At 39.7% G+C, this 271,974-nt stretch overlaps 9 protein-coding genes across 46 annotated transcripts; 5 read left to right on the top strand and 4 right to left on the bottom strand.

Moving 5' to 3' along the window:
* The first annotated feature begins 45,890 nt into the window (after positions 1-45,890).
* Positions 45,891-53,574, top strand: LOC307001363 (uncharacterized protein). Its single transcript, XM_079617753.1, has 3 exons — positions 45,891-46,180; positions 52,433-52,715; positions 52,803-53,574. The coding sequence occupies exons 2-3, from the start codon at positions 52,506-52,508 to the stop codon at positions 53,460-53,462; spliced, it is 870 nt and encodes a 289-aa protein (XP_079473879.1). The 5' UTR covers positions 45,891-46,180; positions 52,433-52,505; the 3' UTR covers positions 53,463-53,574.
* Positions 53,575-59,543: 5,969 nt separating this feature from the next.
* LOC307002043 (uncharacterized protein) lies at positions 59,544-60,337 on the bottom strand (the record flags this gene model as incomplete). Its single annotated transcript, XM_079619255.1, has 3 exons — positions 59,544-59,778; positions 59,894-60,057; positions 60,317-60,337. 3 exons carry the CDS (start codon positions 60,335-60,337, stop codon positions 59,544-59,546), a joined length of 420 nt encoding a protein of 139 aa, XP_079475381.1.
* Positions 60,338-63,818: 3,481 nt separating this feature from the next.
* On the bottom strand, positions 63,819-82,723 carry slain1a (SLAIN motif family, member 1a). 5 transcript variants are annotated; one of them, XM_079617676.1, is made up of 11 exons: positions 82,610-82,723; positions 81,343-81,430; positions 80,892-81,265; positions 79,538-79,674; positions 77,239-77,367; positions 75,587-75,685; positions 71,682-71,831; positions 71,092-71,424; positions 67,285-67,464; positions 66,901-67,180; positions 63,819-64,604 (listed from the first exon to the last, which is right to left on the bottom strand). In XM_079617676.1, the coding sequence occupies exons 2-11, from the start codon at positions 81,388-81,390 to the stop codon at positions 64,529-64,531; spliced, it is 1,806 nt and encodes a 601-aa protein (XP_079473802.1). In that variant the 5' UTR covers positions 81,391-81,430; positions 82,610-82,723; the 3' UTR covers positions 63,819-64,528. The 5 variants fall into 5 exon arrangements, with proteins under 5 accessions (XP_079473802.1, XP_079473804.1, XP_079473803.1 ...); XM_079617678.1 differs by lacking the exon at positions 82,610-82,723 and having other exon boundaries at positions 66,901-67,023; positions 67,096-67,180; positions 81,343-81,504; XM_079617677.1 differs by lacking the exon at positions 81,343-81,430 and having other exon boundaries at positions 82,610-82,717.
* A 2,710-nt stretch (positions 82,724-85,433) lies between these two features.
* scel (sciellin) lies at positions 85,434-97,541 on the bottom strand. Of its 5 annotated transcripts, XM_079617670.1 has the most exons (35): positions 97,409-97,541; positions 95,754-95,801; positions 95,278-95,386; positions 95,054-95,116; positions 94,875-94,961; positions 93,336-93,371; positions 93,017-93,061; positions 92,874-92,930; positions 92,660-92,740; positions 92,365-92,418; positions 92,234-92,263; positions 92,076-92,147; positions 91,927-91,998; positions 91,695-91,748; positions 90,138-90,167; positions 89,963-90,025; positions 89,780-89,833; positions 89,539-89,568; positions 89,365-89,427; positions 89,200-89,253; positions 88,968-88,997; positions 88,794-88,856; positions 88,611-88,664; positions 87,940-87,969; positions 87,765-87,827; positions 87,600-87,653; positions 87,163-87,192; positions 87,009-87,077; positions 86,850-86,921; positions 86,568-86,624; positions 86,423-86,482; positions 86,261-86,329; positions 86,071-86,179; positions 85,720-85,822; positions 85,434-85,625 (listed from the first exon to the last, which is right to left on the bottom strand). In XM_079617670.1, exons 2-35 carry the CDS (start codon positions 95,791-95,793, stop codon positions 85,609-85,611), a joined length of 1,974 nt encoding a protein of 657 aa, XP_079473796.1. In that variant the 5' UTR covers positions 95,794-95,801; positions 97,409-97,541; the 3' UTR covers positions 85,434-85,608. The 5 variants fall into 5 exon arrangements, with proteins under 5 accessions (XP_079473796.1, XP_079473797.1, XP_079473799.1 ...); XM_079617671.1 differs by lacking the exon at positions 91,695-91,748; XM_079617673.1 differs by lacking the exons at positions 87,163-87,192; positions 87,600-87,653 and having other exon boundaries at positions 87,009-87,046; positions 87,794-87,827.
* Positions 97,542-107,704: 10,163 nt separating this feature from the next.
* mycbp2 (MYC binding protein 2) lies at positions 107,705-220,741 on the top strand. Of its 24 annotated transcripts, none has more exons than XM_079617738.1 (86): positions 107,705-108,425; positions 113,220-113,295; positions 126,020-126,235; positions 131,746-131,899; positions 131,996-132,192; positions 135,664-135,906; positions 136,397-136,468; positions 136,699-136,795; positions 137,151-137,224; positions 141,103-141,241; positions 141,367-141,443; positions 145,179-145,383; positions 145,468-145,632; positions 146,631-146,789; positions 148,496-148,700; positions 149,421-149,566; positions 150,589-150,675; positions 152,218-152,322; positions 154,976-155,095; positions 155,263-155,344; positions 155,707-155,824; positions 155,919-156,123; positions 156,219-156,372; positions 158,295-158,467; positions 159,528-159,653; positions 159,845-159,972; positions 160,080-160,171; positions 161,517-161,651; positions 161,735-161,818; positions 161,910-162,006; positions 162,737-162,929; positions 164,139-164,413; positions 165,611-165,832; positions 165,939-166,130; positions 168,229-168,435; positions 170,380-170,517; positions 170,601-170,779; positions 171,927-172,069; positions 172,930-173,030; positions 173,186-173,404; positions 175,868-176,090; positions 176,465-176,583; positions 177,226-177,313; positions 178,818-178,867; positions 178,951-179,123; positions 179,221-179,365; positions 179,438-179,644; positions 180,085-180,140; positions 180,231-180,346; positions 180,747-180,844; positions 185,183-185,299; positions 186,999-187,139; positions 189,655-189,729; positions 191,113-191,334; positions 195,142-195,274; positions 196,603-196,728; positions 199,885-200,049; positions 201,610-201,708; positions 202,203-203,819; positions 203,924-204,093; positions 204,203-204,447; positions 204,556-204,723; positions 204,855-205,012; positions 205,388-205,587; positions 205,844-205,993; positions 206,098-206,258; positions 206,396-206,552; positions 206,664-206,888; positions 207,112-207,177; positions 208,710-208,949; positions 209,646-209,735; positions 209,852-209,932; positions 210,578-210,844; positions 210,931-211,214; positions 211,529-211,625; positions 211,813-211,932; positions 212,728-212,829; positions 212,949-213,077; positions 213,377-213,509; positions 214,386-214,489; positions 214,598-214,786; positions 214,878-214,985; positions 215,958-216,167; positions 216,565-216,672; positions 217,449-217,614; positions 219,480-220,741. In XM_079617738.1, the coding sequence occupies exons 1-86, from the start codon at positions 108,148-108,150 to the stop codon at positions 219,593-219,595; spliced, it is 14,292 nt and encodes a 4,763-aa protein (XP_079473864.1). In that variant the 5' UTR covers positions 107,705-108,147; the 3' UTR covers positions 219,596-220,741. The 24 variants fall into 24 exon arrangements, with proteins under 24 accessions (XP_079473864.1, XP_079473873.1, XP_079473853.1 ...); XM_079617747.1 differs by having other exon boundaries at positions 150,565-150,675; positions 191,113-191,226; XM_079617727.1 differs by having other exon boundaries at positions 150,565-150,675.
* A 764-nt stretch (positions 220,742-221,505) lies between these two features.
* On the top strand, positions 221,506-227,820 carry fbxl3a (F-box and leucine-rich repeat protein 3a). Of its 2 annotated transcripts, none has more exons than XM_079617645.1 (5): positions 221,506-221,786; positions 222,503-222,884; positions 224,096-224,218; positions 224,300-224,471; positions 226,897-227,820. In XM_079617645.1, the coding sequence occupies exons 2-5, from the start codon at positions 222,522-222,524 to the stop codon at positions 227,535-227,537; spliced, it is 1,299 nt and encodes a 432-aa protein (XP_079473771.1). In that variant the 5' UTR covers positions 221,506-221,786; positions 222,503-222,521; the 3' UTR covers positions 227,538-227,820. The 2 variants fall into 2 exon arrangements, with proteins under 2 accessions (XP_079473771.1, XP_079473770.1); XM_079617644.1 differs by having other exon boundaries at positions 221,602-222,018.
* A 1,147-nt stretch (positions 227,821-228,967) lies between these two features.
* On the bottom strand, positions 228,968-232,848 carry cln5 (CLN5 lysosomal BMP synthase). Of its 3 annotated transcripts, none has more exons than XM_079617647.1 (4): positions 232,611-232,848; positions 231,348-231,522; positions 231,051-231,276; positions 228,968-230,888 (listed from the first exon to the last, which is right to left on the bottom strand). In XM_079617647.1, exons 1-4 carry the CDS (start codon positions 232,712-232,714, stop codon positions 230,404-230,406), a joined length of 990 nt encoding a protein of 329 aa, XP_079473773.1. In that variant the 5' UTR covers positions 232,715-232,848; the 3' UTR covers positions 228,968-230,403. The 3 variants fall into 3 exon arrangements, with proteins under 3 accessions (XP_079473773.1, XP_079473775.1, XP_079473774.1); XM_079617649.1 differs by having other exon boundaries at positions 229,542-230,888; positions 231,348-231,482; positions 232,611-232,836; XM_079617648.1 differs by having other exon boundaries at positions 229,655-230,888; positions 231,348-231,502; positions 232,611-232,827.
* A 405-nt stretch (positions 232,849-233,253) lies between these two features.
* rsph1 (radial spoke head component 1) lies at positions 233,254-237,854 on the top strand. 4 transcript variants are annotated; one of them, XR_013798286.1, is made up of 9 exons: positions 233,254-233,411; positions 233,489-233,602; positions 233,694-233,799; positions 234,568-234,658; positions 234,812-234,947; positions 235,331-235,402; positions 235,916-235,995; positions 236,402-236,513; positions 237,478-237,854. XR_013798286.1 is itself a non-coding variant. In XM_079618497.1 (8 exons), the coding sequence occupies exons 1-8, from the start codon at positions 233,361-233,363 to the stop codon at positions 237,498-237,500; spliced, it is 705 nt and encodes a 234-aa protein (XP_079474623.1). In that variant the 5' UTR covers positions 233,254-233,360; the 3' UTR covers positions 237,501-237,854. The 4 variants fall into 4 exon arrangements, 2 of the variants coding, with proteins under 2 accessions (XP_079474623.1, XP_079474622.1); XR_013798287.1 differs by having other exon boundaries at positions 236,399-236,513; XM_079618497.1 differs by lacking the exon at positions 235,916-235,995.
* A 1,116-nt stretch (positions 237,855-238,970) lies between these two features.
* Positions 238,971-244,285, top strand: stx19 (syntaxin 19). Its single transcript, XM_079619030.1, has 2 exons — positions 238,971-239,225; positions 241,870-244,285. Exon 2 carries the CDS (start codon positions 241,943-241,945, stop codon positions 242,825-242,827), a length of 885 nt encoding a protein of 294 aa, XP_079475156.1. The 5' UTR covers positions 238,971-239,225; positions 241,870-241,942; the 3' UTR covers positions 242,828-244,285.
* Positions 244,286-271,974: the final 27,689 nt, after the last annotated feature.

Here is a 271,974-nt window from a genome sequence, read left to right as displayed (position 1 = left end):
CTGAAGCGAAATGAGCTCGGGGTGCGATCACGGCAGGTTACGCAGTACTCGTTCCCTCTACTAGAGAGAACCGAGGTTACATTAGGTAAACGAGTACGTTCTCTTACGAGAGGTTCTCTCGTATTGCGTAATAGCATTACGCTACGGGAACCCCTTGTCAACGCCGTGGGCACCAAGCATCCACTGCATAAGTCCCAGGGAGGGAAACACCCGGGGGACACAGATAAGTATGAAAAAGAGGCCAACAGAATAGGGCCGCATATGTACATAAGCACACAGTAGGGAATATATAGAGCGGCACAGCCGGTCTGTACTGGATTTTATCAACCCTTATAGTGCAGCTCAACCAGGAGAGTTGAATCGAGACTTTTAGACTGACAGAAGTCTAACCTGCAAGGCGGGAACTTCCAGGTTATAGAACCTAACAAATGTAGAGGGGGAGGCCCAGCCTGCCGTTGTACAAATGTCCTGAATAGAAATCCCGCTGGACCAAGCCCACGATGAGGCCATGCCTCTATAGGAATTAGCCCTGACGCCCAGAGGGCACTGCAGGTCTTTAGACGCATAAGCTGCCACTATCCATCTGGACAGGCTGTGTTTCGAGGCGGCGAGACTAGGCTTGGGAATCGGTTCCAGGTTCCGGTTTGGAACCGGTTCCAAACGGTCCGATCCATCGGAATCGTACACGTCCACACGTTAACGATTCCACTAACGATTCCGAATGTTCCTTTCCATAGGGCTAGGCGATAAATAGATTTTATTGATTAACTCGAATGTGTAGTGTACGTCGTCGATATGTTTGAAAGGAAATCGGTTTTCTCTTTAACATCCGCCGACGCTTGCTCTGGGCTCCCGCAGTTCTGAACGCGCTCAGCGCGTTTGCCATAGAGATACATAAACAACAAAGCAACTGAACAAGACCGCGGCTGCACAAGCACACCCGCCAAAAACATTTATAAACTGAATCTGCACTGCAAGGGCTGCCAACTCACGAATTCACCGTGAGACTCACGCAGTTGTCACTTTCCACACGCTCTCACGCCACACATCCATTTCTCACGCAGAGAAAATCACGAAGCAAAGAGGAAACTGACACCGACAGAGAAGGTTACGGTACTATTGACATTAAACTAATTCTCAGCTCTCAGATTCTGTCAATTTAATTACAAAATTCAAACAATAAACACCATTTTGGTGCTTGTAAATGTGACGTGACAGATCTCAGTTCAAGCGGCAATTGAACCGATCATCTGTTACTACTAACTTAGTTAATAGTAGGCTAAATTAACTTCGAATGATCAATAGGTAATTTGAAAGATACAGTTCAACTTACCGAAATGTAATAAAATCGATCGATCAAGTGTTTTTCAACCGGAGAAAGAGGTCCATAAACACTAAACAGCTCAGTAACATAACGTTACGTTCACCTCAGGAAAGCCATTTAATAATCATAGCACGTAGGTAGACTTAAAAAAGTTGTCTGTAGAGAGGAGTGTTTTGCTAAATATGATAACTATATTTCATATTTATTATATTTTTACCTATAGTCTATCATTAAAATATTATAAGGTTGTCATAAAAAAACGCATTTTATTGTAATTTGAGATGCTATTTTTAACCTTTAATAATAATACCAGCTGACAGGGCTCTGTATGTTTACAGCATTAGGTGAGTTTTTTATGGAGGAGAAAAATTAACATAACACATTAACGCATCTACTGTAGGCCTACCTAATATTTATCCAAAGGAATCGATATTGAATCAAGATCAGAATCAAATCACAAGAATTGAATTGAAATTGTGAAATTTGTGTCAAGCAATAATAAAAACAGTAGCATAGGCCTACCAGTCATTGTACCATGTAAACATTGTGTTGTCACTAAACTTAATACAATTCTGTTTAGTCACCAACTGTTTTGACAATCACAATACACTTATAATTGTGATGCAAGTTTTTTTTTTTTATGTTTACATCCCCCCCAATCCCAATCCACCAATTTTATGTTATTGTCACAGGTCGAGGTGGGCCAAGCCAGACTGCACCCACCCCTAGACCAGGATCACCCTGAGGAGCGTGTCAAAGGAGGAGGCAGGAGACAGGAATAAAAAGAATGACAGGCTTTATTAAATATAAAAACAATTTGAAAATCCTAATCTAAAATTCCTCTTCCTTCCTCTTCCCAGGAATCCAAGGCAAGTGGGGGGTCAGGCTCACTTCCTTCTGGCGCTGGTGCCAACTCGCAGTGGTAGGTACTGAACAGGTGGGTATCGCAGGTGAGTAATTGAGTCAAGCTTACTTCCTTCTGGCGCTGGTGCCAACTCACAGTGGTAGATACTGAACAGGTGGGTATCACAGGTGAGTGGGGGGTCAGGCTTACTTCCTTCTGGCACTGGTGCCAACTCCCAGTGGTAGGTACTAAACAGGTGGGTATCGCAGGTAAGTAAATGAGTCAGGCTTACTTCATTCTGGCTCTGGTGCCAACTCACTGAACAGGTGAGTATCACAGGTGAGTATCGCAGGGGAGTAGGTGGATCAGGGCTCACAGGAGTTGTAAAGGGTGGGCACTTCGCACCATACAGGTGGGTTTCAGGGCTACAGCAGACTCAAGTCGCAAGCGGAGCGGGGCTTTGGCTGGCACAGACAGAATCAACACTTCAAATAGAGGTGAATAGCTCTCACATGGGTGGCAGGAGACAGAGTCAATAGCTGAACAGGGCTTTCACTGGGACAGACAGCATTCAAACTTCAAGCAGAGGTAAACAGTTCTCACGTGTGTTGCAGGGGACAAAGTCACAAGCTGAGCGGGCGTTCACTGGAACAGACGGAGTCAACGCTTCAAATAGAGGTGAACAGCTCTCACGTTGGTGGTAGGAGACAGAGTCATAAGCTGAGCAGGGCTTTCACTGGGGCAGACAGCACACAAACTTCAAGCAGAGGTAAACAGTTCTCACGTGTGTTGCAGGGGACAAAGTCACAAGCTGAGCGACGTTCGCTGGAACAGACGGAATCAACACTTTAAATAGAGGTGAACAGCTCTCACATTGGTGGTAGGAGACAGAGTCATAAGCTGAGCAGGGCTTTCACTGGAGCAGACAGCACACAAACTTCAAGCAGAGGTAAACAGTTCTCACGTGTGTTGCAGGGGACAAAGTCACAAGCTGAGCGACGTTCACTGGAACAGACGGAATCAACACTTCGAATAGAGGTGAACAGCTCTCACAGGGGTGGCAGGAGACAAAGTCATAAGCTGAGCAGGGCTCTCACTGGGACAGACAGCATAAACTTCAAGCAGAGGTAAACAGTTCTCACGTGTGTTGCAGGGGACAGAGTCACAAGCTGAGCGACGTTCACTGGAACAGACGGAATCAACACTTCGAATAGAGGTGAACAGCTCTCACAGGGGTGGCAGGAGACAAAGTCATAAGCTGAGCAGGGCTCTCACTGGGACAGACAGCATAAACTTCAAGCAGAGGTAAACAGTTCTCACGTGTGTTGCAGGGGACAGAGTCACAAGCTGAGCCGGGCTTTCACTGGGACAGACAGCATACAAACTTCAAGCAGAGGTAACCAGTTCTCACGTGTAGTGTGCACACGGGGGCTTTTCCTTCTGACATCCAACAGGTGACTGCAATCGATCTTGCTAGACTCTTATGATGGACGGTAGACCAGCATAACACATGGGGAGTGCACGGCGATAAAAGGTAAATCTTCCACACACACACGACAGTCCAATTCCAAACATGCAACGTGATGGGAAACGTCAATTTCAGCACTACAAATCCACTCTTCAAGTGCAAAGTAAGGCCAACACTCACCCAGAGGTCTCGATCTGAAGAGCCGATGATAGTCAGAGTTGGGACAGATGCGGTGAATAATTTCCTCACCACTACAAGCGGCTTCACTTCGCTGGTTTCAATGGCCGAGGGGGAGGCTAGAGATCGACAAGGAATCAGTATATTTCACTCAGTGCGATGTATACAACGTGATCCAAGCACTTCAAACCAGTATCCAATTTAGTGTAGAAAACATGCGGTTATGAGATTCACTTTGTCAATCGCTCATCTCACTCTTTCCCAGTCCAGACGACGAATTCCACTCTTCAAAACTGCCCTCGGATCCCACAAGCAACACTCCTCTTCTTTCACGATGGTCCTTCAGCTGCAACACTCCACAAACATTTCCCAACGGGAGAGAACCACACCAGATCGCCGGGGGAAGACAAAGAAACAACCACACAACGCGGAGGGAGAACACACAGCCTTCTCTTTCTCTTGTGTTTTATCCTCTCCAAACACTGGCGCCACCTCAATCAGGCACTCAAAGTGAAGTCCCCGCACCTGTTGCCAATCTGCCATTTAGTTGTCATGACGACAGACACACACACAAGCCCGGGGACAGTGTTACACTAAAAGTGTCCCGGCGGGAACACTTCTCTGATGGGATTAGTTCCGGGGATTATTTGTCACCCCGTGACATACCCCCCTGCCAAACCGTTCTAGTCCCGAGAACGGTCTCCAGTCACCCAGTCTCCGTACCTGGCTGGAGGCTGACCCCGATTCTCTCGCTGAGAACGTCGTGGTGGGGAGATGGGTGCTTCAGGTCGTGGTCCTAGGCCTAGGCCCCTCGGGATCACTGCCCATCCTACCAGCGGGGGCATCCAAGGCGTCTCGGCCGGTGGGTCCTCTACCACTGGCTTTGGGTAATTCGGGCAAGGGCGGATCAGGTTACGGTGTAACACCCGTTCGGGGCCCGTCTTCCCTTCGGGCCGTAGGGCATATACAGGTTGGTCCGGATGGGGTTGTCGCTGAACGACATATGGCTGGGCCTCCCATCGGTTGCTCAATTTTCCCTTCCCTTGTCGACGATTATCCCGTAGCAGCACCCTCTCCCCGGGCAGTAGCGGGGCTTCTCGGGCCGTCCTATCATACAATCTCTTGTTCTTTACCGCCGCCTGATTAATCCGGCCAGCGACCTGTTCGTATGCGGACTGGAGGCGTCGGTGATGGTTCGCTACCCAGTCGGACAGACTACTTCCCTCTTCTCCCCCAGTGGTTCCCATAAGCATATCCATTGGGAGCCTCACATGTCGGCCGAACATCAGGTAGGTAGGGGCATAACCGGTGGTACTGTGTATGCTATTGTTGTACGCCTGCATCACGGCTGGGAGCCGATCAGCCCAGTGGCCCTGCTGCTCTTCCTCCAAGGTTCCCAACAAGCCCAGCAAGGTTTGATTGAATCGTTCACACCCCCCGTTCCCTTGAGGATGATAAGGGGTCGTATGGGTCTTCTTACATCCGTACAGTTGGCATAATTCATGAATCACCTTTGACTCGAAGTTGGCCCCTTGGTCCGAATGGAGGATTTCAGGGCATCCGAATGGCTGGATCACGTACTTCCAGAGGGCGTTAGCAGTGGTCAGGGCAGTTTGGTCCATAGTGGGGATGGCCCAAGCATGTTTGGTGAACAGATCGGTGACAACGAGAATATTCTGGATCTGGTCCACCGGCCGTCCCAGGGTGAGGAAGTCCATTGCCACCATATGCAGAGGTGCCCTGGCCTGAATCGGGACCAGCGGTGCCCGTTTCTCCCTCCTGGACTTGAACAAGGTGCAACGTGGGCATCTCTGAAGGTAAGTCCTGGTGGTACCCTCCATCCCAGGCCAGTAGAAATGTCGTCTCAACAACGCCAATGTCCTCTCCTGCCCTTGATGTCCCATCCTAGCATGGTACGCCTCCAGTAACGCCTGCCAACGACCTGCAGGGACCACGATCTGACAAACCTCCTCTCCTTGGCCGGGGTCCTGGAGCGTCCTACAGAGCACCCCATCCCTCAAGTAAAGCCTTTCCCTCTGTCCCAGCAGGCCTCGCACACTTCGGGTCTGAGTTCGACGTTCCGCCCCCTCGGGCCAGGTCTTCTGTTCCAACCATGTCCGTACCCGCAACACATCTCCATCTTCGCCCTGCCACAGTCTCCATCGTTGTGGGTCCCACCCCCAACACGGAGGGGGGTCCTCAGGCGTCTGCCCTGGGGCCTCTACAACTCCCACCATTAATCCCTCGTCGGACCCCAGTCCTGAGGCCGGTGTATGGCCTGCCGATCCTTCACCCGGTAACCTGGATAGCACGTCAGCGTTGGTGTGCTCTCTCCCTGGCCGGTACTGGATCTGATAGTCAAAGTTGGCCAGTTGCGCCACCCAGCGTTGCTCCACTGCCCCTAGTTTGGCCGTTTGTAGATGCACCAGCGGGTTATTGTCCGTGACAACTCGTACCTTGGCTCCCCACAAGTAATCTTTAAATTTTTCACCCAGCGCCCACTTCATGGCCAGTAGCTCGAGTTTAAAGGAGCTGTAGTTCGAGTCATTCTTCTCTGCGGGGTGTAAGCTCCGGCTTGCATAGGCGATGACTTTCTCCTCTCCTTGTTGTTTCTGCGCCAACACGGCTCCCAACCCCAGTTGACTAGCATCGGTGTACAGGATGAATGGTTGGGTAAAGTCGGCATAGGCCAGTATCGGGGCCTGCAAGAGTTCCTGCTTGAGCTGCTGGAAAGCGGCTTCGCAGGCGGGGTCCCATTGAATGGAAGGGGACCCTCGACCCCGTGCTCGACCCGTGCCTCCCAACAGCTGGTTAATGGGTTTGGCAATTTTGGAGAAGCCCTTAATGAATCGCCTATAGTAGCCCACGAAGCCCAGGAATGACCGAACTTGGCGCACTGTCTGGGGAGCTGTCCACTCTTGCACCGCTCTCACTTTTTCTGGGTCGACGGAGATCCCCGCCGCACTGACCACGTGCCCCAGAAACTTAACCTCCTTTCGGAAGAGCTGACACTTGTCCGGCTGTAACTTCAGCCCATAGCGCTCTAGGGAGCTGAAGACTTGCCCAAGATGTTCCAGATGGGACTTGAAATCGGGAGAGTAAGTGATGATGTCATCCAGATAGACGAGGGTGGTATCCATCACTTGGCTGCCCAAACAACGCTGCATCAGCCGCTGGAATGTGGCTGGAGCGTTGCAGAGGCCGAACGGCATACGGTCCCACTCATAGAGACCGAAAGGGGTGGTAAAGGCCGTCTTCTCCCGGTCACGCTCGTCCATTTGTACCTGCCAATAACCGCTGGCCAAATCGAGGGTGGAGTACCAGGCAGCTTGAGTGAGGCTCGTAAGCGAGTCTTCAACCCGCGGCAACGGGAAAGCATCCTTCTTGGTTACCTGGTTCAACCGGCGGTAATCTACACAAAACCTCCAGGAACCCGTCTTCTTACGGACCAACACTATTGGTGCGGCCCAAGGGCTGCTGCTCTCACGGATAATCCCTCTGTCAAGCATTCCTCGCAACAGGGTACGGACCTCCGTGTACAAGGTCGGGGGTACAGGTCGGTAGCGCTCTCGGCTCGGTGCAGCGTCCCCAGTGGGAATCTGGTGTTTTACCACATCCGTGCGGCCATAGTCCTCTTCGTGAGTAGAGAACAGGTGTTGCCATCCCCTCAAGAATTCTTGCAGTTGTCCCACTTGTTCTTCCTCCAGCCCGTCACCCCGTAAAGACTCTCCCTTCAAGTGAGCAGGCAATCCTCCTTCTATGTCCTCCACTCCTGGACCGGCCCGCGCTAAAGCCACTTCGACCACTGTAGGACTCACCCGCTTAAAGTTGACTTCGCCCTGCTCACGAACCTGCTGCGGTCTTACTGAGGTCACCCGGGCCAAACATTGGTGATGATACAGGTGGACAAGGAAGGGGTTCGTGTTCCTCACCCTTACTGAGACTCGGCCTCCCTGAACAGTTGCCAGTCCTCGAGCTATCTCCACCTTGGGACCCTCTTCGTGGGGCTCCACCATCACCCACTCTTGCGGATGGTAACGTCGAGGGGGCAGCCTGGCCCAGACTACAGCCTCACTTCGAGCTGGGATAGACAGGGCGTAGCGGCAGGCCACTCTTCCCGTGCTCTCCCGGTCATGCTGTTTTTCAGCCAGACATATCCGGCGGCAATCGGCCCTGATACGGTCCCACTCCTGTCCGGCCGGGGTTACAGCTGTTCGCGCCGGTCTACCTCGGAATAGCTCCTCCCAGCAATCCGAGATGACATTCATCCCAATCAGGGCACGATGGGACCCTAGACACGGGTCTCGGACAACTACCACCCCCTTCTGAGGCACTACAACTCCATGGATCTCCAAATCAGTCACAAGGTATCCTACGTATGGTATGTCCAGTCCATTTGCCCCACGCAGCGTCAACCAGGGAGCATCCACAGGCGATCTACCGTTGGTGCCAAACAGCTCATGGGCCAAACTCTCAGAGAATAAGGTCACTTGGGAGCCTGTATCCAAGAGACAATGTATCTCCTGACCATTAACTTGGGCCACCACCACTGGGCAGCGGCCTATCAAGCGACCCTGAGGGGATGTGGAAGAAGAGGGGTCTAATACGGGGGTCCCGACCACTTGACCCACAGTGGCCGGAGACTCTAAAAACCCCCTTGTGATGCCCGTCGGGCAGAGCATTGGCGAAAGTAATGCCCCGACTCTCCACAGCCATTACAAATGGGCCGCCCATGTTCGTCCCACTGGAATCGGGAGCCCGCTGGCCGGGGAGGACGGCGTTCGGAAGGGCGATTCCCGTCGGAGTAAGCCCGTTCCCGAGAGTGAAAAGGTGGCTGCAGGCGCTCCCGACGAAGCTCTTCCATGACAGACTTGGACAACTCGGACATTTGTTCCTGAACATCTCGCCTCAGTTCTTCCCGGAGGGCCTGCTTCCAGTCGGGTGCCGCAATGGCCAAGGGGGATTCGACGACATTGGTAGCCAAACAGCTGGGGGTTTCCACATGCTCCGCCTGGTCGCGCTCAAGAGCCAGGGCTTCTTGCCTCAGCTCTTCGAAAGTCATGTCTGGCCCTCTCCGAAGCTGCACCCGCAGGCTCTGTCGTACGGGACCCTCTCGCAGCCCCAACAGGAATTGATCTCGCAACAACACCTCTCCTTCCCCCAAGCCATGGTCCGGCCTTCCCGTGAGCCTGGAAAACTGCTCCCGCAGTTGCAAGGCGAATGCCCGAACGGATTGTCGGGGACCCTGGCGAGAATTGAAAAACTTCGTCCTCAGAGCAGCTACCGGAGTGGTATCTCCATACTGCCCCGTAAGAAACTCAAAGATAGCCTGGACCGTCGCACGGTTGGCTTCTGGTGCTGCCTGAACTTCTCTTCTCGCCTCCCCCTCCAGAGAGTTCAAAACGAACTGGACCTTCTGCAGAGCACTCAGACCTTGAAGCCCCGCCAGGTATTCCACCTGGGTCTTCCACAGGGACAGACTTACTTCGGACCCCGGGCCTCCGTACCTCGAGGCCCATGGGGCACCCATGAAAATCGGCATGACAGGTTGCCGATCCCCAGGCTCTTCCTCCTCCGCCATCTCAACCTCTGATCGCTCAACTCAAGGTGAATCCTGCCGACTACGCCAAAATATGTCACAGGTCGAGGTGGGCCAAGCCAGACTGCACCCACCCCTAGACCAGGATCACCCTGAGGAGCGTGTCAAATGAGGAGGCAGGAGACAGGAATAAAAAGAATGACAGGCTTTATTAAATATAAAAACAATTTGAAAATCCTAATCTAAAATTCCTCTTCCTTCCTCTTCCCAGGAATCCAAGGCAAGTGGGGGGTCAGGCTCACTTCCTTCTGGCGCTGGTGCCAACTCGCAGTGGTAGGTACTGAACAGGTGGGTATCGCAGGTGAGTAATTGAGTCAAGCTTACTTCCTTCTGGCGCTGGTGCCAACTCACAGTGGTAGATACTGAACAGGTGGGTATCACAGGTGAGTGGGGGGTCAGGCTTACTTCCTTCTGGCACTGGTGCCAACTCCCAGTGGTAGGTACTAAACAGGTGGGTATCGCAGGTAAGTAAATGAGTCAGGCTTACTTCATTCTGGCTCTGGTGCCAACTCACTGAACAGGTGAGTATCACAGGTGAGTATCGCAGGGGAGTAGGTGGATCAGGGCTCACAGGAGTTGTAAAGGGTGGGCACTTCGCACCATACAGGTGGGTTTCAGGGCTACAGCAGACTCAAGTCGCAAGCGGAGCGGGGCTTTGGCTGGCACAGACAGAATCAACACTTCAAATAGAGGTGAATAGCTCTCACATGGGTGGCAGGAGACAGAGTCAATAGCTGAACAGGGCTTTCACTGGGACAGACAGCATTCAAACTTCAAGCAGAGGTAAACAGTTCTCACGTGTGTTGCAGGGGACAAAGTCACAAGCTGAGCGGGCGTTCACTGGAACAGACGGAGTCAACGCTTCAAATAGAGGTGAACAGCTCTCACATTGGTGGTAGGAGACAGAGTCATAAGCTGAGCAGGGCTTTCACTGGGGCAGACAGCACACAAACTTCAAGCAGAGGTAAACAGTTCTCACGTGTGTTGCAGGGGACAAAGTCACAAGCTGAGCGACGTTCGCTGGAACAGACGGAATCAACACTTCGAATAGAGGTGAACAGCTCTCACAGGGGTGGCAGGAGACAAAGTCATAAGCTGAGCAGGGCTCTCACTGGGACAGACAGCATAAACTTCAAGCAGAGGTAAACAGTTCTCACGTGTGTTGCAGGGGACAGAGTCACAAGCTGAGCGACGTTCACTGGAACAGACGGAATCAACACTTCGAATAGAGGTGAACAGCTCTCACAGGGGTGGCAGGAGACAAAGTCATAAGCTGAGCAGGGCTCTCACTGGGACAGACAGCATAAACTTCAAGCAGAGGTAAACAGTTCTCACGTGTGTTGCAGGGGACAGAGTCACAAGCTGAGCCGGGCTTTCACTGGGACAGACAGCATACAAACTTCAAGCAGAGGTAACCAGTTCTCACGTGTAGTGTGCACACGGGGGCTTTTCCTTCTGACATCCAACAGGTGACTGCAATCGATCTTGCTAGACTCTTATGATGGACGGTAGACCAGCATAACACATGGGGAGTGCACGGCGATAAAAGGTAAATCTTCCACACACACACGACAGTCCAATTCCAAACATGCAACGTGATGGGAAACGTCAATTTCAGCACTACAAATCCACTCTTCAAGTGCAAAGTAAGGCCAACACTCACCCAGAGGTCTCGATCTGAAGAGCCGATGATAGTCAGAGTTGGGACAGATGCGGTGAATAATTTCCTCACCACTACAAGCGGCTTCACTTCGCTGGTTTCAATGGCCGAGGGGGAGGCTAGAGATCGACAAGGAATCAGTATATTTCACTCAGTGCGATGTATACAACGTGATCCAAGCACTTCAAACCAGTATCCAATTTAGTGTAGAAAACATGCGGTTATGAGATTCACTTTGTCAATCGCTCATCTCACTCTTTCCCAGTCCAGACGACGAATTCCACTCTTCAAAACTGCCCTCGGATCCCACAAGCAACACTCCTCTTCTTTCACGATGGTCCTTCAGCTGCAACACTCCACAAACATTTCCCAACGGGAGAGAACCACACCAGATCGCCGGGGGAAGACAAAGAAACAACCACACAACGCGGAGGGAGAACACACAGCCTTCTCTTTCTCTTGTGTTTTATCCTCTCCAAACACTGGCGCCACCTCAATCAGGCACTCAAAGTGAAGTCCCCGCACCTGTTGCCAATCTGCCATTTAGTTGTCATGACGACAGACACACACACAAGCCCGGGGACAGTGTTACACTAAAAGTGTCCCGGCGGGAACACTTCTCTGATGGGATTAGTTCCGGGGATTATTTGTCACCCCGTGACATTATGATACATTATATGTTATGTTAGATTTTCACTGTTTACAAAGGCAGTGCCTGCCATCTTGTCTTTTTGGCTTGTTGTTCCTCTTTGCACTTTAACCCCAAGGGGGACTAACTGTGATTACAATACAAAGCTTTGTTTTAGAAATGTTTACTTTTTTTTTAAATTTCAAAGCATTCAACTTCTGTATTGATATTGCACACTTGGTTTTCATTCTCTAAAACCACTTTAAATTAGACATTCAAAGCCAACAACTCTCAAAGCCACCCTGTAAGTGTTCAGCAAATGGTACAGGAATCGATATGGGAATCGATAAGGAATCGCATCGATAAGCAGACTTGACAATGGCATCGATATCGATAATTTCTTAACGATGCCCATCCCTAGGCGAGACCCTTGGTGCGCCCACCAAATGAAACAAAGAGCTGCTCGGTGTCGTATTATTGGGCATAGATTCAAGCGATACATTGTAGAGCAACTGATCAGCATTTATTCATGCATCATTCCGAACTCACATTCAACACATGAACCCCCGAGCACCTAGTAGTTCCGGTACTTCCTGTTGGACGTTTCATAATAAACTCCCTTACATAATAAAACCCATTACTCCACATCCCCCTTTCTAGGAGATGAATGCAGACTTAAATGAACATTTACTGCATGAATGAAGTAGTTAACTACTTTTTAGTTAACTCTTTTGTATTCACAAGTCCAGTCTTTGAGGTTTTATGACACTTCTACCAGACCTGGTTCTGACAGGCCCTAGGGAAGCTGCCTTTGGAGTCTTAACTGCAGGCTCTGAACAGTTCGGTGTGAGCCTGGCGCCCTTTGTTGGACAGACTTGTGTACTTGGAATTTGAACCTTTGGTGTGATTTCAGGCAATGGCAATAGATGATGCATATTCCTCCTGATGACCCCTGACGGGCTCTCCACGATGTATGAGCGGGGTGTAGAATGAGGTGAGATGACAGTCCCTTCACTCTTAGTGTCTGTGATCCACACCGGTTGTCCTGGTGAGAGCTGAGGAAGATCTCTCACACGATGTCTTTTGTTAAACACTGAACTGTCCTTTAGCCTCCTCTCTCTCTCTCTCTTCACCACTGTAGCCTCATTTGGCAGGCTGGGAATGAGCAACGAGGGAAGCTGAGGAACTGGCGTACGAAGTCTCCGTCCCATTAACAGTTGCGCTGGGCTGTATCCATTAGCCAATGGGGTCGCTCTGTAGGCTAAAAGCGCAAGATATGGGTCTTTTGCTTTCCTTAGTAGTCTTTTCACAGTCTGGACATGATGCTCAGCCTCCCCATTGCTTTGAGCAAACTTTGGACTGCTGGTTACATGTCTGAAACCATATGCTGCAGCAAAGTCTTTGAACAGCTGGCTTGAAAACGGAGGTCCATTGTCTCTGTAGAAAAGCTCTGGAATGCCATGTCTGGAAAACATTGACTTTAGGTGTACTATAACATCTTCTGATCTTGTGATCAGTTTTGCTAACTCCACAAATCTGGAATAGTAGTCCACCACCAGAACATAGTTACTGTTGTTAAGAGTAAAAAGATCAGCTCCAACTTTTTGCCATGGTCTTTCAGGGAGTACACTGGGCATTAAAGGCTCCACTGAATTGGCACGTTCCTTAATGCATGTGGTGCAGTTTTTTACAAGCTCGTTGATTTGGCCACTCAGACCAGGCCACCACACTGTCTCTCTAGCTCTCTCTCTGCACCTAGACATTCCCTGATGTCCCTCATGTAAGGCTATGAGAACAGAGTTGCGCATAGTGGTAGGAATCACGAGTCTGGTGCCTTTCTGTAACAGTTCATCGTGTACAGTTAGAGTGTCTCTGTGTGGCCAATATGCTTTGATTGGACATGTGAGATGGCTGTAATCTGGCCAGCCTCTCTGACACAAAGACATGACTTCAAAACATGTGTTATCTGTCTTTAATTGTTCTTTCAGTTGTGTGATGTATGTTGAGCTAGCAGGTAGGCTTCTGATTATCTCATCGACGTAGATGTTTGTGTCAGCCATTAGATCTACTGCAGCTTTAGAATCTGAATCTTGCACGACAGGTGCGCGTGAAAGGGTGTCCGCTGTGAAGAGTGCTTTGCCTGGAGTGTGTGAGATGGATTAACTGTACCTCATGAGCCTGAGTCGGAACCGCTGGATCCTAGGTGGAAGCTCGGTTTGGGCTTGAAGTCCCAGCAGACTGACAAGTGGCTTGTGGTCAGTTTCCATGGAGAAGTGTCTCCCGATGAGGAAGTCTTTAAATCTTTCACATCCCCACGTTAGTCCAAGCGCCTCCTTCTCCACCTGTGCGTACCTCTGCTCTATCTCAGTTAAAGAGCGTGAGGCGTATGCTACCGGTCTCCACTGCTCACCTTCTTTCTGAAATAGGACTGCTCCGAGTCCGTAGGATGAGGCATCAGCAGACAGCTTCAGATCTTTGTTTGGATCATAGAGTGTGAGAACAGGTGGTGATGTCAGTTCACTTTTCAGCTGATCAAATGCTTTTTGTTGTCCATAGCACCAAACCCACTGGTTTTTCTTTGAAAGCAGATCTCTTAGGGGCTTATCTTTTTCAGCCAGTCCTGGAATAAATTTACCTAACTGGTTGACCATCCCAAGAAAGCTGCGCACTTCGCTGACATTTGACGGCTCTTTCATCGCTTTGACTGCTCTGATTTTATCCGGGTCAGGTTGGACTCCCTCCGCAGACAAAATGTGTCCAAGGAACTTTACCTCATGTTTGCTTAAGTCACATTTCTCCATATTTAGTGTGACACCAGCCTCTTGCAGTTTGTGAAGCACTGTGTGAAGTCTGACATCATGTTCCTGCTGGTCCTTTCCCCAAATGAGTATGTCGTCCATGTGACAAACCACGCCTGGCAGCCCATTGAGAATCACTGACATTCTCCGCTGAAAATGTTCTGGGGCTGAGACTATTCCAAAAGGAAGTCTGTTAAAATGGTAGCGTCCGAAAGGGGTAATGAATGTTGTATAGTGTGCTGACTCAGGTGACAATGGGACCTGCCAAAACCCTCTGTTTGCATCTAACTTACTGAAGACGATTGCTCCAGCCAGAGATCCAAGTGTCTGTTCCACTGAAGGTAAGATGTACTGCACACTGCATTATTGAGGTGAGTGAGGTCCACACAAATGCGCACTGAGTCATTTTTGGTTGGCACTGGGACCATACCTGAGCACCATTCAGTTGGCTCTTCAACTCTGCTGATTACTCCCATGGACATTTTTTCCAGTTCCTGTTTCACTTTTCCCATCAAAGGAATGGGGACACGTCTTGGTGTGGCAAGGGAAAAAGGAACAGCGTCAGGTTTTAGCTTAATAGTATAAGGTTGCTGCATTAACCCCAAACCCTGACACAGCTTTGGGTATTTCTCATTTAAAACTTTCATGTCTATGCTATCTGCTCTAGACATAAGGTTTAGCTTGACACTTGCTGGCCTGCTCAACAGCGCTATGTGCAAATCTTTGATAACATATACGTTTTCTTCAATTTCTTCTTCACCTTTGCACAATGTTTCTCTGCACATACCCATTACATTGAGAGGAGTGCCCCCAGGTCCAAACAATGGTCTGTCTGGTTTGTATAACTCTGTCACATTTTGATTTATACTGTAGTACATCTGGGCTGGGATATCTGAAACATCCGCTCCAGTGTCTATCTTAAATCTGACTTTGTGGTTTCTGATGGTAAGATCTGCATACCAAGGATCTGAACCTGCGTCCACAGAACCAAGGAACATGGGTGTGTCATTATATTCCTCTGTTTCTATCACATGCACGGATTTAACAGACTTACACACCTTAGGCTACGTTCACACTAAGCGTCTTTTTTGACAAAAAAAAGTTAACAACGGCGTTTTTTTTGCGCGTTCGGTTACAAATAGCAGCCGACTTTTGTTGCTATAACAACAGCTGCAACAGTAGTGTGCCCACACAGCCTCTTTGTGATGTATGTTATGATAGAGTTGTGTACTCATATCAAACAGCTCCTTGTGCTCCGAAACAAGGACGATTAGTTTTTCTACCGGCACCGTGTCCATTTTTCTTGTTGTTATGGAAACGACAGGTCTCGCTACTCGCTTGTCATTGGTCAGCTGTCAAAAAGGCGCTTGACGTAGGGCGTTCTTTTCAGAAAAGTTAAACTTTTTTCAACTTTAAAAGACGCTCTGAGCTGCAGAAAAAGACGCCGGCGGTGGCGTTTAAAAAAGCGCTCAGGACTTTTTTGAAAAAACGGTTTACTCCATAGGGTTCTAATGTAGAACAGACGCTGGCAGTTTGAAAAAAGACGCTAAGTGTGAACATAGCCTTACTGTAATGTCCTCTTTTACCACAAGTATGACAGGTCACATCTTTTGCTGGACATTGAACTTTAGCATGTGCAGGTGTTTTACCACATCTGTAGCAGGATCTCTCATTTGGTGTTTTGGACTGTGTTGAGTATTTTGGCTGAGTTGGGGACTTGTATTTTGTATACTGTTGTTTTGGATGCTGTTGTTTTCTATATTTCACAGACACAGCATCTATTTCCGTGTTGTTCTCTCCTCTAATGTCTGTTTGTTGCCTTTTTATGACTTCTGACTGCCGGACTTGATTAACTGCCTTCTCCAGTGTCAAATCCTTGTCCATTTGTAATCTCTCAGCTAAGCTAGTGTCTCTGAGTCCCACGACGAGGCGATCTCTTATTAGCTCATCGTGTAGAGCACCGTAGTTGCAGTTTTCAGTCAAAGCATAAAGCGCGGTGACAAATGAGTCAACAGTCTCATTAGTTAGCTGTACTCTTTGATTAAAACGGGCTCTTTCATAGATAATGTTTTTCCTGGGCACAAAATATATGTCCAAATTGTCTTTTACCGCTTGATACTGTTGTCTCTGCACGTCCGTTAAAGCTAGACCTTGAAGAATGTCGTCCGCTTCATCTCCCATAGATGATCGTAGATGAGCGTGTTTACCTGGTTACCCTCTGAGCTAAGATGCAGATTGCTGGCTAGACGGAATCTTTCAAATCTCCGTATCCACTTTTCCCATTGCTGAGGCTTAGAAAAATCAAACGCTTCGGGAGGCTGAATGGTGAATTTCAGGGGTGGATTTGCGTTAGCATTGTTGCCGCTGTGTACCTGTAGCTGGGGCGGTAGCCTGCGAGGCTGCGTATGCGGTATAGCTCCCGCTTCCTCTGCATCCGACATTATTTTCTTCCGATAAAATCTTCTTTTTCACTCCCAGAACAGCTTACTTTCACTCCCCGGCAATTAAGCTCTTACTGCCGCCCGACTTCTGACACCTTGTCGTATTATTGGGCATAGATTCAAGCGACACATTGTAGAGCAACTGAACAGCATTTATTCATGCATCATTCCGAACTCACATTCAACACATGAACCCCCGAGCACCTAGTAGTTCCGGTACTTCCTGTTGGACGTTTCATAATAAAAAACCCTTACATAATAAAACCCATTACTCCACACTCGGAGGGCCTGAAGACGGCGGAGCGTGTGATGTAAATTCTCAGCGCTCTAACAGGGCAGAGGAGGTTACCGTCGACCTCGCTGCCGGATCCCGGCAAAGCAGGGAGAGAAATTATCTGTGCTCTGAACTGGGTGCCGATCACCTTGGGGACATAACCATGTCTCGGTTTAAGGATGACTTTAGAGTCATTGGGCCCAAACTTGAGACACGCGGCGTTAACAGATAATGCGTGTAAGTCACCCACACGTTTAACTGATGACAGGGCTATCAGAAAAACGGTTTTGAACATGAGGTATTTCAGATCTACAGTGTGTAAGGGTTCAAAGGGGTGAGCTTTCAGGGCCTCCAAGACCAAAGAAAGATCCCAGATAGGAACCATGGGGCTGCGGGGGATTCATCCTCCTGGCTCCTTTAAGGAAGCGGATGATGAGCTCGTTCCTTCCTATTGCTTGGCCGCGCGTCGACTCTGCAAACGCCGCAATGGCCGCAGCATATACTTTGAGTGTGGAGGGGGACCTGCCCATGTCCAGCAACTCTTGAAGGAAGCAAAGAAACCCCACAAGTTTGTGAGTCCAAACCTTTGTCAGTGCACCATTTAGTAAACACAGACCATTTGGATGCGTAGAGACGTCTCGTAGAGGGAGCTCTAGACTGCGTGATCGTGTTCACGCACGCACTCTGGATGAGGATGCCAAATCGAACCGCCGGCTTGAGAGAGGAGATCTCTCCTCACCGGGATCGGCCATGGGGCTAAATCTGACAGCCGCATCAGCTCTGGGAACCACGTTTGGTTCTCCCAACGCGGGGCTATGAGAAGCACAGAGGGGCGAACCTCCCTGATTCTTCTGATAACCTGAGGCAGCAGTGAGACCGGAGGGAACGCGTACAGCGGGCAGCTGGGCCACGCTTGGGCCAGCATGTCCTCGTTCTTCGAAAAGAACCTTGGGCAATGAGAGTTGTCTTTTGACGCAAAAAGGTCAACTTTAGCTTTGCCAAAAAGACGCCACAGCGACTGGACTGTCTGCGGGTGCAAGGACTATTCCCCCAGGGGAACCTTGTCTCTGGACAGTATGTCTGGGCCATCGTTCAGGTGGCCCGGCACATGCGCGGCTCTGAGTGACCGCAGTGAGTGCTGAGCCCAAACAAGGAGGCGTTCCGCCAGAGCGCAGAGAGTTCTGGATCTGACACTGCCCTGGCGGTTCACGTACGACACCACAGACATGTTGTTCGTGCGGACCAATACGTGGTGGCCCTGCAGGGATGGGAGGAAGTGTTTCAATGCGTTCTCGACCGCTATCATTTCTAGACAGTTTATGTGAAAGCTTTTCTCCCGGTCTTACCAGAGGCCATAGACCGGTCTGCCCTCGAACCGAGCACCCCAACCTAGGTTGGATGCGTCCGTCGAGATCACTTTTCGGTGCGAGACGACTCCCATTGTCACTCCCATTAGGCCACTAACCAGGGCTGCAGAGCTGAAACGCAGCTCTGAGTCACTCTGATTTGCGCTCCGCCGGCAGCCCAGGCTTGGTGAGGCACTCTGGCATTCAGCCAACGTTGTAGAGGGCGCATACGCAGTAGACCCAGCTGGAGCACTGCTGGAGCTGAAGCCATATAGCCCAACATTCTCTGAAATGTTTTCAGAGTAACAACGCTGCCCTTCTGGAAAAACGGGGTCAGATGCAGAATACGGCGCGCGCACTGTGTCGACAGGCGGGCCGTCATCGCCACCGAGTCCAGCTCTATTCCCAGAAAAGAGGCTGACTGACGGGGCAGTAATGAGCTCTTGGTCCAATTGACCGTGAGACCCAAGCTTTCCAGATGACTGAGAAGCACTGCTCTGTGAGATATGAGTTCTATCTCCGACTGTGCTAAAATCAGCCAATCGTCCAAATAGTTCAAGATTCGCATGCCCTGACTTCTTAGGGGAGCGAGGGCCACGTCCATGCACTTCGTAAATGTACGGGGTGCTAAAGACAGGCCGAACGGCAGGACGGTGTATTGATATACCTGACCGTCGAAGGCGAATCTCAAGAATGGCCTGTGACGGGGTATGATTTGGATCTGAAAGTATGCGTCTTTCAGATCGAGAAAAATAAACCAGTCCCTCGGGCGAATTTGCGCGAGGATTTGTCTGGTTGTGAGCATTTTGAACGGTCGCCTCATGAGAGCATTGTTCAAATATCTCAGATCTAAGATAGGTCTGAGAGCTCCGTCCTTCTTGGGCACGAGAAAGTAACAGCTGTAAAAGCCTGACTCGCTCAGAAAAGGATGTACCAGCTCTATCGCCCCTTTGCACAGCAGCTTGTTACTTCTGAATTCACTCTCGTCTTGGTCTGCGCACGAAAGCGCGGGGGACGGCGAGCGAACTGTTTTGAATAGCCCTGCTTTACAGTATTCAGCACCCATTCTGACACACCCGGAATCGCTTCCCATGCTTTTGCACACATAGCTAGGGGCAGAATGGTCTCCGGGTTTCGATCGCCGCACTGCGTGGGGTCGAGAACCTGTAGCGGAGATATCAGCGAGGCGCACGCGCTCTCAATGTCTGAATAGGGCGGATCGCTTTGGACGGAGAACATTTTGTGGCGAGAACAGCGGGGCACGTGAGCGGTGCCGGGGTTACAGTTTTTATCAGTAAGTGTGAGTGTTCATGAGCGGTCACAGGGCTTACGTTCACAACACGGCCGGTATACTTTGAAGGTTCTGTCCCCTGAAATAACTGTGTAACAGCGGGCAGTGAGTAGGTGTGGGCACTGAAACGTGGGCACATATCCTACATCTAACACTCGAGCGGCGCGTGCCTGCTTTATGTGAGTGGGATCTGTGACAGTGAGAGACACCGGGGGGATCGTGCTTGTGTGTAGGGGTGAACACTGGGGCGTGGGCACATTTTCTACACTCATAACACCGTAGGCCTGGAGGATCTGTAGGACTGCCATCGAGTGCAGGGCGGAAGCAGCTTGTCCAGCGGTGGGGAAAGCACGGCTGACGAGAGCTGACGTGGTCCTGCAGGGCTTAGACGGGAGGGCAGACTTTGAGCGCCATCTCGCCCGCAGGGTCGACATCGACATCTCGTCGCAGTGGGCGCAGCCTCCTGAAGACAGAGCAAGGGCTGCGTGGTCACGTCCCAGGCGAAGAGCGCAGATGACATGGTGGTCTCCGTCGCTGAGCGGGGCTTTGCAAGAGCCACAGTAAAAACGAGGCATTTTGGAACAAACACCTCGTGCTCTTTTAAGTCAAGTCAAGTCACCTTTATTTATATAGTGCTTTTTACAATACAGATTGTATCAAAGCAGCTTCACAGTGATAACATGAAAATAATATAACAACAAAAAATTGCATCATCGTCCACCTTAAGGCAGATCTATAATATTGTTGAATATTAAATGTCCCCAACTAAGCAAGCCAGAAGGCAAGGCAACAGCGGCAAGGAACCAAAACTCCATCAGGTGACAGAATGGAGAAAAAAACCTTGGGAGAACCCAGGCTCAGTCGGTGGCCAGTTCTCCTCTGGCCAACGAGCGAACAGTGGATGATTATGATTCAGGAGCATTGCAGGTCAGAAGTCAGAATGAATCAGAGTATTTGACCGTCGTCGTGTCCTGGCGCTGGTCCTTCATCAGATCTGGATACGGCCTGGTTCTGGTGGACAACGGTAAACCTCGGGATAGACAGAGAGACTAATATTAGCGTAAACGCCATCCTTCTAATGATGTATGTAGCAACATCGACTATGACAGCTGCTTGTCAAATTAGCTAATAGTGAATCACACAAACACTTCATTCATTGTGTGACCGGACGAGAGCTTTGTCTCTTTCTCCATTACACACACACACACACACACACGAAGAGACATGTAACGTGACACCACATTCCACAAAGGCACAAAGGAAAGGGCTTCCACCATAGTCCCTCTGGAATGTATGCACACACACACACACACACACACACAAACGTTTCCTTAAACGAATCATATTTAAAACATTACCAAATGTATTATGTGTTGCTATTTATGTGTCGTGACAGATTTGGGTTTAGTTTACAATTATAGCATGTATTAATTAAACTTTAAAATGTCTATACTAATGCATAATAATCAAATGTTGTATTCCTAAATGTAACCCGAAGATGTTTGATACTATTTTAAATCCTGAGACCTAACGGAGTTGAATCTTGACTGCAAGGCACAATAATATGCATTTATTCTAGGAAATACCATACTTCTAAATATGAATGTTAAATTTGATCTCACATGACATAGTCAAAGTGGGCGTGTCTTTACAAACAAACGAACATTCTCCCGCTCTAGATCAGAGGATCCGATTCGCTCTTGTCCCAGAAGAAGGCGTATCCTTACATTCCTTAAAAGCAAAAACGCTCTTCCTGCACGCTCTCTTGCTCTGCGCTTCCTGCCTTCATCACTGCTCATCATGTGACGTCTTCGATCTAAACTCCCTCACGGAGTTCCCTGCTTTTATTTTCTTTATAAAGTTTCTTTTGTGCCATTTTCAAATTCTCCTTTGGTCGTTTCCACCTACGAGTCGAACGAACGGAGCCTGAATTCCTTCAGCAACTTCACTTTCAACCAGCATTCAAAGCTCCCGCGGAAACGTGCTCTGGCAACGAGCACGCGCCCTGCTCCGAAACGACACGGGAGAACGCGCCTCAGACACGAGAACACGCGCATGCTGGACACAGCTCATCACACACAAACGAACCTTTTTGCAAGTATCAAACTCTGACGAGTGTTAATGTTTTAAGGTTTGTTTTGATTGATGTCTCTCTCAAAGGTCTGTGATGTTTGCTGTTCTATGGTCACACGTGACCATTCTCTCTCTCTCTCTCATCCTCTCTTTATCTCTCTCTCTCTGTCCCGCAATCAAATCGAGCGCAGGCCCCAGAGCGCCCCTCCCCAACTCTCTATAACTCTCCTTCTCTCATCAGCTGTTACCCGTTTTTGTCTTGTCTGTTTAATGTAAGTAACTGTACATAGACGTATAAAACCTATAATCACTATGTGTAATCCGTTATACTCTGTAGTTTGCATTTATTAAAACAATGTATTCAAGACTGTGTCTGTGAAAAACGCTCGTAAAACCACAAACGTCAATGAGGTAGATTATAGCTACCGCGCTCCCTGTTCACTACATTAAGTAGTTTTAATTTCATAAACACCAGAAATATTAATGTTCACGGCCAGAAGGTTGGTGTTTCTTGGAGTTTATAAGGAAGGATAACTTTATTGAGAGATTAATCACTTAATCTAATCGTTGGTCGCTGGACGAACAACGATCTGATAATTACATTGATTTCCCTTAAAGATTATCTCGCAATCGAGGTTAAGTAGGATTATTGATATATGAATGAGGAATTATAATTCGTTGTGATTGATTATTCATATATTCATATAATCCACCTTCACTTTCGACAATTTAATGTAACTGAAGTATGCAAAATATTAATCATATTCATGATTAGTTATTAAAATTCCCTATGGATCATTTGAGCTAATTCATACGGACCCAGGAGTCCGAAGCATAAGGCATATAGACTACATTTGGTGGAGAAAATTACGCGCAATCTCAAACTTTGTGTTTTACGAGCAAATCAGTTTCAGTCTGTCTATATTGTGTATTAATGTAACGCGCGCGCTCCGGCGAGAGCCCACGCGATCCCAGTGAGGAAACGCGCGCGCCCTAATGCGAACCCACGCGCGCTCACTGAAGAACTGACTGGCGCCGAGCCAGCTCAGCTCAAGCATATTAACAGACGCTGGAAGTGACAATACCGGTAAATGTCCTAGAGAAAAGAATCTCTGTTCAGCCTGTAATTAATATTGCTTTAGCCCGCTTGAAATCAAACGAGTTTCTTTGTTCACGCGGTAGATTGGAACAGAGCGAGTCTCCTCCGTTTCGATAATAGGCCTAATAATAATATTAGATCGTTAAAATAACGATAACTCCTGGTCGAAAATTGGATTAGCTACCCATTTTGTAAACCTAAGACATTTTTAAATCATAAGTGCTATTGTGGTTAAATGTTTACGGGAACCCAACAACAGATGATAATTCCTGTTGTTCACATTTGAGTAATAGGTGCAGTGAAGAAGTCCTGACACGTTCTCTCTTGTGCAGTATAGCACCCGAAGATCTGTAGAGATCTCGTTTCCTTTGTGATTTTATCGCAGAAAATCAGCACGTGACTGAGCTGAACGCTCTGAGCTCTTTAGAGTCACATTTAAAATTGGTTGTAATTCCGCGGACTAAACACCAGAGGTCCTTTTAGGTGTTCAAGTCTCAAAATACGCGCCCCAACGACGTCACCCTGCGTGAGCACCGCCTCCCACTGACGTCAGCCTGCATGAGCGCAACTACGCCATCTCGTGGCCGTTTCAGATAATGCTCTCGTACTGCTAAATTCAAGTGTTCTATGATGAATAGTGAATTAGCTTATGTCTAAATTCTCAATAATTATTGGCATTTCCAGCTTTGCTCGTGCGAATATTATTTTGTGTTAGACAATTTTCCTGCTTGTGACTGGTACATTTACTTTGAGTTTGGTTCAAACAAGAGTTGAATTAAAACTTAAATTAAATCCCAGCCCAGCCATTGAGAGCCCAGTTAGAGGGAAGTCCGCCACCTAGTGGCCGCCTCCCGCTAAAGCGGTTCATTCAACTCGTTTTTCTGTTTCCAATTCTGTGTGAATTGCTTTATTTCTGTTTTCTCGTCTGATTATTTTATAATAATTACTGATACTTTAATGCATCTTAATTATTGTACAATATCATTCTGATTTCTCAATCCCCTTACACGCTTATCTAAATTCGAGTGAAACCAGATTTAAATTTTGGATTTAAATGGTGTTTGGCTGTCAGCCACTGAGATCCACTAGAAGGAAACAGCGCCACCGCGTGGCCTTGTGGATACTAAGTCGGTGCCACTCTTTTTCCCCTTTCACTCTTTTGAAGTGTGTACTTATTTCGTATTTCCCTTCTGATTATTTCATAATAATTACTGATACTTCAATGTTATCTGGATTATTATAAAATATCACCCTGATGTTTACATTTCTGCACAGGCTTATTTAGATTTGAATTCAAGCCAGTTTGAATTTAATTTGAATGAGTTTGTCTGTTCAAACAGGTTGACCGCTGAGAGGAGATACGCCCCTTTGTGGGACAGACCCACTACTGCGGCCTGTCTCTTCTTCTGGGGTCATCCTGTCTTTTCATTATTTTATTTTATTACATTATTTTTTTTTATTATTAATTTTTTTTCCCAAAAAAAAAAAAAAAATTTAATTTTACTTTTTATTCCTAATTTTCTTATCTCTCTTTTAGGTTAGGTTATTCTGATAATCACCAACATTATCATAATTCCCTTTTTGTTTTACCATTATTTCAAAGCCTTTGCCTTTATTTCTACATACATAATTACTAAACTTGGTTAAACAAGAAAGCCTTAATTGACTTTAACTTTCACCTGTTTACCCCTTTTTGTGTGTTTATGTGTAGTTCTCCCTAGGGCGCTGTGGTGATTTGACAGTCATCTCTGGTTGGTTTCCAGCGAGCGGGGTCACCTGGTCGTCACGACCGACACCGGCCGTGCGTGAGTCTCGGACTCTTCTGTCTCTTACCATTGGGGGTGGCACGCAACTGCTACATCAGCAATTTGGCACTCCAAGGGTAAGGTCAACCACGCCAGCTGACACACAAGGCAATTTCGGGACAATTACCTGAACCAGGGCCTGCTGCAGGGGCCGGGTTCCGGTGAAAACCCCATTTTTGTCGTGCTGTCTGGCAGTTGACACCTTGGCGTTGCCAGGTTGTGTTTAAGGTCGCAAGTTGTTTTGAGAAGGTCGCACCGTGGTACACAGAGTAACAGAGGGCCCGGGTCCACTGCGGTCGAGTGTTTGGAACCGTCAAGAAGGTTGACCGCGCCGCCGGCTCCCACCTGAGTGACCTCATTTCACCCCAGGCAGACTAAATAAGGTAAAACCCATACACTTAGTATAAGCCACAGAATATTGGATATTCCCCGGTCATTTAAGTGTTTGGCCCCTATCCTTTTCTCCAAGCCTCACCATCTTCCTAGGTTTTCTACCCCGATAGCCCCCACTCACCTGTAGGCCCTATCGCAACCTCTGGCAGTGGTAATAGGCTTAGACCTCCTTATTCTCTCTGACACATACCGTGTTACTATTGTTTGATCTTATTTCACTTTGATCTGTTCTATCCTTTGTTCTGTTGTGATTTGTTTCTTTCATTTCACCTAGAAACAGTAACCTGAGAGAGCCATCAAGGAAACTAAGTAGTGGAGTGACCACCAGCAGCCGGGGCCACCACGTGACCCGCCAGGCTACTGCTCGTCACAACCCCTAGTGCAGGTCCTCAGACGACCCAAGTTAATTGGCTCCGTGAACTGTCTAACTGTTGGCATCAGTTAGCCCCAAAATTCTCATAAACGGCATAACCGTATGATCATAGCTCGTTAACCTTAAAACGAACTTGCATTGGTCTCTTTGTGTGTGTGTTCTGTGTTCTCTCTCGCCTACAGTGTGCCAAGGTCACGGCCGTCCAGTATGGCTGCCCAGTGGGACGAACTCGAGTTGTGGTTGAGAGCCATGACGACCGACTTCCTGCCCGGAGACGCCGCTGACACAGAGCCCCGGAGCCGAGAACAGCTGGACACCGACCTGGTCGAACTGATGACCCACGATCCGACACAGAGCTACAGCTACAAGGACTGGGCCAAAATTGTCGGAAGCCTCGCACACAAACTCGTCGCCCAGGCACGACTCAGCGAAAGGAGCCACATCAACCTGGAGCAGGAAGCAGCAGCGCTAAAGCTTCAAGCAGAGGAGGCCCGGAGGAACCAGGCCCACACCCAAAGTCATCTAGACAAGCTTCTGCTCCAGACCGAGAAAGAGGACGCCACAGATCCAGAGCTACAGAAAGAAGTAGAAAGACTTCGAAAGGCCCTGCAAGATCTTCGCCTTGACACAGACCAAAGAGGACAGTCGGAGAAAGAAACCCGTAAAGACCTCGACGAAAGACTCCAACAAAGTGACGCTCTCCTCGAGAGAGCAAAGACTGAACTAAGAGACAAAAACGCTAAAGCCACAGCCTGTGAAAAACACTTACAGGTGGCCAGAGCTGAAATCCATGAGCTTACTCTGCAGAGACATGATCTCAGAGACGAACTTGACATTGTTCACAGAGAACTGAGACATTCTTACAGACTTAATAGTGACCGGGTAAGGGAAACACACACCACAAAGTTTCCCCTAACCAGCCGGTACGAACCTTTCAGCCAAGAACCCAGGGCTGAAAAGGGGGGCGAAAGCCCATTGTTCCAGACACCACCAGCCAGCCAACAAAAACCCCTGTCAGCAGAAAAGGGGGGGCCCTCACAGAGAACACTTACCGCTGAACGCGGCACGGCTCCCAAGGCTGACGGGGGCGGAGTTGAAACGGGTCAGAATCCCCTCCAGACGGATTGGGCCCCCAGCAACAGCTCTTCCCCCACAAACTTTGACAAGTTGGCCAGAAACATCCCCACGTTCACTCCACACCTTGCAGGAGGCCATGATGTACATGCTTACCTTCAAGACATTGACTTTCACCTGCAAACTGTCGCCAACGTGACAGCTTGGGACAAGTTTTACCTGCTCAGAATTACGTCTAGCCATGACGTGCGCAGCTTCCTAGACCGTCAACCAGAGACTGTCAAAAGGGACTACCAGCAGCTGCGACAAGCTTTGATCCGTGAATTCTCTGATCCAGAATCAGAACAAGGGGTCTTCACCGCCATGGACATCAAACAGGCCCGACCTGAACACCCACAGACCTACTACGGCCGACTCCGACACGCCTACTTTGGAGCACGAAACGAGCCCGGCATGGAAGAAGATGTCAACTTCAGGACGCTGTTCCTCCGAAATCTGCATCCCACAGTGAGTCATCACTTAGGCGTTCTGGCCTGTCCACGTAGCATGTCCACCCAACAGCTACGAGACTTGGTCCACAAAGCTTACACCAAGCAAAAGACTATTTCGAAAAAGACTGTAAAAGACCCCACAACCTACTCTGTCTCTGAGCACTGGTCAGAGCTGACTCTAGAGGGCGCCCAACAGCACCACAGTCACAAATCTTTCAACAGAGAGTCAAGACCGTTCCAAGCCAGCAGAGGGCAGCACAACCGTGACGGTGCTCATCCAAAGCATCGGAGCGAGCGCTCTAAAAGATTCTGGGACCCGCATCACCCGCCGTCCAGAACTCCAAGCCCAGAAAGCCGGCCCTGGAACCCCTCTCGACATGCTACTGGTAAGCCCAAGCCTCATCGCACACCAGAAAAACACAGTGCAGCCATGTCGGAGGCAGCAGAGATCGTGAGGATGCTGAAAGACTTTCTTCACAAGAAACATCGCGAGAGAGACAAGGACGAACCAGACATTTTATGTCTAAGCATAAGAACTGTAACCAACACCCTGTCTGACTGCCAGCTAACTGAGCCAAGCACCACGAACACTGCTCGTCCCCCACAGACTACAGAGCTAGCTGTCACACCACAAAGTGACAGCTCCACTCCAGCACCACAGCTGACAGCTGCACACACTACACGAAACAGCACAACCCATCACACCTGGGACCAACATCACAAAGTCCCAGGAAGTGCTGTTCCGGCTAGCTGCCCCCGCAGCAAGCCACACGTCCCTCCCGGGGGCAACCCACCAGACATTGTTATCAAATCGCAACCCATGAACCTTGCTGTTGCATCACCAAATAGCAGCTCCACTCACTCCCTCCAGGCGACTGCCCCCCAGAACACTGTTTTTCAGTCACCAACTAGTGAACTCATTGTTGCATCACAAACTGACAACACCTACCATTCACTCCGGCTGACAACAACAGCCCCGGTGCCACAGTTTCTGGGAATCCTTCTTGAAAGGGGGGTGACCAGGAAACCCTACCTAGCCTGCACTTTGGAGAAGGAAGTGAAACTTGAAGCCTTGATAGACACAGGAGCAGACCTCACTGTGATCTCATCTCAACTTTTCAAAAGACTCAAAGTCAAAGCTAAGAGACAGAATCGAACTCTTGAATCCCACACTTGTGAGCTAAATGTGCATTCATACAGCCAAAATAGCATCCGGCTCGAACAGCTAACTCTAATCCACCTGTCAATAGGTTTTATGTAGCTGACTCACCCTGTGTACGTTTCACCAATGAACACTCATCCACTCATCATTGGCAAAGACCTGCTGGATCGTTTCGAGCCCTTACTGGACTTCAAAAAGCGAATTCTTTGGGCCCAAGTGCCAGAACCTCTCCCCATCCAGTCACACAGGCCACCCGAGCCAGACTGTCAGATCACAGAGGTCACGAGACTTTCCACAGAGCCAGACTGTCAGGTCACACAGTTCATGGGAACTCCCACAGCCAGTCACAACGACACAGACTTAGCAACAGGTCAAGTTTCAAGTTCGCTACCCTGCACCTTCCAGCCCACAAAAGACTTTAACAAATGCTGCGCCAAGGTCAAGACTGACCTGCAGCCACATGTCCAAACTCATGCCCGCGCCAAGCCTGGCGCACTAAACGGAAAGCGGTGGTCACACCCGACCCACCCACCCGCCCTCACAGTTGCAGCGACTACACACTGCATAAGACTTTTACAGGCTACACGGCCTAACACTGTCCCGCTTACGCGGGCTCCGCTGTCTGCAACACCCAACATAGCGGACATGCGGGCTTCTGACACCACAACAAAGACTTTGCGTTGCCACCACTTATACCCCTCCTGCCACCCTTGCACGCCGTCTAAACTCACTGACAGCCAGTGCCTCAAACCGCTGCATGACATGCACACGCTGCATGCAGACAACATTACGGGTTCTGCACCTGTTGACATCACAGCGCAAAAGCTTGTGGTGAACAGTTGCAAAAGGGGGATCATGCCAATGTTTATCTATGATGCATCATGTGCGGCACAACACAGCACCAGAGTCACTGACGAGACATTGAAGCAAGCGACAGGCTGGCAGAAAGATGTGACAAAACATGGGCCAAGGCGAGCTAAACCTAGCTGCCACCCACAAAGCAAAAGAACTGCCCTGTCCAACCAAAGACAACCCTCGTTTGCCTCTTCCTTCCCTTTCTCTCTCTCTCTCCCTGTCATCTGTACCAGGTTGCTGCTGTGGGTCGTCATGCTGTGCTGTCAGCCATCCAGAGGACAGCTGCCACCGAGAGAACAACTGAGACTCCTGATCACCGACTGCGGAACCTACACTCAGCCAGTGTATGGTCGACTCATCCAGTCCCGCCCGGTCTACAGAGCACACTACCCCAGCACCGCAGCCCCATACATCTGGGCAAGTGCCCAACGGACAGAGGACTCCCTCTCGCATGCCAAGGCCAAGGTCGAACACATGCTCAACCAACTTGAGGAAGTGACTGTTACACAATCAGGACTCCTAAGCACCAACCACCGCTCCAAACGGTTCCTGGGAGCGTTGCTCGGAGCCGTAGCTGCCGCCAGAACTCTTTTTAACATTGGTATGTCCAGTGTCAACGCAGCGAACCAGACTGTGAACTCAATGAAACCGCTGTTTAATATCTTCCAGAAAGACTTTGCCCAGACTCCGCTGTTTACAGCACTAACGACAGACATGCTGTGGGAGGTTAGCTCCTCCACTGACAGCCTAGCCACAGGTGCAATCCCACCGTACCTGAAACTCTTAAGCCTTGTGCGAACTGTGCTGGCTTCCAGCATCACCACGCCAGCTGACCCTCTACAAACACACCTTGCTTACTCTCTGGGTTGCGCCACCCCACTTCACGTCAACCCCGAGCAGAGAGAAGTGGGTTTTCTCCTAAACCTACCCATCATCGAGTCAAACCGAGCCTACAGGCTCAAAGACATTGTCAACATCGGGTCCTGGAAAAGCAGGACCCAGTTCAAGATATGCACTCCAGGCGTAGTGGCCTACAACGACAGCGACACCCTGCTGTACCCGGCCTCAAACCTGCACGGGTGCACCTTGACCAAAGACAGTCACTATCTCTGCCCTAGCAAGCCCGTCCTCAGAGACAACACTGGAGGACTCTACAAGTTGCAACCCCTGGTCAGCCACACACGCTGCCCTGCTGAAGCTAAGCCTCGCACACAAGTCACAGAAACACAAGCAAAGATTGTAGGTGAACGATGGCTGGCTAACACACCTGCGCACACAGCCACTGTCACTCACGAACAGCAGGATACAACCAGCCGTGTCAACCTGCTCAGCCAGAGTATGCCGACTCAAGTACCGACAGGTGCCATCTCACACCTTGGTAACCTGTCATGGTACCATCTTCCGAGCAAAGAGTACCAGACAGCACTGGAACTCCCATCCTTTAAGAACTACAACGTCACCTTAGATCCAGAAGGAGATCTCTGGTTTGAGAAAAGGGGGTCCCAACTCATGAACATTGCTCCTGGCAACACAACCCTCACCTGTGTCCAAACCTGGACCGCAGCTGATACTGTTGTATCTTCCCAAGGTCACCGACCACGCCCCGACACTCGTCTTGGCCTTCACCCTGTGCCAGACTCAACGAGATGTGAACATCCACAGCCAAGCTCACAAAGCCGTGTCGGCGGTTTCTCACAGAACCCCACACCATCGACCACCTCAACCTCATGTGGGCTGAGCCATCAGTCTAGCACACCACCTGTCATCCATTGTGCTAAGTTGTTGTTCGATGAAGTCCATCCTCTGACTTAATCGAACAAAAAGGGGGAAATGTAGCAACATCGACTATGACAGCTGCTTGTCAAATTAGCTAATAGTGAATCACACAAACACTTCATTCATTGTGTTACCGGACGAGAGCTTTGTCTCTTTCTCCATTACACACACACACACACACACACACGAAGAGACATGTAACGTGACACCACATTCCACAAAGGCACAAAGGAAAGGGCTTCCACCATAGTCCCTCTGGAATGTATGCACACACACACACACACAAACGTTTCCTTAAACGAATCATATTTAAAACATTACCAAATGTATTATGTGTTGCTATTTATGTGTCGTGACAGATTTGGGTTTAGTTTACAATTATAGCATGTATTAATTAAACTTTAAAATGTCTATACTAATGCATAATAATCAAATGTTGTATTCCTGAATGTAACCCGAAGATGTTTGATACTATTTTAAATCCTGAGACCTAACGGAGTTGAATCTTGACTGCAAGGCACAATAATATGCATTTATTCTAGGAAATACCATACTTCTAAATATGAATGTTAAATTTGATCTCACATGACATAGTCAAAGTGGGCGTGTCTTTACAAACAAAGGAACATTCTCCCGCTCTAGATCAGAGGATCCGATTCGCTCTTGTCCCAGAAGAAGGCGTATCCTTACATTCCTTAAAAGCAAAAACGCTCTTCCTGCACGCTCTCTTGCTCTGCGCTTCCTGCCTTCATCACTGCTCATCATGTGACGTCTTCGATCTAAACTCCCTCACGGAGTTCCCTGCTTTTATTTTCTTTATAAAGTTTCTTTTGTGCCATTTTCAAATTCTCCTTTGGTCGTTTCCACCTACGAGTCGAACGAACGGAGCCTGAATTCCTTCAGCAACTTCACTTTCAACCAGCATTCAAAGCTCCCGCGGAAACGTGCTCTGGCAACGAGCACGCGCCCTGCTCCGAAACGACACGGGAGAACGCGCCTCAGACACGAGAACACGCGCATGCTGGACACAGCTCATCACACACAAACGAACCTTTTTGCAAGTATCAAACTCTGACGAGTGTTAATGTTTTAAGGTTTGTTTTGATTGATGTCTCTCTCAAAGGTCTGTGATGTTTGCTGTTCTATGGTCACACGTGACCATTCTCTCTCTCTCTCTCATCCTCTCTTTATCTCTCTCTCTCTGTCCCGCAATCAAATCGAGCGCGGGCCCCAGAGCGCCCCTCCCCAACTCTCTATAACTCTCCTTCTCTCATCAGCTGTTACCCGTTTTTGTCTTGTCTGTTTAATGTAAGTAACTGTACATAGACGTATAAAACCTATAATCACTATGTGTAATCCGTTATACTCTGTAGTTTGCATTTATTAAAACAATGTATTCAAGACTGTGTCTGTGAAAAACGCTCGTAAAACCACAAACGTCAATGAGGTAGATTATAGCTACCGCGCTCCCTGTTCACTACATTAAGTAGTTTTAATTTCATAAACACCAGAAATATTAATGTTCACGGCCAGAAGGTTGGTGTTTCTTGGAGTTTATAAGGAAGGATAACTTTATTGAGAGATTAATCACTTAATCTAATCGTTGGTCGCTGGACGAACAACGATCTGATAATTACATTGATTTCCCTTAAAGATTATCTCGCAATCGAGGTTAAGTAGGATTATTGATATATGAATGAGGAATTATAATTCGTTGTGATTGATTATTCATATATTCATATAATCCACCTTCACTTTCGACAATTTAATGTAACTGAAGTATGCAAAATATTAATCATATTCATGATTAGTTATTAAAATTCCCTATGGATCATTTGAGCTAATTCATACGGACCCAGGAGTCCGAAGCATAAGGCATATAGACTACATGTACCAAGTACATCAAGATTTACGGGAAGTGTTCCCGGTCCCGGCTGTTCTAAACTATGCAGCCTAACATTGAATTATAGAAGCCTATAATGTTATGTGTACAGGTATGCTAGGCCGAAGAGATGTGTTTTTAGTCTAGATTTGAACTGACAGAGTGTGTCTGCTTCCCGGACAATGTTAGGAAGACTGTTCCAAAGTTTTGGTGCTAAATAGGAAAAGGATCTACCGCCAGCAGTCGATTTTGATATTCTAGGTATTATTAACTGGCCGGAATTTTTAGATCGCAGTAGACGTGAAGGACTATAGTGTGTTAAGAGCTCACTCAAGTACTGCGGAGCTAAACCATTTATTGCTCTGTAAGTGATCAGCAATATTTTAAAATGTATACGATGTTTAATAGGCAGCCAATGCAGTGTTGACAGAACTGGGCTAATATGGTCATACTTTCTGGTTCTGGTAAGAACTCGAGCTGCTGCTGGACCAGCTGTAGTTTGTTTATTAAGCGTGCAGGGAACCACCCAGTAGAGCATTACAATAATCTAGCCTTGAGGTCATAAACGCATGAACTAATTGTTCTGCATTATTCATTGAGAGCATATGACGTAATTTAGATATATTTTTAAGATGGAAGAAAGCGGTTTTACAGATACTAGACACATGACTTTCAAATGAAAGATTGGTATCAAAGAGCACACCCAGGTTCCTAACCGACGACGAAGACTTAACAGAGCAGCCATCAAGTGTTAGACAGTACTCTAGGTTATTACGTGTGGAAGTTTTTTGTCCAATAATTAGAATCTCTGTTTTTTCTGAATTTAGTAGTAGGAAATTACTAGTCATCCAATTTTTTTTATATCAGCTATGCATTCCGTTAATTTTGTGAATTGGTAGGTTTCGCTAGGTTTTGAAGAAATATACAGCTGAGTATCGTCGGCATAACAGTGAAAGCTAATTCCATGTTTCCTAATGATATCTCCTAATGGTAGCATATACAGAGTGAACAGCAGCGGTCCTAATACTGAGCCTTGTGGTATGCGCCATACTCAATTTGTGATTGATAAGACATCTCTTCATTTACTGCTACAAACTGATAACGGTCAGATAAGTATGATTTAAACCATGCTAGTGCAATTCCACAAATGCCAACATAATGTTCGAGTGTATTTAAAAGGATGTTGTGGTCAATGGTGTCAAATGCAGCACTTAAATCAAGTAATACTAATAGAGAGATACAACCACGATCGGATGATAAGAGCAAATCATTTGTGACTCTAACGAGAGCTGTCTCGGTACTATGGTGCGGTCTAAATCCGGACTGAAAATCCTTGCAGATATCATTTCTTTCAAGAAAGGAACACAGTTGTGAGGATACTGCTTTTTCTAATATCTTTGATAGAAAAGGCAAATTCGAGATCGGCCTGTAATTGACTAATTTTGTAGAATCAAGTTGTGTTTTTTTAACAAGCGGTTTAATCATAGCTAGCTTAAAGGTTTTTGGTACGTATCCTAGAGACAAAGATGAATTAATGATATTAAGAAGAGGATCTATGACATCTGGAAGCATCTCTTTCAGCAGCTTAGTCGGTATAGGGTATAACATACACGTTGTTGATTTAGATGATTTGACGAGTTTGCAAAATTCTTCCTCTCCTATAGCAATGAATGAATCAAATTTTCCCTCAGGGAGACTACAATGCACTTCCTGATGCGATACTGTAGTAGACGGTTGCATAGTTATAATTTTGTCTTATAAGTCTTATAAGTTTGTCTTATAAGTGAAGAAGTTCATAAAGTCATTACTGCTGTGTTGCTTGGAAACTTCTGGGCTTGAAGCTTTCTTTTTCGTTAGTTTAGCCACTGTTATCAAATAAATACCTAGGATTATGTTTATTTTCTTCTAATAGGGTTGAAAAATAAGCAGATCTAGCAGCTTTTAAAGCCTCTCTGTAAGCAATCGAGCTCTCCTTCCATGAAATCCGAAATACCTCTAGTTTTGTTTTCTTCCAGTTGCGCTCCATTTTTCTGGCTACTCTCTTAAGGGCCTGAGTGTGCTCGTTGTGCCACGGCGTTGGACTATGTTCTTTAATCTTCTTTAAGCGCAGCGGAGCAACTCTGTCTAAAGTGCTGGAAAAAAGAGAGTTAAAAGTTGCAATATCAAGTTCTTCTAAGCTATCCGGGATGCTGAGATGATGAAACTGATTAGGAAGATTATTGATAAAGCAATCTTTAGTGGCAGAAGTGATTGGTCTAACATATTTATAACACGGAGTCGGCTTTGCAGCCTTGGCTAAATGTAATTTACATGAGACTAGATAATGATCTGAGATGTCATCGCTCTCCTGCAGTATTTCAACGGCATCAACATCTATTCCATGTGATAGTATTAGATCTAGAGTATGATTACGGCAATGAGTCGGTCCTGACACGTGTTGTCTAACTCCAATTGAGTTTACAATGTCTTTAAATGCCAATCCCAATGCATTTTTTTCATTATCTATGTGTATATTAAAATCACCAACAATTAGTACTTTATCTGCAGCCAATACTAACTCTGCTAGAAAGTCCGCAAATTCTTTGATAAATTCTGTATGGTGCCCTGGTGGCCTGTATACAGTAGCCAGCAGAATTTTCAAACGTGATTTATTGTTTACACTATATATTTTTACATTAAGCACCAACACTTCAAAATAATTATATTTAAAGCTAGATTTCTTAGTGGTTTTGAAAATATTACTATAAATTACAGCAACACCTCCTTCTTTGCGCTTCAGACGAGGTTCATGTTTATAACCGTAATCTTGTGGGGTTGACTCATTTAAAGCAATGTAATCGTTTGGTTTTAGCCAGGTTTCTGTCAAACACAGCACATCTAAGTTATAATCTGAAATCATATCATTACCTATTAGCGCTTTTGAAGTAAGAGATCGAATATTCAGCAACCCAAGCATTATCATTTGCTCATCCGTATATCTGTTTTTTATTTGTTGAACATCAATTAAATTTTTAACCTTTAGATGGGTTTGAACGTTTTTTGGATTTCCAAGTTCGGGGAACAGACACAGTCTCTATATGATGATATCTAGGTGAAAGAGTCTCTATGTGATCTATCTGACCTTGGTGACGTGAGGCCGCTAGCAGACGGTCGGTTAAGCCAGTCTGTCTGCTTACTGACCTTTTAGACACGTGCGTTGCAGCGGCGAGAATAAGGATAGTAATAAAAGGATATGTCGCCGGATAGCGTAGCAGGCACGGATGGCTGAAGGTGGCGAAGACACCTGGCCACCTCAAACGCTGTCCTAAGCTTGCTGGTCGCTTGTTTCGACGGCGGCTTCTCTCGGAGTCCAGCGATGTGTAGAGCTTCACTGAAGAGATGAAATTCAGGGTTGCAGCCCCTGAGCCCTTCCTTTTATACGCTAAGCCACCCCCATTCTGGCGGGCTATGACGCGTGAGGGCGCGAAGCGCCCTCATTGGGCGTGACTACACGCAAGGCTCAGTGGTTGGCTGCAGCAGTTGCCGCACGGCAGCCAATGAGCGCGCTAGACAGCCTGCTCTAGGTCTGCCTGCTGCTGCACTGCGTTGACAAATAAAAAAATTAAGGATAATTTTTTGGCTTCATATCACGAAAAAAGATGACTTTACCCGTAGCGTAATGCTATTACGCAGTATGAGAGAACCTCTCGTAAGAGAACCAATGGACTCTGTATTATGCCTAGTCAGTAGTTAGGAAATCTCAAAGTAATAAAGAAAGTGTAATTGCTGTATTTTTTAATATTGAAAAGGCATATGATATGCTAAGGAAGGACGGACTTCTTATTAAACTTAATAAATGAGGGATTAGTGGTAAGATGTATAATTGGGTTTTAGATTTCCTGAATAGGAGAACAATAGAAATAAAGTAGGTACAGAATATTCAAATAGATTTACAGTGGAAAATGGTATCCCACAAGGCAGTGTATGTAGTCCAATATTATTATGATTAATGACATATTTGATCAGGTTGAAGGAAACATAGGCAAGTCACTTTATGCGGATGAAGGGGCACTCTGGGATAGAGGTCGGAATATAGAATTTTTAAGAAGGAAAATGCTAAATGTAATACGGAAAGTAGAACAGTGGACAAATAAATGGGGATTTAAACTTTCAATCTCAAAATCACAAGTTATATGTTTTTCTAAATGTCCTAAAACAGTATCACTTAAACTGTATGGGAAAGATCTTGAACAGGTTAAGGTTGTAAGATTCTTGGGAGTGTTCTTTGATAAGAAGTTGACATGGTGTCAACATATTGATTAAGTTAGGAATAAATGTAAAAAGATTAATAATGTTTTTAGGTGTCTGTCAGGGCAAGACTGGGGAGCAAGCAGAACATCGCTCATAAAGAACAGCGTTAGATTATGGTTGCCTGGCATATGTCAGCATCTGATTCAAACCTTAAAAAACTTGATGTGGAGCAGGCAGGTAGAAATGGCAGAAATGCCTCTGGATGTTAGGAGGTTACAATTAAAAATGTCCTATTGGAGTACACTAAAGGGACACGATGAGAATAATTACTTCGCGACGCGGAAAGACGGTAACATCGTATGTATTCAATTACTGTATAATTCTTGCTATTGTTGATTTGTGCTTTTCGTTGTATCCAAGCACTATCATAGATCAAAAATCTGCTTTAAAAAAATTATATATATATATATATATGGCTTTAAGATGTTACGTGCAAGATGATATATTTCATATAAAAGGTCCATATATGTTTTATAATTGTATTGTCTGACACCTAGAAGTAATAAAGAGACGAAAAACCAGGCTCACGGAGACTGAGGGGTAGATTCAGCGCAAAATAGTAAGTGAATTAAGGAAGATGGCAGGATATATCGGAAAGATTGATGCATTTGAAAATGCTACGGATGATTGGACTTTGTACTGTGAACGAATCGAGCAGTATTTCAAAGCTAACGACATTGATGGTGAAAAGCGGGTGTCAGTGTTGTTGAGTGCGATAGGAGGAAAAGCTTATGCTCTGCTGAGAAGCCTCACTGCTCCCACAAAGCCTGCCGATCTTAGTTTCGACAACATTGTGAAGATAATGCAAGAGCATCTAGCGCCAAAACCGCTGCTCATTGCAGAACGATTCAGATTTCATAAACGGAATCAGAACGACGGAGAGTCAATCGCAGTTTATGTAGCTGAATTAAAGAAGTTGTCAGAACACTGTCAGTTTGGGGACGGACTTAATGACGCGCTGAGAGATCGTCTAGTCTGTGGCATTTCACAAGAGGGTATACAGAAGCGATTGCTCACGGAGGCAGATCTAACATTCAAACGTGCTGTTGAAATTGCAGTCGCCATGGAAACGGCTGCCAGAGACGCAACAGAGCTGAGATCAGGAGTGAAAATGTCTGTAAACAAGGTGACCACTGCAAGTACACCTAAAAGAATAATGCAAAAAGTTGAAATGTGCTACCGTTGTGACAGGGGTGGACACAAAGCAAATCAGTGCAGATTCAAAACCGAAATGTGCAGAAAATGCAACAAAGTTGGACATATACAAAGAGCATGTCGGTCTGATGTACCATACATTGAAAAAGAGAGACAGTACAAGGTGCAGAAAAAGAAAAGTAGGTATGTGCATGTCGTCACCCAAGACTCAGATGAAGGAAGTGACACAGGGTTGGCAAATTTAGAAATCTACAGTCTGAAAAGTGACTTAAAACAAGCAATCTGGCTTACACCTCAAGTGAACGGACAGACAATCAGAATGGAATTGGATACAGGATCCGCTGTATCAGTGATGTAACAGCACGAGTTTGAAAAACATTTCAAATCGACTAAATTAAAGCCATCGCCAGTCAAATTGAAAACATATACTGGTGAGCCCATAATCCCTCTAGGGGTGATGCCTGTGACTGTAAAGTACAATGATCAACAGAGTGAACTAGATCTGTACATAGTACGAACAGAGTGACCAGCACTTTGGGGACGTGACTGGTTGAGAAAGTTGCAGCTGGACTGGAAATCCATAAAAAGTCTGCAAGTCACAGTTCCTGCATCGGCGTGCACTCAAATGAAACTGGAAACAGTGCTGGATGGGGCTGTAGCTGTGTTTCAGTCGGGAATAGGAACACTGAAGCATATAAAAGGAAAGATAACCCTGAATGAGAATGCAGTGCCCAAGTTTCACAAGGCGCGGCCTGTTCCCTATGCTATTCGTCAGAAAGTGGAAAATGAGCTGGATCGGTTGGAAGCTGAAGGAATACTTTCAAAGGTTGACTGGAGTCTCTGGGCAACTCCAGTGGTTCCTGTTGCAAAGAAAGATGGAACTGTTAGACTTTGCGGGGATTTTAAAGTCTCAGTCAACCCTGAATTGCAGGCAGAACAATACCCACTACCAAGGATAGAGGATATTTTTGCTGCACTGTCAGGAGGACAGCTTTTTAGTAAAATAGACTTGGCGGAAGCATATTTACAGATGGAAATGGAGGAGGACTCAAAAGTGTTCTTGACTATCAATACTCTCAAGGGCTTGTACCGCTATAACAGGCTTGTTTTTGGCGTTGCCTCAGCACCGGCCTTATGGCAAAGAGCTATGGATCAGGTACTTCAGGGTTGCCCTGGTACCCAATGCTACCTCGATGACATCATCGTCACAGGTGACAGTAACAGTAGTCACTTGGAGAACTCAGCCCGGGTCTTAAATAGATTGGAAGAGTATGGACTGCGTGCAAGACGTGACAAGTGTGAGTTTTTCAAGGACACCATCACGTATTGTGGACACAAAATTGATGTAAATGGACTACACAAGTGTCATGACAAGCTGAGAGCTGTTGCAGAGGCTCCACAACCGGAAAATGTCTCACAATAGAGGTTCTTCCTTGGATTTGTCAATTACTACAACAAGTTTTTGCCAAATCTAGCTACTGTTCTCTATCCTCTACATGCCCTGTTACAAGCAGGAAAGAAATGGACGTGGACAAAGCAATGCAGACAAGCTTTTCAGGAAGCAAAGAAACTGGTGATGTCAGATACAGTTCTAACTCACTATGACCCACACAAGCCGCTAAAGTTGGCATGCGACGCCTCACCATACGGCATCGGGGCGGTGTTGTCACATGTGATGGGTGATGGAACGGAGCGTCCCATAGCTTTCGCATCACGCTCCCTTAGTGCTGCAGAGAAGAACTATGCACAGATTGACAGGGAAGCTTTGAGCCTGGTATGGGGCGTAAAACGATTCAATCAGTATCTGTATGGAAACAACTTTACCTTGGTTACGGACCACCAGCCGTTGGTTTCCATTTTCAATCCTCAGAAAGGAGTTCCACTGACAGCAGCAGCACGGATGCAGAGGTGGGCATTGTTTCTTGGAGGACATAGATACCAGATTGGATTCAAAAGAACACACAGACATGCTAATGCTGATGGGCTATCACGTCTACCATTGGATGGGTGTGATACAAAGACAGAGAATGTAAACACACCTTTGGATGTTTTTACAATTGCTCAGCTTGAGAGTTCTCCTGTTACTGACGACATGATTCGGAGAGAAACCAGGAGAGATCCGGCATTGTCGCAGGTATATTTAGCTAAACAGTCTGGCTGGAATGCAGAGCAGAAGATTAGTTACAAACAGTTCTATCAGCGCTGTGATGAACTAACTCTAGATGGTGGTTGCATCATGTGGGGATTAAGAGTTGTTGTACCTCCTAAGTTGCGAACTCGAGTCTTGGAGGAGCTTCATGTTGGGCATCTAGGAGTGGTAAAGATGAAGTCACTGGCTAGAAGTTTCGTATGGTGGCCTGGAATAGATCAGCAAATCGAGCAGCTCGCCATGCATTGTTCAGGATGTCAACATGTGCAAAAGATGCCAAAGACTGCACCCGCTACATCCTTGGGAGTGGCCTGCATTACCGTGGCAAAGGATCCATGTTGACTTTGCAGGTCCTTTTATGGGCACCACGTTTTTGGTTGTTGTAGATGCATGTTCAAAGTGGCCAGAAGTGTTGAGAAATGTTTGCAAGGACTGGTTTACCAGAACAGCTGGTGAGCGACAATGGTCCTCAGTTTATATCTGATGAGTTCCAGATCTTCTTAAAGAACAATGGAATCAAACACGTGACTTCAGCGCCCTACCACCCAGCTACAAATGGCTTAGCTGAGAGATTTGTGCAAAGCTTGAAGAATGCACTACGGGCCATGACATGTGAAAAGATCACACTGAACCAGAAGCTACAGAATTTCTTGTTTGCATATCGAAATGCAACTCATGTCACCACAAATCGAACACCTGCCATGTTGTTCCTTGGTAGACCCTTACGTTCAAGGTTGGATTTGTTGAAACCCAATTTGAGGAGAACCGTACACGACAAACAGATAAAACAGTCACAAGGAGGAGGGCAACTGAGAGAGTTGGAAATGATGTTTTATAAACAAAGTTCGGGAGGAGCACGTTCAAATAATTGATCCAATTATCACATCATTCCAACCAGCTGTCAACAATCAGTAATCAACATTTCTATCCAATCAGCATGAGTGGAGACCTATATACATACTCATTTGACTCACCAACGTTCCTCGACAGTTTTTCAGCATCCTTCCACCTCCCCGTCTCCTCACACTCGCCTGGTTACTTCCTAAACCAGCAATACGGGGGGAGTACTCTGGGTTTGGGCCAAATACCGAGCCCGGAGCCCTCTCCTCGGACAGCACGCCAAATATGCATACCATTTATTCCATCTGACTTATTTGTAAGTGTGAACTCGTGAAATAGGAGAGAGTGTGCTTGCTAGGAACTACAGAGGAGATCACAAATGGACACCTGCACAGGTCAAAGAAAGAACAGGACCACTCTCCTATACAGTGGAGATTGCACCAGATACTATCTGGAGGCGACACATTGATCAGTTGAGAAGATCAAATGTTCCTCTGGAAAGTTTTCCCACGAGTGTTCCATTCACCACTACTGACGCTGCTTCCAGTGGAAGTGATACAACAACACTTCAAGATGGGCCTGTATCTTCCAGAGAAGTACCACAAGCACCAATTCCAACCTGTGAAGAGAAACGTTACCCTACCCGTGTACGGAAACCACCAAATCATCTTGATTTATAAAAAGAACCTGGAATGGGACATTAAAGTCATAAAGTAGCATAAGTTTGTTCCTTTTGAAAAATAATGTTTGTTAAAACAGAAATATTGTTTGTTTAAGATTTTCTTATCTAGGGGGGAGGAAGTGTAGTGTATTGAGTAGAATGCACTCAGAGATAAGTACTGTTTGGCCACTCTAGATAAACTCTGGGTTAGTTTTGGTTGGCCAGTGAATTGTCTAAAGCGACACTGTATTCAAAGTTGTTCATTGGAATTTACACAGTAAAGAAAAGAAGAATTGCCCATTGTTGTCTCGACTCTGATTTGTATTGTTTAAACAATAGACAAACACAACACAGCTACATCTACTTAGCATTTGTGACCCGCCACAGAAACCAGGGACACAAGTCGGCAGCACAACTTTTGAGCAAAATGAGAAAGAAGCGTTTTTTTTCAAAACTGGTGATTTTCGCTTTTTTGCAGAATCTGTTAGTTGAGATCACGAAGAAGCCTCTCCATGTTTTAGATATCAATATTGGTATATTTAAAATCGTACATTTTTAGGTTGAAATCGGCTTGTTTTTTGAGATTCTAGCTCGCAGTAGGGGCGTGTCATTGTCTGTGTGTATTTCCATACTGGATAAGCCGGCTTTTGTTTCTTTTGTTATTGCCCCCGCCCTCCAAGGGAACAGCGTGTTAGGACTGGGCGATATATTGATATATTTTTTAAATGGGATATGGAATTAGACCATATCGCATCGATATAGTTCAAAGTTGCGCTGTGATTCTTGCTGCAAGCAGTCTGCTGCGTGCTTTTGTAGCAGTTTGCGTCTCAACAGCCCAGTGTACAACGCGACAAATACTCACATTAAATGTTTACGCAGAGGAACAGGACACTGCAGTTCTCAAAAGTTCATTATTTGCATGTGCTTTGAAGCCTTGCCGGTTAAACATGTCATTCGCTGCTGAAGCGCTGTTCTAATGCGCTTTTCTGCGCGCAAACACCCGACGCGCGCATGCACTAAAAGCCTGTCTAACAGCGCCTGGATACTGGACTAAGTTATCTTTCGAGTCTTTTTGAGCTAATACTGTCAAATACACTCAAGGTTTACATAAAGAAAGTTGGTTATGTCTAAACTGAAAGCAAACCGAGAAAATTGAGAGAAATCTGCGTGTCATATTATGCATACATATTAGACGCGTTGCTTTCAGGTCTTAAAGAGACAGTAGCCCTAATAGTAACACGCTGCCGCTTGTCCTTAAAGGGATTGTTCACCCAAAAATAAACATTTTGTCATTCTTTACTCACTCTAATGTTGTTCCAAACCTGTATTTATTTATTTATTGTGCTGAACACAAAAGAAGATATTTGGAAGAATGTGGGTAACCCATAGACTGTAAAAAAATATGGACGTATTGTCCGTGACGTCACCCGTAGGTTTCTGAAGAGCATTTTTGAAGCCTAAAGTGGGCGGAGCCGGCCGTCGCCATCTTGGCCTCGCGTCACCGCTCGTCACTCCCGGATAACAGAATATGGGCAAAGAGGCGGAGCTGAGGAGCCTGGCTATCTGAAACCACGCCCACCTAGCGCGACGTTATGGAGTTAGCAGGCTTGGGAGCTAATGCTATATACTACTCACAGTACCAAGTCTGCGACTGCACAGGGGCTCGCGCTAAAGTGACACTGACAGTTGATGATTAAAATCAGAATGGCAATTAAAAGGTCCTGTTTTCGCATCTCAATTCTCAAATGGGTCAAAACATAGATATAATAACCTATGAAGTTCAAGTAAATGCGCTAGAAATACGTGCTCATTCAAGGATGTGCATTTATTGCATGGACGGAGAAACACAGACACCTGCAGGATTTCATCTGACGGCACATAAGCATGTTATAATCTGTCCCAGAGCAACGGCACCGCAGAACGAGTGTAGCCTTTATATCTATAGACGTTTTTAAATCTGAAAACTCCAAAAAGCAACGAAATTGTCAGACATCACATCCATTAGTGCATGTTCACAGAGGAGAACAACTGGAATACAGCGCTGGCTGTTCTCTCGAACGACACTCGACGAAAAACGGCGGAATCCAAAGCCGTGGGCGAAGTAATGGGTGTATTAAATGATATGAAATAATCCCGAATAAAAGCACAAACACGGCAGAGATGGCAAATTCAGCAGCTGGAATTTGCTGAAGTGAAGTGACTGCTAACCGGCTAGCATTTACATCATCGGGAATCCACCTGTCACTCAAAAGTGGACACACCCTTAATTTTGCAGAACTTTAAATATTAATCAACTACACGGGCGAGTTATAAACAAATGCACCCCCCTCACAGTTGTTATGAAGGGCAAAGTTAGCTGTATAGACCAAAGCCACAGAGAGAACCAAGCTGTAAACATGTTTCTTTCTGTTGTAAAGTTGGGCATTTTAACATGGGGGAGATACAGATTTGACTCCCTTCTGCAGCCAGCCTCAAGCGGCCAGTCGATGAATTGCCGTTTAATTCACTTCCGTGTTGGTTTCAAGAGAGAGACAGGGAGGTTGCCGCTTGGGGTAACCAGACAGTTGCTGGTCCCCATTGACTACCATAGGAAATACATATAGAAGTCACTGGGGAACATCAACTGTTTGGTTGCCCACATTCTTCCAAATAACTTCAACAGAACAGAAGAAAGAAACTTATTCAGGTTTAAAACAACTTGAGAGAGTAAATGATGACAATAAAACATTTGGGGAGAACTATCCATTTAATGTTAATAAAACAACATCACACACTGCTCTTGACTGAGAACTTTAATAGTAACTTTAATAAGAATCAATGTATAATTTATACAGTGAAGTCCATATTTGGCTTTGACTTTCACTGAACATTTGCTCTCACTTTGAGTAAAAAATATCGGTATATATATCATATATCGATTATTCAGCCTAAATATATCGGGATAAGACTTTTGGTCCATATCGCCCAGCCCTACAGCGTGGTTACTTATTATGCAGCGCTCTAGCGGCTCTATCTGATATCAAAAGAGTTGCCTATACAGTTTTATCAGTAGATGCTAAGAGACATTTATTTATATATTACCTGTTTGCAAACTTTTTTTTTTCTTTGATGGCACATTTTCCTGACCTTTTTGCTCCCCCATGTGCTTTACAGGGGGTATGGCTTATCTAAATGAGATGTAAATGAGCCCTATTGTCACTCCCAGCAGCAGAGAGAGGTGAGAACTGCTCAATCTTTAGAGGCAGATTTCTCCACTTTTAATTTTTTTGAGTGCCTACCTTCAAATGGCCACAACTTCTCCAAATATTATCAGATTACCATGTGTTACACATCGTTGGAAAGCTTGGAGACTACACTTTCAGAATCTGTGAATAACTCAAAATGCCCCAGAACCGACTTTCCATGACCGGTCACATTTTCTCATATAATTTATTACGTAATAAAATATTTACTTATACATAAGTTTATATAGAATATTAGTTTTTAAAATAACCGGATAAATTAATGATTCAATGACTCATTCATAAATACACTTGTCATTGTTTTACAGTTTTTCTCATTTGCTAAGACACACTAAATGAAACTGGGATCCGCTTGATCTTCATCATCACATTATTAGCACAGCAGAAGTCTTCTCTTGCAAATGTTTTAACACTTTTTCATTTGTTTCACACATTTTTCACACGCTTTGTCAAAACAGTTACCACAGATCTCATTGAAAGACCCCAAACTCTTTTGGATTCATTGTGTTGAACAAAAGGAAAACATCTATTCACAGCTGATAGAAAGTACTTGCATAATTATAAATCTCTATGCACCTGTGTGAAACTCGTTTGCACAACTCTTCAATCAGCAATCAGTCCTCATCCATCTATAAAAGATACCACCTCTGTGTTGCTATTTGCAAGCATGTATCAAAGAGGCCATAGGCACGGAAGGGGAGCAAGAGGCCATGGAAGAGGAAGAGGAAGAGGAAGAGGAAGAGGAAGAGGAAGAGGAAGAGGAAGAGGAAGAGGAAGAGGAAGAGGAAGAGGAAGAGGAAGAGGAAGAGGAAGAGGAGTTTGCGTGGTGGAGGAGCTGCAGCAGCAAGAGGGCGAAATCGAGCTCAAGTTTCAAATGAAATTCGGGCAACAATTATTGACCATGTCATCAATCATGGCTTGTCCTTTAGAGAGGGTGGACAAAGGGTCCAGCCCATTCTGAGTCGGAGCACTGTGGCATCTATTGTCGGGCTTTTTCGGAATGAGAACAGGTAATTCACAGTGTTACTGTAATGTATACCACTGTGTATTTCAGCTTTACTGTATTGCCCTGTTAGCAGAACAAACTGTGTCTACAGTAATGCAGATGTTTTATCAATCCCATTTATGTGACTGTCATACAGTAATGTCAATTTTGACATGCTTTTTGCTTTTACTTTTGTGACGGCCCCAGGGCCTCTGCCGGGGGGTGTTTTGTGTGTGTCTCTGTCTGTGTGTTACAGGGTGAACTTGGTGGAGTGGAGCTGAGCCCATCAGGCGGATTAGAGGCAGCTGGCCACTGGCTCCAGATTGCATAAAACCCGCCCCTTCCTGATTGTTCTTCTCTTGATTGCTTGGTTTCCCCTGACCCAGCACCATGGTGTTTTACCGTGTCTTGTTTGTTTAGCGAACCTGGCGTTATGATCTGCCAGCTCCATGTTGTTAAGTTTTTAAACCATTATTTGTTATATTTGTTTAGTTAACTTACTTTCTGTGAATAAATATCTTTTGCCGGTAATCCCCTGAGCGTGGTTTCCTCTATTTGTTGCGGCCTTTGAGCCGGGCCGTAACAAATTGGGGGCTCGTCAAACTCGGAAGTTATGCTGTAGATTGGGGGGTTTTCCAGTTGGTGACGTCTAGTCTGGGATCCCCTTGGTTCGTCTTGTTTTGTGGAAACCGACGCAAGGGAATTAACCGGGTTGTATTTGGTGCTGTGGGGTGATGGAATCATTGGTATCTGTCTAGTCACGGGACAAGGAAGGTAAGTGTTGACCTTTTTTTTGCGCAAATGTATGGATTGAGTAAATTCCCCTGTAGGTATAGCGCGTTTTCTCTTTAGAATTCGTGTGCACATAAATGTAGTGCGGGGTGAAAGTGGTTGGAGCGGTTGTCTCGGGAGCACGTCCATGGTTGTGGCGAAGTTGCCAGCTTGCTGGTCGCTTAACCAAACTATTGGGTTTTGGTGCATAAATACCCACCGCAAGTAACTCCTGAAGACTAGGGTTGAGTTATATAGATTGGGTTAGGCAGTTTAGAGGGGATGCTCAATTTATGAGGTAATTTGTGATCCGTGTTGCGCACTATTTAGGTCAATACTATACATTCTTTTGTTTACCGTAGACTGATTACTGTTGTGCATTGTTCAGGTGGTGTTAATCATGGCAGGAATAGATGATTTTATTGATATTCCTTCGGAGGAATTTTTGGATCAGTGTACTAGGGATCAGTTGTTAAAGATAGCTGATCATTATAAAATCAGCGTGGGCGACAGGAGGTTAAAGGAAAATGTTCGATCTATTGTAAGGGCACATTTGTATGATATGGGTGTTTTAACAGCTGTACAAAAATCGCATAGTCCTACTGATTTGGCTTTGGATGGTTTTTCTCAGGGTATGTCTCCTAGTGTAACTTTAAATTTTGAACAGCAAAAAGAAATGTTGATATTGCGGATGAAGTTAGAGAAGGAGAAGGAGGTAGAGTTGGAACAGATTCGGCAGAAATCAGAAGTTGATAAAGTGTTGGCACTAGAAAAAATGAAACAGCTAACAGAAATGGCAAAGTTAGATTTGGAGAGTGAAAGACTGAGATTAGTTGAAGGAGGTAAATTATATGACTTCTCAAGGAATGAAGAGTTGGCTCGGGGTAGCGATAATTCACGTGATATTTTGAATAGTTTGCGCTTGGTGCCTAAATTTAGCGAGAAGGACGTTGATGTATTCTTCACGTTGTTTGAGCATATTGCAGACGCGAGGGGCTGGGTTGATTCAGACCGAATAGTGTTGCTGCAATGTGTGTTAACTGGGCGTGCGCAGGAGGTTTTTTCCCTGTTGTCTCTGGAAGACAGCAGTGATTATGCCGCGGTTAAAAAGGCTGTACTGAAGACATATGAGTTAGTTCCTGAAGCATATCGTCAGCGTTTTAGGAGTTGGAAAAAGGGAGATAAATCATATCTTGAATTTGCCCGTGATTTGGGGATGCACTTTAATCGATGGTGCTCGGCTGTAGAAGTGAAAGATTTTGATGACTTGTGTAACCTGATGGTGCTTGAACAGTTTAAAAATTCAGTCCCAGAGCGAATTGCCATGTACATAAGTGAACAGAAGGTAAGGACAGCAGGGGAGGCTGCTGCCCTTGCGGATGATTATTTCTTGACCCACAAAGGTGGCGGTATGGATGACCGCACGCGTGCTTTGGCTGGGGGAAATATTGCGCCTGCGGGAGGGATGTTTTTCTCTAGGCGGTCAGGTGGAGGTTTTCCTCGGGAGCAAAGAGTTGATTATGGAGTCCGTGACTCTGAGTGTCATTTTTGTCATAAATATGGTCACTGGAAGAGAGAATGCATGGCGTTTAAGTCGCGAAATGGGCAAGATGTTACTCATGTAAAGCCAGTGGCTTTAGCGGCGCCGGTTTCCAATGTACTTTTAGGCCGCCCGAGTGTCGAGTTATCAGTTGGGGTGTCAAAGCCTGACTTAAGCTCATACTTGCCGTTTATTTCAAAAGGACATGTGTCTTTGGTTGGAAGTAACGAGAGGGTGCCAGTAACTATCTTACGGGACACGGGGGCATTTGATTCATTTGTTCTAGGGTGTGCTTTACCGTTTTCTGAGGAAACAAATACTGGATCTTTTGTACCTGTTTTGGGCATGGGTATGTCTATTTTTCATGTTCCTGTACATAAACTTGTTCTCTATTCAGAGTTGTTTGAGGGAGAAGTTAAAATGGGAGTGCGTCCTGCTTTGCCTATAGACGGTGTTACCGTGATTTTGGGAAATGATGTGGCAGGAGCACGTGTTTGGGGAAATAGTCCGGTACATCCAGTGGTGGTCCCAGTACCGATGGGTAGTAATGGCCCGGATGAGAATGAAAAGCAGTTTCCTGAAGTGTTCACGGCTTGCGCTGTGACGCGCGCCATGAAGCGGGCCACTAACGATGCAGATGCTGTAGAGGTGGAAAACGCAGGAAGTGAGGCATCTGAGTTGTTTGTAATGACTTTGTCTGACACTCCCTTGTCTGTCTCCCATAGTGAGTTGGCGCGTGAGCAAAGAGCCGATGTAACGCTGAAGGAGCTGTTTCAGTCTGTTCTGGGGGTGGATGAGGTGAAAGATCGAGCACAGGGCTACTTCGTACAAAATGAGGTATTGGTTCGGAAGTGGGTGCCACATTGTGAGGATTTTTTTGGGGATCCTGTGTATCAGATTGTCGTGCCCTCCAAATTTCGTGATTTGGTTTTGCGTGTTGCTCATGATGAGTCGGGGCACATGGGGGTTAGTAAAACGTATGATCGTGTCCTCAGGCATTTTTTTTGGCCACGGGTGGAGAAGAGTGTTGCAAGCTACATCAAGACGTGCCACACTTGTCAGTTAACTGGTAAGCCAAATCAAAAAATTAAAGTTGCTCCCCTGTATCCGATTCCTGTTGTAAGCCAGCCATTTGAGCACCTGATTATTGACTGTGTGGGCCCTCTCCCTCGTTCGAGGTCAGGTGCGATGTATTTGTTAACAGTTATGTGCAGTAGCACCAGATACCCAGCAGCATATCCATTACGCACGCTAACAGCAAAATCAGTGGTGCGTGCTCTGGGTCAGTTTATATCCATCTTCGGCATACCTAGAAATGTTCAGAGTGACCAAGGGTCTAATTTTTCTTCTCACTTGTTTGCGCAGGTATTGAAACTGTTGCATGTGCAGCACAACCAGTCTTCTGCGTACCATGCGCAAAGCCAAGGAGCCCTGGAACGTTTCCATCAGACCTTAAAATCAATGATGAGGGCATACTGTGTGCAGATGGATGCTGATTGGGAGGACGGGTTACCATGGTTGTTGCTAGCAGCAAGGGAAGTAGTGCAGGAGAGTACAGGTTTCAGTCCGAACGAGTTGGTGTTTGGTCATACTGTGCGGGGGCCCTTGGCTGCTTTGCAAAGTGAGTGGAAGGAGGCTCAGCCACCTCAAAATTTGATTGATTATGTCAATGGTTTTAGACAGCGACTTTACTCTGCCACAGAGTTAGCCAGGAAGAAGCTGAATTCGGGGCAGGAGAAGATGAAACGTCTTTATGACCGAAGAACGGAGCGGCGTAGTTTTTGTGAGGGCGATCAGGTTTTGGCTTTATTACCCATGGTTGGTTCACCGTTACAAGCAAAGTTTTTGGGCCCTTACACGGTAGTAAAGAAGTTGTCAGAGCTAAACTACCTGATTGCCACTCCAGAACGTCGAAAGAACCACCAACTTTGTCATATCAATCTGTTGAAAGCATATCATGCCCGGGTGTCTCAGGAATTGAGTGTACCGGCAGATAATGCTCATCCAGTGTGTGTTGGTAACACGGTTCTGTCTGGTAGTGAAGCTGTTTGTGAGGATGATTTACCGGATCATGACTCTGCATTGTTAACTGGTCGGCTTAAAAACTCTAAGGTACTTTTAGAGTTAAACAGTGTCTTGTCTCACTTGTCTGAGCTTCAGCGCACAGAATTAGTGGAGATTATACATGAGTATTCCAGTCTGTTTGGAGATGTGCCATCTCGTACAAATGTTTTGGAGCATGACATTGAAATAGTAGGAGATGTAAAGCCGATCAAGCAGCGTTTTTATCGAGTAAGTCCGGAGAAGCGGAAATTTTTGGATGCTGAAGTTGATTATATGCTGAAAAATGGTATTGCTGAACCGTCATCATCAAGTTGGGCGTCGCCTTGTTTATTGGTTCCGAAATCAGATAATACCCCTCGGTTTTGTTCTGATTTTAGCAACTTTTCAACGTTTGATGAATAAAGTGGTTGGAAATTTGCAGGGCTGTGCAGTATACTTGGATGATATGGTTATTTACTCGGATACTTGGTCTTCTCATGTGCAACGCGTGAAAGCACTGTTTAAACGTCTGGCTGAGGCACGCCTCACAGTAAATTTGGCAAAGTGTGAGTTTGCTCGGGCGACAGTGACATACCTTGGGCGGCAGGTTGGGCAGGGTACAGTGCGTCTCCTGCATGCAAAGGTACAGGCTGTTGAGTGTTATCCACCTCCAGCTACAAAAAAAGATCTTATGAGATTTCTGGGTTTGGTGGGTTACTACAGGGGTTTCTGTAGAAATTTTTCAACTGTGGTAGCACCATTGACAGATCTTTTGAAGGGTAAGGTCAAATATGTCTGGTCTCCTGTCTGCCAAGCGGCTTTTGAAAATGTGAAGGCAATTCTGTGCAATGCTCCTGTTTTGGCAGCTCCTTCTATGGACAAAGCATTTAAACTTCAGGTTGATGCCAGTCATGTAGGGGCAGGTGGGGTGCTGTTACAGCAAGATGAGTTTGGTATTGACCGACCGGTGGGTTTCTATTCGAAAAAATTTAATAAACATCAATTGAATTATTCTGTAATTGAAAAAGAAGCATTGGCTTTGATTTGGTCCCTGCAACACTTTGAGGTGTATGTAGGTTCAGGTCCGGTGGTTATTTTTACAGATCACAATCCATTGACATTTTTGAACTCGCTGCACTGTCCAAATCAAAGACTTGTTAGGTGGTCTTTGTTTCTCCAGTCATACAACTTGGATATACATCATGTGAAGGGAAGAGATAACGTTGTTGCAGATGCTTTGTCCAGAGCCCCATGTCAGTGATTGTGCTATAGGTTTTCATGGTGGTGTCTCTATCTCACTCTTAAATTGCTTCCAGGTCCCAGTTGCAGAGATGAGTTGTGAGGCTACAGGATGAATGAGCAAATACTGTTCAGATGACTTGGTATTGAGCGTAGTGACAGTCATGTGTAAGTATAACTTTGAGAAGGAATTTGGGATCTGTACAGTTAAAAAAAAAAAAAAAAAAGTTTATAGTGGTTGTTGGTCAGGGTTCCAGTGGGGACCCTGTCTTTATGGGGGGGGGTGTGACGGCCCCAGGGCCTCTGCCGGGGGGTGTTTTGTGTGTGTCTCTGTCTGTGTGTTACAGGGTGAACTTGGTGGAGTGGAGCTGAGCCCATCAGGCGGATTAGAGGCAGCTGGCCACTGGCTCCAGATTGCATAAAACCCGCCCCTTCCTGATTGTTCTTCTCTTGATTGCTTGGTTTCCCCTGACCCAGCACCATGGTGTTTTACCGTGTCTTGTTTGTTTAGCGAACCTGGCGTTATGATCTGCCAGCTCCATGTTGTTAAGTTTTTAAACCATTATTTGTTATATTTGTTTAGTTAACTTACTTTCTGTGAATAAATATCTTTTGCCGGTAATCCCCTGAGCGTGGTTTCCTCTATTTGTTGCGGCCTTTGAGCCGGGCCGTAACACTTTATAGAATCCACACATTACCACACACTGGTGGCAGAGGAAAGATATTTACTATTGAACAGGAGTCTGACATTGTAGATATGGTAGTGGCAAACAATGCAATCAGACTGCGTGAAATCCAGGCAGCAGTAATTGCAGATCAGGGAGCATTTAGAAATATAAACAGTGTGAGTTTGAAAACTATAGATCAAGTCCTTAAACGAAACCATGTCAGAATGAAGCAGCTGTACAGAGTTCAATTTCAAAGAAACTCTGACATCGTAAAGGAGGCACGATTCCAGTATGTGCAGGTACATATTTTTTTATTGTAATGCATTGTTTACCCTAGTTACATGCAACTGGAATAATTTGCTTTATGAATTTTCTCTTTTTCTTAGAGAATGATGGAGCTTGAAGCTGAAGGGGCACATCACAAATTCATTTTTGTGGATGAAGCCGGCTTCAACCTCTGTAAAGTGAGGAGACGTGGGAGGAACATCATTGGGCAGAGGGCCACTGTCACAGTGCCAGGTCAGAGAGGTGACAATATCACCATGTGTGCTGCCATCTCCAATGATGGGGTCCTGTGCCACATACCAACTATTGGCCCATACAATACAGAACGCCTCATCACATTTCTTGATGCATTGAAAGAAATACTGATTCCACCTGAAGAGAGAGGGCTGTTGAGGCCTGGCATGACTCTGTATGTCATAATTTGGGACAATGTGGCTTTCCACCACTCTCGCCTTGTGAATGAATGGTTTGCAGCACAGCCTCGTATTATGATGCAATTCCTCCCTGCATACTCGCCTTTTCTGAACCCAATCGAGGAGTTCTTCTCTGCTTGGAGGTGGAAGGTGTATGATCACCGGCCATATGAGCAGATGCCCCTCCTGGAGGCAATGAATGCTGGTTGCCTGGCAATAGGTGCAGAGGACTGCCAGGGATGGATACGCCATGCAAGGAGGTATTTTCCTCGGTGCATTGCAAGAGAAAACATTCAATGCGATGTTGATGAGAACCTGTGGCATAATCGTCAAGAACGAATGGACTAAATGTGAAAGATAAAATGTATATCTTTTTCTAAAAAAAAAGGTATTTCCACCCATAAGTTTCCTTTGGTAGCTTTTTGTTTTTCCAGTATCCATTTGAGTTTGTAAAGTATCATGTTTCATATTGATGGCTGTATTTTGTTGTCCATTGTGTAATGATTAATTGAAAGAATAAATTAATTTGACCACAAGTTGTGGTGTTTGATATTTGCTTATGTTGCATGTTTTTAATGTTTTGTGAGTGTTAGAGCATTTTGCTAACAGAATTAGTCATTTTGGCCATTGAGCTTCAGTTTTATCCTGTGTGTTAACTGTTTTGAAAATGTGATGTCAGAGTGGGCAAATGTGTTTAAGCAATCGAGAAAAACTGTAGTATATAACGATGTAACCTGCAGAAAGAATCACTGAAATATCCCAACCACTATGCACATACTGACCTACTGTCATTACCAAATACAGTTTTACCAACTTTTACATTATTACTTTATGATATATAGTTGTACTGTATGTTCTTTGCTCATCACAGTCACTTGAAGGAGATGCAAAGAAAGTTACAGCAGAGAATCCAGCAGAGAGAAAAATATCTTCAGAAGCTGAGAGATGCTGTGAAGTCTCATACGATGAGAAGAAGACTCCTCCAGTGACACACAGACGGTGTGAGGGAGCTGTAAGAGCTGATTGTGATGTGTGTTTTAACAGCACTCTGCACAGGCGGCAGTGAACAACAGTGAGAAGATCTTTACTGAGCTGATCCGCTCCATTGAGAGAAGTCGCTCTGAGGTCACAGCTGATCAGAGATCAGACAAAGGCTACAGTGAGTCCAGCTGAAGGACTCTTGGAGCGACTGCAGCAGGAGGTTGCTGATCTGCGGAGGAGAGACACTGAGCTGGAGCAGCTTTCACACACACAAGATCACATCCATTTCCTCCAGGTAATAGAGATCTAGAAAAACAGGATAGTTTACTTATGAACAAGATCCTGCTATGATGTGAGAGCAGAATGAGTAGCTGACTCAAATGAGAAACATTGACTCAAACATGAGAAACAAACCAAGGTGCTGTTTACACAACACTGTTTTCAACTAAAAACGTAAACCGGTGTATGTGGTTTGGCCGTTCGTTTACACGACAACAACGTTTTGGGTGTCTGAAAACGCAAACTTTTAAAAACGTGTTTCAAAGTGCACGTTTTTAAAAGCGGTCTCCGTGTAAACAACAAAAACGCGAATCTTTGAAGAAGATGACGTCATGCACATGTGTTTTACGTGTTCAGGCGTCACCAAACTCGGTCCTGGAGAGCCGCTGTCCTGCAGAGTTTAGCTCCAACCCCAATTAAACGCACCTGAACCAGATAATCAGGGTCTCACTAGGCATACTATAAACTTTCAGGCAGGTGTGTTGGATATGGTTGGAGCTAAACTCTGCAGGACAACGGCCCTCCAGGACCGAGTTTGGTGACCCCTGCTATACAGTGTTTCATTTTCGCAAATCCGTGTGAATGTAGCCTGGTCATAGCCCTCCTACGTACTTCCGCTCAATATTAATTTTCATTCAGTACTACGTCTGGGATTGTGGTGTATTCTTGGGTTTTCTCAGGGGGGTAATCCATCCGCCGGAAACCGAAGCTTCCCTGGGGGCCGCCATTGGCTAACAAGCCATCACCTGCTGTTAGCATACCATTGACTCCCATTCATTTTGACATCACTTTTACAGCGAATAACTTTACATCTGAGGCGTTTAAAGACTCCATTTGTCCATTATTTATTTCTAAACACGACAATGTATAAAAGGCTCCATTACCTTGTATCTTACGTTATGGCCCCGTAGAAGCCGTTTTTGTAAAAATAGGCTAACGATTGCGTCATAACCACTCGACTCTCTGTCGCACAGTCAAGAAATTACCGTATAGACAGGCAGAGAAGCTTGCAGGCAATTGGGGGGACGTGGAGGCATAAAGTCTGATAAAGTCAAGGGAGAAGCCCATAGAGAGTAATAAAGTTGCTCCTGCTGCTAGCTCATGGACAGCTAATACTCACGTTCTCCGTCTCTGCGAGATTCGGAAGGGAATGATTCAGATTTCTCTCGGCACAGCTACTAGAAGACTGACAACTGTCAGACAGGTTGCTCACGTCACATCTTTGTCGTCAAGCTCAGTTTGAGCCTGCGCAGTACGCCTGGCCATCAGGAAGTGAGTGCTTCTAATTGACTCAAGCCATCCTAGGTGTATATGACTTTCTTCTTTCAGCCGAACACAACAGTTATATTAAAAACATCCTGGCTCCTCTAAGCTTTATAATGGGAGTGAATGGTATTCTAGATTTGAAGCCCAAAAAAGCACATCCATCCATCCATCATAAAAGTAATCCAGGCTCCAGGGGGTTAATAAAGGCCTTCTGAAGCGAAGTGATGCATTTTTGTAAGAAAAATACCCATATTTATAACTTTATAAACTATAATCACTGGCTTCCGGTAATGGCTGTACACAAGTCGACTATATATGACAGGATGTTGGAGTGGCCTAAGCTTAGCTGAGAGTAGACGCCTCTCGCGGTTCAGCAAATAGGGCTGGGCAACAAACTCAAACTCCTCTTCTCTTATATTGAAATCCTAAATTATTAGGATTTTTTTAGAATTTTATTAGAATAAAAAAATCTTGTTTTAGACTTCTAATTTGTGACCGGTGTTTTGTTTTGCTCTACTGGACTCGCATACGCCCGTTACCGGAAGCAAGTGATTATAGTTTATAAAGTTATAAATATGGATATTTTTCATACAAAAACGCATCGCTTCGCTTCAGAAGGCCTTTTTTGGCGCTTCAAAAACTCGGATTTCACTCCCCATTATAAAGCTTGGAAGAGCAATGCTATTTTTTAATATCATATACTGAAAGTCATATACTGTACACCTAGGATGGCTTGAGTGTGATTTTTGAGTGAAATAACCCTTTAATGCAAATGATGATTTGCACAGGATATCTGGTAAGCTGTGCTGAGCTCACTGCTGATACATTGAATAAAGGCCCTGAAGAATTCTGATTCTGATGCGTTTTATCTCCACCAGATTCCCATCAACTCTCTCTAGATCTAAACACAATGAACACATTCCTCCGTCTGTCTGAGGAACACAGACAAAGTTAATCCGTTCCGTTAATCGAAACTACATATCGCGCAATCACACGTGAATTAGCGAGATCTTGTGGGTCCTCGGCCGCAGCCGTTCCGCAACAAATCCGGACCTGGTGGGTATTAAAGGACATCGGAGTACGGAGCCGACACGCAGCGGAGCCGATCCGCAGCCGGTGGAAATCCGGGGTAATTTACCGACGTGCGTCTGTGGAGGGAAAAGTCCGCTGTGCGCAGGTGCAAAATAGGAATGATACATGCGTCGGTGTACAAAGTAAATTGCGCTGGGTGCAAGATAGGGCCCAAAGAGTGATTACTTACACTGACACAGAGCAGCCATATCCTGATCATCCAGACAGATTTGATGAAGATAATTATCAGGTGATGTGTAGAGATAGTGTGTGTGGACGCTGTTACAGGGAGGTTGAGTGGAGTGGTTGTTATGGTGTGTATGTATCAGTGTCACATAAGAGCATCAGCAGGAAAGGAGGGGATAAAAAGTGTTTGTTTGGACATAATGATCATTCCTGGAGTTTGTACTGCATTGACTGCAGTTGCTCATTCATACACAATAACAAACAGACTCATCTCCCTGTGGTGTGCCGCTCCTCCAGAATAGGTGTGTATGTGGATCACAGTGCAGGAACTCTGTCCTTCTACAATGTCTCTGACAAAATGAGAAACATCCACACAGTTCAGACCACTTTCACTCAGCCTCTCTATCCTGGTTTTTATGTTTGTTATGGCTCATCATTGAATCTGTGAAAAGGTACTGCCAGGACATTTTCTGTTAAGTTAACCCTAAAGGCCAACTCACACTGCACAGACAAAGGTTAACAAACACGTTTGTTGGGTTTTGTTGGATCAGTGTTTTACGGTTGGCGTTGGTCGGGTTTTATTTTCACCAAACTGAACATGTTCAATCAGCGTTTGTTGGTGTCTGTTGGGACAGTGTGAACATGACAGTTATTTTTCATAAAACTCAAAATCCAATGGCCAACTTGTCGGCCCAGATCCGGGCCACATCTGGTACATGTGGATTCCACGCTTACCAGATGTGGGCCGGATCACTGTTGCTGTCTGGGTGGTGTTTGTTGGTGTTTGTCTTTGCGGTGGGAATTGGCCTATAACATAACACAATCCAATATGTAATTCAATATGAAAGTAAAACACCTGTGAAAATAACTAAGGATAATTCCTTCATATTAATATTGCACAGTGGGCCATGTTTTTAAGAGAGTAGGATAGATTCTAGAGTAGGGGTCTCAAGCCCTGTTCCTGGAGAGCTACCGACCTCCAGAGTTCAGCTTCAACCCCAATCAAACACACCTGAATCCGTTAATAATTGGCTGCATCTGAAATCGCATACTTTCCTACTATATAGTAGGCAGAAAAAAGAAAGTGACAAAAGAGGTATGTCTGAATTCACAGCACTCATAAATTAGTAGGGGCGTCTCAATCAGCTCCCTGGTTTAGTAGTCTGAGCACTGATCAGAGACTCGACCAATTTAAGGGCTGTCTCTGTGGCAGAATCCTTGAACTGAAAGGTTCGCTCCCTAAAAAGTCCAACAGTGCACCGTGAAAACCAGGGAGCATTGATGTTCACTATGTTCCCTTAATAGAAGTTCTGAAGCATAAATCACATGAGCCAACTCACTATAATGACACGTGATAGACGTTTTTAAAAATACAAACCAGTTTATTATATTTCAGCATAAACATACATTGCTCGACAGGTAATGAACATAATCTAGCTAACATTTATCATTTATTTATGGCTGAAATGTTGCACTTATATGTAAAAAGCAAAGTATTTATCGTAATGTAGCTGATTGGGATGCACCCTAGGCAAAAAGTACCCGAATGGCCTACTACTTCCGGCGAATTATACTTCCCACTACTTCATTGAATTAATACAACTTCTGTCACTGAAACAACTTGTCAGAATAAAGGCCTGTTCATATCACCATGAATAATAGCCATGAATCAGTCCAAATTGTGCTTGCGACACGTCCATTGTTCAGACCGATATGAAAATATAGAGTAGCCTATACGACTGAATGAGAATGCACATTTGCATTCAACCTTTTCCTGTGTTTTCTTCCTGAAAATAAATTCCCTTGGTTACTTATGATTATCTTCACCTGTGTCTTGTTTAGTTTCTCATTTTCCTTTTGTGCGCATATATAATCTTCCTCAGTGCAGTGTCTGATTTTGCGTTTTGCTTTCGCTTTGGGTTGTATTTTTCATTTTCCTCCTGGAATATCTTCTTATAAACACTGCAATTAGATCCATTTATCTTCTCCTTGTCTGCAAACCGACACAGATCAGCTGTGATGTACAGTCTATATACTGTATAATATATGTCTATGTAATTGTGTGTGTAAAAACTGTATAAATATATATAAAATCAACCTTGCTGTGATGGTTTGTTCAAATCATTATGTAGCGTAGATTACAATTGTATTATATTTGTTAAATGATTCAAATAAAATAGCCTACTCATAAAATTGTCTTCTGTTCTCAGGCAGGATGTATTATCATTTTAAAAAGCTAGTACTTACAACTCTGACTGAGAAAGACATAGTTATGACCTGCAATGTGCATTTACTATAAATGTTCATTTATTGTATGAGTGTTTGATTGAATGACAGAAGAGTCAATTGAATCAGTTTGATTGCTAACAGGAAGAATAGTTTCATGAAGTGTGTATTTGAAAAAGAACTGAATCATTAAAACTATAGTATAGGCTACTCTATATTTTCAAAAAAAGCATCTTTAAAAAGTATTTGTTAAAGATCCCTACAGGAAAAATACTTCTGGAACCAGCGCCGCTGAAAAAAGCCACTCTATAGCATTTATGATACCAAATATTTCATTAATTTTAAAGAATACAAATTTAAGTGAAGAGCATTTTCACTAGTAGTTTCAGACTTTTAGCTCACATTAATTTCTTAGCCATTTTAGTTATAACTGCGATTAAGCACATTTATCCTTCTCAAGGCATCTTTGTTGTCTATGGTCTTGTGGACGGTAATGATGAAGGGGAAGGCAGAGGGCAGCTCGACTCTGCGGCTGAGCTTTTGGTGACCCCAGTGCAGGCAGCGCAGTCTCTCAGCCAGGTCACGGCGGCCCGCACGCTCAAGACCGTCCTGCAGAAGCTTGGTTTTGTTCGGTTTGTCCCAGGAACGCTCATACCTGTCAATCATTAGAGGAATAACACAATGACTCTCAACTTTAACAATAAGGGCTCATTTACAAACATTAATTAACAGTTACATTTAACAGTGTGTTACTGTAGATTAATACACACCATGATTCCAGCATTCTCTGAGCCTGGACCCTCTTTTCTTTGGATGTTGCATGAAACTGTCTGACTTCATTTCTGGTGAATCCAAGTTCAAATGCTAGAACGTTCCATTCAAACCCCAACTGCTTAGCAATCTCCTGCACGGATTTCATATTGATCACAGCATCCTAAAGGACAAAGAACAATGCATGGACATGGTGACATAAGGGGGGTACTAATTTATAACAATATTGTGTTACACGTAGTTTCATTATACATTTAAGTGCTGAGTAATATTAATTAACTTCATGTACTTACTGTAGGGTTATAATTCGGATTAGGGTTTGGTTTAGTTGCATGCAATTTATGGTAATTACAATAACTACATGTAACGTGTAACAAGGACACTGTAAAATAGTGTCACCCAATATTGTAGAGATGACTCACCTCTTGTGCTTTGTTTGGCATTTTATCCACTTATGCAAGGATTCTAGTTGGTTCCAGGCAAGAAACAAGTGATACAATGCAAAGTGTGTCAGAACAGTACCATCTAATTTAAAATGCAAATACTAATTCAATTCACAACACAAATACTTCATTTAAAACACTTACAAATGTGTGCTGTTGTTGCATATAGATGTCAATGCGTTTGCAGTGGTCAGTGGTTGTCATAGGGAGTGTCCAACACAAATCTGCCTGGTTAAAAATTAAAACATCACATAGTCCACTCAAGGTTTTACATTAAGAATTAATTTAGTAGAGTGAATGTAAAGTGAGTACACTTTACAATTATTTAAGAATTTCTTCTCAGTTTAGCATTTAAGCTCATGTAGACGATTAGGTGATACAAGTGAAAATTATATTTTCAGATATACAGTAGCCTAATAGAGATTTACAGAAAAGTTCATCATGAATTTTTTGGTTTGATGAAACACGTTACAGAAATACACGCTGGTGTCAAAAAGGACAACTGACTTCCAAAGGAAATCACTCCTTCTTACTGTTCTGAAAGAGAAAAAAACTAAGTGATCATAAGATGTACAGTATGTGCAAACTCATGTATAACAAATTAATTTCATGTCAAATGATGTCATAATCAGTCCACTCGTATGCTCGTATGGTTCGAGCCAAATTCCAGGGTCTGAGCTCTGTCAGGACAAATACACATATTTTATAATATTTCACATAACAAATTCTCGTAGCCTATTATTGAAGACAACATAAAGTAAGTGATTAAATTCATGTTTGCAGTTTAGCACATAAGGATTTGTTTTATTCATACCACAAATAAGCATGTTTTTTTTTAATAGAAATGTTATACTGTATGTTATCTTAAATGAGATATTGTAAAATAAAATTGTCTTTTGATTTCAAATAGATAATAAGTACTGTGCAAAAGTTTTAGGCACGTTAGTATTTTCCCACCCAAAAAAATGGTTTTAAGCCAGTTATTTATTTTTTCAGTTATATTTTGCTGTAATGTGTCAGTAGGAAATATCAGTTTGAGTGAGATTTTTGTATGCACAAGGATTCTGACAAAAGCCGGTCTCCACACGGAGATCTCGAGTCTGTGATTACATGAAGAAACAGAAAGAACTGAGACAGACTTCAGTAAGTGATGCTCTGCTGCTCTCTTGTGTTCGGATCCAAACATTAAACCTGAATTATGCCTTTAGTTTGAAAAGCTAACTGAAAAAATATCACATGATCTGACCTCCATTTTTAAATACGATTTATAACAATAACAGTTCAACGAATACAATAACAATTTTATAAAATAAAATAGTTGCTCTTATCCCCTTCAAGAAATTTCTCAGATTGTCCTGTATTTCATGTGCAGCATGTAAATATGTGAGGTTTGAACATTGTGTTCACAAGAAATACTGTAGGTTAATTTGTCATTATGGGCCGAACCCCAAAACACACCAGCCCATATCTCCTAAATTATTAAATTAATTTATCCTCTTTTGCTAACTTTTTTGTCAGATGTATAACATTTTTAATAAAAAAAAACTCTTTCATACACTCTTTCAATAAAAAAAAAAGATTCTCTTGAATATCATATTTCAGTTTCCTATTAGGCAAGGCAAGGCAAGTTTATATAGCATATTTCATACACAATGGTAAAAAGTGCTTTACATAGAAGAAATTAAAATAATCAAAAGAAATAAGAATAATTAAAACAGTTTAGAATAAAAAAATAAAGTAAAATACAGTACAAACAGTCGGACGAACAGTGGCACAGTGCTCATTCAGTAAATGCAAAGCTAAACAGATGTGTTTTGAGTCTGGATTTGAATGTGGCTACTGTAGGAGCACACCTGATCTCTTCTGGAAGCTGGTTCCAGCTGCGGCTGGCATAATAGCTAAAAGCGGACTCTTTGACATGACTACTGAAGCTAAGGTCTGACTCTGGAGACACACCGAGATTCCTGACTTGATTTTTAGTTGTTTGACCTTTAGAGTGAAGGTATGCGTTCACCTTGAGAACTTCATCTTTGTTTCCAAACGCAATAACTTCAGTTTTGTCTTTGTTTAATTGAAGAAAGTTTTGGCACATCCAACTGTTTACTTCATCAATGCATTGGAACAGGGAGTCAATGGGGCTGTAGGCGTTAGGCGATAGGGCTAAGTAGATATGTGTGTCGTCTGCATAGCTGTGGTAAGAGATTTGGTTCTTTCTCATTATTTGGCTCATTGGGAGCATGTACAGGTTGAATAGGAGTGGCGCAAGAATTGAGCCTTGAGGGACTCCGCATGTCATGGATGTCCACTCAGACTTATAGTCTCCTATACTCACATAATAACCTCTCGCTTCTAAGTATGACCTGAACCATTTTAGGACTATCCCAGAAAGCCCCACCCAGTTTTCCAGCCAGTCAAGAAGTATGTTGTGATCGACAGTGTCAAAAGCAACACTGAGGTCGAGTAGAACCAGTACTGATAATTTGCCAGTATCAGTATTTAAGTGAAAAATGTTTATTATCTTTATGAGCGCTGTCTCTTTGCTGTGATGCGATCGGAAACCAGATTGAAAATTGTCAAAGTATCCATTTGAGCTTAAGAATGTGTTCAGCTGATTGTAAACAACTTTTTCAATGATCTTGCCAATAATAATAATAATAATAATGTGTTACATTTATATAGCGCTTTATCTGAGACCTCAAAGCGCTTTACATAGAAGGGGGGAATCTCCTCAACCACCACCAATGTGCAGCATCCACCTGGATGATGCGACGGCAGCCATATTGCGCCAGAACGCCCACCACACACCAGCTTACTGGTGGAGAGGAGACAGTGATGAAGCCAATCATTATATGGGGATGATTAAGAGGCCATGATGGACAGAGGCCAAGGGGCAAATTTGGCCAGGATGCCGGGGTTACACCCCTCCAATGAAAGGAACATTTGAGATCGGTCTATAGCATATGGTCTTATCCAGATTGCTCTTTTTCAGGAGGGGTTTGACAACTGCAGTTTTTCAGGGAGTTTGGAAAACTTCCAGAGAGAAGTGAGGCATTTACCACTTCTAGGAGATCTGCTTCTAAACAGTAAAACATATTTTTGAAAAAAGATCTGGGAAGAGTGTCAAGGGCGCAGGTTGATGTTTTAAGGTGCTGTACGGTTTCTTCCAAAATTTTGCCATCAATTTCTTCGAAATCAGACATAGTAATTACTTTCTCAGGTTGTGGTCTGATCTGTCTGACCCCAGTGCAACTCAAGGATGTGCTGATCACATTTCTGATGATATTATTGATTTTCTCAGAGAAGAAAGAAGCCAACTCACTGCACTTGCTGTCTGAGAGCGTTTCACTGGGAATCTGGCTCGGGGGGGTTGTCAGTCTCTCTACAGTAGCAAAATGAGTGCGTGTGTTGTTTAAGTTGCTTACTGTTTGTTTAAGTATTACTGACATCCTCTGTTCAATGTACAGTACGAAACATTACATTTCAGTTCAAAAGCCTTTTATTCAATTCAACATTGGAAAACATAACATCCATTCCCTTCTATCATAAACCTGTTCTTAAAAAAGAGAAACAAATGTTACTATTTGATGTGCAAATGTCTTCTCCACAGTGCTCTGTATCATGAGCATCATGTAAACATACAATCTGGAATGGCTGCCCTTTACGCTAGGCTGCATTTGTACTTCTAAATACAGTGTTTTACTGTCAATTTAGTCTGCTTTTACAAATGCATCAGATCACTTGAATATTTCTCTAGCCATATGTTGGAAAATAATTGACAACATTATAAAAAGTAATGCAACTTGCACAACAGAAAGCAATCTGGTACGACTCTGGCACTACTGGTTATCTAATGTCACAATGCAAGTTAACAGTAAAAGTGCTATTTGAGAGACAGCAAATGACTTATGCTTATTAAATCAATATTGTTCATATCTAATTAATAATATCATTTGAAAATTGGTTTCAGTGGCTAAAAAATTGTGCTGCAGTTAGGCAAATTATTTGCACGTAAACACTTGTATGCATAATGCTCTGGGTTTCAGCCATCAGGCATATTGCAGTGGTGCTGTATTGCATTTATTAACCGTATTTTTCAACTTGACATTATTTTACATCCACTTAAGATCTAAAAGCAACAGGTGTGCCCAGCCAGCTGGGCCTGAAACATTTAAGGTCAGTGTGCAGAGCAGTTTAATAGCAGCCGTCCCTCCAACTCCCGTCACGCAGGGCGCTCAGAGCAGATACACTCTTCGGCGGGGTCAGGAAACTGCAACGACAGTGGCTCGGGTTAATGACAGCGATACTTCCGAGTATACATTATAGTGCATTTAAAATAACAAGTCTAATATTTTCCAATAAAGATCAGTTTGTTACCATCACAAACTAACAATGAAAAACGATTTTTACAGCATGTACTATTTTTTTTTTTTTAATGACCCGAATATAAAAGTTTGAAAGTTTGGGATCGGTACAAATGTATTTTTTTATTGTTTTTAAAAGTCTCTTATGCTCAGCAAGTCTGAATCAATATTGATCAAACATACAGTAAAAACGGTAATATTATTATAATTTAAAATAACTTTTTTTCTATTTAAATACATTATCAAATGTAATTTATTCCTGTCAAGTCACCTTTATTTATATAGCGCGTTTTACTACACAGATTGTATCAAAGCAGCTTCACAGTGATAACATGAAAATAATACAATAAAGTTTGTTTCTAGAAAAAAATTGCATCATCATCCACCTTAAGTTTGGCAGATCAATAATATTGTTGAATAATTAATGTCCCCAACTAAGCAAGCCAAAATCCTGTGATGCAAAGCTGAATTTTTAGCATCATGACTCCAGTCTTCAGTGTCTCATGATCCTTCAGAAATCATTCTGAAATGCTGATTTGATGCTCAAGAAACATTTCTTATCATCATGTTGAAAACAGTTGTGCTTCTTAATATTTTTGTGGAAACTGGGATGCACAGGATTCTTTGATGAATAGAAAGTTCAAAAGAACAGTATTTTTTTGCAATAAAATCTTTTGTAACTTTAAAAATGTCTTTACTATCACTTTTGATCGATTTAATACATCCTTGCTAAGAAAAAAAAAAACTTAATGACCCACTTTAGGGTAATGCAGATATAATTGAAGATTGAACTTTATTGAAATGTATTGTTAAGTGTTATTCATATATTGAGGAGATTCCCCCCTTCCATATGTGAAGCGCTTTGAGGTCCCAGAAAAAGCGCTATATGAATGTAACAAATTATTATTTATTTATTGAATACTTTACATTTACAACTGCATCTTAGTAAATTGAATATTTCCACATAGAGTTATAAGAATTAATCATTCCTGTACTGACAGGATCTGTCAAGTGATACATATTTAATGCCGATATGCTGATTAAAATTGGAATTTAATGCAATATCAATATTTGCTCAATATAAAAGACTTCAAATTAAGATCATTCAAAGCCTTTATGTTATTGTGGCAGACAAATAAATAATTTAATTACAAAAAGTTTCTTCAAAAGTCAATATGTTGTTTGTTTTATGTTCTATGTTCAGATTATTAAACATAAGCCAATCACTAATCTGCAGTAAACAGAAATTCATTTTGCAATAGCCTACAGTTTGTCAAACTGTCTGAAGTTTAACGATTGCTACATTTGCTTAAAAGATTAGTTCACTTCAGAATAAAAATGTCCTGATGATTTACTCACCCCCACGTCATCCAAGATGTTAACGTCTTTCTTTCTTCATCCGAAAAGAAATTAAGGTTTTTGAAGAAAACATTTCAGGAGTTTTTTCCATATAGCGGACTTCAATGGGAACCAATGGGTTGAAGGTCCAAATTGCAGTTTCAATGCAGCTTCAAAGGCTCTACACGACCCCAGCCGAGGATTAAGGGTCTTATCTAGCCAAGCCATCAGTTATTTTCTAAAAAAAGTTAAAATATATACTTTTTAACCACAAATGCTTGTCTTCCACTAGCTCTGCGATGCGCCACACATTAACACGTTGAAAAGTCACGCTGACTCATGGGTATTCTGGTTCAAAAAGGTAGGGTAGGGCGAAAAACTCTCATTTTCCCCTCCAACTTCAAAATCGTCCAACATCGTTGTTCTACCTTTTCTTTCTTTCTTTTTTTGTAAATAGCGCTTGACTTGGCTAGTCTTTGCACGTTCGCTTTGTAAACACTAGGTCGGTACTTCCGCCTATGCGTGGCGCATCGCAGAGCTAGTGCAAGATGATCATTTGTGGTTATAAAGTACTGTATATATGTTATCCCTCGGCTGGGATCGTGTAGTAGAGCCCTTTAAAGCTGCATTGAAACTGCAATTTGGACCTTCAAACCATTGTACCCATTGAAGTCCACTATATGGAGAAAAATCCTAGAATGTTTTCCTCAAAAGCCTTAATTTCTTTTTGACTGAAGAAAGAAAGACATGAACATCTTGGATGACGTGGGGGTGAGTAAACTATCAGTAAATTTTGATTATGAAGTGAACTAATCCTTTAAGTAAACATGAAAAGTGACCCACAAGAAAATTGTGAATGATTACCTGCGTACGGGCTGGCCAATTTTACTGCGTGTGGCCCCACTTGTTCCAACAAAGGAAGCAGGTCGAGGTAGAGCGCTGCGACTGGAGGATGGGGTGCTGGGTTTGCTGGGGTGGGGGATATTACTGCTGGAGAGACAGTTGAGACTAACAGAGGAAGGCATCGTGGTAGAACTCTGTATCGTAGGGCTCACGTACGCTGTGGCTTTCAGAGGTGGCCGTGATGTCAATGAGAAGTTGCCCACGCTCTGAACTCTCTGCTGTAACTGGCCTGGAGGGGGAACTGAAATTCAACAGAGAGCAAAATGTGATGATCAGTGTGATTTAATCCACTACGAGATTATTATCATCATATTTAATAGGATGTTTTGACAGTGCTGGTCTTACTTGCAGACTGTATCTTGGTCAGAACACTGTGGGAATCAAAACTCTGACTGTTTCGGAGTAACGAAAAAGATGAGGATGATGTGGCGATGTGACCAGTCGGAGCAGAAACATTAGGCACGCCGATGACACTGGGAGTGCTGGGGGCTCGAATGAGGTTTGGCATGCTTCTCCGTAGCTTGTCTGAAAAAAGAAATACATCACATGATGAAACATGCAATCTAGTACGAACAGTCTACATAAGTATAATCTATAGCTGTTGTTCTCAACCAGTGGGCAGTTCTCAACCAAAGGAGTATTTGAAATAAACAGTCTTTAATAAATCCAACAAAAAAACACGCAGGAGATTCAGGAGTAAGAGTAACAAAACCACATAAAGATAATACCGGACAATGAAACTGATTGAACAGAGGGTTTAAATACACAGGGATAATTAACATGACCAAAAACATGTGCATAACTCAATCAAAAAACATGGAGACAAACTAGCAAAGGAGACACAGGCAAACAAAACAGAACACAGTAAAAACAAAGCCACAACTGAACATACACGTTACAGTTGGACAGTGGGGGATCTTTGAGTTAAAAAACTTGAGAACCACTAGCTTAAAAGGATTTAAAATGCATCCAATTCTACTGCTTTCTTTTCCAGTGATATATTATTGCACATCTACTTACTAAACAAATAAATTAACAGACATTAAATATTGATCAATATTGATATTTATTTAATTTATTTTATTATCTCAGTTGTTGATTATTAAAGCTTCTGCTAAGAAAAACAATCAGTGTTCCAACAAGATGAACACTGATATATGAAAATATTAATATATTATTATCAGTCTGCAATTTCAAATGACTTTCTCTGTGCATTTTTATGAAAATGAATGCTGAAGCACTCCATGGCAATTTTTTTTCAGTCTGGTTTCCAGAGACAAGATGACTAATCAATGATCTATACTAACTCGCATTCATTGCAAAAGAGAAAAACTGTGGGTCGATGAAAGTAGCATTGGTATGTTAAAGAAACAGTTTAGCATGTTCTTGCCAAGGCTGACAATTCTAAGAGTTACTTTAGTACAGTATATTGTGTATTTGGTTTGCTTGATCCTGGACTGTTTATGATTGTTTTGCTACCTGCCCTGACTATTATGCCTTGGGATTACAGATTCCTGAATTATCCCTGTGTTAATGTTTTGCCACATCACCACAGACCACTGCCTGTTTGACTACACTGTAAAAAAAATTGCTGCGATTATTTAGCACAACTTAAAATCCAACATTGTTTCAACTTTAAAAAGTATGTGTTCAAGCTTGACTTAAAATATTAAGTTTAGTTAACCAAAGTTTAGTTTGGTTAAGTTGGATATTTAAGTTATCTCAACAAATTTTAACTAATCGCAGCCACATTTTTTACAGTGTACTCTGTTTACTCTAAACAAGCTGCAAACGGGTCCTCTCTCGGACGGTTCTGAGCCAACAACAGGCTTTCCCGCAGCTTTCCACCGATTTGTTTACTCAAGTCATCATTTTGTCCACCTATCAACAAAAACTCAACCATTTGACAACACTTACGGAAGAGCTGGTGAGAACGCCTCAGCCCACCACCTCCCTGATCTGCCTCAGATCCCACTACCCCGATACCCACGGGACCATTCAACCAGGAGAAGTATGATGGTAATCCAACTAAATTCAGGGTTTTTTTAATGCAGTGCTCAATGTTCCTGGGACAACATCCTTTATTGTATCCCAACAACGACAGTCAGGTCTCATTCGTTTGTTCCTCGGGAGGGCACTGGATTGGGCCACGGCAGTTTGGACCAGAGAGCAATCGGATTTCCCTACCTTCAAAAACTTTCTTTCACATAGACCTAGTGTAGGAATGACTAAATCCCAGACAAGCTAGATGGGCACTATTCTTTACTTGATTTCAATTCAAAATTATGTAATAATTAATCATTCATTACATTTATATAGCTCTTTTCTCGGCACTCAAAGCACTTTACATAGAAGGTGGAATCTCCTCAACCACCACCAATGTGCAGCATCTACCTGGATAATGCACAGCAGCCATATTGCGCCAGAACGCCCACCACACACCAGCTTACTGGTGGAGAGGAGACAGAGTGATGAAGCCAATTAGTATATATATATATATATGGGGATGATTAGGAGGCCATGATGGACAGAGGCCACTGGGCAAATTTGGCCAAGATGCCGGAGTTACACCCCTACTCTTTCGAAAGACATCGTGGGATTTTTTGTGACCACAGAGAGTCAGGATCTTGTTTTAACGTCTCATGCGAAGGACGGTGCTCTTTGACAGTATAGTGTCCCTGTCACTACACTGGGGCGTTAGGACACACAGACCACAGGGTGAGCGCCCCCTGCTGGCCTCACTAACACTTCTTCCAGCAGCAACCTGGTTTTCTCAGAAGGTCTCCAATCCAAGTACTAACCAGGCTCAACCCTACTTAGCTTCCGTGGGCAACCAGTCTTGGGCAACAGGGTGATATGGCTGCTGGCTATGTTATGATATGGCTATGCTCCAGGCACCAAGAATACAAAGGCAGACGCTCTCTCCCGCCAAAACGATCACAGCACTCAAGAACACTCAACTGATCCCATTCTACCTCCTGCGATCATTCTCGCCCCAGATCAATGAGATACTATGGACATTCAAATGTTAGAACCTGCTCCTCCAGAGTGTCCTCCGGGAAAGACTTATGTATCATCTGTGTTCTGGCAGAGGGTCTTACACTGGGTTCATTCTTCACTCATCTCCAGACATCCAAGTATCACTGCCATGCTATGACTACTACAGAATCGATTCTGGTGGGATACAAGAAATGCTGACACAACCATGGTCATGAACAACTGTGTCAGTTTTGCCACCTCCAAACCTGCCAGACAACCACCTGTGGGGCTGCTATACCCTCTCTCTACACCATGGTCTCTACACCATCTAACGACCATGGTCACACATTTTCATCAATTTGGTCACAGACCTGCCCAGTTCTCAAGGTAACACAACCATATTGACTGTAAGCAATAGATTATATAAGGCCTGACGACTAATCCCTCTACTGAAGCTCCCCACAGCACTGGAAACAACTCTTCCACTCTTATTATCCAATTCTACGGACTACCAGACGACATTGTCTTGGATTGAGGGATGCAATTCATCAGCCATGTGGACAGCCTTCATAGTTTCTATGGTCAGGAGAATGCTATGGCCCAGAGGAACTGTCTTGGGTCAACACTGAGGATATCCTTGACCCAGCACTAAGCATGGATTTTCATCAGAACCATCCTGACTGACCTGTTTCGAGACCACAAGGTAGACCCAAACCTCCTGCACCTCCTAGCACCAGGATCCGCTTGCGGGGAAGGTGGCTCTGTTACAAATATGGTCTCTGAAGCTCTTCCTGATGACCAACAGAGGGCTCCCTCTACCGAATATTGACTTCCCTTTCTCACTACATTTCCCACAATTCTCCTCCCAACCTGGCCTGAATACTGTAGCCTACCTAGTAGAGTATTTATACCCTGAACAAACAATGCTCCATGTGAAGTCTTGTTCTTGCCATGGCTGACAATTCTGAGCATTTCTTTACTGTATTGCGTATCTGGTTTGCTTGATCTTGGACTGTTTGTCCTGTTTATGATTGTTTTGCTGCCTGCCCATTTACCTTACTTCGTCTGCCTGGATTATTGTTGTTTGCTGCCTGTCCCGTTCTTACATATTGAATTCCTAGTGTTACCTGTATATTTTCACTCCACACTACATAAGACCTTGTGTTGTCTGACCTGTGTTTGCTCTATAACTCTGGGGCTCTGCGGTACTGGAGCTGTGGTTGGGCATGTGGAGCTGCTGGTAGGACAGGCTGTTGAGGTACTGAGGAGTGGTGGGGCTGCGCCGGCAGTCTTTCATGCTGGAGAGGTTCTGTGAGTGGGACACGCTGCGCTGCATGGAGGCCGTACGGAAGAGTCTAGGCTGTGGAGCAGACAGCTGATCGTACTCTTCCTCTTCCTCCAGCTCAGCCTCACTCCTCATGCTTCTACGTGCACCTGCGTGCACAGAAAAACTGGCACTACGCCGTGTGGCCGTGGCAGCAGTGGTCGCATACTCCTGACGTAGACCTAAACACAAACATGTGTCAATGTGTTTCCATGAAGCACCTTCACTATGAAATACCTTTTCCCTGTTCCAAACCACACTTTTAGACTACCGATGTACCAAAATTTAATCTAAATCGATGCATGCTAATTCCATGGAAAAATATGGGTTTGGAATAACATGAGGAAATATTGACAATGGTATTTTTTTAATGTTGTGAAATAAGAGTCTACTTTTAAATAACATCCTCCCACAACATGATGTATTAAAGTAGACATACTCTCCTCCTGCAGTCGTGCCATGACCTCCACATCAGTCATGTCCTGAATCTTATAGCTCATAGAGATGGAGTCCTCCTCCAGCTCAGAGGCACTGAGCTCACTGTCTATGGAAGACTGAGGACTGAGAGGCCGTTGCTGATGACTATTACCTTAAAAGGAGAAATGGAGAATTCAATCTCGCGTACATATACACTACTGTTCAAAAGTTTGCGGTCGGTAAGATTTTATTTTGATAGAAAGTAATACTTTTATTCAGAAAGAATGCATTAAATTGATCAAAAGTGACAGTAAAGACTTAAATAATTATACAAAAATAAACAGTTTCAAATAAATCCTTTTCTTTTGAACTTTCTATTCATCAAAGAATTTTGAAAAAAGTATAATAATATTAAGCAGCACAACTGTTCTCTACATTGATAATAATGAGAAATGTTTCTTGAGCACCAAATCAGCATATTAGTATGCTTTATAAAGGATCATATGACACTGAAGACACAGGAATAAAAAAATACATTTTAAAATATATTAAAATAGAAAACGTCTCGGATTACTTGACGAATTACCCTGTTCTCTGAAAAAGCAGAAAATAGATGCTGTGCTTGATTTTAAGCGCTATGGGAAAACGTTTTCGTTTGACCGGTTGTGAACACGTGTGGCAAACATGCCAAATAATTTGGCTTAAATAACTGCTGATTATGACATCATTGGAATGCTCACATCAGAGGCTATAAATAGACGTGTGACAGGTGCGCTAATCAGGTAATTTTGTCTGAAGAATGTCCTGAACACTCCCTCAGTGCGGCAATGAAGTGTAGCATCTCGTTCCCGCTTTTTCATGGAACAGGGATACAGTCAAGATACCCGAGACGTTCCCTTTCAAAAGCTACTCTCAATGCTGTGATGCAGCGTTATGGGAATGAGAATACCAACACTGCCGCACTGGAAGTGTCTGGACCCCTCAAGGTTGTGTAGTGTGTGTGCACAAACATGGGAAAGGCCTCAGACAGGAGCTTGGGATGTCAACTCAAGGACATGAGTCCTTAAGTAACATGAACATCCAAACTATAGAATCTAATAAATGTGTGCGGAGGACCAGCCTACTGCATCACATACTTGCTGCAAGGGGGCGCCTCTTGCCCCTAGTAGAGTGAGCCCTAACACCTAGAGGCGAAGCTTGACTGCGCGCCTCGGCTAGGGCGATGGCATCCCTCACCCAATGCGACATAGTCTGCTTTGTGGCGGCCGTCCCCGGTTACTTCCCCCATAACAAATGAACAGCTGCACTGACTTACCCCACTGGCTATTGCGGTGGACGTATATCTGAAGAACAGGAACTGGGCAAAGTATAAGCAGGACGGTGAAACCGAGCATGCAAATCTCCCAAATCTCGTCAGTGACAAGATAGCCATAAGAAAAACCTTAAAACCTTAATCTTTAGAGTCAGAAGCTTAACTCTAATGGTTCAAAAGTGTTGTCGACTAGCCCCTCAAGGACCATGGCTAAGTTCTATGAGGGAACTTAAAATCTGACGGGAGGCCTCAGTCGCCTAGCTCCACAAATACAGTGGGTGATCAGAGAGTGTTTCCCCACTGAAACCCCGTCAATCAGAGCGTGGCAAGCTGAAATGGTGGCCACAAATACTCTGAGAGTAGAAGGACATGTGCCTGCTGACAGCTTTTCCTGCAGAAACTCCATCAGTGAAACAATCTGGCAGTGGACTGTGTCTGCATGATGTATAGCACACCACCTTTCAAAGACACGCCACTTCAGGGAATACATTCTTCTGGTGGAGGGAGCCCTAGCACTCTGAATGGTCTCTATTATATCCGCTGGAAGTCCAGCATCTCCTAGCAGGGGCCAAACATTACGGTTCCATAGCTCCATATTACCCTGTGCCTGAGACAGGAGATCTCTCCTGTTCGGTATCGCCCAAAGCGAGCCTTCGAGGAGAGATATTATTTCTGAGAACCAGACTCTGGTTGGCCAATGAGGCACTCTCAGCAAGAGGCAAGAAGTAAAGGGGACATTGCGCTGTTTCTTGTGAAGAGAAGAGGTCCACCTCTGCTTTGTAATATCTTTCCCAGATCTGACTGAGTACATCGGGATGAGCTTCCAATCCCTGTGTGAGACCTCCCGTCTGGACAACAGATCTGCTCCCACATTTGTGATTCTGGGAATGTAAATCGCCTTGAGAGACAGGAACTTATCCTGAACCAAAAGCAGAACCTGTTGCGCTATTTGTTCAAACAGCTTGAACGCAGTCTGTCCTGGCGATTTATATAAGTGACTACTGCAGAGTTGTCCACCCTCACCAGGACATTGAAGCCTCTTAACTGCTGGAGGAAGTATTTCAGGGCTGGAAATACAGGCATCAATTTGAGGCAATTGATGTGCCAATCAAGACCCCTTGGGCAGGAAGGACATCTAAGACCGCTCCCAAGCACTTCAGGGAGGCGTCTGTCATTAGCATCTTGCAACGACAGCACGGACCTAGAGTGGGACCCAAGGTGAGGAACCGGGGTCCGAGCCACATAGAAAGGGTACGAAGCGCGCAGCGTGTAACCCTTATTCGCCTTTGTGGATTGGCCCTTGGATGAAATCCCCAGGCTTTGAGCCACAACTAGTCGCATGTGCAGAAGGCCCAAAGGGCACTAGCCTGACCCGCCACCTGAAATTCTTTCCCTACCAGCGTGGATGTGATTCTGCGCGGTCTGGAGGGAACCGCAGGCTTTTTAAGTGATGATGAGCTGCCATGGGAGAGATAGCCCACGAGCATCATCGTATAACCCTGTGCCTTTGCACCAACGATAGTCGAATAAACCAACATCGCAGGCACAAAGACACAGGACGAATAGGGCTTATTCCAAGATTTAGTTAATTCGTCATGTTAATATGGAAAGACGGGGAGGGATTGCCTCTCTGATGCCTCCCCCTGGCCACCCGATAGAAATCTGTTGTCTAGCTTAGATCATCTGGGGTTCTCTTGTTCCTGTGGCCAATCTAACTGAAGACTGTCCACAGCACGAGTGACTATCATCATATGATCTGTCATCACGAGAGGAGTGCTCGGAAGCAGTGCACTCAATATCCATCTACACAAGAGAACTAGCGTCCTCAGCCCGGTCTGAAGAAACACCGTAGTGCGCTCCAGAAGCGGACTGAAGGACCTCCCAATCTGGTGAAAGGGCAAGAGAAAGGGACGGCCCGTCTCCTACTCTTCAGCCAAATCAACACGCAAGCCCCATGATTTTGTCATCGAGGAAGCGCAGGCTCGCTCTGTCAGGCTCAAAGGCTGACACAGCATGATGTTCCCCCAGACACAATATGCAGTAGTCATGCGGGTCATCCTATGAGATTGGCTGCGAGCAGGGCGGCAACCATCTCTTATTGGATTCACTCGACATGATTTCTTTTCTCTTTTTTTTCAACTCTTTTCTTTTCGTGTAGAGAAAAAGAGAGTTTGAAAAGGCTTTATTCCTGCCTAGCAAAACTAACTCCTAACAAAAGAGGATAGTTTGAGAGGAAAAGTTTGTTTCCACGGTACACAATGCTGTTCTGAAGACAAAAGAACCTGATGAGCGCACCTGTCACACGTCTGTTTATAGCCTCTGACGTGTGCCTTCCGATGACGTCATCATCAGAGGTTATTTAAGCCAAATTATTTTGTGTGTTTGCCACTTGTTCACAACTGGTCAAATGAACACGTTTTCCCAGAGCGCTTAAAATCAAGCGCATTCAGCATTGGTCAGTATAAGAGACAAAACCTTAAAACCTTAAAAAAATCTTACCAACCCCAAACTTATGGTAGTGTAAATACTGTACAAACACAAGAGTCCAAATACAGCATTGGAGAAGTGGTGTGTATAATTAGTGGAGCATGATAGGTGATCTTGGTCATGCTTACTGTGTGTAGCCGTGTGATAGAGGAATGTGGGAGATCTTTCAGTTAGGCTTAAGCAGTTCCTCCCCATGAGAGACTTCTGATGGTTTGGTGAAGGTGGATCTGCGTCAGAAGAGAGATGATAGATCACTCAGAATATGGATAGTAAAAACTGCCTATGAAACCGATTAAATTTATGATCCAGACTAAATTTAATTTTCCATGCTTAAAAATGTCGGTACTATGTTGGGTCGCCACTTGCTGTCAAAGTCAAATCTGTGTAAAATTTGAGAACTGCTGATCTAAATCTATACATCTAGTCCAACCAGGATCATATGTAGACATTCTGCAACAAAGCATTGCAACCAGATCTTTGTTTCGTGGAACATATGCTGCAATCGTCGTTTCCAGACACCATGAGGTCATCACTACTGATCACTGATGTCTCACATTTCACATGGCTTGAAAAAATGCTGAGCTGGCTGAAGTAAGTTAAACCTGATGCCTGAAAAAATCATTATGTTCTTTCTCAGCTATTCTTCTACTTTTCTTAACTACCTAGTTTACAACAAAAATTTCAACAAAAATGAATAACAGTTATATTTTATATACTTTAGTTAGTGTGTAATGTTGCAGTTTGAGCATAAACAACATCTGCAAAGTTACAACGCTCAAAGTTCAAAGCAAAGGGAGATATTTGCTTTTAAAAAATTTGCTTTTTAAGGACTACAACAAACGGCTGGTAGAGACTACACGACATTCCTCCTGGGTTAGTGACATCACCAACCCTAGAATTAACATAAGCCCCGCCCCCTGAACATGATTTAGAGATTATCAAGACAGAATATGCTAATCAATGACTAGAAGATAACTACACATAAGCTACATAAATTCACCAACTAACCATTCAGAAATGTTGTCTACATGTTGTCACTTCTTGAGTCTCTCCATCTTTCTGACTTCAGTTTGAACATAAAAGGCTAAAAAGTTTTTGAAATTTTCAGTGCATTTGTGTGTGAGGTAAAAGAACACTAGCTGTTGAAGCTCCGCCCTCTGTGCCTCGAGCAGCAGCTCATTTGCATTTAAAAGGACAGACACAAAAACGGTGCGTTTTTGCTCACCCTCAAAAAGTGACAATTTTAATATCTGTGGGGTATTTTGAGCTAAACCTTCACATACACACTCTGGGGACATCAAAGACTTATTTTACACCTTGTGAAAATGGCATTATACCACCCCTTTAATAATCTTCTGTCATGCTTTAAAAAAGTACAAAAGTAATTTTAATGTTTTGACTAACACTAATTACAGTTATAAATTTAACTGTAGTGTGTTTTTTGATATTACATTTAAAGGTAATATATTGTAAATGTTCTAAATAGCAACTTTTTATCATTACATTGTGTAATTACAAATATATTTAAATCCATGACCTATGTATATGTACATTATAAGTATATTTTATTTTACATTCAGCAGTAGCATGCAATTAAGTATGCTAAAGTGTAATTCTTTTTCACAAGGACTGTATAATACTGTACACAGTACAATCTTTGTGGTTTATGGGGCATAGAGTACCTCTGTTAGCAGTTAGAGAGAATGAGAGAAAGCATCAACAAACATGAATGAAAAGCTGTTTCCCTCTGGAGTTAGAATGAGTAAGTCACACGAGTTACCTGTTTGCTCAGTTAGTGCAGGTTTAGTAAAGTGTTTAGAACAGCTGCTTAAAGAAGAGACTCCATCTATAGGACTGTACAGAACGCTTGAGGACCCACAGCCCGAGAGGACCCCTCTCCATCTTTTGGCTAATTGAAAAAGGGAAAAAAGCATCACACACAACATTTATATATATATATACGTACCAGTAAACCAGTAAGACTTTCGTTCATCTTCGGAAAACAAATGAAGATCTTTTTGATGAATCTGAGAGATTTCTGTCCTTCCATTGACAGCTACACAACTACCACTTTGACCCTTCAAAAAGCCCCATCGGAAAACTAATTCATATGAATTGAACGGTTTAGTTCAAGAGACACGATCGCTTTATATGATGACCAGATTGAATTTAGGCATTTATTCACATAAAAACATTCATCAACTCACACATCAGTTGTGGTAAACAGAAGCTCAAGCATGTTCGATTGACGTGCGAGAACCAATGAGCTCCAGTCTCGTGTTACGTTCTTTAAAGCGTCAAAGTTGTAGTTGCGTAGCTGACAATGGAGAGACAGAAAGATTTTATTAAAAATATCTTCATTTGTGTTCTGAAGATGAAAAAAAGTCTTATAGGTTTGGAACGACATGAGGGTGAGTAATTAATGACAGAATTTTCATTTTTGGGTGAACTATCCCTTTAATGCTTTCCATTGAGGCCATATTAAATATTAAGTTTTTCTTAAAAAAAAAAAAAGAACTATAAACCAAATGGGGTCCACATTGAGCATAGGCCTATATATAGATTTGGAGAGATTTGGAAGGATGTCTTAGTTTTCTTTTTTTAATAGTCAGAAATTACTTTAATTTTTATAACTGTTTATTTTTGGCTTTAATGAAAAAAAAAAAAATATATATATATATATATATATATATATATATATATATATATATATATATATATATATATATATATATATATATATATATATATATATATATAATTTTTTTTTATTTTTTTTATTTTCATTTAAGCCAAAAATAAACAGTTATAAAAATTAAAGAAATTTCTGACTATTAAAAAATGAAAACTAAGACATCCTTCCAAATCTCTCCTTTTGTGTTCCATGGAAGAAAGAAAGGTTTAGAACTTTAATTTTGGGACAAACTCTTCAGTAACACTTTACAATAAGGTTTCAATAGTTGAAATTAGTTAATTACATCATAAATTATTAACATTAACTAACAATAAACACTATTAAGAATTGAATAATATAGCGTTAATTTTAACCTTTAATAATATTTTTTTTTCAAATAAAAGGTTGCATCTGTTAACATTACTTAAAGCACTGTAAACTAACATGAACAAACAACAATTGTATTTGACTAATTAACATGTTAGCTAATCCATTAACTAATGTTAACAAATGAGACCTGTTAACAATGTTAATGCTAACAATGTTAAGTAATGAGATTGTAAAGTGTTATCAACTCTTCCCTTAAAAGATTGAAAATGAGTAGAATGAATTATTGTTAGTCAAGCGAACCACAGTACTTTTGCATACCTTAACAATTAGACTTTCCCAGATCGCATAAAAACAAGCATTCATGGCTACCCACAAAAAACAAAGGTTTTCAGAGGCCGCCGGAACAAAGATGTATTCATGACCCCGTTTGCAGAGAGCCAAGCTTACTGAATCTGGCCTTTCAAAAGCCTTTCAGAGCGCCGCAACTCCACAACACACATCTCTGTATATGCACCTCATACATCATTTATGTATGGCCTGATCCAAAGGAATAATTGATACAAAAACATTTCACAACATCTCCAGGACAGTCTCAAATCTGTGTTAGCTAGTGCTGCTGATTCTACAGGCAGGTTTTGTTTTGTTTCTATGGATACCCTCTCCTCAAGCTTAACTGAACTACAGATGTACTGAAAACATAAGGTTATCTATTCACACTTTAGCCAAACACGGCATGGCTAATTTTATGTCAAGTCTTATTCATTTTTTTTAGGGTACTATTAATGTTCTTCACTAAAAATGTTCTTCACTAAAGCTTTTTCAAGTAGGCTGATTAACAGTTAACACGCCCCCATCTTCCACTGTTCTTTGTGTACATCATACAATTTTCTACCATTAAATTGCATAAGTATCTATAATACTATAATCTTCAATCACTGTAAGTAACTAAAAACTTCAAGCTCATAAGCAATTTATCACTGACATTTCAGAAATGACTTCATATTCATGCAAGGTGGAAGACCAAAACTGGGAATGTAACTACTATGTCATTCCCTATGTCGCTTGTTGTTGGTACCTTGGTCCAGTTTGTAGCACAAGGAGCGTTTGGCTAACTCCACCTCTGGTCTGGGGTTGTCCAGCACATGTCTGCACCACTGAAGAGGACTGAGGAGAACATGAGGAAACAGCTTTGCTTTTGAAGACACGTACAACCTGGTGACATAAAAACTGGGTCAAAACATTCCAATCTGGACTTTTGCAAGCTTTCATTATTGTATTGTTTTCTAGATTGTCCATTTGATCATTAACCTAATAATATTTGTATTCGTTCAGCCGATTAAAAGGTGGGATACATAGGGATATATGACCACTATCTTAGTCACTTGAGAGGGACAAAAAGGATCACCTGAAAACTCTCTATCTAAAAAAAGTGTTCTACTAACTATTTTGCAAGAATAAATTAATACAGGAATGGATTTTGATTGAGGATGTGAATTATGTTTAATTGACTTGATAATTATTAAACAATTCTGTGAATGTCCTATTGGTTTTCATGAAAATGTAACACTGAATAAGAGTTCCAGCACATAAAATGTGAAAGGATGCTTTTAGTAAATATTTCAATCTTTATCAACCCTGCGCCATGAACACATGAAGTGTACTTTGAGTCTTTTTTTACATTTAATATTTTTGTCAGTAGCTACAAATGATAAAATCAGCATAACTTGTATGACCATACGAACACAGAAGTGTGCTTCAAGTCTGAGAAGTTTTCTTTCTTTCTTCTTTTTTGCATATTTTAAAGTAATACTGTATTTGTCATTACAAAATATATTATCAGCATAACTTGACATTTATCAAATTAATACAACATTATTAATAATTGTGTGTCTTACTATTTGGTTTGTCTAGAAATTGTGTTGGCTTCATTATTTCAAGGTTTAAGTTACAGTTTATGTTGATGTGATCTCAGACATCTGAGTCCCAAGGTAATAGTGTTGCAATTATGATTAATGTCCTATCCTATCACAAACAGATATCAGATTTCGTCTGTTTTTATTTCTCTGTAATCCACTTATTTAAATTAGACTACTCGTCTTCTTTTTTTTACCATTTTCAATTAAATAATTTAAAAAAAACAGTCAAATATTCATGCACCTGTGCACATCACATTTAGAAGACAAATTGTCTCAAGTAAAACATGGAAAATGTTCATATCACCAGATGCAAGTAAAAGCAAGCCAATCTGCTACTGAAGATATCCCCACGACACTCACCAATTTAACAATGGACCTGGGCACATATTCTATGGTGACTTTTCATGTGAACTGAATTTAAGGGATAACAAAGAGCATGCGACGCAGAAAATCAAATCGAACCCTTCAAGAATTACACTATTGTTTACTTAGCAAATAATACAGCATCAGTACCAGCTATAGTCAGACTCTCCATCGATGGGAAGAACAACATGAAGGTCTAATATTTCCACCTCATCCAGTACAGTAGCATCATCCTCATCAGCACCAGTCACTGACTGCGGATGAAAATACGGGTAGTGCTCAAAAGACGGACAATATGAGGGTGAAGCGCAGTGATTCCCGGTGTCTGGGCCAGCCGGAGCTGCGGGACAGGCCGATGCCGGAGCTGGTAACCCACGGGCGCTGGAGGTGCAGTTGTTCGCAGCGTTTGCTCTCGTCCTGAGCTGCTCGTTCTGCCTCTCCAGTTTTCTCACGAGCTCTTGAAGCTTTTTCACTTCCAGTTCAGCGTTCATCATCTTACTGTTGCCATTGACGTCCGCCATCATCTGCGGGTTGAAAAATAGTCCGTCCATTGAAGAGAAAAACATATGAACAGTAGTAAGATGGTGGCGGTGTTGTTTACCCTGTGTGCCCAGTCTCGCACTGCTTTCAGACGGGTTACATGCTTCATTCAGATGCTGATGTGCTGCTCATGCTTCTGTCTCCTCCCCCTCAGTTCAAAACACAACACACACGACCACCACATTACCAGGCAAAACACCAGTCACACTGCCCAGGCTCTTTGCCATCCTTTCTTTCATTCAGATGACGACACACAGTAAAATGGTTGCATTTGGAGTGCCATGTTCTATTCTATTCTATTCTATTCTGTTCTGTTCTGTTCTGTTGTATTCTATTCCTTACCTGAACTGAGGTATTAATCCCATAATATGTCTATAGTGTTCAAAGTCATTACTTTTGTTAAGTAGCCTAATTTAAACTTTAATTGAGTAAGGATGCATTAAAATTGATTCTTCAAATTTATTTTGAACTTTCTATTTATCAAAGAATCCTGAAAAAAGTATAAAAGTTTCCACTAAAACATTAAGCAGCACAACTGTTTTCAACATTGATAATAAAAATTAATGTTTCTTGAGCAGCAAATCATCATATTAGAATGATTTCTGAAGGATCATGTGACCCTGAAGACTGGAGTAATGATGCTGAAAATACAGCTTTGCATCGCAGGACTAAATTACATTTTAAAATATATTTAAATAGAAAACACATGCGTTACATTTCAATAACATTTCACCATATTACTGTGTTTTTACTGTATTTTAGATCATATAAATGCAGCCTTGTTGAGCATAAGATACTTCTTTCAAAAACATTATAAAACATCTTTAAAACACTCAATATCAATTTCAATCCTGTTAATCTTTGTAAAATCCCTAAACTTACAAAAGTCACGTTAATGGCGACATGCACTTTTTAATTGACACCATTTTTGGTGGGAAACCAACACCACAAGTAATTGATTTAATTATGTGGTGTTTTGATGTTTAGTTGGTTCGTCTTCCTCTAAAACATTCCACCCTGTTTGGCAAAATTACAGGTATCTGGATATTAACATTTTAAAATATTAAATAACATCAAATGAACTTCAAGTTGACCCTCTCATGTAAGCAGACTCTCTCAGTATTTCACTGAGCAATGGCTAAGTTTAGCTCTTTATTTGTATCCTCTTAGGAATCATGTCATGAATTATAAGTTGAAGTGTCTGATCTTGATCAGAACATATTTCTAAATGTCTGCAAGTCTCTTTAATATAAATTGTCACGGAACACACACAGGAGAGAGAGGATCCAAGTGCAGTATTTTATTATTAAGGGGTAATCCGTACTCACAATCCAGTCCAGGCAGAGGTCAAAACCATGTAAGCAATCCACAGACACAAGACAGGGACAAGAAACGGGTAGTAACAGGAACGGAAGTGTGGGGACATTAAACAAGGACTCCGTGACAAACACTGAAACTGACAGGGTATATATACACAAGGGCTAATTAAGGTGACAAGAAACAGCTGAACATAATGAACACTAAGTGACAGACAGGATCATGGGAAATGTAGTGAGAATGTGGATGACACCGTGGGGAAGAGGACATCTAGTGGACACCAGGAATACACAAACCAGACACTGTGACATAATCCCCCCTCTACGGAGCGGCTACCAGACGCTCCAAGACCCACAAAAAAACAAAAACAAAACAAGAGTCCAGGCGGGAGGTAGAATGGTGGAGGATCAGGGGGAGGGATGGAGGGCCAGGACCATGAAGGGGAACAGGAACAGGGGATGACAATCTAACCGGCGGCCGTGGCGAAGCAGACAGTCCATCGGGCGGCCAGGGCGGAGACGACAGTCCATCTGGCGGCCAGGGCGGAGACGACAGTCCATCTGGCGGCCAGGGCGGAGAAGACCCCTCGGGCGGCCAGGGCGGTGAAGACCCCTCGGGCGGCCACAGCGGTGAAGACCCCTCGGGCGGCCAGGGCGGTGAAGACCCCTCGGGCGGCCAGGGCGGTGAAGACCCCTCGGGCGGCCACGGCGGAGACGACCACTCGGGCGGCCATGGCGGTGAAGACCAAGGCGGAACAGAGACAGACCCTGGCTCAGGAACTGGAACAGACACCACCGGCTCAGGAACTGCAACAGACACCACCGGCTCAGGAACTGCAACAGACACCACCGGCTCAGGAACTGCAACAGACACCACCGGCTCAGGAACTGCAACAGACACCACCGGCTCAGGAACTGCAACAGACACCACCGGCTCAGGAACTGCAACAGACACCACCGGCTCAGGAACTGCAACAGACACCACCGGCTCAGGAACTGCAACAGACACCACCGGCTCAGGAACTGCAACAGACACCACCGGCTCAGGAACTGCAACAGACACCACCGGCTCAGTAACAACAACAGCAACCGGCTCAGGAACAGCAAAAGACACCAGCTCCACCGGCTCAGGAACCAGGGCGAGCAGCTCGGGCGGGGCCGGCAGGGCGAGCAGCTCGGGCGGGGCCGGCAGGGCGAGCAGCTCGGGCGGGGCCGGCAGGGCGAGCAGCTCGGGCGGGGCCGGCAGGGCGAGCAGCTCGGGCGGGGCGGCAGGGATGGCAGTTACCTCCGGGCTGGTCTCTGGGTTAGCACCCACCAGACGACCCGATGAAGAGGCTCCTCTCCTTCTCCTCCTCCGTCTCCGGACCACCGAAATCGGAACAGCAGACACTGGCTCCGACTCAGGAACAGCAGACACTGGCTCCGACTCAGGAACAGCAGACACTGGCTCCGACTCAGGAACAGCAGACACTGGCTCCGACTCAGGAACAGCAGACACTGGCTCCGACTCAGGAACAGCAGACACTGGCTCCGGCTCTGGAACAGCAGACACTGGCTCCGGCTCTGGAACAGCAGACACTGGCTCCGACTCAGGAACAGCAGACACTGGCTCCGACTCAGGAACAGCAGACACTGGCATGTCCAGGATCCGAGCCAGACGCTCCAAATAGTCCAACATACCCTTGGCGGCCCCACAAATGGGCATCTCTAGACCAGTCTCAAACTGGGCAGACGGGACGTGAACAGTCTCCGACTGGGCAGACGTGACGTGAACAAACTCTGGCTGGGCAGACGGGACGTGAACAAACTCTGGCTGGGCAGACGGGACGTGAACAAACTCTGGCTGGGCAGACGGGACGTGAACAAACTCTGGCTGGGCAGACGGGCGTTTTCCCCTTCTCCGCCCGCGATGGCGAGATGGTGGCTCTAATCCGTCCCTCACCAGTCCAGGGACGAAGGGGGGCCAAGGTGGAGGGTGGTGTTGGCCTTGATCTCGACCACCTCCTCCTCTGTGACCTCCCCGGGTCCCACGAAAAATGGCTAGGCGGGTCCCCTCAAAACAATCCCTCCTCTCCCGCTCGATGGCTGGGGAAGAGAAGTTGGAACACATACCGCTGGATCCTTGCATTGTGACGGAGTCCTTCTGTCACGGAACACACACAGGAGAGAGAGGATCCAAGTGCAGTATTTTATTATTAAGGGGTAATCCGTACTCACAATCCAGTCCAGGCAGAGGTCAAAACCATGTAAGCAATCCACAGACACAAGACAGGGACAAGAAACGGGTAGTAACAGGAACGGAAGTGTGGGGACATTAAACAAGGACTCCGTGACAAACACTGAAACTGACAGGGTATATATACACAAGGGCTAATTAAGGTGACAAGAAACAGCTGAACATAATGAACACTAAGTGACAGACAGGATCATGGGAAATGTAGTGAGAATGTGGATGACACCGTGGGGAAGAGGACATCTAGTGGACACCAGGAATACACAAACCAGACACTGTGACATAAATACCTTAGATACTTCCAACAGAATTCATTATAGCAGTGAAAGGTACAGCATGACTATTCTCTGGAATGACGCTCAACCAGATCTGAACAATAAAAACAATCAGATGAAAACTCAAATAGAAATAACAATGGCTTCTTATCATCATAGCATATAATTCTTTAATATAACAATAGTGACAAAAAAGTACAATAAAGCAACTCAAAACACAAAATAAAACATTTATTATCACATACAAGCATATGATTATTCTTATTTTAAAATATTCTTCTTATTTTAGTAATTAGATTAGATGCATGTCACATCATCAGGGAAGTATAGCAATCAATGCAATTAATAATTGCCCCAAAGTCTATAATCAGACAGAAGTCCACCACCAAAAATGCACTTCAAATACCCGAGTCCAAATCAGAGCTATGGGAAAGTTTTGGTAAAGGCTATAGTTCATTTGCCGATTCTTGTTTAACATCACTTAATGAATGGTAAATGTAGTCTCAGCTGATCCATTTGCCTGTAAAACAAATGTTTTATTTATTTAGCAAGTATATTGATAGTATGTTTCAGAATACTGATAAAATATACAGTAGAGAGTATAGTCTTCTTACCCCTAGTGACACCAAAGCAACTCTCACAGTAAACTGCCCGACGGTAGACCCATAAGCTGTCCCCGGCCTTCAGGTGTCCCAGAGACCCATTACACACCCCACACTAATCACAGAAACAATAATAATACTCTTTTAAAATGATTTTTCTTGAATAAAGAATCTTTATAAATTCTTGAATTAATATAATTATAAAAAAATAATTAAGAAAACCATTTTAGTTGATAAACAATATAAAAAGATTTTTTGTTTTCATTAATAACATTAAAACTTTCATATTCCATATTACATTCATATCATTTTCATAAATATTTATATTTTTAATATGCTTAATGTGAGTTAAAAAAAACGAACCTTGAAACAACGTGCATGACAGTTTATATTCATGTCATCCAGAATCATCTTTTCATCTGTGAACATGTTTTTTTGGCAGTATGTGCAAATGTCCCTTGCACTCACCGTCCTGCAATAAAGTGAAAAGCGTTTCACATGTGCACGACACGTGGCATCAAACTCCGGCATAGTTCAATTCAGTTTCCCATACCTTTCCGGTGATGTGTACACAGTTGTAGAGGTTTTTGATGTGAGGGAGTCAGATATGTAATCAACGGGCCTGTGGATAAAATGACATGACTTAAGTAAGTCTACAAACCCCATCAAATCTAATCAGTAATTCTTGTAACGTTTAACAAGACATCTGTCGAACCTGCTCTCGGTGAATGATGATCTGTTGTAAGAAGGACTTGTGACAGTACTCCACTCATTTCTATGCATTTAAAAAAATAGAGAAGTGTAATAAACAACAAATAACGTATCCGGCAAAGATGCTTGAATAAGAAATACCATCCTACCTGTCATTTGTTGAATACACAGTTCTGATGGTTTTGGAGACTGATACATCCTCGTGACTGTAGGAACGATAAAAGTCCATGATAGAATAAACACGACTGCACTGCGAGTGAAGCTCGAATGTAAAGTTGTGAGCTCTGACTAAGAGTCACGAAACACGAATGAGCACCTGCTTTTGTGTTTTTATCCTGGGAGTCATTAGACTGGTTAATCTACTTAAAGGCCAAAGTAAATGTCAAACTCGCCAAAAATGGGTTCACACCTTGTATGCAAGTGCCACATACCTGCTATCAGATTTTGTGTAGGATGACTTGATTGATGTTGGTATGAGAGTGTCAAACAGTTGATCCTCAGAGCTGTAGAAAAGCAGTCAGTGATGTTCTTTGTCTTACAGTGAAAAGCATTTACAGGCGTTTACTTGGAATTATCTTTCAGGATCTCACCTCTTTGTGGATCGGAGAGAATATGATGATGTTTTAGCTGGTGAAACATCCTCAGTGTAGGTTTTGATGCTAGAATTGAAATGAATAAGAGGTTAAGAGAGCAGCCTCAATATTTCAGGTTAGACAGCAATAAGCATGGCAGTGGTTACTGTACCTCGTGGTGGTCTTGAGAGGTGAGGTGGATCTAGACAAAAAGAATGATAGGATATAGTTTAATACACACAAATAACAGCAAAAAACAACAACAGCAACTTAATTAAGAGATTTCATTGTAATAGATAGATCTTAAATTATTAAAAATATCCTTAAAATCATATAATGAAAACAAAGTATATAAAAAAAAACTCTTTATAACCTTTTTCCACAAGAGATACATAGATATTTGTAGGAAAACTGAGAATTCCGACAAAAGATATAGGAAACCTATATATTTTGCTATTTTATCTATGCATGATTATATGGTTAGCTGCATTTTATTATTTGCATTTAGTATTGTTTTGTCTCTGCTGTCAGTGACCCATCAGGATAGACATGCAAGAGATTTGTGGGTCGTGACCCTTCGGTGTAGAAACCCTGATCTATGACACTCACACATCAATGATGTCCTTTGATGACTTCACAGTAACCACCTCAGTCTTGTAGTCACTTTACAGACACACAACATTGACAGTGAGCAACATTGCAGTCTCTAAATGAAAGTTCAGTTCGTTGCACTGCATTATTTTTGGCAATAAGTAAAACAATTCAAGTCCTCACCTCTTTGTGGAGTAGGGTGTAGTTTTAGCCGGTGAAACATCCTCCTTGGTGTAGGTTTTAATGCTGTGAATGAAATTGTTAAAAGGTTTAAGAGAGAAGACACATTTGTCAGGTTAGTCAGCAATCTAGATCCATGTTTTCTTCAGGTTAGTCAGCAATGCTGTAGTTACTGTACCTTGAGGTGGTCTTGAGAGGTGAAGTTGGTCTAGAAAAAAATTATTACAGGTTTGATTTTAATACATTCACAAAACAACAACAAAATGTGTACAAAATACCCTTAAAATCAAACGTCCAAGTTTATTACTTTTACCATAAACTGTATACTTTTAGCACAAACAATATGCAAAAATAGTAACATTACGCTTGTCACAAAAGTGTGTTTTATTGCATTGAATGTGCACTTGTAGTGTATTTCAAATCTTCAAGAATATTTTTTTAAAAACTGTATTTCAGATAATATAAAATCAATTAAATAAATAAACACCACTTAGATGTACTTTCATAACCGTTTCTTAACACACTCATGAGCACTTTAAAAAAATTGCACTTTGTAATAATGTCCAATTAAAAAGTTAAATCATTATGCTTTAATAATCTTGTTATAGTTTAAAGAACTACACTTATTTTGATGTTTATTATCATTTTAACTATAGTGTTATTTGACATTACTTAATTGTAACTTCATCATTACAAATGTGTAATTACAAATATATTTAAATACTGGTACATGACATACAAGTACATTCGGCAATACACTTTAACTATATTTGAAATGACATACAATGTACTCAAGAGATTTGTGGGTCGTGACCCTTCAGTGTAGAAACCCTGATCTATGACACTCACACATCAATGATGTCCTTTGATGACTTCACAGTAACCACCTCAGTCTTGTAGTCACTTTACAGACACACAACATTTACAGTGAGCAACATTTCAGTCTCTAAATGAAAGTTCAGTATCTTGCACTGCTTTATTTTTTGCAATAAATATAACAATTGTGTTGTGAACAATATTTCAAGTCCTCACCTCTTTGTGGAGTAGGGTGTAGTTTTAGCCGGTGAAACATCCTCCTTGGTGTAGGTTTTAATGCTGTGAATGAAATTGTTAAAAGGTTAAGAGAGAAGACACATTTGTCAGGTTAGTCAGCAATCTGCATCCATGTTTTCTTCAGGTTAGTCAGCAATGCTGTAGTTACTGTACCTTGAGGTGGTCTTGAGAGGTGAAGTTGGTCTAGACAAAATGAATTACAGGTTTGATTTTAATACACAAAACACAACAAAAATGTTTAGGACAAAATACCCTTAGAATCAAACATCCAAGTTTATTACTTTTACCATAAACTGTATAGGCCAAACAATATGCAGAAATAGACATGCAAGAGATTTGTGGGTCGTGACCCTTCAGTGTAGAAACCCTGATCTATGACACTCACACATCAATGATGTCCTTTGATGACTTCACAGTAACCACCTCAGTCTTGTAGTCACTTTACAGACACACAACATTGACAGTGAGCAACATTGCAGTCTCTAAATGAAAGTTCAGTTTGTTGCACTGCATTATTTTTGGCAATAAGTAAAACAATTCAAGTCCTCACCTCTTTGTGGAGTAGGGTGTAGTTTTAGCCGGTGAAACATCCTCCTTGGTGTAGGTTTTAATGCTGTGAATTAAATTATTAAAAGGTTAAGAGAGAAGACACATTTGTCAGGTTAGTCAACAATCTAGATCCATGTTTTCTTCAGGTTAGTCAGCAATGCTGCAGTTACTGTACCTTGAGGTGGTCTTGAGAGGTGAAGTTGGTCTAGACAAAATGAATTACAGGTTTGATTTTAATACATACACAAAACACAACAAAAAGTGTTTAGGACAAAATACCCTTAGAATCAAACAAGATCCAAGTTTATTACTTTTACCATAAACTGTATAGGCCAATCAATATGCAAAAAATAGACATGCAAGAGATTTGTGGGTCGTGACCCTTCAGTGTAGAAACCCTGATCTATGACACTCACACATCAATGATGTCCTTTGATGACTTCACAGTAACCACCTCAGTCTTGTAGTCACTTTACAGACACACAACATTGACAGTGAGCAACATTGCAGTCTCTAAATGAAAGTTCAGTTTCTTGCACTGCATTATTTTTTGCAATAAATATAACAATTGTGTTGTGAACAATATTTCAGGTTCTCACCTCTTTGTGGAGTAGGGTGTAGTTTTAGCCGGTGAAACATCCTCCTTGGTGTAGGTTTTAATGCTGTGAATGAAATTGTTAAAAGGTTTAAGAGAGAAGACACATTTGTCAGGTTAGTCAGCAATCTGCATCCATGTTTTCTTCAGGTTAGTCAGCAATGCTGTAGTTACTGTACCTTGAGGTGGTCTTGAGAGGTGAAGTTGGTCTAGACAAAATAAATTATAGTTTCAGTGTTGATATACACATACAAATAAAAACAATCACACACACAAAAAAGATAATAATGTAATTATGAGATTATATCAGATTACACAGATTTTACACACACGTAGTGACACGACACAGTATACCGGAATAGATTATTGTTTAACACAAAAATGTCCTTAAAATTAAACACTGAAATTCATCATTATTAATATGAACTGTATAGGCCCAACAATATGAAAAGTTATTAACATTACATAAGCTAAAACATTTGACCATTTTGGTTTCTAAATGTAGACAACAATATGGAATAAGTTTTTGCTATTTTATTTATTGTTGCCCTTGTGAACAAGAAGATTACTGATTACTGTCATGAACCAGGTTTTCTCTCTCTCGGTTTTCCTCTATCACACACACTCATGCACACACACACTCGCTTCATCTCTCAGCTGTTCCTCTTCGCAATCAGCGCTCTCGCTGACCTCTTTCTCACCTGATCTCTCTTTACTCTTATTTTCTCTGTTACTTCTAGCTACTGTGTCCCCTGCTTCATTGCCAGATTATGTAGAGCACACGCTCTGTTTCGTTGCTATCCATCTGCCCGTGGCCCACAACCTTATCTGCATCTGTGAGTCTGTACCACCTGGCCATGGGACCGAGTCTTGACTGCTGCTCTACTACCCTGCGCTGGAGTCTCTACTGCTGCTCCCCTTCAGCCAAGTTGTGTTCACCTCAGTCCCGCGTCCGTTTGACGGCAGACTCCTTTGTTACCATTTTCTAATAATAAACATTATTGCAGCACTCATCTCTGCTTTTGGGTCCTCAGTATACTCTGACAATTACAGAAATAATACTTTAAAGAATATAGTTGAGAGCGAACCGAACGTAATGTTTTCAGACGCTGAACATTTTTTTTTTTCTAATTTCAAAGTATATTCGATGCTATTAGCTGAACTTTAGAGTCGTTTTTTTTACCCATTTACGTAGGACTTCAGTACATCTTTATATGTAATTTACTTCTACAGTCTTTGAAATATGGTTAAAGTCTACCGCCAAATATACTGAAAAGTATTTGGTAAACTAAAACATACTTTAATGTAATTTCTATTGAAATTTGAATGCCATGTCTTTAAATTTGAAATTGCATCTTTGAAACAATGAAGTTGAAGTTTTAAAGAATGACAAAAGATGATTAAATCATGATTTAAAATGTACTTTAAAGTAAAACGTTTCATTTAATTTAAAGGTTTAATTAATAATAGTAATAAAAAAAGTATACTCTCTTCGAATAAGTGGCTTATTTCATTAATATTATATTATCTTCAAGTAAAACATTTTTAAATATACTTTTAAGATTCTAAGTACTTACTATACTTTAAAGTGTTTAAAGTGCACATTGAATACAATTGAGCACACTTATTCTTCACAAATCTGAAAGTTGAAGGTTGCATTTAGCACGTTTTCCCCACTGTCCATCATTTGTGGGTCGTGACCCTTCAGTGTAGAAACCCTGATCTATGACACTCACACATCAATGATGTCCTTTGATGACTTCACAGTAACCACCTCAGTCTTGTAGTCACTTTACAGACACATAACAAGTGCATTATTTTCTGCAATAAACACTAGATCCTTTAATATCAGTTGTTGGACTACAGAATCTTGTGGCGTGATGAGGTTGATATTCTGATTACGGTAAAATTAAATGAAGAGGATGTTGCTTAAGTTGTTTAGTTCATAAATATGCAAGTGCCACATACCTGCTATCAGATTTTGTGTAGGATGACTTGATTGCCGTTGGTATGAGAGTGTCAAACAGTTGATCCTCAGAGCTGTAGAAAAGCAGTCAGTGATGTTCTTTGTCTTACAGTGAAAAGCATTTACAGGCGTTTATCTTTCAGGATCTCACCTCTTTGTGGATCGGACAGAATATGATGATGTTTTAGCCGGTGAAACATCCTCCCTGGTGTAGGTTTTGATGCTAGAGTTGAAATGAATAAGAGGTTAAGAAATAGGCACATTTGTTCAGTTTAGTCAGCAATCTGTAAGCAAGGTTAGTTACTGTACCTTGAGGTGGTCTTGAGAGGTGAACTGGGTCTAGATAAAAAAAGTATTATAGATTTAATTTTAATACAAACAAAAAATAAAGATTAATTAATTAGATTATATTATTGTGTTTCCTATAATCTGTCACTTACCCATCAACAGCGTCCTTTGATGACTTCACAGTAATGACCTCAGTCTTGTAGTCACTTTAGAAACATATAACATGTGCAGTGAGACATACAGGGACCATGAAATGTATTAGGACACTTTTCCACACTTATGAATTTCATTAAATTATATAACATAGACCAAATCATCTTAATTTTAAACACTGTATCTATTATTTTGTAATTTACAACCAAAATAAATGTTTTTTTTGTGTGTGTTTTTTTATCTCAAAGTTGCTTTAATGTTTTGTTATATAATACAAAAAAAAATCTGATTTACCCAGAAGTCTTGGTCTTTAAAGCTGCCAGGTCTTTATCAGTGATTGTTTCAGACTTGGTAAAGGATTTCACCACATCCTGCCTGAGGACAATAAGACAACACAGTTTAGAATAGTTAAAGATGACCTTGTCATTCATAACATGCAAGTAAAGATGAATGTAGCGTGAAATAGTTATGATAGATCTGCCATTTTGATATCCTCTCAGTATCTTACTTGGTAGTGGTCACCGTTGTCTCTGTAATCTTTGAACCATTGATTGTTGTGGAAACGCTGAAAGAGCAATCATCGGTTTTGTAAGAAGCTAGTCTTCATTCATTCAATCATTCATTTAACCAGGCGTGTCTCAGAGGCTTTACCTTGTCCTGGGCTGCGTTCTCACGGTTGTTTTAGCTCCTGTGGTTCTGTAGGGTTGGGTTGGAAAGATGATTGAGCTCTTAAAATGTTTTACATTCCCACCATTCTTGGCCTTTCATCACTCTTACAGACAGGTTTTAAATACAGCAAACATTGCTAACTAATCATATTGTAAATGTAAGTCCATGTTCTTCAACAGATTAAGCATTATTGTACTGTATTATTGTGTTGTATTTTACACTTCATTATTTTTCTAAATTAAGTACAGAGACAGATTTAAACATTAACAGTTGAAAGTTGTGATTTATGTGTATACTTTACCTGGTTTCATTCAGCTTGTCCTGGCTGCCACCAAATCTGCACAATGACAACAATCACGTAAGACTCTTTAATCTGATTTTATCGCATACACTTTTTACAAAGCACCATATCATGGATTTACCATGGATTGGTAAATCATAATTATGACATAAAAGTTTAGTGAAAATTAAGACATTATCTACATTATGAGATATTAATTCATAAAGGTAGAAATCATGAGAGCCTAAGTCATAAACATTTATATTATTAGAGCCTAAAGGCATGTTCACACCAAGAGTGATAACTATAAAGATAACTATATTAGAGTCCACATCAACGGACAATATCACTGTTTATTCTAAGCGTGTGCTGCAGTTCCCTATCGAGATGTCTCTCGTATTGCGTATCATACGCTATGGCAAAAATCCTTTTCTCGAGAATATTGAAGCAACTTTTTAAAATGCATTGCAGCTGCACAGCCAGCACATTGAACGCGAGAGCGGTCATTGGTTGTGCTGCGGCAACTGCACAAACCTATGGCGAGGAGGCGTGAACCAATCAGGGCGCTTAACGCCCAGTCGCGTCATAGCCCGCCAGAATGGGCGTGGTCAGCGGCTATAAATGCCCCTGTCTCAGATAAAAATTTCTGAAGCGATCCACTGACCGTAACACAAGCACGGCATGATGCGCAATACTCGTTCCCTCATCTCAGGGAACTGAGGTTACAAGAGTAACCGAGTAGTTCCCTATCGAGATGTCTCTCGTGTTGCGTAGCATACGCTATGGGAACCCCTTGCAAAACACCGTTAACTTATCATTCTAGTTATCTTCCTTGGTGTGAATGGGCCTTAAGTCTTAATAATGAGTTAAAAAGATATAGATATTTTGTCATTATTATGACTTTTTGTTATAACTATGTCTTTTTTATCTCATAGTTTTGACTTTTTGTCATAAGTGGCGAGCAGGACGAGGTCGAGGGCCGTGGGAGGACGGCGCGAGGCCGGTGGCGTGATTGATAATGAGCGACACCTGCGTGACGCACCGCTCTCGTATCTCTCACGGAGGAGCGGAAGCATAAAAGGAGGAGCGACAGTGGTGATCGAGAGAGGAACAGGCCTGGACTTATGTTATGTTTTGTTTCTGTTTTGTGTGGCCAGAAGTCTTCAGCGAGGGGCTGCTGGCTTAAACTTTCATTTTTTTATTTGTTTATTTATTTATTCAAATCTGTGAATGTTTGCCGGTTCCCGCCTCCTTCTTCCCATAACAACATACCTCGTTACAGTGACGTTTTGTATTATAATGTCAACTTTTTATGTCATGATTTCAACTTAAGTCATATTAATTTTTTCATAATTTTTACTTAGTATCTCATCATTTACTTTTTAGCTCAAAATGATGATTTACCAAAGCATGATTGTTTTTTTCTTATGTGTCGCTAATGAGCTTCCATAAGAGTGAGTAATGCTATGTACTGTGTAATTCTAATGCACATTTGTAAACTTGGTAATGTGTTTAATGTACTGTATGAAAGTGATAAGTGCGTCTTCAGCAGTGCGTTACCTTTTAGAGAGAGCTTGGACAGAGGAACCTGGTGAAGTGGTGACGGTGGTGGTTTTGCTCTCGGTTTTGCTAGTTTTATCTTGAGGGCTTTGTGGAAAAAAAAAGAAGGATCTCATATTCATTTTTTTATGTCAACATGTGGGATATACACACAAAAGTGTTAAGACGAGATTAACTACCCGACAAGGTTTTCGTTGGACTTGTAACGGCTCAGAACAGTTTTGCCGAAGTTCGGGTCGCTTCTGTTGGGAAATGGGAAACACAAATTCATCTCGTCAGCTGTTCAGTCTGTCAGACACGCATAAATCCCATTGACAAAAAGCATCTGAAAGATTTACAACCATATTACAGAGGAGAGGTGTTAAACAAGTTGTATCGATCTAGTTTGCTGTCCAAAACTCACTCGACTTGCTTGTCCTCGTTCACATTTGCCCTGATCCAGCTATTGTCCTTCAGCAGGGATGCTTTCTTTTTGCTGTCCTCTACTGCTTTAGAAGTACTTGAAGTCGTACCTGTTTTCAACAAAAAGTATTAGGCAAATAAAATGACTTGATTATGGCTGTACATATGATATATAAAGAACAATGGGTTACACTTTACGTCGATGGTCCACTTTTGACATTCTACTAACTATAACTTTGCAACTACATGTCAACTAACTCTCATTTGAGTATTAGTAGTGTAGTATACTGGTGGTTTTAGGGTTCGATTAGTAGAATAAGCTGATGTGTAGTTGCAAAGGTACATATAGTCAGTTGAATGTCTGTTAGGGAGCATCAAAATAAAGTGTTATCAGATATTAAGCAGACAGTCTACTCATACACTAATGACTGCTAGTTGACAAGTAGTTGAAGATATAATTTTAATGCATCTTCTCACCTATTTGCACTTTACTGTATGGTTTTCCAGTGAAAGACATGGTTTACGCTGTAAGATTGAATTGAAACACATTATTATGTTTGCAGTGGATACAGTGTAATCACTTCTTCTGCATATATCATACATACTAATAAGGCTACTATCCACAAGATGGTGCGACCAGAAAAGACATAATGAGTGTGTCAATGCAGCATCATGTTCATAAAATGCATAATTTCACAGTTTACGGTTAGTACATTCCATTCCTAGTGTTGATGTAGCATTGTCCTTTCACTTCATACCTGCCTGGATACACCCAAAACTAGTCTGTCCTGATCCCTGTAGAGACACACCCTTCAAACACCTGCCACTGAATCCATGGCAACTCTCTCATGTTTTGAAAAGAAACGTCAGATGTATTGCACTTAACAACATCAGCTGAGAGGTTTCGGTGGATTTTATGTAGCAAAGGTTATAATTATAAAATGTGTGTGTGTGTGGGGTGGGGGGGTGGGGTATCATTTACTTCATATTTGGGTATCTGACATTAAAACTTTTTACTCATGGACATGCTACACAATTAAAACTATTTTATATATATATAATTGATAGTCTAAAATGTAGTCATACATAAGATGCATGCATTATATATATATATATATATATATATATATATATATATATATATATATATATATATATATATATATAGCCTAGTGTAGTCTCTAAATGTTAGTCATACATGCATGCATAATATTTTTCAAAAAATAATATTCTGTATATATATACACACACAGACCTGTCAACCAAAGTTGACCAAAACAAAACAATCAAAACATTAAACGCATCAGACAAAAATACAGTAAAACCAGTAATATTGTGAAATATTATTACAAATTTTAAAAAAACTATTTTCTATTTAAATAAATCTTTACATGTAATTTCTTCCTGTGATGCAAAGCTGTATTTTCAGCATCATTACTCCAGTCTTCAGTGTCACATGCTGACTAACTGAATAAATCATTCTGCATTTGCTGCTCAGCGAACTTTTCTTACTATTATTATTATCAATGTTGAAAACAGTTTTTGCTGCTTAACATTTTAACCATTCAAACATTTGTGGTAAGATTAAAACATATACAAATGAATACTTTGGAAATGATGCTGAAAATGTGAGCTTTACCATCACAGAAATAAATTACATTTTAAGATATCTTTTAATTTGTAATAATTTTAGGCAATATTGCTGTTTTTACTGCATTTTTGTTTAAACAAAATATTTGTCCAGGTACAACTAACATTCTGTGTAGATTTGACTTCTAATTTGAGCAGAAAACCACTGTCCCTCTTTTTCAAAAACCTCTATTCTGATTTTACTTTGAAAAAGCAATATTCAAAGACAAAGTTATGGTCTTCAAATCCACCTTGACATTGAACACTGTTTTAGTAAAGTGCCCTGCGAAATACTCAACACAACATTTAATAACTGTTCACATTGTGTACTCCATATGACAAGAGAATCCAATTGAATTAAGATGTTTAAGTAAGATCACACTGTTAACATAAAACCCCTTTGATTTTAGAAACTAAAAGGATAAAAACATGAACCATGAAATGATTGACATATATAACTAGAGTAGAATCAAGAGAAATACCTATAGTGTGTAAAATCATACCTTGGTATTTCAGGTGCGCAGGATGTGATAAGAGTTCTGATGAGAATAATATCTCGTTTACTGCTCTCCCTCTTACATATTTGACATGGGTAGGGAAGGACCAGTGAAAGGTGTGGCTTCATACGAGAGCGACTGAACCTGAACTGTCAGCACAATGTCAACGTAGTTTACAGTAGGGGTGTGTTTTATGAGATCAGCTGGGAATGATGAAAAGGCACTAAGTAATGAATGTCATTGGGACATTGTCCAATGTCTGTCTTAGGAAACTATGTGAAAGCCGCCATTACAACCTTCAATGTCAAGATAAGACTGTTTGGGGTGTTGTTCTTAAGGTTTAAGTTCAAAAGTCTGTCATTTGAAATGTTTATATCATAGTTACACATTTTGCCAGCAGTTATCGTAGTTCACTGTAACTTTATAAAAGTATTCAGAGCATTAATTGTAAGCAGGTGTGCAGAATCATTATTATTGATTATTTCCTCTTAAAAGGTTGTGTCAAAACCTTTTAGCAAATGTGGAAGTCGGAGTTATGTTGTAAAGGTTTCCTGTAGTGTTTGGCTAGTCTTAAAAAAAATGCTTTTCTTACTTAATATTTTTGTCTTGTTTCCAGTCCAAATATCTAAACAATTCTTAAATCAAGAAGCATTTACTAGAGAGGTTAAATGACATAAGAAATGATATCATAAATTAAGTGAGTTTTTGTTTAAAGGGGTCATGACATGGTTTTTTTTATTTCATTATTATGTTCCCTTAGGTGCAAATATAGTATTACTATAGTTTCTTTTACCAAAAACTTTAAAAATGTAGTGATTTATGACCTTTTCCCACCCTGTTTCTCATCCTCTGATTCAAACAGTCTGTTTTGGGGGTGTTTCCCCTTTAAGAGTTCAGTGTTAACGCCCACTGTTATGATTGGCTAACGTCAGTGCCTATGCATCAATTATTAACGCCCCCAGCCAGAACGTTTGCGGATTCGGCGTAACTGTTTAATAGCGGGTGATGCATGCGAAGCGATGGCTCTTGCAATGATAAAACCTTATTATGTTTGAGCCGGAATCAGAGGAATATGAACGATCACCACAACAACGAAGACTGGATCAGCCCGTGTCCACATGGAAAGTGAAACTATTTTGAATTAATAAAAAAAAAATTAACCCGAGACACTTGAAAACAGATTATTGTTGCATAATTATCATATAGCCTAATTTGCTAAAAGTTTAACATTATTTAACTAATTCCAATGAAATGATAGGGTGTACCACGGACAAAAATGCATGCACAGGCCATATTTGAAGATGCAGCATTGATAAAGGCAACATTTTTAATTTTCTATCACATGTAACGTTAGGCCTACTAGAAAGGCGACATATTTTCAAGATTCTCTTATACAAATGTGTTTATATTAGCCATGGTAAAAAGTAAGTTTGCGTCGTCGTTGTTGAGCCCAGAATATTCGGCACGGACTTATCTTTGAGCAACAGTTTTCTGGCAAAGCCAAGCATCATATTGGGATTTTTTCCTCAAAACAGTCATCCTTAAATGTATAGAACACTGCCGTGACTGGGACGTCCGCAAAAAATAAAGTGCATCCATTTTTTCCCTGACGACTGGATCTTTCAGCGTATTTAAAAAGTAGTTTAAAGTTTTAAATACATTACTTACAGTTTGCGTCGTCGATGTTGAGCCCAGAACAGTCGGCACGGACTTATCTTTGAGCAACAGTTTTCTGGCAAAGCTCAAAACAGTCATCCTTCACATAGAACACACGCTTAAACTAACACTGCCGTGACTGAGACGTCTGCAAAAAATAAAGTGCTTCCATTTTCCCTGACGTCTGGATCTTTCGCAGCGTATTCAAAGATGTTGTTTGTCCACAGCCAGGAACAGCACATCTGCGGCATCGTAATCTCCCTGTACACAGACCCACTCGCTGTCCGTCGACTGAACACTTGTGAGGCGCGCGGCGCGTGGGCGCGACGATGATACGAAATGAGCGTAGTTGTCTTGCGCTTAAAGCGTAGTTGTCTTCTGCTGGAGGCGGTCATTATGCAAACGCCGGTACGTCACTTCGTACCGTGACGTCACTTCTTACCATGGATCCAGAACGAGCTGTATTTAGAGCTTGATTAAATAAATGATTCGTTTATAATGGGGAGGACGTCTTAAGCTATGAAACTTGCAGGACGTTTTAATGGTACAAAGACCTCTTATATACCAAAAGATCAAGGCAAATTTGGTTTCTCATGTCATGACCCCTTTAAAACAATTAAGCATAATTATCAGCCAATGGGTAAGAAAAATAACCTTGTTTAATTGATTTATTTATTTCCCCCAGAAAACAAGATTTAATTTGTTATGTCATTTTACTTCTCTAGCCTATAGGCCTAAATGCTTCTTGATATAAGACTTCTTAGATATTTGGACTGGAAACAAGACAAAAATATTAAGTAAGAAGCCTTTTTTTTCAGTGTTGGCATTGAGGGATCCAACATGAAGAACCTTTGGGGACTCTAAATGTACGAATTTTCACGTAATTACTCTTTTGCCATGAAAATCAAAAGAATGTGAAGTTCACTCTCAAGAGTCTCTCTTCTGTTCAATCACACAGGAAATTAATGCTTGTACAATTTTAAGGATAATGCCAAGAGAGACATTCTGTACTGTGATACTAATGTGGCTTATAATAATAATAATAATAATAACTTAGACTTATATAGCACCTTTCATGGTACCCAAGGTCGCTTAACAAATGTGTGTGTGTGTTGGCGGGGAGGAGTTAGGGGTCTTCTTTGCCTTGCAAAGAAAATAGAATAATTAGTCTCAAATATAGCCTAATTTATAATCAAACTATCATAAGTGTCATTTTAATGACCTCATCTGTAAACATGATGCCGGTGAATTGCAGAGCTTGACCAAACATATTCTCTTAGTTATGAGCAGATGCTTTCTTAACTGTTTTCTCAAGCTGGGCAAATATCTCAGCAGCCGGCGTCAGGAATCAGGATGTTCATAAACAACAGTAACATTAGCTAGCTAACATTACATCACTGCAAAGGAATTTCCATCTTCTTTTTACTTCTAATCGAAGAACGAACAAGACCTTCATTGTGATATCGGGGCTTTGAATCACGTGTAGTTTCTTACAATATGTGATAATGTGAATGATTTGGCGCTGACCAAGGCTATCGCGTCACTCACCAATGGAGTGTGTGTACACGAGTGCGAGCCGAGCACGAGCAATACTGGCTGCATTTCACTTAACGGCCACCGGTGTCGCTAATAACAATGGTTTCTGAATTCTACATCCCTTTTACAGTAACATAAATGGAACCTTTTTCCACTGCACAAAATATAGTGTAAAAAGGTTTTTCAGATTATTAACATTTACTTCACAATCACACTAAGAAAAATCTTCACTGAAAAGTTATTTTGGGAAATCAAAAATTATTTTATTGCATTTTTGCAAGCCCCCCATTTTGGAGCCTTTATTTTTTACTAGTGAACAGCATAGACAGTATATAAACGGTGAACAGAGATATATAGGCTAAAGTATCTGGGCCTCAGATTTGATTGGCTGGTTCTAAATGAATAGTTGTGTTGTTGCTGAAGCATGTGGCTTGTTAGGTTTATGCTTTGTTGTGGGTGGGTGAAGCTCTCTTTGCGTGAAGTAAGCAGTATGTCTGACAGCAAATATGAAGAGTATGTCTGTTGGGTGTGACACCGGTTAATATTCATCATGATCACACCCTTACTCAATAGTTTTAACGTGTGTAATATGCAAAAGACAATACAAAAACTTGATGACACAAAAAGCTGCTTCTTATGTTACACCAAAACATTTTTAGGCTATGGAAACACTGATATTTGCACATATGAGGTTTGGAGGAGTGCTCATACGATGATTGTATTTATTTAAGGAAATATTGTGTTTGATTTCAAACAAAATAGATACACTGGAAAAAAAGCTGCTTGCTTTATTTACTTAAAGGGCACCTATTATGGAATTTTGAAATTTACCTTTCATGTAGTGTGTAACATAGATCTAAGTGAACAAAAACATCCTGCAATGTTTGAAATATGAAAGTGCACCGTATATAAAGTTATTTACTTTCAAAAGTAAGAGTCGACTCTGAGTCATTTTTATGAATCGTTAGAAGACCGAAGCTTTTTCTCTGACTAGATGACGTCAACTTGTCAAGTTATTTGAATACGATACGCCCACTTATTGCGCTCCAAGGCCAGGGAAAATATCATGGCGACGAGACGCTGTGTTCTGAAGTGCGACTCAAAAGCCAACTTTTTTCATCTGCCCAAGGAGGAGCATTTGAAGACTAAGTGGCTACAATTCATATACAACTATACCACAGAAGTATAGTCCGAGCCTTGTGCTTTGTTCGCGCCATTTTGAAGACGATTGCTTTAAATGCAATCAAACTTGGATTCGCGAGCTGGGTGATATTGAGGGAAGGTTCAGTTCCAAGTGTATTTGCATCAACTTCCTCCTCCGTATCACAACCTGTAAGTGTTATTAATAATTGTTGCTTTTATGTTTTATGTAGGATGCTTAATTATTATTTTGTTTGTTGTGTAAGCACCGTTTAGCTTCTAGGTCTTCAATGACAATTGTATTGAGATATGTGAAGTGTTTGTCGTTGTTTTCGGAGTTGTCTTAAAGAATAGAGTAATACCACGTAGTAACGTAACTGCATTTTTTTTTTTTTTTTTTTTACGTTATGTTTATGCATCGGGCTAACGCAAACAAAGACTGATTGTGCTTTTAAAATATGAACTCTGGGCTATGCTCGCTAAAATAACATTAAATTCTTTAACTTATTTTTAGTTTTTTTACTACAAACTACAAAGCAGTGGACTATAATCATTATTATAACACGATTTAATTGATAAAAGCATCATTGTACTCTGTGTTAAACAATAAGTATTATCTCTGTAAACACTGCTGGGTCGTCTGACCAATCACCGCAGATTAGCGTCGCGCAAAGGAGGGGTTTGGAAATATGAGTCGTTGAACGAATCATTTGGGAGTCGGTGAGCAAATCAGGTAAAAATAAATGCATATTATACGACAACAAAAGTGTTTTTTGTCATTGCATGTATGTAAAACTGTTGTTGGGGACTCCCAAAACAACATTAGGAACATGTTAAATGTCATAATAGGTGCCCTTTAATTAAAATGAGCTAAAGCAACACAATTGCTGAACATTGTATCACAACTTAATTTCATTGTGTTCAATCCACTCAAATATGTAATAAAAAAAAAACTAAATTAACTAGTTTTATTCACGTCAAAAATATTATTTAACATCACTGAATCACCCCAAATACATAAATTTAATTTAATTAAGTTGCTTTCTTACAGTGTACATGAATCCTTTTTGTTGCATGAACTAAAACTGGATGGGTGGATTTCCATATGATTTCCATAGGACTGAATTGAGATTAAAGGTTGAAATTAAGTGTTATTTTATGCATTTTTTATTAAAGACAAAGACCATTTAATGTTTATTGTTCACTTATGTTGGCAAATTAAACGAGTTTCTATTGTTGAAGTTGTTGTGGTTACCACTGTGCGGAAGAGAGCTTGTTGGTTTGGTTATGGTTTACTGTAATGGTGTATGTTTCATTCAGCAATGCTAATGTCAGTACAGTCACAAACGAAACATGTAGTCAAATTAAGTTTGTGTTAACACTTGCCTCAAAAAACTGAGTGGATTGAAAAGCATGTACATGTTCAGTTAGTTTTTCTTAACCTAAAATGATGCACTGCTACTGAAAATGTTGCTATTTTAAGTGGTTTTCACAAAATAGACAGACAGACCACCAGACCAGACAGACAGACAGACAGACAGACAGACAGACAGACAGACAGACAGACAGACAGATAGACAGATGATAGATAGATAGATAGATAGATAGATAGATAGATAGATAGATAGATAGATAGATAGATAGATAGATAGATAGATAGATAGATAGATAGATAGATAGATAGATAGATAGATAGATAGATAGATAGATAGATAGATAGATAGACACATTCTATCACATTAACACTGACGTTTCTCACCACTAGATGGGGCAATACATTAAAGAAAATGGTTTTGATTAAAATTCTCCAGTTTGTGTCATATTTGTATTCAAGAATTTGCGGTAGTGACATTTTAAGAATTGCGAACTAAGAATGTATACATTCTTTTTCTGCTCTCTGCATTAAGAAACATATTTAATTTTAAGCTTTTAATGCATATTGTGTTGTTAGAAGTAAATTTTCATCTAAAAAATGTCCAACCATTGTCCAAAAAATAAAGTTATTTCATTTTGACTGGGCAGAAGTGAAGTCCCTGCACAGGTGAAGATGTTCTGTCAGTCTCACCTCCACCATTACTGGATCTAAGGTTGAACATTGTGGGGTAAATGACTTCAGTGCTGCTGACTGACAACTCTAACCAGTGTCTGTCTGTGACAGTGAAATGTCATCTCTCAGTATTCAGGTTATGTCCCCAGTCAGAGGACATTCATTGACCTTATTACATCATGTGCAGTTCCTCTCACATTATCTTTTTCTCGATCTTCCTGTTTAATGGACATCCACATCCTGTCTCTATTTTGTTTCATATAACGTTACCTTCAGATGTACAGAATTTATATCAAGGAGAACTGTCTGGGTTACAACGAGAATATGTGGAAAATCTTACTTTCTCTAATGAAGTGGGTCAGGGATGGACAGTATTTATTTGAATAAATACATATAAATACAAAATGCTATTTGTCAGTCAGAGGGTCAGTCAGCCTCTTTATAGGCAGCTGATTTCCCGTATCAACGTTTAGGGGTGGTTGAGTATGATTTCACTTTTCTAACTTTAGTTAGTGTGTAATGTTGCTGTTTGAGCATAAACAACATCTGCAAAGTTACAACGCTCAAAGTTCAAAGCAAAGGGAGATATTTGCTTTCAAAAGAAAAGGACTACAACAAACGGCTGGTAGGGACTACACGACATTCCTCCCGGGTTAGTGACATCAGCAACCCTAAAATGTACATAAGCATAATTTCCTCTTCTCAACATGGACTGTGTTGACCTCTTAATGACCTCTTCTCACATGTACATTTGTGAGTCAGCTCAAACTTTAGCATCTTTTCACATGCAATAGAAAGTCACTCTGTGTGCATCTCACAACAGAGAGCGATTTATAGATTAGCATGACAGAATATGCTAATTGAAGGTAGTTAACTCCACATCAGCAACATAAATTCATCAACTAACCTTTCAGAGACGTCCTGTTGCATTCTACATGTTGACACTTCTTCTTGAGTCTCTCCATCTTTGTCTGACTCTTTCTGTCTCTCAACTTTCTGTCATTTTAGTGTGTCTGCGAGGCGCAGCTGCTAACCATAGAAGCTGCTAACACACACAAGCTCTTGAAACCCCGCCCTCTGCAGCAGCTCATTTGCATTTAAAGGGCCAGGCACAAAACGGTGCGTTTTTGCAAACCCTCAAAAAGTGACAACTTTAACATGCTATATAAAAATATATTGTGTATTTTGTGCTAAAACTTCACACACACACTCTGTGGGTATCAGAGATTTATTTTACATCTTGTGAAAAGGGCATTTTACCACCCCTTTAAGCAACCCTAAAGCACACAATCTGGAGATCCCAGAGAGAACAGCTCCATCTAGCATTGGGTTAGTGGATTTTCTGCATTCAAATATTAAGTGGCTGATCTAGGCATCACTTGTTCACACAGTATTAACTTGACTCTTATTTGATTTGTTAGGTTTATATACAGTTTATTTGCATTATCTTGCATCTATGTTGATGCAAATTGCCAACACTGCTGATAATAGTCTCTATAGCAGGATACTTTTCACCAGTCAATCAACAACAGTAATGAAGTTACTATCCGCAGACCGCATCCAGCTATAGTCTAACTATCATTATTTCACTAGCTATTATTGAGAAAACTGTGTTTGCAGTTTCTTATTTCAATTTGTATTGAACAGGGGAAGGGAAGATGTGGGTAAAATAAAAACAAATATTTGTAAGAAATTGTAAAAATGTTCTTTAAATTCAGAAAATAAATATTTAGTGGTACTTCAGCGAATGGCAATTTTAAATGTTTTTGTTATATCCCCCCCCCCCTCCCACACACTATCTTGTATTATTTGTTATATTTGTGTATTGTTATATTTAAGCTGAGGTATTTTGTATTTTTATTTCAAATACATTTGTAGTCTTGCAGCTTTTTGCTCAATATTTTTTGTCAATATGTAAACATACCCACATTTAATTGTTGATGAGGAATGCAAGAAGCTAGAATAAAAGTTTTTTGTTTGTTTGTTTGTTTGTTTAAAGCAGAGGCTCTGTTCTTTCTTTTGACACATTGCATGTTCTGATATTCATACAACAAAATATTCTTGGGGCCATTCAATTTTTTCATAAAATTATCAAAAATTGCTGGAGGTGGCTGGCAACTTTATAAAAAAAAAAAAAAAAAAAAAGAAAAGCTGTCGGGGAAAGAGTTAATTGCAATTAAACTTTACATTTATATTAAGTGCAATTAGCTGCAATTTAGAGTGTTTTTTTGACTCACTTAAGTACATATTTATTTAATTTCATAATTATTTATACTGTCTTTGAAATGGTTACTGACAAGACACGCCTATTTATGTAAACTAAAATATGTTATGTGATGTATACAATTGCAGTTTACATTAACATATATTAAAGTCCCCCTGTGGTGAAAATCAAGCTTTTAATGTTGTTATGTCTATGTAGGGTTTTTAATATGTTTTAAGACAAACCATTTGCAAATTCATAAGTCAAGACCATTGCTGAGTATTTTCTCCTTAAATCCCCAGTGAGCCAAAGACAGTCTCAAAAGTGCGGTTTGAAATCGCTGTTGTTCTCTATACGTCACAAATGTAATGTTTAAACGTATTATCAGTTAAAATGTTAGAATCAAGTATTGTATTCACTACTATGTTAGTCAGCACAACAAAGTACATCTAGCACATTATTACAAAGTGCTTTTAAGTGTGTTAAGAAGCATTCATGAAAGTGTACTCTCTTTAAGTACAATTAAGATGGCCTTTTATTTCATTATTATCTGCTAGTATGGTTTAAAAAAAAACATTTGAGGATTTGAAGTACAAGTGCATACTCAATAAAAACCAAGTGCACTTCATTTCCACAAGGGAACACATAGTCCGAGTCCCAATATTCAGATTTGTGAGTTATCTTTTTTTGTGTGGTTGTTATGATTTTCATTTCCTACTCTCCAAGGTTACATCCTTAGTTATAATAACAAGTCACTGGTAAGGGTGCTTCAGTGGTAATCCTATAGCCTACCAGAAACAGTATGCCAGGTAACATGCCGTAACATAATCCACGGAAACACATTCTGACAACAAAACTAATGTTTTGGTGTGAGCAAATTATTTAACATGATGGGGCTTATTTTTGTGTTACTAGCTGACATTGTGCATTGTGCACTAGTCTGATAGTTCACTCAAAAATTAAAATTATGTCATAATTGACTCGCCCTCATGTCATTCCAAATCTGTATGACTTTCTTTCTAATGTTGATATCCAAACAACTTTGGAAACCAAACAGTTTTGATGACCAATGACTCAAATAGGAAAAACCTGACATGAGGGTGACAAAATGATGACAGAATTTAAAGTTTTGGGTAAACCTGTAAGGATGACTGACCAAATAAGCCCAATGAACATGACAGGCCTAGTGAGATTATTTTATTAAGTTATTTGAGAAAAGAATGTTGAGTCCTTTGGACAAACAATTAAATATACAATGCAGCATACATTAATTAATTGCACAATACACTTATTACAAAATGATGCAATTGACCAATCAGAAGTAAACTTCCAGAACAATTTGTAAATAAAATAACTAGTAATAAAACATCTTATAAAATAGCCACAATATTACCAGCCAGCCAGAAATGCATGGTATTGTCAGGAAATAATAACCATACAAAATAATTTAATGTACGATTCACCATGCCCCCTAAGGAAATAATCGCTCTGGATGTGTTTTTATAATCGTGCAGTAAAATCATATTCTTCTACGAGAGGAAACGTTAAACCATTAAAGCATCTAAAAGCTGCGTTATTAAACTCGCCCGCTCCATTACTACAGCGGTCGCGTTTCCAAACCGACCGAGTCCCCTAGCAAGAAAGCACTCTGTGCGCGTGGTTCATCATCTTCGCCCGACCGCCCAAACAGTGTCTAGGTAGTGCGCGCACTGCGCTTTGAGCCACAGCCGGTGTGTGTGCTATGGATGGGAATGTATCCCAGCATGCTTGACAGTCAGTCAGCAGCGACATGAACAGGGAAGGATGATGAAGCTAAGATGGCAGCGCTACTAGGGCTGCTGTCTTTACGGGGTCAAGAAAAACGGCAGGAATAAACGCAAAGCACGGACGTCAGCTCGCGCGTTTGACTCGTTTCTCCTCGGGCAGTTGAGCGCGGTCGGACCGCCTGCAATCGAGGAAATAACGGTTGGCTTTTGAAGCGTATTTTGCAGTCGCAGCAGAGCGGCTAACCGTCAACGTCGTTTTAATTGGAGATACTCGGATGTAACGTTAATTCGCCGGGCGTTTTTGCGGGTTTGCGGAGCGGATATATGGGGTGTGCTCGGGAATTTGAGCTCTGTTGATTGACTTTGTAATCTAATATATGCGTTGTTCCCCTAAACGATGATGTGTGCTGCTGCGGCGGCAGCGGGTGCCGGTGGCAGCGGGATTGGGTCCTCCTCATCCCACTCCATGGGGCTGGGTGTCAGGGTCATTCCGGGAGCTGGACACGATTTCGCATCGATCGGATCAGGGATGGGCTCCTGTCCTGTTGTGGGGGCCCGTTCGGATTGTCGGAGCCGCTACCAGCTTCTTCTCTCAGGGCGAGCACTAGCGGAGCGCTACCGGAGGATATACACCACCGCGATCAACGACAAAGAGCAGGGGCTAAACCTCGGCAGGTGGGTCTGATTTACATGCTCGGTTCAGGTTGAGGAATGGGCCGTGGTGCCGTGCGGGTGGATGTGTTTGTAAACAAAACCCAGTGGGTTAAACATGAGCTCATTTGATCCCAAACAGTAGTGCAGAGCAGCAGTATTAGCATTTAGCATGCGGCTAACTTCCTTAGCGATAACACATTAGCGAGCGCAGCTAAAACACTCGATTAATCTCGTTCGTGTCAACGGAAAAGCTCAGTTTGTGATGGTTTTAATTTGTGCACTTTTTAAAAAACGTCACCTCTGTGCTGTCACGGCTAACAATGCCGGTTTGGTATCTCTTGCTCAACCGGACTAATATAACGTTAACGGTTAGTTGTGCTAATAGGACATAGCTGAATGAGTTTGATATGTATGCTATAATTTTACTGGCTTCAAATACAATACAAAGACTATGGTATGTTATGCAAAGAAGGAAGAATTAAACCTTTCAACATTTGTGTGCAAATTGTGGATTTTGACTAGTGAAGTGTTGTCAGGCTTATGAAATGTCTTATAACGCTAGTCCCAGTTCAGGTTTTTATTTATTATCCTTCTTCACTGAATTGCAAGTTTAAGGTTATTATTGTTAATAACCAGCCACTTAATTTTCATAATTTGACTTATTGAACGACATTAAATATATCGCATGTATTCAGAGCTCGAGCCGTGTCTCATTTATGCGAAGGGCTGGGTTCTGTTTTGCCTGACGTCACCCTGCTGTAGAGAGAGACACACACACACACACACTCACACACTCTCTCTCTCTCTCTCTCTCTCTCTCTCTCTCTCTCTCTCTCTCTCTCTCTCTCTCTCTCTCTCTCTCTCTCTCTCTCTCTCTCTCTCTCTCTCTCTCTCTCTCTCTCTCTCTCTCTCTCTCTGACGTGCTTTACCTCAGAACATTCTCTTATTATTGATCTTCCTGTACAAATCATTTTTGTTTCTGCTCATATTTATACTTTTACTTTGTTCAAACGCAGTTTCACAGTTAGAAAACAAATCTAAATAGATGACAAAGTAAAAATGACATTCCGTTTTGCAGTTACCAAAAAAAGCCGTCACATTCCTACTTTACTATTATATTGAATTCTTTAGCAAAGAAAACAGTAGAATTTGATTTATTTTAGTTGCATATTAAAGAAGATATTCAATAAATCAAACTACATTTTTTTATAGAGTTACTAAATTGCTTTTATGTATTTAAAGTTTACAAAAAAGGTTCAAAATGAACATTAATTAAGGTTTACACATACAATTCAAGAGTCAAAAGTAATAAGCGCTGAATGACCAGAGGTCAATATTATGAATATTGTTACTGCCTTCTTTATGCAAATTTTTTCTTTGAGGTTTAATAGTCCTTTTACAAGTGGTTTAGTGGTGTACACTTGCACCATCCACTTATGACGTCACCAGCGTTAATGCAAATTGCGCTGAACCCTTGAACGCCCCTGCCAATCTTCAGGCTCTTCATCACAAGCAGCCTCTGTGCTTTCACTTTTCACTGCATATAATCAGCTTCTGTTTTGTTTTCCATTGTTTACCGCCATACACGAGCTCTAGCTTCAACACAATTCCCACATAAGGTTGTACATAAGAGCAGATTCAGATGCCTCTCTTGTGGAAAATTAATCTAGGATCGGCCACTGCGAGAGAAGTTTGGGTTCCTCGTGAGGATTTGCCACTAGACCAGTGTTTCTCAACTGTTGGTGTGCGGTCCATGAAATAACAACAAAAATCATAATCCTATGTGATCTGAAATTCATTTTCTGATGCAAGACTTTTATTTTGACGTGTGGGAAAGCTGTTGACTCTTCTGTCAGATGCAGTTTAAGTAAAGAATAATTCAGTATCTAATTTCAGTTCCTAATTCAGTATCCACTGTCAGATGAGAGGTTTTTAGACTACATGTCATTCTATTATTCTAATATTATTTTTGTTACTTGAAAGAATTCGCTACAGATTTTTTTTTTGTACATGCTTATAATTTAATTTGCTCTTAATAGTGAAGTTAACTATAAAGAGAACATTCAATTATGAGCATGTAACATCATAGTTACCGTACGTTGTCAGTTAGTAAGTCATGAAATTATCAAAAAGTACCAATAAATCACGTTACTGGTATGTCGTGTGTCAGCTGGGAAGGATTTGTATGCAAGTATGATGTTCATTCTATCAGGATTGCTGTCCATATGTTTTATTAACAGTTCATGTTATTGTGTGTTCACTATTTTCACTTTTTGTTATTTTTTTATACTTTTAATAAATGTGGGGGCTCTTAACAAGTTAATTGTATTAACGAAAACTAGTTTGGGACTTTAACTGCCTTACCTTATACTGTTTATTCATCAGTATTAGGGATATTCTTATAATTTACGTGTATGTTAAATAAAGTGGGACAGTGTGTGTGTGTGTGTCAGTCAACTGTCAATCATTGTTTGGAAATAAATTTGCTTTATTCAAATGCCTAAAAATGTGGGTCTTAGCTTGAACATGGCCATACATTATGGCCATACCAGTTGAGAACCACTGATTTAGTTAGACTATTTGCAAGTTCTCTTGTTAGACAAACATTGTAATTTTACAGAGTTTAAGCACATTCAGACATAGGCAAAAAATACCAACTTTTGTTTTATCGCAAAGGTGTTTGTTAACATGGCAGCAACCCATTTTGTTGAACTGGGTCCTTGAAATTGTATATTTTTGCTCTTACAATCCATGCTTATTAAAAATGCATGTTAAAACAGCACATTACAGGGATGACACCACACCACTACATATGCTGACCTGTTAAGATATCTGTGTGATATATGACCTCTGGACCTTTTTACTAGTATATTGAATTGATATTGAAAACTGAAAACCTGACAAATAGGTTAGTAGTGTCAGCCGGCTCAGAGTCAGACAGTCCGGACTGTCTGGTTCAGACTCCGAGATATGATTTCTCTATTTTCCAACCTTGAAAGTATGACCCATGTGATCTGTGTAAATATGAGACAAAAATGGTTGGTTGGTTGGTTGGTTGGTTGGTTGGTTGGTTGTTGGGGGGGGGGGGGGTTTACTGTGTCCTGACTGATATACACATATATGATATATGACGAAATAGCCTTAAACAATTACTAAATAAACTGCAAAATGTAACGTTTTCTAATAGCCTACATGTATTTTAGTGCTTCTGACAGCGTTGCACAAGCTCGCGGTGCCATCCGCGGGACACCCAGGGTTCAAAGCGGCAAATGAGAGTAAAAATCACCATTGAAACTGTGTTACTGGCCAGTTGCCCATTAACTTGATGAATTTTGACAATGTTGTGAGAAGAATGTCAATGTGATATGGCTTAGTGCGTTCAAATTGTAATGCTAGGTATGTAATTATAAATATATGTAGACTCAGATGCAAAAACCTCTGTCCATTTGACATTTTTCTTTTAAATGAGCATTTTTATCAGGCTCAAATGTTTAGGTTCAGTAATTTCACAAGGTTATTAGTCAGATATTGAAATGCCTTATTTAAAAAAATGTCACTGATAAAAGTAAAATTAAAAACATGAAAATCCTCTTTTAAAAGAAAAAAGACAGACTTAGGCCTAGAGGTTTATGCATTAAGTCTTCATATACTCTGACACGCTGCATGATTTAGAGTAAAGTTTCATTTTCAGTTTTGATTCTCAATGCTGCTCTGCACGCGCTGTGTGAGTCGCTTGTAATTTGCTGATCACATGCCTGACACTGCACACTACCAAACATTTTTCAAAAACCAAAGTGATTGACTTCCACACATTGGAAGTCGATTGATACACACAGAGATTGATAGTTTCCTTCTATCAAGTTGCAAAGTCCAGCAGAGAATAAAATAGTTTACAATGTACTGGATTGGCGCACTACACTTTTTTTGGACCAACGCTGCTGTACAGTTATTTAAAATAAAACGTTTTTCCATGCACAGGTTTTAGTTTTATTGTTACTGTAACAGAAAAATCCATATTTCAACAGCATTAAGCATTTAGGCCCATTCACATGCCAACAACGATAACTAAAGATAGCGATAACTATATTAGCTTTCACATCAACGCACAATAACTTTCTGTTTATTATAAGTGTGCACTGCAGTTTTGTCATCTGCTGATTTATATTCTCGTGCTCTCATGCAGGACAGATTCTGATTGGCTGTTAATGTTTTTATCTTTCATCAGCTGGAATAAAATATATACCGTTATAGTTGTGGTGTGGACTGATATTCTTTTACAGAATGATTTTTAAAACATCTTTATCGTTATTATTGTTCTTGGTGTGTCAACTCTCAATCAACATGCACCAAATGCTAAATTTTCCATATAGCCTATTGTAATCATTATGTTCACAACTTGTAATAATTACTTTGAGCTCATTGTTTCTTCCTTAAATTAATAAATTGTTAGCTAACTGCATGCTTTGTATATTAGTAAATTTCTGAAATACATTACTTAAGACACCTCCGAATAACAGATCAGTCTAAATTGTAATATAGACACATGTATTTTCTGTAAAGCTGTTTTTAAATTATATGTATTGTGAAAAGCGCTAATACATTTGAATTGAATGTGAATTGGTGTGTGAGTGGACCTTTAAACTAACTAACTCCTTTTTAAGCGGGCAGTTCTTGGCCAGAATAAGTTACACTACATGTGGAAAAGACTGTTATGGTTTTTCTGTTATTATCTATTCTAGATAGACCTTTGTAATAATTTGATTATTGAAAGTTGACACTGCAAACCCAGATCTAACATGTGCCAATGTTTTCCAGGGGAAAGAAAGCTTTGAGCAAGAAGAAACTAAAAAGGCGGCAAAAAGTCAAATCAAAAGTGAAAACAAGAACAAAGGTAAGCTTGATAATCCGTCTTTTGAGTACTGTAAGATTCATTGCTATACATTTGCTGCTTCAATCAGAAACTAAAGTTATATGGTTTAAAAGGCATTTTTTGGTAGCATAATTTCCATATTCACATTTGAATTTTTGAAGACATGCTTCCATAGACTTCTGCTGGATCTGTCTGTATTTTATTTTTTAGTGTCTCAAAATGCATAATGATTTGTCATCTGAAAAACTGTAAACTTCTTTCTCATCAATATATCATCTTTAACATCAGATAACAATGATTCTGTTACCAAATGTGGCCATTTTGCTGGAATTCTTAATACCATTAAGATATGTTTTTATTTATAATAGTAGTTTTGACAGATCACAATACAGCACATATGAATACATATTTATACATATTTTCATGCTTTTAGTCATCACAATTGAGAAGATACCAGTAAACACTCACACATGGTGGAGAATGCGGGAGTGGCGAGGTCACGATTGGCTGTTGCATGGCGACCCATGTGTTGCACGTTTCCATGGCAACAGCTTCCTCCATCTCCTGCAATGAGCACCTATGATGTGTCTGGCAGCCGGGTTTGTCTCGCTATGTCTACAGCGTTAACCAGCGCTTAGAAAATAGGCAGAGACCCAAAATGTCCCGTATTGCATATTGTGTATTGTCTTCCCATTCCCATAAGCATGTGTGGGGGCTAATGCCTGATTGTGTTTGGATATCCTTTCCCAGGCACTCTGTTTTCCCTAGTGGATGTGAGTGCTTCACAAGCAGCGGTAAGAGAGAATAATGCGATTGTAGATAGTGGAGAGGGGAATATGCTGTAATAATCCTCCACCCTAAAACCCTGCTGGCTAAGGAGTCAAATCTCATTTATATTTCTCCTTCTCTGCCTCAGCCACCTTAAAAGGAGCTCCGTGCCTTTGTTTGCTTATAAACAGATGGGTGGAGTTCCTCCAGCAGGGAAAGCTCGGCTTCAAGACATACTGCCGAAGTGCCTGTCAGTGTTCAAGCACTTCAGTTTGCTTTGTTTGATGGATCAGAATATGAATTCATGAGTTTACTGCCCTTATGCTTTGACTCCATTCCTTATCTGTGATATTACACAATCCCTGACAGCTTTGTGCTACAGATGACTGAGACTGGGCGATCCAGACAAAAAATTTAAATCTCAATACAGGGCTCCAGAAAATTGGCTCCTATTTAGGAAAAATAAATTGGCGGCAAATAATTTTTTAGGTGCCACTAGGGTTGTAACGGTATAAGATTTTCACAGTATGATAACGGTCTAAGAAGATTTCACTTTTTCACTGTAAAATCTAACATTGTTCTTACTAAGACTTTTTTAGTTAACTTTACTTACCGTAATGTCCAATAATTTGTTAGTAATCTGTACTGTTTGCATGCTATGCCTTTTTTACTCAGAAAACACAAGTAAACATTACTTGACTGGTTTGAGTACCATTTTGCCAAAGCTAAAAAACAGGCGGGGCAAATGGTTTTTGAGGCGGGGCAATTCTTTTCACTTATTTCTTCCACTTCTGCAGTCATCATTCATTTTCATTCATTTTCCAGTCACCTGGAATGTTATTGTCAATAAAACAAAAAATGTTGGGAGAACGTCACATAAGTTGACTTCATAAATTCATGTTGATATCCTAAAATGTCTCACTGTTATTGTGATTAGTGTTCTCTTTGGTTGGACATTTGGAAAGTCATTTATATTATTGTAATTCTCTTCCAATTGATGCAGTGATGTAACATGAAATCGCAGTTATTTGATTTCAAAGGAAGTGAAGTAAAAAACATTATATATATTTATACTTAAATTATTTCCATGTTTTGAATGAATGTATTATTGATATATAACATAACTTTAATGTATAATAATGATCTTTTAACATTTTATTGCTAACACTTATGGCATAATTTGGTTGATATAATCCCTCTATATTTGTGACAATATCTTGCAATTTTTCTTGAGTCACACACAGACTTCAACACTCAGCATGCAAACCACAACAATGGTAACAAGTTATTTTTATTTTTTATTAATTAGACCATTACAATTTTATTTGCTGTCTCTTGTCAGTATAACCCCAATAACGATAGCAAATAAAATTGTAATGGTAAAATAGTCAAAAATAGTAAAACAAAGCAATTAATTTATTATTACAATGCACTATGGGAGTACACTTCCTCAGATCACAGATATAATTAAGTTGACAAAACTTAAATGGATTAAGTTTACTTAATTACATCGTACATCGAAGTCAGTGAAGTTTAACAAGACTCTCTTGTTGTCAGCATGTGCAAAATTGGAATGCTCACGGGACTTTCTAACATATTCAGATAAGGATATAACTTGATGTAAAATGTAAGTTGTAAGCTGAGGAAAACACGTGTCAGAGGCATTAACACGACAGGGCGAAACGTGGTAAATACTTGTGCTTTTGTTTGAAGCGCTTATAAATATAAAGCATTCTCATGTTGTAGGACTCGGATAATGTACCTGTCCCGGAGCAGTTCACTCTGCATCCTCAGTGATTTTCCATGTGTTTTGTCCATAGAAATGGGTTTTTTACTACTATAAAGCGACGTGAATGTCTGGCTTACGCTGAACACAGCGTTCAGATGCCACACATGTCAGATCAAACAGCGCTGACGTGGAAACAGGACAACCTTAAAAGCTTTCACCCAACTCGGAAAAGGCATTACAGACTCTATCACAACATTCATTGTCAAATCACTTTCATTTGTTTAATTAATAAATATATTGGAAGTAAATTCATTATCGATCATTACAAATAGTTTTTTTTTTAAAGTACCAAGTAGTCACACAGCGAGGAAAAAAGAAAATCTGTATAGATAAAAAAAAAAGCATCGATAATCGTTTTGTCATTGCATCGCAGACCTCTGAATCGTAATCGAATCGTGAGGTGCCTAGAGATTCCCAGCACTAATGAAGACCGTATTCATATTGGACCTGTGCATTCGGTCTTAAAGGGACAGTAGTCCCTTTACTTTTTTGACTCTAGTCGATGGTTTTTCGACAGCCGGAGGCGGTGTGAAATTTGACGAGTTAGGCCGAGTCGCAATTCTATGCAGGAATAACCTTGTACAGTGATGAATATGCAGTGATATTTCACATTTGATTACTTTGTTCTGTATTGTATTTATTTGTGCTATTTGTGATTTTATTATTTGTTCTTTTTATTACTGACTGCTTACTTGTCTTTAAAGTCTGCGTGAAGTTGCAAACGACTTTTCTCCAGTGTTGTGGCGTTTTTCCAAGTGAAAGGGAATATTGAACAGAGGGTTTTACTTTAGCGCTCCTCCTCTCCATCTCTGCTCAGACTAACGGTTTGAGGGGGAGTGGTTAAGCGTTTTCAACCCAAGCCGTCAAACTTTTCAGACTTTGATTAAAGATTACCATGGCAAACTTTTTTTCGGTGTAAGAACTTGCACAGATAAATTGTTCACCACAAGACTAGTAATATGCGCTAACAAAGTAAATGGGGTCAATTTTGATTTCATGTCGACTTTAATAGTGTTTTAAATTCACATTAATTAGGTCAGTAGTTTTTGTTGTATCAAAATTGGAATAGAGAATTGTGATATTTCACTGGTATCTAAAGATTTGAGCCACTGGCCCGGTCCTCAGCGATGAGCCCTGCTGAAGCAGCTCTAAATATACGCTGTGATATTAAATGAAAGATAAAACATGATAGAGCAATAGAACGAGCAGTCAAAGTAACAGAAACGCATACAATACATTTTAACAGGCTTAATTAAGCATGACAATAACTGAATTAAATATATATTTGCTGAACAAATTAAGCCAAGAATTCATATTCTATAGGTTTCTCTTCCTAATACAAATGCTGTGAAAATACAGGTAACCTTTGGCTCAGTCTCCTAACAACACTTTGCAATATGGAAAAACTTGCAGCATCTGTAAAATCTAAACTCGATATCTTCAACCAGGGCTGGTCTCTATTCCTTCACTACATAGATGCCTGATTCCTCATTGCATTACAATACTATACAACTATCACACAAACTATGAAATAGAAACATGTTGGTTTTCTTTAAACGCATTTTGTAACAGTGTAACCATGCATGTAACATATCCTAATGATGTCCTTTTTATGTCTATATGTGTATATATACATATGTACTGTAGCCTATATTTGTATGTGTCCCCTTTTACCTTTCTTTTTTCTTACCTAGTATACTTGTAACCTTTTGTTTTGTTAAATCGGAAATAAAATAAAGTATTAATATCAGATTCGTTATGGAAAAAGTGGTATCGGTTCATCTTATTACGTATTATAACAAATGCCTCCATAGGGCGCCCCCGGCCTGGTGTTATTGTTGTCCCACTTTACAGCAGGTCAAATCCTTATTTAATATTGGCCAAATGACATTCATTTCAAATGTTAACCTAATCTTTAATATTTGGCCACTTTTTTACGATAGAAATGCTACATCCACAGTTTTTTCTTTAATAAGAATATGTGGACATTAAAACATGAGCGAGGGTTTAAACTTTTATTTTGAAATCGTGATGAACAGTTTGCATATTTAGAAACGCATAGATGTATTCTCCTGTGTTGGCGTAGGTTTGTAAATAATTTACGTTACAAATCTGATGAAATGGCACACATTGCTTTCCCAGATGAACATTATAAGCAACCCGAACTCTCAGCATATGCAGAGATGGAGTTTGAGCTCCACGCGTGTACATGATAACAGTTCACGTGGAGCAGCATTTACTGTGAACAGAGCCGCCCTGAGTAACCTACATGCATGTAAATAATTAAAGTGCATATTAAACACGCAGGGCATATATTTATAGCACTATGATATAGTATGGTTTTTAAATGTAATGCATTGTGCAGCCTTAGAAAACAATCTAATAATGCAGTTCATGGATTCTCCCACTTCTGGGTAAATTGCAATTTAGGATTTTTTTAAATCGAGTACTCAAATTTAATCGAGGAATCGTTATAGCCTTAATCCCTAACTTATAATGAAACTTAGTGTGTAACATTTATACTTGCAAGGGTGATCTTAAAACTAGCTCTTCTCACTTCGTCACCGTTTCCTTGAAGCCGATATTATTTAGCTCTTGACCTTTCAGGGCAACAGTGGTGGGACTTGTGGGTAATTTTGTATCCAGACTCATTTACCTTTGAACAGACAACTGGCTTTTCACATTCTGAATACAACATTCAGGACCCTTTGTGTTTTACTTAGCTAAGTTCCTGTGCCATGGTTTGTTACTGCTGAAAGGCACCAAATGTTGCTTGCAGACCAGAATAGGTGACAGTGCAGCACATGTTTAATTTACACATCATTATGTGTTCACATTGTGTTACATGCTATGATTGATATCACCACAGCGAGATTCATAACCGTCACCCCCTTTACTGACATAGAGGCATTGTAGTATCAATCAAATTTGCCGCAGAAAAAAAAAAGGATAAAATCTTCTTCATACCAGCTAATAAGGAAATGGTCAAGTCATTTTCATTTATATAGCGCTTCCGCTTTTAACAATGTAGATTGTTTCGAAGCAGCTTTACAGAGATAAACGTATAATTTAAGGTGAGATTGTTTTGGCTTTATAGCGGTTCTTGAATAAAGATATTTTCCAGCTAAAGTTAGTTTTGATTGATTCACTTCTGTTGAAATTATAATTTGTTATTAAATTAGGGGCCGCTAAGACGACACCGTTCTCTCTACACAGACTTTAAATGGTGTTTAAATGCTAAAGATGTTGAGTTTTCAAGCTGCACCTTATGATTACTTCTAGTAATCTCTGGTCATTAAGTGTAGAATCAATGTATAAATCTGTTTTGGTATTGAGTTGAAGAAATTGTAGTGTTTGTCCACCAAAACGATGTGGTGGAAACTCCTCCTAATGCTGTTCTAAGTACATACATTTTCTTTCTTGAGGTAGCAGTTAACCACAACTGATGTGGTCATTTGAAACATCCCGTCCTGTTTCATGCTCATAAACTAGACTTTATTGTCTGTTCTTTGACCATTAGGTCTATATTCTGTATTGTCTCATTATACAGCTACAAAGGATCATCTCCTTTCCTTACATTGCTCAATTATGGTTTTGTTAAAGGTTGATCTTCCAGGTAACTTGCTCAGTATGTGGCTGATTGCATTGTTATTGAATGAACAAATGGCATTGGAGTCTTGAAAACAGCAGAAGTCCTCTTTGGTGAGCACAGTACTTCTGTCGCCAGATCTCAGGTCTGCTTTCTGAGGCTAGTGCTTTTATTGCAATTTTCAGTCATAAGCGTAAAAGGTGACTGCATGTCTTTACATACACACACACACACACACACACACACACACACACACACACACACACACACACACACACACACACACACACACACACACACACACACACACACACAGACACAGACACACACACACACACACACACACACACACACACACACACACATCAAACGCTCCACGTTTGCACCGCACCACACGGGCCATTTATCAGCTCGGCTCCAAGCACACCTCAGTGCGAGTTTACAGCGAATTTATTTACTTGATGATCGTCTTAATCACATGACTACTAACAACTGTGAGACTAACAGGATCACTGTGAGATCCAGAGAAAAGCGTTCGAGTTCGGTGCAGAGTTACACAAACCATACAAATCAAGATTTAAAATAGTCAGATAAAATGGCGCTTATGTTCTCAACAACACTGACTCAGAAAACAGGAGAAACATTAAGCCACAACGGTCCAGTTAGAAGGCTTTTCAATCCACAAACCACCAACATTTACATGGATTTACTTTAATAACAAACTTTGGTATTGTGGCAGAAATGTGGGATATTCATATTGAATATTATTAATGTAGACATTAAAGGTATAGCAGTTTTTGTGTTTGTATTATACTAAATGTCTTTAGGTTACGGTGTTTCATTACAAATACCACAGACAGTACAGTTTCTTTTTACCATGGCAGTGAGGTGCAATACGTGGTTTTACCTGTGGTTAACATTAGTGGTGTTCAAACCAAACCGAAAAACCGCAATACACTACTAGGCATGTGACGTATCAAATTTCATGTTGCGATAATTGCGGAAGCTTTTCTCACGGTATACGATATTGATACGATATATATATGTTATCACGATATTGAAATAAAAAAACTTTCCGCCAAAAAGTGTTTTCGTTATATAACAGTTTTAATAAGTTTTTCTTAACTTTCTTTTCTTAACTTAAATGTTCAGTTCTTTAACTAAAATAACTGAACATTTAAATACAATAAAGCAAAAAACTAAAATGTATAAAGTAAACAAATAATATTTCAAACAGAATAAATTGCAAAAGAATTATAAAGAACAATAGGTAACAGTTTACAATTAGGTCGTATTAGTTAACGTTAGTTAATGCATTAACAGATTAACAATGAGTAATAGCTACATTTGTTACAGAAGTTATAATTCTATTTTAAAAAATACAACTGTTAGTTAAAGCTGCAGTCCGGCACTTTTTTGTGTTTAAAAATATCAAAAAAGACATTTTTGAAAAAAAACGTAACCAGCCAGTGTTCAAAACGATCTGCTTGCCTTACCTCGATTCAAAACGGTAAGCTTGTAATAATGATTTTAATTCCAGTGGTACTGGTGGATTTCCGCGGGAATTTCGAGCATGTCTTTGCGTCATTACGTCACTTCTGTACACATAGAGAAGGAGTCCCCGGCTAGCGTGTGTGGATGATCAATGTGTGTCGACAATGACCAGTGACAACTGGAGATTCACCAGTTGTAAAACACAAAGACTTCGGACTTCAGATTGGCTACAGAAAAAATATATTTTTCACGTTTTGACGTGATATAAGCAATCGTTAGATTTAATCAGCATGATATAGCTCCTGCAATGCTTCCCCCCACCCCCCGAATTTGGTCAGAACAAAAGTGAATGTTACTTACTTGTTCAGATGACATTTTCCGATGAAAATTCTAATGTTGACACTTTCAAAAAGTATACTCTGAGATTGCTGATGACAGTACAGTATCCACAGCGACGCAGCAGCGACAGGTTCTCCTCAATACATTGTGTTCATCCGCGCTGTTTCATGGCGATTTACTACCCACGCACAGTTAATAATTCCGCGAATAACTGCAATTGCAGATTTCGAACAGAGATGGCGACAAAGAGGAAAAACGACGGACTGCAGCTTTAATGTCAGCTCAGATCCATTAAATAATAGTTTATTAAGTAAGGAATAATTGACGACAGGCCGTTGAATTATTAGAAAAATAATGCACACCCGAGGTGGTAATGCGGTCACGACGCGAAGCGGAGTGGCCGTTACACCTCGGGTGTGCATTATTTTTCTAATAATTCAACGGCCTGAAGTCAATTATTCCGCTTATACTACAGTTACCACACCTCAAACTATTGTTCAGATGATGTATTTCAAGACGTTTGTAAAGTTTTTGTCATTAAAACGCTCTTGTATGTAGGACTAATTCCTTGCGCATCTAAACCCATGCTCCGTTGCTAATTCCAAAACGTAATTTTAGAGTTAGTAACGGAGGTCTGAGCCGCTGATAGCAGAGTAAAGGCCACTTAATGCTGGACACACGTAACGACTAGAAACATTCTCTGACTGTGAATGCAGCAGATTTTAAACACCGCTGTGAACACAGACTGAATGCGCTGAACACGCGTGCATGCAGATAAGTATCAACTTACATTCATAACCGGCCTTACAGTAAGTGTGTCCCCGGCTTTATGCAGTTATTAATGCCGTTATGAGAGAGAAAGAAGCATTCGCGTCAATATTATTATTTATTTATTTATTCAATTCGTTTTAATTAATTCGTTCATTCTTTTTTTTCTATTAGTGACAGACTAGCCTAATAAATGAAACACAAAGCCCTTTTAACAAGTATAGGCCAATCAATAATTTTTTATTTTTTATATTATCTGCAGCAGGACTATCAATTTATTGAAATATTCTTTTTAATTTTCTATTGATTATATATAGGACTATATATACTTTATTTATTAAAATTAAACTGCATATTTCCATTGATTGTGAAGTTGGACATTGAGAACTGCAGATAAAGCGCATGCGGCTGCAGTTTTCTTGTTATGAATTGTATCCTATTTTCCGTTATTACAGTTAAGTACGCGCAGTGATATAGAACTGTAATACGGTTAAGACCTGCCGGAACTACTTTAGCCGTGCGGTTCCCTGAATATAATTGCACACCTCAGAACGTTCGTCAACCAATCAGATTCAAGCATTCAACGGCCCTGTAGTATAACCAAGATTAATAAATGCTTTAGAAGTATTTTCACCGTTAAATAATGGAGCCTTATTGTATGACTGAACAATAAAGAATCAAAACATATTCAATCAATATATTAATGTTTTCAATTAATATATTGATTGATTGGATATTTGTATTAATATTAATAAAAATTATTAATATTAATTTATTAATTAATATTAATATTAATCATTAATATGTTGGTGCTGTGATGAACACCATAGCGAATGCAAAAATAATGTTTTTCTTCCTTGACATTTGATTAAAATAGTACCGTAATTAATTAGAAGTGTAGCGGTACACGTATTCGTCCTGCTAATTTTCGTGTCTTATGCGTTCAAAACGAATACAACGTTGTAGCCTAACCACCATTAACCACCACCAATAATCACAATAAGCTCTGCAACGTGTCATTTTTCAAATTTTGTAAATTTTTATCACAAAATTCAAACAATAAATGGCATTTTGACGCACTTGTGGCATGACAGATCATAGTTTAAGTAGCAGCGCGAGTGAAAGCGGTCATCTCTTCCTAATAAACATGCTGAGAAATACTGTACAACTTACTGAAACATATTAAATCTTGTGTAATCGCTCAATCAAGGTTTCAACTGCAGAAAGACATCAGTTAGAACAGCTTATAAACAAATGTCACGTAGCATTACAATTACCTCAGGAAAGTCATTCAGTGTTCACAGCTAAGTAAGCTAGATAAATGAACTCTCGCTAAATATATGCACTATATTCGCCTATATATTCATTGAATTTTACATAAGAATTTTACTTGTGGTCTTAAACACATAGCCTAATTCGATTTAGAAGTTAATGCAAAAACTGCCTGATGTGCAGTTTACACATTTGCGTACAATTTGTTATTTGAGTGTTTGATTAAAAATAAATGGCGACAAATTTTAGGCTAATGGTTTTGGCTCTGTTAACCTTTAATACTATAGTAATGTGAAAGTAAAGGCTCCCTATATAGTTTACAGCATATTAGCAGAGATAATTTTTTTCCTTAAGAAACTTTTTATTTTAACTGAATTAATTTAAAGACAGAAACACAATTTGTTCAGTAAACCACTGTTTAATTAAAAAAAGCAATTTAGTTTTCTCCCCCCTGCTGTACCGAACCGTACCATAACGTCAAAAAACCGAGGTACGTACCGAACTTTGTGTACTTGATCCAAATTCTATGAAAGACCAAATTTTACCCAATAAAATGTTACCCTTAAAAATTGGTTTTCAACTTTTACATATTACAACCTTCAATTTTATAAAATGCGAGTGAAACGCTCACACTGTCGAGCCCTGATTGTTATATATTAAATGAACGAACTCATTTTCTGTTTGCTGTCAAGGACAACTCAATAGAAAGACCATGTAATCTTGTCTTTATTTTGCTCCATTTTGTTGCTCTAGATTTGCTTCATCACTGTTCTGTGGTGCAGAAAACTGGCTTCCTTTACATAGTTTGAATTGTTGTTTTTTCTGGGGCTTCTCTATACCTAAATGACTAATACAATAAGAAAGAGGAGGCAGAGCAGTTTGCGTTTACTGAATGAATGTAAATCTTTTTCTCATTTAAACTATGGGCAAACATGATTTACTTCAGTGAGCTTCACATTCATTTACTGCCAAAGTAGGGCATTGCAAATTCAGGATGTTGTATTGGAGAACGAAGTCAGAGGCAGTCCGGTATTCTGTCAGTCCTCCTCCATTCTCTGTCAGAGAGTGTGACACACCTGTGACTTATGAGGACAAGCTTTCGGTGTGGGGTAACACCTTAACCATGCGGTTCTTGCTTTGCAACACTGAGAGCAGATCACAGGAAGTGTTAGGGCTGCTCAATTATGGGACAAATCCTAATCACGATTATTTTGCTCAATATTGAAATCACGATTATTTAACACTATTATTGGTGGGTGATATGATCGGTCTCATTTCATGATATGAGTCATTTTAAATGTCTCTGAAATGTAGTATTTTTGAGCCAATAGTATTTTTTTTTCCTACTATGGAAGTCAATGGGACCAGTTAACTGTTTGGTTACTGACATTCTTCAAAATATCTTCCTGTGTGTTCAGTAAAAGAAAGAAATTCATACATGTTTGAAACAACTTGAGGGTGAGTATATGATGACAGAATTTTTATTTTAAAGTGAACTATCCCTTTAAGATCTAACGCATGGATCCAATATACTGTTACACACTCGCTCTTTCTCAGTGTTTACATTCACTTAAGACATAACCGACTGTGTTTATGAGGATACTTGCCAAAAAGGCATTTCAACATATTTGTGTCTAGGCTATTTTCAGACCGTTTAGGCACATATCTGAAGCCCACAGTGTACTTTGCTTATTCACGTTTTATCCCCGTATCGGAGCGCGCTCAGGAGGCCTCCTAGGAACGGTATCTCTTTTCGCAGCTTAATACGCTTTTAATAACACGGTTTAATAACAAGCACGTCACGCAGTTTAGCAACAGTAGACTGAATGTTACAACACTTTACATTAGGGTGTCAAGTTTGGGTTTTTAGGGAGGAACAAAAGTGCACCGCTGTGAAGGAAAGGAAGATGCCATGGTATGGTAGTGGCACAATAATAGTATTGCATTGATTGTCTTGTTTTTATAATAGTTGGAAGCCAAAATCGAAATTGGAAAATGAATTACGATTAATCACACAGCCCTTGGAACTGTATTGGGGTACTAGGCATGGCTCATAGATAGATGTGTGGCTTCTAACTGACTTCAGATGTCTGGTGTCATTGGCCAAACACAGGGGGGTAGATTTCTTTGTGGTGTCTGCCTAAAAATGAATGACCTTCTCTGCATTACATCATCCCTTGTTATCGGCAGATAGACAAAAATGAAGACAAATTCATGAGTTAAGCCTATCAGGGGATGTATTGATTAATGGGACAAAAACGTTAGCTGTATTATGGGATGGATAGTGTGATGCTGTACAGGTTTGCTGTATTGTTTATACTACGGTTGATGGATCCATGCGATTACCAGTGATCAGAACTGCTTTGCGTTATTTACAAGTGATAGCAATGAATGACGAAACATCTCAACGTGTGTTGTTATTCACTATTTGAAGAGAAAATTACATTGTCTGCAACAAATTGACACACTAAAACAATATTTAAGTGAGGTTAGAGAATGTGTGTGTGTTGGCTTTTTTACTGCATTTTCAATAGGGGTCTTGGGTGTAACGGTTCTCGGTACAAACAGTAGAATTTAATCGTTGCCTTATAAAAATCAATGAAGTGCTGTGTTTCCCAAGGCCTGTAGTACTACATGCATCATAACCTACTGCCTCACAATAGTTCTCCCTTCCTCCCTCCTCTTATGTATCGCTCCTAATTCTTTGTGTTTTTATCGTCTGGCAGACAGAAACTCTGGATGGGGCCTTTCCAGTGCCTGACATCAAACTCCACAGCAACCCCTCTGCGTTCAACGTCTACTGTAATGTACGGCACAGCGTGCTGGACTGGCAGCAGAAGGAAGCCGTTTTGGCCCTGGCCTCCCGGAGCTCTGTGCAGAGCGGCGACTCGGACAGCGAGGAAGAGGAGGAGTATCGCGAACCCGCCGTCAAACTGCCGAAGGTCAGTGAGTGTCATCAATGCATATACGAAGCCCAATCATGTGGTTTAGTCTGTGGACGAGTCATTGAGTTCTATCGTTCATGATTAAGCATATTTTTTTGTTGCGCTGTTTATGCCTTTTTGTTTCTTTTTATGATAACTGCAGTGATATATCATAAGAATAAACTGCTGTGTTCTAAATATTTGAGATTCTTTGATGGTCGTGATCAAAACTTTAGCATCAGATTAGCATCAGATCAGATCAGATTAGTCTAGGCTTTTTCTCCCTTTACACTAGAAATGATTTTCGTAATTTTACAAGGTATCTTACACTGTGGCTACACTGGGTGTCACATTGTCGCATCGACATATTGCCACGCTGCAACGGCTCAAAACATTTCCAGTCCATTGGTTCTGTTGTCGAAAGTAGCGCTAGGGCTGGGACGGTTACCGCAATACCACGGTCACGTGACGCCTACCCCACTGAGCTCGTCACCGTCATCACCGCAAAAAAAACACAAAAAACATTGGCCTGCACATGTGTGCACGTTGTGTCTTATGACATGGATTCATTGATTCTAATGACATGGATTGTCTAATGATGACATTGTGTCTTTCATGGATTCAAGGTTTTCTAGACAAAACTTATCAAAAGGTGGAGCAAATCCGACCTTTCACGAGTTGTCCCATGACATATAATAAGATTCCATTCTAGAGATGCGCGGATGGGCTATTATTTCATCCGCAAGCGCATCACAAAACTCGCCATCCATCTGCACCAACATTTTTTGACCAATTTTCAAAACCGCACCTGCCCGCCATCCGCTGATTGTTTTAAGGTCTATGTGCGATGCAAGGTGCTGCTGACGCGAGCTGTGAGGCTAGAAAGCTCTTGGCTGTTCTAGAAAGGATGTAAAGCAGGATTTAAAGCGGTTTACCGCTATGCCGCGGGAATTTCTTGGTTTTCAACCGCGGTATGAAAAAATCCATAACGACGCTGGGTAAGTAGAGCTGCTAGCGCAGTCACATGGAGTACATTAAGATATAGCATCAATTTACGGTTGTTGTCTGCTGTCTCACTGTTATCCAGTGTAGACAGAATCACTGAATATTATTGGCTCTATTTGCTTTTGTTGCCTCGCGCCACTTTCATCCAGTTTACGCAGTGTTAGCAGACAGCATCATTTTGCTGCTTACCTTTGACCCGCCTTCAAACAATGTAGTTAGTTCGTGTTGTACATGTTTAGAAGATGCCACATATTTCTGTGCTGCAAAAGCAAATGACTGTAACAAAGAGAATATGTACATCATTTAACTTGGCCAGTAAAATGAGTAATTTCTACTTACTCATTTTGAAGTGAACTATGCAATACTCTTTCAAGTATATTTTAATGCATTATGGGAACACTAATTTCAGCGAGTTGAGTAGGCTTTACATAATTTTATATCTTAAAGAATCATTGTAAAACTAAACAGTTCCAAATAAAATAAACGTATAAGTTCAAGCTTTAATTAAAAAAACAAACAAATGTAAAAACACAAATGTCAGTTCTATATTGATTACTTAATTCAAGCTTGTAGAAATTAAACTAGTTTTTTTTCTGTAGTATTTACTTAACCACAGAATAATTTGTATCACTGTAGCTGTCATTTGTTTCTTTAAAAACAACAGATTATTTTTCTCTCTCTTCCTGTTTTTTGTTCCCCGTTTCACATCACAGCCATGTGGATGGGTGGCTGATTAATTCCAATCTCCACTTCAAAGATCTCATGCTTAGGGATGGGAATATCAAGGAATTCAATAACATTTTTAAGGAATGTTTCTATTTTTTTTTAGTGATGCCATTGACAATTCTAGCACTTTTTACTAAAAACATGGTCCTTCATATTATATAATAAACTAATTGCTGCACTACAAAAAAATATGACACACTCCGATGAAAATCATGTTTTTCTAGATGTTAACATGTTCTTGTACCATTTTTCTGATGTTAGAGGACATATCTTGAGAAAAATAAGTTCAAAGTTGTATTTCTGAGTATTTCTACATTCAAATGGCTGTGAATCAGTAGCCGACGCTAAAATGCCGGCTAAAATAGACTGGAGTTGTGACGTAGTAACTCCACTGGGCGGGGCCACAAGCTCATACTCAAATTGGAACACATACTGTAACAAATAAGTCACTTTTCACCGTCTATCAATCGTCAAAACTCAAGTTTGGAGAACACGGACTGATCCCGTCAGTAATTACATCATTACATAATGAGAGAGGGCAGCCAGCCTCCTCCAGCCAAGCAACAGGCGACATTCGTGCATGTGAAATTCCGCACTCGTTCAAGTAGACTTGCACACGCCGGGTGGCGACGAGTTTCGCCTGTCGCAGTCGTTTGTCCCCTCGTGTGTCACTCGTGAGAGAGTCAGTCAGTTTTTCAGATAGAGCGGTGACATTAGCATCATAATAATCCCGAAATTCCGAGCAATCCACTGATACTAAATATGTCCTGATTGATCACTGTGGGAGGGATGAAATATTGAGGCGAAGTCGAGCTGTTTTTTACCGCGACGTCTCGGAGTGAAATAATGATCGGTGATAACTTTGATTAACTTCGGATAATAATAATTAACGTGTATATATAATACTGTAATGCTTCTCCGTGCCAATGGCTCCGCCCACAACGCAGAGGCGAATTGCTAATGAGCTACTGCCGCTCTGCTGAAGCGAAGTCCCAGAAAACGGCACAGGTTTTGAGATTTTGGCTAAAAATGGCATAATCATAATTTAAAGACCACTGGGAATGTTTAAAAATAGCTCAAAATATGATCGGAGTGGGACTTTAAATCATCATACCACAAAAATCTGTGAACGTCTGTCTTTATCTACAGATTATCAAATTAACAACTGGTTAGTTAATAACACTGATTAAAGTCTCACAAGCCCTGCAGTCAGATTTGACAAAAAAAAATTAGCTAAAAAAAAATAAACAATAAAGTCAGATTGGACCCAAGACTATGTTAAAGGAACACTCCGACTTTTTGGGACTTTAGCCTATTCAACTTATCCCCCAGAGTTAGATAAGTCCATACATACCTTTTTCATCTCTGTGCGTGCTATAAGTCTGTTTGACGCACCCACCGCTAGCCTAGCTTAGCACAAAGACTGGATGTAAATGGTTGCAGCTAGCATACTAATCCAAATAAGTGACAAAATAACGCAAACATTTTCCTATTTACATGTTGTGATTTGTATAGTCACAGAGTGTACAAAAAACAAAGTCACATGAGACAGACATATTTTAACCGTATAAATACTGGGAACTATATTCTCTGAAGGCGAAGCACTGCTGCTTGGGCGGAGTGATAACCACAGCACCTGAGACGCGCCGTGGTGAGGAGCAGAGAGTTTGTTCAGAGCGCGTCTCAGGTGCTGTGGTTATCACTCCGCCCAAGTAGCAGTGCTTTGCCTTCAGAGAATATAGTTCCCAGTATTTATACGGTTAAAATATGTCTGTCTCATGTGACTTTGTTTTTTGTACACTCTGTGACTATACAAATCACAACATGTAAATAGGAAAATGTTTGCGTTATTTTGTCATTTATTTGGATTAGTATGCTAGCTGCAACCATTTACATCCAGTCTTTGTGCTAAGCTAGGCTAGCGGTGGGTGCGTCAAACAGACTTATAGCACGCACAGAGATGAAAAAGGTATGTATGGACTTATCTAACTCAGGGGGATAAGGTGAATAGGCTAAAGTCCCAAAAAGTCGGAGTGTTCCTTTAAACATTCTATTTTGTGACATCCTGATGCCTGTTATTTTAAGATGTGTAAATTGTCATGGTGTTGTGATTCACTAACACATTTCTGTATTTATTAAAGGACAGGTAATTTATTCATAGAGTTTAGATGGAGGGCTTATTTAATATCCAAACCTTGAGAGACGCTACACGGGATAATTTTTCTATTTATTTCTCTCAGATGTCCTAGGACAAAGCACAAATTCCTTTTTTAGATGATGACCTTGAAAGATGAACCAGTGCAGGGCAGGCCTTTAGCTATGATAGCCCAACTAGCACTTTTAGAAACAAACTGTTTCCACAAAGAAACTTCCCAAAGATTCCTTCGTTAAAATATACTGGTAGATGTTCACAGCTACAATACTGTCACTGAAGATATGCTAAACGGCAAGATCCATATCTTAACCACATTTTTAGATAAGAGGCATAGTCAAACTTACTTACATTCTCATGTGATCCTAATGTTCTACATGCTGGTTCTCCCATAACCCATTAGGTGAGACGGCAACACTGTATTAAAAGTCAGTTTAACAAAAAACACATGGACAACCAGTTGTTTATTCTTTTTCAGTCAAAGTAAACCACATATGCTCCTCACTGCACAACATTGTTGCTTTAGTAATAGATTTTTCCAGTCATTGAATATCTGGCCATAACATCAAATATGGCCTTTTCTGTTACGTGATGATGGTTTTATACTGAATAATCCACATAATTGTATTTATTTTTGCTGGAATCAGTATTACTTGACCTAATGTTCCTACAGAGAGAGAATGAAGGACTTAAAGAAGTAAAAATACTAGTGGTCAGGGCCTGACATTAACACCTGTCAAATGCGGGTGTATTTCAGAAGTGGCGTGTAACACAGTTACTCCTAATGGCCACTGTGGCGGGTTGAATTTTATACATAATATATATAGTTTTCAAAATAGCTAAGTGCAATGTAGTGTTGTCAAAAATTATATAGATTTTTTTTTTTTTAAAGTACATATTGATACTGAAATATCTGAATGCTTCCAATACTCATTTTCCGCAGAACAGATACACTGTATCTCTCTGACACACAAACCCGCCTCCCCTCACTCACTCGCTTCATTTGCTTCGGATGAATATTGTTGCTGTGACCGGGCTTGAATTTAGTTGTGGGATTCTGCGTATTGTGCATTATTTTACACATTCCCACAGATTTTGAATCTGAAATTTGAATTTTGAAAATGCGCGCACATAAATCCGTCTCTCAGTGCTTAAACATTCAAATCCGCACAAAATAATGTCAAAATGCCAGTCTTGGTGAGTGTTCATGCAAACAGTTAGTTTCCCTCCATGGTATCGATGTCAAAATTGTGGCCAGAGAAAATGCTGAGTGGCTTGTAACTTTGAAAAACCACTAGTTACAGTGGCTGGTGAGCAAAAAAGTTAATGTCAAGCCTTGCTAGTGGTTGATCGATATTGATTTTCTTTTAAGGCTGATGATTATATGTTAGAGAGCAGGGTGGCCGATAAATACATCATATTTAATATATTAGAAATAAATATTTTGAAAATTTATATGAAAAAAAATTACACTTTAGATTGCAACTTCTTTGTTTCTGTAACCTTAATATATAAATTTTCCACAAATTAAGACATTGCTAAAATTATGAATGAAAAATAAGTTATACTGTAACCAGCAGTACACTGGGAATAATATTTGGAATCGATGAATGTTATATCACAGCTATGTTCTTCTGCTCCTCAGATCATTGGTATTGGGCTATGTGGAGTGTTTGAGCTCATCAAGGAGACTCGTTTCTCGCACCCGTCGCTGTGCTTACGGAGCCTTCAGGCCCTTCTAGATATGCTCCAGGGACAACAGCCGGAGAGCTTTCAGACCGAACCGCCAGATGTGCTGGGTAAGATGTTTTCTCCTCGTCATATATAAAATGGTAAGTGAATTTGTATAAGTGAATCTGTATATTTCAATCATTGAACCACTGTTGGACCTGCAGAGTCTCTCTTCCATCTTCTGCTGGAGACTACGGTGCGGAGCACAGGGATGAACGATCCCACCGGTCAGACCCTCACTGCGTTATCCTGTGCCTGCCTCTTCAGCCTTGTGGTGGCCTGGGGAGACACTGGCAAAACCCTCCAGGCTGTGTCTGCCATCCTCACCAACAATGGCAGTCATGCATGCCAGACCATCCAGGTGAGGGAAAGTTTTGAGATTGCATTGAGAACCAAATCAGTGTATTAGAATGATTTCTGAAAGATCATGTGACACTGAAGACTGGAGTAAATGCTTCAAAAAATGTGGTGAGGTCTGTCTTTTTTTTTTTTCTGGCTGTCTGTAGCACCTATTGCTCTGCATTCTTTCTTAAAGGGATAGTTCACCCACAAATGGAGATTCTGTACAGGAATGAAAATGCAGGTTTGGAACAACTTGAGGGTGAGTAAATGATGACAGAATCTGACATTTTTGGGTGAACTATCCCTTTAAGGATCCACACTTAAGAAGAGTACTTTGTTTATTTTGAACAATGTTACTGATTATTTAACAGTTTAGTGGATTTCTTGCTTGGTGAGGTTGAGATTTTAGAGCACATAAAAAGCTGCTGTCCATCTGAAGTCAGGATGACAGCACATTACCGCTCATCTCTCAGTATGCGATAGGCGTCACTGCAACTGCATTTGGAGGTCAACAATCGGATTGCCTGAAAATGTCAAATCCCTCTGATTTCCCATCTTTATTATATTACTCTGCCAGCGCAGAGTCCCTCAGCCAATTACTCCTCTTCAGTCTTCTGCCGTCTGCATGATATGCCATTTTTTTTTTGCTTATTTAAATGTCTTAATGCTCTCTGACAATATCACACACTGATTTAGACATCAGAGAAACTCAGTTCATTTGTTGTTGCCAAGGTAACTACACCCTAATTGGAGCATGAGTAACTTGCATAGCTTGTGTAAAGTGTGATATCTGATCCGTCTCTGTCAGTTCACTGTGCACAAGTCCAACTTGAAGTGATTCAGAATGAAAGTGAAAAACAAGCAAAGGGTGTTGTGTATATTCTGATCAAGTGCTTTGTAGAGTTGGATTATATTTTTCATATGCATTTGCTTTGAAATGGCTTAAACATGTTATTTTATTTATTTATTTATTACTTTAAAAAATATATATTTACTTATTTATATATTAAGCCCCATCCTTTCAACCAAACAGCCATTGTTGCACAGTAGATTCAATATACAATGAAAATATATTCACAATTTTTCATAAAATTTTCCATAAATGGAAAAAACAATTCTTGCTAATTTTCATTTAAATGCACCAATATAACATTACATTGTAGCAAACATCAGTATTTAGCCTACTTATTTTTTTCTACATGAAAAAAGAAACCGGGATTTCCATGAATAGATTAAATCTGGGATTCGAATCGATTTACTGACATGGATAGTTTGAAAAGAATTATGGAAATAATGCATGCATTATGAGGTATCTGGCAATACCCTGTCATAATGTAAGACTTGAGTCTTTGGTAAAGAACAGAGAAGTGTAGTGCAATACAACTAAATGTCATTATTGAATTGACTGTAGAGCATCTAAAGCAATAACATTAATGTTTTAGTATATCAATAAACCTCTCTGTCCTGTGTAACATCATTCATCAAAGTACCTCCTTACTACCTCCGGCTGAACTCTGTGGTGGGGTGAAGACCGACACAGTGGTTTATGTTAAAGAAAGATACACATAAATATTAAACGGGGAAAATATTGTGTCCTGGGGATATGATGTGAGATAGATGAAGGGGGGCCTGTGTCCTTGTGAGTGGACTGGTAAAGGTCAAGTGGTGCTGAGAGGTTTGGTAGGGGTGTAACTCCACATAATCACATGAACAACCAGTCACTAACTACACTCTTTTAAGTCTCACAAGCCTTAAAGTACAACAATAACAGTGGCAGTTCTCTTTCATTTCGAAACAAAACTTCAGTGAGTGAGTCATGTCAGTCTGATTCAGCGAGTGAGTGAGTCATTAGACCGATTCAAACAAAGGACACATTCTTTTGACCAAATTGTTAAATACTAGGTGTTTAAAAGAGTTTGAGAAAATTAAGTTAAATTTAAGTTGTTACAGGTTTTGCTTTTATGGATTATGTTTTAAGTTTTGTTTAGTCATTGAGCATTATTGACACGCTTCAGTGTCACTATAATTGTCATTTCAGTTATTGAGGCAGAGACTTTAAATGCAAAAGGAAGAGCCATTCTAAGCTTTTTTGTGCCAATTGTTTTATTTCATTTAAGTAAATGGGAATAGGAGCGGGCTTCACTCAATGATTAAACGTAAACTTTAAGAGTGCTGGCCTGAATAATTAGAATATTTAGAACAGGAGAGAGGCCGCACTATGCATAAATAGTTTTTATTTGCACAAACACGCTTCACACTGAAGAAGGCACGCGCCGAAACGCGCTTGTGCAAATAAAAACTATTTATGCATAGTGCGGCCTCTCTCCTGTTCTAAATTTATTTAATTTAACTCATTGTTTTTTGACAAATGACAAAAACTAAATAGTTTTTCAGTTATCACAACTGTTATAACACTGGTTATTCAATAAACAGATATTACTGTTATTAATCTCTGCTCAAAAGAAATTTTAATTCCGAATTTATCCATATCGTGATGCGTATTGTATCGTGACATTGTTGGTGATACACAGTTACGTAGTCAGATTACTTTTCTCTCAAGTAACTGGTAAAGTAATTGATTACTTTTAAATTGACAAAATATCTGAGTTACTTTTTCAAATAAGTAACAAGTTACTTTGTTTTCCCATTTACATCTCTTGTGTAGAGGCGTTGTGTGCGCTGTGAAAACATGATGCCTATTGTAGTTCTAGACTAAATGTGAGCAGGCATTTACTCCTCTTACTTGCTCAAAAAGAAATTCAGTATCCCTCAAAATGAATCAAAACAGTGTAAAGCAAACTCAGAATATTAGGCAAACCTGCAAAAATTAAATGTTAAATTACACAAATATACTTTATGTATTTAATCACACTTTATTGGCTGCTGACCTTTGATTATCTAATTCAACCATAAGCAAGATTACTTTAGATAAATAGCACATTTGTGTTTAATTTGTTTGTTATTATTTCAGAAGTAAGAGTGTAGAAGTTTCTTCATGTATGTCCTATTCGTTTGCATTCTAGAATGTCAGTACAGCATTTAGCCTGAGGCCTTTTCAGTTCACTTTTGGTGTGTCAGGGCCTTTACATTTACCAAAAATATAAACAAACAAGCAAGCAAGCTCCGCTCAAGTGAGAAAAAGTAACGCTAAAGTAACACATACGTACCATACTTTCCATAAAAAGCAATGAAGTAACGCAAGTAGTTTTTTTTTGTTGGATGCAATGTTGTTTCCTCAACACTGCTGGTCACGCTGTGTTTGTTTTTGCATGTACTAGTGGGGAAATCATAAAAGAAAAATGATGTTGTTTATTTATTGTCTTTGTATTGAGTGCTACCTAGTTTCTCCATGATCAATTCAGACCCAAGCTCAAAAGTGGTGTGGAAAACCCTGTCAGAGTATTTTAGTACAGCATTCTGTCCGAATTAAGTGAAGAATACTCAACTGTATGTTCAACATCTGACCCGATTGTATTTGTGCACCAAAAAGGTCCCCACAATCCTGAACGCACTACAAAGGAGTGTGCAGGCGGTGCTGGTGGGAAAGATCCAGATCCAGGAATGGTTCGGGAACGGCATTAAGCGGGCCGCGCTGATGAACAAATGGGTTCTGAAGGAGGTGAACATGGATGAAGATGAACGCTGTCTGCTTCAAACGGACGGTTCCTTCCTCTACCTGCTCTGCAAGGATGGTCTCTACAAAGTAGGCTCAGGGTACAGCGGCACCGTGCGGGTGAGGACATCTTATGTTTACCTGACCACCCAATGGAAATGAAAGAAGTTATGTTGCCAAGCTAATTTTCAGACTAATTTACTATCAAGTAGTTCTGTAATTAATTTAGTAATTAATAGTGATGCACCAAAATTTTGGCAACTGAAAATATATATCTTTTCAGTTCTTTCTGAAAAGAATTCAGTTTTTTTTATTTGAGTGTTAAGTAAATTCAGTTAATTAATTGAATATTAAATTATCTTTATTTTCAGTTACAATTATTCTGTTAATTGAAAAATTCATTTTGGTGCATCACTAGTAAAAAGTTATTATGTTTTGTTAGTATTCATTTACTTTCTATTGATATAGATTAGAGAAATTTGACACTTTTTTTCCTCCAGAATCGGACAGTTCTGAGATTTGTCAAGTCGTGGATCTGGTTTTGTGCTGAGGCAGCAAGTTGTTTATCATTGTGTTTGTGCGGGTGCTAATAAGAGGCTATCGATTGCAGGGCCATGTGTACAACTCCACATCTCGTATCAGGAACCGTGAAGAGAAAAGGTCATGGCTGGGATTCGCCCAGGTATTGACCTCCTTGTTTTATGAGCGTTTCTCCTGATTGTCTGTCTGCTTATATAACGCCAACAACGTAATCAGTGTGTAGTACTTGATACGGGTTTGAAAGCTTGATCGTATCTCCTAAATAAAGCATTATGTGCTTATGACGTTTTCAACCTTGAACCTCAGTGAACAACAGAAATGTCATTCATTGAACTTACAAAAGCATGTTTCTTGTGGTGGTTTGCTTTGCAGGGTTGTTTGCTCTATCGAGACATGAACAGTCACAGCATGGCAGCCATTAAGATCAACCCAGAGACTCTGGAGCAGGAGGGCACCATCACAATGCCGGGTACAAACACCCCTCTTATGTGCTATTGATCGCTAAGAGCAGGGCAAATAAATGGCTTGACAAGCACACTTTTCTTCCCTTTGTTGACAGGTTTCCTATTAAAACAGGAGGTATCCTAGGGCTTTTCGTTTTTTTCCTTAAATAGCCAATAGCTTTCTATATAACTATATGTCTCAAGATATATTATGTGGTTATTCAAAGTCGTTTGTTTAAATACATATATATATATATATATATATCTTTTAAAGATTGTTTATGACTAGCCTCTCTAAAACAGAATGTTCCTGTAATTTGGACTATAATTTTAAACTGTAAAACTTTGGTTTTTCTTTTTAAATTTCACTCTCTTTCTCAGGTCTACAAGCAGATGGACAGAACATCATATTCACTGATGGAGAATATATCAACCAGATTGCAGCCTGCAAAGATGTAAGTTGTTTTATTCATTGGCGTTGGTGCTGTATCAAAACCTAGTGAGCTGTCTTCTTAGGTAGCATTTTAGGCATCACAGTTGCGCAGGCTGTTCCAAAAGGTAGGCAGCAATGTGCCAAATTATAAGGCAGCGTTGTATGCATGATTCAGGATAAAGGCAGTCCCACAATGCATTGTGCCAAGTGAAAAAAAAATCCAAGATGGCAGCAAGATATATTTATTATTAATATACATCAATAAATGATATATAAAAAATACTTATATTAGTATCAGGCTTTCTTTTGTAATAATTATACTGAGCAGTAAATGTATTGATTTAAAAAAGGTTAAAAATAATAGTGTAGTATAATGCACTACCGTTAAAAGTTTTTGGGTCAGTAAGATATGTATTTGAGTCAGCAAGGATGACATTTAAGTTTTTTTAATGTTACATACGTTTTCTACTTTTTATTTATCAAAGAAATTGTTCTTTTGTGGTTTCCACAAAACTATTAATCAGAAAAACTTTTTTCAACATCGATAATAATAAAAATGTTTCTTGGGCATCAAATCATATTAGAATGATTTCTGATGGATCATGTGACACTGAAGAATGATGCTGAAAATTCAGCTTTGCCATTACAGGAATAACTTGCTTTTTGAAATAATTACAAATATTATAATAGAACACAGTTACTTTGTATTTTAATAATATTTTACAATATGCTATATTTACTCTTTTAATTATTTTTGATCAAATAAATGCTGCTTTGATGAGCACAAGACTTTAAAAAAATCCTACCGATCCCAAACGTTTGAAAGGAAGTGTGTACATAACACTATTCACATGTGCTTCTTTTTTTTTTTTTCTGTACCTATTAGAGTATCCTGCCATTAGCTTAGCTAATTAGCTTAACATGCTGATGTTGAACTCTGGAATGAGTTTCAGAGGTTTATGTGAGTTCCAATTGGTTGATTGCCAACCTGCTAGGTGACAAACTGATATAGACAACCAAGACGTGTTCAAATCGGTTGTTAGACTGTAATGAGAGTGGAATGGATGGATAATAATGCAAGAACCCCACAATTTATTTATTTATTTACCGGTACCTATAACCGATTTTCCTGTCCCTCCCTCTGCACGTCATAAAAACATGATCACTGCCTCAAGTGGTGTGATTGTGGCTGTCAGCAGCACCTGATCTCCTTTGTTTCAGCCGAATTCAGCTCTGCTGTGCGTGTGTATTGAGTGTGTTTGCATAATAGCTGTGTAGGCAGGGGAGGGGCTGCAGCACTGGACGTGTGCATATCACTGGCTGATCATGAGTGGGCAGCAGTTACGGGGAGGGGGATGTGATATTCATATCTGCCTTTGAAGATCCCTTTTTGCATACATGAATGAAGAGTGCTGGGGTTAAGGAGGGAAGTCGTGAGGGATAATGTTTTGAACCGCTGTGGCACTTATCTTTGAGGGAGGAAAAGACGTGCATTTCTTAGCGGTGTGATTTTTTGCCTGGAGCGTCGCTTTTTTTTGAAAGCTTACTTGTATGCTCATTAACAGCTGCAAATCAAAGACTCCAGTGTGTCGTCTTCTGTTTTTTATTTATTTATTATCACATGCTCACTCACACTCTACAAGCCCTAGTCTCACCATAGTGTACACACCCTGAACTTATGCATGTGTGTTTCTGGATGAAACTGGCCCAGTATATGTAAGGGTGCTACTTTGCATATCCCATGCGCATGCTAACATAGTTAAAATCTTAGACTGAAGCCTCTAATGTTGTCAAAGGCTCTGAGATGATGACTATTTTATTGAGCTTTGGAACAAGCCCAGTCATCAATAATTTTTTTTTTAACTGTTCAGTATTAAGACGCAGTCACATTAGACTTCAAGCATGCATAATTTCTTTGGGCATTGAAACAAATCAGATTATCAAATATTTAAATAAAAACAATAATTTAAAAATGTGAAAATACGCCATCTAGTCCACATTACTGCAACACTGAAAACCAGCTACTTTAAAAATATACAGTAGTTAAATTCTGACATTTGCTGACACTCATGTTGTTTCAAACCCATAAGTCTTTCTTTCATCTTGTCAACACAAATAAAGATATTTTTGATGAAACTTCATACATTTTCTTTACCTCCATTGAAAGTCCTTTACATCAAAATTGAGGCTTCAAAAAGTTCATAAAGACATTATAAAAGTAATCCATATTCATCAAGTCTTCTGAAGAGACACGATCACTTCATGTGATGAACATATTAAAGCGCTGTTCGAACGGGACTAGTTATCCAGGGGGACGTTAGAGAAATTCATGTTTCACAGACCTACTTTGCGATTTTAATCCCGTCCGAATCTTGCCATGTCAGTCAATGTTTTTCTCACTTAACCTCTGTAAATATTCCAGGGTAAATTACCTACTGTTTTTTTGGCAAACTCAACGGCCCTCTGAGAAATCTAATCCCGTCCGAATGCGAATGTCTGTGACTTCTGATGTTCTATTATTCGAACGCTTCTTCTCGTGTGTTTTTGACACAAAAATCTGGTTTGCACACAAATCTTTGGCATGCTTTCATTTCGTTTCAATATGGATTAGGGCTGCAACTAACGATTATTTTTCAATCAATTAATCTATCGATATTTTTTTCTATTGTTAATCTATTGTTTTTTCTTCTTCTGAATAGTCTGTTAATCATTTGGTTAATTTACCAATAAATAATAACAAATAATTTTCCAATAAATTATTTCCGTAACTCTATGTATGAACTTTTACCAAATGATATTATTTATCACAAAATGCAGGTTTATGCAGTTTAGGCCTAATTAGCCAAATCAACTGATTTACATTGATTACGTCGACGTGTTTTTCCAGCCCTTATATGGATGGTATCTGATGGAAAAAAAAAAACAATCAAGTAATAAATGAAGCCAAATTGCGGAAACTGCGAAGACTGTCCATTTTAATATCAGTGTCCGTTAAGAGTAAGATACTTCTGATTGGGTGATTTCACTTGACGGTGAAATAATTCCCCATGCAGATTTCACAACAGGTTTAAGTTGGTCATGTGAATTTCACAGCATTGACCAATAGAAAGCTACTTGGTTTAAAAGTGACTTCTGTGTGAGCTGTGCTTCAATACATCACTACACTATTGACAATACATGTAGATCTTTTTTTGCAGTGAAATTTCACCATAATGTCACTGCACCTTCAGACTGAAAGATGACTCTCGAGTCTTCCGGCAACTAATACATGCACAGATCTTTCACAGCCAGTGCATGAATCTAAATAACTCGCCTCGTGGAAGCGACTGCCAGCAGAAAGACATAATTAAAGCTGTAATGAAGTCAAGTAAAAGAGTGACACTGCAGAGTCCCAGGAAGTCCATATGTGGCGACATGGCAAAATCATTCACTACTGAAGACTGCCTTAAAAATTAAGCACTGGGGGGTTTGGTTTGGCAACTTATATAGTCCCACCTCAAACTCATACCATTGGTTGCTTTGACAAACCAAAGTCACTGTATCAAACTAATTGGAATGATCAAACCACATATTAAAAATGTCTTAAAGACATTTTAGTGCAGGGTTTCCAAACCTGCTCCTGGAGGGCCACAACTGGCCTCAATGTGCTTGCTTGTATTGGAATTTGCATATTTAGATGGGATAAGAATTGCTTTAGCATTGAAAAGATGCCACACATCAACCCTGAAGAACATCCTATTGCGCTCAGCTCAGCTTAAGCGTTTAATAACTGTAAAATTGTGCTTAAACGTTTATGCTTGCTGTACCAAACATTTATGTTCCATGAAGATGTAGGCGCACTAGAAAGAGGCAGTGTTTATGATGATTAATGTTTTTGTGTGTGTGTTTTGGTTTATTTAGGACGGCTTTGTGGTGCGAATCTACGCCACCAGCTCAGACCCGGCCCTACAGCAGGAACTGCAGCTCAAACTGGCCAGGAAGTGTCTTCATGCCTGTGGCATCTCGCTCTTTGACCTGGAGAAAGACCTTCATATCATCAGTAAGACCAGTGCTTCAGTGCACACACATCTATGCATGCAATCAGTGTTTAGGAGGAAGCAAGTGTTGAAATGAGCTGACTTGGTGTTGTCTCGACTCTTGTGGCGTGTGTGTTTCTGTCCTCAGGCACAGGGTTTGATGAGGAAGCAGCGTTGATTGGAGCTGGCAGAGAGTTTGCTTTGATGAAAACGGCATCTGGGAAGGTAGGCATACCTCTCTATATTCCTCAGTGTCTCTTCATTCATATTTAACTGAATCTGTGTTCAAGAAATGTTTGATTCTTCTTCATGTGGTGGTGAAACTATTTCTGTCATGCATAATTACAGCATTGGATTAGATGCAGAGATAAAGCAGATCAGGATTGGGAAACTGCCAGTAAACCTGTGAAGAACGTGTTTGGTTTTAAGAAATTATATTTAGGAATTTAAACCTTAAGGACCATTAAAGTCGGCATTAAATCAAAATGTATTTTCTTAATGCATGCTACTTATCTTATTGTGAACGTTTCAGCCATGCATATATATAACTTTTTTTACTTTGATGTCATATCTTCCTGTAATATGTCTCCGCTGATGTTATCTCAGCTGATGTATGAAAATTAGTGCTGTCAATCGAATTAATTGACAATGACAAGCTGCACATAAAATAATCGCATCCTTTGCCAAATCGCGTGCGGTTTCATTCCGATTAATTTTGCATCCCTATTTTTTATGAGAATCTAATGAGAATCACCATTGAAAATAATAAAATATATATATAAAAAATGTAATTACATGAATTAACACATTACGGTAATGATAATTTTTAGAAAAAGTTTCTTTATGCACAATATAATTTCTTATTTTTCTTTAAATTTTTTATCTTCACATATTTCACTCTGCCTTTGCTTGTGTTACTATAAATCCATACTAGAACTAATACAAAAGATTTTGTACGATTAGAGATAACTGGGTCTGTTGACAAGTAATAAAAGGGCACTGATGCATTGTCCTTATTAAATTCAGCTAGTGGACAATCATCTGACTATTAAACGTACATTTATTTTGTAATCCTCATAAATCTACAAGTGTAGGTTGTGCGAGGGTGAATGTGTGTGCCTGCTTGTGCCGCCAGTGTGTGAGAGTTCACACCAGGTCTGGCTGGCAGGGCTGATGGCAGTAATGGTGTCTCTTGTGTGAAAGGCACGGCAGCAGCAGAGAAGGCAGCCTGTAGAGCCGCACACATGCTTAAATAACTGGAAGTAATTTGATTATTCTACGCTTCCAGTTGAGCGCCGAGGCTCTTTGACACTCTGTGAGGCTGGAGTGTTTGAGAGGCCAAAGAGAGCACAGCTTGTGTGTATTTACACATGCTTCTGGAGCAGTACAAATAAAGGGGAGTGGACAGGCTCCAACTGACACACAATAGGCACTAAATGCAAGTACAAATTGGCTTTGGCGAGTACATAAAACAATTGAATAGTAACTTGATTAGGATTTGAAAAAAAAAAGTGTTTTGTTAAGTAATGACCGTAATAATGAATTGCCGGTTTATTATCTCAGTTAGGCTGCCGTTGACAGGTGTGGCAAAAAGCTCAATTTGGACACTGGGTGTGTCTCATTGATCTGAAGTGTTGGAGTGTGTTTTAGGGAGGTGCAGTGAGTGAGTGTGTACCAGGCCTCATGAGATATGGGAGCTGCTGTAGGTTTATCATCCTTTAAAACTTATCTGGAGATTATCCAGTCCAGTGAGCATAGCAGTAAAAACAGGCCTGAATGAGTCATGACTGGGCAACTTTCCTTATAAATGCTGTGGCCGGTAATAGAAGAGAAGGTTATGTAGTTCTTCGGACACATACATTAATGGACTGCAAAATGCTGATGTGTGTTTTCTGTCATGATTGATTGTAGTCCTTGTGTTTTCCATTCCAGAAGTACAGTATTTATTTAATATATTTTAATTAGTTTTTCATTTTAAATTGAGTATATGTGTATGTGTGTATATATATATATATATATATATATATATATATATATATATATATATATATATATATAATAAAATGAATATAATGAAAATATTTAAAATAAAATCTTCATTTAAAATTGTATGTGTGTGTATATATATATATATATATATATATATATATATGGATCACATTTTAATTATATTGATTTTAGTATTTAATTCATATAATTAATATTTAAATACTAATAGTATATGTATGTGTGTCTGACCTACCAAATCTTTTTCTTGTTTGTCTTCAAACACAAGACATGTAACGTCAGGTTTGTTGAATGATCCCAAGCGCTGTTTGCCTTTGCGAGGCACGTATTCAAATAGCACAAATGATATTTCAGAGCTAAAGGGCAATTTCAGAAACTTCTGAAGGCTTGGAATGAGTCATTTTAAGAAGACTTTTATGGTGCTGCTTAGTTTTTTTATTTTTAAGTTTTTTTTTAAGTTTTAGAGCCACTGGTAACCATTCACGTTTGCAGTGCGAACATCCTGTCTGGGGCTCCAAACTGAAATGTACTTTTTCTGTGGGATTTGTGATATGAAGAATTACAGGAATAAAGGGGTAATTTTGTTGGGGAGTGCAAAATAAAAATTATTAAGCAAGAATATTATTATTTTTTGTGTATAAACCATCCATTAAGGGCTTAATGTTTTATTTTTGATTTTTTTGGGTGTTCACACATTGGTTTACAGGAACTAACACAGACCTCTTGAAAGTGAACAGTTAAAAATATATATCTCTTCACTTGAGTTTGCATAGGGCACATTCTCATTTTTTTTCCGACAAGTTCAGTATAAAATTATTATAATCGTGATTTTTTTTTTCATTATGATTATTATTAAATAATATATCAAAACTAAATAAGAAGGATATTACAACTGTTGTACTGTCAAAAAGGATTAAATCAATCAAAAAAAAAATTTGTACAACTGTTAAATTACAACACTTACAATACTATTAATAATAGTATAGTATAATAGTATAATAATAGTAATAAAAGTAATTGAATAATACTATTCAAATTTAATCTCTTAATTTTTAGCAATCAATAATAGAAGTGGTCTAACTATAAAAAAAGTATATATCTTATGTGGAAGTGTCAGGACCCAAAAATGTCCGTCCAATCATTGCATTCTCAGTCCGTTGTAGACACACAGTCAGTGAGCGTCGCAAACAAACTGCAGCCACCTTTTACAGTTCCTTCTGAACCAAAACAACAAGCGTATGCTGCGTTCACGCCATGTCATAATTACTGTAATTAAGAGATGACAACCCGTGACGCTCTTCTCTGAGCTGCTCTCAGACTCATGCATTTCTATGGCAACACTATCATCGCGGAATTGAATCTGCAGCAGTCAGATGGTAAAAGTCAGAGCTCTCTTAATTGTTTCATTATTATTGTAATGTTATGTTCTTTGAGACATGAGGTTATTTAACACCGTCTCTCACGGCGCTTTGCAGACTCTTCTCTGGCTGTGCCATGACATGTCATGTGTTGGCGTGGTTTTGGTTTGCTGTTTGGAGCTAGCTTGCTATTGCTAGCCTCTCTGAAATTGCCTACACTACCTTTAATTCACAGTCTGCACATTTTCACAATAGCACTAAGCCATATGAAATATTGTGCTGCTTTAATCCTGCCTAACATTTACATTTACAGGTTTAGAACAACATGAAGGTGAGTAAACAATGACAGATATTGCATATTTGTGTGAACTATCCCCTTTAATAGGCCAATCAGGCACAGTTATTGTCTGGTGCAAAATAGTTGTCCTGTCACTACTTGAATGCCTTATCTAGTGTCTGTATAAGAGTTCTTGAGTGCCATTTCAGCGGTTCATTTCTATTATCTGAAAGAGGTATTGGTTTGTGCCATTGCACACAGGCTTGATAACACACAAGGGAGTTTTAAACTTGATTGTTTTCCTCTCCACTAATGCAGATCTACTATACTGGAAAGTATCAGAGCCTTGGCATCAAGCAGGGCGGCCCATCGGCTGGGAAGTGGGTGGAGCTGCCGGTCACCAAGTCTCCCAAGTTTGTGCAGTTTTCAGTGGGCCATGACGGCTCTCACGCCCTCCTGGTGGCAGAGGATGGGAGCGTCTTCTTCACAGGCTCCGCCAGCAAAGGGGAGGACGGAGAGTCAAGTATGAACCAAATTATTATCATGTACATACTTGATCTGATCTAATGATTAACGGTCATCCTCTTATAATGGTGTCTGTCTTTAGCAAAGAGCAGGAGACAACCAAAGCCCTACAAACCCAAGAAGATGATCAAACTCGAGACCAAGACGGCCATCTACACGGCCTGCAACAATGGCAGTAGCAGCATTGTCACTAAAGATGGAGAGCTCTACATGTTTGGCAAGGATGCCATTTACAGCGACAGTACCTGTAAGTACCCGTTAAAGATGGCAGGAAAGAAATGATGGCCTATCATATTGCTGTCTGTAAAACCATATATCTGTCCTCTGTGGGAGAGATTATTTAGAGCTAGTACACGATCCACATTCACAAAAGGGGGATACATTTAGAAAACTCCATATTTGGATGTTCAGACTATGTATATAAACGGTTCTTTTTATGATTGGATTTCTGCCAGCTTATTTTTTCTGATATAGTAAATATTCTTGCAGTTGATGCCCTACATACGGGATACTCAGTTTTGCAATTTATGTAGTCACATATCTTCTTTTTTTTAAAATCCTGAAGCAGTTTCAGGATATGCAAATACTGTCATCCATGATTGCTGCATAGTGATGTGCCTCTTGCTGGATATTAAAACACCAAACTATGTGTAGCCCGTTTAAATGGCTCTATGAATATCAGTATTATTTATTCCATGAATTCCGTTTTTTCTGTTTTAATCTTTCTGGGTTCAGTTTTCTGGGATTTCCTTTAAAATTTTTAGTCATAAAAACGCATAACTAATTAATTGAGATCACGAAACTTGTACAATTTGACAATTTATTAAAAGTTTCTTGTTTTCAGTTTTACTTATTCTGGATTCCATTTTAATGTTTTAATTAAACTTTAAACATCAAAAAGCACATCCAATCAGTTTAACTCAGAAAACTTGTTTTCTTGTTCCCTCCCCCCCTCCTCAAATTTAATATTTTTTTTTACAATAGGGACCTATAAAATGTTTTATTTTTTCAGAAATTCTGTTTTGTCTGCTGTGCACAGCACAGCAACGTCACGTGAGTGTAACCGCAATAGAGGCAATAGTCCATCTCCTACGTTTATAGTGGTTAATCTTTTCTCCTTGTATATCGCCCACCCCTAATTTGTGTATCATTCTCTTCACAGCTGCTTTATGTTAAAATGTTATAAGAGATTTATTAGCATGCATGATAATTTTTTTTTTTCCATGATTCATTTTTGACTTGCAGGTCAGGTGTCAGATCTGAAGGGACAGTTTGTAACTCAGGTAGCCATGGGAAAAGCGCACACTTGTGTCCTGACCAAGAGCGGGGAGGTTTGGACGTTTGGAGTGAACAACAAGGGCCAGTGTGGTCGAGACACTGGAGCCATGAGCCAGGCAGGGAAAGGTGAGAACCACTTAATCAAACATAACATGAAAGTTTACATTTATACACTAGCAAAGGCCCTTAAAGGGGTCATGACATGTTTTTTTTTTATTTTATTATTATGTTCCCTTAGGTGGAATTATAGTATTACTATAGTTTTTTTTACAAAAAACTTTTAAAATGTAGTGATTTATGACCTTTTCCCACCCTGTTTCTCATCCTCTGATTCAAACAGTCTGTTTTGGGGGGTGTTTCCCCTTTAAGAGTTTAGTGTTAACGCCCACTGTTATGATTGGCTAATGTGTTTTAAATACATTACTTACAGTTTTTGTCGTCGTTGTTGAGCCCAGAATAGTCGGCACAGACTTATCTTTGAGCAACAGTTTTCTGGCAAAGCCAGCATCATTTTGGGATTTGTTCTCAAAACAGTCAAACGCTTAAACTAACACTGGCGTGACTGAGACGTCCGCAAAAAATAAAGTGCATCCATTTTTCCCTGACGACTGGATCTTTCGCAGCGTATTCAAAGATGTTGTTTGTCTACAGCACATCTGCGTGGCATCGTAAATTTCCCTGTACACAGACCCACTCGCTGTCCGTCGACTGAACACTTGTGAGGCGCGCAGCGCGCGGGCGCGACAATGATACGAAATGAGCGTAGTTGTCTTCCGCTTAAAGTGTTGTTGTCTTGTGCTGGAGGCGGTCTATATGCAAACGCTGGTACGTCACTTCGTACCGTGACGTCACTTCTTACCATGGATCCAGAACGAGCTGTATTTAGAGCTTGATTTAATAAATGATTCGTTTATAATGGGGAGGAAGTCTTAAGCTATGAAACTTGCAGGACGTTTTAATGGTACAAAGACCTCTTATATACCAAAAGATCAAGGCAAATTTGGTTTCTCATGTCATGACCCCTTTAATAATAAATTAAAGCTGCAGTCCGTAACTTTTTAGGGTTAAAAATTATCCTAAATAAATTTGAGCAAGTATATAACCAGCCAGTCTTCAAAACTATCTGCTTGCTTTAGCTCGGTTAAAAACGGTAAGCTTGTAATAATGTATTTAATTCCAGTGGTACTGGTGGATTTCTACAGGAAATTCAAGCATGTCTTTGCGTCATTATGTCACATCTGTACACATAAAGAAGGAGTCTCGGCTAGTAGGCTATATTGCGTGTGAGGATGTTGGAGGTGGAGATTTATAGCCTTTTCTCACAGCACTTGATATAATTAAACTTATCAATTTGATGGCAGATCCAGAAAGGTTCACCAGTGACAATCACCAATGGTGACAACTGGAGACTCACCCGTTGTAAAATGTTAATTTTCCAGTGAAAATTATGTTGGTCATACTTTCAAAAAGTAGAATCTGTGATTCCGAATGCCAGTACCCACACCGGCACGGTGACTGACAACCGCACATTTTCCTCAAAACATTGGATTCATCCGCACTGTGCCGTGTCGAGGCACAACCCATGTAAAGTTGATAATTCCGCGAATAACTGCAATTGCAGATTTCGAACAGAGACAAATAGGAAAAACTTCGGACTGCAGCTTTAAGTACTTTTTGACCATCCTGTGAAAATTCTACCAAATGGAATGATAGGTAGTATAGATGTGCATCTCCATAACTGAGGCCGATGCGATACGCATCTCGATGCATAGCCAACGATACATATGAAGCAGTTACTGATGCGATGTGAAAACAATGTGTTCCTGTCGTAGCGTTTGGTGTAGAGAACATGGCCACCGCCATGGACGAGGATTTAGAGGACGAGCTGGACGAGAAGGAGGAGAAATCTATGATGTGTCAGCCAGGCATGCACAAGTGGAAGCTGGACCAGTGTATGGTGTGCACCGTGTGCGGAGACTGCACTGGGTACGGCGCCAGCTGTGTGAGCAGTGGCCGACCTGACAGAGTGCCAGGAGGGTGAGAGAAACCAAACACACACAAATCACGGTAGTATTTCAGAACAAGAAATTACCATGACTACAGTATTAAATAAAAAAAATAAGCGCTAATAAATCATATTTTCTCAAACATTTTTTTTACAAATGTAGCTACTTTTAACTGTAAAATAATAAATGAATACATCAGTTTTAATGTGTACTTTACATTACTTAACATTTAAAAAAAAAATCTTTATTTGTTTTTTTGCTGTACATTTCAATTTCTTACAACTTTTTTTCTTACAAATGTTTCACTGCATGTTTAGAACACTTGGGTATGTTCTGTCTTTTTTTTAAAAATACTTTTGTTGAAAAATAGATGTAGAGCAGTTTAATCATTTATTTTTAATCAACTCAAGTAAAAGTACCACGATTAAATTCTACTAAAAATGATTCTACTTTTTAATTATTTAGTCATAAAAGTAGAAAAAAAAGATACATGTACTGTAACGAGAGTAGGTTTTGTTTGTTACTTTTTAATTGTGATATTTACTATCATCAATAGGCGCTTTTCCATTACCAGAAAAAAAGTATCTGGAAACAGGTACAACTTTTACACAGTGGAAAACCAAACAAAGGCGAGTCGAGGCGAGGCGAGCTGGTACTGTGTAGTGGAAAAGCGCCTTGTATCTATAGCACTACTGCAGTTTCATGCATCAGTGATAGTCCTCATCCATTTGTGTGTATCTCTCCTCTGCAGGATTTGTGGCTGCGGCTCTGGTGAGTCTGGCTGTTCGTCGTGTGGCTGCTGTAAGGCTTGTGCCAGAGAGCTGGATGGTCAGGAGGCCAGGCAGAGAGGAATCTTTGATGCTGTGAAGGAGATGATACCGCTGGACCTGCTCTTAGGTACTAAGGTGTCATCCAATCATATTCGTTACAGCTCCATAGCCATCAAATCATATCTCTTTCCTGTCTGTGAGCCATTTTCATGTCAAATGTTGAACCATACTGTCTGCATGCATGAAGTATTCCGATTAGGGAAGGGCAGAATGAAAATATAACAACTACAAATTAAACAAACAACATTTTTAAAATATAATTTAAAGTCACCATGAAACGCAAGTTGTGATAGTCTTTTCTTGCCTATTGTGATGTAAATGCGAGCGAAATGGCTTCTTGAACAAGGAAAAAAATGTAGTGCGGAACTTGATTTTGTCCTTGAGAATTGATTGGATCGCTGGATGGTTGTGGTTTTCTATTGCTGCGATTTCATGTCATGAGTGACAGGTTGTCCCGCCCTCGCATCAGTAAACACGTCATTATAGAAGAGGGAGTCAAATTTTTTTTTAAATAAATATTGAAGGGCATGTTTTAAAATACTTTTGTGCATGGATAAATCATTTATAATAAATACTGCAATATGCCATACAAAAGAAGAATTGTCCATTTTGATTTCATGGTGACTTTAACAACCATGTGGGGGAAAAAACATATTAATTTAATAATGACCATGTTTTTTTTATTTTTATCTAGAGGTAATCCTATCTGCTAAAAATAATGAAAAAATAATTATAATAATATGCATTTGCAATAAAAAAAATATATTGCAGCGTTCATAAAAACTATATTGGTTGATCGCTAATTTTGAAAATGTCAGCTGTCATTCTGTCCAGTCCTAATAGAGATCATTGGTCACTGGCTGCTTTGGCAATGTTGTCTCTGTATATTTGCCTAGTGAAGCAGCACTGTGTGTGCGTGTGCGTATGTGTTTTGTTGGGATCACCTCGCTGCTCCTGTCTCTCACTGTCTTGCATTGCGTCTCATGCTCATCATTCACCTGCCTGTGTTGTTTCTCGTTTGTCTCCTCCTTTGGCCCCTCCTGTGCTGGACCTCTGTTATTTTAGCTGTGCCTGTCCCTCCTCCCCCAGGCGTCAATATAGAGGAGCACATCCAGATTCGACAGGAGGAGAAGAGACAGCGGATCAACCGCCGGCACCGGCTAGAGGAAGGTCGAGGTATGACGCCTACATGACCAGACCCCAGAATAAACCCAGACATCCCGCACGTGTTTGACACACACACACCTCTCGAAACTGACGTGTCGCCGCACTATGATGCAGCTTTTTCAGTATTTGCGATATATCAAATATTCGCAATATATTTGAGAGGAATTTTGCCAACTACTGTTCAAAAGTTTGGGGTTTGTAATATTGTTTTTCAAAGAAGTTTTTTATGTTCACCAAGGCTGCACTTACATGATCAAAAATACAGTAAAACAATAATATAGTTTTTTTTACAATTTAAAATAACTTGTCTTTTGTAATATATTAAATTATTATTACTAATTATTACTATTATTACTATATTATTAAAATACATATTACTATGATGGCAAAGTGGCATAATTGGAAGTCTTCATTGGCACATGATCCTTCAGAAATCATTCAGATTTGCTGCTTAAGAAACATTTCCTATTATTATCCAAGTTGAAAAAAGTTGTGCTGCGTAATAGTTTTGTAGAGACTGTGATACATTTTTCAGGATTCTTTGAACGTTCAATGAACAGCATTTATTTGAATATAAATCTTTTGTAACATTATAAATGTCTTTATTGTGATAAAAAAAAAATAAAGCTTAAATTGCTTAATAAAAGTATTAATTTCTTTAAGAACAAAATCTCACTGACCCTAAACTTTTGAACTGTAGTGTTAAATTAAGCAACGTTATAAATATTGAGAATTTCAGTAGCAAAAATAGCTTTTGATTCATTGTTGTGAATCAGTTCCAGCTGTGTTTCAGAAAAATGAATTAAATTGAAAGTTCAGATTCCTTTGCATAATTTTTCAGAAGTATAAACACATTTTTCATGTTTGAAAAGTATCGAGTAAATACATATGGACGTCTCCCTGGTGTTCACATGTCTTGTGTATTTTAACTAGATTTTTAACTTTATTTTTGCACATTTTGAATTTACTTGGCAACAATAGCTATTTTTTAATCACTATTTGTAGCCAATTAAGAGCAAATAAATAAACTGTGATATTTATATATATTTTATAAACTCAATTTTTATTTTTGTATTATTTATTTAAGGTTTTATCATCCAGCCCTAATAGTATAATTTTTTTTAAACATCGAAACTATTTTTTTGGACCATAAAATTACATTTGACCTAATTGAATACCATAGACAGGCCACTGCGAATGTTACTAACCCCCTCACCCCATCAAAACATCTAATCATAATCCATTCTCCTGTTCACTCTGTCATATACAACCTTGATTATGAGCACTTCATACATTTTCCATATAATATTCCTCTGGGTTCATGGATGGAGTATTATTACCTACTCGATAATACTCCAAAAGCGGACTGACCGCCCGAACTCTCAGCCTTCTACCTTACGTTTGCTTGTCTTCTCTGGGAGTGGGTTGCTTGTGGAAATTCCCTTCTTGCTTGTGTTTTCATAATGTACCATGTGTTATATACCATGTTTTATTTTCCATTTGTGAGATGCTTTTCCCCATGCATGTGAAAGTTTCTCTCTCCCCCCATAGGCCCCCTTGTTTTTCCTGGTCCCCTTTTTATGAACCAGCGTGAGCAGGTGCTAGCAAGAATAAGACCCCTTCAGGCCTTTAAGCTAATGCGGGAGAGACTCAAAGGTACTGCGGTCTTCACTACAGACTCCACCTGGAGCCCCATAATGCCGTTCTTTCTTCCTTCCTTCAACAAACTGTACTCTACCGCTTTCTTTGGTCCCAATAACATCTCTCTCTGCCTGCATCTATTCCTCTCCCTCTCTGGTGAACGAATAAACCTCTTTACTACCTCTTTTCTCTTCATAATACTCGATTGGCCATATGTTGTATGCTGTGTGCATTGAACAATCAGACCCTGCAGTCAGGTGAAAAATATCATTGCTAAGGTTTACGATTAATGGCTCATTTTCTCAACTAGACTGAGACTAAAGAATTGTTATGGTAATTATTATTGGGAAAACAGTGGCCAAATCTTCACTTAAAATAGCACATGCTTTTTTTTTTTTTTTTTTTTTGCAAACTGGCTTTTAAGTTGGCATAGTTTTCACAAGGGCTTAAAATAAATCCTTGTGTATGGCCAATATAAATAGAACTTTATGCTTTCTAGTTATTTTAAGAAACATTAAAATAATACTCGTGCTAATTCACCATCTGAATGTGTTTTATTATTTGCCCAATCCAATATCTAGGTCAATATCAGAACTTTTTATTATTATTAAAGGAATAGTTCACCAAAAAAATTCTGTTATTATTTACCCACTTTCATGTCATTCAAAACCCATTTGCTGTTATTATATTAGTTAAGTTTATATTTTCTTAATTTATATGTCATAAAAAGGATGCATCTCTTTTTATGCATCGCTTTTCCATACAATAGCAGTTTATTGTAGGCTTATAGAGCGGCAGAGTGTCTGACTTTCATCTGTCATCTCCTCCAACATGATTTAGTGCAGCAGTATTCGCCGTTGTCATCTTTTTTCTGATTTATGGGTGGAAACTAGCGTTGGGGTGCAATACTGCCACCTATCATGTTGGCATGTCAAACAGATAGTTACTGGCAATGGATTATTTACCATGTTATGTGTAGTATTAACATGAAATCGGTATTTCAATTTTTAAATATCATGCTTATCATCAATATCGGTATTGCGACTACGTTTGGAACGCTTATATCTTCTAAGTGTGAATTTTGTCATTGTTTTGGAGCACTAGCTTATAGATAACCTTAAGGCTAACATATTAAAAGCCAAAAAAACTGTCAATTTTGATTACATGGGGACTTCATTGCTGAGGTTGACAAACTCTAGAAGTACTAACATATTCAGGACAAAAGGTAATGAATGGATCCCAGATCTCAGAAAATATACCAGTGCTGCCCTTTATTGTATACCTAATGTTTTCCAAATGAATGAAGCTCTTAACATCTCTCATCCAGTCATCGAAAGATCAAGGGGAATTTTGATTCCATAGCAGGAGAATGCGCCGTCTAGCTTATAATGTTGAAAAAACAAAAGCATTCATAGCACCGTACATCTAGGCAAGCCAGTGAAATTTGAAGGAAGTCCAAAAAGTGCAAAAAAGGGCAAGGCCCAATCGGTTTATTTTTCACTAAGGAAAACCAATTAAAGTTTGATAGGCAAAAATAAGTTATGGATGGACATAACCAAAGCATATGTATTAAATCTGCAGGAGTCTAATGGCTACAATTACATAAAAGATCAACAACAGTCTTTATTTTTTATATTTATTTATTTATTTATTTTTATTTCGCTATTTTTTTTCCAGTGAATTATATTAATACATTTGAATTGGATAAGACTATGACGTGCACAAATAGAAGAGGCATGAACATGGGACAGGATCTGCTTCCAAGTCTCATCTTCAAATGTGAGGCATAGATCCGACTCCCACTCTTGTTCAATAAATGAGAGAGAGGGAGTTGAGATGGAGGAAATACGCCTGTATAGAGTAGACTGTGCGCCCCTTTTATCTAAGGCTACTACTTTGACAATATGATCTTGCGAAGATTTTGCCGGAAGATTCGGAAAGTCAGGGAATTAATTCTTTACAATTTCTGAGCTGCAAATATATAAAAACGTATAATGTACTTATTATAATAAATTTATATTGTAATGTACTCATTATATATTAATAAAATCATCTTTACATTGGTGGTACACTCTCAATTTAATAAAAATTATTTAAAAAATTGATGCGCTTATACTAATGCACTGTCGCTCACGCACACACATCAAACTCTTCACTGTAAGTGTGAAGCTATATTCCTCTGTGGGCCAGAACTGGTTCTAGACTAGCCCATGGTTATATTCTATTCATTAATTTCAGGACATTTCCTCTGTTTTAAACACTGTTCTTGTATTCAAATGAAGCGCAGTCCTCTGCTGTGCAGAATCGATACAGAAGCAGCTGATCTACACTATCTCAATCAGTCTGGAGTAAAAGGAGCCCACTCTCCTTGTTCCTCATTTGGGTTTGTGCCACAAATCAATGAGTTTAAGGATGTGTACAATCACAACTTCCCGCTCAGTTTATCTCCCGCTCAGTTTATCTCCTTGCCTTTATTCTGTTCCTCCATTGTCCACGCATGTCAATATTTCACTTCTTCTCTGTTTTTCTTCTTTCCTCTTGAGGCATCAGATCATTTCTCTTCCCAGGTCGTTAACAGTCCCCAGATTCACCTGCTGCCTTAAGACATCCATCTCGTCTCTTGCTGTCCTTGTCTGCCCTTTACCTCACGGTGTGTTCTGTGTTACAGATGGCAGCAGTGAACGTGGGGACAAAGATGCCAGTAAGATCACTACATATCCTCCCGGGTCCGTACGCTTCGACTGTGAGCTGCGAGCCGTGCAGGTCAGCTGCGGTTTCCACCACTCCGGTGAGTGAACATCTCTTCTGACCTTGATGAGGTCAAAGGAAGCCATTGTTCATGTTCCCCATCATTATTTTGGATCAATATTTGATGTTCCTATTTTATGGTAAGTGTGAATTGAAGTACTATATCCATTTGTAATGGTAAACCTGTTTTTTATTTTTATTTTGCAGTGGTATTAATGGAGAATGGAGATGTTTACACCTTCGGTTACGGACAACATGGACAACTTGGACATGGAGATGTTAATTCTAGGTAATGAGGTTTTTAAGGGAATGCAGTTGTCAAGTTTGCCGTGGCCATGACTGTCAATCTCCAAAAATAGAATTTGAAAATAAATAAATAAGCATATCTTCATATATACTGTGTGTGTGTATATATATATATATATATACATATATATATATATATATATATATATATATATATATATATAAATATAAATAATTTGTTTACTTTATTTTTAATATTAATTTAATTTGCTAATTATGCATTTACATATTTTTTGTTTATTGACTTATTTTTATTTGATTCATTATTTTTATTTATTTATTTTTAAATGATTGCCAACAAAAAATATCACTCATGGCTCCACGATTTTATCCACACACACACAGAGGGTCTCCCACTTTGGTGCAAGCTCTGCCTGGCCCCAGTACTCAGGTGACAGCAGGCAGTAACCACACTGCAGTGCTTCTCATGGATGGACAGGTCTTCACCTTCGGGAGTTTCTCAGTAAGTTAGCGGTTTCAGTAATTAAGTCTTTTTATATTGGCCTGATTTTATGTTGGTTAAGATCCTGAAGATATATCTTGTGTTGTCTCAACAGAAAGGACAGTTAGGGCGACCCATCTTAGACATGCCCTACTGGAACGCCAAGCCCTCTCCAATGCCCAATATTGGTGCCAAGTACGGCCGAAAGGCAACGTGGATTGGGGCCAGCGGTGATCAAACCTTCCTTAGAATCGACGAGGCGCTAATCAACTCCCACGTCCTGGCCACCTCCGAGATTTTCGCTAGCAAACACATCATCGGTATGTTCTCTTGCTTGATTCGCTTGTGTGGTTTAAAGGGCCTATGCGTTGTCTCCTGTTAAAGTCTCAGTCGACTCCCGTTCTGGTCTCTCTAGGTTTAGTTCCAACATCTGTGTCTGAGCCTCCTCCCTTCAGATGCCTTCTTATCAATAAACTGGACGGGAGCTGCCGCACCTTCAATGACTCGGAGCAGGAGGACCTCCAGGGTTTCGGCCTCTGTTTGGACCCCGTCTATGATGTCATCTGGAGGTGAGGTTCATAGCTGTCTGGAGTCAGCTGACTTAATGGGATAGTTCACCCTAAAATTAAAATCAGTAAACTATTGTTTATTCACCCTGGTGTTGTTCTAATGCCGCCTTTCGTTTTTGGGACCACAAAAGGAGAATTAAAGGTGCACTGGGTAACTTTTTCAACTTAATAAATCCGTTTAGAAATCATTTGGATGGTTAAATAATCTGTTCTGGTGAGAATGGTTACTTTCCCCGCTCCCCCCAGCGTTCCCAGGCGGAAAACCAGCCTTGCAACATTGGGACTAACGTCCCGGTAAGTTGAAAATAGGAAGTCTCGTGAGAAGCGAGAACGAGCGAGAAAGAGCGAGAAACACGAACTGCTTTACTGCTTTTGGGACTCATTTGTTCACCACACCGGCTCCGACCATAACAAAAGCACATGAGCAGCGGTAGAAAGGGGGAGGAGTGCGCCGGCGCGCCGCAAGTGACTTTACGACAGTGATGTGAAAAATATACGCACCCATGCAACACGTGGCGTATATACCAAGTATTCTGGGGTGTATGATAGGGTTTGGTTAAAAACAAGCCAAAGTTGAATGCATTATTTAGTGAAAATCGTGATTAATCAAGATGAATAAATATGTGGCATGAAATTTAACACCTAGAAATCTCCAGACCAGAACTCTGTTTGATGACAGTAAGTATTACAGTTAGCAGATGTGAATGTTATTATAACTCTGATTATTATAACACCTGTATCATGCTGCTCCTTTTGCCGGTGGTTGTGGCAAGCTTTATGCATGCGCTTGAGATGCGGAATAGGCAATATATTACGATAACGCTCATTATGGTTTAGGTATTCTCTCCCATATATTTAAGTAATTAAATTAGGCTAATATAATATGTGATTGGACTAATGGCTTTAATTAACTACTACTAGTCGACTAGATAAAAACTTTAGTCGTGCACGGGCAGCCCTACTTATTTCCCATATTTTTTAACCAGCATGTCACTGCGGGCATTCTGAGCGAGCGGCGCTGAATCTTCATATAAAGACGCTCTCCGCTTTTTCTGCATTTTGGGAAGACAGTCTATTCCTCTTTTCATCCAAAACGTATGCGGCTGTACTGAATAACCGCTCACTATAGTATCAACACTCGTCGATGGACACTAAGGTAGACTCCTGCTGCCTTTTTTGCAGTTGCCAGTTTTTCGTATTTGCCATGCGTCCCGCCGTGGCTCGTCCTTAAGTGCCGAATCAGGTTCGTCGTTTGAAATGTTTGGGACAATGCTCCTCCGCGTAAGATTTCTTTGTAACACACACGGCAATTAGCGAATTTTTCATTATTTCTCGAAACATCATAGTTATTCCACACCGGTGATGACATGACTGGCATCGTGTACGCCCTCACGTGTTGACGTCATCAAATTGTGATCGGTTTCTGAGATCGGCCAAGTTTAGTGAGTACCGATCGAGTCATAAAATGTGATTATCGGCTGATACTGATCTCCGACCAATCGATCGGAGCATCCCTATTTTTAACCAAACCCTAGTGTGTACCCCCAGAACATTTGGAATATATGGGATGTGTCGCATGGGATCAATCAGTTTTTTTTAAAAAGCTTGATGCTGGCCGCTATTCACTGCCATTATATAGGCAAGCACGAGCGGAGCATTTAAAAAATTCTCCTTTTGTTGTCCATAATAGAAAGAAGGGCATACAGCATTAGAACAACACCAGGATGAGTAAATTATAACTTAATTTTAATTTTAGAGTGAACTATCCCTTTAATGATGATGCCAAAATGCCACATTAAAACACTCTTCACAATTTCTCAGGTTTCAGTGGTCTTCATCAGTTCTAATGACAATAAATGATATTTTATGGAATATTAAAACAACTATATCTTCTCAACTAAGCCGTCTCACTGTTCTTTCAGGTTCCTACCTGCCACACGTGAGATGTGCTGCTATAACGCCGTGATAGCAGACGCCCGTGTGCCCTCTGCTTCGGACATCCAGGCCCTCTGCAGCATCCTGAGTCCTGAACTGGCTCTTCCCTCGGGCTCCCACGCCAGCACCACCCGTTCCCATGGAGCGCTGCACATCCTGGGTACCACAACATCATCCTACCTCAGCTTTACTCTGTTTGATGTGCAGTTCACAGCAGTCTCTTGTCAAGCCGGATCTCAAAACCTGTCACTCGTTGGCAGAACATTCAACGCTTGCTAGCCGTTTCTCATTGAGTTTAGCTGATGCTCTTTGACTGACGTTGTCTAAGGAAGTGTGGCAGTCTTTTTGCTTTGTGTCTGGCAAATCAAATTTTCTTTGTCTGTTTGAAAATAAGAGACCATTTTATTATGAAAACACTGTAACTTTCAGAACTTCTTTCCTAGGAAAGAAAGAGCGTATTAAAGCTGCGTAAGCAGCAAACAAACCTTATTCTACAGTTCATACTATAGAGTGGTGAATATATTTGAGCATGTGACCACATTAGAGGATGGATACCCGACCCGAGCCCGACGGGCCGGGCCGGGTTCGGACAGATATTTCAAAATTATGTTCGGGGTCAGGCTTGGTCACATCAGCGCGATAAGGCATTGAACATTTAAAATTTAAAACAGCGTATTATGTAGGTAGCCTATGTGCCTGATGCCTTCACTTGATCATTATGCCTGTCGGGGTCGGGTTCGGTTACTGCTCTGTCGGACGCGTGCCGGGCTCGGACAGAACAATTCGGCCCGATCTGCACTCTAGATCACATGCCTACGTGCCAATGACGCAGATTTCCCCAGTGAGGTAGTTTAGAGGAAGTAGGAAACCATAATTCTAATACTGAACAGAAGAACAAAAGGGTATATTGCGAGAAAGTCAGTCAAACCTTGTGCTGTTTCTGGATGTGTGTAGCACCTACTACTTTGCAGATCCTTCAGACGGATTCTTAAGCATTACAAATTAGCGGCTTTAGTTCTTTTAAATATTGTTGGTCTTTTTTTTTTTTAACGAGGTATTTGTTATTGAAGAATTGGGCAGTTTAAAAACTATATTAGACCTAACTGCAAACTGCCGTCTGTGAAAGCAAAATAGCAGACTGGGAAATAATACAAAATAAAAGTCTTTCAGCCCAGTCTTTTAGTTGTAGTGTGTCAGTTGTGGTTTTTGGTTGTGTGCAGGTTGTCTGGACACACTGGCTGCGATGCAGGAGCTGAAGATGGGAGTGGCCAGTGCTGAGGAAGAGACTCAGGCTGTGATGAAGGTCTACTCTAAAGAGGACTACAGTGTGGTCAACCGCTTTGAGAGTGAGTTCACCCAAAATCATCTATATACCTATAGCTGTTACATTTCTAAATAATATTAACTGTTAAAGGGCATTCACATACAGCAGCTCGAGTGGAAAAACAGCCAGTAGTCAATCATGAGCGATTTAATTGATTTATTTAAAATGTTCAATTTAAACGAAAGGTAAAAATTTGATTGTGTTTTTTTCTAGGCCATGGAGGAGGCTGGGGTTACTCTGCCCACTCAGTGGAGGCCATCCGCTTCTGCGCCGATGCTGACATCTTGTTAGGCGGTTTGGGTCTTTTTGGAGGCAGAGGGGAGTACACTGCAAAGATCAAGGTCAGGTGCTATCTGAGTGTTTCCTTAGTTTTGACCCTCAGCCCACTTCATTCTCACGAGTTTTCTGATTTTTGGTTTGTGATTGAAAGCTGTGATTGTGTTTGCAGCTGTTTGAGCTGGGTCCAGATGGAGGAGACCATGAAACTGATGGAGACCTACTGGCCGAGACAGATGTTCTGGCCTATGACTGTGCTGCTCGGTATGCCTATATTCAAAACAATATCACTTCATTATTTCAAGAATGCTGGTTGTGTAGTGTATCTAGAGAACAGGATATATGCTATAGTTATGTATATCCCGAAGTAAATGTTATTTATAAGTGTTATTTTAGTATTATTTATATACTATTATAGTATTAATTATTATAGTATTAATTATTATTTTGTATTGACTTTTATTTTTATATTTTCAGTTTTCATCTTAAATTGTATTAATTTTATTAAATTTTGAATTGTTTTTTTTTAAATATATATTTCAGTTTTAGTTTGTCTTTTTAGTTTTGCAACCTAAACTCATTTTATTCCAGTTCATTTCAAGTTTTCATCTAATTTAAATGTTATTTTATTACAGATTTATTTTAATTAAAAGCCATGCACACTTTCAGGCTAAACATTGCACAAAAAATGTGGCTAGTTATTAAATTATAGATGTACTGTTCAAAATGAAGACAAATATTATTTTGATCATGATGAGTTAAAGGTGCAATAAGCGTTTTCTGAGAAACGCTGTTGAAAGTGGATCAGGCCGAGCATCAACACACTCGTAGCCAATCAGCAGTAGGGGGCGTGTCCACTCATGATGGGGAAGGAGTGCGAGATGGAGATTTGAAGAAAAACTGTAGAAAGAGAGATGGCTGAGAGACATTACAAAAGAGACTCAGAGGAGTATCACTGGAAAAAGAAGGGTTATGATCAGGCAAGGACACATGTTAATGTTAGAAAAGCTTTCCAGCGCTGGGGAGACGTTAGAGAGTGGGAAGGGCTGAAAACGGATGCAGAGGTTGCGTTATATCTGCTCTATTAGTGAGCAACATTGGTTTTGCTTTGTTGCACAGAACCAAGATATGCTGTTGTTATAATGTTAGCTATAATAACAGAACAGTTTTGAGTGTCATTGTTTGTCTGAACTGAAGCTGATGTGCTACTGGCGATGAACAACCAACTCTCGCTTGTATACACTCTTGTGTACTGTATGTTCAGTTTGTTCTTCCTAGTTGTGTTCATCATCTTTGCTTACTTTTAACGAAACATCCTTTTGCATCGATTTAGCAATGATATAGAGACATCCACTCTTGCATTGCGTGTTTGTGCAATTTGGGGGTGGAACAATGAAGGGAGAGGGGTGTGTTTGTTTGGGTTAATTTCAAATATCAGCAGTGTTTCTCAGGAATCACTTACTGTACCTTTAATGTGAAGAACTATATCTCTGCTAGGTCTTTATACATTGACTAAAATATTTCAAAAACAGCAGTTGATTACTAGACAAAATGAGCAAAATGGCTCATATATACTGGTTATTTGTGATGGATTGTTTTAAATATGCAGGGAGAAGTACGCCATGATGTTCGATGAGCCTGTGCTGCTGCAGTTGGGCTGGTGGTATGTGGCGTGGGCTCGTGTGTCTGGACCCAGCAGTGACTGCGGCTCCCACGGCCAGGCAACCATCACCACTGATGATGGGTACGAACACACTTATTACTGTGATTCTTTTAGCATTATAATACTAGAAGGCAAGGATTATCATCATGAACTCTCTCCTGCAGTGTGGTGTTTCAGTTCAAGAGCTCAAAGAAATCAAACAACGGTACTGATGTGAATGCTGGACAAATACCTCAGCTGCTGTACAGGTACATGGGACATTTTTAGTTCTGTGCCTGTTACTTTCGTGTATCAGGTGCATTATTTCATTCACACACCCATTTTGCTCTAATTTTCCAGGTTGCCCTCTAATGATGGTAACACATCCAAAGGAAAGCAGCAGACCAGTGAGCCTGTTCACATCCTCAAGCGTTCTTTCGCCAGGACCGTGTCTGTGGTATGTGTGTGCATACCGGTAAACATTCTAATTGCTTATGGGTTTTTACCATTGTGTTTTTTTCCCCTTCCAGAGGTAATGTTATCCTCAAAAATACATTAAATGTAATTCATTTTTACATACAGAGTACAGCCTGTATGTCAAATATTTGATTACGTTTTACTTTATGGTTTCACCACTTGACACAAATTACTGAAGCCAAGTTGAAAATTGTGGAAGCCACTTTTTAGGCAAAACTGGAGATATTTTCATAGAGAAATTCATACATTTATATGAATCAGAAAGTTAAAAAAAAAAGTCAGACAGTTTGCCCTTTTTGTCATGGCAAGGACTTTTTAAACTAAATTATAAAAAGACATCTCTTTTCCACCATCGCTGGCATCCTTGTTTGTCATTGACCCATAAATATGCTCATGCTCAGCTTCAAAAGTTTGACCTACAATTTCCTGAAAAGGAGATGTTAGCATTACTAGCTTGTATTTTCATAAAATATGCTTCTGTCTTATAAGAAATTGGCAAGGAACAGATGAACAGCAGCCAATTTGGAATGGTTTATTCTTTAGTGTATTTTTATTGCGTGTTATTCTTTAAGGAAATCCCTTTACTATTGGGGCTTTTTTCATGGTGGTCTATCCGCTTGGTACAGTCAAACAAACAAGCTAAGTTAATAAAAGGTCAGATCCTTGGTTAATTTCCAACTTTTCTAAGTGTGTGTCTGTTCTCGTCTCAGGACTGTTTTGAGTCTCTGCTGAGTATCCTGCACTGGAGCTGGACCACGCTGGTGTTGGGGGTGGAGGAACTGAGGGGACTGAAGGGTTTCCAGTTCACAGCTACTCTTCTGGACTTGGAGCGCCTGCGGTTTGTGGGCACCTGCTGCCTGCGACTGTTGCGTGTCTACATCTGCGAGATCTTCCCCATTTCTGGTATTACATCTCCTCTGTTGTTTAAAGGATGTTCAAGTGGCGGCCCACTAGCTGTTTGTCAGCTAACAATGGAAAATTGGCTGAAAAATGATCAAACATCTTAATTATCATTTTAAGAGGTCTTATATTTGAGGATAGAAAAACAGGAATCGCAATACAGCCTTATGTGAATATTAAACTTTAGTCTTTTTGAATGAGTGAAATTTTTATATTGGCATATTTCGTGCTTGTTTATAATTAAAAGTCCTGCATTATGCTTAACGTTTTTTTATTTCTGGGTTATTATTCGTAAAGGTTACACAAACTGAAGAGAGCATTATATAACACACATTATTCAATATATAGATTTTACTAGTATCTGTGTTTTACGAATATATACAGTTTACACACTTTAAAGTCGGTCTGTAAATAAATATTTATTAAATACAGTTTGAAACAGAGATATTTAAAAACGAATTGTACGTTTTGCATTCTAATAAATTAATACATTTTGCTTGTAAAGGTCGTTGTTTTTATTAAAGAGAATTTTATTGTAAAAAAAATATATATATGAAAAATGTTGACAGTACTTACCCTTAAGTTGTTCCAAACCTATATGAGTTTCTTTATTCTGTTGAACTGAAATATATTTTAAAGAATGTTGATAACCAGATAGTTGATGGCACCCATTGACTTCCATAGTAGGGAAAAAAATACTATGGAAGTCAATGGGTGCCGTCAGCTGTCTGGTTACCGACATTCTTTAAAATATCTTCTTTTGTGTTCAACAGAAGAAAAAATCTCATACAGGTTTTAAACAATATGACGGTGAGTAAATGATGACATAATTTTTATTTTTGGGTGAACTATCCCTTTAAGAGCGGTGTTAATCCCTGTGCAAATTGATTTTGAACACTGCTGTGACTCTCTTGACACTGTACTAGTAGACCTTGTCGCCTGCTCTTATTGTTACACACTGAACCCGTGCTGTCACTTCTTGCTGAGTCGTACTATCAATGTCACAAGTGTAATTCCCTTTGAGTTACAGATGTAATCTATATTGATTGGCAGGGTCTCATGTCACACTAGTCCTATAAGAACATGTAATGAAGAGGAAGACCGCTTTGGGCCAAAGGACTAGTCTTGAGGACCTTTGACTGAAAGCATGCTGTTTAGACAACATCACATCTACATTGTATCTTATACTTCCTGTTTGTGTCTCTTATCTAGCCAGTACCAAAGCTGTTGTGGAGGAGTCCAGCAAGCTGGCGGAGTGTGTAGGAAAGACACGAAGCCTCCTGAAGAAGATCCTGTCAGAAGGAATGGATAACTGCCTGACCAAGCTGGACAATGACCCGCAGGGATATTTGAGTCAGCCCCTCACGCTGCTGGAGGCCGTGCTGCAGGAGTGCCACAACACCTTCACCGCCTGCTTTCACTCCTTCTACCCCACGCCAGCCCTGCAGTGGGCCTGCCTCTGTGACCTGCTCAACTGCCTGGACCAGGTATTCACAAGCATTAGATTGAAGTTGTGCTTAAGGGATTGTCCACCCACAGGGATAGACCTGCGTGTCGTTCCAAACCTGTATGACTTTCTTTTTTCTGTGGAACACAAAAGAAGATAATTTGTTGAATGTTGCTAACTAATCAGTTTCGGGTTCCTGTGACTTCCACTCTATGGAGAAAAATTCAGTGGGAGTCGGTTTTCCAAAACCGTATGGGCATCAACATTCTTCAAAATATCTTCTTTTATGATTAGCAGAAAAAAGAAAGTGAGTAAATGATTCCAGAATTCTCATTTTTAGGTGGACTATCCCTATAAATCAGCAAACGGCTAATGTTGTCTCATTTTGGCCAGTCTATAAATCATAAATGGATGTCAATAACATTTCCAGGTCATAATTTCATTCAACATCTAATGGAAGAAATAATAAATTATGATTTGCATAAATAAACTTTTGCCCTATTTTAGGACCATTGTTAATTTTTTAAAGAACTACTCAATTTAATTTATGCTTGGTAATACAATATATTACAGTCATTGTAGTACACTATTGGAAATCTAATGTTAATCAACATCAAGAATAATGTGGAACACAAAGTCAATTAAATGATATATTTGGGTTGAAATGTGCCTACTTGTAATAAAAGCAATTCAAACTGTATATATTTGTTACATTTGACATTATTATTAGTATCATTATAAAACGTATGTCTTTTTCAATATTTATAATTTTTGTAGAATATTTTTGTGTATTGTGTATTTTAGTTAATTTGACTGATAGGGTTAATATGGGGGGAAATTTGGCATTTCCAATATATATATATGTATATATGTGTGTGTGTGTGTATGTGCGTGTGTGTATGTTTCTTTTAATTTTGGGGTGAAATGTGACCTAGATACGTTTTTGTGAGAATCACCTCTTTAACTGAGAGGCTTTTTCAGCTGAACCACTTTCAGTTCCCTGCTCTTTCTGCAAATGAGCCGCTTGACAGATTTAGGCCTGATGAATTTGAGCTCTAAAATATTTCCAGTGACACTCTAAATCAGAAATAAAGCCTCAATATATATATATATATATATATATATATTTACATTTTTTTTCTGATAAATACAGTTATTAATTGATTTGTATTGGACATCTAGTTAACTGCAGCAAGTCTCTACTAATAATAACATTGACCTTCATGTCGACCTCTAGGACATTCAAGAGGCGAACTTCCGCACGTCGAGCAGCCGTCTGCTGGCTGCGGTGATGTCAGCGCTGTGTAACACGTCGGTCAAGCTGACCTCCATCTTGCCCATCGCGTACGACGGGGAGGTGTTGCTGCGCTCCCTCGTCAAGCAGGTCAGCACAGAGAACGACTCTGCCCTGGCTCACCGCTTCCCCCTGCTGGTGGCACACATGGAGAAACTCAGCCATGTGAGTACCATCATCTGGTCAAACATGCATAATCAATTAAAACATTGTATTAATGTTCCTCTGCTTCAGCTGTTACAAAATTCTCTTTTTGTCGTGTTTTGATCAGACGGAAGAGAATCTCATGGGCATGACGTCTTTCCGGGAGGTTCTGGAGAAGATGCTGGTCATTGTGGTGCTTCCTGTGAGGAAGAGTCTGAGGAAGGAGGTTGAACTCTTTTCTCCTCATCTGGTGTCCAACACCTGTGGCCTGCTGGCCAGTATCGTCAGTGAGCTCACCGCCTCTGCTCTCGGCTCTGAGGTTAGAAGGACAGATCTCCTACTTCTCTCTCATTCCTCTCTTCCTCACATACACACACTCTTTTTCTTCGTCTCTTTGTCCGCAGAGCACTCGCCTGCTGCTCTAATTGCATTACAGCCACCGCCTCGCCATAAATAGCATTGAGATGGTGGAGGAAAAATTCTATCTTCATGTTCATGAATCTGTATCTGTATCCGTACAGCTCCTCAGAAAGCTCACACGTCTGTTATTCTGAAAGTTCAAAAGATCCCTCTACCATGTCCTTTGTTTCAAATAGTTTATATTAAATTAAAATGTATAAAGTAAAATTATACATATACAGTATATATGTATACTACATCAATGCATATCAAAACTGGAATATCTGAAACTCTTCCGCAGGATACACAATACCAGCTGCGCGTTCTCGCTCTCTAATCTCTCCGACAGCGAGTTGACACAAACCTTTACTCACTCGTTTAATTTGCTCCTGATGAATATGTTTTGTGTTACTCATTCCTGCAGATTTTGTGTTAACCCAAATTGTGTTCACATGGCTAGATAAAACAGTATAATGGATCTGTGCATCAGGTCTTAAAGTGACAGCAGCCTAATATACCAACTGCCAAATTATAAGACAGTATTAAACATATCTATATGGTAGTTTTTCCCTGTGGTATCAATGTCATATATTATATATATATGTATGTGTGTGTATGTATGCATGTATATGTGTGTATATATATATATACACACACACACACACACACACACACACACACACACACGCAAACACAAACACAAACACAAACACAAACACAAACACAAACACAAACACAACACACACACACACACACACACACACACACACACACACACACACACACACACACACACACACACACACACATATACATACATGCATACATACTCATGTGTATATATATGTATGTATGTGTACCGGTATATATTTGTGTGTGTGCCTGTTTATATACAGTTTTTTTTTTTTATTAATAATATATTTAAGCTTCTTCTCCCAGGCCGTTTGGGCCCTAAACCAGGACATTTCTAATTTATGTTAATCTTTATAATTAATTAATTTCTATTCTGGCTGTTTTTATTTGTATTTCTATTTTATTCTTATGTGTGGAGAGTGTGAAAAAGCATTTTACTTCACGTGTGTGTGTGACACATTTTTTATTTCAATTTCATATATAATTATAAAATATTGAACACATTTTTGAAATATAAAATATATTTATTTAAAACTGAAAATATAGAATGTTAATATAAAATTAATACAATGGCATGTTATAATCATGGTTAAATCATTTTCAATTTAATTTACTGAAGATTAACTGAAGTACCTGTACTTTTTTTTATTACATATTTTGTAATCTGATCAATAAGAGTGTGCTACACCAACAGTCTAACACGCTGAACTGTTTTAACATTTTACTATTTTTTAAAATCATTGAATGCTGTAGATTTATTTCCCATAATTATCGTAAAAATGAAAAGGGCACATATTCCGTCTGGCGTGCTCATGCGGGATTGTTGTAGTAGGAAGCTGAGTCATGAGAACAGGTGTGTCCTCCACAGGACCACAACAGTCTACTGCAGTCTGTCTCTCTTCGATGGCTCTGGAAAAGGCCATTGGCCCGTTGCCATGGTAACTGGCATGTCATGCTCGGTTAGAGATTGTTATGGAGACCGTTACAGCTTCTTTGCTGCTCTTTAACACTGTTCGTTACCAAAGGTTGAATATAAATCGTATGCTGGCTAATAGAGTAACAGAAATGGCATCCAGTCTCTGTTGTTTGTCATAGCACAGGAAGAGCAGGTTTTTAGGTGTTGGTTGTCATGGAGGCTGCTGTTCAATAACAGAAACATCCTCTCTCAGTTAGTCTCGTCTGGCCTACTGCCACCTGCTGGAAGAACATGCGAGTTCTTCTTCAAAGGATAGTTGACCCAAAAATGTAGCGTTTTTTATGTACAGAACTATCCATTTACGGTAATGTGCTGTGACTCCATAACAAATATAAAATGTAAGAATGCCTCTAAACTAAGTGTAAATCCTTATCTACACTTTTGAAACTTCTTGACTGTTGTTGTGCAGGTGGACGGGCTGAACTCCCTGCACTCGGTGAAGGCCACCCCCAACCGCTTCACTAAGACCAGCCAGGGACGCAGCTGGAACACGGGGAACGGCTCCCCCGACGCCATCTGCTTCACTGTGGACAAGCCAGGGGTGGTGCTGGTGGGTTTCTGTGTGTACGGGGGAGGAGGCATCCACGAGTATGAGCTGGAGGTGCTCGCTGATGATGTAAGTGCTTTTCTAAATAGAGGTGGTGCATGTCACTTTCTCAGCCGGGCTGAGTGGCAGAAGAGCTGCTGCGTGACTGGATTTAATTGGGGAAACTGCGAATAGTCGAGTAAAACGAGCGGTTATCAGGTTAAACTAAAGGTTGGGCTCGATATAGTGTTCCTTACAACTTACCAACGATCCATGGATATTGACATGCAGCCAGCAACCATGTTTCCTGACATTTATATGTGCCTGATTTCTACACCGGGGAAAAACATAAAGCAAATTTGCCTGTTAATTCTTTATATAAATACAACATAGGTAGGTCTCAATCCGGGTGATCACTTATATCAATGTTATATATATCATCATATTGTCCAGCTCTAAAACTTGTATAGTTTTTTTGTCAGTGTTTATTTAAATCCAATTATGAGTTGTCAATACAATATACAGGGTATGATTTTACCCCAAATTTCAGCATATTGACTCAAAATAAGTGCAACTCCACCTTTCGCTGCCTGGGTCCAGTTGTTTCTATGAATTGCAGCGATCCATTTGCTTCTCTGTTCTGTAGCTCTTGGCAGTCTGTAAAAATATACCTCTGATTTCTTGTCAAATCTTTTAATACAGTCAATCGCAAAGCTTGTTCCTGTTTTAGATGTGTTTAGATGTGTTGCCGCTCAGTCTTTTGCCACTCAGGGGGCCCAGTCACTCCGGCCGACGGTGACGTCACGCATATAACCCTCTATTCATCATGAAAACTATCTTTTTAGCCATTTAAAGTAATAGTTCACTCAAAAATGATATTTTTTCCCATAATTTACTCAACCTCAAGTTGGCTTCTTTCAGCCGAACAATCAGCTTTATATTACGGTAAATAATATTCTAGCTCTTCCTAACTTTGTAATGGCATTGAATAGTGACCAACTTTTTGAAGCTCCAAAAAGCAAATCAATCCAGCGCCCGTACGTGTGTTCACAAGAGAGTTGTGTGGTTTTTGCATGAGGCGTCTATGCTTACGCCTACGTCTTAAGGCTGATTTATACTTCTGCGTCGGACCTACGTCGTATCCATCTACGCTGTAGGTTACGCATCGGTTTCCGTTTATACTCCTGTGTTGTTGTCCGCATTGACGTGCAATTTCACTTGCAGAGGGTGCATGGGAAAACCGAGGCAGGGGTTCTAGCAGACCAATCACAGCGCTTGCGTCCGCGTAGAATTGGTGTGTTACATTTTGGGAGAGGTGTACGTCAGGGTATGCCAAAGGGTATGCATCCTACACACAGCCTACGACGTAGCTACGGTGTGAGTTTGACGCAGAAGTATAAATTGGGCTTTACGTCATACGTCGGGTCAGAGGTCACCCTTCCGGTGGAACTTGAATCTTTCATGAATGTGCTTACAGCCGTTGCTGGAAACACAGCAGACAACAGGAGCATTTAGAACTGATAAACACTAGTAGATACTAAAAATACTTAAGTTACAATAATGCTCACACACACTCTCATGTGCACAACTTAATAGTTTTAGCTTCAGTCTGAACCAGACCAAAACACGTACCAAATAAAACCGACGCCTTTAAAGCACACCACAAACTTTACATTAATGTTTATGAAGTCTTTGAAGTTCCCATTTATTGTGTTGATAGCAGATACCTATCCTGGCTCTACGGGTTGGGATAAAACACCTTGATGTGGATGGCCGAGTTATTACGGCCTTTAAATGTTAAAATAGTGGGTGCACTATTTTTTATTACTCGCCATTGTACGCTAGCGAGACAGGCACGTCAGAGAAATGTCAGTAGGCTATAATCAATTATGGTCTTTTGCGCCAACGATGCAGAATTGTCCACATCCGCATCTTCTCATTCCTTGAAGTTGGAGCGTGTGAACGATTTCTCCCAATGTCTTACCCGGTTGTTTTTCTCTGTTCCTGTTCTGTCCATCTGTCCTGTTTTATCAGGCTCAGACGGAGCACCCTGGAGATTCCGCCCACTCCCACAGATGGACGTCTCTAGAACTGGTCAAAGGCACTTACAGCACTGACGACTCCCCCAGTGACATCGCTGAGATCCGTCTGGACAAAGCTGTTCCTCTGAAGGTGCTGTGAATTTTACACATGAATCACGCAAAGACTACACTTCACTTCGGCACAAACTCACTTCCACCCTGTTGCTCTTGCAGGAGAGTGTGAAATATGCTGTCCGCCTGCGTAACTATGGCAGTCGCACAGCCAATGGGGATGGAGGCATAACAACCGTACAGTGCTCTGATGGAGTGGCGTTCACCTTCAGCACCTGCAGCCTGAGCAGCAATGGCACCAACCAGACCAGAGGCCAGATCCCTCAGATTCTCTATTATAGGTCCGTACTAGGCTTGCTACAATAGTCGGTGTTACACGGTGTTCAGTCACAACACCGGTGTCATCACTTGCCCACCGCGGCACCAAAAAAAAAAAAAAAAAGTTTAAAGCGTTAAAAATATTTAACGCAATTGACTAGCGTTGTATGATCCCGCTCTTATTAATGTGAATGCTTTTAAACCGTTCAAGCGCGACAAGACTAAAGAGACCGCGCTGTAAGTCCTGCCTATTACATGCACGCACGCACACACACACACACACACACACACACACACAACCCACAGAAAAGAAGCGCGTCAGTCACCTATCGAGTTCTCTTTCGGTATTGAACAAACCATAACACACACAAATTATGAAAAAAATGTCTGTTTTGTCGAGTGTCCTCATAAGAGCAGTCTTAAATGATTGAAATAAAGTCTTAAATAGAGATTTGTGAGAAAATGGGACGCGTGTCAGATCGCGTCTCTGTCAGCAGCGGCCAGTCTTAAAGTGTCTTTAATGTTAATCAATGAAACAAAGGTAAGAGAGCACATTACTCACTCAGACCTAGCGCCAGGAGGATTATTATACCAGTAGCCTAATAATCATGAATGCACTCCGATCTTTTAACACATCTCCGGCGAACGGGCCGGCTTCTTCACGCAAAAGAAAAACTCATCATGAAGTGCAGTGAAATCCAGCGACCTGTGTGGCGTTTCCTGATGGATCGAGGTTGTTCGTTAACTTCATTTTATATGTGCAATTCACACGAGCTCTAAGCGCATGCGAGAATGCTGCGAGTAGTCAAACTTTATTAATGAAATAGAAAATCAGAGGGAATCATTTCTGTTTTTTGTTTTTTTTTACCGGTTGGCGGGTCACACGGCTTTCATAGTTTTCAGTTACGTGACTGGTGCGGAGACCTGGAGTGTTATTTACATTTTTTTATTTAGTATTATTCATATTTTTTTTTTTTTTTTTTTTTTTTTTACATCGCTCCTTCCACCCGATGAAACCGATATTACCGGTGTTGTCACAAGTCGATTAACCGGTGGGAGAATATTATCACCGTCACATCTCTAGTCCGTACTATATTCTTTTATCTGCGGACAAAATTCCTTCTTATTTCTAAAGGATGCAACTTTGTTGACGGTGATTGTTTGCTACAGGAGTGAATATGATGGTGACCTGCAATCACAGCTGTTAAGCAAAGCCAATGAAGAGGACAAGAACTGCAGCCGTGCTCTTTCTGTAGTCAGCGTGGTGGTGCGGGCGGCCAAAGACCTTCTTCACAGGGCCTTTGCTGTGGACGGTGAGCATCATTTCCTTAGGTTTCCTCAAATACTTTCCCGTCTGCCAATTTGTTGCACAAAAACATAGTCCCAGCCCACCCTCACAATATTTGTTGAGATAATTTTAGCATGATAGAAATAACAAATTATATATTGCATTATAATACACATATCATACACTGTTTGTTCGTTGGCCAGAGGAGAACTGGCCCCTCGACTGAGCCTGATTTTTACCAAGGTTTTTTTCTCCATTCTGTCCCTAATGGGGTTTTGATTCCTTGCCACTGTTTTTCGCCTTTGGTTTGCTTAGTTGGGGACATTTAATTTAATATTCAACAATATTATTGATCTGCCTGCATTGACACCATTATATGAGAACTGAACTGAGCTGGACGATGACATCACGTTTTTTCCCCCAGAGCGGCTATATATATATATAAATGAATTAAATGTATAACTTTTTACAACATAAATTAAACATCACTGAACTTACTTAAGCTGGACTGTGACACTATTTTCTTCTAGAAACAAACTCTGTTGCGTTATTTTCCTGTTGTCTCTGTAAAGCTGATTTGAAACAATATATATCGTAAAAAGCACTATATATAAATAAAGGTGACTTGACATATCATAATGCAAAAAAAGATCTCGTTCTCATAACCGTGATGAAATTGTAATTGAAAAGTCTTTGTTGATCATGGTAATGTTCAGTACAGTAATGTGAATCTCATGCGATTCATCATTAAGAATAATGGGAATTAAAAACAAACAAAAGTAAACTGCATTATGGTATGAGAATATATATATAAATATATATATGAGATTTACCTTTATAGATCAGCATCATTAGTTATTTACTATGTTACTGATGTTTCTACAGTTGAAGACATTCCTGAACTCCTGAGTTCCTGCAGTCTCTTTTCGATGCTGCTTCCACTTATTTTGGCATACATCGGTCCTGTGGCTGCATCTGTTCCTAAGGTAAGGGAGTTTTTCTTCGTGGAATTGGCAACCTTGGGTCTTGATGTGACAATGATCAGTGTCCTCTTGCCAGTCTCCTCTAGTCTATTGTTAGCTTTATTGTTGACCTTTCTCACCTTCGCCTAACTGTTTTAAATTTCACAATTTTCTTTTAGGCTGCAGTGGAGGTGTTTGGTTTGGTTCAGGAACTTCTTCCGGCTGTTTCTGCCCTGAACCAGAAATATGCACCGCCTGCCTTCAATCCTAACCAATCCACAGACAGCACCACTGGGAACCAGCCGGAGCAGGGCCTATCAGCTTGCACCACCTCTAATCATTATGCTGTCATAGAGAGCGAACACCCCTACAAGCAGGCTGGTGTCACCCAGTACAAGGTACAACATTAGTGATCACTTACTGAAAAATGAGGCAAGTCAAATCTATCTAGCAACTGCCTAGCATTACCCTGAAAACTACCCTGAACATCTTTGCAACCATCTAGTAACTGTCTGCAAACACTTTAAACACTGTAGCAATGCTCTAGGAAACACTCATAACTAGGGATGGGTATCGTTAAGGTTTTAATGGTATTACTACTCTTACCGATACTGCTTATCGATCTGGTACTTTAACTGTATTCTTATCGGTTCTTTTTGTTATATTAAAAAATAATAAAAAAGAAAATAAAAAATTAAGACATACACTGCATTTAAGTGAATAAACTGTTTAAAGGGTTAGTTCACCCAAAAATGAAAATAATGTCATTAATGACTCACCCTCATGTCGTTCTAAGCCCGTAAGACCTCCGTTCATCTTCGGAACACAGTTTAAGATATTTTAGATTTAGTCCGAGAGATTTCTGTCCCTCCATTGAAGCTGTATATACAGTATACTGTCCATGTCCATAAAGGTAATATAAACATCATCAAAGTAGTCCATGTGACATCAGTGGGTTAGTTAGAAGTTTTTGAAGCATCGAAAATACTTTTTGGTCCAAAAATAACACAAAATAAGACTTTATTCAGCATTGTATTCTCTCCCGGGTCTGTTGTCAATCCTTCACAGTTACGCTGCTGGCGTAAGACGCTGATGACGTGTTATCTGGTGCGCCCGAGCTTCATTTATAGACTGAGGGAAACGCACGCTGTAAAAGTGTCTCATCCGCGACATGCACATTTACGCACCATTAAAAAAATGATATCCACGCAAACAATGTAGAATAGCTTGAATATAGCGTGCGTCTTCCTCAGACTGTAAACGAAGCTCGGGCGCACCAGATAACACGTCAGCAGCGTCACTGCGGAGTCCTGAACGCAGATTGACAACAGACCCGGGAGAGAATACAATGCTGAATAAAGTCTTATTTTGTGTTATTTTTGAAACAAAAAGTATTTTCGATGCTTCAAAAACTTCTAACTAACCCACTGATGTCACATGGACTACTTTGATGATGTTTATATTACCTTTATGGACATGGACAGTATACTGTATATACAGCTTCAATGGAGGGACAGAAATCTCTCGGACTAAATCTAAAATATCTTAAACTGTGTTCCGAAGATGAACGGAGGTCTTACGGGCTTAGAACGACATGAGGGTGAGTCATTAATGACATTATTTTCATTTTTGGGTGAACTAACCCTTTAAGTGAATCTCCAAGATGGTCATTTTGACACATTTTTGTGTATATTTGATTGTTTAGCACACGAAGCCCAAAGTATATGGGACTTTTTTGGAACAGCCTCTATTGCGTCGATTTTGGTGCTTTTAATAGCTTTTTATAATCAGACGCAGTTTAGCAACAGTAGAGACGGGATTTTACAACAATCACCAATCGTGCAGATTCTGACGTTACGTTTGGGTTTTAGGGAGAAATGACAGCGCACCGCTGTGAAGGGAAGGAAGTTGCGCTAGACAGAATGCGGATACCGTTTTTAATGGTTTTACCTGAAATATCTTCTTTTTTATAATCATTGAAAGCCAAAATCTAAATCTAAAAAAATGTTTGTCAGCTTGCTTTTTTTTTTTTATGACACTTACCCACATTCAAATGTTGATCAGAAAAAGAATGCATGAAGCTAGAATAGAACTATTTTTTTGTTTAAAAGCAGAGGGTCTGTTCCTTCTTTTGTTATATCGCATATTCAGATATTCATACAACAAAATATCCTGGGCGCCATGAAACGTTTGTGAAAATGATAAAAAATGCTGGAGGTTGCTTGCAACTTTTTTCAAAAAATGCAGGTGGGGAAAGAGTTAACAGGTACTTCTAAGAGAGACTATATTACTCTTGTCTTGGTTTCCTTACATTGGCTCCCGATTCGTTATAAAGTAAATTTTAAACTGGGTTTTGGTCAATGGCAGCTCCTAAACTTTGAAATGATTTACCTTTTTACCTCAGATTTGCACCACTCTTAAGTACGTGCAAGTTTAAGAATATCTCTTCGCCCTAGCATTTGATACGGCAGGGTAATCATAATTGGTTGTGTATGCCATCTGTGGGGTTTATTTATTTAGTTATCTGTGTTTTTTTATGGTTGTCCTTGTATGTGGTTCTTAAAAAGTGCAGCACTTTAGTCAGCGGACTGTTGTTTAAATAGTGCTTAATAGAATACAAATTGTATTGGATTGGATTTGCACTTGACTTTTTTTGTTATGCTAGTTAGAAGTCTCATATCCTGATAGCAATCACTATGTTAAGCGGTCTAAATGTATTTTTATAAATGTATATCGTCTGTTGAAGGCATAGGACCAAAAATGTTCGTTCATTATTTACATTTTTTTCTTGTTACAAATTGAGTATGACTAGTGTTCCTTCATAAGAGCGCTTAATCACATTTCCATGCTCTGGATTTCAGGTTTCCTTCCCAGACTGCGTTCGCTGGATAACCGTCGAGTTTGATCCTCAGTGTGGCACGGCGCAGCCAGAAGATGTCCTCCGTCTCCTGATCCCCAGCCGATCGATGCACTTCTCTGGGCTCGGCTCCAAAGCTCTGGCTCACGAGACCATCAACAGCTGGACCGAGCTCAAGAAGTTCTCTGGCTCCAATGGCTGGCCCACCTCTGTCTTGGTGCTGCCAGGTAACGGTGATGTCCCTGTCCACCAAGCATTTGAAATGTTTACTTTATACCTTCATGCTGATTAAGGTGCTGCTGTTGACAGTATTTGTTGTTGATCTTTAGTAATTAAAAAGACATTTATCGAGATGTTAACTTAACACCACTTCCAGGCCCTTGAGTGTGAGTTTTTACGCTGTCAACGGATAACGGATCTTTTATATGCGGTCCCACGGAGGGTTTATAAACACCACATCTCAACAGGAAGATTGTGCGGTTGTTTACAGAATATTATCTCTATGAGGACTGTGATTATATGGGCAGCTGCCATTTTATTATTATTCAAAATGAGTTATGCTACACTGGCTCATTAACTCTTTTCTATTCCCTAATGTAAGGTAACGAAGCCCACTTCTCCTTGGAAACTGCATCAGATTACGTGAAAGATGAGAAAGCCTGTTTCTACGGATTCAAATGTGTAGCTGTCGGTTATGAGTTTAACCCTGGTGTTGATGAGGTATGAAACTTCCCCTCGCCAAACAATATGGATGCCTCAGTTCAAGCGAATCGTCATCTTTATTACTTGTTCAAATAATAAAATACTAGCACAAAGTAAACAGGAATGAACATCAGCAGGTGTGTTCAAAGATATAACTTATCAAAATGTATCATATCACAGTTTCAAAGGCAGAAAGACGTCTGTAAATAAGCTTGGTAAACAATATGACACATACCATTACATTTACCTCAGGAAAGCCATTGAATGACCATAGCTTGATGGTAAGCTAGAAAAATTTACATTCAAAAGGAGCAATTACATATTTATTATATATTTTCTTACCCTGATTCAATATTTATTGCATGTTTGAAGAAATCTGTTTTTATGACAGCCACCGTTTAATTCTTTATATTTCAAAAAACTTATTTTAGTAGAAACATTGTCATTAAGAGTTATTATTATAACATTATTATTATTATAAACTGCTTTATGTGTAAATTAAATGTCTGTATACACATCAGGTGTTAATTTAAAACATTAATATTATAGTAATGTGTGCAACTGACATGGTCCCCTCTATAGTTTACAGTATTAGTTCTGTACCTAGTGATTCATATCTCACATGTATTTGAGAGATTTGTCATGTTGCTGTGGTTTCAGGGAATTATTCAGCTGGAGAAGGAATTGGCCTATTTAGGGAGCATGTGTGCAGCTGCACTCATGAAAAAGGATCTTGCCCTACCAATAGGTAAGAATGACTGCTGCTTACCGGTGTTGGAGAAGATACTTAAAAACTGGTATGTGCCATGCAGTTAAAGCATAATCTGAAGTCGCTAACTACAGTGGGTGATACTTAAAGGGCAATATCATTTTAAATACCCTTTTTAAAAACATACACTACCATTACAAATTTTGAACTTTCTATTCATCAAAGGATCCTGAAAAAAGTGGTTTCCACAATTGTTTTCAACATTGATAATAATAATTGTAATTTAACTATTTAACCTTTTTTAAAAGTAGTCAATTTATGTGAACCTTTTGAATGAACTGCTTCATTGGAATTAACCAACATTTTTAAAGCTTCTGTGCCCTATCTTGCACCCAGCGCAATTGACTTTGAACACCGACGCATGTATCATTCCTATTTTGCACCTATTTTGACTTTTCCCTCCACAGACGCACGTCGGTAAATTAGGGAATGAACTTGCGCTCGCGGGGGCGGTTCAGCGCAAAGAGGAGGCGTGTTCCGGCGCAAAACTTCCCTGGTGCTATTTTCCAGTTTTAGAAAGCAATTGGGCCACTAACCAGGAAAAAAACAGTCTAAAGACAGTGGTGCGTTGCGCGTTAGTGATATGGTATTTTAAGGGCGCGTGCTTGGCCATAATGTAGCATGTTAACCCGCATCCACTTTGATTCTCTAATAATTATAAACAGACGCAGCAGTTTTCATTTTTGCAAATCATACATTATTACAAGGAAAAAAATATTAACACACGAGGGAAATCATTGTTGTGTGCGTGAAGATGTGAAAAAGATCTATCTAGATTTTTTTTTTTTTTAATCTAGATTAGGCTACACATTTACCCAAGTTATACGCCTGTTTAACCGAAGCTAATTTGGGTGGGTTTCTCCCATCATCCCCAATGTCACTTCTCTGTGTTTTACGGCCCTGACGAGAACGTTGGCCTCCTCGGCTGTGAACTGCTCCTGGCGTGCGCCTGGCAAATCCGCCGTTATAATAGCGATCCGCCATGGAACAAGCGCGCCTGCTCTTAAAGGGAATGTGAGAGGACGCTCTGATTGGTTTATTTCACGTTACGCCCAAACCACACCTATGAATAATGAAGCTACTTCAGACCAATCCCTTTTAGATTTGCGCCAGGCGCAAGAGGCATTTATCCCGCCGGGAAAATAGCAACAGCGCCGGGATCCGCCCACAAAGTTACTTGCGCTTTGCGCTTTGACACTTGCGTTTCAGATTGTTAAAATAGGGCCCATAGTGTGTGTTTGTTTATTACCTCTGCTTACTGTAAGGCATAATACAATTTGACATTTAAACAGCAATTTTGTGTTCTGCCATATGGATACTTGTTAAAAAGTCTTAAAAAGTAGCTTGTTACTGGAAAATCGGAACTGATTGAAACATCTGAGCTAAGTTAGTATCTCCCCAACACTATTACTTTTATTTGTCTTTTATTTAAACTTCCTTTGTCTTTTTTATCTGATTGTATGGATTATTTACCATCCTACAGGGAATGAACTAGAGGAAGATTTGGAGATTTTAGAGGAAGCCTCACTCCAGGTACTAGATTAGAAATAGTTCAATTGTGTGCGAGTGCTGCACATCATCAGAATGTGCTCTGATCGTGTGTTTGTGTTGAGCAGGTGTGTAAATCCCACTCAGGGCTCCTGGGAAAGGGACTGGCCCTCACTCACTCTCCCACCATCCTAGAGGCACTGGAGGGGAACCTGCCTCTGCATTTGCAGACTAACGAACACTCCTTTCTAGAGGACTTCATTACCTGCGTGCAGAACTCCAGCGGTGGGCGGCTCGCCAGGTCTGTATCAAACATTTTACAGCTCCCTTTATTCTTTACGGGTCTTTTGATAGCCTGAGGCCCTCATCCAAGCATCTTTACCATTCTACCTTCCCAGGTGGCTTCAGCCAGACTCCTACGCTGACCCTCAGAAGACCTCACTCATTCTGAACAAAGACGACATACGCTGTGGCTGGCCCACTACTGTTGTGGTGCAGACCAAGGACCAATATGGAGATGTTGTGCATGTGCCAAACATGAAGGTTAGCATCTTTCTGAATCGAACGGTGTGTTATGAAACTGGCACATCTAATTGTCTCTGATCTGTGTTGTAGGTTGAAGTCAAGGCTGTTCCCGTCTCTCAGAAAAAGTCCATCCAGCAGGAGAACATGAAGAAACTGCAGCGTTTGCCAGGCAGCTCCTCTAATTCTGCATCAGGAACTGATCTCACCTTTGGTGGCCACCAAGCACCCAAACTGGAGGCGACATACGAACCCATGATCATCAAAGAAGCACGTTATATCGCCATCACCATGATGAAGGTTCCTCTCATCTATTGACTTGATAATTATAGTCCACTCAAAAATGATTTGGACTAGGGCTGCCCAGTTAGTCAAAATAAAACCGAAATCACAATATCGCCTGTTGTGATTTATCAAATCGCAAAGATTGCGATATAATTAAAGTGCCCCTATTATGCTATTTTAAAGGTTCTTAATTTTGTTTTGGAGGTCTCCAACATTTTTACATGCATCCAAGTTCAAAAAAAAAATTTATTTGGAGAGAAAATAAGTCTGTCCTTTCACTGAAAGATCCAGTTATGACATTTTTAATGTAATTATATATACACAGATGAATCGTTCACAGTAAGATTAATACACTTATAAAAAATAGAGGGGTTCATTTCAATTTCCTAATGACTAAAAAATTGTCTCATTGCAATTAGATAGAATTGTCACTTACTGTTTATTTTTTTGTCCAGGCATATGAAAATTATTCCTTTGAAGAGCTTCGCTTTGCCTCGCCGACACCAAAGAGGTTAAAATACCTACCTGTCATATTCATATTACAGTCAACATTCAAATGTAAGAACAGGTTTCAGGTTCGGTTTGTCTGTTTCTTACTCAGGCCCAGTGAGAACATGCTTATCCGGGCCAACACAGACGGAACATACAGCGCTAACTGGACCCCTGGTGCTGTTGGACTTTACACCATTCATGTGACCATCGATGGCATTGAGATCGGTAACGGGATTTTAGTTTTTATTAAAGCTTTGCATTAGAGCACTTTGTTGTAGAAATATTTAATGAGTGTCCAAAGTGGATCGTGTATGTTGCTAGTGCTCAAATAGATTTTCATTATCAGCATTTTCCCCCCATAAAATGTAAAAAATTGTGTTTACATGATAAAATATGATTTATAGAGATTTAATGCAAGATGGGGGGACAGATTATGTCTTAATTAATTATTTTGCGTTCTTCATTTACATATCTTTTATAAACGTGCATTGTCAGTGAAAATTGCTTTCAGTTAAAACAGCTCAAGCATGAATTTTAGTCTGGGACTAGGCTTAAGCCTTGTCTGTGAAATTGGGGGTTGATATTATAGAACCTTGAGTTTTTTGACTGAATAATATTTGCTCAGATGCTGGTCTGGAGGTCGAGGTCAAAGACCCACCCAAAGGAATGATCCCTCCTGGCACACAGATGGTCAAACCCAAAGCTGAACCTCAACCTAGCAAGGTGAGTTTTCGAGTTAGGGATTTAAAGAGGTGCTACTCGGCCAGATGTGTCCAGTCCAGGTTAACCTAACGTTAAAAAATTTGGGGTCGGTAATACATTGAAGGATGTCTCTTACGCTCACCAAAGCTGCATTTATTTGATAAAAAATACAGTAAAATGTCACATGATCCTTCAGAAATCATTAAAATATTCTGATTTGGTGCTCAAGAAATATTTCTTATTATTATCAATGTTAGAAACCGTTGTGCGGCTTAATATTTTTGTGGAAACCAGGATTTTTTGGATTCTCTGATAAGTAGAAAGTTCAATAGAACAGAACATTTATTTGAAACATTATAAATGTCTTTACTGTCACATTTAATGTGGCCTTGCTGGGAAAAAGTATTAGGGTGCTTTCACACTAGGTTCGATTGCTTGGTCCAAACCAGAGTTTGATTGCTCTCCCCCTTCCCCCGCTGGTCTCTGTTCACATTATAGTATTTGGGTCCAAACCACAGTACGCTTGCGTCATCAACTTTCAGCGACGTACCCATGTTGCTAGGTAATGGCTATGAAGGACAAAGCGCCATAATGGATAGAGTTGCTCGCATCACTTTTTTTTAATCCTTTGTTTTGCTTCCAGAGCGTCAGCACATAACAGCACTTACGTCTGTCTGCTGCGAATGTAGGCCTACTATAAATATGTTCTAAGAAACGCGGGAGTCCTTTTGTGCTGAAGGCGAGCAGAAATGAGATATACATTATCTCCGCTTGCAGTGTGCTTGTCAGGAAAGTGAGTGAGAACACACACAAACAGAAACACATCATCAATAGCGGTTCACTTCCGCAATTTAGTACGGTTGCGCTCATATCAGCAGCAAACTGGACCAGAGTTCACATGTGTGAAAGCACCCTTACTTTCCATAAAAAAATTAATAAAAAAAAAAACATAGTGACCCAAAACTTTTGAACTGTAGTGTTAATGTTCACAACTGGACTGTCATTCTTTGGAAATGGTGTCTGAAAATGTTTTACGCTGAAGCAGATAGTATTCGATTACAGATTTTTTTATGAATATTATTTATGATGTTAAATACTTTCTGGAAGTTGATGTCCTGCGGCTTGACAAGCTAAAATTCAAGTATAATTGTTTTATAATTATTACACACACCTTTTATGAGCTCATATTACTTGAGGGGCCACATGGACTAAACATTTTTTTCTTTTTCTTCATAAAGACGGCTTGAGACTAGACTATTGGTGTATAAATAGTAGGGGTGTAACGGTTCACAAAATTCACGGTTCGATACGATACACTTGTGTCACGGTTTGGCAAAGGTGGGAGTAAGTCACACATGTTCAAGTCACAAGTAAGTCTCAAGTCGCAGTACACACAACCAAGTCAAGTCAAGTCAGTTGTTCACTTCAAGCAAGTCAAGTCAAGTCCTGCTAAGGGTCAAGTCAAATCGAAGTCAAGTTACAATACCAAACAGAAAAAAAGTAGAGTTTATATTGGCCTCAACCTTATTTATTGTTCCCTCAAAAATGATTACCTTTCTTATACATTTATATTGTAATATTTGTATAATTTATTAGCATGCATTTATGATTATACAAATTTTGAATTGTTATTATTATAATAACAATTAGACAATTTTTATTAAGATAAAGCATTTGAAGGTAAATTCACAAGTGTGATGCATTAATTATATTAGTTTTATAGTAAATGTCATGTTTAACTTTGCTTATATATTTCTTTAATGGAATATCACCGGCAGGCCAATATTTGACCCCTTAAATTGATTTCCAGGGGCATTTTTTTCTAACAATGTTCAAACCATTTTTTTTCTAACCATGCATTTACACTGCAATTACAACACCATAAACAATGCTATGAGATTAATGATTTAAATATAATAATTTTAATATAGAAAAAAATTTGATGCAAAAAAATGATAAATTATATATTTTTAATTATGAAATTAAAACAGCCAATAGGTGGCGCCAAATCACCGTCTTAATGCACGAGTCATAGAAGCATTTATTCAACTGATTCGTTCAAACCGGCAGATTCGTTCTAGAACTAAGCAACTGGGTCTCTGAATCACACACACACACACACAAAAAAACCCGGTTTTGCTCAAAGACGCATAACTCTTTTTCTGTGGCTTGTTTAGAACTATTGTCATTGGAGAAATAGAGCAAACAGAGAATATTTACAATATTACATCTAAAATGTCACATCACAACCACTCTTTGTTTACTGAACTGTTGTATAAAATCATTATCACATTTCCAATCGCGCCAATATTCAGGACATATTTTTTATTATCATATGTTATAAATAACTCATCGCCTATATGGCCATTTTTTCCACCACATCTTGAATTGTGGGTGCATATTAATTCTGCTGGCATTTTGCCCCAACCCCCTGATAACATCTGACCCTGCTTCAAGAGAAACATAAAACACGACAAATCATAATTAATAGTTTTCTATGTTGTTTTTCGTCATTGGAAAGAGCGACATATTTGGCTTTAAAGCATTTGAAAGAAACTGTGGCAAATGTCTGTGTGTCAATTATGCACGTAGCCTATACAAAACATTTGCCATCATTAATTATCATTTGAATATTGAACACCTGATATTGACTACATTTGAAAACATAATTTTGTATAAAGAAGCATGCTGTTTTGACCAATATTCTCTCTAGATTTAACGTTATTCACATTAACTAACGAACAGGTTAAACAAGCCAGCTTACTTTTAGACGTGGTGAATGAAGTTCGAGGTTGTGATGGTCGTGTCCGATATCCCTTGCCAGTTATTATGCGAACAGCAAATCTTCTTGTATGAATATGGTCAATTTCTAGTGTTTATATCCAAAAAGAAACGATGCTGGGAGACGTTTTTGTATTTAGCGCGCTCACTGCATTGTATGTTTTTTTTCTGGGCTTGTGCAGCGTCACGCAATCGCGCAGAATCTGATGACTGGAGTCAATGGTTCCGTTGCTTTCATTTTGTTCATCAATTGATGTTGCGATGATTTATCTAAAAAAATATATCAAGTCATTCTCGAGTCATACAGTTCAAGTCAAGTCAAGTCTCGAGTCATTGGATCTCAAGTCAAAGTCAAGTCGAGTCATTTTCTTAATTTAGTCAAGCAAGTCTCAAGTCCTTACATTTGCGACTCGAGTCTGACTCGAGTCAAGTCATGTGACTCGAGTCCCCCATCTCTGCGGTTTGCTACGTTTTCGATACAGCAAAAAGAAAGAATCATAACATCATAAAGTATGCTATTTTTTTTACTTTGAACAATGATGAAGCTATACTTGACTTTTCTCAGGAGCATATAATACAAAACAGCTCCTTGGACAAAATGAAATGTAATATTGTAGTAGACCTAGTAATAAACAAAGGTTTTAGTTTAGTTCAGATTAACATTTGAGGGCAGCAATTGTATTCATAATGTCAAAATAAAACCGACGTAATGTTACTTGAAAGCATTATAGCCTACTATTCCTGCCGAACTTCCATGGTTACAGTTTGTAGTGTTACTACAGTAAATCCATGGTGAATGTTGCTGATCTATGGACACTGAATAGTTCATTCATGGCACAATGTTTCTTCCTGGTTTCCACGTCAGTGCTGTTTGATCAGTTAATAAAGGAGAAATGTGAATGTTTCTCACTAGATCTCGCAGTGATGTTATTTCTTCAGTGACGAATTCAAATGCTTTCTTTACTGGATCTCGCTGTGTAGTAACAGTGCTGTTTGATCAAGATCGGCTCGCGCTGCATTGGTCCAAACTGATAAATGGTCCGTCAACCACACAATAACGAGTAGCGCAGTTTCGTTCTGCTTATATCACATTTGCCATTTGATGTTGGACAATGTTGTGGTCACGCCAGCGTCTCTGTTACATTATGAGCGCACTTGCTACATTTGAAATAACTAAATTTTGGTAGGCAGGAAAAATGGAACCGAACCGAAAGCCTCATACCGAATGGTTCAATACAAATACGTGTATCTTTACACCCCTAATAAATAGCTGTGCGGTATCAGTGCTATGTATATGCGAGTGCGGTATCACTATATTTCTTCACTGTGTATTTCTTTACGCTGTATTGAACTGGGAAACAAGCAACACAACTGTGCAAAATCAAGTGTCTTTCATGCTTCTTTCTGGTGAGTTTCTCACACCTCATTGGGTGGACTGACGTTTTCCTCGTCTGATAGGATGTGTGGGTTCTGGTCTCTTCTGTTCTCGTGCTGTGAACCCTTACTCTCTGACTGCAGCTTCCTGCCAACTTCTCCTCTGTCTTACAGTCTCTGTCTCTCCCCCTCTGCTTCTCTCAGGTGCGCAAATTTGTGGCCAAGGACAGCGCAGGGCTGCGCGTGCGTAGTCATCCTTCTCTGCAGAGCGAACAAATAGGCATAGTCCAAGTCAATGGCACCATCACATTCATTGATGAGGTAAACCGCTCTAGAATAGGGACAAAATGTTCTGTATTTAAGTCCTTTTCTGTTTTCTCTTCCTTTTAATCAGAGAACACAATTATGAATGATTAATGAATTGTTTCTGTTTTAAAACAAAAAGGCTTTTAAAACAATTTCTGCATCTTTCTGAGCTTTCTAATTTACTCATGATTTGGTCAGAAGCGTTTTTTTCTTTCTTCTGCCTATCCTTTGCTTCATTTACATGCAGGAGACTTTGAGGCTGTAGTTAAAGCTCATATAAGAGCTATCTATCCCAGTCCATCACTGCATGCCAATCACTGATACTCCTATAAGACCCAACCTCACATCCGCAATGCTGTCGGTTGCTCTAAAGGCCCTTTCACATGAACCGCCAGTGCATTGATCTCTATGGAGAGTGTCAACCTTGTAATGTTTTGCTCACCCATTTGCTGTTTCAAAGCACACTTAATTGGAAAAACTGCATGACTTTTGCATGACAGGTCAAAATGTATTTAGTATATAAAATAAAATAAACCTACCAGTCAACATTTTGGACACACTTGACTGAATTTATATTTCATTTCATAGATTATTTTACATATTACTTTATTTATATTACTATTTTTTTTTTTAATTATATTACATCTTAATATTGATTATCTGTTATTTTTACATTTATATAGACTACTGTTCAAAAGTTTGGTCCATAAGATTTTCTTTGTTTATGAAATAAGTCTCCTATTCTCACCAAATTGTCAAATAGTATTACTAGGCTAAATAATTCCTGTGATGGTAAAAACTGAATTTTCAGCATCATTACTCCAGTCTTCAGTGTCACATGATCCTTCAGAAATCATTCTAATATGCTGATGTGATGCTCAAGAAACAATTCTCATCATTATTAATGTTGAAAATGCTGTTTAATATATTTGTGAAAAAAGAAATTCAGGATTCTTTGAATGTAAAGTTAAAAAGCATTTTTAACATTTATTTGAAATAGAAATATTTTGTAATATTGTTATAAATGTTGTTACTGTGAATTTTGATCAGTTTAATACATTCTTACTGAATAAAAGTATTAATTATAGAAAACAGAATCGTACTTGCCCCAAACATTTGAACAGTATTTCTTTATCTATTAATTATTATAGTATCAAATCAAAAGAACTGTTTAATGCTCAAAATTAGTTTAGCTGATTAATTGCTTTGCAAAAAAATAAAATTACTTCTTTTTTTTTTTTAATGGATGAGTGGGAGGGGATAGTAAAAGAAAAGCAAGTGGATATAGAAGTGTATTTAATTTACTTAAATATATACAGACATGTGTCCAAACTTTTGAGTGGTAGAGTTAACTCCCTGCTTTCTTGCTAACTTGCTAATTGGCAAAACCGTAGAATGACCCTTCGATGACATGGCAGCGCTTTTCACATGCTCAAAGTGGCGCTTAACGCTTGCGCTGAGCAGAGTCTTGAAGCCCCCACACAAGTCACGTGAAAGGGCCTGTTGTTCCTTGCTGTCAGGCCCTACATGCATATAAAAATTCTGTAGATGATGCATCTCATTTTCTCTCAACACAACTGGACATCCACAGTAAATCCAACTGGTTGGTGTCGTGCATTTACGCAATTGGTTCTGCAGCCTCAGAGGCTCATGCGAGGGGCGTGTTAGCAGTTACAGGAGGGCATGGCTCCGCTCTGTTGCTTGTTTCCCATAGATCCACAATGATGATGGTGTCTGGCTCAGACTGAATGATGAGACAGTAAAGAAGTATGTTCCCAACATGAATGGGTACACTGAAGCCTGGTGCCTCTCTTTTAACCAGCATCTGGGCAGAAGCCTCCTGGTCCCTGTCGACGTAAGTAAAAGGCCTCCCCCTTCGTAGATTAGCCGGAGCCCGTACACTGCTCATTTGGGAACGGGACTTGTAACTGTCAGCTTAACTTCAGTCACATTTTAGGATGATCATTTGATATACTTCAGTTTGGCTCTTTTTACAGTGAATCACGGGCATCTAATGACCCAGTCCCAAATGCCTACAAGCATGCTGTGTTAATTACTTACAAAGGCCAAGAAAATGTGCCCTTGCATGTGTTAGCGCTACTCTGTAGTTTAGTTTGGGCACGATCACTCAGAGACCAGGATGGACATTTTTTAAGGGGGGGTTGTGCATGTTGCCAGTCCCTTGTCTTATTAACTCCTGGTTGAAAGACACTAACTCATGCACTCTGTTTTGTAGGGCTGCACCATTATGAAAAAGTTCATATTTTGTCCCTTGGTATTTTAACGGCAGTTATTTATTCCAATTAATAGTGTTCATTTTGAAATATTACATTCCTTGTAAATAATGCAATTCTCACCACATCTACACCTTGTTTATTATAAAGGCTGGAATGCCCTAAAGGACTTTTAAAAAAGTATCTGAACAGATTTTAAAACGCTATACATTACACACAGACGAAAACTGGGCATCATGCACTAAAATGTTTCGAACACACACTCGCAAAAATTAAAACCATGTAATTTGAAATTGGTTTAAAATATCAAACATGTTTGACATTCTCCAACTGGATGGAATTGTAGTGTAAAGCAAACATTAACTATGCGATTTTCTGTTAAATCTGTCACCTACGAATGTCCAAAATCTGCAGAATGGCTTTCGGCAACTAGCGTTGACCCTTCCAGACTGCAAATCAGGGCAAATACCTTTGCAAAAGTCGTGTAGTGTATTTCAGCCTTAACAGGAGTGTTCTGGTTTTGGTGTCAACTTGTTCTGGTGTATGTTAGGTTTCACACCATGTATATCAGAGATGGGCAACTTTGGTCCTGAAGGCCCACTGTCCTGCAGAGTTTAGCGCCAACCCTGAAAAAAAACATACGCTTTCTTGACATATACGCTGCATACGAAATCAAATACTATATAATATGTTAAAAACAGTACGCCAACAGAGTAGTGTGTCCGAATGCATAGTGACCTACTACTTCCGGTGAGATTCTGAAGTGCGCATTCGCTGGACACTTTACTATCCCATGAAGCCATGGGAGAGGATTTATGAATGGCGGTGAAGCGACGCAATTGACGCTGGTAGGTCACGTGACTGTAGCGTCATGGCGGATGTAATACGTCTGGATTACAATAATGCTACCCACGTTCATACTATATAGAACAAGCTTTTTTTAACGGTCGAGTAAGTTTGAATTCAAATGTAGTACCTACTTGGACAGTATGCGATTTTGGATGCGGCAAATGATTCGCTTGTTCAGGTGTGTTTGATTAGGGTCGGGCTAAACTCTACAGAACCGCGGAACGAAGTTGCCCATCCCTGATCTATATTATAAGTGAGCAGCTCAACATGTCACGATGCTTTTCGCTTTGCCTCTACTGGTTTTGTTTTTTGTTTTTAAAGAGTCAGGTGATGTTTCTACAGCTTTCTTTTTCATAATAGAAATGAAACAAAACACTGCTTAAAAAAAATTTGCTCATTAGAACTGATTGTGATTTCTAACAGGCTATAGATTCCCCAATGCGCACATGCAGCGAATGCTGTAATCGACACTTCATTATTCGCTTGTTGCGTCAGCTATTATCATTATCTATTCAATTAATTGTGCAGCCCTACTGTGTTGTTATTCATCATATGTGGTGTGAAAAATAGCTCTTGTGTGATACTGAATATCAGTGAACAAAGCTTTGCTGTTTCCTGGTCATGACAGTATATAAGTATGAGCTCAATGAAAGCTTCAACCTCTCTATATAGCCAATTTGTATACAGATGAAGATTCATTTGCTTAAAAATGTGCTCAATGGCCCTTAAACCTTTTCAACAATTGGTTTGAAAGTGGCTGATCTGTTAAAATGTTTTACCTGTCTGGGTGTCCCGCAACTTTTAATGAGGTTCTGCCTTGAAACAAGCCGTTTTTCGAACTAAAGGCCTGAAATTTGGGCCATGATTGTGAGAGCATAATTACCTCTGGATGTGAAAATATCATCAAGGCTCCCAGTGTGAACAGCATGACACACCACCAATCTTTTTTGGAAGATTATGAATCTTCATATTTCTCATGTGATTTATTTTTCATTTGCCGTATTTCGATGCGATTTGAATTTTGTTGCAAAATTCTCAGTCATAATCTTCAGCAGATCCCAGAATTCTAGGTTTAGGATTTTTTCATTTGCTAGACCTTCTTTCTCAACCTTCAAATTCTTCTCTTACTGTATCGTGAAGAAAATTCGAAAGGCATAAAATACACTCAAACAAACTGTCACTATAACAAATCCATCTCTTCCAAAAAAAGACACACCATACCATCTGCGTTTCTGATTGAAGCTAATCCCCAACCGTGTTTTGACTTGCTTATAATCTGTTGCTCAGAATATCTTTAGCGCTAGCCAAGGAGTCAGGGATATCGACTTTTTGTCTTGGACGACCTTATCTTGTTTTCCCCAGGTGAGTTGTCAGAAGATGAGGTGTGTTGTAGCTTGGCTGCTGCTTTGCTTTTCACCAGTGTTTCCCATGATTTTGAGATGTTCCAGATTGTGATTTGTACATGTAGTTTTGGAGCATCATCATAGTTGCATGTTTAATTGTGTAAATAGTGAGCGACACAAAATATGTTTTATCATCTTTTCCTTGTGTGCACAAATTTTCCAGTACCTAATGATCATTACATTACATTTATGTTAACCTTGGGTAAAGCTTTTTGCGTTTTCATGTAGTTGTTCACGGTTGAAACGAACAAAGTCAGTTGCATGAGGATTTAAAGGAATAGTTTACTCTAAAATTAAAATGTTGTCATTATTTACTCAGGCTCAGCTTAGTGTCCTTCCAAACTTGTATGTTGTTTTCCATGGAAAACTGAAGGTGAATTTTAGTCCATACAATGAACCACATCTTTTAAGCCCCAAAAATCATTCATTCAAATAAGTTGCTGTTGATGTTAATGACGCCAAACCATATATGGACAAATTTATTTGAAATTCTCCTTTTGTGGTCCATGGTAAAAAATAACAATTTATAATAATAGTGACAGAATTGTAACTTTTGGCCAAACTATTCCTTTAATAAAAGCAGAATATGTGAATGCATGTGTTTTTGTTTTGTTTCGTTTTTGTTCTCACACAAATGCTAAATTAATTTTGTCAGTTTATGAACAGCATATCTATAATATTCATCAGTAGTACTTGGAATTAGAACACACTGTTATGTGTTATAATGATATTCATCCTGCTAAATGAATAAATGTAAATGCCATCCAACAACCTAAAATTAGTTACAAGTTACAATTACATGATATTTGTAAAGACTGTCTGTTGTATGTAGAAGCACAATGGACAGGTTATGTCACTTTTTCCCCCTTTCGGATTAATTGACTATTGTCTGCATGAATTTAGTTGTAAATGCCTTTTTGAATAAATTATTTTCAAAAATGCATTAACAGTGGCATGAATACGCTGCTTTTATAAAGATTATTTTCCATTTTTGAATTAACATTATTTTTGGTATTGAGATATTATTGTGAAAAAAAAAATTAAAGTTGTGTAACTTTCCTGCTACATAGTCTTAAAGTCATAAAGGTTAATTCATTCACTTTATTGAAAATTGTATTAACTGTTTTCAAAAAAATGTGGGCCAGTTTTACTGCAAAGACATTTCTATAGACTGGATATTTGAAAGGGTTTTCTTTTTCATCATATCGGACATCCTTATTTGTCATTGACCCTAAAACAAAGACTTAAGAAATTAGATGGAACAAAATATTTTGAGGACATAATTTTACGATGTATGACATACTTTCAAACTTAAATTAACTGGTGTCCTTTGGTTTTGCAGGAGGGCAGGTCAAATTTGGATGATTATGGAAAGGAGACCAGTGGCCACCCTTCTCATGACGCCACTGTACGAGACATGGGCGCAGGCCAGGGTGGTGGACCGGGTCTTTATAAGGTAGTGAAGACCGGACCTTCGGGTCACAACATCAGAAGCTGCCCAAACCTTAGAGGTATCCCCATTGGAATGTTAGTTCTGGGGAACAAAGTCAAGGCGGTAGGCGAGGTATGGACTCCCAACTGTGTTACTGTGGCTGCCAATAAATGACTAATTAGCCAGATTTCTTGCTAGTTCTGCAGTTTCTGTAACACAAATTCTTCATTTTTCTTTAGACAATTATAGATCCCTTTGTGTAACTTCTTTTGATAGAGGCCATACATGCTATGGCTCTGGTGTGTGGGTGTGTTATTGTTCTGTTCACATTATTAAAGCCCCTTTCAAGAACCACCAAGCATGGCTTCAGCTTTTGCACAGTAACAGTTCAGTGTAATCTGGCATGCTCTGCAGGAAAATCTGTTTGATGCGATAATTAATAAATGGACTATTAACAATGATGGCAGGAAGCATGTGAATTACAACAAAAACTGAAGTCATCTCATAATTTTCACTCTGTTAACACTAGGGTTGAGCAAAATTCAGAATTAAGAATGGGTTCCCTTTCGATTCGGGAATGTGCATTTGAATTGAATTTACTGTGACCCACAGGATGTAGAACTGGACTTTGAATTGTAATGATAGGAAGAAGAATTTACTGAATTGCAGTTCAAAGAAGTTCAACAGTCAAGTCAAGTCACACAACTGAGGAGTTAAATGAGTCAAAGTTTAAACAAAACATATATAATAAAATGTATTATTAGTAGTTATACTACTATATTCCATTTTGAATACCCTGGGATATATTATATTATTATACACTGCATGGCCAAAAAAAGTCACTACTGGTATTTGGATTTAAATAGGGAAATAAACTATGATTGGATGGATCTTTATTGCAGTTATTATTATGTTTCTAGCATGTTATATTGTTTGACATCAGTTCTATTAACACTGATTGATGGAGTTTGCAGCTTTTCATTTCTTAAACAACAATGTAGGATGCAGTGTTGGGCAAGTTACTGAAAATGTGTAATTCGTTACAGTTACTAGTTACTTCTTTTAAAAGTAATTGAATTACTTGACCAATTACTTTATATCAATAGTAATTAGTTACCGGTACTAGGGAAAGTAACTTAAGTTACTTTTATGTCTCGTTTTTAATGTTGCTTTCTGATGCCGACAGCATTCCTTCAACATCCGTAGGGCTGGGGTCTTCCACTTTGTCGAAGCGTGTTGCTTCAACAGGTGCTTTATAAGATTGGAACTGCTACTTTTAGATGTGGATGGTTCTTTACACCTGCACATAATTGACAACTCAGCACTACATTTTTGTCAAGTAATTTTGATTTAGTTTTAGTCATAATCTTTTGTTTTGACTAAAATGCCCTTTAGTTTTAGTCATATTTTACTCATCTGAATTGTTTTAGTCTAGTTTAAGTCGACGAAATACAATAAGGTTTAAGTCGACGAAATACAATAAGATTTTAGTCGAAGACTGAAATGTGCAGATACAATTGCAGTGATGCTTATCCGATTCAAATCCGTTTTCACAACTGTTAACGTTCTGTAAATACATAACCGACTCTGTTTACATGAATACTCTCCAAAACTGACATTTAGACCTAATGTTGTGTGAATTTGTCCATTTAGATGCGAAAGAGAGCTCAGTTCAGTACTCGTGCGCTGTATAGCTTACGGCTGCGCGCTTCGGGTGTGTGCGCACAGAAAACTGTACTACCGCGCCGTCACTCTTATTCAGATTCTTATTGGATAGCCATGTCTGCTCTTCTCTTTCTCCCATACATTTGCATTTTTATCCAGTTTTTCATACATCATTTAGGTTCAGAAGAACGGTTACCAAACATATAACATGCTAGAAACATAAAAATGATCCAGTCATAGACTCAAGTATTTGCTTATTTAAATCCAAACCAACCTTTTTTTTGACCGGGCAGTGTGCATTTCTATAGATAGCACTCTAAACATTATTAATGTTGTGTGCTGTTTCTCAAAATAGCCAATATGTTATGTGTTTTACTAGCATCTTTGTGTAATTCATACTAGTGTTGGCCGATATGCTCCATTTTCATATCGTCCTATCGTCAACCTGTGAGATCTGCTATACACGATCTTATTACTTATAAGTAATGCTTATTACTTTACTCTTTAATTTGCTTATTGAATTACTTTGTTAAATATATGATAATCGTTTTCTATTTTGCTAGCAAAGGTGGAGTGTTTATTAATAAATCAGGTTATTTCCTGGTAGTGAGGTAAAAACATAGCCTAACCATTCCTGTATCTGACTATTACATAAAATGTAAGAGTATTACATTTTATTATCTCTGTTGTGATACTTAAAAAGCATTAAAAACTGAAGAGTATTTCAACATGTCAGCGGAATATTTACATATTACATACACACATATTATCCTCTCATGCGGTTACAGATGCAGCATTTTGACTGGCTCTAATGCACGAGATGAGAACACGATTTTATAATTTCTTGGGTCAAGAATTACATTTTTATATATTTCCTCCTCCCTATATCTACCGCGAAAAGTTCGCTCTGTCTGGATGCGCTTATAAGCTCAATAAGAATGCTTTCCTGTCATAGCTATCACATATGTGCACTTTTAATGCAGGTTAATGTGTTTAGGAGAAATAAAATCGAGAGTCGACTGGTTTATGCTTAAGCTTATGACTTGACTCTAGGGGTGGAACAGTACATGTATTCGTATTGAACCGAATTGGTACGGGCGTCACGGTTCGGTCCACAAATTTACACGGAGAATACACTAAAGAAATAAAACTTGCGTGCAAATTAATCATGTAATGCGGAACTACTGTTATAAACGCAGGTTCTGTAGCCCTGCCTTAAGCTAGGTTTGCGCTGTCTATGGATTTGCATTTGTTTGTGTGTTATTAGTGTCATTAAAGGTTTTGTTAGTGTGCTATGCTGACATACAACGATTGGTTTTTCATCTTGGCTCAAACAACAACTATAAGAATGATGTGTGTCTTTTATAACAAGCACTCTTGACAATGTGTGTATAGATCATATTCCAATTAATTTTAAATGTGGCATGTAGTTTTGCAGTCTGTTTTAAAAACAGTTTCATTGAGGACTTCTCAATCCTCATACGCACGTGTCGGTGTCTCAAGTGTGGTGTCGTGATGTCGTTATAAAATTATAGCGAAGGGAAATTAATTTGAGGTCCTAATATTCATTTAATAATAATACTAGCCTTATAATAATAATAATAATTGAATACATTAATGGGAAAACGGGCCAATTATCGTCTTGGTAATATCACCATCGGCAATATGGTGACTATCGTTGATACACGATACTATCGGCACAACCCTAATTCATACTGACCAATTGTTTTTCAATTACTTATATGAACTTTCTTTGAATTTTATTTCATCATATTCCTACTTCCTTAAATTCAAATTTGAATTACAATTCTGCATCCTGTATACTGCCTCAATTCAAATTCAAGAATTGAATGGGAATTCTGAATGGCGCACAACCCTGGTAAACACCTGTCTTTTATGGCATTTGAATAGTCTCCATGTCTGACCATGGAAGGCCTGGTCTTTGCCTCTTTCTTCTCTCGGTAGAGGTTGTGGTGTGTCATGCTGTCTTCAAATGCTCTCTTAAAGTTGTTGCCTATGAGCCTCCCAAACTTGCACAAATACTGCTGTTCTGCTCACGAATGTCAAGTCAAATTTAAAACCGTGTCTTTGTTCAAAGTGGTTTCATTTCATAAATCTTGAGAACTGAATGGTGCATCATATGTTTGTTTTCACTTTTCTAAATGCGCTTAATTTTAGAACTGCCACTGAGTTTGTCTTGCTCCTCTGGATTGATGTGGTGCCAGGTGTGTGTGTGTGTAAGAGAGGAGGTAAATAAAGCTGTGTCTGTATCAGGTGATTAACTCGGAGGGCACCTGGGTTCAGCTGGATAAGAACAGTGTGGTGGAGTTCTGTGAGAGTGATGAGGGTGAGGCCTGGTCTCTGACCCGAGACCGAGGGGGAAACCAGTACCTGCGTCATGAGGAAGGTAACGCAAACACACTCCAGTCTTTGTCATGGCATCCCTCGTGGAAAAAAAGAAGTGTGCTTCATTGTATTGAATGTGTACTTTTTAATACAACATGTGTTCTTCAGATCTTTAAAGCATATTTAAAAGAATAGATGCTGATAATATAATAGTAATGAAATTTTAGGGTGTATTTTAAGAGAATAGACTTTTATGTCATGTTTTAAGTACACTTTTCAAAAGTGCACTGTTAAAATATCAAAATAAATTTTACTTTAACTTTTTGAATCATCATGCTTTAAAGTACAACACTTATCTTGATGAGTTGACAATCATACTAAAGCGCATGTAAAGTACTATCATTTTAACTGTAGTGCTATCGAACTAAATTAATATATTTTAAATGTACTAAATTGCAACTTCATCATTGCAAATGTGCAATTACAATTGTATTTTAAATACATGACATACAAGTTTCAATAGAAATTATATCGAGGTATATTTTAATTTACAATAAATGTCTCAGTACATTCAGAAGTACATGTTAAACATTTCAAAGACAATAGCAGCATTTATGAAATATCATATCATCATCGCTGTCCATAATCGAGTGCAAAATCGTGTTGGCTATATATATGTGGTCAGAAACTTGCACTTGTCATTATTTTATTAACAGTTTATCGAAAGCAAGCTCAAATGGAGTTACAAGGTTTTAAACCAGTGAATATCGGACATGCTTGTTTTGCACACGCTGTGACTAATACATTAGCCTTTATATGTATTGTTTCTTAAGTAAAGAAAATGCTGTACTTATTCAAACACCAATCAACCAGTTCTTTATTTACCCTTGCATTACAAGCAAGCTGAGATGGTCCAAACTGTGTGCGGCAGTTCATTCAAGATTAAGGCAGGGTGTAGTTATGAGGTTTGACTTGAAGTTTGAGGATCCGGTGGAGTGACAAGGTTAAATCACAAGCTCTTTTTAATACTTTTAATTGGTCAAATATTTGCAAAACCCACAGGCAGACAATAAAGGGTGACCAGAAAAATAAAAGTGATGAAAAAAAGTTTCTGCCCAACAGTAACATACAAGGTTTCTAAATGTTATAAAGATATACTTCAAGCCTACGTAAGTGGTCCAGAAAAGCACTGTTAAGTTCAACTAACTACTTTTAAACTATAATACATTAACATGCAGTTAAGTGTTCAAAAACATTACATTCAGTTCGCACTTAAGTATATTCTGGAAATCTATAATGTGGTGTACCAACAAGACAGCGCACGTAAACCAAGAGTTAAATACAGGTGGCTTTTAGTTATTAATGCTTTTCCCCCCCTCTCTGGAACAGAGCAAGCTGTTTTGGAGCATGGAGCCCAGACCCCTCCTCCCAGCCCGTTCTCAGTTCAGGCGTTTAACAGGGGCATGGGCAGCTCGGGAGCTCAGGGCTTCGACTACGGCATCTCCAACAACAAAGGTGAGAGTATAGATCTGGGAGAGAGAGAAATAAAATGTCATTTATTATTGAGTGACACTTACATTTTTGTCACATGGTCACAGTCCGTCTGCCAAATGAAAAGTTTTTCATACCATGCTCCTGCTAAATATATCTCATACTTATTGCCTGCCGTTAAACTTTACTTCACAAAATTGATTTCAGACCAACAGTGGTAGAATAGCTAGTCATCCAGGATTTTTCTATTTCATTCGTATTTTAGTAACTTCCTTTTGTTCCTTTTATTTAAAATTTGTCTTGTTCTTCTGCCAAAATCTTTTTGGGTTTAATAAAATTAAAGGTGGAACAGAATGATTATTTTCATACACTGTCATTCAAAAGTTTGTGGTTGGTAATATTTTTTTTGTTTTTGAAAGAAGTCTCTAATGCTAAAAATACAGCACAACTTTAATATTGTGAAATATTATTGCTTCAGACTTCAGAAAGGGATTTATTGCCAAGTGTGTTTTCACACACAAGGAATTTATTTTGGTGACAGAAGAAGTTTCCTGTGCATAGAAACAACAATAGTGCCCACATAGTAAAACAAAAAGTAAAGATGTGTGAATAGTAAAATAAATTGACAAATTTGTCATAGACAAATTGTACAGGTGTGCTATATACAAATAGAATAGAATAAAATTAACAGCCAATGGAATAAGGAGAGGTTGGGTATAGGGATGGCCGTGTTGGGCTAATTTTCCTTTCGGGTACTGGATAGCTCAGTAAAACAATTAATCAATTAATTTGGGGGCAGGGGTTATGCGTGCCATGAAACTATTTTAACATACTGTTGATGACAATATGACGAGAAAATAATTATTCTTATTGTTTAATACTGCACCATCAATGTTTAAAAAAAATTAACATCTATCTAAATTAATTTAGTTGACACTGAAGAATGAATGAACACCGGTAAACTGAAGCGCTTTGTTAGCGGGGTAAAAAAGAGATTAATCGGATATATACAACATAAAAGTAATATCACAACTTACATGTAAACCAAAGGTCACGAATGCGCACGTGAACTTGACTGACGTGCTTGTCTGAATGTTCAATTCCCGTCTCTTCCCGTAACAACAACGATAAAACACTGAAAACTAAAGCACAATGAATTTACACTTTTCTATTACAATAGTGTTCTCAATATAATGTGATGTATATAACAGATTGGCACTGCACATCTTGTACTTAACTGATTTCAGGATTCACTGCGCACATTCAAAGCCCTAGTTTCACTTTAGTTCTCCAGTTTGGATGGCACGATGTCTAACGCGAACCAATCAGACCTCAGGTACCGCCCACAATGCTGCAATAATCTGAAAAAGAGAAATATATTTGTAAATGTCGCAGCGATATGTTTTCATGATTGATCATTGCTGTCACGTTCGAGTACTCATGTCTGTCCCTTGTAAGGTATTATCAAATAAATATAAGTGGTGGGTGGGTTTTGCACAGTGGGAAAAACATTTAACTGAACAGAAATGTTTTGTAACATTATAAATGTCTTTACTGTCACTTTTGATCAATATAATGCATCCTTGCTGAATAAAAGTATTATAAAAAAATAAAAAAATCTTACTGATCCCAAACTTTTGAATGGTAGTGTGTAATGCACAAATTAATATAGGAACTGTTTTCCTACTTTCAACAATATTTCTTCTGCTAGAAGTTGATATTTGAGAGAGAAATCTATAAATGGCCTTTTAAATCCTTACCCAGTTATTACAAACCACAGGAAAAGTCATGGAAACATCATGGATATACTGGACATCAAACTCTCTAACCTTTGAAAGTGCTGTATGACCCTTGTGCCTTGAAATGTGATGATGTTAGCAATAATATAAAATATATATGAAACATGCACCAAATGATTAATAAGCAAACACAATCATTTGCTCTTATTCAGCTCCGTAATCAGAGTAATTGTGTTCTGCATGCTGTGTGTCTTGGCTGTCGTCTGTGGCGTGTGAAGGCATCATTGTGTGCATGGGCAAGACTCTGTGTGCTGCAGCTGGGTCTTACCCACCATACTGTTCTCATGCACCACTGCTTAGTGGCGTTACCCATAGACAGCTGTCTGATGGGTCCTTCATCATCTCTTATACTCATTGAATCTTTGTTCATCTGAATAAAAAGACCTAACCTAAGTTCACCTAACTACGAAGCTTAACTAAACGCTTCTTGACTAAAAGTCAACTTGAAGTCAATATTAACCTTAATTAATCCCTTTAATACACATTCCTAATCGTACTGCGCTTGATTCATCATTGCTCGATATTCCAAAGGAAAAATGTCTTCCTAATTTTTCAGAATTTAATATCTTGCTCTTTTGGCCAATTTCACCTAAGATATCCAGTTATATGTCTGCAATTCTCTCAATATTTGCCAATAATGTAAAAATGCAGTAATTTGGTAATGGTAATGTAATACAATAAAGTATACAGCAAACTTTGCGATTAACAAGAGTTGCACGTTATTAAAAAAGATACTTCCAGTGGGATACCATGACATTTTCTCAAGGGTGAACTTGACCTGAAACAGTCAAAAGGCCTTCTCAGAATTCACTGCAAACTCTGATCATGTTCCACTCTCTCATGAAATTCCTACTTTTTGTGATCCAATCAGTTCCTGATAGATAAAATCAATTCCCATTCTACATTTTCTTTCTTCACCGAATATCCTGCCGGACATGCATCACGGAAGTCTTTTCATGTTGACTTTAACAACTCAGCTAAAATATTAGTTTTCAGTGATATCATGTTTATGATATAGTTCTTGTTAGATTATTATTAGAAAATAAAATGTTTAATACTTTAGACAATTTGGACAAAAAAAATAACAAATAATTTCCAGAGTTGCACTATAAAAGGGATGAAAGCATAGCATTGGCTTTGTCTGCCAATGCTTTATCTGTGACCATGTGGATGTTCCAGATATGAGGTTTCATGAAAACCTGACCCACGGCTCCCCCGCCCATTCCTTATTCCCCTCACGTTGGTTCAGCTGACCCACTCACACACCCCATTACTTCCAGTGAGAGTGCTTGTGTGGGGTGTTAAACTGACTAGCGAGTTTGTATGGCTCCTTTTAAGGATCATATAAGCTACAGCACTCCCATTGTCTTCCGCATTGCAGGTGACCGGCTGAGTGCCATACTGAATTCCGTTCAGTCTGGGCCTTTCCTCCCAACTCCTTCCATATTTGAGCAAGCTGCCAAACCTCCCTCTTCCCTTGTCCACAGCCCATTTGTGTTTGGACAATCCCTTTCCCAGCAGCCTCAACCGCATCCACAGCTTCCGAGTAAGTCTGTCCGTCTATAAGGTAGTGGCGGTGCTTGCTTACACAGGTGCTGCTTGTTCTTAAATTGTTTAGTCTCCCTTAGGTTGTGATGAGTTCTGTTCAGGCTTATTTCCCCTGCTTTTCTGTCGGCGTCCACCCGCTTGCTTGCCATGTTTGAATTGGTGATTCTTTTCTTTCTCATCTCATTTAAACTCTAGTGGCCGAATAACATTTAAATTCATCTTTTGTATTTCCACTGTAGCTACTAACAGTATGTTTCATGTCAGATGTTTCTGTCGACTTGATTGCAGTTTAATTTGATTTGCTTGCTTACATGTAGAGTGATTAATTTGATTATTCATTAGCAAAACCGTTACCAAGAGGTCCAGGAATCTGTCCACACAATCAAAACCATGCAGTGCGTTTGCATTTAACCCCAAGTGTAATTCAAAATGCACTAATGTCTGCATAAGGAAAATGAAATTGGGTTTTTTTGGGGGGGGGATTTGAAAGTGTCTCAATATTTCCACAGCCAGAATACTCTTAATCTGCTTTCCACATTCATTACAACTCATCACTCAACCATTTTATTTGGACTTATCTGCCATCCTCCCTGCACTGGTTGATTCCCAGTTTTGTTTTAGCCTTGTCCCTGCTTCTACCAGTCTCTGTCTCTCTCACAGTGTCTGTCCTTCTACTTGTTGCTTTTTCTCGATTCATATATCTTTCTAGTGCCCTATATGTTCCTCTGGCCCTGTTTACACCTAGTATTGACATCCATCTCTGGTGATCCGATCACCAATTACACAGCTTTAATGGGGTTGCAATGCATATAATTTTTGTCAGCCGATTTGGAGATAGTAAGAAACCACATTTACAGTCGCGTAAACTGACCTGCTACTACTTCACTGCGCAAAAACAATGGGTTTAAATAGTAAACTACCTGTCTTTAAGGAAATGTTAAATTTGATATAAAAATATACATATACATGACTTCACAGAACTTCTCTGCAGTAACAGAGATCATGTAAAATGCCCAGTTAATAGTTAAGTCACCTTTATTTATATAGCGCTTTATACAATACAGATAGTTTCAAAGCAGCTTTACAGTAATAAACAGGAAAAATGTATTTCATGAATTCAGTTCAGTGTTGATTCAGATCCGTTGTAAAGATAATCAATTAAGAAATTATTTAATTTTATCTATTATAGAACAATGATTCTTTGGAAGTTGCATAATTAAGATGCATACTTTCTAAAACAGTTTTTATGTAGGACACCTGTGGTGCCTTAAAATTCTGCTTTACCTGGTCGCTGGGTTTCTGAACAGAGCAACTGGTGTAGTAAGGTAACAGACCCATTTGAGATGCATGTAAATACCAGGTGTAAACTGAAATCTCTCTTGGTTGTCCACTTGTCCCAAAACAATTGTTAATATCAGTTTTAAACAGGGCCAGAGTCATTTTCTCATACCAGTACTCTCCATCATTCATTGGCTCTCACTCTCTTTCTCATTTTCTGATTGTTTTCCTTGGTTCAAGCCTTGTTGCTTACTTTCCTTGCCACTGTTTTCCGCTGTAGATGCTTCATCACGCAGCCTTGCTTCACGTGAGCGTGTGCACAAAAGCAGTGCGACCGGCCCTGGCACCGCTCTATCATCTCTTGTTCTCAGACAAAAGGGTGGGTAATGCATGTCTTCTCCTGGGAGCACCCTGGAGACTCACTACAGGGATGGGTTTCATGTCATCCTCTCTACCACAGTCCATTTATTTCCCCTCTTAGGCATGGCAACAGAGTATGTACAGCGCTTTGGAATATATATGGGGACCGTTTTATAGGCTTGTTGAAACATTTCACATGACCTGGGTGCTTTCCATTTGCATCAGTTATTTATGCATCGTGCTACCTTAAAATTACTTAAATTCTTGTATAAAGAAATACAAATTTAAGGTAATTCTTGGATTTCAGTGGATACTTGTCGATGTTATTTTTTTCATCTATTGTTTTACATTTCATTTAAGTTCCTGTTGTTATTTTTTACCTTTTATTTTTAGGTGCTATAATTATTTTATTGTCTTGATTTTTACTCCCTACGTATGTGAAAAGGCCTGACAAGACTTACCCCCTGCATAAATGAGTTTCGCATTGGTAACTGTTGGTGTTATAATACGCAGGTGACAGGGATAACATGGCCAGTCGGTCTATGTCTCCAGGCAGCAAGCATCGCCAAGAGAGTCGATCCTCCAAAACCGACAGTCACTCTAGCCGATCTGTTGACCAGGTGAAGAGCAAGAACAATGACAGTCTGTCTGCCAGCGAGGCCCTCATTCTCAAATCAGACACTGGCAAACTGAGGTCTGACTCTCACAGCCGCTCTCATTCCCCCAACCACAACACCCTACAAGCCCTGAAAGCTGATGGCCGAACCCCAGGCCTTAGGGCTGAGTCTCCAAACCCTGGTTCCCGTTCCTCCTCACCAAAACAAAAGTCCCTTACTTCTGGCAGATCTAGCCCATCCAGCACCAGTTCCCCACGCTCATCCTCTCCTCATGATAAGAACCTGCCCTCTAAAGTAAGTCCTTCTAAAACTCACCTGGACCCTCCCCGTGAGAGATCCAAATCTGACTCCTATACGCTGGACCCTGACACACTTAGAAAGAAAAAGATTCCTCTCATGGAACCTCTGAGGGGCAGGTCTACATCACCCAAACCAAAAGTCCCACCCAAAGAGAGCAAAGGAGGAAGCAGCAATGCTGAAAACCGAGCCCCATCTCCCCATGTTGTTCAGGAAAACCTCCACAGTGAAGTTGTGGAGGTGTGTAGGTCCAGCGCCTTGTTATCCAATGATGAAGCCAATGATGAGAATGCAGAGTTGAACAATGCTGAAGAGGGCTCCTCCAAGGTCCACTTCAGTATTGGAAAAGCCCCGGTCAAGGAGGAACTTGAAAGTCGGTCTTCACCCAAAGTCAGCCGTAAAACCTCCAGCAGGCATGTGAGACCTAAAAAAGACAAATCCGGGCCACTCTTTAAAGGTGAAAACGTGCGTCCTACTGAACCCGCCAAGCAAGCCATGTCACCTTCTGTTGCCGAATGTGCTCGTGCTGTTTTTGCTGCTTTCCTGTGGCATGAGGGCATAGTACATGATGCCATGGCATGCTCTTCCTTCCTCAAGTTTAACCCTGAGCTGACCAAAGAACATGCACCCATCCGTAATTCTCTTAGCTGCCAGCAGGGTTTTGACGAGAAGGAGAACAAACTGAAGAACCGCCACTCTCTGGAGATCTCCTCGGCCCTCAACATGTTCAACATATCACCACATGGCCCAGACATTTCCAAGATGGGTAGCATCAACAAGAACAAGGTTCTGTCCATGCTGAAAGAACCACCTTTACCCGAGAAGTGCGAGGATGGAAAAAATGATGCGGTCTCTTATGAGATGACCAGCCACTCCTCCATGAGGTCTAAGTCCATCTTGCCTCTCACCCTGCAGCACTTAGTAGCTTTCTGGGAGGACATATCCATGGCTACCATAAAAGCGGCTACACAGAACATGATTTTCCCAAGTCCAGGATCCAGTGCTATCCTTAAAAAGAAGGAGAATGAAAAGGATGGCAAGAAGACCAAGAAAGAGAAGAAGAAGAAGGATAAAGCCGAGGTGCGTCCCAGGGGGAACCTCTTTGGGGAGATGGCACAGTTAGCTATGGGAGGCCCAGAAAAGGATACCATCTGTGAGCTGTGTGGAGAGTCTCACCCATACCCTGTTACGTACCACATGAGACAAGCCCACCCAGGTATAGTGCTGTAAATTCTTGTGTCTTATTCAGAGCAGTTCCAAGAAAAGTTATACAGACCGATGTATGGAGATCGTTCATCAGTGTTCTTTGTGTTCTCTCAGGTTGTGGCCGGTATGCTGGAGGTCAGGGCTATAACAGTATTGGTCACTTCTGTGGAGGCTGGGCTGGTAACTGTGGAGATGGTGGAATTGGAGGAAGCACCTGGTACCTGGTGTGTGATCGTTGTAGAGAGAAGTACCTGAGAGAAAAACAAACAGCTGCTAGAGAAAAGGTATGCCTGTCATTACCAATGTAGGGAAATACATAATATTTGTAGATATTGCATGTCTAAAACACTGTATACATCTTCCTTGGGTTTAATCCGTTGGTTCTTGCATCAGGTTAAGCAGTCAAGAAAGAAACCTCTACAGGTGAAAACCCCACGGGCTCTGCCAACTATGGAGGCCCACCAGGTGATCCGTGCCAATGCACTGTTCCTGCTGTCTCTGAGCAGCGCCGCTGAGCCTAACCTGCTTTGCCATCACCCACCCAAACCTTTCCACTCACATCTACCCAGCCTCAAGGAGGGAGTGTCTGAGGAACTGCCCAACAAGATGGGCTGCCTCTATCTGCAAACCCTAGCCCGGTAAATACATTATGCTCACCTTGATCACCACGAAGAGCAGCCTTATTGTAGTAATTCAAAGTATTGAATCTGCATTGCATTGAGTCTTTATCAATATCCTTTTTGCAGTCAACACACTGAGAACTTTGGGGCCTATCAAGATGACAACCTGTTTCAGGACGAGATGCGTTACCTGCGTTCTACATCAGTCCCTGCTCCCTACATCTCAGTCACCCCAGATGCCTGCCCCAATGTTTTTGAAGAGCCAGGAAGTAACATGAAGTCTATGCCCCCAAGGTACGGTAACAAGCTTACCATCTCCCAAAGTGCTATATTCTAGTAACCTAGTTTCTATGAAGATTTTATGCTTCAGGTATTCTTATTATTTCTGTAAGATATCGTCTTTTTTTTTTACTTCGTTTCTTTAGTTTGGAGACAAGTCCAATCACAGACAGTGACACAGCCAAGCGGACAGTATTCCAGCGCTCTTATTCAGTGGTTGCCTCTGAGTATGATAAGCAGCACTCGGCTTCCCCAGCACGGGTCAAAGCAGTGCCGAGACGCAGGGTACACAGTGGGGATGCAGGTACTGGTGTGTCACTTTGTAAAACAAAATTACAAATAATTACCATGATTTACTATGTAAGCTACAAGAATGCTGAAACTAATATATCCACCAATATAATGATACATATCTTTTAAAAATTACATATTTACCTATACCTTTTTTTAGCAATGTTTGAGTACTTGAATCGTCATAGCAGAGTTTGGAATTAATTAATTGAAACTGTCAGTACAGAAAAAGTGATAGCTGACCAGAAATAATAGATGCCACTTTTTTATTTAATTTGTAAATATTAACAGAGTTTACTTCTAAAATGGTGGTATTGCGAGGATTTGCAATACTCCTAAGTTAAGATAAAATATTTAAAATCTAAGTGAAAAATCCTTGTTTCTACAGAAGTTGGGTCATCACTGCTTCGTCACCCTTCTCCTGAGTTGTCTCGGCTGATCTCAGCCCATGGCTCTCTAAGTAAAGGTGAAAGAAACTTCCAGTGGCCCGTGTTGGCATTTGTTATCCAGCATCATGACCTAGAGGGTCTGGAGGTGGCTATGAAGCATGCACTTCGCAAATCAGCCTGCAGGGTGTTTGCCATGGAGGTCAGCGATATTCTTTCAGACATTCCTCAATCTCTAATTTCATTCCTCTTCTTCCTGTCCCAAATTGTTCAGGCATAGACAAACACTTTTGAATTATAACTATTAATTAGAGGGTTCCAATAATCATGGAAAACCTGGAGAAATCATCACTTTGTCATTAAATGCTTTTTTTTTATGAAAGAAATCACTGTTAAACGATGTATAAACATCCTTGTCCAGTTTCTCCTAAACCTTTTGTTCTGTGTTTCCTTCTTAGGCCTTTAATTGGCTGCTGTGTAACGTTACCCAGACCACCTCCCTCCATGATATCCTGTGGCACTTTGTGGCGTCTCTGACTCCGTCTCCCTTTGAGACGGAAGAAGAGGAGGATGAGGAGAACAAAGGGAACAAGGAGAACCTTGAGCAGGTGTGACCTGATGATAACACTTCCAATGGTTTATTAAGAAGTCACTGTTCACTTGTGATGGAAAAGAGGTTTCTGACATGGGGCAGTTTTCCTCTTTCTTGCAGGAGAAGGATTTAGGTGTCTGTGAGCACCCCCTGTCCGACATTCTTATCGCTGGAGAGGCGGCTCACCCGCTGCCCCACACCTTCCACCGTCTGCTCCAAACCATCTCCGACCTTATGATGTCTCTTCCCAGTGGAAGCTCACTTCAGCAGATGGCCCTGAGGTATCTTCTGCCTCTGCATAGAAACACCATTAGCAGCCTATAACAATCTAGCAACCTCATATAAACTCCGCCTCATTACACAACTCACATTTTCTTCGAAAATATTCAAATTTAGTCACTTTTTGCGGTTTCACCAGGTGTTGGAGCCTTAAATTCAAACAGTCAGATCATCAGTTCCTGCACCAGAGTAATGTATTTCACCACATCAACAACATCCTGTCCAAATCAGACGATGGGGACAGTGAAGAGAGTTTTAACATCAGTGTACAGTCGGGATACGAAGCAATCAGTCAGGTGGGAATATTTTCATCAGACTTTTTTCCCTGTTGCCTTTACATTTATGTTTTTTTTTTATCTAAAACACCTTATATTGCATTCAAGGTTTACATTTTACATACATTGCAGGAACTTTGTGTGGTGACCTGTCTGAAAGATCTGACTAGCGTGGTGGACATTAAAACATCCAGTCGACCAGCCATGATTGGCAGCCTGACTGATGGCTCCACTGAGACGTTCTGGGAGTCTGGAGATGAAGATAAGAACAAAACCAAGAGCATCACTATAAGCTGCGTGAAAGGCATCAATGCGTCATATGTCTCTATCCATGTTGACAACTCTCGTGACATTGGAGTGAGTTTGCAAACTAGTTCTTTCTGTTTGTCTGTCTGTTCTTTGTCAGTCAGTATATTAATAACACTGTCGGCCAACTGTTAATTCTGTATATACACTTAATGAAGTGTTCAAAGTACATGAAACCTTCAGATATGGTATTTTGTCTTGACAATTTCCTCATTTTAATACATGTGGCCATAAACAGCAATTGATTTGTAACCTTTGGTCTGTTTTCTGTCAGAATAAAGTCACATCAATGATATTCCTTTGTGGGAAGGCTGTGGAAGATCTCTGCAGGATAAAACAGGTAGGACTTTGAATTTTCACGCTGAAATGTGTCTACACCAGATGTACTGCAGTTAGTGGATTTTTTTTACTTTGACCTGTTTGAATTCATCAAACTTGTTTTCATTTCCCTGATATTTAAATATATGTATATTATTCCACTTGTCTATGTAGATTTAGATGTAGATGTAGAGTGACTTAAAGGGGTCATGACATGGTTTTTTTTAAATAATTGTATTATTATGTTCCCTTAGGTGCAATTATAGTATTACTATAGTTTTTTTTACAAAAAACTTTTAAAATGTAGTGATTTATTACCTTTTCCCACCCTGTTTCTCATCCTCTGATTCAAACAGTCTGTTTTGGGGGGTGTTTCCCCTTTTAGAGTTCAGTGTTAACGCCCACTGTTATGATTGGCTAACGTCAGTGCCTGTGCATCAATTATTAACGCCCCCAGCCAGAACCTGTGCGGATTCAGCGTATTTAAAAAGTAGTTTAAAGTTTTAAATACATTACTTACAGTTTGCGTCGTCGTTGTTGAGCCCAGAATAGTCGGCACGGACTTATCTTTGAGCAACAGTTTTCTGGCAAAGCCAGGATCATTTTGGGATTTGTTCTCAATACAGTCATCCTTCAAATGGACTGGGACGTCGGCAAACAAATAAAGTGCATCCATTTTTCCCTGACGACTGGATCTTTCGCAGCGTATTCAAAGATGTTGTTTGTCCACAGCCAGGAACAGCACATCTGCGTGGCATCGTCATCGACAACGATACGAAATGAGCGTAGTTGCCTTGCGCTTAAAGCGTAGTTGTCTTGTGCTGGAGGCGGTCTATATGCTAACGCTGGTACGTCACTTCGTACCGTGACGTCACTTCTTACCATGGATCCAGAACGAGCTGTATTTCGAGCTTGATTAAATAAATGATTCGTTTATAATGGGGAGGACGTCTTAAGCTATGAAACTTGCAGGACGTTTTAATGGTACAAAGACCTCTTATATACCAAAAGATCAAGGCAAATTTGGTTTCTCATGTCATGACCCCTTTAAAAAATTAAATGAAGAAAGATGAGCTAGTTGCTCACCTTTTATTGCACATATCAATAAATGCTTGGATACCAAGCACTGGCAATTACCATAACATCCAGAATAATTGTGCCTAAGGCAGTTTTTCATTATGCAGTGACTATCGTTAAATACTATGTATATTATTATATTTCTAAATACATTTACAAATGCATTGTTTCAGCATTTATATTTACTGGGGTAATGTTTTTAAAATAGAGAAGCAATTTAGACACAATACCATATTTTATTATTACTTGAAATTAAAGTGATGATCTAGCAATGTTTTACAATTTGGTTAATGACAGAAAAATTTGTCTGTACTTCTGCATGTCACATTAATTTAATTTTGAGTTGAAAAAGACCGTTAAACTCATAGTCTTGAGGTTGAGGAAGTTACAAGGCCAAAAAGTCTGCATGGAAATGTAGATCACCAGACCAGCGTCATTTCAGGGACATTTCACTGAATGGTCTTTTTGTTGTCTCAGATTGACTTAGACTCAAGGCACATGGGCTGGGTGACCAGCGAGCTGCCTGGAGGGGACCACCATGTGATCAAGATCGAGCTTAAGGGTCCTGAGAACACGCTTAGGGTTCGGCAGGTCAAAGTGCTTGGCTGGAAGGAGGGCGATAGCATCAAGATTGCTGGGCAGATATCAGCCAGTGTAGCCCAGCAGAAAAACTGTGAAGCTGAGACGCTGCGTGTCTTCCGCCTCATTACGTCACAGGTAAGCCCAAAACCCTCACAGGTCCTGTTTGGTAAACCTGCACCCGCAATACTTAACAGAATACCTGACCCGTTATACAACAGCAGCACTTATTTAATTCTGTACCTAACCACATTAGCAACATGGAAAACGTAACATTTATCTAAATTGTGAATGGAAACAGAAAGTGAGCAAAGTACACTCCCTTTATAAACACTGTGAACTTGTCAAATGCTTCAGTTCAGTGAAACTTTTACGGAAAACACATGTTATAGTCAACCTGACTACACTGTACCATAAATCTTTTATTTAAATCGTGTCTACACTATTGTTGGTTATAATGAGAGGATTCGTGAGCATGCAGAACTCAGTCAGTGAACAAGTGCTGAACTGTTTTGATTCTGTCTATCTGAAACGCCTCCGATTGGCCGTTACAATGCTAAACGCATCGTAAATACATACCTTCAGAGCGTAAACTCAAATATGCATGGGAGTGTTTGAAAACCATCTCAAACGGGTCACTAAGGCTGTTTTCACACAAATCGCAGTATTTTTATGTTTAAACGTTTGCACCACCATACCAGAGACATTGATTATATACATCAAAGACTTTTGTGTGAAAATGTACATTTCTTTCAGCATTTCAAACACTCATTTTTGGGTATTGTTTTAAGGGAAGGCAAATAGTATAATAATCACGTTGATGTGTTTGTGTAGGTATTTGGAAAACTAATTTGTGGGGATGCAGAACCAACACCAGAACAAGAAGAGAAGAACCTGCTCTCCTCACCTGAGGGTGAAGACAAGGTCAGTACCAGCATCTGCCGTGTTCGGTGGCTCCTTACAACCATTGCTTAATGCCATATCAAGTGCTGAAGCATGAGATGAAATTGGTCAATTCTGTTTAAATGTTTCGTCTTCAGGCTCCATCTGATGCAGACTTGAAAGAACACATGGTTGGCATTATTTTCAGCAGGAGTAAACTGACCAACCTTCAGAAACAGGTAACACCATTAAAACTACTCTAGAAAATCTAGTGAACTGCCTAAAAATCCAGATGGTGGACAAAGTGAGAGAAGCGTTTAATATAAATATAATAATTGTTAAATACCAAAAATGTCAACAAAAATAGTTTAATCTAAGGGAAATTGATTGTTTAGCCATTATTTTTGATATTGCATTATTTGTTTAGCAACATGCTAAAGCTGCCTTTTCACTGTCTCCGGCATTCGCATAAGATTGCCGCATTTCACCCCCAGTGGCAGTCGCATGGAACGGTCAAACTGGCCGTGAAGCAGCAGTTACCTACTTCTTATTCACCATTCATTTTACCAATGAATGAATAATGAATGTATGAAAATACACACAAAACCACACAAAACAAGTATGTTTGAAAGAACAGCAAAGTGGGTTTTTTAGGGCTAATAAATTATTTCAGACAGAATTGTTAATAACTGCCCAATTTAAAGTAGTAGTATTTAGGATTATCATTTAGTAGATGGCAGTGTGATGATATACGTCTACCAGCCGTGAAGTGCACTATCCAACTCCTGAAACGAACTCCAAACAAACTTAGTTTTGGCCTGATTTAGTTTGAAATGTCACACCAGTTCGTTCTTTGATTTCGCTTGACTGTTTGCCTCCCTTAGGTGTGTGCCCATATCGTCCAGGCCATCCGTATGGAGGCAACGCGTGTGCGCGAGGAATGGGAGCACGCCATCTCCAGCAAAGAGAACGCAAACTCTCAGCCCAGCGATGATGACGCCTCTTCTGATGCGTACTGCTTTGAGCTGTTGTCTATGGTGCTGGCCTTGAGTGGATCTAACGTTGGCCGGCAGTATCTAGCCCAGCAGCTGACTCTACTGCAGGACCTCTTTTCCCTACTTCACACTGCCTCGCCACGTGTCCAGAGACAGGTTTGTGAACGCTTCGTGAACCGCGAGTCTTAAACTTGACTTTCTAGTGTCAGGATCTGATATGCAACACTGTACTTGGCATACAGGTGACGTCACTGCTCAGACGCGTTCTTCCTGAGGTCACTCCTATGCGCTTGGCCAGCGTCATTGGCGTAAAGGCGCTTCCACCAGCAGACATCAGTGACATCATCCACTCCACTGAGAAGGGCGATTGGACCAAACTGGGCATATTAGATATGTTTCTGGGCTGCATCGCCAAGGCCCTCACTGTGCAGCTCAAGGCGAAGGGCACCACTATAGGTGGCACCGCTGGCATGGCAGCAGGCAAAGGGGTCACTACAGTCACCCTACCCATGATCTTCAACTCAAGGTCAGCTGGCTTGCAATAGGCCATTCTCAAATTTAATTCAACAATTGTTTGAAATACTTTATTAAATTTAACTTGTTCATTATATAAAGCAATCATGTCTCTTCAGAAGGCTTGGTTTCGATGTGCTTAGATGATTTAAATGGGTTATTTTTATGATTTCTTCATGAACTTGAAGTGTCAAAGTTTTTGGTGTAACAGACTTTGAGGTGTAAAAATATCTTCATTGTGCCATAAATGTTTCTTGCTGGCCACGCTATTTTAAAAAAAAATTAAAAACATGTATATTTAATAACCTTTCATTGGTGTTTGTGTAGCTACATACGGCGTGGATTGAGTCACTGGTGGATGAAGGGCTCCACTCCACCCCAGATCGCTGAGATTATCATTAAACTAGTCAAAGACATGGCTGCCGTGAGTAGTAGGCCCATCTAATCCTGAACACCATTTTCATCTTAATATGCAGCAGATTTGCTGGTCAGCTGCATGTTTATGAATGATATAATGTATAATCTTCCACTGCTTAACTTGATCTCCTAGAGATGTGTTTAATGCTTTTGCAGACATGGTCCTTCATCATTTACGTGTCTTTTTACCCCAGGGACACCTCTCGGATGCCTGGTCCAGGGTGACTAAGAACGCCATTGCTGAGACCATCATTGCTCTCACGAAGATGGAAGAGGAGCATCGCTCTCCAGTGCGCTGCATTGCCACCACTCGGGTACGACTACACTGCACTCACATTTTTAAAATGTTTTTGAACATTTATTATTCAACAATATTATTGATCTGCCTTAAGGTGAACGATGGCGCAATTTCCTTCTGGAAACAAACTTTGTTGTATTATTTTCATGTTATCACTGTGAAGCTGCTTTGATACAATCTGTATGGTAAAAAGCGCTATATAAATAAAGGTGACATGAATTGACTTTATCTGTCACAACTGAACATTTGCAAACTACTGTAGGTCAGTATTACTCGGGATCCTTCAGTTAGAGGTCTCAGATACAGATCAACAGCAGCATGAAATGCAACATTCCTAAAACAATAATTACTTTTATTATATAGATGAATATGAACAGGATTTTTTTTATGCTTTAAGTCAAGTCACCTTAATTTATATAGCACTTTTAACAATATAGATTGTTTTTGGCTTTACAGCAGCTCTAGAATAGTGATTGTCCAGCTAAAGTTAGTTTTGATTGATTCACTTCCGTTGCAACGATCACTAGTTATTAAATTAGGGGCCGCTTAAACGAGACATCGTTCTTACAGAAAACCCTTAATGCGCTCCGGCCGCTCATTTGCACAAAAACAGTGTGCAACACAACAGCTTTAAAAAATTTACCTCAAAAGAAAAGTAAAAAAATAAATAAAAAATGCTTACCTCAATACATTATACCAACTAAAATATATTTATTAAAATGACTGGAAAAGTCATGAAATTCACTGGGCAATATGTGTTTGAAAGACTTCCATATAAAATTGTAATTGTTGTTCTACTTCCTCTCTTTAGCTGTGGCTCGCATTGGCCTCTCTGTGTGTGCTGGACCAGGACCACGTGGACCGACTGTCTTCAGGTCGCTGGATGGGCAAAGACGGGCAGCAGAAGCAGATGGTACGGCACATTGGGCTAAATAGGCCTCTGGGATGCTATAAAGCACAACTCCACGTTCATTACATTCCTTCAGCCGAGAATGAGCTCTTTACCTCTTCACCCTGACTTTTATTTCCCAGCCCATGTGTGATAACCATGACGACGGAGAGACGGCAGCCATCATTCTGTGTAATGCATGTGGAAACCTGTGCACTGACTGTGACCGCTTCCTCCATCTCCACCGGCGCACACGTTCCCACCAGAGACAGGTGAACCCGAGCGCTCACACAGACCTAATCAGATACCATATTTTTAAAGAACCATTTAATTTTATAATCTCGAGTGTGTATTTTTAACAACATGATGTAATTTGAACAACCAGCCAGTAACTACAGGATTCTTCTCAACCCTAGTGAATCTTAATTGATCAAACTGACACATAATAATGATATAGTTTTAAGAACAAAAATAGTATATGTTTGGTGCTTCTGTAAAAGAACTGCAGGAATTGAATAATTGGAGTTGGAATGATAAATTTAGATTTCTCGTAACACAATGTCTTGTGCAGGTCTTTAAGGAGGAGGAGGAAGCCATTAAAGTGGACCTACATGAAGGTTGCGGTAGAACCAAACTCTTTTGGCTCATGGCATTGGCTGACTCCAAGACCATGAAGGCCATGGTGGAGTTCCGTGAACACACAGGTGACTTCTTCAATTTGTAATCATGTTTAATAATCTGGAGAGAAGATGGGACATGTTGAGGAGAAGAGAGGAAATGTTGCAAACTGGACTCCGACTTTGTCAGTACTACAGTGTTCATTTTTATTAAGAGACCATATTTGCCATCTGAGTTGATTTTCTCAGAGCTTTATTTTTCTAACATAGTGTTTGTATAAAATATAATATAAATAGATTATATTAATTATAATATTAAAACATATCGTCATCAAATTATCATAACATGTCCATTTGAATCTAGTATATAAATTCAAAGTTAAAGCAATTATGGCTGTTACCTATGAAACAAAATCATACACAAAACTAGTTGTAATTAATGTACAAGATATAATAAATACTCTGATATATTTTAATAATTGGCTGGGCACTATGTTGTTACCCAGCTCTGTCTGAGGAGTTTGATATATCGACTGTTTCAAGCTTTTGGGTTTTTTGGGAGTGTTTTCATTGCAGTTTTCTTTTCTTTCTTTCTTTCTTTCTTTCTTTAATATTAATCACTTTATATTACACACAGTCAACAGCACTCACCTCTGAGACTGTAAATACAGACATATTATTGTCTACAGAGGCACTAAACCCATCAGGACATAAGCCTATAACAGAAGATCAATACATGTGTTAAATGTTAGATAACAGATCAAATCAGAGCAATTCACGTCAGGGGTGCTTTGCCCCCACAGTTAATTATCTGGGGCATTTTTGCATAATTTCTGACCCTGACCGTTAACCGTTAGGCCACAGCTGTGATTCATCCTATTTTCAGAGTTCTTTTTTATGTGACTAGTGGCTTTATTGTACAAATAGTTATAGCTATAATGGCATCATTGTAATGTCCTTCAGGTAAACCAGCTTCCAGTAGTTCAGACGCCTGCCGCTTCTGCGGCACCAGGAACGGCACAGAGCTGTCCGCTGTAGGAAGTGTATGTTCAGACCAAGACTGTCAGGTATTTGCTCAAAATGTTAATTTTTTTTGGCAGAATTATATACTTTGTTTACGCTGTTAAATGTTTTACTGGAATTGAGTGATCTTACAAACATATTGATGTCTATAGGAGTATGCAAAACTGGCCTGCAGTAAGACTCATCCGTGCGGCCACCCGTGTGGAGGGGTCAAAAATGAAGAGCTGTGTCTTCCCTGCCTACATGGTTGTTTCAAAACTGAAGCCTCCCTGAAACAGGATGCTGATGATATGTGCATGATTTGCTTCACTGAGGCTCTGTCTGCTGCCCCAGCAATCCAGGTACAACAGAATAATGCATACATACATAAATGCGTACTGTACATGCATACAGGAGATCAGCGTGTGATTATCTGCCCTGGCTTGTTTTCAGCTGGACTGCAGTCACGTGTTTCACCTTCAGTGCACAAGAAGGGTTCTGGAGAACCGCTGGCTTGGGCCTAGGATAACCTTCGGGTTCATGTCTTGCCCTATTTGCAAGGTAAATACGCTTTTCTGGACTCGCTTTAGGAGAGTTCAAGGTAGGGCTGAAAGATTAATCGAAATAAAACCGAAATTGCAATATGGCTAAGTGCGATTATAAAATTACAGACTGATTTAATTAAGTATATGCACCCTTTCAGAGTGAAGTGGGCCACTGTGTTTATTACTCTCGTGAAGCTCATGATCCAGAGTTTTCACTTGAAATGCAACATACGCTAACCATCTTCCCAAGCTTGTAGTGAGAAGCGCTTAGGAAAGAGAAGGGCTATAAAGGACTGCTCACAGTTTTCTGCCAAAGAAAGCTTGGATGTTTAACGTTTGAAAATGAAGAATTTAAGAAATAAATATTAGTATTGTAATTTAACAGTTGTACTGTAAAATATTACTGTTTTTTTTTCTTAAATACCTTACTAAATATATATTTTTTATTTTACAGTGAAATAGCATTACTACAATAGTAGTGTTTCTCATAGGAATGCACCAATATCACTTTTTCCAGAATGAGAATTGTGGTACTCGCCGATACCAAGTTCTGATACCTGTATTTGTATTGCATTTGTAAAAAAAAAAGTTTAATATAATTTAAGTACAATAAAAAAAATATCGGAAACTTCTCAATTAGATTTCCCCCCAAATCTTATAGTTCAAGGGATAATTCATCCAGAAAAGTGATAATTCTGTTAATTGCTCAGTCGTCATATTCCAAACTATGACTGATGTTCTTCATAGAATGGGACATTTTGAACTATGTTGGCATAAATGATGATGAAGTGAGTAAATGATGGCAGTTTGGGGTGAACTATTCCTTTAATGGCTGTGGCATCAAAACCAACCAAATCACGTACAAAATCATGTTTTCTGCAAGAACCAAAGCCAGTCTTAACTCTATCAGCTAGACAGTGTTCATGATATCCTATGCTTGATGTGCCATTTATTTATATATGTCTGTGCTGTTTTTTTTTCTTTTAAGAACAAAATAAACCACTCTGTCCTAAAAGACCTGCTGGACCCAATCAAAGAGCTGTATGAGGACGTGAGGAGAAAGGCTTTAATGAGACTGGAGTATGAAGGACTACACAAGAGCGAAGCCATCACAATGTCTGGAGCTCGATTCCACAACAACCCAGCTGGATTTGCCATGAACAGATATGCTTACTACGTTTGCTTCAAGTGCAAAAAGGTTAGCTCTTCATGGCACTCAGTCCCTACGTGTTTTCTGTTTTGTATAGTGTTTGCAAATCTTTAGTGGAACACATGTTTTTCAAGAATCTTCCTGCTATATATAGTGGCTGAGGAAACCTTCAGAAGAAAGCAAGCATTTCTCGTTCTCCAGAAAGATAATTGGTTTTGAGTGAACGGTCCCCTTAGAGACGTCTCTGTTTACTTTGAATAAAATGGAAAACCGCGGCTGACAAAAAAGATGAAGTGCAGCTCACTCCTGTGGAGGAAGAGCTATTTACTTGGCATGAAATGAGATTTAGAAGAACAGGCGTATCGTAATCTGTTTAGAAGACGTTGCCGTAATGAAGCTGTTTCTCCAGCTGCTGTGCTAACAGTGGAACTTCTTACTCATCCAGGCCTATTTTGGGGGAGAAGCTCGCTGTGATGCTGAAGCGGGACAAGGTGATGATTATGATCCCCGCGAGCTCATCTGTGGAGCGTGCTCAGATGTGTCCAGAGCACAGGTCAGTGGGACAGCAGTGTGTTTCGGGGTGGGGAGTGAAGCACATTTCATTTGTGTGCTGCAGGAATGAATCCCAAAACCTGGAAATTTGTTTTTTTAACTTCTGGTTCTGTTGTCCTGAAGTCAATGTTTTTTTAGTCAAATGCTTGAAATAAGGTCTGTGTTGAACTTAAGATATGTGGTATTACTGATGTATTTTATGTCATAGAATAAAATCTTGAGCTTGTTTTCTGCAATAATCCAAGGCAATGGAAATATCATATTTGCTTTTTGTCAAAAGGCCCAGGGTGATGCTAACCTCCAGGCTGGCCTACAAAAAAATCCCTGCAGCACTTCTGTAATACATTGGCCAGTGATTGTTATTGTATTGCATGAGGTCCGCACACCCAAATGATTTAGTTTTACAAATTTAAATATTTACTTGGGTGATCATGGCTGCATTTCAGTTTATCAGCAGGTCTGTTTTCAATCAACTTTAGGGTTTTTCAAAGTTCATTGGTGAATCTCGTGAAACCATTTAAGTATTTAATGTATTTCACCTTAAAAATATTGACATTGAAAAATATATATTACCATTTTTTATCTTATTGTTTTAAATTATATAAAAAAATCTTAACGGTTAAGTACATTTCTCCCCCAAATTTTCATCACTATAATGCTTTTTGCATTACAAATGTGTTTGGGCGTTTCAATACTTTATGGCAGAGAAGGAATGTGGTTGCATGGTATGTGCTTATTTGGTATGAGTGTGTTTAGACCTCTTTCTCTTTGTTGTAGATGTGCTCTAAACATGGGACAGATTTCCTGGAGTACAAATGTCGTTACTGTTGCTCTGTGGCTGTGTTCTTCTGCTTCGGGACGACACATTTTTGCAACGCCTGTCATGATGATTTCCAGAGGATGACCAGTGTCCCAAAAGAAGAGTTGCCCCATTGTCCTGCTGGTAAAATGCTTTTTCAACGTTTTAAAGGGATAGTCACCCAAAAAATTAAAATGTGCTGTTAATTTACTCACCCTCAGGCCATCCAATATATAGGGGGTTTTCTTTTATTTTGGTTTTTAGCTGAAACCGTGGTCTTTGGTGACTCATATAATGCAAGTCAATGGCTGCTGTCACTTTGAGAGTAAAAAAAAAAACATATACAGGCAAAACAAAATTAATACTCATGGGTCCTGACAATTCATTCAGGTCTTATTATAGCAACTGCAACTCTTTATGAAAGGGTCGAATCATTATCACAGGGAGAATTTGATTGTATTGTTCCCTTTTACTCATTTGTTAGAAGGTAATACCAAACAAAACAAACTGTTTACCCTTTTATATACTCCAACAAAATAGTCCCAATAATGGAAGTCCATGAATAGGCTCATTGGCCTCAACGCGTCAGTCCCTTAGTCTATAGAAATAAAAAGTAATAACACAAATATTACCCATCAGTCTGATGAATCAGTCTTTTTTCTGCCTTGGGCAGTCAGCAAACCGAAAGTCCAGATGGAGAAATCAAATGTCCCCAAAAAGAGGTTTTGTCAGCAGAAGACCCTGCTGGTTCCAGGCCCCACAAAAACACAGGTGATCCTCCAGCTGAAGAAAAAATCATCAAGTATCAAGTATAGTCTAAAAAAAGGGGCGTATATCGCAGACTTGAGCGTGGAGCTATAAAGCAGCTCAGAAGTTTAATACACCGTGACCATTTTCAGAGATCATTTTTGGACCAATGCTCTTGAGTTAAAGTAGCAAAGGCATGCCACCTCACCACACACAACCCTCTTCAAAATGGCCGCCCTTTCCTTTTTAAGGGTGGCCCATCATAATTGGTCCTTAGAAGCCAACAAAAGTCCCTCTAACTCCCCCTCAATCAAAAAGCATATGCTAATGCTCAAAATCAACATACTGTACATGCAGATGAAAAAAAAAAGAAAAAAAAAATGTAGGCATAGCACATACATTTTTTTTTTTTTTTTTTTTTTTTTTTTTTACTTAAGTGAGCATCGTGCAGGGTTTTACTGTGGCAGTGTCACATTATGAAGGTAAACGATCAGTCTGCAAGAAACTGAACATTATTTACAACATTATTACCTGTAATCCACAGCCTCGGCAAACAGTCTGGAGCGCGAACTTCCTGTCGTATGTGTGGGACCTCAAACTTTGAGAATCTGGGAAATTCAATCTTCCCGATTGAAATCACGCATATATAGTATAACCACAAGTTCCACTTTGATGAACAATAGAACATGTGCGTGTTTCTTCTCTGTTGTAAACAAACACAGCGTGGTCTCACATGTGAGTTTCCGACGCATAGATTATCATTATGCGACAGGAAGTTTGCTAAGGCTGTGGATTACAGGTAATAATGTTTCAGTTTCTTTTACAGACGATCATTACGCTTTATAAGACCTTAAATGAATCGTCAGGAGCCATGGGTATTCATTTTGTTTTACTTGTATATGTTTTTTTGGTTTTTTTTTACTTTCAACGTGACTTACGCCATTGACTTGCACTATATAAATCACCAAGGACTACGGTTTCAGCTAAAAAAAACGTCTTTACTCATCAACTGAAGAAAAAAAGACACTTGCATCTTGGATGTCCTGAGGATGAGTAAATTAACAGCACATTTTCATTTTTGGGTGAACTATCCCTTCAATAAAAACTTCCCACCACCATTTTTGGCTTGTTTGAAACTAATGTATCATCCTTTTCTTGTTGAATAAGCCTTTGTTCTATTACAAGACTTTTTCAGTTATTGAAACTTTAGCCAACAAATTGGCAAGACAGCATGTTGACTTTCTTTCATTCCTCCCTCATAGGACCAAAAGGAAAACAGTTGGAAGGAAGCGAGTGTCCCCTGCATGTGGTACATCCTCCCACCGGAGAAGAGTTTGCGCTGGGCTGCGGTGTGTGTAGAAATGCGCATACCTTCTAAACGCCATGGTCCTGTAATGATCTCTCTATATATATATTCACCCTCCTGTGGCGGCTGACTCCCTCTTCAGCACAGCCTGAGAGCAGATACTAACCGGATGTCCCATACTGAGGGCGCTGGGCCAGGCCGCCGTGCTCCAGGGTGCATCCTCCCTCTCTTTAGACACTGAAGAACGGGAAAAAAAAGAACAAAAAAAAAACAAATCAAACGTTGTGACGTGTTTGCATGCAGCCGTTGTAACCCTGCGGCTTGTATAAACGTTGCACACCTCCTGACCACTGAAGTCTAACAATGTATGGAGGATTTTGAACCGAATCGGAGACCACCATGGATGGGCCGTGATTTAAGCTTCTCAAATACAAATTAAAGATTCTATTGTTGTATGTTAACTATGTTTTCGTAATCCTGTACAGTATTCCTTCACTTTGGAGTGCATCATGGTTTGACGGCTAAAGATTCAAATGCTATAAGAGGACTTTAGAATGTTACGCTGGAGGAAAATAGTGTACGATTTATCTAATCTTGTATATAATGACAGTAACCCTTCATATGTGTATTCCGATGTTGCTACTCTACACTTCAGTTTTCTTTGATATTCTGGGTTATGTTTTGAGCCAGAACTTTTAATGAAGTGCAATACTGGGTGTGCCTCCTCGCAGATGTAAACATATGGAATGTATGTCAATAAAGCCACTGTACATTTTTATACAGTGATACACAGGCTCTTGTGTTTTCCCCCGGCAAGTACTATATCATTTCTGTAGTCAGAATGTTATCGAGGGGCTTATTGTCTGCGGTGTCTGCCCTTTTGTCGCAATGACGTGGTATAAAACCATTTTTCTGTTATTTTAATTAAAAAAACAAAAGGTGAGTATGTTCTGCTTTTGTATTGTAAGAACATCTTTGGGGCCAGTCTTCACACCAAATCGAAGAAACGCGAGGCAAAACGAGATATATTAGAAACTGTGGCTATTTAGTGGTTGTTTTGGAGGCATATAGGAAGGAATGTTTGTGGGGTGGGGGGATGATCAACAGCTGCTGTAAAAGACAAAAAATGCAACTTGTGAATATGCTTTGTATTATTATCTGTGGATGGAGCTGAATGGTAATAATAAACCGGGTTCTCTGTTCAGCAAGGTACATTACAAAAGAGTGTTGTGTGCTTTTTTCCCCCCATCTCATCCATCCATGAAATATGTAAGTTTGAAAATGAAAGCAGCAAAATAGAGACAAGTGGGCATAGCTTGGCGACCCGAGCGTCATATCTAATGCTGTACGTCTAGATTTGATTTCCTGAATTGATTATACGAGGCTGTATACGATTTTGTTATGTACATTTAGTCATAAATATGCCACGTCAGAGCAGTTTACCGTCGGCTGTGTGTGGTACCTGTGCTGTAGCCTATGTGGAAAAAATGCAAGAAATATTTTCTTGTACTTCATAATACAGGACGTAAATAGATGTGAAAAACAAAGCCGGTATTTATACGCAGTTATCACAACACATCATCGTTGGCTACTGTCTTGCCGTATTTTGAATGGATCAAATGTAATTTAATGTGAGGTGATTTTCAAACTGTAGTCTAAAATGTAAGACTACAAAAAAAAGCCTACGTGTAAAAAAAAAAAAAGCTTAACTGTAATGATCTACAACATTTAATATAACAACAACAATAATAATAGTAACCTTTTTTCAGTGTGCGTTTCAAATAAGCGATCCAGACCATAGATGTGTTGTGTATAATATCTATGGTCCACTGATCTGTATAGTGAATAATGATCTATAATCTATATTCTACAGATCAGTGTTTCGGCGTTATTGTCACGTGGTACGTGTCACTTTTCTCCGCTGGCTCGACTAATCACAGTAGATTGTTTGTTTTAGAGTTTGTTTTTCATGTTCAATTTGTATGTCACTCAGATACTAATCGTTGGAAATTACACATGAAAAAGCGTATATTTCCTAAGTGTCTAATAAAAACTAAATGCTGCTCTATCTGTGCTCTATTCATCTTGCTGAGCCTCCGTGCGCCCCCTAGAGGACGAGCCCAGGTTGACTCAGGAACACAGCACTGACAGCCGCCCAATGCTATTCACTCCAACATTACACTCGACAACAAGTTACAACATCGCCATTTTCAGCGTTGAGAGGAGGCGGGGACGCTGAAATCTCCCGCGGTACATAACAGAAGTAGGTCAACCAGACATATCGCCGAGACATACGCACTCAGACTCCCGAAAAAACGAGATATAACTTCATAAATCTGCGCTCATTCGTTTCTAATGCGTGCGCTCGGCTCTACTCTGATGCGTTCAGGTTCCTGTCCGGGTTGACATTCACACGAGTTATCAGGATTTTGTTTGTTTTTCACTGTTTGCGAACGAGCTGTGAACGGAGATAACATGAGTAATACGCAAAACAGGTAAACACGGGATTCACAGTAAGGCTAATGGTGGCTTAATCTAACTAGATCACTGGCTCCATGACTAAATATGTGTAAGTTAGTATGTTTAGAACGGGCTGATTATGTTTTTATTAATGGATAATATCCCTGCCATGCAATTGAGACGTGTGTTGATCCGAAGAGGACTCACTTGCACTTGTTTCTAGGAAAGTTCAGAATCATTCATATAAAAATGACACGTTATATATATTTTTAATATTTTTGTATTTGTGTTTGTGTGTGTGTGTGTGTGTGTGTGTGTGTGTGTGTGTGTGTGTGTGTGTGTGTGTGTGTGTGTGTGTGTAATATATATATATAATCATAAGTATAAATCATAAGTGTATATGTATAATAAGTCTAATAATGGTTTTAGGATGCACATTCTGTTCACATAATTATGCTTCTCTTCTCTTTGTGTGTATTTTCACTCGGCTGTTTATACTTCACTTCTCATGCTTCACAGTTCTCTCAGGCCCCCAAGAATGAAGAGGAGGTTGAGCAGAGAGCGAGAGGACAGCAGCACCTCGTCCTGCGCTGGGCCGACGGACTCCTGCAAGCGGGTCAAGCAGCCCCACGACGACTCCGGAGAGCTGATGCCCCACTGGACTCGACTGCCCCAGGAGATCCTGCTTCACATCTTTCAGTACCTGCCGCTCCTGGACCGTGCCTTCGCCTCAGAGGTCTGCCGCTGCTGGAACCAGGCCTTCCACATGCCCGAGCTGTGGAGGTGCTTCGAGTTTGAGCTCAACCAGCCTGCCAGCTCTTACCTGAAGGCCACACATCCTGACCTGATCAAGCAGATCATAAAGAGGCACTCCAATCATTTACAGTACGTCAGCTTCAAGGTGAGAGGCACATGAGGAAGATCATGGTTACCCAACATTACAGCTCACAAATCATGCTGGCCTTAATGGCCATGACTTTCTTTGTTTTACTGAAAACAAATTTTTTTTTTTTGAAGAATGTTGGTAACCAAACAGTTTTGGCTCCCATTCACTTCCATTGTATTTTTTTTTTGTCATTGGGAACCGAAACTGTTTGGCTTACAACATTCTTCAAAATGTCATGTTCCGAAGAAAAAACAGGTTTGGAATGACAGAATTTTAATATTTGAGTGAACTAACCCTTTAAAGAGACAGTTAACTCAGAAATGAAAATCATTACCAATTCATTACAAACCTATTAGAGGTGGAAACACGATTTATGAGAGATTTCTGTTCCTCCATTCCACCAACAATTTGAGGCTTCAAAAAGTTAATAAATACATTGTAGAACTAATCCATACATCTAGCTGTTTAATCCAAGGCTTCTGATTTATATGATGAACAGATTTAATTTAAACTTTCATTCACATAAATATTAATCACTGCACATAAATAGAGAACATCAAATATGGTAAATGGAATATGGTAGATATGATATAGATATACTTTGTAAATATGGTAGACTTGGATTTAATCTGCTTGATATCGATAACTTTTACAATGTTTTAATGAACATTTTGAACCAGTGGAAAGTTTCATTCAAAAAAATCTTCTTTTGAAACAATCTACATTGTTAAAAGCGTTATATAAATGAAGATGACTTGACTTGACTTTTGTTTCGAAGATGAACGAAAGTCTTTTAGGTTTTTTTTTTTCATGAGGTAAATAAGTAAATTATGTAGATAGACTTGCATTACTAAAGAATTCAGTAGATGTGTGCAATTGTACAGTGGCTTTGAACATGGCACATCTGATCAAAACCTAAAATGCATTAGTAGATGCCAAGATATTACAATATTATTGATCTGCATGCATTGACACCATTATATGAGAACTGAACTGAGCTGGACGATGACATCGCGGTTTTCTCCAGAGCGGTTATATATATACTTTTTTACAACAAAAATGAACTTACTTAAGCTGGACTGTGACGCTATTTCCTTCTGGAAACAAACTTTGTTGCATTATTTTCCTGTTATCTCTGTAAAGCTGCTTTGAAACGATCTGCATTGTAAAAAGCGCTGTATGAACGAAGGTGGCTTGGCTGAAGGGTTGGTGTTGTGTTGGCACAGGTGGACAGCAGCACAGAATCGGCGGAGGCTGCGTGTGATATCTTGTCTCAGCTGGTGAACTGCTCTCTGAAGACCCTCGGACTGATCTCCACTGCTCGACCGAGCTTCATGGAGCTCCCCAAGGTATCAGGACGTGCGTTACATGGCGTGTGTTAGGACGATGGGCTGAATGTTTCCTGACGTTTAATGGTTTCCTCTTTTCAGTCCCACTTCATCTCTGCACTAACCGTGGTGTTCGTCAACTCCAAGTCTCTTTCGTCTCTGAAAATCGATGACACGCCAGTGGATGATCCTTCGCTCAAGGTCCTGGTGGCCAACAACAGTGACACGCTCAAGCTGTTGAAGATGAGCAGCTGCCCTCACGTTTCTCCTGCAGGTATGACATGCGTTATTTGAGGGACTGTGGGTCCTCGGGATCCACTTTCCTGATGAGTTTACCTCAAACTCACACGCCTGTTGTGGTTTAGTAATCCTGACGGCTTGGATCAGCTTGTTCAGGTGTGTTTGATCAAACTCTGCAGTAAAGTGGATCTCAAGGGCCGGAGTTGAGAATCTCTGTTCTAGGATGTTGGCAAGTTCTAGTGATGATGGGAAGTTCGGATACATTTACTGACTCAAAATGAACGAATCTTTAATCGAGTCATTTCGTTCAAGTGCCTTTAAATGTTATACTTTTAACAGCCAAATTCACCGAACACATCCATCTACGCAATCTTGATCATATTTGAATTAAGAAATCATTATAATGCAGCCAAATATAATTTACAGGAAACATAAATATTTAATTTACCTTCCGAGTCTTTCGTTCATTTGTCACGTGACCGACGCAATGAATGACCCATTACTGGTAAGTTCATGAAATACTCGAACACACTCTTTTATTTAAAAAGCTAAATATTAATACCAGTGGTAACAAATTAAATTAAAATATAGTATGTAGTAAATATTCTCAAGTAAATTTAAAATGTTTGCATGTTTGCAACACTTACACAAACTACAAGCAATAGATAGCATTAATACAAATAAAGTATCAGACTGGCATCTTAAAGAAGTATTAAGGAGTAGACATTCAGAATAAATACTAAAGTAATAAAATGTGAAACAAACTACTTGTGTTTGGGTTCAGTAAGAATTACAAAATAATAATACTTTTATTCAGAAATTACGCATTAAATTGATCAAAAGTGACAGTAAAGACATTTATAATGTTACAAAATATGTCCGTTTCAAATAAATGCTGCTCTTTTGACCTTTGTTCATCAAAGAATCCTAAAAACAATACCGTAGTTTTCCACAAAAATAGTAAGCAACACAACTGTTTTCAACATTATTAATAATAAATGTTTCTTGAGCAGCAAATCAGCATATTAGAATGATTTCCGAAGAGTCATGTGACTAGAATAATACCTTTGCCATCACAGGAATAAATTACATTTTAAAATGTATAAAAAAAATCGTTTTAAATCATAATAATACTTCACAATATTATTGTTTGTACTGTATTTTTGTTCAAATAAATGCAGCCTTGTTGAGCATAAGAGACTTCTTTCAAAAGCATAAAAGAAAATCTTGGCTTCCCCAAACGTTGTAACAGTAGTGTAAATTATTGTATTTTAATAGAAAAGGTACAGAAACAAACTAAAAATATCATCCAATTACATATACATGTATTTATGGCAGGCTATTATCATCTACAACAGTAAAGTCTGTGGCGGTCATTGTTCAATCTCTGTTAGTCACATGCTGCTAATAAACAAGGTGTGTACAGGCAGAATATGATAATGGCCAACTCCATGGAAAAAAACTAACAAAAACAAAGCGCCACCTTTGTGCTCCTCATAAAGAAGACTACCGTAATTATTGTAATAGAGGCACACCAATGTTTTCACTCTCGCTGGCTTGACTGATGGGACTAGCGGTTGTGTATAAAGATTTTTTTACAGGCCTGTTTAGCTCCTGTTGGAGGAAGATGTACTTTCATACACTTCAGTATGATTAAAAAATAGAACTAAACAACAAAAACAAATCTTTTTATGAAGTTTGTTCTCTTAAGTCCCCCTGTTGGGTTTAAAGTTATTGTTTACCCAAATATTACAATCCTGTGATTTATACTCTGCCTCATTTCATTGCAAACCTACCGGTACATGACTTTCTCTCTCTCCCGTTAATGGAGAAAAGTTAAAGTTGAAACCGTATTCTTAACCGCTTCTCTCCATATGGTAAGAGTCAATAGGGGAAGTGCTAACAAGTTTCAAACTGACAAAGAGTACATGACTAATTTCACTTTCATTCAATTATAAAGGAGCAGGTCAGGTAAAAAAAAAAAAAAGTTTTGTGAATGACAAAGAATCATGGATTTGCAACAACACATGATATGACAATTCTGATTTTAGGTCAACTATGTAATTTGAAAAAATGGTATTAAATGGATAGTTCCAAAACTTCTGTCATCATATACTCGCCCTCAAGTTGTTCCAAACCTGTATGAGTTTCTGTTTCTGCTGAACACAAAGGACGATATTTTAAAGAAAGCTGGTAACCAAACAGTTTTTGGACCCCATTGACTTCCATAGTATGGAGGGGGGGGAAAGTCAATGGGGTCCATCAAATGTTTGGTGACCCATATTCTTCCAAATTCTTTGTTCATGCATATGTGGAATAAATAAAAAAACTAGCTCAGAATTCTGATTTTCAGAATCGTTGATGAGAAATCACAACGCATCTGAGAATAGACGTTATTCAGACTGTATTATGTGTAGTGTGTTGTGCCGGTGAAAGCCATCCGTCTTCTGTCGTCGCAGGCATTCTGTGTGTTGCTGACCAGTGTCACGGTCTGAGAGAACTGGCTCTGAACTATCACTTACTGAGCGACGATCTCCTCCTGGCGCTCTCCTCGGAGAAGCACGTGCACCTCGAGCACCTCCGCATAGACGTGGTGAGCGAGAACCCCGGTCAGCAGTTCCACAGCATCAAGAAGAGCAGCTGGGACGCCATGCTGCGCCACTCGCCCAACTTCAGCCTGGTCATGTACTTCTTCCTGTACGAGGACGAGTTCGGGCCCTTCTTCCGCGACGAGATCCCCGTCACGCACCTGTACTTCGGCCGCTCCGTCAGCAAGGAAGTCCTGGGCCGCGTGGGCATGAACTGCCCCCGTCTGGTGGAGCTGGTGGTGTGTGCCAACGGGCTCCGGCCACTGGACGAGGAGCTGATCCGCATCGCTGAGCGCTGCCAGCACCTGTCGGCCATCGGGCTGGGCGAGTGCGAGGTCTCCTGCGGCGCTTTCGTGGAATTCGTGAAGATGTGTGGCCGTCGCCTCTCTCAGCTGTCTATCATGGAGGAGGTGCTTATCCCAGACCACAAATACAGCCTGGATGAGATCCACTGGGAAGTGTCCAAGCACCTGGGTCGGGTTTGGTTTCCAGATATGATGCCCACCTGGTGAAATGCACGACGATTGCTTTCAAAAGACCATTGAAAAGCGCGCCTAAGCCTTTGGTAATATGGGCTTTTGATGTTAATTCTCAAGGTTTGTACTTGGATTTGATTTGAGATGTAAATTCCCCTCACTGCTCATAATTAATGTGGACTTTTTTGTTAAAGGGATAGTTTACCTCTGTCATTTACTCACCCTCATTTCAAACCTGTATGATCTTTTCATCTGTGGGACATGAAAGAAGATATTTTGATGAATGTTGGTAACCCAACAGTTTTGGTGACCATTGACATTGACCAAAAAAAAAAAAAAAACTGCACACAGACAGTTTATATAATATATGTTCCACGTTTGGGATGACATGAGGGTGATGGTTTTCATTTTTGTGGGGAATATCCCTTTAATGGCATGTTGTGGCAAAATTACACTTAAATTAATCTTACAAAAGCTAATTGAGGTCATATTTAACTCTAAAATGAAAAGAGAAAATGTACAGTATATTTGTTTATATTTTGCATCAAAAAGAAATTAAGCCCATTTTAGGACCATTAAGATTTTTGTCATTGTGACATTTAAATAACAGTTAAGTGTTTTCCCTTTAATAACGCATCTCTTTGAGTTATTTGATTTGTTAATCCCATTATATTCTCATTACAGTAATGTGTTCTTTTTACAGTTCTGTGTTTAATCAGCGTAAAGACACTACAAAAACTTAGCTCTATGATGTATATTATTTCTGAAAAATATATGTTTCCTCTGCATGACAATTTTAGGGATTGTGGGTTTTGTGACCACAAAAAAAATACAACAAAAAATGGTTATTTGTGAAAAATATTTTTGTAACATTTAATAACTAGAGCATCGCTGTACACATCATACCATATATATATATGTTACATTTTCAGATTATATTGCAAAATGTGTGTTTGTGTGTGTGTGTGTGGAGGTGGGAGTTGCTCATTTAGAAAGGAAACTGAAAGCGGTTTTATTTAGATCAGATTCTAGTCATGCAGATATATTCATTGTTCATGTTATGGTTTCTGTCGTGATGTTCTCAGCAGATGCTCATCTATTTCTCCACTTCACTTTCCCTGCTGTGTATCTGTGTGGATGCTGGTTTCAGTGGCTCAAACTGTAAAGGGTGGATCTCGTGTCATCCATTAGAGCGCAGACAGTGATATTTAGTTTAAATGCATAAGCTTTATCCAACCATCCATTTCCCAAAGTGCTTGTCCAATCAATGTAGGGTGATGGGAATGTAGGAGCCTATCCCAGTGGCTCAGGCCATAATCACGTTTTGTGTGGTTAGTTGAACCAGTTCTCACTAGGACTCTTCAGCAGCGCCTCCTGGTGGCAGGAAAAGCCATTAGACTTTAGTGAGAGCTGCAGAGAAGTGTACATACAATAAGTGCTCACTTGAAAGTGTGCTAATTTGGTTTATGTAGATAAAGAACTGTATTTTGTGTGTATTAATATATAGATTTGGTATTACAGTGCTTTTGTACAAACATGTATAGTGAATAATATGCACCTTATACATACCAAGTGGAAATATTTCTTTTGTGTGTGGTTCAAGCGAGTAGAAAAGAAACAGTCGCTCGTATTTGGGGTTCGCAGGGGAGAGGGTGCAGGATAATATAACGGCATGTTATTTTCAAGGTACGTTGGAGTTGGTCAGAGAGGATGGAAATGACAGGATCAGTGTTTGGCTCACAGAACACTTGTGTCCTCAAATTTGGAAAGAGACGGTAAAAGAATTTCAGAGATACAATGAACCGTTGATTGGTTTCTATTGGATTGCATGAAGAATGTTGTGCAATGAAAAACTGAACGGGATACAAGCAAGACCTGGCTACATTAACATGCGCCCTTCGAGTCGGTTCAATATGATTCAGTATTGGAGTGAAGCAGTGAAAACATTTTCCTTTTAAGAAGGAAGCTCCGTGTGTCTGTAAATAAAATGCTGTGTTTTTGATATAAATAGAAATACTAATGTACACTTCTGTGGAGGTTGAAGTGTTTCTGTGCTGATCTCTCAGATGAGCGGGGATTATTCCTTGATGGATCTTTACTCTTGTGATTAGTGGATCATCTGTGTAATTTATTGATATGCTTTTTGTTTTTTTGTATTAAATAAATCTGATAGTTTAACATTGAGTGAGATGCTCCATGTTGATTTATATGCATATTGTATCATTTTTAAAAAGTCAATAGCATGTAAGTTTTCTTTTACTAATAATCCAGAATTAAAGGATGTATCGGCTTTTGTAAACGTAGCATCTAAATGAAGAAAAATAAGATTCCTGTCATCATTTGAAAGCAAAACATTCTTGAAAATGAACAAATCTACAGCGCGGTAGTTCACAAACTATTAGTTATATCATTAAAATAACAAAGCAAGGCTTTAGTCAGTGCATATCTTACCATTTTAACTCATTTTTTTTAAACAAAAAGCTTTTTGCTAGACATGACTTTTTGAAAGTGCAAAAAAATAAACTCAAAGCCACTAACACATGTACGAATAGTATCAAACCAAGTGCTATGTGATTTTTCTGAAGCAAGTGAGCATATTGCTTGTATTGCTAATATGAAAGCATCACATTTCTTGTGTTGTAAAAACATGATTATAACATTGTCTTTTGTTGAAATAAATAAAGGCAAATAAACATTTGTGCAGACACTGTGAATGTTTTACAGATCACTTACATTAAGGCAACAATATTTATAAATGTGTTGTACAATAAAAAACATTCCAAAAAATTTTTGTTCATGTATTAGTACAAATTAACACTTATCTGATGATAATTCTGACATCATCAGGAAAGGAAGTAGAAAATTTAAAATTAATTTCATTTAGTGTTCAAAAATATGTTCATTATGGAAAAGGAATCTCCTCATAGGTTATTTGTAAATAAGGATATTTCATCGGCAGCTTCCAATATTCAGAGTTGTAGTAGAAGTAGAAGGTCTTCTCAAGGACCATCTTTTCAAAAGCCTCGAACAGGCTCATGATCATGTCTACCACTGACTGGTGGGAGCGAAACCAGTGATAGAACTTCGTAATGTCCGCGGCCAGATCCTTCTTTGAAGACTGCTGAAAGATGGAGTCATCTCCCAAATAGAGAGGCTCTCCGCTGTACAGATAGATCTTCGTGTAGTTGGTTGGGGTTTGGCTAACCAGTTGGGCGCCCAGCTCCAGTAATTTCTTATATGTGCGGTGCACAAACTGGGAACAGTCGTAGGACTCAAACCATGTTGTGGCATTGGCACCAGGGTCTGACTTTACCGTCCATGTCTCGTAATACACTCCCGTTTCATTGTCCTTCTGAACCCACAGAGCCAACTCATTAAACATCTCACCTAACGAAACAAAAAATATGCGAGTGAGGAAAAGAAAAATCCAGACGAAACAAGGATGGTGTTAAATCAGAATATTATTATAAGAGACTTCTTTCAAAACATTAAAAAAGTAATGTTTTCAAACTTTTGATCTTGTTATAAACGTAATGATTACAAACTTACCTGAAATCTCTCCTATTTTCTCCAAAGTCCCATTCTGCTTCCAGTGCAAGTCGTCTATGCCGTCATAAAAGCACGCGGCTCCCTGGTTACACCAGAACGGAGCACTCTCGCCCTCTCTTTCATGAGGAAAAGTGCAGTTCCCCAGTTGAAACAGCTCGTACCACTCCATGGTGAAGTTTCTCCCAGCTTTTGCGCTTCCAAAGCCGATGGCGTCGTGCATGACGTGCTGAGGAGAAAACTCTAGATTAGACTCGGATGGATAAACTCTTAAAGAAAAGAGGCCTGCTATTCACTTACAAACTTTCCCAGGATGTCACCATATTTGAACTCCCACACAGGAGTCTGAAGCCTGAACACCGAGATGACGTCTTCGTCTCCCATGACGGGTATCCGACCGTCTGGGTCTCCAGTGGGACAGAACGGGTACAGCGCCTGGCAGAAGGAATCAACATCTGGACGTCTGTCAAGTCGCCTAGAAATTGATATGAAATTGTGTTACGTCTGCTTTTCAGCGAATAGGTTTGGCCAACATGGTGGATGTCACATAATGTAATGAATTCATATTCATGAGCATGAAATAGTGAAGTAGTTTATTTTAATTCACTGGAAATGTAAGTGTATATCTTGCATCTAATTTACGCCTCTTGCTTGCTTAGTTGGGAACACTTTAATATTCAACAATATTATTGGTTCGACTGCACTGACACTATTGGATGAGAACTGAGCTGGACGATGACATCACTGTTTTCAGCAGAACATTAATTTAATAATTGATCTTTACAACAGAACTGAATCAACACTGAACTGACTTTGGCTGAACGATGACACGGTTTTCTTGTAGAGCTGCCATAATGCCAATATGAACTCTGTTTGCATCATTGAATTATTTTCCTGTTTATCACTGTAAGGCTGCTTTGAAACAATCGGTATTGTATAATAAGCTCTATATAAATAAAGATGACTTGACTAAGAAATCATACATTTCTTAATATATGCATATAAAAATATATATTAATCACAATATTTTAATAATGTTCCTATTCTACTGAGGTCCTAACTGGAATTAACAATGCCAACAGTGTCTCTTCATTGTACATGACAATAATAATTGTATATACCCGTTTATTATCTACATCTTGACATTATTAACACTTTCATTTGCACACAACTGGTTATAACACATTCGTATACTTCCAGGTTGCGCATGACAGTAAATAGTATATCTGTACATAATTCTATCTATTGTGTATGATATTTTCTATATTACTTGTATTTCATTTTATTGCCTTTTTTATTATTGTGTAACATTCCTTGTCATTGCCCTTTATCCCTGTATGTACTTTTTCTGCACTGGAAGCTCCTGTCAACAAGACAAATCCCTTGTGTGTGTGAACAATTGTCATTAAAGCTCATTCTGATTCTGAAGACATAAACCATCGTGAAAATTAAATTTTGGAGAAAAAAAGAAAAAAAAAGCCCTAGGTTTAACCAATATAAACACTTTTAGTCCTTAGTGCTGGCAATGTATTTGAGCTGAAGTGTACAGTAGCTGCAACTTACTGGTAAGGCACTGGCCAGACCTGCTTCCCACTGGCCCTAGAAACGACCAGCCCCACAGTCCAACAGTGAAGAACCGCGTGAATGAAGAGAAGAGAATACTTCATCTCAGCACAATCTCTGAAAAACACCAATGTGCTGTCTTTCTTGCAGCTGTTGCTGTTTTGTTTTGTCTCACATCCTTGTTTCAGAGAGCACTGATCACATGACGTGCTAAATTGAGTCAACTGGTCAGTCACGAGTTTGTTAAGAGCCACACTCCTGTCAAAATAAAAGTCACGCTATAAAAAAAATATAATAATAATAATATATGAGACTATATCTATGTTTAAAATTACAACAATTATAATAACTAATAATACTACATTCTGAATTCTATTTTGTTGACAACATCGTCTCAGCTAAGCCAAGTTAATGATGCTTTTTTTTAAACCCATTGGGAAAAAAAGAGTCTAAAGACTTTTTCATACAGAAATATCATACAGACACAATTTACATTTGTCTACAAATCTAATTTTAAGCATTTAAGCATACGTTTAATAGAGGTTTAATACCTCTATACCTCTTGGGGAAAGAGAATGCTTTATTATTAATAAAATATTTCTAAAGCGAGCGTGACCGTCCTTGGGGTGCAAGTACTGCGCATGTGTCGGTCTCACGCGGCATTGCTATGGTAACAGTAAACAGCCTTAAACTGAAGCTTTTTCTTTTGGGGTTGTTCCCTCTTATCTGTTCATTAAACTCAAGTTTATCATGACAGACGTTGGCTCTGAAGAGTTTGACGACGAGCAAGGCTCTCTGGGGGTGAGTCTTTGTCACAGTTTATTCTCAGTTCGCAGTGTGTTCACAGTAGAGATGACAGTTATCGCTCTGTGTTGAAGGAATATGAGGGAGACCGAAATGAAGCTGGAGAGAGACACGGACTGGGCAAAGCTGTCCTGCCTAATGGAGACACTTACCAAGGAGCATATGAAAACGGCAAGAGATCTGGCCAGGTTATGTCACTCACAAACACTGTTATTATGCAGTTTCTGTTCTCATAAACAAACTAAAGATTTGATAAACCTTGTGTTGTCTGTATATCAGGGGACATATAAGTTCAAGAATGGGGCCAGATACATTGGAGAATGGTACATGAATTTAAAACATGGTCATGGCATATTTTATTACCCAGATGGCTCCAAATATGAAGGTAAATTTACATTATATTATCTCAATATATGAGTACAGTATATGTGGTTTGTTAAGGTTATCATGAACTAACAATGACACTTGACTTTACACAGAGTTAAGAGTTGTTATTGTTAAAAAAACCTAGAAACTAAAACTATTAAAACTATTTATTGTTAATTGAAATACAGCTGAAGTACTAAAATCACTTATTGTAAGAAAATAGAAATAAATGAAAACTAGAAATGTTTTTTTAAAACGAATAAAAATGACATTAGCACATAACAAAATAAATTACTAAATTAAACGTAAATTAAGTCCTTTTAAATTAAATTAAATTAAAAGCTAACTCAAAACATTAATAAAACTAATAGTATATTTAATACTAAAATAACACTGTTTTTACAGTACTTATTAATCTATGTTAATTACAACATATACTAATACATTTTTAACAGTACAAGTTAATAAACATTAGTTAATTTATTGTAAACAAACATGAATTAACAATAAACTATATTTTAGTGCTGTCAAATTGATTAATCGTGATTAATCAGATCTAACAAAAGTTTGTATATATATACAATATATAATAATATGTGTGCGTGGATGGATGGATGGATGGATGGATGGAGATATGTGATTAATCATGATTAATCGATTTGATTAACAGCACTAGTATTTAAAAATGTTAAACATGCTGAAATGTAACTTTGTCTCAGACTTTTTTACCCTTGTCTCGGTCTTCTAACTACAGTCTTCACGTGTGATATTTGTTCCTCTTCCTCAGGAAGCTGGGTGGATGACCAGCGGCAGGGTCATGGTTTTTACACATACCCCAACGGAGACACATATGATGGCGAATGGCTGCAACATCAAAGGTAGTTGAAATGCATCTCTCTTTTCCACTGATCTAATCCAGTAACATGTATTAGTTGTAACAGTATTCATAACATCTTCAGTTCAACTAAAAATTTATGTCAAACTATGCTTATTAATAAAAGTATCTGATTGTCTGTCTTTTTCCCTCTTAGACATGGGCAGGGTACATACACACATCATGACTCAGGTTCTCAGTACATGGGCAGATGGATCATTGGTAAAATGGAGTCAGCCGGGGAGCTCATCCACCTGAACCACAGATATAAGGGCAACTTTGTCAATAATAATGTAAGTAATACTCTGCATTTATGGTTCTGAGCTGGTGAGTAGTAGAAAATGGTTTGTAGATCTGTTCAAATTGGCTTGCGGACAGCAGGGGGTGGGGAGGCGAACTGTACAGTATAGTAAGAAAATAATAGCAAGATAAATAGACACAAAAAGGTTTGAGAAAATGTTTCACATATCTTTTACTGTCAAACACCTGAACAAGCTATAATCAAGGGGACAGGGAAATTGCAGAGAGGTGAGTTTGATCAGGGCAGTGACTAAACTCTGCAGGACAGTGGCCCTCCAGGCCGGATTTGAGGAACCCTGCTCTATATTAACATTAATATAACAAGATATCTGCACTTCTCTCACACAGTGATCACTTATTTCTTGTTCTTTTCTAGCCCTCCGGTCCAGGGAAGTATGTGTTTGACATTGGGTGTGAGCAGCATGGAGAGTATCTTCAGATAGATCAGGTATGTCTATTTAATGTTTTACAGGATGTCTTTAAATATCATGAGAATGTATTCCAGGTAGCATGATCACATAAATCTGCAGAAATTGTTTACAAAATGTTTGTCTCTTTGTTCTCAGTCTTACCGGTGTTTTGTTGTTACTTGGCTTGTTAAGAGAGTTGTTTTAAAGACCCTTGTGAAAAAGAAGTGTGCTTATTTTGTATTGAATGAGAACTTGTAGTGTGCTTCGTATTTTTTGATAGTGTAATTTTTCACAAGGGTAGTTTTCTTGTTTATAAAGATCTCCCTTTACTGAAACTCAAGCCTGCACCAGATGAAGAAACCAGTAAGGAAGGGAAAGCCTTGAAGTTGTGTTCTCCCTGCTGCCATCAGATCCTCTCTATTGCCATTTTGGCCTTTGGAGATGAGGGTTTTCTGGCAACTTTCAGATTGTAGCTGTGCCTCTAGTGCAGTTTGCCAGTTGCCTGGTGCATGTCAACAAGAGAAAGTCTTATGCCGTGTTCTTTCCCTTAGACTGTAGTCAGTAGTGGAATGCCCTTAAAGCATCGAGTGGATGAAGCAGTTCACTGGAGTTTCAGAAGTTTTACAGCTTGGTATGCTAGTAAACATTGCCAAACACTGTTCTCAATCCTGTTACAAGCAAATGAACCCAGTGAAAACAGAATGATGCAACTGAATACATAAAAGCATACCAAGACACTAAAAACATGTAAAGTCTGTTTGTATCTGTTAGAGATTAATAGTAGGGCACACAAAAAAAAAAAACAGGGCTTGAATTTTGAACAATAACCTTACATACTGTCCTAAACACCTGTTTGTCTCTATGCAATGTCAAATGTTTTAATTAATGAGCACATTGCATCCAGTGAATTATTAAAAATATATATTTTACATGTATGTTTTTTTTAATATGTATGTTTCTTACCTGTAACTAAGAATAAGCCTATATTGAATGAATTTGTGTGTGAAGCCAAATCATAATACATTTTTTGACAGCAGGACAAAGGAGATGCAGAGGAAGATGAACCTGCCTTAACCACCGCCTTGAAGTGGAAACCCAAGGCACTTACTGGGTTTTCTGTTTGGGCTAATGAGAATTCTGCCCCGTCAGGTATACGTCATCCACATCCAGTTCTAAACATAAAACATCTTGATGCAGGATTGCATTTACACAGTAAAGGCCCATTCACACCAAGCTGTTGATATTTGAAATCACCAAAACAAACACGCCCCTATCTTGATAGCTCCGCCCCCAAATGCATGAACACTTTGCAACACAGGCGCCTCCCCCTTTATGAGTGGACACACCCCTTACTGCTGATTGGCTACAAGTGTGTCTTGGTGCTCGGTCCGATTCACTTTCAACAGCGTTTCTCAGAAATCGCTTACTGCACCTTTAAGTGACTTTAAACACAGCATGGTTGTTGGTGCCAGACGAACTGGTCTGAGTATTACAGAAACTGCTGATCTACTGGGATTTTCACTCACAGCACAGGCATCTCTAGGGTTTACAGAGAATGGCCCGAAATAGAGAGAATATCCAGTGAGCAGCAGTTCTGTGGGCGAGAATGCCTGGTTGATGCCAGAGGTCAGAAGAGAATGGCTATTGTTCTGTTTATTCTCATCTTTAAGTCAGGATGGATTCTGAGTAGCTGTCAATGTGTTTGTCATTCATCATCTGAAAAAAACAATTATTCTGAAAGTGATCCCAACTATATTTCTCTGTGCCTTTATCATTTTAGTTGTGGTGTGGACTTTGCTATTCTTTCATATTTAGAACGATTTTTAGAACTATATCTTTATTGTTATAGTTATCGTCCTTGGTGTGAAAGGGCCTTAATGATGTAATGCGTGTCATTTATTAGCATTTGTAGTCACCTTTAAGATTTTTTATATTCACAAATATTTAAATGTAAGAAATGATAGAGTCCTTCCTCATTTAAAGGAAGTGCGTCATAAAACAACATCTACTGTATATACTGTCTGCTATTTTACCATTTTAGACATTTCGACAAACATCTTTGAGTCATAAGTTCAGTAAGTTGAACTAAAGTGTCTGTGTCTGTTCATTGTAGATCAAGCCGTGGTGGAAGAGTGAGAAAGACAGACCCCCAAAAGATGATAAGAAAGAAAGATCTCTAGATCATTTATACCTGCACATATCTGTCACTAAATTAAAAAAATACTGTAACAAATGCATTGTGCATTGCTAGTTATTGTTAGTAAATCCAGTAACTAACATTAACTAATGGGAATTGTTGTATAGCATTACTGCAAAATCTGTTTATAGCTGATTTGGAGGCCCTGGTAACTGAAAAGTGTTGTAATTTTAAAAACAGCAGAGGGCGCAATAAACCAGCCAAAAATCACCTGTCAATGAGACTAGTGTTTACCAAAAAAACAATTATGATGATTTTTTATTATTATTCATTAAAACAAACTAAAGCGAACGTCTGAGCCTTTCATTTTTGTGTGCTTAATTTAGGAAATGTGGCCTGTAACTAATCAGTTTTAAAGACTTTTTGCACATAATTCTAAACCGTTTTAATCATCAGAGATTCAATAAGGGTCTAAAACTGATATAGACAATGTTTAGACAAAAATATCTGAATCAAAATGATCTTTAAAATACGGTATCCTGAAAAAAGGATGTTACTTTTTTTGTTGAGTTTATATACCATAATGTCTCAGAATAGAGATACGTACCTATTTTTTTCTTCATTTCTTTTCTCGTGGTGATTCTCATTAGATTCTAATGAATGTAATACAATTGTTTGTTTGTTTGTTTTTAATCAATAATGAATGCATAGCTTATTCAACATACTAATGATTAAAAAAGTAGACACTTCCATCTACAAGCAGCATCTTCAGTCACAGCTTCACTGAAGACAGCGGCCCGCTGATGTGTGTGTGTCACACACCGCTTCCTTTCCTGCACCAGCCTGAGGACAAACACAACCCATTGTGTGAGTCGTTCTGTTGACCTGATCACATATCAGTTCTGAAAAACACTTCTCTTAACCCACATAACTCCTCTATCTTTACATGTTTAAATACATTTGTAGGCCCCAATATCCATTGCTGTCTTTAAAACATTTAAATATTTAAAAACAGAAATAACAGTTGCTTTATAACACTATCCTGCAACACTTTCAGAGCTGGTTTGCCACACTGTCAAACCCATACAATCCTCCTTCTGCCACATATCAACAAAACCAGCCAATCACATTCTTTTTATTTTTACTAACCCTTATTGTGCTCAAATTAAAATGGAAATGATTAGGAAATAAATACAATATGAGGGCGTTAGAATAGGCACATGTTTATGTAGTTCAGGATAATGTCAATAATAATTTAAGCAGCTTCCTGATCTCATTGTTGTCTTATACACAATAGAGGGTGCCGAGGGTGAGGGCAACGATTGGTCCACTGCACGTGTTCTTTCAATGCCTTCTGAATCACGTCACACACACTCCTTCTGCCTAACAAGCTTCACCCTCCATTGGGCAAACAGACTTCTAACTGTGACTGGGGGTGTGGCTTTAAACTGGCTTGGCCAGATTTCCCAGGAGTCTGTGTGTTGTTTTCTTTGATAGACATAACTGACACCAGTGGAGCGGAGGGAAAGCTCGCACTTGCACATATTTGTGTTCCTGGGAGCTGCAATTCCCTCTGATGAATTCCAAGGACTTCCTGAACGCTTCAACAGGTCCGGCTTAGATCCTACTGTACAAGTCCATGGCCAGATAAAGTGTTGACTAAAAATCTGGGCAAATTGAAATGAAGCTTTATTCAATCTTCCAGGGATTAAAAGCAATAACAGGTAATTTTCCTCTTTATTTGATCAGTTTAGAAGGGAGAAACCATGATAGCCAGGAACCAGATACAATATTCTTATATATAATGTTCAGCCCTCTCTAGGTCAACATCTCAATGTAGTTATGGAAAAGAGAAATTATCATTATATACACATATACATAATACACACACACATCAACACTCGAAGTGCATCAAAACTTGTCATCAAAGTTATACATGAATTTTGAACAATACCTGTTCTTGTTTTAGGACAACTTTGATTCACTTTTTTGATCCACTTGTGTTGGATCCACAAATGTTGACATATATATATATATATATATATATATATATATATATTATATATATGATAATGTACTTTAAACTATATATTGAATGTTATCTGAATGTAAATGTTAATTGCAATTGAATTCAAATGCATTATAGTGTACATTTATATTAAATGCAATTAGTTGAACGTAAGAGTGTTCTATGTTTTGACCCACTTAACTACATATGTATATACAGTTTCTTAATTACATCTATTGTCTTTGAAATATTGATAAATTGTATCGCCGAAAGTACTGATGAGCATTTATGGTAAACTGAAATATACTTTAATGTCAGCTTTAATTACATTAGAATGTCACATGTTTAAATATATGTGTAATTACACATATTAATTTAGTACATTTATCTTGCAATTTAGTACATTTAAAATACATTAACTTTAAATGTATTGTTGAATAAAACACTACAGTTAAAATTATAATCAAGTACTGTAAATATGCTGTAGTATGTTAGTCAACACATCGAAATTAAGAAAATTTTTAAAACAGATTTAAAGTGTACTTGAAAAAAATAACTTTTTACTCTTTAAATGCGTGTTAAGAAACAGTCATGAAAGTGACCTCTCTTGGTACAGCTTTTATTTCATTAATATTAAATTATGTACCATTTCAAAATATATATACTTTTAGGATTTGAAGTACACTAAGTGCATGCACCTCTTTTTCACATGGCCAGTAATTAAATATTCTATTATTCGTTGTAGGCTGAATGATACACAATTTTTTTTGTGGGAAATAAAGGTGGAAATTTTTATTAGCTTCAATGTATGCGTCTATACAGACTTTAAGATAAAAAATAAAAAAACCTATACCCTGAGATTTGTTCCTGTAAACAGTCTGACAACTACAGTAGTCTTGGTCTTTCATTATATTACAATATTCATTATTGATTTTTCAAAAAAAGGAGAGGTTAGACCAGAGTGGGAACGTATCAACACATCAGCATGTAGAACATAAACTGATGGTTCTTATAGAAAGCAAAGAGACTCTAATACACAAATAAAGAGGCACCTCTGATCCAATACAGCAAATTCAGCAAACAAACATAAGCTGAAGACTGGATTAGAGCATGTTGTGCAATGCATTCGTGAGTTCTGAGCAGTAGAATTAATGTGTGTAGAATTAATGTCCTGCAGAAAACAAAAGCCACTGTTATATTCATAAGCTTCCTCCCTAAGGAGCTTGGGTGGGCTGTTCTCACACACGCATGCGACTGCAGTCTGTCCTGTGTGAAATCCCTCTAGTAACCGGATAGTCGGTGATTTGGAGTGATCCGTTGTACTTTCCTCAGACAAATTCGGTGTACCCACCCCTTGGCATTATGCTCACTTTCCACAACCGCAGTCCAGCAGGCTAGACCAAGGATAAAAACATCAGCAGTCATGCTTCTTACTTCTCGTCAGTGAGTTATTTAGAAGCAAACTCCTGTGAATGCTCGTATATCATGTTCTGTACAGTGTCAGAACAGACATTATAAATTACAGTGATCGTGATGAATGTGCAGCAGTGATACTGGGAAAACTGCACAGGTTTGGAATCAAGGCCTTCGTTTAATCCTTCCTTTGACTCGAGAGCTGCAGCTGAAGGCAGAATGCATGGAAAAGCATCTGACAAAAATGTGACCTTTACTTACGGCAAATATAGTCTGTTTACTAGAGAAACACATGATCACACACCAGTGTTATTAACTAAAACTAAATCTATATTAAAAATCGCTTTCGTTAATTGAAATAAAGCTAAAATAAGATCAAATATACATATTCAATCAAAACTCAAAGCGTAAACGAAAATTACAAACTAAAACTGAAATTAAAATAAAGTTAAATAGAAATATTTTAAAAATGCTAACAAAAATGACAAGCACAACAAAATCAAAAGTGAAAATATAAAAATAAAAAAGCTTATTCAAAATATGTATAAATATTATAATAGATATAATGTTAGTACTAATAAATACTAATACGTTAACACTGTCACACACACAAATATATATAATTTATATATCTTTTTATAATTCATAAAGTAAAAACTGCAAAAATAAAGTAAAAATTGCAGTGTTTAAAAAAATCATCATATTTTTTTCACCCTGATGTTGTACGGAGCCCCTGAGGGGACATGGTCATGTAAAAAAGATTTTATATGAATAAATGAAATATAATCTAAAAAAAATATACTTCCATTTTTAGAGTTTGCTTATCTGGGAACAATTTTGCGAGCTATAAACTTTTTTTCCAAGTACCTTTTAAATCATTATGTTTTAATAACGTTTTGTTGTTTATTGACAAAGTGACTCAATATGCCTTCTGTGGATATTTACAGGGTATGAGAAGCAGAGGGAAATTTTCCACGCATTCAACACTCAAATCTAAGAGGCTCCCCATCAAGGTCAGTCATGAAGGACCGCATGGAGGAGTTGCGTCAGCGGATGAAGGCCAGCGATAAGATGCTGGACAACAACGCCTTCAACAAGGAGGAGGACACGGACCCGTCCTCGCTGATAGGCCTGCAGGCCGTGATCTTTGAGGAGGAGCCCGTCCTGGAGAACTTCCTGAAGGACGCGCAGAACATCCGGGACAGCATTGAGGAGCTGAACTCGGAAGTCAATAAGTTCGGCCAGCAGCAGAGAAACTTTATGGCCACCATCAGGCGCCTCAGCATCATGAAAAAGGAGAGCAGCATGACGCGAGACATCAAGTTTTTGGCCGAGAGCCTGAATAAAAAGCTAGAAGCTCTTTCCAAGCAGGCCAAGCGAACCGAGGCCGAGCTGGGCCCGGACAACGCCACGTCCCGTATCCAGAAGTCCCAGCACGCGGCCCTTTCCCGCCAGTTCCAGCAAGTAATGCGACAACACAATGACGCCATCCTGGCCAAGCAGGACAAATGCAAGCAGTTCATCGTCCGGCAGCTGGAGGTTTCGGGTCGCGAGGTGTCCGAAGAGGAGGTGGATGACATGATGGAGCAGGGCAAGTGGGAGATCTTCAATGAGAACATCTTAGTGGATGCAAAGATCACTCGTGCCCAGCTCTCAGAGATAGAGCAGCGCCACAAAGAGCTCCTGAACCTGGAAAGCAACATGAAGGACCTGAGAGATCTCTTTCTAGATGTGTTCATGCTGGTGGAAGAGCAAGGGCACCAGATCGAGAACATACAAGCCAACGTGGTGAAGACACAAGACTATGTATCAGACTCAAAGGAGAAGTTCTCAACGGCTGCCAGATACAAGAAGAAGAACCCTCTCAGAAGACTGTGCTGTTGCTGCTGTCCTTGCCTCAGATAGCGGCTGGCAAAATAAGCAAAGTTTCACATTTACTGCGCTCTCAAGGGAAGAACTGGGGTCTGAATAAATACAATGGCAGACATCTGATGAAAATAAAAAAGCAAAGGCACAAAGCACTTTTAGACTACATTTAAAAAAGGAAGGCTCCGTAGCGATGAAGACTTACAATGTTGACATGCAATAGTTTCCCCAAGACTTCACAAGATGTTGTTATGTCTTGTTATATCACATAATGTAAGATGTAGTCAGGGGTACATTTATTTTGTATTTTATTATTGTGAAAAAGCCACACCATTTTAGAAGTTCAAACTTTATTTTATTTGTTCCCTTCAGTGTTATTGTTTATAGGTAATTTGTCTGCTTTAGATTGGTCAAATATCTGAGCTAACATTATAAAGACTATATAAGACTGGCAAGCTTGTACTATATTCTTCAAACAATATCGAAAGATTTCTGCAAGTCGACGTCTAAAGGTCACATTTACCGTTGTTCGGTGAGCTAAATAAAGTAATTCCTTTTGGAATGCCCTCGCTATCTGAAATTTTGCATGGCGGCAAAAGATTTCCTCATGCAAATTACGCAGAAAGCTTGATTTATAAGTAACTTCTGCATGAGCTGTGCTTCATACATCATTACACTTTTGACAAGACAAAGGACCGTTTTGCCCATGAAATTTCATCGAAATGTGACTGCACCTTTCCTGGACACACAATCCCCACATGTTTTTATAAAACTATATTTCATATAATTTATTATTACATAAATGTATTTACATTTTATTTAAAAAAAGAAGAAGAATAAAATACAAGATGCCATTTTGAAATATCTATGAAATGTGATACCACGCATAGTCTAATATTTGCTCATAGATAATTGGAGCTGATTAGAATGAAACTGGTTAGGCTCATGATGAGGTGAATAATGAAGACATGTTGGTGAGTCAACAGAGCAGGTATCAGGTGTCGGTATGATTTCTAGTATCTGGGTGTGTCTACATTTTCAGAGGAAAACGTGTTGCACAGAAATTGAAGGAGAGGAACATTATTTATAAATGCAATAGAAGCAGAAAAATGCCACCGTGTTTACTCCGATAATTGAGAGAATTATGAAAAGGTTCACATTCCTTTTCACTAATGAATTAGCATGGCTCTTTCCTACCTTTTTCATTTTTATTGAATACACAAAGAGCTATTTCTATCTGATGAAATATTACTAACTGAGTTATGCTCAGTTCTGTAATATTTATGATCCCAGAAATCCCAGAAAGTTTTTGATGATTGTATATTTGAAGATAATGACATTTGAAGTTACCATGAAATTTGCCCTATTCAATCCCAATATTCAAATTTTTCAAAAAAGTAAATAAATGTGTCAATATTCCAAAAACAAACATCTGAATATTGTTAAAACTTGAACATGATTCTTGTTTTCTTACTATGAATAAATTATTCAAAAATGCATTCTTTTATTTCATTTAATTTCAAGTTGCGTACAAAGAGAATATATGGTGCGAGTTAAAGGGACACAAATTGCACACAGTCATAGTAGGAAGTCCTTAAGGCACATAAAGGTAGGGCAAGCAATGCGTTTCACAAATGATGTAAACAAAGTTCGGGAGGAGCACGTTCAAATAATCTAATCAACTTGCCATCAAACAATTACCATGTCTACCCTATCAGCATGAGAGGAACCATATATATTCGCTCTGTCAACTCACCTAACATTCCTTGACAGTTTTCAGGATCCCTCCACCACCCCGACTCCGACACCCCAACGCTTGGCTTATTCTTTCACAGCCAGGAATACGGGGGTAGTACTCTGGGATCGGGCCCAATACCGAGCCCGGAGTCCTCTCCTCGGACAGCATGCCAAATATGCATTTATTCTGACTTATTTGTAAGTGTGAACTCGTGAAACACTTTTTGTTATACTGTCAAATCAAATCAAGTCATCTTCATTTATATAGCGCTTTTAACATGTCGATTGTTTCAAAGCGGCTTACAGTGATAAACAATGAAAAAAATTATTTAAGGTAACAGAGATTGTTTTGGCTTTATAGCGGTTCTTGAATAAAGATATTTTCCAGCTAAAGTTAGTTTTGATTGATTCACTTCCGTCGCAACGATCATTAGTTATTAAATTAGAGGCCGCTAAGACGACACCGTTCTCTCTACAGATTTTAAGCGCGCACCTGTGAGAAACGCTGATGGCGCTCACGTGCGCATTAAGAATTAATTCTATAGTTATGCGCATTTGAATATATGTGCTCAGGTTTGTAAATCCCTACAAACCAAGCCTTAACAAACTACTTGTCTGGCCTTAAAACATTTTAGACAGAATTTTATCACTTCGGGGTAGATACGCAAAACCGAAATTATCCCGTCAATGCTTTATCTGTAGAGTGGTAAAGGGATCCTCCATAGGGAGAGGCTAGTTGGCACTTTAGCACTGGGTTGTCATCGGGTCCAGGCGAAGGTCCTTTGTCAGATTTGGATTTGGCCTGGATCCGGCAGGCTGCGGGAAAACCTCGGAATAAACAAAGACACAAAAATTAGCGTAGATGCCATTCTTCTTATGATGTAATGAGTAGATCAGGATTTAAGGGAAGTGTTCCCAGTTTCGGCTGACCTAATCTATGCAGCCTAACATTGAGTTATAGAAGTCTATAATGCATTATGTGAATGCTAGGTCAAAGAGAGCTTTAATCTAGCTTTGAACTGACAGAGTGTGTCTGCTTCCCGGACAATGGTAGGAAGACTGTTCCAGAGTTTTGGAGCTAAATAGGAAAAGGATCTACCGCCAGCAGTAGATTTTGATATTCTAGGTATTATTAACTGGCCGGAATTTTGAGATCGCAGTAGACGTGAAAGACTATAATGTGTTAAGAGCTCGCTCAAGTACTGCGGAGCTAAACCATTTAGTGCTTTGTAAGTATTCAGCAATATTTTAAAATATATACAATGTTTAATAGGAAGCTAATGCAGTGTTGTCAGAACGGGGCTAATATGGTCATACTTCCTGGTTCTAGTAAGAACTCGAGCTGCTGCATTTTTGACTAGCTGTAGTTTGTTTATTAAGCGTACAGGGCAACCACCCAGTAGAGCATTACACTAATCTAGCCTTGAGGAGGAATCTACTGGAGGAAACTATCTCCACATCCTGATAGCAATCAATAATAGAAGTGGTCTAAATATTTAAAAAATTTACATACATCTTCTGTGGAAGTCTCAGGACCAAAAAATGTTTTGTCCAATTACTGCATTCGGTCTGAATACAATGATAAGATGGCCTACCTGCCTGTCAACGTGTGTATTTGCATACCTCCTCACATCTGCTCTCGCAGACGTCACACGTTCCATGAGGCTATGCAAAGTTGTAGACAGTCATCATCCAGCGGCACAAACAAACAGCAGCCACCTTTTACAGTTCCTCCTGAACCAAGACAACAAGCTTATGCTGCGTTCACACCATGTCGTAATTACCGTAATTAAGAGATGGCAACCCGTTACCTTCTTCTCTGAGCTGTTCATGTCCTCTTAATTATGCATTTTTATGGCAACACTATTAACGCTAAAATTAATATGCAGCAGTCAGTCCAAATCTGAGTCAGGAGTTAGTAAGCAGCAATAAAGCACACAAGACAGGACTTGTTTACTCATCACTTCCGTTCTCGCACACATTACGTCATTACACAACACTTCGGGTACAACATCAACAGTTCTGACTTCCTTTTCAAAATAGTCCACAATTTTGAGTCCACAATACAATTCACTTATCAAATGAAAGTTTTAGCATAAGTTCTGCCAGGAAGACTCAGTTGTTACGTCACTGATTACCTTCTCTTTATCCAATCGTGCTCTAAATACTCGTAGTATAAAAGATCGAAACTTACACGTTTGAGTTCGCAGATGCTGACGCTTCCAATTACCTCCATCCTCCCCTCCCCCACCAAGATGTCTCTCCCCCTCCATCCTCCCCAACACCACCGGGATTGTCCCTTCCTATAACTCGGGGGGGTCGGCTGCGCCCCTGCCTTCGTCTTCAGGCAGGATATGCAGATTCCGTACCCTCGGAATGCGAGCTACGGGCAAAGAACGCCAAAGAACTTTATATCATACTATGCTTGCTGAGCTGTTAATAAATGTTTACTGGTAACGGTATTATTCTCCCGAGTCTTCCTGGTAGAACTTTCTGTGACTGCCATATATGGGGCTCCGTACCCTCACTTTATCCTCCTCCTGGAAACAAGGAGTACGCATAGCATCAGTGTACTTTTTCATTTTGTGCTGCAGCCACGTAACCATTCGGCGAACAGTCCTGTCAGTCAGTACACAGGAGCAGATGGCAAAATAGACTGCGCCTGCCATTGAGGAGCTGAAAGGGTGAAGTACCAGTTGCAGCATGTGGAGTGGCACAGTACACCTGCAAGAAGTCAGTTACCACAGGTTCCCATAGCTGATGTTGCTGGATGGACATTTGGACAGTGTGTTTGAGCACATGGTTAACCTCTCTATAGCACCATTAGCCAAGTAGAGAGAGGGACGATGGTGACTGTTATTCCTTCCTTCAGTTAATGTAATAACAAACCTGCAGTTAGATGCAGCAGTGTCAAATGGACTGACTGTATCCACGGGCACTTTCTCCCATGGTCCATCTGGCACATTGAGCTGACACGCGTAGCAGAAATCATCATGGACCTGAGCATCCATCAAAAAACACCTTCATGATCTCTAATGGTGGCCAGACACCAATAGAGATAATGAAGGTGTTCTTTGGTTCTCACCTCTCCCTGATGTCCTATGTGCACTATGGAGAGTGAAACCAGCACAGATCGAGGGAGCAGCAGCCGTGAGCTTGGAAAATTAAATGGTCCAAAAAAGACAGTTCCAGGCGCAGTTTATACCACGGAAACAACTCCACATCCAGTCCATTGGGTGAAGGAGGCCAACTATTGGAAATCTGTGTACGAAGTTTGATTAGAGCAGGACAAGAAGCACACGCAGCATCAACATCAGCTGACAGAGAATTACAGGCAGCGAATAGAAAAGCAACAGAATCCTCAACAGGAGCTGGAGCAACAGCAATATCTGCAGGAGAAGCAGGTAAGGGCAAGCGTGACAGATAATCAGCTGGGGCATTTTGAATCGCCTGTACACGATGCATCAGGAAGAAGACCCTCCGCTGAAACCTAATGACCATAAGAACATCAGGCTGGTTTGCCGGAAACTACACTAGTCTTTATTGAACAGCAAGCCAGCAGCTTCTAGTCGTTGTAAGACCGCCTAGTCATGCATACTTCACGTCCGTGGACGATAATGTCATACAGGTAATTTTTAACCTCTGACAAGCCAGTGGTCATCATCTTCTGAAATTCTGCAGTCGCTGAAGCCAATTTCAGCGTGTAACCCCGGCATCCTGGCCCCTCGGCCGCTGTCCATCATGTCCACCTAAGCATCCTCATATACTGATTGGCTTCATAACAATTTCCAGTGTTGTGGGTGTGGCAGTGGCTCAGTGGTTCATGTAGATTGTCTACAAACCGGAAGGTTGGTGGTTCAATCCCCGGTTCCACCTGACCAAGTGTCGAGGTGTCCATGAGCAAGACACCTAACCCCAGCTGCTCCTGACGAGCTGGATGGCCCCTTGCATGGCTGACACCACCGTCGGTGTATGAATGAGTGAATTTGAGGCAGTATATAAAGCGCTTTGGTGGCCATGGGTCTGTTAAAAGTGCTATATGCAGTCAATTTACCATTTCCTCTCCACCAGTAAGCTGGTGTGTGTTGGGCGTTCTGGGGCAATATGGCTGCCGTCGCATCATCCAGGTGGGTGCTGCACATTGTCATGATTTGATAAATCAACTTTTCCTTGACATATAAGAGGTCATCATCATACTATAAGAATCCTTTAAGTTTCAGAACTGAAAACTTCCTTGTTTGTCCAAAAACAGCTTTTATTGAAACTAGGCCCAGAGACTGTAGATGAAAGACTGCCTCTGCAGAATCAGATCAACACCTACTTCATCTTATTTACAAATTTGCCCACTCTGGTGTGCTAGTTAGATGAGAATAGAGGAGAGAAGTGCAATACAGGATCACTGGACTAAAAATAACAAAACTTTCCAAAAGATCCTAATGCTTGCAAATGTGCTTATTTATTTTCAACAATGTGAATTTTTCACTTGAGCATTATTTATTTGTATTCTGTATTTCACTGTGGATTCTTTGGTAAATCAGTCACAATTTCAGAGCAGGTTTTGCAAACAGGCTTTTGTGACATGGACTCGACAGTAATGCGACAACATGTAAGTAGCTGTGTTAATTCTAATGCCTGATCTGTGACCAGTGATTTCTTATGTGAAATGATTCATGGACAGTCAGATGCTCTTAATCTATGTGTCAGTAACCAGTGACTTAACGGTCAACTTCACTTTGTTTCTCTTAGGAAGAAAATAAGCTGTTATTTTATCTGATTAAATTATATATATATAGAAAGCGATCAAAGAACTGTCCCTTTACAATGGCTGGAGGTGTCAATCACACAGCGCATGTTTATCAGTTACTGATTTCTGGACTCCCGTTATAATCAACGGATCTCTTATTTACATTGTGTTTTCACCATGGTTTGCACTGTTAGTTATGATGAAAGCATTTGTGGGTGTGCAGAAATTGTGTTGCAAAGATCACTGCATTCATGCGCTCAACATGTCTTGTTACATTAGTTATTGGCTAAATGGCACTGCATTGCAACCTTTCATGCCAAGCTAAATATAATGCTATATATCTAAATGTAATGCTATAATCTACACTTTTCACTTGTTAACCTAGAGAGCTGTAATAGTTCAAACATGCTAAAAGTTTTCGAGTGAGTTCCACATGTACCTTTTTTGTACCATGATTGCTCTAAGTAAAGATATGATGTCAATTTTATAAACTTGAATTAGCCTAATAACCCAGTATTTGCAGGATTGTAATCAAATAAAGCAATTAAAAAATTAATCAGGTTCATTTTGATTATATATGGAGAAGGAAACGTTCATTGCCTACATTAAAAGAGCAGAGATAAAAATGGAGGTCGAGCCATTGATTTTGATTTCATAAATGGTACCCTGAAAATTAACTGGTTAAAATCCTCCCAAAACAACTTTTTGGTTACATATTCCAAGATAAATATTTTAAAAATGGGAGGAATAGGATTTTTTCATATGGCATTTTACTCCCTAACGTCTCCCATAGCTATAGGAAATTCATTTAAAAAATTAAATAATCCACCCAGTGTATTTGTACGACAAATATTTAGAATTGATACTAGTCATTTATTTTTCCATTGTATTTACGTAGATGCTTTATGGTTTGATATTCATGATGGCTTTACCAAAAAGTTCCTCACCTTGGAGTCTTCTCTCAAAAGGACATTGTGTATAGACTTGTTATGAACAGCAACAAAGATCATTTTCTGGTTAATGTCCTTATTCCTGGAATATTTTATATACACAAATCTAAATACTTGAAAGTGAAACCTAGGTTTTGTGTATTTCACAGTGAATTTCTTACTTATACAAATGCCCTTAAAATTATGAAAATTAAAAATGCAAATAAATGTTTGCTATATGCTTTTTGCAATAGAATATGATTTACTAAATTAACCATAGCCCTTTAATTATATATATATAATTAAATGATTTTTTCTTCTTTTCTTGTAAATTACTTTTGCACCTGATCCTACCATTATAATGCAATTGCGTAGGCATGTTGTTTGTAGTAGCCTACTACTTGATACATGTCTCAATCAAATTCAATAAAAAATCGCCGGAGAGCTGGAGCTTCATGCAGTAATAAAACTACTTTGTTTTATCTTACATGTAACTTTAGAAAATAATATTAATAACAATAACAATCATAATGACGTTGTATTGTAAATGTAGGCCTCCGTGCAAGCTTCGTGGATTCGTGTCCTATAAATAGTCCTATATCAATATTAATTTGGTTTGTAGGCCTATGCTTAATTTTTGTTCATAATCATTAAATTATATTAAGACTGCTATTGATATATATATATATATATATATATATATATATATATATATATATATATATATATATATATATATATATATATATATATATATATATATATATAAAACACTCAATAACACGTTTACATCATTTTATGTAGGCCTATTTATTATTTATAATAATAAATAATTAGTTCTAGAAACTCTCCCGAGCAGCGTTTTTGCGCTCAAAGACGATAACGGTCGCAGAGCGCCCCCAGGCGACCGTTATTATTACATTAGTTAAAGTAAATTAGATTACATAAGCTATATCAATACTAACCAAGCGTTGTGAGTTAACAACAATGGCAGAAATTAGTAAAAACAAAAATACTATTTTTAACTTGTAGCCTAAAATTCTATTTTTTTTATTTTTAGGTTTAGATTCTAAAATCTAGCCTATTCCTAAAAATGTTTTAGCCTACCCTAAAACTAAGAAAATCAAAGCCTAAATCCAAAGAAAAACTAAACAAGTAACACACACACACACACACACACACACACACACACACACACACACACACACACACACACACACACACACACACACACACACACACACACACACACACACACACACACACACACACACACAAAATACGTTGTTTGGACACAATAGCCTACCAAACGTTTCCACTAGATAAAATTAGTCTCCCATCCAATGCGGCGATTTTGACCGCGAACAATTGTAGAAGTGTGACACATTTTTTTCTATTGTGTGTGTGTGTGTGTGTGTGTGTGTGTGTGTCCATGTTTTTCTATTCCGGTGGGGACTTCAACCTGAATGCACACTGACCCATGAGGACTCATGTCAACGTGGGGACCTAAATTTAGGCTTTTTTTTTTCTTTTTTCTTTTCTTTGAAAATGTAAAAATGCAGAAAGTTTTGTGTGATGGGTATGGTCGGGTTAGTGTAAGGGGATAGAATATACAGTTTGGACAGTAAAAGGTATATGGAGAGTGACCTTTACCAAGTTCCGTATACCATTTGAATTACGTAAGTAGCCTAAACAATTCTAAAAAAATAAAAAGTATGTTATGCTGCTTGATATTGCACACTGTTATTTGAATTTCATTATCATAATCATAAACACACTGTTTGTAGCACAAATAGGCATGTTGCATGTTTACTGCATTTTGTTAATATTATTTATCTCTATACCTTCTAATTACAGTAATCGGAAGTCTCCCACATTCAAAGAAAATAGGTTTATTATGCATTGCAAAATAAGGTGGACAGGGCAGGCTCTTGCTCTATATTTCTCAGAACCACTACTGGCCATATCAGCTTCAGGGTTCAGAGTGCAGGATGTGCTTGTTGCTAATATACTTCAATAATTAAAGGTGAGCTCTGACTATTTTTATAACCTCTGACTAAAACATTTTTACAGTAAACATGTTTTTGTCACTGCATGGTGATTGACACTAGATGGCGCTACTGTACAACAGAAGAGTTTGCATCACAACACTGATGCAGCGCAACGAGCTTCATCTGAAAAATCCTGAACATTTTTGTTTCTGTGTGAAATATTCTGTAAGTTCTGGAAATGCGTGTTTGTGTTTTGTGTGCTATATGACCTATGCGAGGAACTAGTGAACAATTCAGCAACAACACTTATATATATATTACTTGAATAGGCTAAATAGTTGGCATAATATATCTAAACATTTCTTCTAATGAACATCTAACCTGACTGTAATATGACTGTATTAGGGAATAGATATATACTAAATGTATATAAACATATATACATAAAAGCAATGAATGTTCTTGTTTCAGTAAAGGTGCTGTCATTTACATTACAAACAAGACATGATATATGTTTATTTATCCTTATATATTGAGTTCAGTTTAGTCTTTTGAGTAATATATCAGCTGGTCACTAGTGGAACACTTGAGGAAATGCTAAAGAAACATCAGTATTTTTTTAGAATGACACTTTATATTATATTATATATTATATTATATTATATTATATTATATTATATTATATTATATTATATTATATTATATTATAGTCATGCTGTGGGTGCTATAAATGAGCTCACGAGGAAGGAGAATTCAGAATCACAGTCTTTAATAAATCTTGCAGGGCAAACAGAAAAGGCAAACACATCCACTGACGGGACAGGAACTGAACCGAACGGACGAGGAACTAATGAGCTAATTAAAGAAAAACCAGTGAACTGAATGAAACTGACACACTCTAGAAATAGGACACGCAGGCAAGCAGGTATAAACACAATGAAACAAAACATGTTACAATTATATTCAATTATCTTACGTCACTATCAGATGAAAAACATGTATCTGTAAAAATTGTTCAAGAGCATAAAAACTCAGAAAATCCTATATTAAAAAAAATCCCCTAAACAGTCTTAAATCTCCACCAAAAATAGAATTCTGTCATTACACATGTTAGTGAGATATGTCTTTAAAAAAAGAAAAGTGAAAATTGTCATAAGTTGGAAATGTTTCATTAGACAGTGGTTATATTATATTATATTATACTATTTTGTTATATAAAATGTTATTTTTTAAATGTATTATATAAAATAATGACAGTCTGATCCTATTCGATTAATTATTTTATGGTTACAACTTTAGTTTTGGCTGCATTGACATTTTCACTCAGGTTTAAAAAGTTCATCTGAACTGATAGCTGTTTAATATGATTAATACACCCATAAAAAAAAAGATTACACACCCAATGGCTATATCATGCTATTTGTCCAATTGAATAACTGCTAGAATTTTATTAGCGGCAGTGTGTGGAGAAAACTCAGCAGTTTCTTTTTTTTTTTTTGCCTGCTTGCACAATCACAACGGAAATCTTCAGAGAGTTTGTGCTTTGTAAGGATGAAACTACATCCTATTAATTCTTTCAAGAGGACAATAAACACATCTGTTCCAGAGGTCACTGTTAAACAAACACATTTAAAAAAATGAAAAATGAAAAAAAGAAAGATTTGCTGGAAAAGATAAATGTGCACAGATCTGAAGAAGAAGAAGAAAAAATGGCCAGTTGTTTTTCAGGCCAATTATAACAATGAATTGACCCATACTGTGATGTAAAGTATACATTACATGTGTAATACGTAATAACATTATCTTGAGGCATAGATATAAAAGCAAGTAGGAAGCAGAAAAGGTCAAAAGTAAATTTGCTCATCCTTAACAGTGAATTACATCAGTGATTCAGCTTTTAAAAGATCACATCAGTGGTTTAATAAACCTTCACAACCCCACCGCTTCGGGATGGAGTGAATAGAGCTCTTTGTTCCCCGGTCCCGGTCTGTAATATTTTGGCTGGATCCACCGGGTCCCGATGTGGTTCATCAGCTCGGCAGACTGCAGTGTACCTGGAAGAGTCTTTCACTGCCTCGGGAAACACTTGCTCTCGATAGGAGCCACCCCAGCCCCAGCTGGCCCGTCTAATTCCCCGCCACTGGTGACACCCGTCCTCTGAACCGTGAAGATTTGGAGGGCTAGACTTCCCAAATACTTCTTTATTTTGCTGCCTCATTAGATGAACAGGGCTCCGGGGATGAACTCGCTCTCGGTAACGACTGAGTTTAGTGGTGGATCATTTAGTAAATGTCACTCAGGTGATGGTTTTCCCACAATGCTCTAAAGTGTTTTCTAGAAATCACTTTTCAGGAAATAAAAAGGCCAGTTATGAGGTTTTAAACTGAAGTGACGAAGAGTGATGGTTCAACCTTAATACTATAAATCTCAAAAGTATATATATATAAAAATAAAAAATAAACGTACTTGCAGAATGCTGATGATATAATATTACTGAAATAAAAAGCCACTTAAGTGGTTTTAAGGATTGTACATTTCCATGACTGTTTCTTAACAAACTTATGTATTATGTATAAGTGCACTTTAAAATAATGTCAAATTAAGTGTTTTAATAATCAGATGATTTAATAAGCACATGTAAAGTTCTTGATTATAACTGTAATGTGCAATGTGATATTACAATTAAGGTGAATTTAGTTTCAATGTACTAAAATACAACATCATTAATTACCAATATATTTAAATGCATGACAAGTTTCAATAGAAATTACATTAATGTATATTTTTATTTACTATAAATGTTTGTCTTTCGGGAGCACACTTTAATAACCATATTTCAAATACAATAGAAATAATTATATGCCATTAATTACATATACACATTATACATTACATACAAAGATGTATTCAAGTTCTACTTTACTGGGTCCAAAAGTGCTTTAGAGTTCAGAAAATGTAATTTATTATAAACATATTATTAACTATAATAACATTATATTCAGTTCACACTTAAGTATATTTATTTTTAAAGCATATTATCTTGTCTCTGTTAAGTAAAAGTGTGTATGCTAAAGTGTACTTCTTTTTCAAAAGGGTAGAGTGACAGTTACAGCTCCTAAAATATTCACTTCTCCTTAAATATATATATTTTTCTTATGTAAGTTTTAACATAAAATCTTGATGGTGATAAAAAAAAAATGTATGTGTTATAACACAACCCTTACAATTTAGAATTCTCTGAATAAGAAAAACTCAATTTCCATAGAAATTGCTCCACTTGCGTATTAGGGAGGATAAAGAATCAGAGAGTGAGAGATGAGAAAGATCCGTGACACCAAAAAATGAGAGTGAAAAATGACAATCAGGAAATTGATTCAACCCTAAACCATATGGTGAAGACATTTTATGTACAATGCATCATTTACGAGTTAATGAGATTTCAAATAATCCAAAATGAATAGCATTTAAACCGTTATTTGGTCTGGAAGTGAGCTTTGCTGGAACTGGAGATCCGGGAAGGTGACAGCTATCCATTGTGGCATGAAATGCCTTCAGTGGATATACTGGATAGCAGGAGTTTTGGGAAAACAATCAGGAGAAATGTTGTGGTGAAGTGAACATCAGACATTTGGTCTCCAGGAGAAGAGGCTTTCATGAATCTGAAGGTTTGTGATTGGTGGTGGAGAGCGTGGCTTCAGTGAGACCTCAGATCTCTGCCATATAACTGGGGAGACAGTGGACATCTTGAACTGACGGTATTTGACAACTCTCTTATGTGCAGGAGAGCATCAGGAATTTGAATGAGCAGCCGGCAGATTTTGATAGGACTGTCAAAGCTCAAGGGACGTTTGTCACGTCACACCAAGACCTTAGAGGTTTGCACGGCTGAAAAACCCAAAACTTTGTAAATATCCTTGTATAGATAAGGATACGGACTGTATGGTTTTCATCTGTTTAATTACAGCTGAAAATGCTTTGGTTACTTTAGTACTGTATCACTCAAAACATTAATTTTGGCCTCTTGTTAAATTTAATTCATTAAAATAAGCAAAAGTAACACGATTGTTTAATATTTTGTCACAACTTAAATTTAATTGTGTTCAATCAACCTAATATATTTAAAACGGAAGTTTACTTAATTCATTTGTGTGAAAACTACATTAATCATTTTTGTTGACATCTAACTGGCAGTGGATCTGTAGTTCCCAGCATGCTTTGCAAGGGACTGCATACATTTAGGCATTAAAGTGTTATTTTATGTGTTTTTCAGTAAATGGAAAGATGTTGTTAGTTATTGTTAATGTTTAATGTTCAGTTATGTTAGAAACTTAGAGGACTTTCTGTAATGTTTTTGAATGTTGTGGTTACCATTATGCAGAAGAGTGGCGACTGTGTTTAGGGTGGCACTCAGTAAACACTTTAATTGATTTAAATAGTTTATTTCTATAGTCACTTTATTTAAATAGAACACTAGTAACATCTAGCATTAGAAGTGATTGTAGAGTCAAAGTATCTAAAATTATAATGTTGGCGATTATAGGCAGCATACAAACTAACCTGACTAAACTTTATCTAGCAGGATTGACTAAATGAATTTAAGTCCATACAACAAGATTACAACAAATTAGATTTTGTTGGAAAAATGTAATTCAATTTCGTGGAAAAGTTTTCCTTAATTTAATTAGGTTCGTTCAACAGCTTATTTTTACCTGATCTCATGAAAATACGTCTCTATAGCACACCTTGTGTTTATCGGGCAATTTACAGTATGCGAAAATTCGTTTTTACGTGCATATGATACGCATTTTTCATGTGCATTTGAAACGCACTTCATTGCGCACTTCATTTGCAAGCTTATATATGATTTCAATATTTCACTTCATTAGGTGCACCTGTTCAACTGTTCAATTGAATCACATGGCAGCAAACTCAATGCATCTAGTCATGTATACACGGCCAAGATGATCTACTGAAGTTCAAACTGAGCATGGAATGGGGAAGAAAGGTGGTTAAAGTTACTTTGAACGTGGGATGGTTGTTGGGTATTTCAAAAACTTTTCACGTACAACCATCTCTGGGTTACAGAGAATGGCCTGAAAAAGAGCACGTTTCCAGTGAGCTGCATAGTTCTGTGGTCAGAGGAGAATGGCCAGACCGGTTTGAGCTGATAGAAAGACAACAGTAACTCAAATAAGCACTTGTTACAACTAAGGTCTGCAGAAGAGCATCTCTGAACGCAACACGTCAAACCTTGAAGCAGAAGAGCTCCAGCAGCAGAACACACTCGAGTGACACTCCTGTCAGCGAAGAACAGGAACCCGAGGCTACAATTCACACGGGCTCACAAAAACTGGACAAAAAATTCAGGCAAAAGGTTGCTGATGAGTCTTGATTTCTGCTGCAACATTCAGATGCTAGGGTCGTAAACAACATGAAAGCATGGATCAGTCCTGCCTTGTGTCAACAGTTTAGGCTGGTGGTGGTATTTTCTTGGCACACTTTGGGCCTCTTAGTACAAATTGAGCATCATTTAAATGCCACAGCCGACCTGAGTATTGTTGCTGACCATGTCCATCCCTTAATGACCACAGTGAATCATCTTCTGATGGAAACTTCCAGCAGGATAACACACATGTCACACAGCTCAAATCATCTCAAATGGGTTTCTTGGGAACTTGATGAGTTTCTTGAACATGGCAATGAGTTCTTGACTCCACAGTCATCAGATCTCAATCCGATAGAGCATCTTTGGGAGTGATCAAACGGGAGATTCAAATCTGCAGCAACTGTGTGATGCTATCATGTCAATATGGACCAAAATCTCTGAGGAATGTTTCCAGCACCTTGTTGAATCTATGCCACATGTGACGTTATGTTTCAGAAGAGTCAGAGTCACATACATTAGAAAAAAAATACTATTTGACAGGGAAAGTTATATTGTTGACTCTTGAATGGTAACTGGAACCCATAACATTGATCACAAGGAGAGCCTGCTGTCAATTCATAACATCCCATATCCCGCAAAGCAATTTTTTTTGCATTTACAGACATTCTTTGTCTGATGGAATCTTCTAGACATTTATATTTAGAAAAAAGTCTATTCTAACTGCATCTGAAGGGCCAACCTTTAATCCGCTTTCCTGGAAACAGATGAAAAAACGATCCATTCGCTGAGAATGCAAGAGAATGGCTTGTTATCTGCTCTTAACAGGTCTAGCGCACATGGTTATTACTCCCACTCTACCCCTCGCTGTTCTCAGACCTGTTCCTTTACTCACACTGCAGGACATCTCAGCACCTGCCCCCAAAACTCAGGATCTGCTAAAGCACCACATCTCTTTCCCCAAGCTGCCCCAGTCCTATGGCAGTCCGAGGCACTCGGGTGCTGTTCTGTCAGTCCTGGTTTGGGAGAGAGATGGATCCTGGCGTCCAAAGTGAAAGCGATACTCGTGAATTCCAAGGTGCCGGCTGAAGAGGACCGTGGCTGTGACATTTTGATGTCACAGCTGCCACAGTTGTACTTCTTGAATTTCTTATTTGAGTAACACTCATAAATATTGCCAGACACTTTAACATACCAGCAGCTGTTTTTCTATATGAGCCACATTCTTCCCCAAATGATTTTAAAGTTTGTATACAGACAGCTTTCATGTACAGATATTTACAGCGAAGAGGTTAAAGATTGAGAAAGAAAAAAACAACCTTTCAAAGAACATTTTAACATAGGGATGTCCTCAGTATATTTCTCGGTAAATTGTTAACATATTGTTTTAACATATTATTAACATAATGTTTATTTTCATATTTGAATTCTGAGTTTCATATATGATCAAAGCACATATTCCAAATAATTAAATCTGTCTGGTTCACACATCATTCCAATATTACAAGGAAAATAAGAAAAGATATTATCTTAAATATAATTAAATCTATTTTTAGGATTATTTTGCATCGTGACATAATTTCCAGATAATTAAACATCCCCTCCTCTAAATTAATGTGAATGTGAAAAAAAATATCATTTAAATATGTATTTATACAGCATGTGGTACTTGCCTCTCATTTCTGCTGATAAAAAATCCCGGGTTACACTTTATTTTAAGGTGTAATTATATATTTACTGAGGAATATTACAGTACTGAGTAATATTACAGTAAGCAACTACATGTACATACTATAGGGTTAGGGTAGAGTTTGGAACCGGTTGAGGGTTAACTGCAAGCAATTATGAATAATTTACTGTTATTACAAAGTACATGTAACATATATAACAAGGATACTGTACAATAAAGTGTAACCAAAATCCCTCTACATTACTATTATTACATTATTCTCAACTCATACAATATTGTATGAAATAATCATATTGTAATAATAGTGAGATTCAACATTGAGAGAAACGGAAATGATAAAAAAAGGTTAAACATACAAATTATAAAAAGTATTAGAACTATTATGAAAGTCAATGAATGGTGATATATTTATTTGTCATATTGAATTACACATAAGGATATGCTTGAATTTCACACAGTGCAGTTCCACAATTTATCATAAAATACATCTTAGACTAGATCAACATTATGACTATCCTGAGGGCCATAACTGCTAAACATATTTACACTGATGAGTTTAGCCTAGTTTTATGCATAGAATTGTGCTTATAATATCATTCTCCTAAAAGTGTACTGCTATGAAATGAAAAACATATCAAAATACATACATAAGATGTTGCAGAGAAGATTAGAATAAAGACAGCCGTGAGAGGGAAGGTGTGTGTGTGTGTGTGTGTGTGTGTGTGTGTGTGTTTGGTCTTTACAGTCTTCCAGTGTGGGACGAATTCTTCGGGGTTGGGGAGATCTGAAGAAGAAAAGACACAAAAATAAAAGCCAGAGAAGTATGTGGGGAGCCGCGGGATCCCAATGCGAAGGCCGTGTTTCGGTCTGATCCTGAAGTCCTGAAGAATCTGACGGACATCTTTTACGCTGACCACCCTCACTGACGTCTGTTTGCCCACAGCGTCCACCCAAACATCGATCTGCCACCAGCATGTGTCCAAATATTATACAATGTTGTGTATCAAACTTGAATCATTCTAACTCAACGCAATTACTTATTTATGGCCCTATAAATTATTCTCCCTGATATGAGCCTCAGTCACGTAAAGCTAATTTAGAGTTTGTGCTGTTTGGTCTGGCAGTGCGTGGCTGCTTCGCACAAACTTCTGGCTTTTCTCCACTCTTAATGGCTAAATGCTCAAGGGAATGTTTTGCTGTTAATTTAGGTCACAATAGAGATGACTGCGCTCTTCATGCGTGTGGTCACATTCAGTCTGCATTTGTGTTTTAACTGGTTCCCATACTTATTAGCTGTCTGAAATAGTACCAGGGCTTTGAAAATGTACTCACGCTGCCTTTTGGAGTTTATTTTAGGGTTGCTTTTATTTTGGGGGTTAAGTAAACAGCTCATTGGAATAAAAATCAAGAGAAACCTTATGTTTTCCTTTATCTACTAGCCTACTGTTTGACTCAGATGAAGGATAGCTTCCCACATAGCATTGAAATAGCTGTCAAACGTGTTTAGTTACTGAAATTCATGTTCATACTCAGAAATAAAAAGCAATTTATCCAAAACTGTTTAATATGTTCTGCAATACAAGCTTATGCAACAAGCCAGCACATTCAATGTGAACGGGTGGTCTTAGGGAGGTGAAGCCGGTATACCCTCATGGAAAAGAAGTGTGCTTCATTTTATAAAATGTGCATTTGTAGTGTTATTAATTTTTCTTAATTAGTAGATCGGTTTTTATCTCACAATTCTGACTTTTTTTTCCCTCAGAATTGCAAGATATAAAATCAGAATTGTTCGAATTGCAGAATTGTGAGATAAAAAGTCGCAATTATTATTATTATTATTATTATTTTTTTTTAGTGGCGGAAACAAGCTTACATAAAAGGCATTTATGTTCATTAAAAATGAAGAAAATATTAGCAAAGTGGAAATAAAGTGTCTAACGTGTGTTTAATAATAAAGTGTTTATCAGTTAGGTTTTGGGGTAGGTTTAGGGCTTTATTGTCCCAATAAGGAGGCATGTATTTAATAATTTTAATAAATATAATAAGTTGCACTCTATGTTATTATTACATACCGTTTAATGTACAACAACACCCTCAGTGCAATGATATCTGCCACTATTTATGTGGATCTAACTGCTATTTAGACTTAGTGCTAAGAAAATGCTGCTATTTTAAACTTAGTGTAAATAGCAGCTATCGTTATTTGTGCTTGCTTAGTGCAAATACCATCTATGGCCAAACAATATGCTATTTTCACTTAGTGTAAATATCATCTATCACTATCAACACTTAGTGTAAATAGCCACTGCCATTAGTTTTACTTTAAAGTTAGTCACGTCAGTACATTCAGCAGTATATCAAAGACAATAGAAGTAGGTACATAATTCAGTAAAGGTTCAGTAATTGCATACAATATAAATTATAAATCATTTTCTTTTTATTGCAAATATTTTGAAATTTACACCATTGGTTGGGGCAATGTTGGGCTAGAATATTTTTTTTGTTCTTTTTTATTTTATTTTACATTTTATAGTGGCTTTGAACATGGCTCATCAGAATTTAAAGCAACTCATTTAGTTTTTTAGTTTAAATAATTGTCTTCATTATGCTTCCACCACCCATGTGTATGTATGCGTTTAACTGTTGGCGACTAACTATCATATACTCCTGAGTCCTGGTCTTATTCTTGCAAGTTTATAATGTGTGAAGAATCCTTGTGTTTATTTACTGTGACAGGAAAATGAGGAGTTACAAGTGAATAAAAGCATCCATAAAATCTTTAACATCCAGCGAGGCCTTTAAAGCCTCTCTCGTCTCTCTCAGAATGTCTCTGGGACGGCGGCTCTCATGAACGGTGAAAACTCACTCACACACAAAGTTAAAATCCTTCCTCATTAAGATAATGATGAGAAAATCCTTGTACCTTGTAAAAAAGGTTGAAATCTCTCTAAAATTGCAGCATAACAAAGTTTTATATCATGGTCTTGTTTGATTTGATTTTATGCAGAACCATTATTTATTCCATCAAGCAAACCTCACTGAAGCTGATTTCATGAAGACTGTTATATTTCGGAAGGCACACTGAAAGGTTTTAGTTTTAAATCTTTCATCACAAAGGCTGTACAACACATTTACTGCTATTCTGTGCCTTTTTTCAATCCAGTTACTGCATTACATTAAACCCTCTGACAACGCTCACCTGAAAATCCATTTCATCCGGCTTCAAATTATAATATCATCTACATTTTTGGCAGGGGGTGATAAGCAATCATCTCCCAGATAACATAGACTTTCCAAACCCTCATTGTAATAGGAAATGGCTGCACATTTCATTACAGTTTCATGCATTTCATCAGCATTAGTGATGTCATTGTCAGCTTAAAATGTGAGTCTGTTTAATGTACACGTTACAGCCGACAAAATTAGTGGCGCATTTGTTTCAGTTATGGCTGTTTTTTCAACTATGGGCTCTTTTGACCCTGAGGACTTTTTAAAAAGAAACTCAAAAACTTTGTCAGCTAACAATGTCCAACCGCGAATTTACAAAAACAAATTCTAAATGTGATTATCCACAATAATGGCATTTCCAGCACCAGCATATCTCAAATTATGTATTGTGTTTAATGTGATGGTAATGTATTATTATTATTATTGGAACATAATCCTTTTGTCTTGCTAGGATTGATTTCATATACAGAACTTATCCTATGTATAATATTAAATAATGCTGTCACTATTTTTTGTTGTTGTTGCATAATTTAGCTAAATTACAGCTTGGTTACAAATATAAACAATAATTATATTATGTTCACAGGTATTTTCTTTGTTTTCTTCACACTTTATGTGTCTTGTGTAAAGATGTTGTGTTGTGTATTTAATTATGTATGCATTATGTCTTTTCACCCTTTATATCATAGGTTTAAAAATGTAATATTTTTTTTATAATGGATTTTCATTGTTCAGGACTGGGACAAATAACATTAACATTAACATTAAGCATTTGAAAAATAGCAAAAATAAATGATGAAGGCATTGTAAAATATTTGCAAGGGAGTCTTAAATGTGGCATTTACAAAAAAAAAAAAAAAAAACCTGTTAGTGTCAATGAAAATCAACCCATGGCAAATAAAAGCACCTAAAGTGCACGCAATTTAAACAATTTTTTAAAAAAAATTATTACTTTTTTGATGTGGTAAAAGAGATGAGATGGCATATAATGGTATCATTGTGGTCTGCATTACCTTATATAGATATTTTGAGCCTATCCAACTGGATAGGCATCAAGCCGGCTGGATTTGAATTAAGACTTTAGAAAACTATAACTGTGTCTCTGAATCGTGATTGAGTCATTCTCTTGTCTATCGCAGGACCACCGGACTGACTGGAGTGCTTTCATGTAGACTGTGATTGGGATCATGCTGGGTGACCAGTGGAATCACTCAAACAGTGAGGAAAACGCATAAGCAAACCATTTCTCAAAGCCACGACTGTCATCATAAGAAAAGGGAGAGCTGAAAGAAAACCAACATTTTCAAAATTTCCAGGCTTTACAGCTAAATGTTTGTGTTCCTGTGGATATTCTGGACTTGGTTATGACCTCATTATGTCATACGAATGATGCATGTCTCACAACTCTTCTATTAACAGGAGAGGAACTACGGAGATTTCATGTGGAGCCGTTTTGCGCCAATCATTTTTTTCCAGCCGTGTAAAAAGTATAACTCAGCATGCTCACTTCCTCGGTATGAGTGACTAAGCCAAACGGTGCAAACGCGGTAACAGATGCTGAACTAAATTCATGTTCTCAACAGTAACACATTGATTACCAATAACACATTGGAGTTCATAGAGAACGTGTCACATGAATCATGGATATAAATCATGTGAATGTTGATAGCTTAAAAACATCTTTGCATATTCCTATGATGACTGTTTGATTATAAGTATTTTTCCAATGATCTGACAGTGATATATAAGGGAGGTCAAATATGACCTACAACCCATAAAAATGTACCACCAAACTCTGTCATTTAGTCTAAATATAAAATGAATTCAATTATCATTCCATAAGCTCATTACTGTAGCAGGGCTCATGGTGTGAGCAGAAAACCACATCTATGCTGAGAAAGTACTAGTAAAACTAAATGGGTAAAAACTTCATAATGCCTTTCTTCTTAAATAATATGTGGCCTGATGTCTTTTAAAGAAAGACTTTATTATCTTGAGTGTCCCTTTTCACTAGAAATGACAGTTCTGATAGAAAACTGCATATATTCTCAAATATTTCTGGTGTTGTGTTAAATGTAAGGTTTTGCACTAAAATTCACAGAACAGTATTTCAATCATGACAACTCTTGAAAAAGATTTTAACATCTTTTATTGATAAGAATGGACCGTTGGTAAGTTTAATCTTGGCAAACTAGTTTTAAAGGGATTGGGATGCATGCAGCTGCTGTAAGGTAATGTAGAAAAACAACAGCAGATCTAGACAGGTGGTGCTGGGGAGGGGGAGGGCTAAGGGAAATTGTCGCACAGTACTGAGATGGGCCAGGTTGTGTAGATAGGAAAGAGAGATCTCGGTAGAGTTTCATGACAACTGGGAGCACTTCCCATAAATCCTGATGTACTCATTACATCATAAGAAGAATGGCATCTACGCTAATTTTAGTGTCTTTGTTTATCCCGAGGGTTTCCCGCAGCCTGCCGGATCCAGGCCGGATCCAGATCTGACGAAGGACCTTCGCCTGGACCCGATGACAACGCAGTGCTGAAGTGCCAACTAGCCTCTCCCTATGGAGGATCCCTTTACCACTCTACAGATAAAGCATTGTCGGGATCATTTCGGTTTCGCGTATCTACCCCGAAGTGATACAATTCTGTCTAAAATGTTTAAGGCCAAACAAGTAGTTTGTTAAGGCTTGGTTTGTAGGGAATTACAAACCTGCGCACATATATTCAAATGCGCATAACTATTGAATTAATTCTTAATGCGCACGTGAGCGCCATCAGCGTTTATCAAAGGTTCACGTTTAAAGTCTGTTTAGAGAGAACGATGTCATCTTAGTGGTCTCTAATTTAATAACTAATGATCGTTGGGACGGAAGGGAATCAATCAAAACTAACTTTAGTTGGAAAATATCTTTATTCAAGAACCGCTATAAAGCCAAAACAATCTCTGTTACCTTAAATGATCCGTTTATCACTCTAAAGCCGCTTTGAAACAATCTACATTGTTAAAAGCGCTATATAAATTAAGATGACTTGACTTGACTTGAGTTGACAGTATATGCTATAGGCCTGTAGTATATTGTGAGACTTCCAAGCTAATTTCTGTGTGAAAATGGCACAAACGTGAGGACATTTCCAATGCTATCCTCGATGGAAGGAATCCATAATCTGAGTGTTTGAATGTAAATGGGTCATTGAGGAAGAAGTGCAGGTGTGTGCCACTGAAGAATTATGAATTGTGTACTTTAGACCTTCAGTCAACAGCTGAGAATGTAATGAGATGACCTGGACCAAAAGGCTGGCCCACTTTATCATATGCCACAACATGAAAATGACACTGAAGGCCCATACATCACCAGTCTATCCAAATAATGCCCTCACACATAAAGTGAGGCAGTCTAATAGCAGGGGTCACGGAGGCTGGGCAAGAACTCTTTTGCAGTTTAAAATCCCATTACTGCTGTTTACAAACCCACCTTACTATATTTATCATGCTTCATGAGTAACTTGTTTACTGACAGATGGTTTGCCACACAATTCTAGTTTTTCCAATACCTGAGAACTGATCACTCTCCAGCTTTGGGCAACATATTGGACATCTGAGGTCGATTCATTTTATTTATCAGCCTGACTGTCTACATAAAGCAGAGAAATCAGCTGGATTCGAAACTGTGCTCTAGAAAAAACAATAAAAATGCACAGAAACAATAAAAAAGTGTGTTTGACAGGAAGCATGCACAAATTGTCATGTTTTTGGCTTAAGGATCTTTTTGACATTTCCAAATTCTTTATTGATGGATGACCCACAAACGGGACCCATGTCTTTCGAACACAATGTTTGAGCGCCTTTGTGTGTCATAAATTAAGCATGGTTATATGTATTGAATAGCATGTTCCTCTCCTCATATTGCAACCAGATGTCACTGCATTTCAATTAAATTCAAAGACAGAACTACGTGTTTCATAAAAGTCGAGTTTCCCGAGCAGGTGCAGGATGATCAGAGTGTCGAACAATGCACTGGAGATATGTGATCTGTGTGGATCTCTGGTGACTGCACACACAGTCCTCTCTGACTCAACATCTCTAGTGCAGAGATACAGACATTCTCCACTTTTTGTCTCAAACTTCTCTGGCATTTGATTTATTTGTGTTTTGAAACACTTGCTCTGTGATTGACTGGCCATCTATCCAGGGTGTTTCCCTGCCTTGGGACAGTGATGATGGGTAGGCTCCAGCATCCCGTGACCTTACACAGGAGAATGGATGGATCAATGTGGCCAGGCAATGATATGAGTGGTGGTTCCAAATGCATCAAAATGCATCAAATGTAACAAATGAAGAGCGGGAAAGTGGGGAACAAAAGAAAACAAGGTGATACAAACTAAAAGTCCATTAAAACGGAGAATTTGGTGCTGCCTTTGATACCTTTGTGAAAAAGAATTGAATTTGCACTTGTAATAGATTAACAATCTTTTGTAATGCTTTAAAGAAGTACACTTACTTTATTTATGTGGTGACTAACATATAAAACACAGGAAAACAATGGTGATTATGATAGGTGATTATGATATTACATTGAATTTAATATAAATTGAAATGATCAATAATACATTTTCATTTAATTGAAACAAACTTGCAATTAAGCAATAAATTAAACGAATTAAACAATAAATTCGATTCACAATTAAGTGTATTCTTTTAAAGTATATTATTTCCATATTAGGCACTCTTTTTAAACATTTTCGAAAGTATACTTTTTCACAAGGGTGAGTAAAAAATAATTTAGATGTGGACCGTTTTAAATATTTTATTGGTATGTCCAAGTTGTCAGCATCTGTGCTTCAGTCTGTCTCGCCATCAGACCTTTATCTATAGCTTGTTAGTGACTTTGTCCCATGACCCTCTTCTTCATGACAGATCATACCTGGAATAAATCAAGTCAATGAAAATTCCATTATGCTCTCACACCAATGCCCTATAACTCAATAAGCAAATGTGAGCCGTGCCCTTGCTGTTCTGGGGGGAAGGCACGTGGGTGCCGCTTGTTGCAAGTGATGTACACTCACACATGGACGCATACAAATGGGTAATTGCGAGAGTGCTGTAGGCAATGTCATCAAGGACTCTCGGCTGGCCACCTCCTTGCTGAAAATATTACACAAAAAAATCATAAACGAGGAGGGGAAAACAGGCAGTTATTTAAATCCCACACTCTTTCACACATGCACAAAACCTCCAACTGGTGAAGTGGAAATAAAGTGCACTTGTGTAACAAAAGGAAAGCACAATAAATTACTGGCATTATTTCAGAGTGAAGCTTTCACTTGCTCATACATAATAAGGGATTACCATTTCCAATCCATATATCATTCCAGTGGAGTCATTCGAGGAGCAAGACCCATCCAATTATGCAGGCATCCCTGCCAAAATCGGTAGATTAAAATCCGCAACTGAGAATCCGTTCAAGAGAACTTCAGTAGAAGTGCCACTGTACATTGATTGTTTGTGCATACATGATGTCATACCAGCCCTACATTTTAGAAACACATGCAGCTGTACAAATCAAAAACCACATTTAATTGATTGGAATTGTTATGCATTGTACATCAGCAAGTGCTTTTTCTTTTGCCACCTCACTTTGACCTCGAGCCCATTGTTATCTTTGATCAGTGGTCGGAAAGTACTAGGCTTAGGGATAGTCTTATAAGGATGTAATTATCAGGGTTGCGTAGGAGACTTCCCTTGATCTCAAATCTCATTCACTTCCTTACATTCAAATCAGCCACACTGACAAAACATGCAATAACCAATGAAGTTCGTGTGAGTTTTCTTCTTCGCCAGGTGTGAGAGCCGGGAAGACCGTCCGTTCCGTTGCTTGGTCTCCAAACAATTGTTTGAGGAAATGGAAAGGATTTTTTCCCCAAAGTCTCCTGTAACCACTGGTCCTGCCCAGCTCCAAGTCTCCTTCATCATTGTTGGTCCCACCCAGCCTCCCTCTCCTGCCTCCTCTGCCTAAACTTTCCAGTCCATCGGTCTCGACCTTCGCTGGCTCCCTTCAGTCCCTTGGCTTCTCCTTTGGTGGCTCTGCTCTGCTGCTCGAATCAACCTTGTGCCTTCCGGTCTTCAGCTCTGCCTTGTTGCGTGGATCCCCTGGCTCCACCTTGGGCCGCTGAGCCTGTTACTCCACCTTGGCCAATCGACCAGTTGGCTTCACTTTGGCTCCTCGCCCCTCGGCTCCATCTGGGACTGCCGTCCTTACGCCTCCACCAGGCTCCCTAATCCCTCCGGCTCTGCCTTGGTCAGCCGTCGCTCTGCCTGCACCATGAACTTCTGGGCCTTCGGTCTGTGCCTCCCTACATATCTTCGGGTCTGTTGGGCTCCTCCTTCCCTCTGGCTCACGCCTTAATTCCTCGCCAGACCACCTCGGCTGCTCATCACCATCGCCCGGTTCCTTCGTCTCCTTGGCTACGCCTGGGTCTCCAGCTCTCCTGGCTCCACCACTGTTGTCCACCCTGACACCTCCCACCGTTGGTTCGGCTGTAAGCCTTTGTCCTGGTTGTGCTCTGGGTTTTCAGCTGGCTCCTTCCTCCATCACCTCCTCCCTCCATCATCTCTGCCATGGTGTTTCCATCTGCCAGCTTCTCCCAGTTTCCTTCTGTTTCCAGCTTTGCACCCGCTTTGCAGCTTTGCACACTCTGCACACTCTGTTGGGACTTTGTTTCTTGTTACGCCGTGAGGTGTTCCCAGTGTTCCCAGTTGGATTCCTGTGTGTTCCCAGTTGGATTTATGATTAAGGACTATGATTAAATATTAAAGTTTTTGTTTAATTCTCCATTATCATGATATTACTACAGTCAAAAAAAATATTACACATGACAAAAAAAGGCCTTCTGAAAAAGATTGTTTTTCAGACAATAGTTTAACTTTTCATTATTTAACAAAACAGGGAAAACTGAAAGAACATATGCAGTCTTTCTGTTGTCAATGGTGTGCATGAAAAACAAAAAAGGAAAACAAAACAAAATTGATAACCACCATTTTTGAGGAAGCAAGAAGTTTTGCCAACCTATCATCAAAGAAAGTATCAGGCGAAGGCAGATGACCTTCTCCTTAATGGGTGAGTGCAATCTGTGATTAGCAGCATGAGATCAATGTTATTATGTCAGATTAATTGCGGGGGGGCTGTGCTGCACCCAGAACACGCATCATTCTTAGCTCTCCTCCAGCCGCCACCTGCTCCCCACGGTTCAGCTCACACCTCATGAGTCCAGTGCAGTGTCCCAGCAAGGTCAGCCAGATACATCTGCCCCAAAGCTGAACGTCAAATTGCAAATAGGTAGGGTCCAGGTTGAAAAATGGAAAGTGGGAAAACAATCATTTTCTTCTCATGGAATAGGACAATGAGGTAAATGTCTGGCTTTCGAGTGTGGAAAACAAGAGCAGAATCAAACCTATTTCATTAGGTTTAAGCTGCAAGGAAGATCTTTTCCATGATGAAACCCGTTCAATTGGCAAGTATTGCTGCAGTGCTTTAAAGGTCTCCACAGTTCTTATGATTAAAAGATCAATTTAAGCTTCCAGGTTCAACATTTGGTATGATACAGTATGTCATACTTTGGCACATCTGCGTCAATGACCTGACACTCATCTTTTTTTGTTCAAACTATTGGTTAATTTGCAAGCAATGAAATATGACGGATATCTATGATGGATATGTTTTACGTATCTGAAATAGAGAAAGGAAAATGTGCACCAAGTTTTGCATAGCCATTTTAATATATAATAAATGCTATGATATTTTGGTATACTATTTTTTTTAAAAATTAACATTTGTATATATATACAAATAACACAGTGGTAACAATTTACAATAAGGTTTCAGTTCTTAACATTAGTTAACGCGAACAATATAGCATTTAAAAAAAGATTAGTCAATGTTAATTTCAACATTTAGCTATATGATTTTTTTAAATCAAAAGTTGTATTTGTTAAGATTAGTTAATGTGCTGTGAACTAATCTAAACAAACAATGACATTTTTTTACTAACATTAACAAAGATTAATGTAAAGATGCTGTAAAAATGAATTGCACATTATAGTTCATGTTATAAAGCATTTACTAATGTGTTACCAATATTTCTTTACCAATTTTGTTTGATTTTTTTAAAATTATATTAATGATTGTTATGCACACTTACATGCATTCAAGGAATAAATGAAACCAGCATGAATAAAGAGATTGCATTGCATCTCTAACTCGGCACATTACTCTGATTACATATTTTGAGATGAATTATATACGATTAGATTATTTCATGTTGCGGCTTTTACAATATTCCCAACGTCCCATAATATTGCAAAGCTGGGGGAAAGTCAGTGTGTTTGTCACATTGTCAGAACATCGGAGGATGTGGCAGTGCAAGGTCAGCGTCCCCTGGTATCGCCATGTGCAATGAACATGCACCAGTTTCCCCATGCAGGGGCCAGAGCTGGGGGCCTCCAGAGGCAGGCCTGAGCGCAGATGCTTTAGCTGATGTCACTGCTGGCCATGCATGAGTGGATGCAAGGTTAGGAGGTGGGGCTTTGCCTTTCCCATCGCTGGGAGAGAAAGATGCAGGAGAGACAAAGCTGCTGACAGTGATGGCACAGCAAATGGAGGAGTGAGCCAGGAGACAAACTGACGCTGTGCTCACCAGAAAAAAAAGAAAGCCCTACCCTGCTCAATTTAGTTTTAGTGTGTCCTTTTGTAAAGTTTTAGGAGTGTATCTGAAGTATTGCAGATAAATGCTAAGACAAATAAATGCCCACAAGGCTATTAGCTCAATATTACCAACTGTTTGACAATCCTTTCAATCCAATCATTTGAGGACAATTCAGTGAATAAGAAAAACATCCATTGTCAAATATGTCCTGAAAGTATTTATTTGGATTGCATTTTATTCAATCAAGTTGAAGGAGAAAAAAACCCCCCACCCAGACGTTTCAAAAACAAAACACTTCTCAAACATGCAACCAAAATCCACAAGATAAAAAATAACTTTACCTTTATAAAGATTGAGGTCACATTATATCAAGTGTCTTTAATTCATTTCTGTAATTACATCTATAATTATAGATTTGGCCCTTCCCTTACACCTTAATCCACCCTTAAACCTAACCATCCCACCAAACATGTCCTAACTTCACCTGCGTATCCCACCTCAATAGCAGAAAAGTGTTTGCAATACAACATGAACCTAACATTTTTAAATGCACTTAGTTAAAGACGCTTAATATAAAGTGTGACCAAATGGGAAACACAGCATCATTAACGTGGAATATAAATTTGTGAAAATGAGTGTTTATTTTAGAAAATGTGTTTAGCATTTAAAATGGATTTAAATAAAAATCCCGAGAAGTGCCGTCACTTCTGTTTTACAACAGCTTGTAAGGTGGCTCTTCCAAACAGAACAATGATCTCTCTGTTTTATACAAAACACTCTA

This window comes from Phoxinus phoxinus (assembly GCF_949152265.1).
Source record: "Phoxinus phoxinus genome assembly, chromosome: 7".
NCBI lineage: Eukaryota > Metazoa > Chordata > Actinopteri > Cypriniformes > Leuciscidae > Phoxinus > Phoxinus phoxinus.
Note: the sequence above shows the minus strand (reverse complement) of the source record. Positions and strands in the feature narration are given on the sequence as shown.

What these genes read in the sequence shown, in the direction of transcription:
- scel (XM_079617670.1), bottom strand. Translation starts at nt 95,793, where the DNA reads ATGTCTTTCACTGGAAAACCATACAGTAAAGTGCAAATAG. An exon ending in AACGAGGACAAGCAAGTCGA is followed by an intron (nt 95,117 to 95,277) that starts GTGAGTTTTGGA and finishes ATTTCCCAACAG; the next exon opens with AAGCGACCCGAACTTCGGCA. An exon ending in CCTCTCAAGACCACCTCAAG is followed by an intron (nt 89,428 to 89,538) that starts GTACAGTAACTG and finishes TTTAATTCACAG; the next exon opens with CATTAAAACCTACACCAAGG.
- cln5 (XM_079617647.1), bottom strand. Translation starts at nt 232,714, where the DNA reads ATGAAGTATTCTCTTCTCTTCATTCACGCGGTTCTTCACTGTTGGACT. An exon ending in GTCTGGCCAGTGCCTTACCA is followed by an intron (nt 231,523 to 232,610) that starts GTAAGTTGCAGC and finishes ATCAATTTCTAG; the next exon opens with GCGACTTGACAGACGTCCAG. An exon ending in GTGACATCCTGGGAAAGTTT is followed by an intron (nt 231,277 to 231,347) that starts GTAAGTGAATAG and finishes TTTTCTCCTCAG; the next exon opens with CACGTCATGCACGACGCCAT.
- LOC307001363 (XM_079617753.1), top strand. Translation starts at nt 52,506, where the DNA reads ATGGTAGTGGCAAACAATGCAATCAGACTGCGTGAAATCCAGGCAGCA. An exon ending in CACGATTCCAGTATGTGCAG is followed by an intron (nt 52,716 to 52,802) that starts GTACATATTTTT and finishes TCTTTTTCTTAG; the next exon opens with AGAATGATGGAGCTTGAAGC.
- rsph1 (XM_079618496.1), top strand. Translation starts at nt 233,361, where the DNA reads ATGACAGACGTTGGCTCTGAAGAGTTTGACGACGAGCAAGGCTCTCTG. An exon ending in GCAACTTTGTCAATAATAAT is followed by an intron (nt 234,948 to 235,330) that starts GTAAGTAATACT and finishes GTTCTTTTCTAG; the next exon opens with CCCTCCGGTCCAGGGAAGTA. An exon ending in TGAGAATTCTGCCCCGTCAG is followed by an intron (nt 236,514 to 237,477) that starts GTATACGTCATC and finishes TGTTCATTGTAG; the next exon opens with ATCAAGCCGTGGTGGAAGAG.
- slain1a (XM_079617676.1), bottom strand. Translation starts at nt 81,390, where the DNA reads ATGAAGCATGTAACCCGTCTGAAAGCAGTGCGAGACTGGGCACACAGG. An exon ending in TGCACTAACTGAGCAAACAG is followed by an intron (nt 75,686 to 77,238) that starts GTAACTCGTGTG and finishes CTTCTGACGCAG; the next exon opens with ATCCACCTTCACCAAACCAT. An exon ending in GAGTTATAGAGCAAACACAG is followed by an intron (nt 67,465 to 71,091) that starts GTCAGACAACAC and finishes TTCTTTTTTCAG; the next exon opens with ACAAGCTACGGAGAAGCATG.
- mycbp2 (XM_079617727.1), top strand. Translation starts at nt 108,148, where the DNA reads ATGATGTGTGCTGCTGCGGCGGCAGCGGGTGCCGGTGGCAGCGGGATT. An exon ending in CAGGGGCTAAACCTCGGCAG is followed by an intron (nt 108,426 to 113,219) that starts GTGGGTCTGATT and finishes AATGTTTTCCAG; the next exon opens with GGGAAAGAAAGCTTTGAGCA. An exon ending in GTCTATGATGTCATCTGGAG is followed by an intron (nt 156,373 to 158,294) that starts GTGAGGTTCATA and finishes CTGTTCTTTCAG; the next exon opens with GTTCCTACCTGCCACACGTG.
- fbxl3a (XM_079617644.1), top strand. Translation starts at nt 221,999, where the DNA reads ATGAGTAATACGCAAAACAG. An exon ending in GCTTCATGGAGCTCCCCAAG is followed by an intron (nt 224,219 to 224,299) that starts GTATCAGGACGT and finishes TCCTCTTTTCAG; the next exon opens with TCCCACTTCATCTCTGCACT. An exon ending in CCCTCACGTTTCTCCTGCAG is followed by an intron (nt 224,472 to 226,896) that starts GTATGACATGCG and finishes CTGTCGTCGCAG; the next exon opens with GCATTCTGTGTGTTGCTGAC.
- stx19 (XM_079619030.1), top strand. Translation starts at nt 241,943, where the DNA reads ATGAAGGACCGCATGGAGGAGTTGCGTCAGCGGATGAAGGCCAGCGAT.